Raw genomic sequence first — 217,751 nt, forward strand, 5'->3', positions numbered from 1 at the left:
GCAATTTACTAAGAACTTTTCAGACATTCTAAAGAGAGAGGCTGTCCACTTCGAATGGCTAGTGAGACGTAACAGTCATATCGGGCAAGGCAGAAAGCTGCTGGTAATTTTAACCCCTGCCCTAGAGCAGACCGATAACTTCATTTGGGAGCAATTACTTTGTTGCCTTTAAAAATAGCACTGTAATCACTCTTTTTATGATTAGCTGTAGTATAACCTTTATCCCTTTCAAACTATGCAAACTATTAAATGTAAATTAGGATTCAATTAAAGATAGTTGATTATATTACAATCAGATGGCATTCGTGCACTAACTGGAGTATATACAAATAAAGCGATTAGTATGACTTTTGTATGCTAACAGCAAAATATAATATACCTACCTATTCTAAAAATATGAACGTTAATATTGTATAACGACTGCAGGGGTGGGGAGGGAATGTTACCTCTTACCTTCGTAAAAGGGGATTTAAGATTTTTATAACTGTTTTCCATAAAACTTTATTTTTGTCAAATTTTTAGGTATTTAATTTGTAAAATAGATTTTGCTTTGTACTAGCATACAGAAAATAGGGTATTGATTTAAACTTTTTGAAGCCACGTGATCAAGTAAATTTGTAATAAAAAGTCAATGGATCTATATCAGTTGTACTCACTGTTTTCATTTCTTGTACGTTCTAATGCAGTGGTGCTATACGTCTCCCAAGAAAAAAGTAAACTGAATTTGGGGAGGAATGGAGTGGGAGGAGTGGGGAAAAGGATAAATATTGACATCATAAATTGAAGTGATTTTTCATATCCAAGTAACTTTTATTGTCAGTGAAGATTTGGTAGATATGCATTTTTATCTAATGCCTAATGCATACAACTTTTTAATAATTCAAATCTGAAGTTCTTGACTATGCGTCCACCTTTACGTAATCTAGTATCTGTAAATTCTCAAACTGACCCTTGGATTACTTTTTTCTGGCCTTTAAGAAGAAAAAAAACCCTTAGTTTCCTCAAAGCCTTACAAGGTTACCATGTTACATTTTTGCTCCTTTACATGTTTCTTCCCCCTTCCTCAAAGGTCAGTCTCCTCCATTTTAATTTCTCTAAGATAAACATTTTAAAGCTTTTTAAGCAAAAAATAAGATGACCATTTTGGATTAAGGACTTCAGTGGATTCAGCAACTTTCATAAGCGCTAACTTTTTTTTTTTTTTAAGTCCAGACTTTCCGTTTCAGGGCATATACCAAATCTGATTGACTTGTTCCTATTATTTCCAAAGCTGTCGGGGATGGAGGTGGATATCCTGACATTGATGTACAAGAATGCTAAAACAGGTTTAAACTTTATAGGAACTTACACAAAACATGAAAACTCAGAGTATAACTAGCAGTGCTGAATTTTCTGTTTTTTACCAACTCAGTTTGTAGAAAATGAGCATCTGTGTGTGATCAGCTAGTTAGAAATCGGATTGCTCATTCAGAAATCTACTCCTAATTCATGGTAGTTTTCTGAAAGGAATTTGCTGAAGTTCATTCTGGAGAGCTTCCTGCTAGTGAACACTGTCAAGATTTTTTTTAAATTAAAAATTGTTTTAAAAATCCATTATTATGCTAAAACATTAGCTTTTTAAAATTTTCAGATTTACTTTACCTTCACTTTTCACCTCCCATGTTAGCTGTCTACTTTTTTGCTGTTAACTCAGTTTGGATAGTTGAAAAGTCAAGGTCAGTTTTGATATCTAGACAGTTTGGAAAAAGGTTAAAGTAGTAGCAGGTTCTACCTCTGTTTCTGAGTCCCCTGCCAGTTTTTGTGCTTTAACAGCCACATTTTATTATTTTTTAAAAAAATATTCTCTTTGTACTTCATAAAGCTTTTTACTCCTCTTTACCCTCCCCCACAAAAATGGGGGAAACTGAGGATAGTGAAGTTTTGGTAGTGTAACAGTGAAACTGATTGCATGCACAGTGCTGTCAAAATGATGTGTTGACAAAAAGGACAAACTAATCTGAGATTTTTTTCTCTAATCTTTCAGCTGTGGGAATCTTGCATGTTGCTTGTAAAATGAAAGATAACTTGAGAGAGAAACGAGATTAATGGCGTCACTTTACACTGGGTAGGTTCATTTTGGTTTCAGTCAGTTTAACACTCTGGTTCTCTACCATTGTGCAGAAAGCTTTGTGTGTGGGTTGCAAACATGGCAGGGAGGTGGCATATATATTTTTTTTTAAAAGTTCATGGAATTTTAATTTAATGAACTTCTCTAAACCTAGTAACATTAGAAATGTTGTTAGCCAAAACCTAAACTTTGGACCTAAAATGTTTGGCATTCTTTTAAAACTGAGCTCTTGTGTGTTTGGAATTACTGAGAGTAATGGTCTGAATGAAAATGAAAAATGCTTCTCTAAATTTTGGCAGCAAGGAATTTGTGTGTTGGAGTGGTGAGGCCAGGAATCGGTTCTGCATGTCTTCTCAAACAAGAGCTACTCCATCTCCTCACTCACACATTCATGCCAGATAGTTGTCTTTGGTTTGCTTTGTGTTGGTTTTTTTTAGTCTCCCTCTGCTTTTGTCTTTCGAAGTATAGTAGTTACTGTGAAAACTGTCATTTGTCTGAACAGGGTAGAGTGGCATCCATGAGGGCCAAGTAAAGTCATCTTATATAGTGGTTTGAAATGTATTCCATGATTTGTGAAATACAAAGCATGTGAGGGTTATTAGGGTCACACGTTGAGTTTATCAGTATAATGCATCTTAATAGCCCTAGATGGCATATAGGAGCGGAGTACCAAACTCTCAACTGGCTAATTGGATAGTTCAATACACTTAAAATTGTGATATTAGGGAAGTATATGGGAACTGAAGGGTAGAGCAGGGATTTATTTTCTAGTGTTGGTTTCCACACATCTAGGACATTTTGTGAAACTAAAAGAAATAAACCAAAACTGGATCCACTGGCTCAGGAAAATGAGTTGCTCTAACCAGCAAACTCGGCACAAAGAAAGTGATTTGAACTGGAAGAGGTTATGAAAAGAGAGCAAGGTGTACTAACACAAATACAAAGCCTTTCTATTAGCCCCGGGTGGACTCTGGCCTCCCTCAGGGAGAGCCCATAATTGTGGTCCAGGAACTGAGAAGGACCAGGCCCACTTTCAATAGGACCTCAGGATGGGAAGAAAATGGTCCAGCAGAGCTAGATGGCTTTGAAGATGTATACTCTAAAACTGCGAGAGGGTTGTTCAAGCACCTCAGGCCTAGATTAGGAGGTAGATTTATCATCAATTAGCTCTCAAACTTTTTGCCTTATAACCAGGGTAGCTCATAGGGGGCTGGATGTTTGCAGTTCTCTTACCAAGCAGGCAGCTGCATTCTGCAACAGTTCTTGGAAATATTTTCTAGAAGTGTTACCTTAGGATGGAGCAGAGGAAGTCCTTTGAGCAAAGGGAGAATGATTAATAGTTGCTGTGGCATAGTACCTGATGTGCTCTTTTGAAGTACCTTTGTCAGACAATGGGTCCCCAGACAAATACATTAGTTTATCAGTCAAAGACAAATACTGTGCTTTCTAGTGCATACTACCTCCACTTCATTTGTTCTGTGAGACTGGCATGTCTAGCACCCCAAGTTCCATGGTAGTGTAAAACCTGCACAGCAGACTGGCAGGTGAGCAGTAGTGACACAGTAAGTCCCAGATGGTGAGTGGGGAAATAGAGTCCCACTCACTGAAGTCCAGTGCTGTACAGTTCACTGGGAACAAGGTATAAACTCTGCAACCTGCAATTTCAGTAAAACCTAAAAGTGGAGTGAAGTGTTGAGAGACTAGAGCACATCAGGTCTATATCTTTAAAAATCAGTTAATATTTAATGTGCAGTATAAGTACTTGATGATGTGTAAGAGCACAAAAGGGAGATTGCTGGATTCTCCTCTGTGAAGCTTTTCTGTATATCTGATGCCAGTATGGTTGTACCTGTGTAACTGAGAGGAAAATTTGGTCCTAAGAAGTTTAATGCAGAGGACAGCCTGCACTGGTAACTAGAGTTCTACTTATATTGGGGTGATTTCGTTCTCCATGTAGATGATGTCTCTTATCAGATGCCTTGGGATTTCATGATGACCACCAGGGGACTGTTGTAGGTAGTTTCTGTATCCATGTCAATTCCTGGCCACCCTCTGCATTTTGTTTTTGAGCTTGGATTAGAGGCCTTCGGGCATGGATGTTGTTCTCTGGTCTGCTCACCCACCGCTCCACCGCTGTCATCAGGCTGAAGGGCGCCCCTCTTTGGCCCAACCTCAGAGGCTAATGGCGCCTGTTTGGGGATAATACTGCTCAGCCTGCTCTTTAGCAGGTTGACTGCTCTGGTGGCCAGTTGGCTCATCATCACTTCTGTCATTGGCTATAAGTAACCGAGGCTCCTACACAGCCTCTTCCTTAGCTTTTTCCTCATAGGACACTGTAGTGAGTGGGGAATTGGAGCTGATGATGGAAGCCATGTACTAAGCCTGACTGATTAAGGTGCAGAGTTTTTGAAATCCTATTCTGAAGCTGTGTAGGAGGGGAAAAAAGACTAATTTGCCTCTACTGTTGATCACAGAGATGCTGAGGAAGCTTTAGGCTAGAACTTGCAACTTGATATATATCCCTCTTGGCTAGTGAGAACCAATGGGATGGTGTGAAGGATGTTATAAGAGCTGATTGGCAAAGTCCGTTAGGTGACACTTCTTTTAAAGTGCCCACTGCTCTTAAGAAAATGATTAGACCCTTGCTCAAAATAAAAATCTTGATGCTGACATACTCTTCATTTTATCACTCTGTTTTGAATTTTCTGTTTTGTGGAGAAGGCTGTAGAAAGACAGCTGCAACAACACCTGGATTCCCAGGTCATCTTGACCCATACCGGTCTGGGTTAGTCCTGAAAGTGATACTGAGACTATGCCTGGGGGTTTTCCTGGTTGCTGGCCGCCTGATGGCAGATAATCAGATGTCTTAGCTGATTTATATAGAGCTATTAGTTAACTTGGCCAGGAAGAGGTTTTGACCCTAGCAGGAGTATATGGAGTCTGTCTTGAGTGGCTCAGTTCCCTTTTTTCTGAGAGATCCCATATCACAGTCCTGGGTATTTGGTCACCTGTGCTAAGCATTCCACAGAGTTGTGTTCTGTGCTTTTGTTCAGTGTGTGTGTGGAGCTTTAAGCATGGTTTGCGAGGAAATATGGGCTATGGTGTCGTTAGTATGGGAGGGGGTGTGTGAAACCTAGTTCTGTGTTCTCATCCCACGTAATCTGGCACAATGTAGTAATTTACTCAGTGCTTAGCTGAGACTGGAGCTTGAATAAAGACTAACTAGCAGTGGGTCAGCCCATACAAGACTAAGATCATTCTTGTTGGCTGGAGTAGACAGTTTGAAGAATTGACAGGGGACTATTTCAGTTCTCATTTGGGAGGGCGTCTCTGGCTTTTGTGATCCAGGTTTGCAACTTTAGGAGTTTATTGGGTTCCCAGCTGCTTTTGGGTGATTAGGTGCCAGCAACGATCAAGAATTCTAATTTTTCAGTAGCACACAGGTAGACAGTTGTGGCTCTCTGAGATGTGTTGTCCACGTGAACCCCACTCTAGGTGTGCTGGAGGTCTACCAAAGTTTGGGACCCTTTCTACCATTGTCTGCCCTTTTCCTTCTATGATACCATAGCAGAGGTGCTCAAATCCGGCAGTCCCCTGCTACAATCATGAGGGACTAAACGCTGGGCAGCGTGTCTTCAGAGGACAGCTCATGTCTTTGGAACCTGCTTTCTGCAGAGCTAACATTTCAATTTCTGGGCAAGTTGCCAAGATTTTTGATAATGGATTGTATTAAGAAGGGTGAATGAGGGCCTGTGATATGCAGGAGGTCCGATTAGGAGATCTGGTGGTCCCTTCTGGCCTTAGACTCTCTGACTCTATAGGAGATGGCATTATAACTTCCAGTAAGCTGATGAGTCCATAATTGTAGGAGAATCCATAATTTGCCATTCGTTTATCAGGATATTTTGTTTTTAATGGAGAGGTGCAATTCTATATAAAAATAGTGTGTGTGAGAGAGAGAATTCAGGTTTTCGTAGGAGGGATATTTTTATTAAATAATTTGCCTACAGGCTGAGATGATGGAGTTGTTGTCACTGGGGCATATCTGTTCAAGGCAAGACCAGACAGAGGACAACTGATGTGGATTCTGGAGAGGTCTCTCAGTACTGCATGGCAGTGTTGCAGGGTGATGGATTAGATGGCCTAAGAGCTATTTTCTACAATTAACATTTGTGAATTAAATTCTTTAAACTGATATGTAATGATGGTTTTTCTTTTGGTCAGCATATGTAGTTCAGTTTGCAGATAGGCCTTTTGATCACACTGCGTTAAGAGCTTGATTCAGCAAAAAAATATGTTGGGTTTCCATGCTGCATTAGGCAATGAAAGTCCTGGGAAATTGGTTTCCGCAAGCTTTTGCAGCGCTATACAGTAACTTGTATGCTGAATCAAACTCTTGGTGGGCCAAAGTAAAGCAAATAGACCTTGGCTTCTAACTGAAAGATAAAATTTTAGTATCCAGTAACAGAGTCATAATTCCTAGTTCGATTATGGCGGTAGCACAGATTAATTTGATGGCAACTACCTAGATTACTGCACCAGGTACAGAATGACTGCTTGCCTTGTGGATATATGGCACATCTGTACAAGCAGCGCAAGGAACTGGTAGTCCTTGGAGCCCCAGTAGAGCATCTTGAGACCAGAGTCGCTGCAGTGGAGGAGGAGGAGGAGACAGAGAATTATTTACAAAGACAGCATATATAGATATTGTAGACTGGTTTTATCTCAGGACTGGCTTAATTAGTTCTCCACTTGAGGAAGCCTGTCTTATGATTGGAGGGCAGCAAGGCAAAATGAAGGGACAAACCCTTAATTGAGGATGTACCTTTTGATAGAGGAAAGTGACTGTTCTTCACACACCAAAGTAGGCCCCTTCAGAAGATGGGGATAGTTGAGAATTGTTGATGTACTGCAGTGGCAGAAGATTAGATCATTAGAAATATGGATAATCAAGTATAGGGTTACTGTGAGAACTGTTTGCTGACTTGCTTCAGGGGTGCAACAGTAAAAATCTCAGAGATACCTAAGTAAACTTCTAATGAGTGCTGGGGAGAAGCCTGTGGCTATGGTACATATTGGGATCCGGGATGTGGAGATGTTTAGGTAACTAGGAAAAAGGCTTCAGTTTAGGATTTATGTGGTACCTTTTTCTGAAATGCTTTAATTGCTACATGTAGGGCCTGCTCGACAGGGAGGTGCCTTAGAGAGTTAATGGGAAGCTGAGAAGAGGACGCAAAGAGTTTGAAGGGTAAATAAATTAGGCACTGAGGAGCTTTGGAGGGTAAGGAGGTCCTATCTAGAATGGATTGGGTTCTGCTTTAACCCAAGTGGAACCAGACTGGTGGCACAGAACGTTGATAAGGTTTTGAGAAGATTATTTAAACTAGGAGCTGAAGGATAGCTGACAGGTGCAGTGGAGCAGTTGGATTGGACTAGGGCATCTGCTTGGGTTGTCAGCAATAGAAAGGGATCTCTGCATCTAGGAGAGAATATGCAGTGGAAAATGGAGCAAAGGCAGGTTGAGATTGCAACAGTACAGTCTAGAAAAGGAAAAGGGTGTCAGACTAAGGAGTTAACTAAGAAATAGGCACACAGCCAAAAATAAAAACTGTAAGTGTCTTTGTACCAGTGCAAGAGGCTTAAAAATAGATGAACTAGAATGTCTGGCAATGGAAGAGGACTTGATACAATAGGCATTACTGAAACATGGTGGAGTCATAAAAATCAGATACACTGTATTACCTGGCTATAAACAATAGAGGAGGGACAGATTAAGTAATAGAGATGGTCGAGTAGCACTCTATCTAAAACATTTCCATCGAATTTGAGAGAACTAGAGTTGAGGATCATGCATTAGAATCTGCATATTGACAAATCCCAAGTTATAAGGATACAACTGTATTACTGTCTTCCTGACCAGGAAGACAGTTATTGACTGTTCATTGTTGAAGGAGAGCAAAGAGGCAGTTGATTCTTCATAAAACTGTAATAAGGGGTGACTTCAGCTACCCATGTATGATCTGGTCAGGTCTCAAAATAGAGCACAATTTGGAGAAGTAATTTCTTGACACCTTAAATGATTGCTTCTTATCAAGAATCTCTCTTGAATTTAGGACTAAATAACACAGAAGAATTGATTTAAGAAATAATTATAGTTCAGCCATTAAGTAATCATGACCATGGTATAATTACAGGTTCAATGCTCTCAGGAGAGGGAGAAATAACATCTAAAACCAACCAGGTGATACTAAATTTAGGAAAAGAAGATTTCAGGAAAATGAGAATGCTAGTCAATCAGACCCTAACATCAAAAGGGATGAGAGTAAAATCCTTAGACTCAGCAAGGAGGGTACGTAGGTATTGCAAAAAGTCATAAACATTCAAGAAGGTGTGCATGGCCCTGAAGCTGAAAGAAAGCAGGGAGTCAAGACATAAATCAGTGTGGTTAAATGGCAAGGTATAAGAGTTACTGGAGTCAAACAAGTATTTTTTTGAAAATGGAAGTCTAACCCAAGTGAAGTGGATAGAAACCCATGGCAGGTAACATGTAAAAAGGCAATTAGGGTTAAAAGGGGTTTTGAAGAGCTGAGAGCAAATGAAATTTTGAAGTGTGTTAGAGGCAGGAAGGCTATGAGAGAATTTGGGTTCACTGAGGTATGAGGCTGCAAAAGGAACAACTAAGGAGGTCAAGGACATTGCAGAGAAGCTGAGTGACGACTCTGCATCAATTTCATCACAGAAGAGTTTGAGAGATACCTGAACTTGATCTACCCTTTAAGAGTACCTCATCTTCCTTATCTGAAAAGACCGAGGTGTCCAAAGAGGAGCTGCTGGAACAAACTAATAAATTAAAGCTCTGTTATGACCAAGATCAGAGCTCATCCAAGAGTTCTGAAGGAACTTGGGAATGAAATGGCTGAGTTGCTAACTAAAATAAATGCCTTATTAAGATCAGTATACTTGAGGACTAAACAGTAGTAAATATTGTACCTCTTTTTAAAAAAAATGTTACGGGTGAGCCTAGGAATTACAAACCAAAGACTCTTGCTTTAGTACCAGGTAGTCACGTTGAAATGGTTCTGCAAAGGAAAATTGAACCTCTAATAATCTACTAGGATTTTTTTGAATGCGTTGACAAAATAGTGGGTAATGCAGGACTAGCTGACCTAATGTATTTGGATATTTTAAAAGCCTTGACAGTTCAAGACGCTACTAAGGAAACTAAGTATAGGGTGAGAGGTAAAGTAATATCGGGGGGCAAGGGGGCATGTTATCTTCCTCGTTCTGGCCACTGTGTATCACTCGAGCAGCACAAAGTGGTCAGAATCCTGGCCCAAATTGGCCATCTGAGAATTCCCCCAGCCTGGGAGAGTCCTCAACTGGTATAAAGCGGTGTAGCTGGCTCGTATACCGGCTGCCCCCCCTCCCCGACAGTGGGAGTGCAGTGTGCCTGTGTTTTGCCATTTCTCTACTGATGTATGTATAGGCCCTAGACTGCTCTCACTTTTAACTGCTTAAAAATCAGGAAGCCATATCAGGCTCCCTGACTAGATTATGGTGCAGGAGAGAATCTCAGTCCTGGAGGATGAGAAACTGGCTAAGGAAGAGAAAACAATAGGAAGGTACCGTTAGCTTTTATCGTAGGAAAAAGGTTAACAGTGGATGCCTCAAGGCTTCATATTAGAACCCGTGTTTAATATATTAACTAGGGCTGTCAAGCGCTGTTAAACAATAATAGAATACCATTTATTTAAATATTTTTGGATGTTTCTACATTTTCAAATCTATTGATTTCAATTACAACACAATACAAAGTGTACAATGGTCACTTTATTTATTTTTGATTAAAAATATTTGCACTGTAAAGAAAACCAAAAGAAATAGTATTTTTCAGTTCACCTAATACAAGGACTATAGTGCAATCTCTTTATCATGAAAGTTGAACTTACAAATGTAGAATTATGTACAAAAAAAAATTGCATTAAAACCTAAAATAATGTAAAACTTTAGAGCCTACAAGTCCACTCAGTCCTACTTCTTGTTCAGCCAATCACTCAGACAAACAAGTTTGTTTACGTTTGCGGGAGATAATGCTGCCTGATTCTTGTTTACAATGTCACCTGAAAATGAGAACAGGCATTTACATGGCATTGTTGTAGCCCGGCGTCGCAAGATATTTAGGTGCCAGATGCTCTAAAGATTCATATGTCCCTTCATGCTTCAGCCACCATTCCAGAGGACATGCGTCCATGCTGATGATGGGTTCTGCTCAATAACTATCCAAAGCAGAGCGGATTGACGCATGTTCATTTTCATCATCTGAGTCAAATGTCACCAGCAGAAGATTGATTTTTTTTTTTTTTTTTTTTTTTGTGGTGGTGGTGGTTCAGGTTCTGTGGTTTCCGCATCAAGTGTTGCTCTTTTAAAACTTTTGAAAGAATGCTCCACACCTTGTCCCTCTCAGATTTTGGATGGCACTTCAGTTCTTAAACTTTGGATAAAGTGCTGTAGCTATTTTTAGAAATCTCACATTGGTACCTTCTTTGCGTTTTGTCAAATCTGCTGTGAAAATGTTGTTAAAAAGAACATGTGCTGGGTCATTGTCCGAGACTGCTATAACTGTGGCAGAATGTGAGTAAAACAGAACAGAAGACATACAGTTCTCCCCCAAGGAGTTCAGTCACAAATTTAATTAGCGCATTATATTTTTAATGAGCATCATCAGCATGGAAGCATGTCCTCTGGAATGGTGGCCGAAGCATGAAGGGGCATATAAATGTTTAGCATAACTGGCATGTAAATACCTTGCAATGCTGGCTACAAAAGTGCCATGTGAATGCCTTTTCTGACTTTCAGGTGATATAATTAAGAAGCAGGCAGCAATATCTCCTGTAAATGTAAACAAACTTGTTTGTCTTAGCAATTGGCTGAACAAGAATTGGGACTGAGTGGGCTTGTAGGCTCTAAAGTTTTACATTGTTTTATTTTTGAATGCAGTTATGTAACAAAAAAAATCTACATTTGTAAATTACACTTTCAGGATAGAGATTGCATTACAGTACTTGTATGAGGTGAACTGAAAAACACTAGTACTATTTCTTTTACCATTTTTATAGTGCAAATATTTGTAATAAAAAATCATATAAAGTGAGTACTGTACACTTTGTATTCTGTTGTAATAGAAATCAATATTTTTGAAAAAATGCAAAAATATTTAATACATTTCAATTGATATTCTACTGTTTAACAGTGTGATTAATCATGATTAATTTTTTTAATCATGATTAATTTTTTTGAGTTAATCGCATGAATTAACTCTGATTAATCGACAGCCCTAATATTAACTGATTATTTAGAAAAGAGGGTGAACAGTGAGGTTATTTAGGTTACCCAATTCTAGAGAAGGCTGAGGAGCTTAAGAAGGGTCTGGCAAAGCTAGGTGAATAGGCAGCATGAAGGCAGGTGGAATTCAATGCTGAGGAATGCATGCACGCACGCGCACACACATAGCACAGCACAGTGGAAGAAATAATTAGCAATACCTCGGGTGCATTGTTGGGCTTAAAAAAAATTAAGATGAATGAAGAATGGGATAGAAATTGGGAACACTATGCCACTATCTATGCACCCTTATCACCCTCTGGAGAGTCCTCTGTCAGACAGGGAATGTATTGGACTAGGAAGACTACTAGTCTGATCTCCAATTTACTTTGTTACTCCAGTCTGTGGTGGTTAGGCCACAAGTAGATGACATTTTGTATAAGGCACTTAGTGAGGCTATGTCCTCTGATGTACAACTCCTAGTTTGGGTTCTTCCCACGTATTAGCCCATGATCCTGATTTTTAATTGCTTGGATTTTACTCCAGATTCTGAGCACTGTTATGAGGTCAGAGTGAATTAAACACTTAAAGTTTCATTGTTTTTAATACCATACTCCAGGACTTTCCTGTTTGTTTGTTTGTTTTTCTTGATGAGTTGGCAGTTACCCATTGAAAGAATTTTTGGTTTTAAAAAAAAAAAAGCACAGATTTTTTCCCCCCAAAGGATTAACTTCAATTTAATACTCCATATTTGTAGTTTAAAGTATATCATCCAGTTTGTAAAGTGATTTGGGTTCTGATCCTGCATATGTGCATTGAGCCCAGTGGGAGTCCCATGATGACCAAAGGGCTCCTTGGGGTTAGGCCTTTAACAGTTAAAGTTTTCATATTTGTTACATTTTAATCTGGGATTAGATAGAGAAATGCATATAGACAAGTCAGAAAAGATTTCTTGTGTTGATGATTGCATACCTGGCTAGTAATAGTGGTAATTCTTATTTTTCTAGGCTGTACATCAAATTATACAACTGCAAGGCTATTTTTATGTTGAGGTATTTTTAAGAGCAGGCATTTAATTTGTAGTATGATTTTTTTCAAATGTATTAAGTCTATCTGCCTTTAAATAACTAGTTAGAGTATACATTTTCAGTTATTGTTGCGGCTCTATAAATGAGGTTCTGTACTTGTGTACACATTGGGTTGAGCTTAATGTGAGTGTCAAAGACTTGAAGAGAGAAAAATGCTGTATATGTTATATTTTTCTGCTTTTTTTTCATCATGGAAATACCAGGAACGTCAAGTCTTGTCTTTCCCATTTTACTGACTATGGGTCTCTGTAGGAGGACCCAGGTATATGGATTGGGGGCTCTCTCAGCTCTTAAATGAAGGCTGGGATCAGTAGAGAAAAAATATTGTTCTGTTTTTAAACACTTGGGAGGCACTCAGATAATACCATTATTGGGTCCATATAAATACCTAGATAGGTAGCTATAAGGGCAAGGATGTTGCCTCTTCAGGTGGTTTTCAGCTGTTAGATATCTGACATAATAAATAGGTTAAACTTAAAGATAAGTTTTAAGTAGTCTGAGTAAAAAAAAAACAAAGGCAGTTCCTTAATTGATCAGATTTCATTTCCAGATATCTGATACCGTAAATCTACTCAGTCCCTAACCATCCATAGTCTTCCAGGAAACACAAGGTAGACAAGATCTGAATTGTTAATATAAAAAATAGGTAGGGAAAGAAACTTTCATCTAAAAACCAAACTCTTTCAGGTAGTCGTCAGCCACCATAAAGATAAAGAAAAAGGTATAAATATTTCCTTTCCAGGTCTGCTTTAAGGCCAAGCTGCACTCTGCTGAGCTAGAAAGCCAAAAAAATAGAGAATCTGTTCTGGAGAGAATGTCATTTACTGGGGCAGACATGTATGCAGCAACTCTCTGCCCCTAATGCTGCAGCTGGGGGTAAAAATTGGGCAAATGGAGGCATGTCCAGTGGGTGATTCAAGGACCAAAATCAGTGTGGGAGGGAATCTACAGGCTGCAAGTACTAATTCCATCCCAATCTAATAACAACATGGTGTTGGGTACGTAGGTGTGCTGGAGTATATGTTTGGAAGAAGATTCTTTTCTGCAGACCCACTGTGCTTCAGCACATCTGAGTAAAACTTTGTTTGCTTGGGCTTTCCTCTGTGTAATGGTCTTTCATGGAGTTACATGTATGAAGGTAGCCATGAAACTTTATAAGGTCCAAGTTCTCTGCAGTTCTTGTCATGGCATATGTTCTCCCATGCATGTGTATGTAACACCTAGTAAGATTAACGCATCTTGCGACTTAAATGTATAATCAACAAAAACGGCCAGTTTGTAAACAGGTGTATTGATGGAGTGTAATCCCTTCTGTAGTGCCATGGTATTTTGTATTTCAGCCACATGCATTCTTGTATCTTAAAAGGTACAATAAATAAAGAAATCTCTATTTGTAATGCCATTCACATACTTAGTGAGTTGGTTTACTGTAGCTGTTAAGTTTGTGTTTAGGAAGTTAAATGTAGTTGGTATTCAAGATGTCATAAACTTTAATCTTAAATTTTGACTACCAGAAAAGTTAAATGAGGATTTTTTTGTCCAAAAGTTTTATGTAAAGTTTTGTTTTCCCTTTGTATTTAGGTTATTTTTAAGCTGTTCTTTCTTTTTAGCCATGACACACTGTTCTGTTCCCTGGGAGTTTCTAGTCATCTTGACCTTATATTTGTAAATATTATTGAGAATATAATGCTATATGTAAAAATGTGTCTGTGGCTCATATACTATGTTTCTGTGGTTTGAATCAACCACAGAATTATGGAACTACTTGTACTTCAGTTAGATGTTAAACTTTTAACACTTCTTCTCATGTCCAGTGTGGACCAACTCTTTATTTTTGGAAATAAATATGCATGTAAATAAAACAAAAGGGTTTATGACCACTTATAAGAAAATTCTTTATTTAAAAGTCAGATAAATTAAATACTGTATATTTTATGATATCTCATGTGGTGGGATGATGATCAAAATCCCAAAGGCTGAAATCCAAGTGGTTGTTGGGATGATGAGATACCATACTATGTACAAATGAATTTCTTTCAAGTAATTCTGAAAAGAGCATCAGTCTCCCAGGCTGTCTATCAGTCAAGCATCTTCCAGGAGTGCTAAATTAACTACAGTGGTTTGGAAAGTGGGGAATGAAATTCAGAAGAAGGCATACAGGGTTTGTTAGGTTTTTTTAAAGTCTTCTTTTTCTTTCAACATAAGGCTTCTGGTTTGGGGCACTTAATTTGCCAAAAATATTCTGTTGGAAGTGGGGTAGGCTAGGGGGTGGTCAGCAATTCAGTTTGAAACTGTCCTGTTTCTTGGGCATGTTTCTTCTGTCTGCCTGTAGTGTGAAATTCCTTAAACTATAGAAGTTTAACCTATGGAAATCAGGAACACAATGACATTTTTTTTCTTCTCCATATAAACCAATATTTACCAGTAATCCTGTGTTTGTTTTTGTTTTTTGGCAGACTTTTACGAGTAAATATCGGTTTATTCCTGAAATCAGAAGCCCTAAACATACCTTTGTTTATAAGGTCAGTTGTCATTTCCTCTCTATCCTCCCCCATTTAATATAAATTATGTGATCTCTCAGGTAATTGAAAGATACAGTTTTCTTCCTAGTTTTCCTCCTCTGCACTACCGAAAAGGGAATTTACGGACCTAGAGAACGTCTATCGGTAATGTAGGTGTGAATTTACAGATTATTGTTGTTTAAAATTTCAAACTTTTTTGGAAACTTACTTTTCAGACTATAGGTGCTTAGGTAAACTGTGGTGGTGGGCGCTTATAGAAATCCCTAAAAATATATATAATTAGGAGACTGATATTTGACAATATTGTGTGTAGTTCTGTTCCCATATATTCATTCCTAGTCTTAGAAAGTACTTATCTGAAAGTATACACTAGAAAATGAAAGTTCTCTCTTGCAATAGGTAAAGGGGAAAAAACAGAATTTGAACAGGATCTTTTTTTAAACTGTTCACAAAACTATGCTTTGAAGTTGAGAGAAGAGTCAAACAGTGAAATGTTACACTTAAAAGGACATTGTTGGGTAGTTTAGACCACAAATTTAGGTTTTCTGGTTATTTTACAAAAAATTGAGTAGAAATACATTTGACAAAAATCAGTTTTATTCTTAAAAACCCAGAACAGGATTTGGAAGTATTTAAACACCTCTTTGTAATGTTTGCAACCAAAAACAACAGCATTGTGCTCATACATAAGAGACAGAAGCTAGCAAGGAATAGAAAATGAAGCTGACTAAACAGACCAGCCAAATTTCATTCTCCAAAACAGGTGAAAAGCAAAGAGTAAAAAAAGGGTTTTAAAAAAATTCTTTCAATTTTAAGTATCTACAGCATTCATAATGCAAGACTATTTTCTGTAGTTATTCAGCTGAACAATGTCCCTTTAAGGAGATGCAGCACAATTTGCAAATTTTATCCTAGATGTTTTTCGTTATCTTTGCTGGTTTTGTGCTCTCAGTACAAATCAAACCTTGCAACCTTTGTTGGAGTCCATGGTGACTGGAGTCTTCCAGCAGTAAGTACATTTTCTGAGCTGAAAACTACCTTTCCTCCCCTTTTGCAGCCTGTGTGGTTCTGACTGCTGGCAGTTCTGTAGTACAGCAGCTTTAATCTGAGCAATTGAGACTGGTCCTACATTATCTTCAGATGGCTTGAGGAGGACTTCTGTTCCCAGTCTGGTACTCAAATACTCCGTCCCACCTTGAGAAGTCACTTACTTTAAAAGGCAGTGATAGATTATTCTCTTTAGCACTGATGGAAAATTACATTGCAAAGCAGCTTTATTATGATGAACCTTTCGTATATTCATAATTCCTGTGCAATCCCAAATTGGAGAAAAGAGCCTGTTAAAGGTATATATTACTCTAGATTTTTCTTACTGTAAATATTGTAATTTTATAATCCTGTCAATATTTTATTAATTTAGAAATATTTAACAAAGTTTAATCTGTGTTAGTTCAGATTTATTTAATGGTGTTCCACTTCTGTGGTTCCTGCTGCAGTCAGTATTGCATTATATTCTATGTAAGATTAACTTAAATAAAAAAAATTAACATTGATTTAAATACATCTCTCTGGGAGAAAAGTTTTGAGGTGAGTCTCTTCTTTGAAATGTAACACTTATACTCTTCAGTCCCAATGCTAAGGTAATTTAATGAAATATTACAGTTACAGATTTACAAAGCTAATGCAGCTAAACAACTGCACTTGGAACCTGTCATTTTAAAACTTGAGAATACTTGAATGTAAATGGCTCTTATCAACCAGTTTTCAGTGAACAAGAATCTCTGCAATATCTGATGTATCGAAAATCAAAAAACTCTTTATAATGAGTAAAGGGACACTGTACATCAGTTTTAAGTTTTTGTAAAAAACAGTATTTTTAAAGGCCAAGTTCAGTAGAAATGTTTTCATTATTTTAAAAAAACATTCTAATGAAAACAGATTTTTTGTTTGTTTGGCTGTATGCATTCCCCCTAGCGGTGTTTGCATCCCAAATATTGCAGCTTTGTGGTAATGTGCGTAAGCCAGAAAGCAACTAGAAATTGACTAGTTGCAGAACATTAAATCTTTTTCATTGTCCAAATTAAAGGCTCAAGCCTTTGCCCTTTAAAGTTAGTGGCAAAGCTTTCACAGAAACAGGATCAGGTCCTGAGTGATCACTTTCTTCATCTTCCTCAGCACTGATGGGGGAAATAAATTAGATTTTCTAAAATTCTTTGTTTTATTAACCTAAGGTTCTCTAAAGACATTTTCTTTTTAAAAATTAAAAAATCAGATTGAAAAAAAATTGAAAATCAGATTTTCATCTGATTTGCATCTGATTTTTAACTCTTTAACAGTTTGCTTTTAAAATTTTCATGTTCTCTGCAGAATTATCAAAAGCGAAGTATTTTTTCCTTTCAGAGGCCAGGGAGGATTGATCTCTAATGTATTTGCAACATGACTCTCCTTAAAGGATCCAAAATATCTCAAGGTTTTTGTAGCAGGTGGTACTTTTGGGTTTACAAGTTAATCTTTATTAGAGATGTGCCAATATATGCTGCTTATTGTAGTGTTGTTATATTTAGTCATTTTAGCTAACTTACAAATATATACTGTAACAGTATACTTTGTACAGACTTATTTAAAATTTATTTAAAAATTGAAATAAAGTAGGCAAAAAAATAAAGATGTTTATTTTTCATTTGACTATGTAAGCAGCTATCATTCTTTTGTTTTTAGTGTATCTGGGCAAACAATATCAGAACGATAAAATATTTTAGATGATAGGCCACATTTCAGAAACTCTGTGGATATGTGTATGTGTACCTGTATTGTATGTTGATAACTTAACTCTAGAATGCAAATAATGAAATCATACTCTTTTTACCATTTAGAAGAGGTGTTTCACATTTTGACTATATTTTCTCTGTTTTATGACAAAAAGGCATATATTTTTGAAAGATATTTATGAAGGGCCTGCCATCTGGCTTCTCAAGTAAATTTTTAAAATTCCAGAGTTGGGGTGATTACTTGTTTAGCCTTTGCTGATAGACCAAAGTCAGCTTTGACATCATATTGGGGTGCTGCTCAAATTTATGTTTTATGTCCTTTAAGTCAAAAAACAAAACAAGAAAAATCAAGATGTTAACTTCATTAGAAAACAAATTCCTCACTGTACAGTAGAATGGATATCTCTAATCACTGTTGTCATTAATAATAGATTCTTATTTTTTTGAATTACTTATTTAAAAGAACAGCAAGCATTGTATTTGCTAGTAAATATAAAGTGTTTACATGTAATTACTTAATAAATTATTTGATTTAAGATGGCTCTTATCAGTGCTGATTTTTAATGCAGAAAATTAATAATTTTTAGCTAATGTCTTTCAGCTCATGCTGTTCTTTAAAATCTCCTGAAGCAGTTTTTTTTCCCCCAGTGCATCCGTTTGTTTTAAATTAAGTTCTGAGGAAGACAGAAAACATATGTTTCCCCAAGATTTCTGACAGGATTACTGTGTAACATTTTCCAACGTTATCTACGTCGTGATATTTCTCTCTCCTATCCAAAACAAATTATAATGCCAAAGTGGAACAGTATGCTAATAGCTGAAATATCGCCAACTAATGGTACTATGCAGCCACAGTTTTCACTTTGTGAATTCTGGCATTTTCTTTCAGCTGAAAGTGGCTTGTTACAAGTAAACATGTTTCAAGGTAATGAATTGTAAAGCCTGACACTGAGTGAGTTCAAACAGGACCAATGGAATGGTCCTTATATTCTTTCTCTGTTAAAACTTTGTGGGAAAAGTCACGTCTTGACTGGAGAGAGGGATGGCTAAAAGATAGTTCAGTCACTCACATCCTGAAGTGGCACGTAGCTGTTCTCTGGGCAATTGCAGAATTGCTGGGGAAACTCACAAGAGGTATTCTCAGATGGATCAAAGTCATGGGCTCTCAGCTTGAGGGTTGCAAGCAAGTGCAGGGGTTCACCACCTTCCTCGCTTTCTTAATGCCTTAGATAAGTCCCAAAACATTTTTCTTGTAACGTGAGGTCATGGTACGGAAAAGACTGAGAACCACTGTTGTTCTCTAATGATTATTGAAGCCGTGAATAATGATGATGGATGACTTAGAATGTTGGTGTTAGGACCTGTGAAAGACAAGACGCTCTCAGTGTGGAGGAAATCCAATAGGCTAGGTAATGAAAGCGATTGGTGCGCTAGTCTTGTATTTCTGGAGTTTTCAGTTCAAACCCCTAGCTTGGGTCTTATGTGAAAATGGAGTTGGTCTCATCCTAGACCCTGCTTGGTCACATGATGGAAAAGGGATGTAGTTCAACAAGACTTCTGGTCTCTGCTCAAGAGAAGCAGGGAATAGACTATTGGGAGGTTGGATTATGTGAATTTTGGGGAATGGTGTAAAGGGGCAGGTCTGGAATAACAGAGCTGTTGTAACAGTTCGTTCTTTATTAACCCTACAAGCATTGACAATACAAAGAATGCAATCTGTTTATGTATCTTTTGCAGCCTGCTTTTGATACAGCATGCTAGTTAAGCCACAATGTTTGGTTTAATGCTCTCAATATTAAATGTTAGGTTTAGAAAACTTGTCTTATATTTACAATTTCAAGTTTTTGGAAATGCATTTTTTTTACAATTTATTCAAGAAAAGAATCCAGTCAGTCAGTCAAAGGTGAGCAAAAGCTGAGGTTAACCCCTTATACTGCCTCACCATTGCGCGGGACTTGTTCTGACTCCCAGCCAGAGGAGTTAGGCTAGGTAACATTGCATTCGCCTGTGCAGCACCTTCACTCAAGTCTTCACACGCTCCCACACGCTTGAGCACACCCCAGGTCTCACCAATCTTTAAAGACTCCAGGCTACACATGTCAATTTCAAACCCAAAACTAAAGCCCTATCTTTCTCCAGCTCAATCCTAGATGTCACAAGATTCCACATACTCTGCTGCTACAACTCCAGATAATTATGCTTCCTATTTATTCTCCTGTTTAGCATGCTTGTATGCAACTTTTCCTCATATGAAAATGGGATGGGGGTGCGAGTAGTTGAACTTGCACTAACTGCCTCTGTCATTTGGGGGAAGCTGAAGTGAAGCTGAGGTTTCAGATTGTGCATTACATACAGTAGCATACTTTTGCACTGAGAGACTGAATGTTCTATACGAGTTTGGGCCAATGATTCATTAAACTGATATCCAGCTTCAAGCAATGGCCACTATGCAACAGTTCAAAAGAAGGCTAAAACTTTCACAATGCACTTGGCTAAATTGTGCAGTAGTATATGTCAAGAGAACATTTCCTGATCCCCTGCAGCAAATATCTGCCACTCTGAGTCCTATCTGAGAACTTCTTTTTTAGTATGAGTAGTTACAGATATTGCTAGTCATAAAATTATCCAGCCCTTTTTAAAATTCAGCTACCATATTTCTCTATTGTAATAATGGGGTGACACATTGGAAAGCTGTTAGGAAAATGATCTTTGTCTGGCCCCAGTTATTTGACATGGATTGCAGTTATAAAAGGTAATAAACCAGTCATGTGGCAGCTGGGCTCTATTGACTCCTGTGGCTACTCTTTCATTTTCCATGTTTGGAAAATGAAATGCAAATAAGTATGGTTGTCGATTAATCAAAGTTAACTCATGTGATTAATTCAAATTAATCATGATTTAAAAAATTACATTTTAATCACACTGTTCAACAATACCAATTGAAATTAAATATTTTGGATGTTTTTCCACATTTTCAAATATATTGATTTCAATGACAACACAATACAAAGTGTACAGTGCTCACTTTATTTATTTTTCTTACTCTTTTCATTTATACTGTGCAAATATTTGTATTTTTCAATTCACCTCTTACAAGTACTATAGGCCAATCTCTTTATTGTCAAAGCGCAACATACAAATCTACATGTGTTTGTTACATAACTGCATTCAAAAACAAAACAATGTAAAACTTTAGAACCTACAAGTCCATTCAGTCCTACTTCTTGTGCAGCCAATCACTAAGACAAACAAGTTTGTTTATGTTTACAGGAGATACTGCTGCCTGCTTCTTATTTATGTTGCTAGAAAGTGAGAACAGACTCTTCCATGACACTTTTGTAGCCGGCGTTGCAAAGTATTTACGTGCCAGATATGCTAAACATTCGTATGCCCCTTCATGCTTTGGCCACCATTCCAGGGGACGTTTCCATGCTGATGATGCTCATTAAGAAAAATGCGCTAATTAAATTTGAGACTGAACTCCTTGGGGGAGAATTGTATGTCTCCTGCTCTGTGTTTTACCCACATTCTGCCATATATTCCATGTTATAGCAGCCTCAGATGATAACACAGCATGTTGATCATTTTAAGAAGACTTTCACTGCAGATTTGACTAAATGTAAAGAAAGTACCAATGTGAGATTTCTAAAGATGCTACAGCACTTGAGCCAAGATTTAAGAATCTGATGTGCCTTCCAAAATCTGAGAGGGACGAGGTGTGGAGCATGCTTTCAGAAGTCTTAAAAGAGCAACACTCAGTTGCGGAAACTACAGAACTCGAACCTCCAAAAAAAGAAAATCAACCTTCTGCTGGTGACATCTGACTCAGCTGATGAAAATGAACATGAACATGCGTTGGTCTGCACTGCTTTGGATCATTACCAAGTAGAACCCATCATCAGCATGGACACGTCCTCTGGAATGGTGGTTAACGCATGAAGGGACATATGAATCTTTAGTGCATCTGGCACGTAAATATCTTGCAACGCCAGCTACAACAGTGCCATGTGAATGCCTGTTCTCGCTTTCCGGTGACATTGTAAAGAAGCAGGCAGCATTATCTCCTGCAAATGTAAACAAACTTGTTTGTCTTAGCGATTGGCTGCACAAGAAGTAGCACTGAATGGACTTGTAGGCTCTAAAGTTTTACATTGTTTTGTTTTTTAATGCAATTATTTTTTGTACGTAACTCTACATTTGTAAGTTCAATGTTCATGATAAAGAGAATACATTTACTGTTGAGCAATATGTGAATTGAAAAATACTATTACTTTAAAAAGTGCAAATATTTATAACAAAAATATAAAGTGAGCACTGTACACTTTATATTCTGTTTTTTAATTGAAATAAATTTGAAAGTGTGAAAAACATCCAAAAACATTAATATAAATGGTATGCTATTTGTTTAACAGCACGATTAATTTTTTTTTTAATCGCTTGACAGCCCAACAAATAAAGTATCTCCACCAAAAACAACCACCATAAGCTTGTCTCCATTTGTGTTTTTTATTAATTGGCTGTATCAATTTGTGGTGGTTGGTTTGGGTAGATACTGTCCAACAGTATGAACCTCCTGACAGGGGAGGAGTATTCTGTCTCTTATTTAGAGAGATCCCCATCTGTGAAACCCAGTGGCTTTCTGGTCACAGGACCGCTTGTCAAAACAATTTTCTGCAGTGGCCTGTGCAACTGAGGAGGATCTGTCATCTGGTCTGAAAATTGGTTTCTTCAGATTCTTAAAGATCAGATGTGCCCTTGAATAAAACTGTCTGAGGTGGGAGAGCTAAACATTGAGTTTGCTCCTGCAGTAAAGATATTTTTGATCAGTGTCATCAAAATATAGCCATGTTGATAATTTAAGTCTTCAACATCAGGTTCATTCAGGAGCACTCTGTTTCTTTGACATCCCAAGATGGTAATTATGCCATAGAAGCAATAGAAAGGCATAGACTTGAACTTGATAAGGAAGCTGCAGTCTTTTTACACTAAGAACTTCACCTTCACTGTAACACAAAAAGCAACAGCAATAATTTGAAGCCCTTCACCTTGGATATATACCTTCAGACCAAGTTCGACTGGAAGGTTTACTAGTAGATGCTGCAAATGGAGAAAGAGGAAAATTAGAAGGTGAAATAAAGATTCAGCATTGTCATTTAATATAAAAAAGTTTAACATGAGAAATAACCTGATAATGGCTGCAGGCACCCACCCAGGGAAAAATGCCTTTCCACTTAATGCTATTGATTCTACAACTGGAAAGAAGGCTGCAGAGTATTGAAGACAATGTACAAAAGATGTCATCCAAAAATATAGAGGAGTATAACAAAGGATTCTGTGCTATTTTCTCAGACAATGAGAACGGAATGAGAAGGCTCAGAGAACTTCTCAGATGCAATCAGCCAAAACTTCTGAACTTAATTGAGAGAGAAGTAAAGTCTAATGCAATGCTAAAGCATAATGTGGAAATTCAAATATTCTTGTGCAGTCACAAACAACTTCACGGTTGGTTGAAAGAGGCGGGCTGACTCCTGACTTGTCAACGACTCAGTGGAACTCTTCACATTTGTTGCCAACTTCCATGAGTCCACTGATACTTACAGAGAGCCAGTGGAGTACTTTGATCGGACTATAACAGGCATTTTACAAAATGAGAATTCTGCAGAAAGGAAAAAACTTACAAAAGCCACTGAAAGATTTTTCAAAGGGACTTTACAGATTACAAACCGATGACACTACAGTTGCAGTCTCAATAGACATTTGGCTTGATCTATTTGACTATAAAGAACTGGGACCACACAGGGCAAAAATGATTCAGAGATGCGGTAGAACCTTTTTATAACTCAGCCAACGTGACTGATCCCAAACAAAGAGCATAGGTTGAAACCAAAATAGGAAGAGGAGGCTGAAATATGGCTGATAAAAACATGTTTAAGTCCCTTTCTTATCCCCTTTAAATTTAAAGATACAGTCTTCTGTCCCAAATTTACATTTGCAAAGATGGTTGTCAGTTTGTTGCCCTCAAGATGACAAAATATGTAAATAACCATGGAAGACATGGCAGCTGAAGGTAGAATTATCTATAATCCTGTGCTCTTGACACTTCAGTTCAATCAGGCATGCTTATAGTACATTCAGATTGGTTTGGCCAAAACTTCATAATAAGTTAGATGCTGAAATAGTCAAAGTATAAAAATGTCTAACTTATTTGCTAAGGGAAGATACTACAAAGTAGTAAGCCAAACTAGAGAGCAGACTGAGATATTGCAGAACTGACAGTAAAAGTTATGACAAACTTTCCTATTTTAGAGAATGTGGCTTTTTATTACTGAGTAATAAATATCCTAAGAAAGTGAGTTACATGATATGTATATTGTTTAATGTAATAAAAGCTTCCTGAAGTTTTTGGTTTTTTTGGGGGTGGGGGGGTTTCAGTGCGTGTTTTTGGGTGGGGAAAATCATAGTAATCCTGTTTTTAAAGAAGCTACACACTGGGCATGTATTTCCTAAACAACAACAGAGAAGAATTCACTCTGATTTTCCTTCAATACCACTTGCTTCTAGGACAGTCTGCAAGCACTGCTGCCACCATCTCCAATTCTCTGCCTTCTCGATTTCCCTTCTAGTCTCAGCAACTGAAGTGGCTTCACTTGATCGATTTTTGACCAAGATCTAGTTTATTTTTGATCACCATGTTTTAAAGATGAGCTGATAAAAGACTTGTCTTTGTTCCTGGAGGTACATGACTGTTGGTCAGGGCTACAAAAAGGCTATGTGTTAGTGTGCACAGGCTAGTAACTTTGTCTGCCATTAACTTTGTGTGATCTGTCATCTCATACAATGAGTGTAAAAGGAGGGACTGTTTAGTGTTTACTGTAACCTTCAAAAGTTTACTTCAGTTATTTTTGTGGAGATTCTAGTAGGCTCCATTAGAAATGGTCTCTGTTGGTTTCTATTGAAGGCCCAGGAGACCAATAAGATCCATTGCTCTGTTGCACAATCAGCTGTCAGTAGAAATGACTTGGAAATGTTCACCTGGAATTTCCACTAAGGAGTTCCTCCTTAAATCTCGGCATAATTCTGTTTATCTTCACTGCCATTCTCTGGTCCTTAGCAATCCCTTTAAGATATGGCATCCAAAACTAAGCACATCACTGGAATGGCCTCATTTGCTCTCCCGTGCTCTGTAGTATTTCCTATAATTCGCTTTAACTCCCAGTGTGCACTAGGCAGACCCCTCATTGAGCTAGTCCCAGTGGCTCCTGGCCCATCACCACAGATTGATGAAATCTATGGTTTGTTTATCCATAAAGCAACAAGAAAGTGATATTTTTCACTGATAGCCTTTGCATGTGTTTTGTGGCTTGCCACCATTAGTAGATTCTGTGACTGAATAATTGTTAGATGTAATAAAATACAAGGAAGTATATTCACTGAAAACAATGAGGGGTCCTTGTGGCACCTTAGAGACTAACAAATTTATTTGGGCATAAGCTTTTTGTGGGCTAGAACCCACTTAATCAGATGCATAGAGTGGAAAATACAGTGTATATATACACAGGTATCTATATAGCAGGTATATATATACACGTAGTACATGAAAAGATAGGAGTTGACTTACTAAGTGGGGGGGTCAGTCTAACTAGACAATTCAATTAACAGTAGAATACCAAGAGAGGAAAAAAATCACTTTTGTAGTGGTAATGAGGGTGGTCCATTTCAAACAGTTGACAAGAAGGTGTGAGTAACAGTAGAGGGAAATTAGTAGGGGGAAATTAGTTTTGTAATGACCCATCCACTCCTAGTCTTTATTCAGGAGTAATTTAATTCAGTGAGCAACACACAATTTCACAGTAAATGCAGACACACAAACCTGCTTCTAGTTGGCATTCCAGTCTACTGGATTCTATTTGGATGAAATATGATCGAATCCATTGAGATACGCACTATGAACCTGTTCAGGCTCCAGAATTTCTCTTAAAGGATGATCTGCTGCAGCAGCCTGGCAATGAACATTTTAAAGCTTCCTCATGGTCTCGTTGATATAAACAAAACTTTAGAGTCTTCCTGGTTGTTTGAAGCCTAATGACTCCCAGCTTGTTCAGCCTCCACCCATCCACTCAGAGTCACTTGCCAGAGTAGGGGGCCTGTGTGTTTTATAATTAATGATGTGGATAGATTTTAGACATGGTTATACAAGCTACAGTTAATCAGATCTCAGGAAGGTCTTTACACTATTGCATAAATGGCTTGAGGCATGATGGGAGGTTTACACCTTTCTTTAAGGCAGTAGATCAGTGGCCTGATGGGAGTGGGAAAGCCTCTGTGCCCAGACAATACTTTGTCTCATCTTACTAACCTACATAAGAGGCATCCTCCAATGATGCTGTAAAAGATGTATCTTGATTAAAGAAAGTCAGTGTTGGGACCTAAGCAACACCGCATTAATATGCTACTAAACCCAAAAGGATAGTACTGATTTGTGTTTTATTTAACTTTGACATGAGGTCAATTTGAAATGCTTGTTTCATTCCCTCTTGGCTTCAATGATATGGGTGAGGGTGTGGTGGGAGTGAGATACTATATTTCTTTACAAATTGGACAACATCCGAAGAGAATGTTTGTGGACCAATGTGCCCCTTAGTCATGAGAACCTCCCAGAACATCCCTGCAGCAACTACATCAGCCGTTACACAGAAAGATAATATTAGGAAAGTGTGTAGTGTTTTTAGCTTCTTTTAATACTGTTCAGCAGATGAAAACCAGGAGAAGCCAGACCCTGTGACCATCCAACTCTCTGCAGACCACACTTTGGGAACCTCTGTACTGATGAGTGCCTTTTCCAGAGGCAAATAAAAGCCACAGTAGAATATTCCCTTTTGGTTTGTAGTAACTAAGAGTTGATGGGCGTGGGGATGCATGATAATTGCTGTTTCTTTCACCCTTTGAATATTTCAACCTGTCCTGTATATGACCAAGTAAAAAGCTCTGTACAAGCATACTTATTAGAGCTGGTTGGAAAGTCCCTGTCAACCACCTCCCAAATATTTTGGCCAAATACCAAACTTAGTTCAATTTGGAAATGCCACCAGGTTGCCTCCTGGGAATTGTAGGTTGAGTGCCTCACGCTCCCATTCTTTTCTATAGGCCGGGATCCCTGGTCAAATTGAATCTCCCGTGATGTACTATAGTCTTCCCTTGTGGGAAGGATAGGTGATGCATCATGGGAGATGTAGTCCATAGAGAAAAAGGAGAAGATAGGGCACTGAAGCTATAATTCACATGAGACACTGTGGAAGCATATTCAAATCAAAATATTTTATCTTTCAGGTGCTGAGTTTTTTTAAAAAAGAGAATCTAAATTTTCTGAGGAAAAACAAACTGGGGGGGAAAAATTAGTCAAGAACTCACTCAATTTTTCATCAAAAAACAGTTTTGTTACTTTAACCGGCACTAACACTGAATTCAACTGACGGTAGCAAAAAAATAAAAATTTTAAAAAAATGGGGGGGTAGGGAGGAGCTTCTACAGAATCTCATCTATCTGGTTTTGTATAAAAATAACTTGTTTACCTCTTATTGAAACAATTAGCCTACAGCCCAGAGAAAAATGAAATCAGGTGTATCAGTCAATATTCATTCCGTTATTCTTAGGCAGCCATACATCTTGGGGAAATTTTCTCAAGTTTTGTCTTTTGTAGTCTATAAATTGCCATGGCCACAATTATATCCCCAGCATTTCAAATAATAACTTGTGTTTTTAAATGCTTTATCAATTCTCCAATCATATTTTCTATGCTCTCTATTCATAGTCATTACATCTTATCTGGTGTAAATGTATATCACAAAAAACTGTACAATCAGTGGGATGATACAAACCAGGACAGCAGTTAAATCTCAGGATATAAAATTTTCAGTACTGCTGTTGAGATGGTGCCATGTACTGCATGCATTTTCCTTGTCTCACATAGATCCCAAGCCAATACCCACTGAAGACAATGTGAGTCTTTCCACTGATTTAAGTGGGTGTTGGATTGTGCTGTTAATATCAGCTCTTTTGAAAGTTTTCAACAGCCACCTTATTAATGTTGTTTTAAATGGCCAAGGGGCCACAACTTTATTAATTACATTTAATTGAAGCCAGAAGGTCCTGGCTGTTTTTAGCAAGTTGGCAGAGAGGTTAAGAGACAAGAGTAAGAATCTCTGCTACCTTTAGCTATTTCTGTTCTTATTCTTGTGTAAAACAGCTACTCACTAAGTGTCCAAAGTCCTAACCAGCCTGCATCCCATGTGTACTACAGTGCGAAGTGTGACAAAGCTCTGTCCTGGTCTCCATGGGTCCCACGTTTCCTGGCAGATTTTGCTAGCTTCAGAGGCTCACTGTGACCCTTCATGTAGCCCTTCTCTCTCTCTAGAGGCAAGGGTCACAGCCTACTGAGCCATTTTCATCATAAGCCAGCAAGGGAGGTGAGAAGAAGCTATCCTCCCTTGCACAGTCTCTGTTGTCTCCCAGGCTCAGTGATTAATCAGGAGGCAAAGGGGGGAGCCCGGGCCCACCCTCTACTCCGGGCTCCAGCCCAGGGACCTATGGTAGCTGACTTTTTAGAAACAGGATGTGTACAATTCCCTGGGCTACTTCCCTACAGCAGCCCCCACTTCCTCAAGATCCACTTCACCCTTACCTCAGGACCTCCTTCCTTGTGCCTCATATGGTGTGTACTGCTCAGTCTCTTCAACAGCGCAACTTCCTCCTACAGCTCCTGACATATGCCCCCCGACTAACAGGGAGGTTTTTAATTAGTTTCAGCCAACCCCTGATTGGCTTCAGGTGTCCCAATCAACCTAGCTGTCTCTACTGCTTTCTCGAAGAATCTTAATTGACCCCAGGTGTCTTGATTAACCTGAAGCAACTGCCATTTGGTTACCATGGTAACAGGAATTTGTTTAGCCTGGGGCTAACATACCTGTTTCTCACTACTTTCCTATAGCTATCTGGCCTTGCCCTGTCACATAACCTCCTCTCACAGAGGGAATGCTGTTCTCAGGGCCAGTCCTCAGAGTTGAATAGATTGCAGTGGGGGTGTAGTCGTGTTGGTCCCAGGATATGAGACACAAGGCAGGTGGGGTAACATCTTTTACTGCACCAACTTTGAATAAATCTGCTACATAATGCTTTACAAATGGCATATGCCCCCAACTCCAAATCCCATCCTCATTTGGGAGGCTAATCCATTTCTTCCTTGAATGTTAAATACTGATTCAACCTTTTCTAGGTGGGGCTGGGAGAAAGAAGGACTCAGCTAATCCCTGCCCATGTTGCAACCCCATGGGGGAAAACCAAGACTAGAAAACAAAACTGGTGCCTTAACCCCAAAGCCATGTTGAGCAATCGCTCCCAATCCATCCCAACAAACTAGAGCGGAAGCCTGTGCCTTCACAACCGGATGTGTGCTAATGAAACAAAACAGCAACTTCCCTCCCAGTGCCTACCACTAATGAAGTAAAACAGCAGTGGTCGTGTGGCCACGGAGAGGAGGGCAAAAGGCTAGCAGTGAGCACAACAGCAGTGAGATTTTCTATGCACCATCCCTGCTAAGAGTCGTGTCCCCCAGGATTCACTGGGTTGTAGCACCAGCTGGAAAGTAGGGCCTGTTTTAATGAAGAATAGTAGTTGTTTCCAAATAGTTGTAGATAAATATTTTACAGACATGAAAATGACTGCCACGTGAAGGAATAATCAGCTCAACTATTCATTAATGCTCACCAGTCTCTTAATAGTACATTCCCAATCCATTATATCTATTATTCTCTTTATAGAGTGGGTTTTTTTCTCAGTTAAGCACAGGCTTCTATGTTGTGGCAACCCACAACTGCATGGTCAACATGTAGATTATTTATATTAATGAGCCTATTGATAATTCCACCAGATCAGAAGGAGAATCTATTTTTGGTATTCAATCTTTTATTCTTGGGAGCGAAGTATTTTGATTTTAAGATTTTACAATCTGTGTTTACTATAGTGATAATTAGCCTTTCCAACAATTTCTACAACAGTTAACCCTTCCTTCAGCTTTTGTCACATTGCCTGGGATAAACTGCCACTGAAAACCAAATTTTAAATAAGCTTAATTAGCGTGCAAACAGGAGCAAGGAACATGCCACTTCCAGTTTACCTCTAAAAAGAAAGGTCAGGAGAACATTTTTAACAATAAGAAATTTCACACCAAAAACAATAATAAACACTTGGCAGTAGTATAGCTCTTTAGAATTTCAAAGCCCTTGGTTTTTCAGCAATAAATCCTCACAACATGTCCCTGAGTTCGGTAAGTATCTCCATTTCACCACTGGGGAAACTGAGGCAGAGAGAGGTTGAATTATTTGTCCATGACCACCCAGTGAGTTATGGGCACAGCTAGAAGCTGAGTCCAGAAACTTCCAGTTCCCTGGTCAATGCATTATGCCAAAACTAGAGTTGCTTTTTGGAAAAAAAAAATTTTTTTTTTTAAAGTTTCAGGAAGAGGGAGAAAGGTTAAACTGACCTTTTTTAAAATCTTGTATCATTCACAACGTAAGATCTCTAGTTTTTCCAACATCTGAAATAGTTTCTATAGCTAGTAAAGGGACTGGTCTCTTTTCATTTCAAACACAGAAGTATTAGAAGACAATGGCTGAAACCTTTTGCAAACAGCTGCTTGAGAAGCTGATTAACCTTCACAATCTCCGCCCATGTCCCCATTCAGTACTGCAAATAGTAGAGGTCTGCAATGGCAGGTTCATACTGTATGCTCCTTCCCTCCCATGAAAGAGACAGGTGATCTCAGCCGTTCAAAATACCCAGCCACAAATACTTACTGCATTAAAAAAACCCAAAGCTCACCTGTGCAAAGTATCCAAGAACTGTTCTAGCCCATACATGTTATCACGGTTAATGAAGATCAACAAGATCTTTACAGTAAAGACCAACAATTCTGTCTTCATACAGCACAGGGGTCAAATTGGAAGAAATAGAACTTGGTTGCCTGTTGCAGTAATTCAATCAGTTACACTTAACAGCTTTGCTCCAAGTCTGTGTTTTTTCCACCCCCTCCCCCATGGCAATCACCTGTGCAACACACCAATTTTTCCTTCTCTGTGTACTCATTTTTGACACCATGACTCACTCCACTGCTGCTTTGAGAGCAGAGCAGCTGTGTAACTGAGAGTATGGGTGTAGTTTGGAGGGTGCAGGGGGGCATTGCCCCCAAACTGCACGCCTCTGGCAGGTATGGAATTTGTCCCCCCACGCATGGTGCCATTGGCCTGACTGGAGCCTGCCCTTCCCTCCCATGCCTACTGGTGATGGTGCCCACAGCCTTTGGCCCTATCCATACAGGACACTTTCACTGGGTCACCAGAGCTCCAGTTTCATTTTTGTCTGTTGCAATGCAGCATCGGGGGGGAGGGGTTATTGCCAAGGGATTTTTAATGTTAAACTCAATAGTAAAAGAAACGTTACTCGCATTGATAAATGATGCCACGTAAGCATTTGTTCTGGGTCATAAATACTGAAGCCACCAAGATTGCTGAGGAGGGTTTGAGATCACTACAGGTCAAATCAGCCGCAACACCAGAGTTTGATAGCTTCATAGAAGAGCAATTTAAAATTAGAAAGGCTGTCATCAAATTAACCCTTGGGTAGCCAGCGTATAGTCTCAACGTTTGAGATTGCAATCCCAGTCATTCTCAGATGTTATTTGTATTACTGTAGCGCAGAGGAGCCCTAATCGTGGACCAGGCCCCCGTTGCGTTAAGTGCCGTACAGATGGCCTCTGCCCCAAAGAGCTTCCAATCTAAGTAGCAGTGTTTCAAGAGCAGTCACAATAGTCTTCCCTTCCTCCTTACTTACTCGTTCTTTGTTTATAAAATGGTCAACACCAGGTGATGGGGGCAACTGATTAAAACCAAGTTTACTGGTTTGTTACAAAAAGCTCTGGCTAAGTACGCCACAAGTAGTGTTATATATGCAATAAAACGTGAGACAGCACTTAAAATCTCAGTGTGTGAGATGCATATGAATTATTGAATACCAGTATAATTCTTATTAACCAGGAAATTATCATTAAGCCAGTCAGGTACATGCATAATAGGAAGAAAAATTTCTTTTCTATTAGAGGGTTTAATAAAACCCACGGTCACTGTCTCCAAATTGACCTTCATTTTTCTTGTATTAGGTTCAGTAGTGAGGGCTAGCTCCCGGAATTCCCTGGGAAGCTGTTTCGTTGCTAGAGCTTGTTGGGAAATTATTTTTCCTGTGACAACTTTTGACAAAATGTCTTTGAAATGTTCGGGATATTCACTGAAATTTTTAAACTTAAAAAGGTTCAGTTTGGGGCAAATTTTCAGTATTCCAGGTTAAATGTAAAAAAAAAACAGATTTTTTCACAAAAATTACCTCATCTTTAAAAAATGCAATTTTTTAATCGGGGAAAAATATGAAGAAGTAGGGAGGTGTGTACAGCATTGGTGAGATTATTGCTGGAATATCATGTCCAGTTCTGGTGCCCATGCTTCAAAAAGAGGGCTGAAAAATTGGGAAAGGTTCAGAAAAAAAACCACAAGAAAGATTTGAAGTCTGGGAAACATGGCTTATAATGAGAAACATAGGAAGCTCAATCTAATTAGTTTATCCAAGAGAGGTTTAAGAGGTGTCCTGAACATGGTCTACAACAGTGGTTTTCAACCTGTGGTCCACGGATCCCGGAGGCCACAGAGTATGTCTAAGATTTCCAAAGGTTTCTGCACCTCCATTTGAAAGTTTCTAAGGGTCTGCAACTGAAAAAAAGGTTGAAAAACACTAGTCTACAAGTACTTACATGGAGAAGAGATTTCTGATAATAGATGGCTCTTCAATTTAGTAGAAAAAGACACAAAAAGATCCAATGTTTGGAAACTGAAGTTGTCAAATGCAGACTAGAAATAAAGTGAGGGTAATTAACTGGAATAACTTACCTAGGGCATGGCAGATTGTGAATCACTTGAAGTCTTTACATCAGGACTGGAATCTTTCTAAAACTGATACCTTAGCTCAAAGAGAAGTGATGGGTTTAAGGCAGAAATTACTGGTTCAGAATTCTGTGGACTGTTATGCAGAAGATCAAAATAGATGATCCTAAGAGTCTCCTTTAGCCCTATTTTGGGTAACATATTTATGGACATTAAAATACAATAATAAAACAAGTCCAAGCTTTCCTAAATTCAGCAATGAAAATGCTAAGGAACACCCATCATTTTCATAATAGCTAAATATACCTACGAATTGCGGAACCTCCTTTCCTAGATATACATGATAAATATGTATTTTCTTAACTACTTGTCTGTGTGCTGGCCCAATCCATACCACAGCTTTCTCCCAGGGAAGCCTGTCAGCTGTAGGACTCCTGTGAGAGGGAAATGTGGGGGAGAGGTCCTGGCTGGTCCCAGTTTCTTTGGTGGAAGGGGAATGGAGGAAGGGGAGAGGTTCCATCAGGTCCCAGTCTCTCTGGTGGGAGGGGAATGGAGGGGAAGGGGAGAGGTCCCCGCCAGTCCCCAATGTCTCTGGCGGGGGAGGAGGGGGAGGTCCCAGTCGGTCCCAGTCTCTCCGATAGGAGGGGAATGGAGGTGCAGAGGTCCCAGCCTGTCCAAATCTCTCTGGTGGGTGTGGGGGAAGAAGTCCCAGATGGTCCCAGTCTCTCTGGTGGGAGAGAAATGGAGAGGGAGAGGTCCCAGTCTCGCCGGTGGGAGAAGAGTGGGGTGGTGAGGTTAGGGTGACCAGATCACAACTGTAAAATATTGAGACACTTTGGGGTGCCATCAGCCCTGCCCACAGTCTACCCCCACTCCTCCCAGGCTCTGCCCCCACTCTGCCCCAGGTCCTGCCCCTTCCCCGCTTGGCCCCCCACCACACCCTTCCTCATCCCCCATCCCACCGCTGGCTTGCTGCATCCCTCCTCAGTCCTCCACCCACCACTCGCTTCTTAACCCACCCACCCAGTCTCCATTCGCCGGCCTAGGGCGCCAACTTCCCCTCTGCCTGGTGGGTTCTCGGCCACCCCCCTGCCTCTTCCTGACCCTGCACCGCCCTTGCCCCATCCCCATTCCATCCCTTTCCCCCAAGTCTCTGCCCCTGCCCAGCCTCTTCTCTGCCTCCTCCCCTGAGCGCGCCATGTCCCCGCTCCTCCCACTCTCTCCAGGGAAAGTCCTAAGCACCACCAAACAGCTGTTAGGCGGCAGGAAGCACTGGAAGGAGCAGGAATACGGTGCATGGGGGCACGGAGAAGGAGGTGAGGAGGGCGGAGCTTGGCTGCCAGTGGGTGCAGAGCACCCATTAATTTTGTTCCATGGGTGCTCCAGCCCCAGAGCACCCATGGAGTTGGTGCTTCCCTCCCACTCGCTTCCTTACCTGAATATCGGAACAAATGATGTCCCAATCGTACATTGATCAGGATGCGGGAAAAAGAATTAAATATCGGAACAGTTCTGGTCATTCTAGGTGAGGTCCCAGCTGGTCCCAGTCTCTCTGGTGGGTGGGGAGGGGAGGGGTGGAGAGGTCCCAGCCAGTCCCAATCTCTCCGGTGGGAGGGACAGAGGTCTCAGCCAGTCCCAGTCTCTCTGGTGGGTGGGGAGGGGTGGAGAGGTCCCAACCAGTCGCAGTCTCTCTGGTAGGAGAGGGGGGTGAGGTCCCAGCTGGTCCCAGTCTCTCAGATGGGAGGGGAGTGGGTTCAGGGGAAGAGGTCCCAGCCGGTCCCAGTCTCTCCGATGGGAGAAGAGTGCAGGGATGAGGTCCCAGATGGTCCCCGTCTCTCTGGTGGGCGGGGAATGGAGGCAGAGGGGAGAGGTCCCAGCCAGTCCCAGTCTCTCTGGTTGGAGGGAAATGTGGGGGGGGGGCAGAGGTCCTCCTGGCCTGTCCCAGTCTCTCCGGAGGGAGGGGAGTGGGTGGGGAAGAGGTCCCGGCTGGTCCCAGTCTGTCCGTTGGGAGGGGAGGAGAGGGAAAGTGGGAGAGGTCCCGGCCAGTCCCAGTCTCTCTGGTGGGAGGTGAGTGGGAGGGGCAGAGGTCCCAGCTGGTCCCAATCTCTCCAGTGGGGGACAAGTTGGGCGGGGGGCAGAGGTCCCAGCTGGTCCCAGTCTCTCCGGTAGGAATGGAGTGGAGGCAGGAGAGGTCCCATCCAGTCCCAGTCTCTCCGGTGCCAGGAGAGAGGAGGGGGAAAAGACCCAGCCCAGCTCTCTCATGTGGGGCCAGTCCGTGGAGAGGAAAAGAAGCAGCAATTGAAGCCATCAGCAGCTGGCTGGAGCAGGGGCAGTGGCTCCTCTTGGAGTTCCAGGCCTTGGGACCCCCTGGCTCCATGCTTCCCAGAACCTCAGCCCCCCATCTCCTCATGCTGCCTTGTCCACCTCTTCCATTTCCAGGCCGACTGTGGAAGGAGAGATGGTGGCTCAGCGAGAACATTCACCTGAATTTGTTGCAGTGTCTATGGCCAAGGGAGGGTCTTGGCCCTCTGCCATCCCCACCCCTCCATTGCACCCCTGCCATCACTGCTTTATGCTGGGTGCTTCAGGTGCATTGGTGGGTGGTGGAATTCAGTGCCTGGTCTCCCATCAGTGCCTTCCCCTAAGAGCTGGGAATGCAGACTGCCCCCCCTCAGTGCTCTCTGCCAGGCGCCTCCCATGCACCAGGAGCTGGACAGCACTCAACACAGGGTGTCTCTCCAGCGCTTTCTGCTGGGAGCCCATGCCATGTTAGGAGTCTTCTGGGGCCCTGCTTGGAGTCCCACGGGGTCACTCTGTGCTGGGGGGAGGGGAGGGGAGAGACCTCTGTGTGACATGAGCTGTGGCTGGAACCTAGGGAATTTGCCCGAAAGAAATGGACACTGTCAAGCTTTTTAAAGTTATTGCAGTTTCAGATTAACAACGCCAGAAACAGAGGACAGCTCCTTGGAAAAATGCCATTCACGGCATAGCGACAGCCCCAATGTGCTGGGGAAGTTCTCCAAAGTGCTGGAGAGTGGAGGCAAAGCGTGGAAACCTGGAGGAAAGCTCTGGCGCACTGAAACATAACAGTGCTTCGAGGCAAGGCCTCCGCCACCCAGAAACAGACAGGCAACGACCCCAAAGGGCAAGAGCCATCGTCTCAAAGCACTCAAGTGCCATTGCAGAGATCTTCTCAGGGCAAAACAGGCCAAGGCCTCACCTGGCAAAGTGCCAAAGGGCTTCACCAAACCATGGTTAAGCTGATGAGCAGGGAAGAGCAAGGCACACAGACGACTCATGAAAAATAAACCCTCAGCCCTGACTGGAAAGGAAGGAGTCTGCACAAAGATCCCCAAAGCAGGGCAAAGCTGTAAGAACCCCTGGTGTCTGAGCAGCTCTTGAACAGGTGGAGTGACTTTGCTAACTGTGATCAAGAAGGAACTTACTAGAATGTTAAGAAATCCAGTGTCTGGAGATCCAGGGAAACATGCCACCCCCAGAGGGGAGAGAATTGGCTTCCCTAGGGGCCAAACATCATTATGCTTGGAAAGTTCCACCATCTTGCTCCAGGAATGAGAATCCTGCAAGATGAGCTGGTCAGAGAAGCAGAATTCCAAGGTAAGTAATTTTCCGTTGTTCTCCCTGCACCTTGCTTAGATGGCTCAGAGTTGCAGCCCTTCTTTCAATCCTATATGTTTTCCAACATACATTGGCTCTCCAGCTGCATCCAACCATCACACATCAGGAGTCCACCTTTGTCAAATATGCTGTGCTGATAAATTAAAACAATACATGTGGCCTGACTTCAGTACTGATTTGTTTCCAAACTGGGGATGACACCTCACTCAACCTTGTACAGAAGCTTCTGGGCCACACGACTTATTGGGCTTCACATGTTATGTAGCGAGCGTCATCTTTTCTGCCATTATCTGCAGATCTGTTCAAGAAAATCTATTCTGCCTCTGATTCAGGGGTGTATAGAACTTTCTGAAAAGTCTGGAATAAGTGTTTAATCCTTTGTATCTTGCTAGTAAACTGCCACTTGTGCATGATTTCTCCAACTTCTTTTGAGCTCTTTTTTTTAAGAGTTGTGCCAGCAATGAGTCAGGCTTGAGTTTGCATTGTCAGACAATCTACTGCTAGCTGTTTGGGGAGAAAACTCAGTTTGTTCCATGAGAATGGTGTTTAACTGCCCTCTAGTGGTAATTCATTGTCACACTCTCTCAGGATTTTCCCCACTTTCAATTACTTCTCCGTAACACCCTCTTTTAAATCTTTCCCTCTAGTTTCTTTATTGGGAGTTTTTTGTTTTGTTTTTATTTCTCTGTGCCAGTGCAGTTCCAGGCCTCTGACTTCTGAGGGCATTTAGCAGTGTTCCATCGTGTATTTTCATTTACCACTGCATTGTCATCTTTTTTAACAAAATCTTGAAAGTATTCCTTATTCCATTGCTGTCGTGCTGCAGTATTAGCTCATTCACTCCACAGCTGAAAGCTCATTTGGGCTTCCTAATTACAAGTTAACTCCAGTTGCTTTGCTTCCCATTCCAACAGCTATTTTATTCTGAGATGGTTGCTTGGTTGGGTTTTCAGTAGATAGTACATCTTTCTACAGATTAACTGTCCTTTTCCAGTTTACGGTGTATGCAGTGTTGTAGGCAGGTCGGTCCCGGGATATTACAGAGGCGCCTCACCCACTTTATCTCTCTTTTTCAACTGCACATTTTATTTAGTTATTTAGTTTACGTAGACTGTATTTTGGATCAGTTTCTTTTTCTTTAGCCAAACAGTAAACATTAATTTACAATCACGTTGACTGGGGAAGGAGGGAGAAATAACAGAAAATGCACTAAATTCAACCGTAACAGGATTTGAATTCATCACAGTCCCTTCTGAAACGTGAAGCAGACATTGATATCCACTAGGCAACACTGCCTTGGATTAACTTCCATGGCAATTAACAGGTATTAAATGAGCCATGGCAGGACTCGTGTTCTGCTTATTGAAAGAAATGGAAAGGAATACTGAAAATTACAGGGGAAAAGTATATACAAAACTGAATACCAGCGTTCACACACAGTGCACCATTCGTTGGTTCATATCAAGATCTATGTGCATGCAAATATTGCTTCCCCAACAAAAGAGGGAGAGCAAATGAGTGTAACTGAAGGAAGAGTTTGGTGCAAGGAATTTTCCTATGTTTTTCTGTCCATAAAGCAGGCAGCTTGTGAAATGATTTACGGTGTGATTAGCTGCATGACTAACCAGACTAAAGTCCCAACAGTCAATGGTGCCATGTAGCTACTTGGTTATTAATTAACTGTACTGCAGTAGTGTTTAGAAGTCCAAAGAGAGCCCCAGTGTGGTAGCCGCTCTACAGACAGGTTGTGAGAGGCAATTCCTGTCCTAAAGAGCTGCCTCTCTAAGTAGACCAGACAGAAGCAGGGTGGGAGGGGGAAAGGATGCATAGAGAGAGGAAGTGACTTGCCCAAGGTCACCCAGTAGGTCAGAGTCAGAGCTGGAAATAGAGCCCAGCTTTTATAAATCCCAGTGCTGCACCCTCTCTGTTGGAGGACTAGGCTGCCTCTCAGCTTCCCATGCCACCCCACCCCCACGGGCCCTACCCCATAGCTGGCTCCTGTCTTTGTGGGGTTTCTTACCTCTGTTGGCTCCAAAGAGTCTCAGTCTATTCCTGTTTCATTACAGAAAGTGTCAGACTTAGTTGTGAGACCCTTCAAGTGGGAGTGAACCAGGCAGAAGGGCCATAAGCAAGGGATGATGAGGGGCAATATTTAGTTGCAGGGAACTCTTTGCTGGGGGCCTGAGGGTGGGGTGCTCATCCCACACAAGCCCTGAAGGGACTAAGGTGCCTAGGTGGGCCAATTAACTGCCCAGGCTGCACCTGGAGGAGGAGTCAGGGACCCCATCTTAACTAGATGAGGCTCAGCTGGCGGGGAATAGGATGGGGTGTATAAAGCCGGGAGCTGAGAGCAGGCAGTGGCTGCAGTCACCCCTGGGAGAAGGGAGGTGTGTTTGGGACTATAGAGGGAAGTCCACAGTTACTCCCTAGGAGGAGGGAGTTTGGTCTAGCAAACCTGGCAGGAGCCAGAAAGGTAGGCAAAGCTCCGGAGTAAAGCAGCAAGGTACAGGATAGTTCAGTCCCTGAGCTGGAGCCTAGCATAGAGGGGGCAGGCCTGGGTTCACCTACTAGCCACTGGGGAAGTTGCACAGGCTGGGGAGCGGGCTGCCGGGGATAGTTTGCCCCAAAAGACTTTGATGCCCCAGAGCGGGGACCATACTGACCTGGCCAGAGAGCTAAGTCACAAAGAGGAAGCTGCAGGTCCTGGAGCAAGAGGGGCTGCAGGTGCAGGGTGAGAGAAGACAAGAGGTGGATAAACTGCCGGAGGAGGGTGCAGCACCTGGCAGGAGCTAATCCCCAGAGCAGCCAGAAGGAGGTGCCCCTAGTAGTGAGTGGACCTGAGACAAGGCCACCAAGGGGGATTTTCTGTTTGGTCCAGTTTTATTAAAGATCTTTGTTAACGATATGGAAGAAGGCATATTATTCTTTACAAATGCTGTTAATCTGGGAGCACGGCAAGCCCAGGTGGGGGGGGGAGGGGTTAGACAGGTGGGCAGGACAGAGACTATATCTTACTCATATGTTTAGGGAGGAAGGCTGGTGCAATGGTGAGGCTGCTAGCCTGGTACTTGGGAAAGCCCAGTTCAATGCCCTCCCCTTCCATAGACTTCTCATGGGACTTTAGGTAAATCACTCAGTCTCTCTGGGCCCTAGTTCCCCGTCTGTGCAATGTGGATGCCAGCACTGCCTGCTCACAGAGGTGCTGTGGGATAAACACACTGAAGAGCATGAGCTATTCAGACACTACGGTGATGGCAGCTGGATATGTACCAAAGCTAGAAATACAGCCAAGGAGAGCACACCCCAATACATCTTGGAGGGTGTGACTTTAAGACTACAGTGTGAGGGAGAGAGCTGGAAAGTAGCAATGCTGAAGGCAATCTCAGGAATAGCAGACAATATGTTAGGGATGAGCTTGCAAAGAGATTTGCTGGCAAAATCCCCATCACCCGTCCCGTGACTTTGGGCTGTCTGCTTGAGGGCTCGGGTCACAGAGCAGGAAGTGATAGCTCCAGTCTGGCTGCCTCTGGTGGGATGGGAGCTAGGACATTAATGCCGTGTTAACTTCGGCCCAGTCTACATGAGGAAATTATATCACTATAAGTACATCACTCAGGGGTGTGAAAAGTCCACCCCTTGGAGCAACGCTGTGAAACTGAGCTAACCCCAGTGTAGACAGCACTAGGTTGATGGGAGAATTGTCCTGGGGAGGTGGATTACCTATGCTGATTGGAGAACTCCTCCTGTCGGCATAGGTAGTGTCTTTAGTGAAGCACTATGAGGGCTATGTCCTCCCACTTTTTACTGGCCAAAAGGGCAAATGGCGGGGAGAGGAACAAGCAAGAGGCAGGGCCTCTCGGGGGGAAAGGGGCAGAGGCGGGAACTCGGGGGGGAAGGGGCAGGGAGGAGCCTGGGGGAAAAGGTTGTAATGCAAGGGCGGAGCCTTGTGGAGAAGGGGTGGAGCATGGATGGGGCCTTGGCTCAGGGAGAAAGGGCGGCTTGGGGATGAGGCCTCAGGGGGAAAGGGTGAGGCCACAGTTCGGGTGATGGTGGCCCCCGCCACTTATAGGGACCTTCCACCACTCCTGGGCTCTGGTGCAGCATTTTAAGTGTAGACAAGCCCATAGTGCATGTGCCTAGTGTCTGATTGGTGCATTTTCTAAACTATTCATGCATTCGTAGGTTCTAAATCCAGAAGGGATCCCTGTAATCAGCTAGTCTGACCTGTATCACACTGGCTAGAGAACTCCCTGGCTGATTATGAATTATTGGGCCAGGCTCTCTTTATGAGGCACAGAGGATGCTGGGCCAGGTTTAGAGTCTGGGGAAGGACCGGGCTTAAATTTTGTCTGGCCTGCATCAGTGCATTTGTTGGCCAGGTGGCCCCCACCCATTCCCACGCTATTACTGCCCAGGGTGGAGGGGCTGTGCCAACCTGATTCTGCACACTCCGTGCAGGCTTGCATATCCTGCTCCAAACGTACTTACTATCCCCAGGGACCTACAGCCTGGACTGGGCACATCCCAGGAAGTGAATTGAATGATAGTGGGCAACATGAGTGGAGAGGAGAGTCAAAGAAGAGCAACAAAATCAATGAAGAGGCTGAAGGGTTTCACTCATTAGGGCAGAATTGAGACCAAAATTTTCACACATGGCTGCTTACTATTAGGTACGTAGCTCCATACTGATGGGACATACATTGCGGGGCCTTCTTTGAAAATATCAGCCTAAATTATGTAAAAATTAAGAACATAAGAACAGCCATACTGAGTCGGACCAATGGTCCATCTAGCCCAGCATCCTGTCTTCTGACAATGCTTGAAGGAGAGTGTACAGAACAGGGCAGTTTTGGAGAGACTTCTGTCTTCACCTCCTGGCATCTGGCAGTCAGAGGTCGCCATGTTAGGGTCGCCATGAGCATGGGGTTATATCCCTGACCATCTTGGCTAATCTTGCCCAGACCTGAAGAAGTGCTCTGTGTAAGCTGTTGGTGAAAGGGACAAGCTTTCCAGAAGTTGGTCCAATAAAAGTTATGACCACACCCACCTTGTCTCTCTAATATCCGAGAACCAGCATGACTACTACAACACGGCAAACGTCTTGGCTAATAGCCATTGATGGACCTACCCACCACGGTGATGGACCTTTCATTGGTTAAACTATAAGTGCCTGCAAGTATTTGAAGAGCATGAACACCAAAGGAAGTGTTGAGCACAGTGAAGGTGATAACTAGGAGCAATGGGATGAATCAGAAGGAAGGAAAATTTAGGCTGTGTCTGAAAACATTTCCTGGTGCTATTAGACTAGGGAATAGCTAAAGGTCTCATTGTTTAAGTTCTTTTTATAAGTAGATTAGACGAAGCACTGAAGGATGTAGAGACAGCCCTGCAAAAGCTAGAAGGGTAGATAAGAATTTGCTTCTTTGATAGTCTGTCCCTTTATTAAAAACCCCTCACAGCTCCCTCCTCTAACCACCTCTTCACCCTGGTACTATAAAAAGAGTCAGAAACACTGTTGTTTGTAACCTATCATTTAAATCAGCTTCTGTACCTAATGACCTAATGTGACGCCAATTTTTAAAAAGGGCTCCAGAGGTGATCCCGGCAATTACAGGCCAGTAAGCCTGATTTCAGTACCGGGTGAACTAGTTGAAACTATAGTAAAGAATAAAATTATCAGATGCATAGATGAACATAATTTGTTGGGGAAGAGTCAACATGGTTTTTGTAAAGGGAAATCATGCCTCACCAATCTACTAGGATTCTTAGAGAGGGTCAATAAGCATGTGGACATGGACAGTGGATATAGTGTACTTAGACTTTCAGAAAGTCTTTCACAAGATCCCTCAGCAAGGGCTGTTAAGCAAAGTAAGCTGTCATGGGATAAGAGGAAAGGTCCTCTGATGGATCAGTAACTGGTTAAAATATAAGAAACAAAGGGTAGGAATAAATGGTCATTTTTCAGAATGGAGAGAGGTAAATAGTGGTGTCCCCCAGGGGTCTGAACTGGGACCAGTACTATTCAACTTATTCATGAATGATCTGAAAAAAAGGGTAGCAAAATTTGCAGATGATACAAAACTACTCAAGATAGTTAAGTCCAAAGCAGACTGCAAAGAGCTACAAAGGGATTTCACAAAACTGGATGACTGGGCAACAAAATGGCAGATGAATTTCAATGCTGATAAATGCAAAGTAATGCACATTGGAAAACATAATCCCAACTATACATATAAAATGATGGGGTCTAAATTAGCTGTTACCAGTCAAGAAAGAGATCTTGGAGTTACTGTGGATACTTCTCTGAAAACATCCACTCAGTGTGCAGTGGCAGTCAAAAAAGTGAACAGAATGTTGGGAATCATTAAGAAAGGGATAGATAATAAGACAGAAAATATCATATTGCCTCTATATAAATCCATGGTATGCCCACATCTTGAATACTTCGTGCAGATGTGGTTGCCCATCTTAAAAAAGATATATTGACATTGGAAAAGGTACCGAAAAGGGCAACAAAAATTATTAGGGGTATGGAATGACTTCTGTATGAGGAAAGATTCATAAGATTGGGACTTTTCAGCTGGAAAAGAGATGACTAAGGGGGGATATGACTGAGGTCTATAAAATCATGTGTGGGGAAAGTAAATAAAAATAGGCAGCAGATTTAAAACAAACAAAAGGAATTATTTCTTCGCACAATGCACAGTCAACCTGTGGAACTCTTTGCCAGAGGATGTTGTGAAGGCCAAGACTATAACAGGGTTCAAAAAAGAATGAGATAAGTTCATGAAAGATAGTTCCATCAATGACTGTTAGCCAGGATGGGCAGGGATGGTGTCCCTAGCCTCTGTTTGCCAGAAGCTGGGAATGGGCAACAGGATGGATCACTTGATGATTACTTGTTCTGTTCATTACCTCTGGGGCACCTGGCATTGGCCACTGTCAGGAGACAGGATACTGAGCTAGATGGACCTTTGGTCTGACCCAGTAGGGCCATTCTTATGTTCTTATGCTCTTAAGGTCTTTGGGTCTCTCTGATTTTAGGTCTTGAGCCTTCCAGTGTCACCCCAAGAGTCACCTTGGCCCAGATCTGCAAAGGTATTGAGGAACCTAACTCTCAAGGAATCAGTGACAGTTAGGTGCCTAAATACTTTTGAGGATCTGCCCGAGCATCCTCTACACAGCAGCAAGGGCCTGTTATGCTTTTGCTGCTGTGTCAAGCTTCCAGTCTGTTTACGGGTATATGTGTCCCTGCTCCCCAGCATTCTCAGCAAAGCCCATGAATTCCATGGCTCCACATATGGGAACAGTGCTCCAGTTCTTGCGATATTGCCTGCACATTCCTGTCTGATCCTGACCGCCCTCCTCTCCCTATTCTTGTACACTATTATCCTCTGATCTACCCCTTCTGGAAGCCCCGACCCCCCCCCCCGAAACATGTTGCATTGAAAGATTTGTCTCCTTCACTGCAATAGAGAAGCTCTGGTAAGAATTCACTACCAGATCATTAGAGTGCCAGGAAGACATGAGACCGTGACATTGCATCTTGCTGCTTTTCATAGATATGATGGGTTGGATCACAGAAAACTTTTGGGGGCTGCCACCTGATGTGCCAAGACTACTTCTGCCCCAGCTTTCCTGCCCTGGCAGCTTGGGACTTCAGTGCCCTGCCTGGTTTGAACCAGACCTGCTAGCCTGCTGTAAACCCAGACCCAGGTCTGAACCAAATCCCCTAACAGTTGTAGGCTTAAACTGAAAGCAGCTTAAGAAGTGTTCCTGTCTTTAACACTCAGATGCCCAATTCCCAATGGAGTCCAAACCCCACATAAATCCATTTTACCTTGTATAAGAACTCATAAATTGTTTGCCCTCTATAACACTGATAGAGAGATATGCACAGCTGTTTGCTCTCTCTCCCCCAGGTATTAATACGTACTGTGGGTTAATTAATAAGTAAAAAGTGATTTTATTAAATTCAGAAAGTAGGATTTAAGTGGTTCCAAGTAATAGCAGACAGAACAAAGTGAATTACCAAACAAAATTAAATAGAACACGCAAGTCTATGTCTTATACAGTGAGAAAACTGAACACAGATAAAAACCTCACCCTCAGAGGAATTCCAGTATGCTTCCTTTTACAGACTAGACTCCTTCTAGTCTGGGTCCAGCAATCACTCACATGCCCTGTAGTTACTGTCCTTTGTTCCAGTTTCTTTCAGGTATCCTTGGCGGTGGAGAGGCTCTCTCTTGAGCCAGCTGAAGACAAAATGGAGGGTTTCCCAGGGATTTAAATAGACTTTCTCTAGTGGGTGGACACTCCTCCCTCCCCCTGTGTAGAATCCAGCTACAAAGTGGAGTTTTGGAGTCACATGGGCAAGTCACATGTCCATGAATAACTCGGATTTTACAGGAAGCAGCCATCGCCCACATGCTATCTTGAATGTCTCCAGGAAGACTTATGTGGAATGGAGCCTTCCAAGATCCATTGTGTTAAGTGCTTCTTGACTGGGCACTTAACTTTCAAATTTGTTTCTAAAGAAGCTGACCAAATGCCTTACTAAGGTTATTTAAAATCAAACAAGTATACAGCCAGTATTCATAACTTTGAATACAACAATGACACATGCATACAAATAGGATGAATATATTCAGTAGATCATAACCTTTACATAGATATGTTACATGGCCTATGCAGCATAAAACATATTCCCATCATATATATATTCATAAGCATATTTCCATAAAGCCTTATGGGGGGCATTGTCACATTCTTCTGAACTTACTGCCAGAGACTAGGACACTGTCCACGGCAGAGGCAGTACATGTAAAATCCCTGTTTGTCTTTGGTCACACTCCCTTTCAGTACCTTTAAACAACATGATGTCATTCATAAGTGTTCTAAAAAGTTTTGGGGTTCCTGATCCCCAGGTGCCTGAAAACAGGTTGTGGTGTAGTATTGCTAAGAGAATGCAGACAGCAATATCTGTTAAAGTGTAAGTGTCTTGGCATTTAGCCACCAATGCCATGAGGTGGTGTGCCTCAGTTTCCCCTTCTACACAGCAGCATGGGCCTAGCTTCCAGTCTGTTTACAGGTATATGCTGCAAAGTAACGTGCTTGTGGGGCTGTCTTGTCACCATCCCTAGCATGTACAAAAGTTTTTTTCATAAATCAGGTATGTCCCACCTCTTTAAAGGATTTACCACTAGTATTAATTCCTTTATTTTATCCCATAGATGAATTAGCAAAAGACACAAGATTATCAGCAAATCTACACGATTTAGCTTGTTTAGTATCTACTGCGTTTTCCCATTCTTTGTGCCCCCTGGTAGGCACTCTGATGCAGATTCTTCCGCCTCTTTGGAGAAGGCTTTTAATTCAGGCATGTGTTTGGGGCTTTGGCAAGGAAAGGGTGTACTGCAACCATGCCTGCCCTTGGCCCCTCCCTCTGGAATTTCTCTGGGCCAGACCCCACTCCCTTGTGAAGTTTCATCCATGCAGAGATTTTTTTCCTCCTGCCTTTAAAAGACAGTTTTATCTCTTACAAGCGTAGCAAGAACAACATCTTTCAATGGGGTGCTTTGGATGGGTAAGATCCCCTTGGATACCCCTCTTTCTATTCCCCAAAGATTAGTTGAGGGGGTGCTCCCCTCCAAGAGATCTGACCCCCAGTTTTCCCTTAAAACCTGATCCACAGGAGAGGGGTCTGGCATTTTAAATGTAGACTTTTCACCATCCTCCTGGGAAAGATCCTCCCTACAAAAGGTGGGTGAACCCTCCGGTCCCCCCTCACCTACCGTCTGGGCTTCCTTCTCCGGGCTTCCCTCTGAGTCAGATACTCCTGTGTCCCCCAAAGGGGAAGGTGACCCTGGTCCAGCTGTGGGCTCACAGCTACCAGCTATGACAGACCCTTCACTGGCCAGGAAAATTCCTCCCCTTTCACTCAGGTTGGGCTTGCTTCCCTCTACGGAGTGCTTAGGGTCTGTTCCCACCGCAGCGGTCACCAGGATCCCAACTTCCACCTTCAGGACACATGTCTCTGTGCACCCTAGGGCAGGCCCTGCCCCCTGATGACCTGCAACTTCCTGGCAGTCAGCAGCTGGGGTGCCCCCCCTGCTACAAGATGGTACATTCCCCTCGCCTGGGGAGATGATTACGGGACAGGAGCTGGCTTCGTCCAGCCCCTCCCTCTGGAACTTGCCTTGAGCCCCTGGGCTACAGGATTTGGCTACAACCATCCCTGCCCCCAGAGCTGCATTCTTTACTGCTACAGAGGAATCTAAGAGACACCCTCCTATTCCCCCAGCAGTCCATGTGACTTCACACACACACACCCTGAGCCTTTTAGCACAAGATTCCTGCTCACTGCTAACCAACCCTGGGACAGATTCTGCCACATTAAAGAAATTATTCCCCAGTAGAAATGGTGCAAAATTGCGTGCCACTGTTGCAACAGTCAGCTCAGCCTGCAAACCGCTAGTTTGCATGTGTACTTTAGCTAAAGGTGCAAGGACTTTGTAACCCCCTACCAGTTCGAATTCTGCCATTTTCCCTGGCAACAAATCCTTCTCCTGGATCAGGTCCCTCCTGACCACAGAAATCTCAGTATCTGTATCTCTCAGTCCAAGAAGCACTTTACCATTCAGTTTAACAGCATCCATATGCTCACTGCTTGGTTGTGCAGAAGCAAGCTTTACAAATCCTGTGTGGAAAGAGGCCACAGCCTGGCTGGCTCTGAGAAGTAGCAACTTCATGTGTTTCTTGCTGCCTGTTTCCACTCAGCGAGGGACACTTGTCCCTCAGGTGCCCCGTGGACTTACAATGAGAGCACCTCGTGGGCGCCTCTGCTTGTACAGGAGACTGGGGATGAGTAACAGGGGAATGGGGAGGTGAACGCCCCGCCTCCTTTTTCACAGGGGTAAAACGGTGATTCTGCTTTCCCCCAACCCTGTCCCCCGCGGCCAATGGTTTGTGTTTAATTGCAGCTTGTGCTTGCTCGTAAGAGTCCGCAAACCCAGCTAATTCACCCACTGCAGTCACCTTTTTGTCCCACAAGTACTGTTTTACATCGTCACTGCACATATTCAGAAACTGTTCCTGAGTACCAAATCACACATCCCTTCAAAGCTTGTAATGCCTTTCCCCCTCATCCACTTATCTACCAGATCTCTCATTTCATTTACAGAAGCCACATTACTCAATCCAGATCCCCTCTTAAGACTCTCTCCTGTAGGTTTCAGGTGTAACCTGAAACTGTTTTAAAAACAGTTCCTTAAATTTACCATAGTTTGAAGCGTTTCAGAGTAGCAGCCGTGTTAGTCTGTATCCGCAAAAAGAAAAGGAGTACTTGTGGCACCTTAGAGACTAACAAATTTATTTGAGCATAAGCTTTCGTGAGCTACAGCTCACTTCATCGGATGCTCTCCGTTTATTAAATTGGCACATCCACCCCACAGGAGCGGGCAGCGCCATCACGTGGCAACACACCAGAGAGACGGGCACAGAGCGCCGTTCACAAACAAAACACAATATACAGCAGGACACTGCCCCACCCCAGCCGCACACCCCACATCCAATGCCACGAGGACACACAAAGAGAGGGGAGGGATGACCCTTCCCACAGCCCAGCCACCCTGCCCCACCCAGGTCCTTCTAGAGAAAGTATAAAACCACAGTTAGAAATTAAACAAAAGCACAGCTGGAGGGGGAGGGAGGAAGAGACAAACAATCACAGGGGCCTGTAGGAGACCCCTTCCAAGCCTCTTCCCCTACCCTAGAAACCAAGACAGACTGGAGGCCACTCCTAGCTAGCACAGCAGGGGTAGAAGTGCACGAGTAGGGGGTGGGTAACGTGTGACGATCTTACTGGCTAGGAGGGGGAATATAGGACTGGGGAAGGAGCTGAGATATACTTGGGGGGATAGAGGATGTGGGGGAGGCTAGGCAGAGAGCTCAGATATGCAGAGTGGGGAATCTCAAGGGTGGGGGGAGATCTGTGTGATTAACAGCATTTTCAGTTTGCTGGTGTTCAAAAAATAATAATTTAGAAACCAAAAAATTCTGGCAACTCAAAGAAAAAAAGATAGTTTCAAGTTTAGAGCATTTTAAAGATTTTTAAAAAAAAAAAAGAAAAGAAAATGGAAAGTTTGAAGCATCATCAATAGGCATCTTATTGAATATGTCCAGAGCTCTTCCAATCAATTGTGTTATCAGTGTGGTCATCTTTTGATCTTCAGGGATTACATGGAGGGTGCACAGTCTCTCAAAGGTGATGAAATATTTGGCAATATCGCTGGATTCATCATACTGTGGACATAGTTGCTCCCATTTGTGGATTTTTGGGGAAGCGGAGCCAGCAGCTTGAGGGCTTTGTCTCTTCAATTCCATAACAGCCAATTCATGATTGTGGGCCTCAATCTGGGCCTCCATCTGGGCCTGTATTTCTCTGTCTTAACTCCAGGGGTCTGTCATGGGCAGCCCCTGTTCTGGCTGCCTCTGCCTCCATAGCTCTTTTGTGGGCAGCTTCCTCCCTGGCTGTTTCTGCATTAATTTCTTATTGTTTTAATTCCATCAGGTTCTTATGTTCATTTTCTTTCTCAGCCATTTGTAACCTGTGCAGTTCTAGCTTTTTCTGAGCCTTGCTCTCACTCATGTTGCTGATTTTCCTGCCTCTATTTCCTTCCCCGAAATAAGCACACAGAAAATAGCAAACCAGTAACCACTTTGTCTGTTCTCCTGCCACCACACCCAAAACTCACTTAAAATCACTACCAGTATCTCAAAGCAATCAGCTGTGCACAGATCCTGCTCGACTACAGACTGTGACGGGTTGGATCATAGAGACCCTCTTGGGGCTGCCAACTGATGTGCCAAGACTACTTCTGCCCCTGCTTTCGCTGCCTCCCAGCTTGGGACTTCAGTGTTATATTTCATATTTCTAATTTCAGATATAAGAGTGATACATTTATACAAATAGGATGACCGCACTCAGTAGATTATAAGCTTTGTAATGATACCTTACCAGAGACTTTTGCATGAAGCATATTCCAGTTACATTATATTCACACTCATTAGCATATTTTTATAAAATCATATAGAGTGCAACATCACAATAGAATCATAGACTCATAGAATCATATGACTGGAAGGGACCTTGAGAGGTCATCTGGTCCAGTCCTGCCATGAGTGCAGGGGACTAAGTATTATCTAAACCGTTCCTGACAGGTGTTTGTCTAACCTGCTCTTAAAACCAGCCTTTTCTCTCCTCCTGCCTCAGAAAGCCTTTGTTTTTGGGTCGGTCTGTACCTTTTAGTGTATTGGAGCATTCTCTGCTTTCAGCTGCTCCTATTTATCTTTTTAACTGAAGCTGACTCAATTTTTGTTTAACCTTAAGCCCTGCCACCTTCTGCAAACTTCCCATCAGAGCTCACAAACTGAAGCAGGGCCAGGCAGAACCAGTATTTGGATGGGAGTTTAAGGAAACCCAGTCCTCCAAGAAGGGAAGTGGCTTTGACGATCCAGGAGGGGGTGCTTTTCCCTATAATTTAGGATGAACCAATGCCGCAGCACAGCACTCAAGTATCAGGGGGTAGCCATGTTAGGCTGTATCCACAAAAACAACAAGGAGTCCAGTGGCACCTTAAAGACTAACAGATTTTTTTGGGCATAAGCTTTAATGGGTAAAAAACCCCACTTCTTCAGATGCATCTGAGGCAATGTGCTGCCTTTCAGCTGAGACGTAAAGGGAAGGTCTTAACCACTTGTGATTATAGCATGTTCACAAAAACCCCCAAGGTGTTAATCCTGCTGACCAGGCCAAATTCCATCTCGGATTATTGTTTTCTGCTTACCTAACTTCTCCCACCAGTTACAGTAGCCTGAGATATTCTTCTTCACTTCCTGTCCCAGTTATGTAGTCTTACTGTTATTCAGCTCTTCATTTCAGAACAGAGGTGGCAGGGGAAATAGATCCTATTTATAGTTTGTTTGTAAAGTATTTTGTGATGAGTCTGGAGTGGGGGATGGTGGGATGGAGGCATCTGAATGCCCCTTCTATGGAAAAGAAGGAACATTGAAGCACAACATATCTTGTGGGATCAACTGGAGCTTTGCTTCTTCCTTCTGCCTACTCCATGTAAATCTTCTATTGTTATTGGCCGTGTGAGTGGAGCAGAAACTCTCAGGTTAAAATTCACATATTACATAAAACATCCTCACCAGTTGTGCTGGTAACAACGTAGTTTATAACAGCTAGTAGCTGAAACCCTGTGATGTCACATGGGTGTGGCAACTGGGCTAAATAATCCATCATTTGTTCAGTCTCCCTTATACAACCAATGAAACTGCTGCATATAAATTAGCTGTTTAGTAAGGGTGGTGATTGGTTGAGTCACCTCTGGTATCACAGTGGTCTAGGACTGTAAGCATGGAAGAGAGATACATGTCTTACTTAGCTGTACATCACATGGGTGTAATTCGTAAAATCAAAATAACCGAGAATGTACAAGTTGGATGGCAACAGACCATGAATCTCAGTGATGACTGAACCTGGTGATATTCTTTTTTATAAAAGAGCTCTCAGCCATGCTTGTAGCTGTTTCCATCATCTCAGGTTGACTCAGTAGACATTCTAGGCTTCAGAGTGACACACAGACAGAGTGGCAATCCTGGAAACCAATTATATAGATAAAAGATTTTTAAAGATCTAGGGGGAAATCCTGGTCCCCAATGAAGTCAGTGCCAAAACTCCCATTGTCTATAGTGAGGTGAGGATTCCACCCCTAATTTCCTTACTGATGTGCATGCAGCTGATTTACCTCATGCATTTCTCACTGCCTGGACAATAAAAATAGATGAGTCACTTTCACTTTTTTTTTTTTTTTTTTTTTTTTAAACATACTTTGACTTTCTGGTTCATATATTTTATCAAGATGCTGCAATGCACAGATTGCAAACCCTACTAGGGAAAGTCATTCCTTTGGGGAAAAGCTGTTTCCTTTGAAACCAGAAACAATTCTATTGAAATTTGAGTTTGGTAAAAGGTCAGATGTGGCTTTAACTTACTTGGATGGAGTCCCTTCAACCAGGTCAAATAGAAGCAATTTCAGAACTTCATGTTAGTTCCAGCCCTTCATTTTGATTGACTACTTGAAACCAAAGAGGGTGAGAATATTACAGAACTCTCTTTGGGCATTCTAGTGCTACTAGAATTATAAAGATATAGTGCAACTAAAAATATTTCTTTGTCATCATTAATAACTCGAAACACCCAAGATCACTTCCAGAAATCAAAGTATTTGTGTGTGACAAGCAATTGCAACATCCCACAAGAATTTGCTTGGGAGTTAAAGGCAGCCAAATCTGGGCCATATCCAGCTTTGGAGATCAAGTTGGCCGTTAGCCCAGATCTGTGAGTCTGAGCATCTTAGAACCTCACTTGAGCTATTCAAACGTGGTGGTTGTAAATGTTTATCTTGTGCCTATTTGGCAGACAAAACGTACTGTACAGAGCACTTATATTAGCAGCAGGTGCCTTCCTGCATTTGGATACCACATGTTGGGGATGGCACACTTTTCATAGTTAACGTAAACGTTTGTAGACGTCATCCCTTGTTGTTTAACTGAAACTCTTTGAGGCCCCAATGGTTGAAACTAGACCTGTGCAAATAATGAATTTTTTAGGTGGCTAGAAATTCTGAAAAATAAAAACATTGTTTTGGGACAAACCAAAAATGATGTTTTTTGGTGAATATTTGGCATATCAAAAAGTTGAAAAAAATTGTTCGGAGGTCAAATGAAATGTTTTGTTTCCATTTTTAAAAATTGACGGAAATGTCAAAATGAAGTTGTTCCAAACCAAAAAATCAAAATGTTTCAACATTTTTGGATTTTTTTCCCGACACAAATTCACAAAACATTTCAGCATTGCTGAATCTGCACTTTTTGCAGGGGGTGAAGGGGGGTTGGGTTGAAAAATCTTGCTGAGCACTAGTTCAAACACTTATGCACGCGCTAACTTTACTACTGGAAATAGACCCATGATTTCAATGGAATTGCTCACAGTAGTAAAGTTAAGCATGTGCTTTAGTGTTTTGCAGATCAGGGCCTGAATGAAGAAGCAACGACTATGTCCTTAGAAGACAGACCTCTTCATGAGTGCTGAGAAGAGTCTCATTCCAAGAGTTGCCATTGGTTTGCTCCCACAAACCAAAGAGGAGGTCATTAGCAGCTGTAAGAAGGAAACCTAAGATTATTGGATTGGGTCTGTGTCTCATCTGGACAGCTACTTAAGACACTCAGTATGTTGCAATTTCAATCCATTCATATCTATTTAATAATTTCACACATGGTTTTATAGATGGACAGCCTTTCAGAGGATCAGTAAATTGGAAATTCTTTCCTTCTCACTTGGTTAAAACCGAACTTTTCATGGAACCTGGAAATGGCTGTCAGTAACTACTTTGTGGAGTGTTATTTTTTTAAACCTGTAGCAAGCTTCTGTTTGCATTTTAATTCCTATTTACAGTGTTTTCAACATTTAAACACTACACGTTTATGTTATTTTTAAATGTAGAAAAATGTGTGCAATGGACACCGAGGCTAAGTTCTTGAAACATGGGTGCTTGAAGTTGGCCTCTTTAGTGCATATTTAAAACACCTAAGTAAATTGCCTGCTTTCAGTGTTCAGTGATTTTGAAAATCAGACTCGTTATTTAGGTGCCTAAATATGGATTTAGGACCTTAATTTTAGGCCTTATTTTTTAAAATCTTGGCCATAACTTATCCAAAATAGTCTCAAACTAGAATTCTCAGTGCTATGCAAAGCATAAAAAATAAGCAGAACTTTATTTGACATGTGCAATAATCAATGTTTTATATGTACAGTCTTGTTTCTACAAGTGTGGTGAGTGTATGTGCACAATAACCTGGCGTGTAAGTGATCAAACCCAAAATTATATGCACTGTATTTGCTTTGCATGTGAACAATGAGACCACTAATCAAAGCACAACAAAAATATCTGGGTACAATGTGTTCTTATCTGTGCAGTAATCATTTATGTATGTATGTACAATAAATGGCCAGTTACATCACTCATGTCCACAGTTCTTACTCCCATTACTCTAGCCTGACTATAAACTGTTCTTTACTATGCAATGAAGAGCACTTCTTCCCAACAAACTGTTCCTGCAAAGTGCTGAGCCATCTGCCTTAACAACAACGGGAACTAGCTGGAATCTTCATTCCAGACTTTACAAAGTAGACTAAATAAGGAAGGGAAATCATGCCACACCCATATGCCACAGTACAAGAGCTGTTGGTTGTATGTTAGTCATAGATACATAGTTTCCAAGGCCAGAAAGGACCATTATGATCATCTTGTCTGACCTGCTTGTACAAACCCTAAAACCTCACACAATTTCTGCCTTAAGACCATAACTTCTGTTGCAGCTGTAGCATAACTTTTAGAAAGATACTGTCTTGATTTAAAGATGTTAAGTGATGGAGAATCTATCACATCCCTCGGTAATGCCAATGGTTAATTACCATCACTTTATTTCTAGACTGAATTTGTCTAGCTTCAGCTTCCAACCATTGGATCTTGTGCCCTTTTCTTCCAAATTAAAGGGCCCTTTACCCATGTAGGTGCTCGTAGACCATAATCCAGTCACTTCTTGACCTTTTCTTGGATAAACTAACTAGACTGAGCTCCTTTAGCTCACCTGTCTTACTTCAAGGCATGTTTCCCCAAACCTCGAATCTTCCTTGTATCTCCTTCCTGATTTAGTTGGGGATTGGTCCTGCTTTGAGCAGGGGGTTGGACTAGATGACCTCCTGAGGTCCCTTCCAATCCTGGTATTCTATGATTCTACCCCTTTCCAATTTGTCAAACACCCTTTTAAACTGTGCACACCAGAAGTGGACTAGTCTGCTCATTAACATGGAAGTACCCTAGAAAAGCAATAGAGTCACTGTTCTGGCTGCAAAGATTGCAAAGTGCTATCTGAGAAGTGGAGTCTAAGTTCTGATGGCTCAAGACTGCAACCAGGTGTAATTCGGATGACTTGGACCAGTCTGATTAGCCAAACGTTGCACATAAAAATGAGGAATTGCACAGACCTTAAACTTATCACCTTTCCCAAGTTGTTTTGTCATTTTTACATGGGTGGTTTATTGGTTGTGTGGCCATTAATGCACAAACTTGTAGGGATGGGTGGCACATGTTGGGCTGCTATTTTAGGATACGTAATACCAGCGTAGTATGTGCCATATGGGTATAGTCTCAGTGTTTTACTCAGGAGTTCGTGGAAAAATAGCCACACATTGCAAAATATTTCCAGAGCACATGCAGTACCGTTACACATTTATGTGTAGTGAGAGTTTCACATTTAAATGTTCAAGATGTCTACATTTTTCCTATGTATGTATAGATCTGACCATATCCAGCTGCCTTTACTCATATAAGTCCTCTCGCTGATTTTATGGGGACCACTCACAAGAATAAAATGAGCAGGTATATGGCCCACAAAGGACTGATATTTTCCTGTAAGATTTTTGTTAAACCATTGAACAGGCTGGCAGGTAACCTTTCTCAGGATGGGCAAGAGGGGCATGGCTCCCCACCTCCTGCAATGCCACTTGTTTATTGACTCACTCACTTCTCAGCCTCTCTATGAAGAGCTAATTGCAGTGGTTTTGTGGTGTCAGAGGTAACTCCCTCCTTCCCCCTCCCTAATTCCTAATTTATAGTTGTTGCTTTACATCTATATCAGCCATATGAAGAAGAAGACTTATTTCTGAGTAGTGAGAGTATCTGACATCAGAGGTAAATTGACCAATCATGATTCTCCCTCTCTCCTCTTCCCCACTTCTTATATTTCCAGGAGGAGTTTCATATCGTAGATCAATCAACCAATCATTCCCAGGTGGAATTGTGACATCATCCCACATTCACCTGCTCCTTTCCTGATGGGAAGTGGTGGGACTGTGACATTAGAGACAGGTCATCTCTTTCCTTCTCCTGGGGAAGGTTGGAAGATTGGCTAACACTGGTGGATTATCCATTGGCAAGTGGTGGGGGAAGTAATGAGGTCATGGTTTTTTTCAGAAACCAGCTGAATATTGATTCACTTCCCCAAAAACAAACCCCCCCAAAAAGGCAGGACCACACCACAGCCCTCCAGGTCCCTGGATTTCAAATGGCACCGTCCACACTAAGGTGAAGAAACACTGGAATCTTCTGCCAGAAATTAATTCAGACACGTGGGAAATTGGAGCCGTGTGAACCTTACAGTTTATGTGGGGTTTAAATGCAGAGTCTCTTGGATGCTCAGGTCCAAATCCAATCCATATGTCCAAGGAAAATCCCCTTCAGCCAACCCCTTCCCCAGACTCTCCTCACCTGTAATGTCTGCTACTCCCTGCTCCAGGTTGGAGACTGAATGTCCCTCTGCACCTTCCCTTGTTTCCATGGGAGGGTTTCCTGCTCCTCTACAGCTCCCAGCCTCCAGCCCGCTCCGTGGGAGACTTTGCCTCCTGTGGTGTTAGAAGGATATTTTGGATTGGAGGCAGGACAAAGCACCCCCTGAGCTTATGAGGAGCATTGTTTAGATGTGTGCTTTCCCCAGTGTTCAATCTGGTGAGTAAAGGGTTAATTCCATCTCCGTGTGCACATCTGGGCTAGGCTGATGCTGGCGGGAAGAGTGGAAGAGTGAGGCAGAAGTGTTGAACTAAACGGCGTAGCTGGGCCTTTGGTTAGTCTGGAGACAGAGCTGTGTAGAAGAGCCCCGTGGCTGATAATGCGAGTGTGCTGGCTTCTCAGCTAGTGAGGCAGCTGGTGGAGCTCTCACTCTTTGGCCTTTCTATAATTGAGTCAATTAAGCTGTTCAGCAGGGAAATCCAGAGGGGTGCCTGATGAGTTTTCATTATCTAACAGGGGAGTTATATACATAGCAATGATAATGGGGTACTGTTTGGAACAGGTGAGGGATTTCTGACTAATTCCCTAAACTGTATTGGAGAGGCTCTGCAGTAACAACACCTGGCCCTTTTCATTCACCAATCTCAAAGTGCTTCACAGGCAGGCAGGTGTCATTATCCTTTGTGCAGAGGGGAAGTGGCATTGCACAGCAGGTCCGTGGCGGAGGTGTGTCTCGAACCCACATTTCCTAAGTCCCGGGACAGGGGACCACAGGCCTCCTCCCCCACGAGAGATCAAGCAGGAGGCCTCCAGGCACAGCAATCAACATGGCTGGGTTTGGTACAGTTGGGAAGCCTCAGTCCAAGGAGAATGAAGCATTGACTTGCACATGGAGCAGCTCACATGGGATTTCCCCATTGATTAGTTTGTTCAAGGAGAGAGAGGTCAGGCCGTATTTTTGAACAGGGGAGGGAGGCAAGGTCCTGGAATGATTTCACCTCTGGAGTCCTGATTGAATTAATGTCTCCACTAAACAAAGGGGAAAGGGGCTTTAACAACTTACAGCCATTAACATTCAAACTGTGTTCCTAGAAGACCCTTTAGTACAGAGTGTTACAAGCCAACATCCCGCTTCATCGATCTGATCTGCTTATGAGGAGTCCCTGGACTCTGCTCAGACCTAATGGGCCACCCACATAGACAGCCAGGTCAATGGGTGAAATCATGGCTCTGTTGAGGTCAGTTTCCATGAGGCCAGGACTTCAGCCAACATTTAGCAGAAGTTCCTTTGGGTGGCCAGGTACTGATTGGCACATAGCATTGCTAAGCACACTTGCTGCAAGGTGCGTGCCACTATGTTCTACCACCCTTGGCAATGGGCTAATACACTCGGGCAGAGAATCTATATGAGCTTTTGCAAAGACAGACAAACAAATGCTCCTCACAGTAACTGATGCCTATTGCTCAGGATTCCCAAATCCATAGGGTGAAATTTTGTCTCCACTGAAGTCAAAAGGAGCTTTGCCATTGACATCAGTGAAGCCAGCATTTCACTTGGAGATTTTAAAGGCCAGAAGCCCCATTATGATCATCTAGCCTTACCTTCTGCATCCCACAGGCCATAATTTCACTGAGTAATTCATAGATGGCCAGAGCTAATAGCTTTCAAAAGCAAAACCACAGAAGCAGATTTGCACACAGCCTTCCAGAGCTGCACTGGACAATGACCCTTGGGCTGAGAGCTTAGGAATTTTTAAGCATGCTATAAAACACACTAGATCAGTGCCTGCTGCCACCCTGAATCACATGGGCTGGGAAAGCTCTTTCTCCAGACCTTATCAACATAATTACTCAGGTGTGACACTGAGTCACTGGGTAGCACACTTTGTTGTAGTTCTACCCCACCATCCCTCCAATAACCCTTCTCAGGGTGAGGAGCCCAACTCAGTTGCTTTGTTAGTCTCAGACCAGCCTTCTCTTCAGTTTCCACCCCAAGCAAGAAAGCAGCTGGAGGAGGAACCAGAAAAAACAGTAGAAAGTGGTGGCTGTAGAAGAGGAAAGGTTGATCCTGACGAAGGAATATTAGCTGGAAATGACAGGGCAGGTTTTGGTGCCATGGCCAACGTGACTAAGAGCCCTGTAAATCGGTTATTGTCTGAAAAGGATCAAGTGTTACCAGAGCCTGAAACTTTAGAAAGACTGTCTGTGAAAGAAACTTGTGAGAAAATGGTTTTGCCCTCCCAGCTGCGGAGGATTTGTTTGCAGCATTGGGCAATACACACAACAAACAGATTCTGTTAGAGACAATACTTCCCAGGTGAGGATTTTACTAAGAAAGAAATAGGAAACTTCCTGGGAGACTTGATTTGCAGAATTGTTCACAGGGAGCAGACAGGAGCATTGCAGATGTACTTCAGCAATTCAAGAGTTATATGGTTCTCCATTTATATGCATAGGAGCTAAACTAGAATCCATGTGAGCTCCTATTAGTAGGAGTGAACTACTATTGAATTAGAAGTGCACAGTAAAATGTGACATACTGTTGCAACTACTGTTATATCCTACCCCCTGTGTTTGATTAGTCTGCAGACAAGCTAGGCTAGGAGAGCAACTGGAAAACAGTTAGTGAGCAGTGTGCTAACTTCCAAACAGCCTCAGCCACTGTTTGCTCTCTCACTCTTGGAACTTCTTTCATAAAAGTGAAGGGTTTTTTTAAAAAAGGAAATGTCAAGTACCAATGCCTCATGATTTTTCAGAACACACAGGCAACAGACAGCCTGCTCCTGCAGCCAGGCTCTGGCTGTACTGAAGTGAAGGGGCAGGGATGCTCTTTCCTTCCCAGGGTGCATTTAGGAAGGTATCCCTAGAGTTTGCAGTCTGTAGCACTGAGCTACAATTGGGCTATTCTCAACCAGGGATACATGTACCCCTGGGGGTATGTGGAGGTCTTCCAGGGGGTACATCAACTCATCTAGATAGTTGCCTACTTTTACAACAGGCTACATAAAAAGCACTGGCGAAGTCAGTACAAACTACAATTTCACACAGACAATGAGTTGTTTATACTGCTCTATATACAATACACTGACATGTAAGTACAATATTTATATTCCAATGGATTTATTTATAATTATGTGGTAAAAATGAAGAAAGTCAGCTATTTTTCAGTAGTAGTGAGCTGTGACACTTTTGTATTTTTATGTCTGATTTTGTAAGCAAGTAGTTTTTAAGTGAGGTGAAACTTGGGGATACACAAGACAAACCTGATTCTTGAAAGGGGTACAGCAGTCTGGAAAGGTTGAGAGCCAATGGGCCAGTCCATAATAGGGCTCCCTTTAGATATCTTGCTTGGACGTTTGTTTGTTTGTTTGTTTGTTTGTTTGTTTGTTTGTTGATTGATTGATTGATTGATTGATTGTGCCTTATCCTGTTGTCGCCAAAGCATCCACAAGAACATGGCTTTTCACTGTGGCTTAACTGAGGTTTGAGTCCTGGGGAGCTGCACAAAAGCTCCTGCTCCCAGGTTTGGTTTTACTGTGTAATTCCTAGCAGTTTCCAGAGATTATGGGCATCTCCATCTCTTTGCTGAGATCTGGCAGCAGCTAACGGAAGCTGGAGGTTTACTGTTGTCACTGCTTATGCTGGCCCAGACTCAGAGTTTGTTGGAAACAGATAACCAGGCAGGCCCAAAAGTAACTGCTGCTGTCGCTGTGCAGCCCCTTGCAGCAATCTCTCATGCTGTCTAGCCAGGTATCGCCCTTTAAGGGAGCTGTGAATCTGGAACATCATGGAAATCTCTCACAGTCAGGCTCTGCCCGCGGGAACGACGCAGTTCCCACTCATGCAGCATATCCAGAACGCTGCCTTCCTAGGATCCCTCTCCAGGGGGTGACGAGCCATCTGTCTCCTGCTATCAGACCCAGGAGGCACAGGAGGCTGTCTGACAAACACATTGCAAACCCGAGCAAAGTTGGCGCGGTTGTGGGTACCTCCAGCTAACCCGTGAATGCCTGCGAAGCAAAATCAACACCATTCCAGTGGCCAACGGGTACCAAGGAGAAAGGTGCTGGCTACTACTGGAGCTGGGTTACTAGTCTGGAGGCGTCGGATGGGGGATGGCAAATATTATGTTCTTTTAAGTACACAGACATACATTAATAATTCGTCTGTGCCCTTGCACAGGAAAAGCCCAGGCTTAAAGGGAAATGGCCACAATAAAAATGTTGCTAATAACAGCTCTGATTAGTAAAAATGGAAGGAATTTAAATAAATGAACATACTTTTCTCCTGGTGCACTCATACGTTACGTTTGCACTTCACTTACAGGAGACTGATCAGTTTCACTTCCTATTCACTGTCAATTTCTGAGTCACATGCACTAGCCGAGCTGTCAGCGTCTGCAGGGGGATGCGGACAGAAAAGAAGGGTTGGTTTTCAGGACATTTTGAAAACAATAAAAATACTTCTCTTCATTTTGTTAGGTTTCGAAATTAAGCAGCTGACGTGTGCTGGGACCTTTAATGAAGGGCTATATAAGTAATGAGCATTTCTGGCATCATTTAGTGTAAATTCCTTTCCTACAACACCAAACATCTGGGCGTAGACTTGAACCTCCGTGAGACAGGGACTGTATGTTCTGTGTTTGTGCAGCACCTGGCCCAATGGGGTGCTGGTCTGGGACTGGGGCTCTAGATGCTACCACAATAAATAATTACAATAACAATACTTGACAGTGTCCCTTTCAATAGAATGGATGATTCTAGCTCAGTCCCCTGTGCTCTGGCTTGCTAGCTATTGCGCTTGAGAGGTGTTTGGACAGCACCTGGGTCCACTGCAATACAAATGATAAGTTTATGGCTAACACTTTGTTACAGCAACTCGGAAATGTGGGTGACTATGTAATACATTGTGACTATGTAATACACTGGTTTAGTGTATTCAATCATATTTTCTTCCACTGGCTGGCTTCGGTAAGGATATGACCTGGCTGCTCACTGATCTTGAATGGAGTGGAGCCCATAAATCACATGCTACAGGCTTATACTTTTGGTGCTAAAAGGTTCTGGATTCAGTTTCCGCACATCTGTATGTGTACACCCCAGGTGGGGCTTGGACCCCAATGCACAGCAGAGAGTCCCCACTAGCATATCATATAGGGAGAGTATGTAGTGTCCGTGCTAAGAGTAAGTGACTGTGTTTCCCTCGAGTGCAGCGGTTTTCAAACTTTCTGAGCTGAGCCCCCACTTTGAGTTACAATTTGGGGTTGCACCCCCCAAACCAAGACAAAAATAGACACATGCCGAAGTATCCTTGATGGGCTGTTCACAAACCTAGCAGAGACCTTAGCCCAGCTTTAATTACATTACCTACACCTGGACGTTTCAAATACACAGATAGTGACCAATGGGTTTTCAGGTGGGGGAAGGCATGTGCGACGGTCTCTGGGGGTGGAGCCAGCGCTGGGTACAGAGGCTACTGGGAGTGGAAATCAGTGCAGCTGCAGCAGATGTTGACCCTGACCCACAGGCTGGGTGGCCCACTAAGGTGAGTCAGGGTGGAGGTGGCGCTCCCTCCCAGCCCCCCGTGGAGGCTAGCTCAAGCTGCCTGGCATCACCATTCGCCCCCCTGCCCAAACATTCCTCCACATCCCCTGAAGGGGTGCATCTCACAGTTTGAAAACCTCTGTGCTAGCCATTAGTTTGAGCCAGGATACAGACTGGATGCCAAGAAAGTTGCTCCATTAGTTCAAAGTGACTTGTACTTTTAGTGCTGCGGATCCCAGATTCGAGCCCTGCTATCACCCAGAGCTCAAACTGGGGGGGAGGGATAGCTCAGTGGTTTGAGCATTGGCCTGCTAAACCCAGGGTTGTGAGTTCAATCCTTGAGGGGGCCATTTGGGATCTGGGGCAAAACTTGGGTATTGGTCCTGCTTTGAGCAGAGGGTTGGACTAGATGACCTCCAGAGGTCCCTTCCAACCCTGATATTCTATGATTCATTGTGCCGGTCACAACTGGGGTCTGTTACAACATATTGATTTTTAATGTTTTTTCTCTTGCCACAATAGCTGCAGATCAAAGCTCTAGGCCAAAAAAAAGCCTAGCAAAGGGCTGGCTAAAAACTGGCATGTGACAAGTCTATTTCTATACACCGCCTCGGACTGGCTCCACGGGGTTGGCAACTTCGGCAGAGTTAATCAATCAGACTGCACATGTAAATGAGCACATCCCAAGTTAGATATGTTCAGTGCAGGCTTCGCTTCGCCTCTGATGAGTCAGAACCAGACTGCCGAAGACTACCACTGCAGCAGGGCATGCAATAGGCCGGGAGTGCCCTGTAAGGTACTAACCAAAAGACAGAGTGCCTGTAACCATTGGAGAATAGCCTGTCTTTGCACCCGCTAGCATGGCTTGTTGCTATTCGAGTACGGCTCATTTATTGTAAGTCTGACTTTAAAAAATCATGAGTTCTGCAGAGAAGGATCCGATTTGGCCTGCCATCCCTAGCAATTTGAGTCACGGTGGAGGGGTGATGAGAAAGAATGTATATTTCAATTCACAAGTTGCCTCCACTGGCCAGACGTAACCCAGCGGAGCACAATTGAAATGTTGCTACCTTAACAATAGGAAGTTGCTACTCACAAGAGTAGGATGTTTGCTCGCATCCCCCACCGAATCTCCCAGAAGTGCTACATCACCGGCCTTTGAGTTCCTTTTCTCCTGCTTGTTGGGAAGAGAGTGTGAGGACTGGCTGTTTGCAGAGCAGGTGCATTCACTGGATTTCATTTAGTCTCACGCGCCCCCTGCTGCCTAAATTACAAACTGAGCCAGAACTGGGTCAGTTTGATGTGTGTTTGGGGTTATAGGGAGTTTTCGGTTTGTGATTCATCTTGTGATTCGGTTTGTGATTCATGGCTTAGGGGATTTTTTATCGTTCCAAAGTCTGCGCGTTCATAGAATTTACTCAACACAACTAGATCATTGGTCTCTCTAGTCCTACATCCTGCCTTTACCAGTGGCCAATATGTGATACTTCTGAGAAAGGCAATCCCCATCCTCAACATGATGCATGTGGCCAGTGAGTTAGTTCCTTCCTGACTCCTGCAGTAATCACTTTGTGCCCAGGTGCATGAGAGTTGATGAGCTATGTCTAACGTGTATAATATAACTACCAGTGTTATTGTTGCTCACCAGCTAGCCAGCCCTTCTAAACTCCAGTAACACCATCAGGGTGAGTTCTATAGCATGACTACATGCTGGGGGAGACATATTTCCTTTAGATTGTTTTATTTTAATCAGCCACTAACTTCATGGACTGAAACCTTGTAGAACTGCAGAGTGTCAAATAGCCATCAATTCTTTGCCTTAGAGAGCACCCTCCGTCAGAAGATTGAAAAGTGCACAGGAGCTACTTCCAAACAAGGAAAATTCCCGACTCCCACTGATTTCCCGGGAGTTCTGTTTGACCACGGACCACAGCGTTTGGCCCCGCTAGAGCAATGCAAGTGGATCTAAGCAATGTCAGGAATCCTAGGCATGTTGTCTCCCCTGCCACTATGATTCCATGCACTGCACCACTCATCTCAGATTCTAAATGCTGACATTACACACATTGCCATAATACATTCTGCCCCTTGGTATGTCAGTTACACCTACCTACACCAGTGTATAATTTACAAGCCCAATTACCTGGCCACTGAATTGGTGCCAAGGACCTTTTAATTAGACTTAAATTGCCATTTACTGAGTTGCTGGTGAAGCAAGGAAAGTTTCTCATCAGCCCTTTTTTAGATCCCCCATTATTCCACAGGGCCTGCAATCACACCAAGATATTGGTATGCAAACTCAATGGGAATTGCATCTCCTGGGATGAATGGGTCTGAAAAGCTTTTTAAGATACCAGGGCTCCCTTTTCTCCTCTCAGGGATGTTTCTGAAGCACAGTGCAGGCGAAGATGTGGTATAGTCCGTGCAGCCATGCTCAGCCTTCTCCTTGCATCACAGGAAATGAAACAGGAGCCAACTATATCCGGAGAATCATCTTTAACCCTCAAACAATTGGTGCTGGAATCACACTCTTCCCCTTCCAGCCAAATCCAGGAGGGACATTTAGTGACAGCGGGAGGCAGTGCTGTGTGAGTTGGCTGATCCCAGCCCTGTGTGCTGGCAGCATCATCTCCCAGCCCTATAATTGAAAAGGCTGTGGACCCCTCATTGCTGATCAGTGTGGATTTAGCTCTGAGCTGACCCTGTTACAACTTGGTGTGGTGTCAAACACACAGCAAAGGCAGAATTAGTTCTGCTACTGTGCCATGAACCCTAATGGGCATCAAGGAATGAAGCTGTCAGGCTTTTGGACTTATATTTTCAAAGCAAAGTTGGCGCCGGTTATACAGCCCCACAGCCCCAGGGGGCATGCCCACCTTCCCTGAGGGAACATGCCCATCAAAGCTAGGCAGTCTTTGATCTCACCAACCTGTTGTTCTCCTTGCTGCTTTCCCCTACCCCCTTCTTCAAACCCTCGTACTAGCCAAAATGCCAGCTGAACAATGAGCCCTGTTAGAGGCCCCTAGGAAGAAATCCACCCAGGGATCCCAAGCATGACAGCCGGGGAAGCCCCAGGAAAGGCCAGCTCCCCTCTGTGTACTACCAGCACCAGTCATGTACAGAGTCACGCATGATCTGGCATGCCCTGCTCTTGTGGCTGAGGTTGTGACCCTGCCTCCTCTCATTTGCAGTGCAGCTGTCACTTGAAGTGTATATCTACACTGAGCCTGGGCTCTGACTCAGGTCTCTGCCCAGCCCCCCTCCCAGCCACACACAAATCAGCCTAAGTCAGCTCAGCAAGCATTCAGGGCCTTGCTAGCGGGATGGGTCAGAGCCTGAGTCCCACTGTGACCCAGGTCCAAGCCCTCTCAGTTTACAGTGTGGACGCAGCTCAAGCCACAAACCCGAATCAGAAGGTCTGCCCAGCCCAGCATGACTGCGTTAGCACAGCTGTGAATCCCGGGTCCAGCACCTGTAAGCCCAGGTTCACAATGCAGTGTTGATGCTCAAGTGGGGGCGTGGAAACACCCAGTCCACAAGCCCGGGTCCTGCAGACCTGGGTTTACAATGCAGCATAGAAGTACCCTATGAGGCTATACAGCATGCTCCAGGAGGAGACCCCGGCATAGGTCTGGCGCTTCTGAGAGCTAGCGCAGCTGGAAGTAGCCCTGGCTTTGGTCCCCTCCATCAGCTCCATCTGGGGGGAGATTTACCAGCTACCCGAGCGGAGGAGGGGCATTATCTTTTCTACTTTATACAGGTGGAGGGAGAAGGCATTGCCAATGCAACATCAGGAAGCCGAGGCAGCTCTTTCTCATCTGCCCATATAGGAGGCAAGAGGGAACACTGGCTGTTATTTATCCTTTTCTACGGAGGAGGTCCTGGACTGAGCTCTGAGAGGAAGGAGCAGCCATGGGGTGGGACACTGACTGTTGCACTGATGCTTGTTGGAAAGAAGCCAGGTAAGTGACTGGAAAGCAGATCTTTGCACTGAAAATGTTCTGCGTTGCGCCCTGTGTGCACAGAGGTCTCATTCATTTCTCTCGCTCACCTTGCTAATAGGAATGCTTAGCTCTTCTCTAGCCTGCTCCACTCAGAAAGCCTGAGTGCTGGACACAGGAGGCCACTGTCATTATTTGAAGGTAACAGACTTCAGACATATAAAAAGCTGTTCTAAAGAAGATGCTGATCGATTGTTCTCCAGGGCCACTGAAGGCAGGACAAGAGGTAACGGGCTTAATCTGCAGCAAGGAAGATTCAGGTTAGATATTAGGGAAAACTTTCTAAGGAAGGATAGTTAAGCCTGGGAAGTGATTACCTAAGGAGGCTGTGGAATCCCCATCACTGGAGGTTGGACAAACACCAACAAACCATCCCTGTGGCTAGGCAGGATTTCACCTGGATTTCATAAGTCCATGATGCAGTGGCACCAGGGGTCACGTATGGGATGGATGGAGGAGTGCACTGTACACCTGCAAGAAAGAGTGCAGCTGTCTCCGAGAGCAAGGCTAGTGACCAATATGTTGTTCAGTACATGTGAAACAGGGATGGTGTTTGTTTCTTTGAGAAGCTCTAGCGCCCCCATGCTTTGGAGCAGGGACTTGACATTTGGCAAGGAGGTGACCTTTGTGTCAGTGATGTGCCTTTTGTCAGCCCTGTGAAAATCCACCCAAATTTGGCCCAGTTATTAGCCTTTAAAAAATATCCCAGTTCACACATGCTCAGTGGGGACATGCTAGAGCTTTGTAGCTAAATTCCTCAAATGTTCCATATGCACTGGGCATGCGCCAGCCTTGGGCTGAGCAGGACTTTCCCTACACTTGCAGTTCTGGGCTGAGGCAGGGTGGGTGGGGGCTGGACACTGGAACTCAGAGCAGGGAACTTGTCCCCCCGGGATCTCAATGTCCCTGTGCTATGCCAAGGCAGCCTGGAGGAGGAAGGTCCCTGAGTCAAATGCAGAGGGGACAAGGAGCCTGGTGGGGGGAGATTGGGACTGGAGGGGAGAGGGAAACAGGGGGCTGGGAGTTGGACGGTAGCAGATCAGGACTGGCAGGGCAGGGAGACTGGGAGCCAGGAAGGGGAATGGAGGGGGAAGACTGGGAGACAGTGGGAGTGGGACTGAGATTGGGTAATAAACTGGGAGAAGAGACTGGGACTGGCTGGGCAAAGATACTGGGAGAAGGAAGAGTGAAGGGGGACACAGAGATCGGCTGAGGAGCCCAGGGAGGGAGACTGGGAACCAGTGGGAACATGGAGGCCAGAGAGCAAGGGGGAGAGAGAGATCGGACAAGACACTGGGATTGCCTGGGCAAGGAGACTAGGGACAAGGAGTCTGGGCAGGAAGGGAATGGCAGGACAATGAGACTGGGACTGGGATGAAGAGTCCTGAGGGGTGAGACTAGGACTTGCTGGGCAAGACGACTTGGACAGGGATGAGGAGCTTGGAGGGTGGAGACGGGAAGGTGAGGAGAACAGGACAAGGAGTTGGGGGTGGGGAAGAGACAGGACAGGGACAGGTTGGAGGATGGGGCAAAAGGTCTGTGTCCAAGATTCCTGAGTCCCCCCATTCCTGTGCTGTCAAAGGTCTGTGAAACCCACAGGCAAAATGTCCAATCCCCCTGTAATCCAAAGAGAGGCTAACAACCTACTACTGCTATCAGTTACTTTGTTAGCTCAAGTGGCAGAAGTCCCTGCAGTGGATCTAAAGGTGACATCCCTGCTGATGACAGTGGGATTTCTGTTTTAAAAAAAAAACCCTAGGAAAACACACACACAAAACTGTGTTTAAAAACGTTATTAAGACTTCAAAGTCAAGCACTCAGCAGTTAGGAAATGCCTGAATTAAGGTAGTCTGTGCAGCCTTAATTCAGCCTGCTTGTACATATAACTTGTGGTACCATCTTTAATTACATGATCACATATGATTTTTTTCCAGTTACGAAGGATGGTGTTGGAAACGGATTAGTCCAGTCTCTGAATTTCCTGCCTTTGATGGCTCTGTAGCCTCCAGGATCACCTCCCTCATGGGTTAATTTCCCAGTGCAACACAAAGAGCTTCATGAATAAACCACCAGGGTTGCTAATGGCAAAACCTCACACCTGCACATTCTAATTGGTCTGGAAGGGAGAGAAGGAGAAAAGATGGGTCAGCGTAATTGGTGCCTTCCAGACACTGTGAGCCGGGAATCAAGGACTTGGCTGGCAGGAGGTTCCGCAGTGAGCCAGAACTGGGCTGTACAGACCTGACAGCAGCAAAAGAGGCTGAATCAGTTACTTGACTCTGGCCCAGCCATTGTCACACCAGGCGGGAAGAAATGGGAAAGGAGAAGGAATGTATCCCTTACTCTTTCCCCTTCTACAGAGAATATCAGGGGGTGAGATTCTGGTGCAATCCTGGAATCGCTCCACTGAGTTCATGGAAATTACTCAGGGGTTCTCTGGGTTATGGAGATCAGACTTTGATCCAGAGCTAGGGAACCTCCACATTACATAGATAACATTGTCCCAGTGAAGAGCTCTAATAAGCAGTAAAATTCGCACCCATCCACTCCTGCAATCTCAGCCTTAAGGTTCCATTGCATGGAGTGGGGGTGTAAAAATGTCTGGGGGGGGGTTAGGAGCACACCTCCCACTGAAAGCCATCATGATTCTTGTCTTAAAGACCTCAGATGCCTTTAAACTCATCCTGCCTTGTTGTGAGTATTAGGGCCAGGGCCACACTGTGCTAGGCAAGGTACAGGCATGGACCCTGCCATGGACCCTTCCCCAAAGAACTTAGGCTCTAGGGGTACATCTCCACTGCATTATAAATCCAGGTCTGTGGACCCGGGCTGTGGACTCAGTGGTTCTAAGCCTGTGCCTGAGTATCCACACCGTGCTGTAAACCTGGGTTTCCAGATGTTGGGCTTAGGTTTCACAGCCATACTAATGTGTCTGTACTGTGCTATGCAGACTGTCTGACTCAGGGCTGCAGCTTGAGCTGCGTCCACATGCAAAATGACAGGGCTTGGACCTGATTCGCAGCAGGACTTGGGCTCTGACCCACCCCCTAGCAGGGTCTTAGGACCCAGGTTTTGCATGCTTGCCGAGCTGAACCAGGTTGATTTGTGTGTGGACGGAAGCAGGGCTTCGGCTCAAACCTGAGTCAGAGCCTGGACTTAGTGTGTAGTGTAGACATACCCGGCCTAAGTTACCCCAACTGCTGAAACCAGTCTGATCCCCAGCCACAAAGACAACCTCCGAACCCCTCCTCCACACAGTCAAACCCCTTCCTCCACTCCCCACCAAAGCAACCATCTCCTGAGGCTATTGCTTGGGCATGTCACGCTGCCCTGATCAGTGTCCTATGGGGGGCAGTTAGCCAGGAGCCACCCAGCCCGTGTGTCAAACCCCAAAGTCGCTGCATGGATCTGAATGAGCCTGTCACACCAAATGTGCCCTCTCCATAGCCAGGCACATTGTAACCTGGCCCGGTGTCACCAGGCAGGGGCCCAAGGGGGGGGGGGTAGGTGCTGCCTTTTCCCTGTCAGCTCATCCCCACCTGAAACAGAACTGGCCCATGGGCAGTGTGTGAGCTTCCCCTTGCACTCTCCTGCCAAACTGATGGCTGCACTACCACCATGTGGCCAGTTTTTTCATTACACCCAGTCGAAACTACAGCAGCTTTATGTTTGATTTCAAGCAATACGTCTCCCTCCCAGAGTCCCAGCCAGCGTGTTTTAGATTTTAGCAGTAATGAGCCCACAGCTTGGTGCCTCTGCCAATGGGCTCTTCAATCTAGGAGTGAAAGGTATAACACCATGCAACAGCTGGCAGCTGAAGCTAGACAAATTCAGATGGGTAAATTTTTTCCAGTGAATGTAATTAACCATTGGAACAATTTATTAAGGGGCATGGTGGATTCTCACTCACTAACAATTTTCCAGCCAAGATTGGATGGTTTTCTAAAAGATCTGCTCTAGGAATTGTTTGGGAGCAGTTCTCTGGCTGTGTTATACAGGAGGTCAGACTAGCTGATGGCAATGGTCCCGGCTGGCCTTAGAAGCTATGAATCTATGGTCACTCCCTTTTTGTTTTTTATGTGCAAGAGAGAAAAAGAGGATGCATATGCATATGCTCCCATGCCTCACCTTCCTCTTTCCAATCAACCATGCTTGCCAGCCCCATGAATTCCCAGAGAGCAAGAAGGAGCCTCCCTGGGATTGAAGGTGCCTCTTAAATTTCACATTTGATCTATTCAACTTTATTTTAGCGGTGCCCAAAGTGTGGTTATTTGCAGACCATGGAATTTGGTTTTATCTATAAAGTTTTCCCCTCTCCTTCCCCCCTGAGCCCCCAACCCCATGTGGTCAAGGTCGTGTGCAAAACACAGACCTAGATTTCCAGGACTGTGTATACAAAAATTATGCATGCATTTCCACACTTGATCTGCAAGGACCATTAGCACAATTGCACATGGGAATTGCAATAACTACACAAGCAACTGGCCTGCCAGATGTCTTCCTGGTCATTTACATGTGCATTTAATGCAATGGCATGCCCCAGCACAGTCACTGCGTGTGTAAATTAGGCTCCCAATGCATGCATAATTACATGTGTAACTCTGTAAACCTTGGCCAAAAAAAAATACAAAACTGTAATTAAAACTATTATGAAGTACAATAAAATATTTGCTTTTAAAATTATTCCACTGAAAACAAGACAAGGGTAAGATGTCTCTAACACATTCACTACGCCAATCTTGACATGAGTGGAATCACATCTAGAATGACAGCTCAGGTCAGTGTCCAGGCTCATTCAGCCTCTGGCCAGTGGCACCAATTCAGATATTTCTTGGTGGGGGGCGGGTGTGTGGAAATTCTAGTCCCTGCCCCTCCCTCCACTGCTGGCAGGAATCCAGTTCTGGTCCCCACTCATTCCTGCCCTGACACTAGGACTCCCTTGGCCGGGGAATCTCCCCTTTGTCTGTCCCACACAGTGCAAGAGCCAGCACCACCAGGAGTCGAGTTCTGAGTGACTCTGCCATACAGGTACAAACTCTCCATGCACCAGATCATATCTGCACGGAGGAGCAGGTGGGTGAAACTGCAGTGGTGCTGTGACCATGCGGTCGGAGCAACAGTATGGGCCACTCTAGTACAGGACCACTGCTTAAAAGTGTCAGTCTATGCCCCCGTCACCCTCAGCTCTGGGGCCTATAATACTTTGAGCAAATGCAAAAACCTTGGGGAAGGGAGTGTTTCCCAACCACTCCCTAATTTGCACCACTGCCTCTGGCCTCTCTTCAGAGAGGGGCGACAACGAAGCCCACTGTAATGGTATTTTTCATGATGCGGACACCTGGCCAGTGAGCTGAGGCCCCAAACTGATTTCACATCAGTTACTAAATAGTCATCAGAGTAGTAAGAGCATTGTTCACACTCACCTAGGCTGGGTTTGTACTAGCAACCTCAGGTTGAAATGTTCCATGCTACCTTGTCAGTCCCTAACACAGATAGCTGAAAGCACTGCCCTGCAGGTTGGTTAAGGAAGTGGGGCCAGGATGTGGCAGAGTTTGGGGAGTGGTGACAGAGACAGTCTCCATACAGAGCCAAACCATCCTCCTTCCGCTGACCACCGCTTCCTCCCTCCACACCAGCCTGGAAATTCCATTATGTATGTCATAAAGAGCTGTGTGTGGGGGCTGGAATGTCCACAGCTCCCCGATGGCAAAGTCCAAGTCATCCCTGGGAGCAGCATCCTAGGTTCATTTGCCTACAAACATCAGAGTTGATCACAGACCGGATTCCCTATGCTATGGATTCAGGGGGCTCTTCCATGAAACAAGGAAACTTTGCAGGGACCTGGAGTGCAGGACACAGTTTGCTGCATCACTTCTCTTTGCAACAGGTTAGTGGGTCCACACAGCATTGCAGAACGGTGCTGGTGTGTCCACACATGGAGCCTTCCAATTAGGGATGGATCAGGGCGTTCGTAGTGCTCCACACCGGTGCTGGGAGCAGGGGCTTTTGGGTAATTTCCACACGTGCGATATTACATGGTGCACAGAGCATTGGCTGAAGTTCTCGTCCCAGGCGTTTCACCCAGTTGCATAACCAGTGCTTGTAAAATGTGTGAGCTGGATATTGCCCAGCTGCTCTAGTGGCTTCTTGCAGGGGCTTTTGACTGAGTGTAGACAGGGTCCAGAGTAACAGGTCAGCCCTCTCTGGCCAGCCTGCTCACTGGATCAATCATGAGTTTAATGGAACTCAGTTCTGAATCATCTGCCTGCCTTTGGTTTTTCTAAAGCAGTGGCAGTACTGGGACTCCCCTCCCTTCTGGCCAGCATCTGGCTAGAACCCCATTCCCATGCAGTAAACTGGGAAGGGCAGCAAGGTCATGACCCCAGTCTGATTACCAAGCCCCCATGTTCCAAAGCACCGAGGGATCCAGCTGCCTGTAGAAGGTCATCGTCAGCGAGTCTATAGCCCGTGGCACATCTCCGAGCCAGGAGATCAGCTGTTCACGCCTGTCACTGGCAAAGGCACCACACGGATACAAAACCAGAGACCTTGGCAGACTCCACACTTCAGGCTCCATCCCTTGAGTCCTGCTGGCTGCTGTGACTTCTTCCAAGCTGTGCCAAGCCAGTCCCACTGGACAGCAAAAAGCTCTGCCACACGGGGGAGATCTGTGGATAGAAGGCTACCTCTGCGCATGGGTCTTGCAGGGTGTGCAGCATATTATCAGGACAGCACAGGTAAGGCTTGTGGACCACCATGCTCTACTCACTATGCTGAGACATAATGCTTGGGCTGTGCACAGGTCAAGACCCCAGCATAGGTCTGGATCTAGCTAACTAGCTATCCCCATACATCCCATCTAATCGATCTATCCATCCATCCCCATACATTCCATCTATCTCTCTATCTATCCCCATCCACCTCTGTCTACCTATCTATCCATTCATCCCCATACATCCCATCTATCGATCTATCCCAATACATCCCATTTAATCTATCTATCCATCCCCATACAATCTAATCTATCTATATATCTATCTCCATACATCCCATCTATCTATCTCTGTAGATGGCCCTCATCACTGTGGTGTCTGATGCTTCAATTCACCAAAGCACTTCAGCGTTGCATGTTGAAGTCAATGGGTATGTCTACATGACAGCTGGGAAAGGTCATTGCCAGTTCGGGTAGACGTACATGAGCTAGCTCTGACTGAAATTAGCAGTGTGGCCACAGCAGCGGGAGGGGCTAGACACCCAAGTTAGGGTGGCCAGATGCCCAGTTTTCGACCAGAAAATCCAGTGAAAAGGGGAACCTTACAGTGTCCACACTGACCAGACACCGAAAGTCATGTTACTGTAAGTAGGGGAGGTGGGGAGTCACCGGGTCATCACCTGCGCCAGCCCCTACTCATCCAGGGCCACCTCCTACCTTCGTTGGGCGGCTGCAGCTCCCAGCCCTGGCTCTGCAGGCAAGTCCTGGGGGTGGGAGGGGAAAAGCAGCAAGTGATGGGGGGATGGAGGGGAAGAGGAGTGGATGGGGGCAGAGCCTCAGGGGAAGAGGCGGAGCAGGGGGTCAGGGGAAGAGGTGGGGCAGGGGTGGGGCTTTGGGGGACTAGGCGGGCCGGGGGGGAAGAGGCAGGGCGGGGAGGTTCCGGCATTCCTCCTGGAGTGTCCAGTTTTTAAATATTAATAAGTTGGCAACCCTAACCCGAGTACAATCCCACACAATAACCTAGGCAGCTAGCCTGAACAAATGCCTGTGCCACTAGGGCCACGCGGCTAGCTCAATCAGAGCTAGCGGGGTATGTCTACCCAGCCTCCAAATCAACAGTATAGAAGATGTACCCAATGGGATATAAGCATGTGCTGAGTACAAAGCATAAGAAGATTAAGCACTGGGACAGCTTACCAAACAAGGTTGTGGAATCCCCAGCCCTGGAGGTTTTTAAGAACAGGTTGGACAAACACCTGTCAGGGGTGGTTTAGGTTTACTTGGTCCTGCCTCAGAGCAGGAAGAGGGACTAGATGGCCTCTTGAGGTCTCTTCCAGCCCATTTCTATGATTCAGTGATTCTGGGAGCCTTAAGTTAAGCACATTCTTAAGTCTTTTACAACTGGAGCTTGAGTGCCTCTCCATACTTAAGCCTGTAGTCTATATTCACTGGGTTATTCAAGAACATGGTGATCTCACATGGGAAAAAGGTACCAGGAGATAATGAAGAATAATGAGTTCAGAGACTGTTTGCAGATGGCAACATGTTTTTCTAACCATGTACCTCCTGCCCCATTGATGTTGTGACACAGATCTGCATGCATGCCACTTGGCTTTGAAATGCCTTTATGGTTTTGCTACTGTGCATTGACTGATTGGGGTGTGTGGAATATTGTCGCTGCTGGGAACAAGCCTAGGGGCTTTGCTGGTCCTTAGACTTTCTGTCACAGGGTGCTTGGGCCCTGTAAGGGGAGGTGAGTTCCAGCCCACCTGGAACAAATTTAACTCATCTCTCCAGGTAGGGGGAGTGAGTAGTAATGAGTGATGTCACATGACAGATGGGTCATGTGGCTAAAAGCAGGTCCCTGGCTGTGGATAAGAGAGGCCTGGGGAAGCATAGGAGGAAAAATAGTGACTGGAGTGGAGCTACCACCTGGAATAGGGCCTGGAATAAGGGCTAGGCTCCGGCGAGCAGCCTTGGTGCTCGTGTTCCCGAAGTGGACTGGGGAACTGAAGACAAGCCCTAGAGAGACGGGAGATGGGTGTCTGGATGCTAGAGACAGGAGCACTTGCTAAGCCGTTTTCAGTTAAGTCTGCAGCTTTGGGGGCATGGGTCAGACCCTGGGTCTGTGTTGCAGCAGATTAGCATGTCTGGCTCAACAAGGCAGGGTTCTGGAGTCCCAAACTGGCAGAGAAAACGGGTTCAGAGGTAGCCTCAGCACATCAGGTGACAGTCCCAAGGGGGTCCCTGTGACCCCGTTTTACTCTGTATAAAGCTTATACAGGGTAAACTCATAAATTGTCTGCCCTCTATAACACTGATAGAGGGATATGCACAGCTGTTTGATCCCCAAGGTATTAAATACTTACTCTGGATTAATTAATAAGCAAAAAGTGATTTTATTAAGTATAACAAGTAGGATTTAAGTGATTCTAAGTAATAACAGACAGAACAAAGTAAATTACCAAGCAAAATAAAACAAAACACCAAGTCTAAGCCGAATACATTAAGAAACTGATTACAGATGAAATCTCACCCTCAGAGATGTTCCAATAAGCTTCTTTCACAAACTAGACTCCTTCCTAGTCTGGGCCCAATCCTTTTCAGACCAACGTTGTGGTTTGTGGCCTGGGTCCAGCAATCACTCACACCCCCATAGTTACAGTCCTTTGTCCCAGTTTCTTTCAGGTATCTCTTTGGGGTGAAGAGGCCATATCTTGAGCCAGCTGAAGACAAAATGGAGGAGCTTCCAGGGCCTTTTATATTCTCCCTCTTGTGGGCGGAAACCCCTTTGTTCTTCTGTGCAAAATCACAGCAACAAGATGGAGTTTATAGCCAACTGGGCAAGTCACATGTCCATGAATGATTCAGCTTTTTGCAGGCTGACACCATTGTTTACATGTTAGTTTGAACATTCCCAGGAAAGCTCAGATGTGGATTGGCGTCTCCTGAAGTCCATTGTCAGTTAAGTGTTTCTTGATTGGGCACTTACTGAGAATAGTCCTTTCTCAAGAAGCTGACCAAATGCTTCACTGAGGCTACTTAGAATTAAAACACACTGAGATACAAGTACATAGCCAATTTTCATAACTTCAAATACAAAAATGATACACACATACAGACAGCATAATCATAACCAGCAAATTACAACCTTTCCATAGACACCTCACTCTACCTCCTTTGTACAAGATTTGGTGCAATTATAGGACTGTGGTTGCAACAATGATCTATTCGGTCACAGTTCATGTCATTTACATCACAGTAACTTCTTATGCTTTCATAAAGCAGATGGACCCAGATTTGGGCCAATTCTTCGTTCAGTTACACTGGTGTAAATCTAGTGTAACTCCATTGAAACTGATTGAGTTGCTCAGATTTGCAGCAGTATAAATGAGATCAGAATCTGGCTGTATCATCTTCTTGCTCCAGCTACGAACATGTCATAACTTTCCTTGAACCCATGCCTTCCTCTGCCGCTCTGCCAGCACTTCCATCTCTCCCGTGTGACTCTGCTTTCTGTAGGACACATCCCCTCAGCTGCTGTTCTGCGCCTCCCATCATCAGTGCAGCAGAGGTCATTGCCTCAAGCACTGTCAGCTCTGAATTCAGCCCCAGTCTTTAACCTGGTTACAACAGCTCCGCAAACCAGTCCAAAGTACGATCTGCCAGTAGCATGGCCAGGGCACTACAATATTATAACACAGCATGGCCTTCCTCCCACCAGTAGAAAGATCCTTCTTGAGGGTCTATTCTCTTCCTTCAGACCTAAGGGGAGACATTTTGTGTCACCCACCTCTCATTAACTCACACCAAAGTAAGATTCAGATAGAAAATGTGGGCGGGGGACAGTGGTTTGTTCAGATAAATATCCACTTGCAGGTGGAATCGTACTTCCCTGCTGTCTCTACAACACAGGCCTGTAGGCCCATTGCAGCTACCACACTCAGTGACTCTGCTAGACCCTTGGGAATTGTCACTGGGAGAGAAACTAGTGCAAAACAAGGCCAGGAATATGAACAAAAAACATCCCACAAGAGGGCAGTGTAGGCACAAGGACAGGGAAAATGGCTGGAGCGGGGGATCTGAAACAACACAGCTCCCTGCAATGCTCATTGTCAAAGAACTGGAGTGTGGAAGGAGCAGGTGCCAAAGAACCATTAAACGATGGGCTCAGGATCCGCTCATGAAGGAAAGTGGACACGGCTGGGAAACCATCTGGGCTGGTCCAGGAGAGTTCCACTTCCTAGTGGGTAAGATACTTTGAAATGGAAGTGGAGTAAATGAGAAAGAAGAAGGGAGGTAAAGTGTGAGCCCCGAACACCCACACGCCATCTGTCTCCCAATCTCTTCATTGACCACAGGCAGGCGCCCTTGTGCCCCCTAGAGCCAGGCCACCTCTCTGAGCAGCTATCTGTGGGAGATGGACGGCCTCCTGGGGAGTGGGAGCTTCTACCCACCCTTCTCATCAAGGGGTGCCAGAAGGGAAGCGAAACTGGAGGGCTCAGTCCACACAGCCCCTTTTTTCCCAAAGGGGTTTCTGAGCGATCTCTACAACTCTGCTTTCCCTAGGGTTGTAGGAGGAGCTGACACCACAAACATGCCTGCATAACTTCCCAGCGTACTGACTCACTCTCACATTCCTCCAAAGGGGAGGAAGCACTGGGAAGATGCTGTGACAGCCTTGTCTACCTGGGGATTTGCCTCAATTTCAGCCAGCAGTACCCAGCCACCCACTGCTGTTGCTGTCCTGTGCAAGTATTAGGGATTCGCCAGGTGAACCACTATCTGCCACTAGTTGCACTGAGGCAATTTACACTAGTTTCAAGCTGCACCAGTGCAGAGTGCAGTTTTGCCTGTCTGCACGGGGGTAGAGTTTGCACCAGGGCAGTAGGGACAGCCAGCAAAAGCAGAAATCAGGGTGGATCCTCAGCAAGGAGAGAGTCTCAGAGCCACTGGGGTTTGTTCCTGGAGAAGGAGGGGATTGAGGGACAAGGGATAAAACAGCTGAAGCCAGGAGATGTTGACCCAGCTGGGATGTTCCTGTGCTTTTTGAGTTCTCATTAACATCTCTGAAAATCCCAGTCTGTCATTATCCAGGAAGGGGCAGCAGGAGGCAGTGTGGTCTAGTGATTAGGGCAGGGAAGCGGCATCAGGATCCCTGAATTCTAGTTCTAATCTGCTTTGTGACGTTGGAGAGGTCACTGCACTGCTCTGTGCCTTGAGCGATCCAGCTGAGAAGCTGGTCTGATCACGCCCACGTACCTCATACCTTTGTGATTGTCGCTTACCCAGCCTCCCGGGTCCTCAGCAACATGGTAACTGAGGACCACTTTGAGTCTGAACAGCATCGCTCTGGGGAAAGGCAAAGCCCTTTAAAGAGAATGCTCTGAAATGGGAGGAGGTGGCGCAGAACTTTATTAATAGACAGTTTTCAGAGTAGCAGACGTGTTAGTCTGTATTCACAAAAAGAAAAGGAGTACTTGTGGCACCTTAGAGACTAACCAATTTATTTGAGCCTAAGCTTTTCTGAGCTACAGCTCACTTCATCGGATGCATAAAGTGGAAAATACAGTGAGGAGATTTATATACACACAGACCATGCAAAAATGGATGTTTACCATACACATTGTAAGGAGAGTGATCACTTAAGATGAACTATTACCAGCAGGAGAGTGGAGTGGGGGGAGAGAAAACCTTTTGAAGTGATAATCAAGGTGGGCCATTTCCAGCTCATTTCCAGGAGCTAACAAGAACGTCTGAGGAACAGTGGGGGGAGGGGGCGGGGAGAGGAATAAACAAGGGGAAATAGTTTTACTTTGTATAATGACTCAACCACTCCCAGTCTCTATTCAAGCCTAAGTTAATTGTATCCAATTTGCAAATTAATTCCAATTAGCAGTCTTTCATTGGAGTCTGTTTTCAAAGTTTCTTTGTTGAAGAATAATCACTTTTAGATCAGAAATCGAGTGACCAGAGAGATTGAAGTGTTCTCCAACTGGTTTATGAATGTTATAATTCTTGACATCTGATTTGTGTCCATTTATTCTTTTATGTAGAGACTGTTCAGTTTGGCCAATGTACATGGCAGAGGGGCATTGCTGGCACATGATGGCATATGTCACATTGGTGGATGTGCAGGTGAACGAGCCTCTGATAGTGTGACTGATGTGATTAGGCCCTATGATGGTGTCCCCTGGATAGATATGTGGGCACAGTTGGCAATGAGCTTTGTTGCAAGGATAGGTTCCTGGGTTAGTGGTTCTGTTGTGTGGTGTGTGGTTGCTGGGGAGTATTTGCTTCAGGTTGGGGGGCTGTCTGTATGCAAGGACTGGCCTGTCTCCCAAGATTTGTGAGAGTGATGGGTCGTCCTTCAGGATAGGTTGTAGATCAATGCATTTTCAAGCTTTCGTGAGCTACAGCTTTCCTGTTATACTAGGACAGGCACAAGGGCCCAAACAGTAGTGACAAGTCTGAGTCATCAGTAGAGCAAATGACACCAAATAAAATCAAGCTCCTGAGAGAAAGATGTTAAACAAGGTCTTCTACAACTTGTGGTCATTCAGGAGCTCAGCACATGTTCTATTCAGGTTGATAACTCCCACGTCCTGGCCAAATTCCAGGTCAGGTAATTATACAGTGCGTCTCAGCAATTCCAGCTGGATGCAGGATTCTTCTTCACTTCCAGTCCCAGTCTGTTGTATGGTGCAGTTGTGTCTCACCCCAGAGACAGCTGAATTTCACTAGTGAGTGAAATGATCCTTGCATATATCCAGCATAGTGGTGTTGGGAAGCTTGATTCATTCGTTAAGATTTGTAAAGCACTCCGAGATCTTTGGATGAAAAGGTTCTTAAGAAGTGCAAGGTATTGAATATATTATCTATTCTCAAATGCTCGCTTGTCTACCTTCCAGGAGCTAGTTGCTATGAAATTCTGGCTGTGGGCATCTACATATCCAGTCTTCTATGAAGGATAATAATTTGCATATGGACCTGTAAAAGTCCACGTGAAATACCTCCCTCCCCACCCAAACCCACCCCCATGATAATTGTGCTTCTTGCAGGGCCTTGAAAATACCCAGACACTTGAGAAAAGCTGAAATCTCTCTTAGCTCAGTCCCAGTTTGCACCATCTTCCTGCCCAAGACAATAACATCAAGTGAGTATTAAAATTCCTCACCCACACGCATTCCTGGGAGCGTCATGTGTAACACACCATTCCCTGGAAAATGCGTGCATGATAGAAATCTTACCAGCTAAAGATGTGGTTGCCAGTCGTCCCACGCTGAGACCCTCACCAGGCCCCTGGTGGTTTCTCTTTGATCTCAGCACTGACTGCTGGGTGAAGAGTGGAGCGGGGAAGCCTGGGAGAGCAGTGCCTACTGAGGAAAGGGGAAAGGGTTTGACAGCAAATAGCAGATATTTAGAGCCCTGCAAATCTGCAGATATCCACTTTATATCTTTTTTGAGGCTTGCAGATCGGATACAGATACAGATGCAGGGCTCTACAGATATTTAGCTCCAGATCGGTGTATATAAGAGCCTTTTACACTCCCATCCTAGAGCCCCTGGGTGGGATTCCTCAGAGGGGCACCCTGGCCTGCTGATTCTTTCTTCTCCCCTATATTTTTCCATTGTTACTGTCCCCATTTATTGTCCCTCAGGGGAACTGCAAACGGAACTGGCTCCCGAGGCTTCCTTTAGTCCTTGCGGGTAAAATTCCATTCGCTCCATGAAACTGCACTCGCTTGCTTCAGGTCTGAATCCAGCGCTTGGAGACCATTGGTTGGAAGGTGCTACTGGCCTCCAAAGCCAAGCACCATCTCTAGTATAGTGAATGTAATTCATCTGTATTTACATTTGGTGCTAACTGACATTCGTACTCTCCCCGAAGTCTCCCTCTCTGTCCCATGAAATCTGGTGGAGCCCATGGATTAGCACGGATGGGTGAAACTAGAATACACCACTGCTGTGTAAGTTTGGGGAAGTTTTCTGTAGTCTGTGATCCCCATGCCAACCTTCCACTGATTCCTTCACCAGGATCTTATTCAATGCAGCGGAGGAATGGGGCAAATCTTTGGGTTTATGTTGTTACCGAGCCTGCTCCCTTAAGGATCCTCTCGTGCCCAGGATTCTGGGTTGAGTTAATCTATGGTATTTGTGACTCCATCTGGTCAGAGAGGGCTGTTGTCCTGTCCACACTAAAGCACTAAGCTTTTTGCAGCGCAGGTCTCACATCTCCGCTGCTCATAGTAGGGTTGATATTGTCCTTTCGAATGCACCTGCCACTGAGTTCCTTTAGGCCCTTTACAAATATTAGTGAATTGAGATCTACACCTCTCTCTGTGAGATGGGTGTCATTAAGTCCTCCTTGCAGATGGGGAAACTGAGGCACAGAGCAGTTAAGGACTTGCCTATGGTCATATAGGAAGTACAAGAGAGAGGGAGGATTAGAACCTGGGACTCTTGGTTCCCACTCCTTACCTGCCTGCCTCTCCAGCCCTATGTCTTGCAGATTTGGGAAGATAATCATTCCAGTTCATTTGTGTTGCTCTGCCATTCCCCCAGTTGCTGTGAAAGCTTCTTGACCCTGTTGTTTTATTGTCATTTACTTTATACCTGAACAACTCTCCGATTTTGAAAATGATCTAACCTGAGAGGCCTTGTGCGGAAGACTGTTATTTGGTCATTAGCCCATAGCATAGTTTGATTCCACCTCTGAGTCATTGCTCCATCGGTTGTCTCCTCCCTTATTGTCATTGCCATAGGCCCAACCATATAGCCAACAGAAGCCAAGTTTCCCGCCCTTGTGAAACTGCACAAAAAGCTTGATCAATAGTTATTAGTCACTACTTAAGATGGAGGTTCTGAATATCATATCCTGAGCCATGGGGTGAGTCGTGGACCTCAGCCAGATGGGTCCACTACTTGATCTACATAATGCCATTCAAGTCAAAGACTTTTTTAGTGCTTACCACGAGCCTGGCTTGAGCTAATGTATTGTTTCCAAATCCCGCCACATAATAGCTTCCAGATACTATCTGCTGAGTGTCCTCCCTACATAAATCCTACTTGATCAGGGTGCTGTGAGTTTTTAAATGGAGATGCGCCTAAGGTAATAAGCATGGGTGGGTGTGGGGGGGCGGAATTATGGCTGAAACAGACATAGATTAAAAGCTACTGATCAAGGAAATGGTCTGAGTGGGGAGACAGAGGGCAGACGCTTAACCAAAAGCCTGGTGCCAAAAAGCAGCTCAGAGACTGTCCAGAACCCTGGGATGTATGAAAAAGGGTGAAGAACACAGCTCAGAAGAAATTATTAACTCTCTCTGTCCAGGTATGTACCATTCTCAGCCCTTGTTCTGTGGAGAACAATCCTTCATCGGCCTTTATCATGCTAGCATTTTCCACTTCTGCAGCAAATAGTACGCTTCATACAGAGATCTCAAAGTCCTTCACAGAAGTGGGTATCACTGATACCATCTCTTTTTTACAGCTGGGGAAACGGAGACACAGAGAGGCTTCAAGGATTTGTCTAAGGTTATCAAGCAAGACAGTGACAGACAGGCCTAGAACCCAGGAGTCCTGATTTCCAGCACCATGCTCTAACCATTAGACAGTGCTGCCATAATGTGGGAGAGAATGGTCTAGATGACTTTACTAGAGCTTTTCCATTGCTAGTTTCTGGGATTCAGTGGTTAGACTCACACTTGAATTATTGAGCATCAGTCTGGGCTCCGTATTACAGGAAGGATATGAAAGAACTGAGAAAAAGAACTAAAGTGGGGAAGAAGATAAGACAGGGTCCTTGGGGGCTACAACTATGAGGAGAGATTCAGGGCTAGACAGACACACAGATTTGCACCAAAACAACAACAGAGGTGCATTCAAACCCCTTTTAACGATTTTGATACACATGGGATACACAGAGATGATGTGTTAGAAGGCTAGAGAGCAGGTGCAAAGGCACAAGCAGAGTCAGAGAGGCAGCAACTGGGTACTAGAAGAGTTCAGAAGAAGCTTCTTTATGTAGCAGAGGGGAATGATTACGTAGAAAGGCAGCCATAGTAGCGGCAACCGAACAGAGACAGCAGAGTTCTGTCTGAACGTTCTTACCTACTGTTGTTTCAACTCCTAAACATACTATCCCGATTGTTCTCTATAACACCTAGTTTATTTTGTGCATTTGACAGCCTCAAAAGTCAGCCTCCTCTAAAGTCAAGACCATCAGTTTGGATTTTAAAACCACAGAAATGGTCAGAGCTACTCAGAGGTATGTAAAAAGAAAAGGAGGACTTGTGGCACCTTAGAGACTAACAAATTTATTTGAGCATAAGCTTTCGTGAAATCCTTATCTTTTTGTGGATACAGACTAACATGGCTGCTACTCTGAAACCTGTCAGAGGTATGTGTAGAACCCAGTGCTGCTAACTCACAAGATATTATCAGAGTCTTGCAATTTGGGGGGTTATCTTGAAGCCCGCAACTCAGTCCTTAATTTGTAATGAAAGAGATGGTGGGGCTCAAGCAATTAGGTGCTGGGGCTCATGCAAGCCTAGAGGTGCCAGGGCTATGAACTGCCATGTCCTAGAGGTGCCGAGACTCAGCCCTGGCAAGCCCTGGCACAAATCAAGCACTGTCCCAACTACTGGAATCAGGTTATTAACTGAGAATCTCAGCTTTCATTTTAAAAAGGTAAGTATCTAGGCTTTATGGCTACAGAAAAAAAGCTTGAAAATGTGAACCTTAAAGACACCAAAACCAGGAGACAAATAAAAAGAACCCGACATTTATTATTTTTAAATCACATGGTTTTAAAGCTTGTGTCAAGGTTCCTTCCCCACTCTGAACTCTAGGGTACAGATGTGGGGACCTGCATGAAAAAACCCCTAAGCTTATTCTTACCAGTTTAGGTTAAAACTTCCCCCAGGTACAAACTTCTACCTTTTGTCCTTGGACCTTATGCTGCCACCACCAAAGTGTTACAAAGAACAGGGAAAGAGCCCACTTGGAAACGTCTTTACCCCCAAAATCCCCCCAAGCCCTACACCCCCTTTCCTGGGGAAGGCTTGATAAAAATCATCACCAATTTGCATAGGTGAACACAGACCCAAACCCTTGGATCTTAAGAACAATGAAAAAGCAATCAGGTTCTTAAAAGAAGAATTTTAATTAAAGAAAAAGTAAAAGAATCACCTCTGTAAAATCAGGATGGTAAATACCTTACGGGGTAATCAGATTCAAAACATAGAGAATCCCTCTAGGCAAAACCTTAAGTTACAAAAAGACACAAAAACAGGAATATCCATTCCATTCAGCACAACTTATTTTATCAGCCATTTAAACAAAACAGAATCTAATGCATATCTAACTAGATTGTTTATTAACCCTTTTACAGCATTCCTGCTCTGGTTCTAGCAAAAGCATCACACAGACAGACAGACTCATTGTTTCCCCCCTCCAGCTTTGAAAGTATCTTTTCTCCTCATTCGTCATTTTGGTCAGGTGCCAGTGAGGTTACCCTAACGTCTTAACCCTTTACAGGTGAAAGGATTTTGCCTCCGGCCACGAGGGATTTTATAGTTCTGTATACAGACAGGTGGTTACCCTTCCCCTTATATTTATGACCGCCTGTCTTGTGATTTTGAGGGTTCTGATGTGATTTTTGGAATGTTTGACTTTTACTTATTTTCTGAAATGGACTAGATTACAAAATGACAGTGACCCCTTCCCTTAAAATCTTGTCCAGATACTGCACTGTGTTTGTTCTTGAGCGGAAGTGAAACAATTCATTATTGGCTCCATTCTGGAGCTGCTAAACATCCCTTTAGGAAAGGCTTAAAATTATAAAATGCTGGTGTAAACATGGCTTTCACCATGCTTCACTGACTGTCACTAGCATCTTTTAAGTACTGTTTAAGGAGGCAGATTGCAACTCCCAGTGCCCATGACCACGTCTCAAGTCATTACCCACTTTTCACTGGTCTCTAATGTAAATGTTTAGTTATACTGGTATAACTTAGATTGGTTTAAAACCCGATGTAAATTAAACCAGTGCAAAACCCTGTATGGACACTCTTATATGGGTTTAAAACTCACTGTGTTGGTCAAGCTTGTAGGTGCAAGCCAAAAAGATATAAGCCAAGTTCAAATCAATATAACAGCATCCCTACATAAACTTGCTCTGTTTTATCTAAATCGTTTTAAAATCACACCTTTAGGCTTGTCTATCAGAGCAAGTTGCACTGTTATAGCTTTCCTTTTTCCGGAAGAAAACCTTTGTGTGTAGGCCAGACTGTAGATTCTCTGGTAGTTGTCCATCAGTGATATGCTCAATGAACAGGATCCACAACCCAATTCCAGGCAGGGTTTGTAAATACAAGCTGATTTTATTGGTGAGTCAGAGAAAGAGAAAAAAATCACATAGTAAAAGGGGGGGTCCAAAAGGGAATGCTCTGTTACATGGATCATAATGCTGTGTCCTTGACCCCAAAGTTAAAGGCTTCCTGTCTCCAAGCATTCCAGTCTGTCACATGTCCCAAGGAAGTCTGTCTCCCTGTCCTAAGGAAGGGCTATAATTTAGAGTCTTTCTCTTAGCTATGTGTTAAATCTAAATTAGTTTTTGACATTAAATTATAGCCCTGTCGCCAGAGCAGGATGGTAAAACCTGTTTGAGCCCTGTTCCAATGGCTTCTGCCTTGTTATTCCCACCAGATGAAACACCTTTCATTTTGTGTGTCAGCTAAATGCTTCTCCTGTTCCCAAACATGCACAAACGTTTCAGCGACATTCTGTTTAAAGGGCAATTTTTTCTCTCAGTGTCCAGCTTGGATAACTAGGTTGGGCCCTCTGGGTGTTTATGGGAAAGAGGGGGTATCCTCCTACCTGCTTCATAGAACAAGAGTAGAAAACATTAGTTCCTCTGGGAGTGGGCTCTCCACATCTACACAAGCGACATCTGCTCACAAACTGCAGCCACATACATACAGACACTGCCACAGTCTTCGGGAGGATTGAATCAAGATTTTAAGCAATAAAAGTACAACCTCCTACCACTTGACCTACAGCAATAACTCCATTATCACCCACTAAGTACAGTTTATTATCCTCACTCTGGAGTGAGCCATCAGGAGTCATAGTCATGTGGACCAAGCTACTGTAATACATGTAATCATAGAAGTATTTTGTTCAACTGAATGATTTACAATCCATACCTTTGACCTATTTACCTGGACAAATCAGGAAAGCTGCTTGGCCAAGATTAGTGCTCCACTGTATTTGGGTGCAAATTTTCAGGTAACAGATAGGCTCAGAAATGTAATACAAAACTCTAAATCACAGATCTGGCTATATGTGGTCTGGCCGATGGACATGTGAGAACTGTACTGCCCTGAAGAGGAATTTGGGTGGACAGAAATGGGGGCATGATTTGAGGCTAAATGTTGGAGAAATGGACTCTAGATTTCCGCAAGCAAATAGCAATGTGTGTGTGTGTGTTCTCATGCAAAAAGAACACGTGCGTGCAAGCCATGGAACACATATGAGCAGGTAGGGAAATGTCCAAGTGCTACTAACAGAAATAGCTGCATACAAGTATGTGTTCGGGCAAATAATGGAAAATGTGCATACAAAAAGGCAGGTGTGCACAAGAGGATATGTATTTGTGCAATGAACAGGATATGTATGTGCACATGTAATCCACGGTAAGGCTATGTTACATGTACCCATCGGCAGAGGATGTGAGTCTGCTGCAGCCCCTGCCCAGCTCAGGCTTTTGGCTCAATCCCTAGTGTGAACCAAGATGGCAGGCATCACAAGGGGCCTTGTGCAGACTGATGCAAACATGCGAGTAGAAGCCACGCCGCAGAATCTCCCACCTATATAACACTTGAGCCTGGTGCCCCCAAACGTGGCCGGCAGCTGCCCATTATGAGGGTGCTGCGTGCCCACATTCAGGCGCTGCGACCAGATGTCCCGATTTTATAGGGACAGTCCCAATATTTGGGGCTTTGTCTTATACAAGTGCCTATTTTGTATAATCCTGTCCCGATTTTTCACCCTGGCTATCTGGTCAGCCTACATGCGGGGTTGCTTGCCACCTTCAGCCGGGCCTAGCTTGACCATAGCTAGAGCCACGTCCTTGTGCTGCGTGTGCAAGTAACGGGGTGTGGGCGTGCAAAGGACGGGGGGGTGCACCAGCCCCGCCTAGGTGTGCACAAGTGCCCGTTCACCCCCCACGCGCCGCTGAGAGTGCCGCGCGCGCACACCGGGCCCCTAAGGCTGCTGGCACTGAGGGGTCACGGGGGGTAATGGACCATTCCCGCGCGCTCCCGTGCCGCGTACGCGCCCCGCGCGCTCCCTGCTCCCATTTCTTGCTGTGACGCAGCCGCCTCCACCACCCGCTTCCAGGCAGTCAAGTGACTCCACCTCCTTGTGACGTCAGCTCAGCAGTGGTGTCTGAGGCAGGTGGCGAGAGGGCGAGTGGGAGAGAGGAGCGGGGCTGCTGGGTGCGCAGGTACCGCGAGGCGGCGAGGGCGCGGGGTAGGGGGCTGGCGGAGCCCTGGGCTGAGGGGCTGAGGAGTGAGGGAGCCCTCGGCGGAGGGGAACGGAGGGGGGGGGGTCTGGGGAAGCTCTGAGCTGAGGTGGGTTTTGGGGAGCCCCGACTGAGGGGGGGTGGGGGAGCTCTGGCGCGGGGAGGGAGTTGGGTGGGGTCTGGGGAAGCCCTGGACTGAGGGGGAGTAACAATGCTGGGGTGGGGGGGGGGTCTGAGTGCCTGGGATGGGGTGGGTCTCTTTTGGGAAATCATCTTGGCTTCTCCCCACCCTGGCAGGGTGAGCTGGGCAGCATTCCTGTTGTGAGGGGCTGCTTACCTTCTCTCAGGACTTGTGAGTGTCACTTCCCTTGTCGGGAGTGGTGCAAAGAAAACCAAGCACATCTAGATGAAATACCAGGGGAAACTTTATAGCTCCAAGAACAGGGTCTTGCAGCCTCAGGACACTGGTGTTGGGATCCTGGAGATATGAGACCAGCATAGACACTTCTTAGTTGGGGTGGCTTAATCAAATAAACGCAGCCATGAGGGAAGGCGGGGCTGGCACTGGCTACTAGTCCCCGGGATCCTATGATGTTTCTGCCCCTTCTGCCAGCCCTAGTTATTTACATGAAGCTGCTTTAAAATGTTTAAGCTTTCCTTGTGGGGAGACAGACAGCTGTGGAATTAATGGGCTGTTTGCCTTGTGCTGTGGTATGTTCTGTCAAGGTTAGTAGCATTTATTTCAAATGCATTTGTTTGGTTATATGATGGACACAATGCAAATGAATTACGAGGGCAGGGCATCTTAGACACACCAGTGACAGGCACATTAGCATTGTCTGAGTTAACAGAGACATTCTTACCATACCCCATATTAGAGGCTAGCACAGGGGTGGGCAAACTACGGCTCGGGGGCTGCATCCGGCTCTTCAGATGTTTTAACCTGGCCCTCAATCTTCCATCAGGGAGCAGAGTGCAGGGCTTGCCCTGCTCCGGTGCTCCAGCCAGGAAGCGGGGTTGGAGGTTGGCCCCACTCTGTGCACGCCATGGCTCCAACCGGCTCCCAGAAGTAGCAGCATATCCCTCCCCTGGCTCCTATGTGTAGGGGCAGTAAGGGGGCTCCGCATGTTGCCCAAGGCCCAAGTGCGGCCCCGCAGCTCCTGTTGGCCAGGAACCGCAGCCAATGGGAGCTGCAGGGGCAGCGCCCCTAGACGGGGCAACGTGCAGTGCAGTGCAGCCTGGCCGCGCCTCTGCATAGGAGCCGGAGAGGGACATGCCACTGCTTCCAGGAGCTGCTTGAGATAAACGCTGCCGGAGCCTGCCCCCCTCCCTGCCCCAGCCCAATCACTCTCCCACCCTCCAAACCCCTCAGCTCCAGCCTGGAGCACCCTCCTGCACCCTCATCACCAGACCCACCCCAGAGCCCGCACCCCCAGCCGGAACCCTCATCCCCCTCCCCCCCCGCCCCAGCCCAGAGCTCCCTCGTGCATCCTGAACTCCTCATTTCTGGTCCCACCCCAGAGCCTGCACCCTCACCCCATCCCACACCCCAACCCCCAGTTTTGTGAGCATTCATGGCCCACCATACAATTTCCATACCCAGATGTGGCCCTTGGGCCAAAAAGTTTGCAGGGGTGCAAGCTCTGGCAGCGCTTATCTCAGTCAGCTCCCAGAAACAGCGGCATGTCCCTCTCTGGCTCCTATGCGGAGGTGCATCCAGGCGGCTCTCCAAGTTGCCCCATATGCAGGCGTTGCCCCATATGCAGGCATTGCCCCTGCAGCGCCCATTGGCTGCGGTTCCTGGCCAACAGGAGCTGCGGGGGCCGCACTTGGGCTGTGGGCAGCATGTGGAGCCCCCTTGCTGCCCCTACATGTAGGAGCTGGAGAGGGGGCATGCCGCTGCTTCTGGGAGCTGGGTGGAGCCGTGGCATGCACAGAGTGGGGCCAACCCTTGACCCAGCTCACTGGCTGGAGCAGGGCAATCCCTGGACCCTGCTCCCTGGCGGGAGCTTGAGGGCCGGATTCAAATGTCTGAAGGGCCGGATGCGGCCCCTGGGCCGTAGTTTCACCATCCCTGTTTTATGCAGTGAAACCTATAAAAAGCGACACCTTTATTGGCCAATCTCTTGTATTAACAATCTGCAACAAAATGTCTCTAAATCTATATTGAATTATGGCTCTTCTTCACCTTTATTACAAGATCATCTGTATTAAGCAACTGATTTGGTCTCTCTTAAGTAGTTTGTGAGTTTTAACTGGCATTGAAAATCGTACATATCCTAAAAATGTTAATGTAGTGTTTCCATTACAATGATACCCACAGGTGTTTCATTCTGAATTATACAGTACCTTGCTTACATAGACGAGGTTGTAAACCTATATTCCAGTGCAATTGATTCATTATTTACTATTGTGTTGAAACTATGCTGTTGAAAATTTAGGGGGAGAGAGATTTGATAGGACAGAGAGGCATAGGAACTCTATCGTAAATAGTTAAATGTCTTGTTTGCTGCTGGAGAGACAAGTTGGGTGAGGTAATATCTTTTGTTTTCTGTTTGTAGACTTTTTTTAATTCAGATAAAATAATTTAATGTTATATGCTTCTTGTGGAACATAACTTGCCTGTGTACAGAATTTTTGGGTTTAATAGATTGTCCTATCTTATTTGTATCTGATCTATCTTTTTGTTGTGTTAAACCCCAGTTTAAGCTGGCAGTATACTTGCCAAGTATGCCGTAAACACATATTGGGAATCATTACATTGAACAAAAGTGATATTGGAAATAGGCACTTAGTGAGACATGAGATATTGTTTCAGTGTTATGTATGTTTGGAAATGAGAAAATGACACTATATGGTTCAGTGAGTGGAAAAGAAATTTTTGTCTTCAGGGAAATGGGGTAAGATAACAGAAAGTGTAAGTCAATCAAACTGGATTCAAATAAATTGTACTGTTAGGGTCAGGGTTTCGGCTATGAATTAGTGTCATATGCTCATTAGCTCTGACGCTGGTCAGTCAAGAGGAAGGCTGTAAAGACTTGTCATGTGACAAGAGGAGATCACTTCCTCAAAGGGTTTAGATTTAATTAAACTCCACTTAATGATCTGTGTAAACAAAAATAAAATTTTAGTATGATTATAACTGTTAAAAATTTGACTAAAAGTCAGTATTCTAATTTCTGCTGTAGTTGTATATCCTAAAGATAGTACTGTGTGACATTAGCAATGTACTTATCCATCAGTTCACAGGATGCAACATTAGATGGCGAAGTGGGAGACCCAAACTCAGATCTAGACTTCGGCAATTTCCATACCACATGTAAGAATCTGCTGAGTGTTTATTGGAATAAGCTGCAGGCCTTGTCAATTTCATTAACTGTGTTGGCATAAGAGTATACAAATGTTGTCAGTGTGGATTTAACTGCACTTCTGTGCCATGTGACTTGTGAAGCCATTAAACAGAAGAATATTGTGTCCTCCCTCTGGGCTGCAGATAAGGCACCATGTTGCAACTGTATATAGGGTATGGAGAGATTAAGAAATGGTAACAGAGAAGGAAGGGGCAGGGAATCCCATTCCAGTGGTCAGCCTGACAAGAAAATTCTGCTCTGAGGAATGTGAGTCTTAAGAGAAGATGAAGAGGAAAGTGAACACAAGGACATTTTCTACACAAATGTTTTCAGTTGTGTGCAGTTCGTTTTAGGGCCATATGCTGATCCCATTTACTGTCGCGAGAATTGCATCGCACACCTGTGGCAGTATGTGCCCTTAAATCATCCCAGCAAAACTTCAGTGTTACTCACTGACATGGGCAATTACTGCTGCTCTCTGTCAGGCTGTCATTTAAGTAATAAGCAACATATTTCCCTATATTTTTTTTAAAGGATTTTTAAATTAACTTGTGCACCCACCATGTTATTAACTGTTCATCAGCTTGAACAGTGTGACTGTTCTAGTCAGTTTTACTCTTATCAGTCTTAGATTCTGGTTTTCATGAACTGTTTGTGGTTGCATATGAATATTTAAATTCAAACTGTTTTCATTGTAATTTAAAACAAAAATCCTAGACAGTTTTAAACAAAACCTAAATTTTAGGCTCAAACTTATCAAGCATCTGTATTGTTACAACATTAATACTGTGCAAATGTCTTTGTAAAAGAAAACATTAAAAACACAAAAGCTAAGATTCTGCAGAAACAAACAAAATTATGTTAAGGCCACAGTTCTTCAGTGAGCTCCACACAAGTGCGGGGTCTGCCTTTCTCTCCTTTGCAGGGTTGGTGTAAGCACCTAAAACTGTAGAGCTTGACTTCAGTGGAGCTGTGATAGTTTTCACTGACTGATGATCTACTCCTGTGACTTTTCCTGTATCCGTGACTTCAGTGTCCCTGGTACTAAGCCCCATGTTTTATAAAACCTACAGCATGTCAGAGAAACTTGAAGACCTTTTTATATAATTGCAGGTTTGGTATAATTACGGTGGCAACACACTGGGTGTAATTTATCTTGACTTAATAAAGCTTTTCTTGTAGGAACCACATACAGTTGCTTTCCAGCTTCTAGCTCTTGTTTGTATAAACAGAGACAAATGTGTGGGTATAAACTGGGGAACAGCAAACTGTGAGAATTAATAGTGCAGCCTTAAACTAAGGGGAAGTAATAAGGGAGAAGTGGAATGTGTTTTAGGCCTTCTCCTCTTCAATGTGTTCCCTAATGATCCAGAGGAAGCTGAAATTCCCTTGTGAACGGAGGATTACAGCAGTGGAGCCCTGGAGCTTGTGGGGATGTATTGCTGTTGTGAAGTCTTCAGGAGATAAAGAGCAGCAAGCTCAGATTCTGTAACTGTACCATGCTCCACAAATGGGGGGTTTTCCATGGGAAGAGCGTGGAGCTGGAAGAAATATTTTCAACTAACCTTTTAGGTGAAAACTGAAACAAAGAAGTCATTTAACACTTCTGCAATTTCCACATTTTCTGTTATTGTTCCCCGCCCCCCCTTAAGTAACGGCCCTACCCTGTCGTTAGTCTTCCTCTTCCAATGTATTTGTAGAATTTTTTCTTGTTACCCTTTATGTCTCTAGATAGTTTAATCTTGTTTTGTGTCTTGGCCTTTCTAATTTTGTCCCTACATACTAGTGTTATTTGTTTATATTCATCCTTTGTAATTTGACTTAGTTTCCACTTTTTGTAGGACTCTTTGAGTTTCAGTGAATTGAAGATCTCCTAGTAAGCCAGGAGTGGTCTCCTGCCATACTTCCTATCTTTCCTACGCAGTGAGGTAGTTTGCTCTTGTGCCCTTAATAATGTCTCTTTGAAAAACTGCCAACTCTCTGGAACTTTTTCCCCTTAAGCTTGCTTCCCACGGGATCTTACCTACCAATTCTGAGTTTGCTAAAGTCTGCCTTCTTGAAATCCATTGTCTTTATTGTGCTATTTTCCCTCCTACCATTTGTTAGAATCATGAAATTAGAATCTTGAACTGTACCATTTCATGATCACTTACACCCAAGCTACTTTCCACTTTCAAATTCTCAACCAGTTCCTCCCTATTTGTCAAAATCAGACCTAGAAGAGCCTCTCCTCTAGTAGCTTTTTCCACCTTCTGAAATAAAAAATTGTCTCTAATACATTCCAAGAATTTGGATAATCTGTGCCCTGCCGTGTTATTTTCCCAACAGATGTCTGGGTAGTTGAAAGAACAGGAGTACTTGTGGCACCTTAGAGACTAATAAATTTATTTGAGCATAAGCTTTAGTGATCTACAGCTCACTTCATCGGATGCATGTAATGGAAAATACAGTGGGGAGATTTTATATACACAGAGAACATGAAACAATGGTGTTACCATACACACTGTAACAAGAGTGATCAGGTAAGGTGAGCTATTATCAACAGGAGAGGGGGGTAAAAAACCTTTTTGTAGTGATAATCAAGGTAGACCATTTCCAGCAGTTGACAAGAATGTGTGAGGAACAGTAGGGGGGTGGGGGGAAATAGTGTAATGACACATCCACTCCCGGTCTTTATTCAAGCCTAATGTAATGGTGTCCAGTTTGCAAATTAATTCCAATTCAGCAGTCTTTCGTTGGAGTCTGTTTTTGAAGTTTTTTTTGTTGAAGAATTGTGACTTTTAAGTCTGTAATCGAGTGACCAAAGAGTTTGAAGTGTTCTCCGACTGGTTTTTGAATGTTCTAATTCTTGACATCTGATATGTGTCCATTTATTCTTTTACGTAGAGACTGTCCAGTTTGGCCAATGTACATGGCAGAGGGGCATTGCTGGCATATATCGCATTGTGCAGGTGAACGAGCCTCTGATAGTGTGGCTGATGTGATTAGGCCCTATGATGGTGTCCCCTGAATAGATATGTGGACACAGTTGGCAACAGGCTTCCTTGCAAGGCTAGGTTCCTGGGTTAGTGTTTTTGTTGTGTGGTTGCTGGTGAGTATTTGCTTCAGGTTTGGGGGCTGTCTGTAGGCAAGGACTGGCCTGTCTCCCAAGATCTGTAAGTCTCCCATCACCACCAAGTCCCATACTTTGGATGATTTGATTAGTTTAAATCTTAGCCACCTCTTCTTCCTGGTTAGGTGGTCTGTAATGGACCCCTACCATGACATCACCCTTGGTTTTTACCCCTTTTATCCTTACCCAGAGATTTTTCAACAAGTGTCTCCTATTTCCATCTTAACCTTGGTCCAAATCTATACATTTTTAATATGTAAGGCAACACCTCCTCCCTTTTTTCCCTGCCTGTCCTTCCTGAGTAAGCTGTTCTCTTCTATTCCAATATTCCGGTCATATGTATTATCCCACTAAGCCTCTGTGATGCCAACTATCTCATAGTTGTGTTTCTTAAGTAGCATTTCAAGTTCTTCTTGCTTGTTCCCTATACTTCTCACATTAGTATACAGACATCTAAGATACTGAGTTGATTTCCCCTTATATTCTCTCTTATCCCGGCTATAACGGCCCATGCTTCCCCCAGATTCCGAGCCTTCTCCCAGGTCTCCATGTGTACTCTACCTCTCTTGAGAAATGATCTTGCCAAGAGGCTTTGTGTATTTGTTAGACAACATAAGAGACAGGTTCAATCCCTAAAGGTCACTGCATGTCAATTACTTGGTGATGAGAGACAGTTGATCATCAACTCACTCCTGTCTCCTAGGTATGCTCTCTGGACAATTCCATGCATGTTAGCAAAGTTCTTTAATCACCAAAGCAGCCATGCATTGTCAATTATATCTAAAATTGTTGCGAAGCTCAGCATGACTAAAATGGCCCACTGACCCCAATCTGTCAGGAGATCTTTCATGGCCCTTACAGGTGTAGTCCTGACACAGAAGGAAGAGTCAAAACTGTTGAGCATATCCGTAATTTCTGCCTTCTCAACTGACTTCCCTAAAATCATAGAAGTGTAGGACTGGAAGGGACCTCAATAGGTCATGAGGAGTTCTGAGGCTACAGAGTCATTGGCAAACACTTCAGAGTTAAGGGATGGCTTCTTCAGGAGGGAGCAGGTCCTTTGCATGTTCAGGAATGGCTAGCACCCTCCATTTGCTAAGTGAGGCATTGATAATGTCTGTCAGTAGTAGAACACACTTATTCCATATGCCTTCATTAACCAAAATGGACGAGGCTCAGTGCCATGAGTGGTGCACTCCAGGACTTGCAGAAGATCATAGGCGTCCACATCAGAAACAAAGTCAAACGCAACCAGAGGATGACTCTGGAAGCTTACACCTTCATAATTGACAAGGCTGATGAGACCATCCTGGAGCCATAATGTATCTTACCTCCAAGAGTGATGCTGGAGCCAAGTGGAGGAATTGCCTTTGGGATATGGGGCAGTCTGGGATCAGTATGTGCTGTCTGAAAGAGTTCAGCTGGGTGGGTCTTTGTAACTTTGACCGAGCACAGGCAACATATCTTAGCCACAGTCATTGCCTAGGAATTTATGTAACATACAGAAGAGCTGTCTCCTCTCCACTCTGTGGCTCAGCTGTTCCAACTTCCAGTGATTACCATTACAATGTGGTGTACTCTGTCTACTAGGCACAACCAGAGTACTATGAGAAGCCAAGGAGTTGGTTTAGCAGCCATTAATAGCTGGTGACCTGACTAGCACCCCTATTGGAAGGGGAGCCTGTATATGCCTTGGTACCAGTGAGAAGACTATAGAAATCCTTAAGATTCCAAGGATGTCAGACTATCCTAGCTTTAGCACTGATGCAAGAGCTATACCACAACTGTATTGAAACATATGATGAGATGGCTGGACCAGTCAACAGCGTTGACCCTGATCTGAGTATCTCGGCTATCCAGACCAGCTGCATAGATTGGGCCTAGAATACAAGCAGAACTGTGGGAGCTTTCAACTTCCTGGGTAAAATCAAGCGAGTCTCCAGCACTTCCTGGATGTCATGGTCTATGCTATGCAGCCTGACTAATCTCAAATGAATGTTACCATCAGAGGACAGTAATCACTAGCAGACCAGATACCAGGTCAGGACTCAGTCATGAAATACCCCATAAAACCTGGTCGTCTGTATACCAGCAGGGCCATGGACATTGGTTCTGTGCCAAGGACACAGGAGACAGATGCACAAACTTTATGGTTGGCCAAGTCATGCACCTCAAACATGATATTGGGTGCGGAGGGAAATTGCAGCTCACCCCCATCCATCCCAAAATTAATTCTGCACAAAGTTGTGGATCACAGTGCCCAGCTGGGACCACCCATACACTGGAGTGGAATATATATTGCCAAGCATAACACCTCCCGAGACAATAAAACAAACTGTCTAGTTGTAAGATTTGTATCACTGGAGATGCTGAGATGTGATGGAGTTGGTGGGGAGGAAGGTCAGGGTACAATTAGGTGACCCACATTGGGTAAGAACATAAGAACGGCCATACTGGGCCAGACCAAAGGTCCCTCTAGCCCAGTATCCTGTCTTCTGACTGTGGCCAAAGCCAGGTGCTTCAGAAGGAATGAACAGAAACAGGTAATCAAACAGTATTCCCTGTTGCCCATTCCCAGCTTCTGGCAATCAGAGACTAGGAACACCATCCCTGCCCCTCCTGGCTAATAACCATTGATTGACCTATCCTCCATGAATTTACCTAGTTCTTTTTTTTTTTTTTTTTTTTTTTTGAACCCTGTTATAGTTTTGGCCTTCACAACATCCTCTGTCAAAGAGTTCCACAGGTTCCCTGTGCGTTGTGTGACGAAATACTTCCTTTTTGTTTGTTTTAAACCTGCTGCCCGTTAATTTCATTTGGTGACCCCTAGTTCTTGTGTTGTGAGAAGGAGTAAATAACACTTCCTTATTTACTTTCTCCACACCAGTCATGATTTTTGTAGACCTCAGTCATATCCTTCCTTAGTCATCTCTTTTCCAAGCTGAAAAGTCCCAGTCTTATTAATCTCTCCTCATACGGAAGCTGTTCCATACCCCTAATCATTTTGGTTGCCATTTTTTGAACCTTTTCCAATTCCTATATATATATATATATTTTTTTTTTTTTAATGGGGCGACCACATCTGCATGCTTTACGGTGGACTTTGCATGTTTGTAGGGGCAGACAGCTGAGCTGGTGTCAGATTCAGTGAGGAAGGCACAGATTCTTCGCTGTCTATCACTAGTGTCTTGAGGTGTGATCAGGTTCAAGGACCAGGTCCAGACAAAAGTTAGATGTGTAAGAGGCAAGTGACCTCACACTAATGACAGTATTGGGGCTGGCTTAGAATTCTTGAAATTTCAGTGAGCTTCATGAAAGTCTTTTCACAAAAATGTGAACTTACTGATTTTTACTTGGGGGTGGATTAAGATGGGCTTGCTGCAATCCAAACACCATGCTAGGGAGAATCTAGACAGAGCAGTTAGTAGCAAACCACAGCTGTCTCTTGGCCTAGGGTAGCAGGGGGATCAGACATTCAGACTGTTGTCTTCCTCCTGCACTAGGCTGGAAATGATGCTCTGGGGCAGGGCTTTGGAGCTGTGCTCCGGCTCCGCTCCAGGTAAAAACCTGCAGCTCCACTGCTCTGCTTCATGCTCCAGTTCTGGGCTCTGCTCCAAAGCCCTGCTATGGGGTGTGGGAATCCTAGGAGGAAGCATCTGCTGGGGTTGAGGAGTGCAAAATGGTGGCCTGTCGCCTCACTTATCCTTAATTCACCCCGATTGTAACACTGGGTATAGCTGTAGAACTTGCTGTACACAGCATGAAAAGTAGCTATGAAAAGGGAAAGCGTAGAAACAATGCCATTTAGAAAGCAGACCCTGTGTGTTACTTTAATACAGATATTGAGAGAAACTCTCCATTCGAAACATAATTTAAATTCTAGGCTTGTTGCCAGGAGCTGGGATTTGTTGATGCTAAGTGCACTTTCCATTAGAGCTCGGTAGTTTTCCAATATCTCCTGGCGCCACAGGCGTTGGAAAGTGCTGTTTAGTTACACTGGGATGCTCCAGTTGCAGCTCGGAGGACCTAAGTATCTCAGAATGTACTGCTCCATCTTGTTCTGTGCAAAGGCCAATTTAGTCAGTATGGAACATCGGGTACAGAGATCTACAGCTCTGGCTGACTGCACCATCCTATCTGTGGTGCAGTGGCTGCAGTCTGCTCTGCTATATCCAGATTTGGTGTGGCCCCTTGCTTCCTAGTAAGCTCCCAACATTGTTATCTGGGAAAAGTCTGTGCACTCTTGGGTTACTCCTCTTTACTGATTCAAAGAACCTCTTTAAACCCATCATCTCCTCCTCTCCTCTCCTCTTCCATTTCCATAGAACTCGCTGTGATGTTTCTTATTGCTGTCCTCTATGCAATCTGAGTTTTGAACCTGACTCTTTCAGCACCTCAAGTGACACCCTTTTAAATAGAGAGAACGAGAAAAAAGGATAATATTGGGATGGAGATGAGGGATGTGAACATTTCTTCATTGAATGGGAGGAGGGAGTGAAGCCTTTGATTAGTAGCTGTGCATCTTCCACATTAAAAATGTATATAGCTCTTTCATGCTCATGTTCTTTAATGTTCTCTTTGGTGGCATGGGCAACCTAGTTTTGCCTATGTGTGAGGACTAACTCGTGCTGATTTCTAGTCTCTCAAGGCCAGAAACATGCTGATGTCAAAGAAAAGTTTGTGATAGGCCTGCTTTGTAGGAGCATCCGCAGGGGAGATGCCATCCTGGAAAATTCAGTGCTTGCTTGGCAAGTGTTGTTGGCGGGAGTAGGAGGCTGCTTTCACTGGGTTTTCTTTGTGAATTGTCTTAATTGCACAGAAGATGACAGTCACTTTTTCTCACCTCCTCCAGTCTTTCCCTGTTCTCTCCTTCTTTTCCTTCCTCTCTTGCACTTCCCTTCACTTATTTCCCCATGGTCTGTTTATTTTCCTTCTTTCTCTCAGACCCAAATTTCAAGTGAAGACATTCTTGAGTACAGTCCTAGTGTGCAGAAGACTAGAGTTTTGATATCCCACAGCTCTTGATAGCCCTGTTTTGCTGCAGCCAACCTACTGTTGTAATGTGATTTGCTAAGAGATTTGGCTGTAGGAAGTGTCAATGAGCATTACAACAGAGTGCGAAGTGCCAGATCTTGACCACCTTGGACCTCAAGCTGAGTTAAGAAACACTGTACTAAATAAACTAGTTTTTGGCATGCTTTGATTGGCCAATATGTCTGGAACCAAACCACGTTCAAATATAGTGTCCTAGCCAAACAGTGTTAAAATGGATTAGCTAGTTCAGTGTGTCTACATAGATACTAATACAGACCTCACTGCTGTACTAGGATCCTGGTGCCTTTAAACATTGTTTCCCAGGTTGGTTTGAAGGCTTGCTTGACTGGGCATTGGAGTTAAAGTAGAGAACCTCTCAACCTATTAAAGTGTTGCAACTCCGGTTTTGATGCAGGAGGAACAGAAATATCATCCAGAATGAATATACAGTAGAACGTCATTATAAACACCTTGGGAATGGAGGTTATTCGTAACCCTGAACAAAACATTGACTTAATGCAGCTTTGAAACTTTACTATGCAGAAGAAAAATGCTACTTTTAACCATCTTAATTTAAATGAAACAAGCACAGAAACAGTTTCCTTACATTGTCAGATCTTTTTTAAACTTTATTTTTTTTGTAGTTTACGTATAACACAGTACTGTTTGCTTTTTTCGTCTCTGCTGCTGCCTGATTGAGTACTTGCAGTTCCAAATGAGGTGTGTGGTTGACTAGTCAGTTCATAACTTTGGTGTTCATAACTCTGAGGTACCACTGTATTCTTGGAACCTTACAGAGAAGCATATCTGTTCTGATTTCATGGCTTTGGCCAGTTTTGTTGTTAAAAAATCTCTTACAAACACATGAACTCAAAATCCAAGGAGGAGGAACCCATCCATGCTTAATAAACAAAGCAGCCCACAGGTAGCTACTGATGGGTAGCTAGGTGTTCTCAAGTGCATTATGTACCACTGAGGAGTAATGTTGGAGTCTCCCTCCTCCTCCTCCTTGGGGCAGAGGGAATAAGAACTTATTTTTATAGTGATTCCCTTCAGGTGCATGAGTAATGTTTCTGCTGTTTACAGCAAATCCCAAATAAAAAACAAGGCAATTGCTGGGAGAAAAAAAACCAAGCTGCTGTGAGCCCGGGAGCAGGTTAGAGACCATGGTTAGTGTGGTATTGGCTGAACGTTCAGAGAAGATGGGGGTGTGGGAAGAGGAAGCTTTCTCTCCTGCTCCTGTCTTTGAGTACAAAAATCTTCCCCCTCCTTCCTCTCTCGGTGAAAGGGGACTCAGTGCTACCATATGGGTGACATAACTGTGAGACTGGCTCCATTACTGAATTTAATGGTTAAATGGGACCAGGTAAAACAGCTGTGGGAAGTCTATTTGTTCTGTTGATTTTCATAAGTAAACATATTGTTGCTATAACAACAGTAGAATCCCTGAGCACTTAATATATAAAGGGCATGGATTAAAAATCACAAATTTGTTTTAAAAAACAACCAGGGTTCCTTATCTATGTCACAGGTGCCACAGCATTAAAATAGGAAAACAGACACCTCATTTAATTGTCCCCATTTATGGTTTGTAAATGTTGCATTTTCTTAACTTTAGATGATGAAATAGACCAATAGTCAATTTCATTTTTCTGTTTTTCTTTGTTTCATGCATTAGCACTTTTGTGCAATGTTTGTAGAAATAGCAACTCTTGTATAATTTAAAAACAGTTTGTGAAGATTATATCAATTGATTCTTCAAAAATCTTCCCTTCAACCTAAATTCGGTGCCTAAACTTCGTGTCCCTTTTATATATCAAACCCAGCAAAATTTAATAAGCAAATTTTAGTTTTGTTTGAGAAGTGGGACCACAGAATGCTTTAGTGAATCTTTTGAAAGGGAACGATTTCAGGAATACAGCAAAAAGCAAGGTCAAAACAAAAAGCTCACGCTGCATTTCTTTGTTTTTAATTTTATACAAATTCAGAAGGTACTAGATGGGAAACCCAAATGATTTCTATGTATGAAGTTAAAATCATGTAGTTACTTAAATTATAATCTTGTAGTTAGTTCTGGTTTCAGCTGGAATGAAATGATTGGTCAGAATAAGGTGACAACATATTGTGCCTACCCTGACAGGTCAAGGCTTGAGATTCCTAATGGTTAGGTTCTCAAAGGAAAGTATGTTTTAAGGAGGGCATTTGTTGTTGAAAAGTACCTGCTTAGTTAACTAAGGCACCAATCCTGCAAACACCTATGCAGGTGAGTAAATGGGACTACTCAAGTGTGCAAAATTACATGTGCAACTGTTCATAGGACTGGGACCAAAGTAATGAATTCTGTTATGCAGACTGGGAGGAGGGAAAGAGGAGTGGGCAAAGGATGGTCAGTCCCTGACAGCAGAGAAGGAGGGAGAATATACTGAGGGGTGCAGCTCATGTTTGTTGGAATAGCTTTTCAGTGCAAGAAACATAGACACAAAAAATGAAAGGAAGAGTGGGGATATCAAAAGGAAAGCAGGACGCTTAGCACGTAAGGGCTAGTTTCTGCAATTGGAGATACCCACATGTGTACCTGTGCCTGCATGGAGCCTGCTGAAGTCAGTGGGGACTCTGCATGGGCACAGAGGTATGCTATTGTGATTTCAGGACTGGGGCCTACCTTAGAAACATAAACAGTTTATTCTCTCCATTTTGCTGCATTTCTCTGCAAAACACCCCATAACCATTAATTCAGCAGAAAAGAGATTATAGTGAAGTAGCACTGATGAAGCCTGAGTCAAACTGCTGTTTTATTACTGGTCATTTAATGGCTTATTTGGAGCAGGTACTTTTAAAAGCTAGTTTGCCTCAATGGCAGGCTTTAAAAAAAGCCAGATATACTGCCCAAATAGTAGGCTCATAAGATCAGTTTGGTGCACTGCCATGAAGAAATACCCTTCTCAGGGTGGACAGGACAAAAATGACCCAAAATTGCCTTTAGCAGAGCCAGAATCTGAATGTCTGTGGCCTACATGGCAAAGCGAGTGTTGGAACAAATTCTCAGATGTAACAATCAACTACTGCAGTCTGGCTTTCCTGGTTCTTTCAGCCCACTGAGAGTTAAGGGCTTTTTAGTGCTGTTGTAGGAGGGAATTTAATCCCAGTACCTTGGGGAATACATTTCTGGAATTGCTTTGGGTTAGTAATAGTCACATTGGTGCTATAATCATCCTCGTTTTTATGGCCTTTTGAGAGTCAGTGCTGCAGAGGAATTAAGCAATGTAAGCTGGGAACCTATCAGTCACTATGATGTTAGTTTCCATACATGTTCTGATACCCAGGTAAGAGTAACCTGTAAATAAGCAGAATCATAGAATATCAGGGTTGGAAGGGACCCCTGAAGGTCATCTAGTCCAACCCCCTGCTTGAAGCAGGACCAATTCCCAGTTAAATCATCCCAGCCAGGGCTTTGTCAAGCCTGACCTTAAAAACCTCTAAGGAAGGAGATTCTATCACCTCCCTAGGTAACGCATTCCAGTGTTTCACCACCCTCTTAGTGAAAAAGTTTTTCCTAATATCCAATCTAAACCTCCCTCACTGCAACTTGAGACCATTACTCCTCGTTCTGTCATCTGCTACCATTGAGAACAGTCTAGAGCCATCCTCTTTGGAACCCCCTTTCAGGTAGTTGAAAGCAGCTATCAAATCCCCCCCTCATTCTTCTCTTCTGCAGGCTAAACAATCCCAGCTCCCTCAGCCTCTCCTCATAAGTCATGTGTTCTAGACCCCTAATCATTTTTGTTGCCCTTCGCTGGACTCTCTCCAATTTATCCACATCCTTCTTGTAGTGTGGGGCCCAAAACTGGACACAGTACTCCAGATGAGGCCTCACCAATGTCGAATAGAGGGGAACGATCACGTCCCTCGATCTGCTCGCTATGCCCCTACTTATACATCCCAAAATGCCATTGGCCTTCTTGGCAACAAGGGCACACTGCTGACTCATATCCAGCTTCTCGTCCACTGTCACCCCTAGGTCCTTTTCCGCAGAACTGCTGCCTAGCCATTCGGTCCCTAGTCTGTAGCTTTGGATTCTTCCATCCTAAGTGCAGGACTCTGCACTTATCCTTATTGAACCTCATCAGATTTCTTTTGGCCTAATCCTCCAATTTGTCTAGGTCCTTCTGTATCCTATCCTATCCCTCCCCTCCAGTGTATCTACCACTCCTCCCAGTTTAGTATCATCCACAAATTTGCTGAGAGTGCAATCCACACCATCCTCCAGATCATTTATGAAGATATTGAACAAAACCGGCCCCAGGACCGACCCTTGGGGCACTCCACTTGATACCGGCTGCCAACTAGACATGGAGCCATTGATCACTACCCGTTGAGCCCAACAATCTAGCCCGCTTTCTATCCACCTTATAGTGCATTCATCCAGCCCATACTTCCTTAACTTGCTGACAAGAATACTGTGGGAGACCGTGTCAAAAGCTTTGCTAAAGTCAAGAAACAATACATCCACTGCTTTCCCTTCATCCACAGAACCAGTAATCTCATCATAAAAGGCGATTAGATTAGTCAGGCATGACCTTCCCTTGGTGAATCCATGCTGGCTGTTCCTGATCACTTCCCTGTCATGCAAGTGCATCAGGATTGATTCTTTGAGGACCTGCTCCAGCAGAGAACCCAGGGACCAAGCCTTGGGGGATGAGGCACACATTCTTTCTCTGAGATGATGAAATACAGTTGATGTAAACAACACTGGTTGTTTCTGGTTTGCTATGTTGGGCTTGCAACAATTAAACAGAGAATCAAGAAAACAAAGTATTTATGAAAAAAGAAAAGGAGTACTTGTGGCACCTTAGAGACTAACCAATTTATTTGAGCATAAGCTTTCGTGAGCTGCAGCTCACTTCATCCTGTAGCTCACGAAAGCTTATGCTCAAATAAGTTGGTTAGTCTCTAAGGTGCCACAAGTACTCCTTTTTTTTTTTTTTTGCGAATACAGACTAACACGGCTGCTACTCTGAAACAAAGTATTTATGGTCTTTCTTCCTGGATGCACTTCTAGCAGGAGCTGGTTCCCAATTGATTGGTTTGTCAAATTACTTTTGATACAGCTTACTTTTCTTTGGTAAATATTATTTCAGCTGTCTTTAGATATAACCTGCAAGCTCTGTCACTGACCTGCTGTGTGCCCTGAGACAAGTAATTTGACTTCCCTGTGCCTCCATTTCTCCATCTGTAAAATGGGGGTGATGCTCACCTCCCTTTGTAAAGCACTTTGGAAACTGTCTGTGAGAAGTGCCAAACACAGTCTAAATGTTATTTTTATGATACATGGATTGAAAGGCTTTCTAGTTTTGATCAATATTTTGTATAGATGAGAGGCCTCTTGTTCCCATGGGTAGAGCACTGGCCTAGCACTCAGAAAATGGGAGTTCAATCTGTGGCTGTGCCATGTTACCTGCTGTAGGAGCTTGGGGGAGTCCGTTATCTGCTTTATGCTTTCTGTGGCGTTAAATAACTGGGTGAAATTCTATGGTCTGTGATATACGGATCACCAGACTAGGTGATCTGATGGTCTCTTCTAGCCTCAACTCTACGAATCAGTGAAATTTGAATATATGCTGAATATATGCTGAATACTGAGCTTATAACTTCATTTTCTCTTATCCACCCTCCTGTCCAGGGCCATAAGGGGAAGCTCCTGGAGATTTATGATCAGTCGGTAGTCCAGTCACACTTCTGCTGCCCTGTGGTGCCAACAGCAGCAATTTTCAGCTGATGGAATCATACGGTTCTAGAGCAGGGGTTCTCAAACTGGGGATCAGGACCCCTCAGGGGGTTGCGAGGTTATTACATGGGGGTCGTAATTTGTCAGCCTCCACTCCAAACCCTGTTTTGCCTCCAGCATTTATAATGTTAAATGTGGTTTTAATTTATAAGGGGAGGGGGTCGCACTCAGAGGCTTGCCATGTGAAAGGGGTCACCAGTACAAAAGTTTGAGAACCAGTGTTCTAGAGGAATGCTAGGAGCCAGTGAAGTTTGGGAAAGGGGAGACATCTAGAATGAGAGTGGCGAAGTTCTCACTATCCTGTTAAAGTGATTTTTACCCTGACACTGCCCCTTTAGGAACTTGGGATTGCTTTTTAACACACAATACTAAGAACACTTCTTAGATTTCTGAAACTGAAGGAATTTTCAGAACTCTAATTTTACATCATTTCTGCTGTTGACTTTTTGCACTTCCATCACTTTGGAAGATGACAATCAACTAAGTTCACTTTCTGATCCATATGCACTAGCATGAGTCCTTGTGTTTTTAAGTACAAACATTGCTGTGAACTTTTCACTAGTAGAAGCCTAATCTTGGAAACATCGTGCTTGTTCATAATGATCAGGAGAAGGTTGATAAGTCCCTCGGTGACTGCTGTGTAATAAACAAATTTGATACAGTTCATGAACTTTCATCCCTCTTTAATGATGCCTTTGCATGTGGCCTTGTCATAAATATAAAGGGAAGGGTAACCACCTTTCTGTATACAGTGCTATAAAATCCCTCCTGGCCAGAGGCAAAATCCTTTCACCTGTAAAAGGTTAAGAAGCTGAGATAACCTCCCTGGCACCTGACCCAAAATGACCAATGAGGGGACAGGATACTTTCAAATCTGGAGGAGGGGAAAAAGTTTTTTGTCTGTCTGTGTGATCCCTTTGATCTGTTCCCAGCAAGGATGCAAGTTCTCCAACTCCTGTAGACTTAGTAAGTAATCTAGCTAGAAAATGCGTTAAGTTTTCTTTGTTTTTTTGGCTTGTAAATTCACTGTGCTGGAGGAAATGTGTATTAAGGTTTTGCCTAGAGGGAGTCTCTCTGTGTTTTGAATCTGACTGCCTGTAAGATTATCTTCCATTCTGACCTTACAGCGTTATTCTCCTATCTTTTTTTTGTTCTTTGAATAAAGTTCTGATTTTTAAGAATCTGATTGGGTTTTTTGGGCCTTAAAAATCCAAGGGGTTTGTGATCATCTGGTTTATTCTCAAGCCTCCCCAGGAAAGGGGATGTTAGGGCTTGGGGGGATATTTTGGGAAATAGGAACTCCAAGTGGTCCTTTCCCCATTCTTTGTCTAAAACACTTGGTGGTGGCAACGTTTTACCTAATCCAAGGGCAAAGACTTTGTGCTTTAGGGAAGTTTTAACCTAAGCTGGTAGAAATAAGCTTAGGGGGTCTTTCATGCGGGTCCCCACATGTGTACCCTAGAGTTCAGAGTGGGGAAGGAAACTTGACAGACCTAAAAACCAAGGTGTGATCGTTTGCGGTCATTAATGATCCAGTAGTGTGTTTTAGAAGAGTTGGAGTGTTTAAACGCCGTATGGCCAAATCCCAACAACAAATTATTCTCCTACCTCTGTTCCTCTATAGCTTCACTGAGATAAGGGTATTCACAATAGGAGTGAAAATGTGGTTTTGCTGTGTTCCTCCCCAGAAATGGCTTCATTTAAGTGAGACGTGAAGTGATCCTTTATATCCATTCTCTGCCCCATACATGCTATGAGGCTTAGGGCATGGCTACCCTGGAAACTTCAAAGCGCTGTTGTGGGAATGCTCCCGCGGCAGCGCTTTGAAGTGTGAGCGTGGTCGACCGTGAGCGCTGGGAGAGCTCTCTCCCAGTGCTCCTGGTAATCCACCTCCATGCGGAGATTGGCTCCCAGCGCTGGGTCTTGCGCGGCTCCCAGCGCTGGGTCTTGCGCGGCTCCCAGCGCTGGGTCTTGCGCGGCTCCCAGCGCTGGGTCTTGCGCGGCTCCCAGCGCTGGGTCTTGCGCGGCTCCCAGCGCTGGGTCTTGCGCGGCTCCCAGCGCTGGGTCTTGCGCGGCTCCCAGCGCTGGGTCTTGCGCGGCTCCCAGCGCTGGGTCTTGCGCGGCTCCCAGCGCTGGGTCTTGCGCGGCTCCCAGCGCTGGGTCTTGCGCGGCTCCCAGCGCTGGGTCTTGCGCTCAGGGGGTGATTTTTTTCACACCCCTGAGCCAGCAAGTTAGAGTGCTGTAAAATGTAAGTGTAGACAAGCCCTTAGTGTTAATAAGCAATGGGAAGTACTTTGGGCACCTTAGAAGAAAAGTTGATAAAGTGCAAAGTAGTAATGTTAAATGGTTGTGTTGTGATTTATTTAATCAAATCAGTGGAAGCTTCTCTGATTACTGTACAAGCAGATTAAATTTCTGTAAGGATGATTTTGTTGCCCAAAACATGGTATTGGTAAATCTGAGTTCATTCCAAGCTCTGCCCAGACTCATGGTGTGACCTTAAGGAAGTCATTTAACATTTTGTGCCTTGTTTCCTTGATGATTGGGTGGGGTTAATACTTTTCCTCCTGACGGCTTTTGTGAGGCATACTCCTTAACCTCTAAAAAAGGAAAAGGAGTACTTGTGGCACCTTAGAGACTAACAAATTTATTTGAGCATAAGCTTTCGTGAGCTACAGCTCGCTTCCGCTGAATGCATCCGATGAAAATACAGTGGGGCGATTTATATACACAGAGAACATGAAACAATGGGTGTTCCCATACACACTGTAACAAGTGTCTCTAAGGTGCCACAAGTACTCCTTTTCTTCTTGTAACAAGAGTGATCAGGTAAGGTGAGCTATTACCAGCAGGAGAGCGGGGTGGAGGGGAAGCCTTTTGTAGTGATAATCAAGGTGGGCCATTTCCAGCAGTTGACAAGAATGTCTAAGGAACAGTGGGGGGGGAAGGGGGAATAAACATGGGGAAATTTAGTATTACTTTGTGTAATGACCCATTCACTCCCAGTCTTTATTCAAGCCTAAGTTAATTGTATTTAGTTTGCAAATTAATTCCAATTCAGCAGTTTCTCGTTGGAGTCTGTTTTTGAAGTTTTTTTGTTTAAGAATTGCCACTTTTAGGTCTGTAATCAAGTGACCAAAGAGATTGAAGTGTTCTCTGACTGGTTTTTGAATGTTCTAATTCTTGATGTCTGATTTGTGTCCATTTATTCCTTTACATAGAGACTGTCCAGTTTGGCCAATGTACATGGCAGAGGGCCATTGCTGGCACATGATGGCATATATCACATTGGTAGCTGTGCAGGTGAACGAGCCTCTGATAGTGTGGCTGATGTGATTAGGCCCTATGATGGTGTCCCCTGGATAGATATGTGGACACAGTTGGCAATGGGCTTCCTTGCAAGGCTAGGTTCCTGGGTTAGTGTTTTTGTTGTGTGGTTGCTGGTGAGTATTTGCTTCAGGTTTGGGGGCTGTCTGTAGGCAAGGACTGGCCTGTCTCCCAAGATCTGTGAGAGTGATGGGTCGTCCTTCAGGGTAGGTTGTAGATCCTTGATGATGAGCTGGAGAGGTTTTAGTTGGGGGCTGAAGGTGATGGCTAGTGGCGTTCTGTTATTTTCTTTGTTGGGCCTGTCCTGTAGTAGGTAACTTCTGGGTACCCTTCTGGCTCTGTCAGTCTGTTTCTTCACTTCAACAGGTGGGTATTGTAGTTTTTAGAACGCTTGATAGAGATCTTGTAGGTATTTGTGTCTGTCTGAGGGATTGGAGCAAATGCAGCTGTATTGTAGAGCTTGGCTGTAGACAATGGATTGTGTGGTGAGGTCTGGATGAAAGCTGGAGGCATGTAGGTAGGCATAGCGGTCAGTAGGTTTCCAGTATAGGGTGGTGGTTATGTGACCATCCCTTATTAGCACCGTAGTGTCCAGGAAGTGGATCTCTTGTGTGGACTGGTCCAGGCTGAGGTTGATGGTGGGATGGAAATTGTTGAAATCATGGTGGAATTCCTTAGGGCTTCTTTTCCATGGCTCCAGATGATGATGATGTCATCAATATAGCGCAAGTAGAGTAGGGACATTAGGGGACGAGAGCTGAGGAAGCGTTGTTCTAAGTCAGCCATAAAAATTGTTGGCATACTGTGGGGCCATGTGGGTACCCATAGCATTTCCTCTGATTTGAAGGTATATGTTGACCCCAAATGTGAAATAGTTATGGGTGAGGACAAAGTCACAAAATTCAGCCACCAGGTTTGCCATGACATTATTGGGGATACTGTTCCTGATGGCTTGTAGTCCATCTTTGTGTGGAATGTTGGTGTAGAGGGCTTCTACATCCATAGTGGCCAGGATGGTGTTTTCAGGAAGATCACCGATGGATTGTAGTTTCCTCAGGAAATCAGTGATGTCTCAAAGATAGCTGGGAGTGCTGGTAGCATAGGGCCTGAGGAGGGAGTCTACATAGCCAGACAATCCTGCTGTCAGGGTGCCAGTGCCTGAGATGATGGGGCGTCCAGGATTTCCAGGTTTGTAAATGATTACAAGGTCCTTTTTGAAGGCACGAGAGAAGGGGAAAGCATCATCACTGTCTGAATTGGGATTTGTGCACCTTGCTTGTAAGAAACTCGACAGTCAAAAGCAGAATAATGTCTTTGCTTTTTTCCCCCCTTTAGGAAAAATTTTGCATCCCACATGAATTACGAAAACCCTCCACCATATCCAGGCCCAGGCCCGACTGCCCCATACCCACCATATACACAACAACCAGGTGGTCCTCCAGGCCCCAACCCATACCCTGGCTACCCACCAGGGCCTTCTGGGCCGTATCAACCAGGTCAGCCGGGTTATCAAGGCTATCCACAGTATGGGTGGCAGAATGCGCCTCCACCTCCTGGACCAGTGTACGCAGATGGACCTAAAAACACAGGTACGCTAAGCAGCATGGTGCCCTAATAGCATTATACTGCTGCATGCTCTGTTTTGCAAGTTAATTACTTGTTAATGTGCCTTGTGTGTTTGAAATGAATGACTCTGTTAATCCTGGAGTGAGGGGGATTGCTGTCCTCTGGCCTTCAGGAAGACTGTCTGCGCAGTGCCCATGCTAATAGGGGCAGATGAAGCAGGAGATTTCTGGAGGGGAGCTGTTGTTTCTGGTTTCAGCTACAGTGGCAGCTCTCGTTTTTCAGGTTCAGCTTGTTTTTGCTGTTGTAGGTTCTGTTAATGGCTCACTTTCTGACTAGAGACATGTGGAGTGTCCCTGAACAGCCTTGATGGGGGCTCCTGAGGGGACTGCTTACACTAAGCTGTTTTCTGCTGAGTTTTAGCCTCTGTTCCACCTTTTTTCATTTTTCCTCAGTTAACAGCCATCCAGCCCTAGGCTGAGACTTTAAAGCCCCTTAGGGGATTTAGATGCACAGTTCTATTGAAATGAATGGGAGTTATGCATGTAAAATCACTCGGCAACTTTGAAAATTTCAGCCCTAGTGTACTCCTCCATGTGGTTTTGGATCAGTTTCTAGGCCTTTAATTTTCTTGGGCAGTCACCACTATATTTTTCCAGTAATTATGCCTGGGGGGATTATGCACCACTGTGCATGCGCAGAATTTATGTCCACCGCAGATTTCTTTGCTTCCCTGAAGAAAAGTGACTTTCTGATGGGGAAGCAAAGGGAAGTCACAAGAGCAGTTATGCAACTCTCCCCAGAAATATGTTTCTGGTGCCCTGGCGGCAGAGAGGTATATCACTGTGGGGAAGTGGGCGGGACTGGGGAAGACCCAGCTGGTGGCTCCTACCCTGTGCCAGGCTCAGTTGCGGCTGGGCTGGGGAGGACGGGACTTCCTCTTCCCCTGCACAGCATCCGGGGCCAAGTCAGACCCACCCCGAGATTTCTCCTCCAGCTGCAGGAAGCTCTGCAACCCCCACCTCCCTGTTTCCTGCATCCATTGCTCCTCAGCTGCAGGGGGAGGGATCCCTGTACAGGGAGCTGCTCCCCTATCTGCCAAACCCACGTGTATCCAGACCCCCTCATACCCAAACCCTCCCACTGAGCCTCACCCACTGTACTCAGAAACACACTCCTCCCTGATGAGCCCCACTCCCCCTGCACCTGGACCACCCCAACAAGCCACCTGGATCTCCCTCCCTGCCACTGAGTCCCACTCCTCCAGCATCTGGATCCCCCACTGAGCCACCTGCACCCGGATTGCCCCACACAGAACCCTCTCAACCCACACCTGGATCCCCCCAGATTAAGCCCCTCCACACTTGGATACTGCCTTGCTGAGCCTGCCGGCCCACACCAAGTGCACCTGGCATGGAGGGACAGGGCCCTGGGGTGTTTCTGGGGCAGGTCCTGTCCTTGTGCTATGTCAGGGTTGGGTGCAGCCTCACCGCCAAGTCCGTGTCCCAGGAGGGAGCTGTACAGTGATCTCCAACCTCTGTGTAGCCAGTGGCCTGTGCTCCCTAATGCCATGCTGGAGCCTCCACATTTATTTGACAAATAAAATTTGCAGAATTTTGCAGCACTCTAAAATATTGTGCACAGAAGTTTTAATTTTTTGGTGCAGAATGCCCTCGGGAGTAAATACTATATTGAAATGCTTGAAGATGAAGAAACCAGAGAGCTGAATGGAGTACAGCATCTTTGCTTGTATGGGAAGTTGAACATTCTTCTCTTAGATGCCCCATTTCCTCTCAACAGCCTGACTCAGTAGTCAATAGTTCCCAGGTTGTGGCACCATAACTGCCTCTGTGTTCACAGGGCTACGGTAAGGGGTAGGCAAAGGTCTTCCAGGGGGTACATCAACTCATCTAGATATTTGCCTAGTTTTATAACAGAGTACATAAAAAGCCAGTCCAAACTAAAATTTCATACAGTGACTTATTTATACTGCTCTATATCCTATACACTGAAATGTAAGTACGATATTTATATTCCAATTGATTTATTTTATAGCTATATGGTAAAAATGAGAGAGTCAGCAATTTGTCAGTAAATTTGCTGTGACACTTTTGTATTTTTATGTCTGATTTTGTAAGCAAGTAGTTTTTCAGTGAGGTGAAACTTGGGGATACTCGACACAAATCAAACTCTTGAAGGGTACAGTCATCTGGAAAGGTTGAGAGCCACTGCTCTAGATCTGCACTGAGAGGCAGGCCAGCGCCCGGTTGTGGTTTCTCCCCACTGAAAAAAGAGAAGGGCTGCCATATCTTTTCTCTCCTTCTAGAGAGGAGGCTCACCTGGGGGCCAGTTCAATTCTTGTCAGCCCAGGGAGCTGGTAGCTATCTTTTCAGATTACTGTGGCTGTAGAGAGTACATAAAGAGCTGAGGGCTGAAGGTGAGGATGAACTGCTACTAGAAGGGAGGATGGGAAAGAAGACCAGGGCTTACATTGATGGAGAAGTTGAGTGGATATGGGAAAGGGGGAGAGACTGAGGGGCAATAGGGATAAATAAAAAGAGAAGGGGAGGAGAGAATCCAATGCAGGAAGAAAGGGAAGTGGGCAAGATGAACGGAGCAGGGGGATGGGGGAGGGGGAGAGAAGGAAGGAAGGCTTCCAAAGATTGAGGCACAGATAAAGGATAGAGATCCGAAATGCTTAATGAAGGAAGGGGAAAGAGATACAAGGACAAATATGAGTGCCACAGCAGCTAGGACAAAGCTCAACTGTCTAATCATTGACTAGAAAGTTAAATTCCATGATGTTCCAATAAAATAGAGGTAAATAAAGTATGTACATGCTTGTACCATACACAGGGAAGTTCAGCACTGTCTGCTCTGCTGGAATGGCTTTTCTGGGACTTGGAAATGTCTCCTCTACTCCTTCAGCTTTTTCCAGGGTGTGAGTGTGTTAACAGGTCCCTTACCAAAAAAGGGAATCCTTGTCTGCTACCTGCATGACAGGCAATCTAGGCAAAACCCTACAAGCTTGTCACTAACTGGTAAAGTCTTTTGGAGATTCAGATATGGTTCCATGAAACAGCTTTTTAAAACTGCAGGTTAGAACAAGCAAGATTTGAGATAGCCAATCCTCTGTTGCAATGAGCATCTCAAGTGCTAACTAGGATGGAAAGATTGGGCTGAAAACAGACATTGAGCTTGAGGTTTTCCAGCTGTAGGATCACAACATGGCCTGGCAGCGGGAAGCAGTTTTGTGCTTCTGCAGTGGTGGGAAGGGTCAAGAAAACAGAAGACTCTCTTATGGGAAATGGTGTCTGCTCATCGTTTGCCAAGAGAAGATGGAAATATCATAGTCTAATTTCTGTGGAGCAGACAGTGGGAAACATGGCAAGTGAATGGGAGTTAATGGATAAGCTAGTGAAACCAGGAGCATCATTTGGACAAAAAGGTAGCTTGTAAATTTAAATCATGAAAGAGGACTGGTGCCACACTTAGCACAGTTTGGGTGCTATGTAATAACTCAGACCTGCTGACAAGGTATCCAAGCTCAGTTTCCTGAAAAACCTGCTAGATAACCTGCTGAATCCAAAGGATGTGCATGTGCTGCAGGTCCCAGTAGTAACTATTGACGTGCTTAGCTCTGGCCTGGAACACAGAGTGACCTGTGTCACTGAGCGCTGTTGTGGGATTGTTGTGTAGCTTCACCCTAGAGCTGTTTGTGTGCCCTACTGTTGTTCAGATTGCCATTCCTGTCTTTGGGATCAAATAGAAGTCAAGTTACTGCTTGCATTGCTTTTTCCTAGAGATGCTGCTGTAAGTAGCTCAAATGCCTATGTGTATTAGTGGATGAATTTTCTCATTAGTGAGGCCTATAATTTTACTCGGATAAATGACCAGTAACGTAATTGCCCATGTACTGCAAACTGTTTGCAACAACCCCTGTTCTGGGTGAGCATAGAGGGTTCTTGTTAGATCCCGACTGCAGTTCTGAGTTCAAAGCTGGGCACGGTATAAGGAGAAGGCAGTTGCTGCCACAAAGAGTGCAGCAAAGAGCAACGGAAGGGGAATGGCTGAAATGGTTCTATCCCAGAGGAGAGGAGGCAAATTCAAGGTGATCTGGGAATGGGGAGAGATTCAGAACTATCAAAAGGAGAGAGGAGTAGGGAATCAATAGCTCTTGGATCACTCAACACCTTCAAAGGGCTGGATTCTCAGTAAGTTTGTGTATGCTGATGTAACAAACTCCCCCTCTTTACAGAACTGCTTCATCTGTCCCCCTTTATCCCACCTCTTTTATGTTGTTCAGTGCATCCTGACTCACTAATGTCCCTTGTGACAAGACCACCAGCTCGAAGGATACGTCTATGCTACAGTAGGGCATGTGCTTCCCAGCACAAGTGGCCAGGTGCATGCTAGCGCCACTCAAGCTAACATGCTAAAAATAGCAGTGTAGCCCAGGTAGCACCGGTGGTCGTTTGGGCTAGAGAACATACCCAGGGGGTCCAGGTGGCTTTGTGCTCAGGTGGCTAGCTGGAGCTGCTGCTAGTGCTACTCCCAGCTACACAGGTATTTTTAGCACACTAGCTCAAGCAGAGCTAGCACCTATCTGTTGAGCTAGGAAGCATGCTCCCAGCTGCAGTATATACATAGCACAGACAAAGTCTTTGGGCATGGAAACTTTCAGAATCTTTTCCACTGGTTCTAACTGCAGTTCTGCTGATCAAGTATTAAACCCTAGGGAGCCTTAGTGTAGACAAGGCTCTGATGACCAGGCCAGTCTGTGACACCATTTTGATCAGACTTGCTTATGCTACCATTTTAGTCAAGGGTGATGAAAACCGGTTCAGTTTCTGCCCTGTGACTTCCTGCAGTTTTAACTGGAGGTACAACTGATGGGGAAACTTTTCTGTAAATTTCCTAGTGTGTGTATGGCCAAAGGTTACACACACAAGGAACAAGTGAGCAAAGGAAGTGACGTAAAGCAGTGTACGAGTAACACCCCCAGATTCCTCTATAAGGAAGAGAGGATTTAAGGATTAGGTTCACAGAAGGAGGGGAAGGAGGAAGTGGGATTAAAGTGACCCACAGGGGCCTGCATGTTGATCCATCCCTTTCGCTGTCACTGGTAGCAGCAGTCTGCACATAGTGTAGAAAACTCTGATTGCAGTGCAGTCAAGCGTGAAAGAGCAGCCATTTCTCTCACATTGTTGCACATTTCAGGATAGTCATTCTTCAGCAAGTGTGTAATTTCGGTTAATGGTGATGATGTTAAACACATGCACCAAGAGAAGTTACACCTCCTACACAAAAAGAAAAGGAGTACTTGTGGCACCTTAGAGACTTACCAATTTATCTGAGCTTAAGCTTTTGTGAGCTACAGCTCGCTTCATCGGATGCATTCAGTGGATGAAGTGAGCTGTAGCTCACGAAAGCTTATGCTCAAATAAATTTGTTAGTCTCTAAGGTGCCACAAGTACTCCTTTTCTTTTTGCGGATACAGACTAACATGGCTGCTACTCTAAAACCTCCTACGCAGTTTGCAGATTGGTTTATCATCCTTTGAAAGCATTTTAGTTTCATTTTAAAATAAATATTTCAAAAGCTCCTCCTTCTCCTGACTAGCTCTAGTGAAATAAATCTTCTCCTTTCCACCTTTCTGTTTTCCATTGTGGATAAATCAGTGATTTGAGCAGGAGGACTGAACCTGGGGTCTCCCACTTCCCAGGTGGGTGCCTTAACCACTGGACTACAGAGTCATTCATCTCTCTCTCTCTTCTCCTCTCCCCCTTCCCCCCCCATCAGTCTTTAATGATTTATACATAGTGGAACAGCTTCCACAGGAGAGACTGAGGCAGCCCCACATCGGATTACTATCTTAGTGGCAAAATCACTCCTGAAGGTGGGAGACCCCTGTTCAGTAATTTCTCCCCCTCTTCTAGTGAGGGGGGAATTCCCAAGCTCTGGATAGACTATTTCACTACATATTCTATATGTATAATATTTTTTTAACATCTGCCGTATTACTGAGGAATGTTGGGACAGTGATGTTATGGTAAAGATGATCTGCCTTTCAAAGAATATGACAGGTTTCAGAGTAACAGCTGTGTTAGTCTGTATTTGCAAAAAGAAAAGGAGTACTTGTGGCACCTTAGAGACTAACCAATTTATTTGAGCATAAGCTTTCGTGAGTTACAGCTCACTTCATCGGATGCATACTGTGGAAAGTACGGAAGATGTTTTTATACACACAAACAATGAAAAAATGGGTGATTATCACTACAAAAGGTTTTCTCTCCCCCCCCCCCCCACTCTCCTGCTGGTAATAGCTTATGTAAATAGCTTATCTCCTTACAATGTGTATGATAATCAAGGTGGGCCATTTCCAGCACAAATCCAGGGTTTAACAAGAACGTCTGGGGGGGAGTAGGAAAAAAACAAGGGGAAATAGGTTACCTTGCATAATGACGTAGCCACTCCCAGTCTATTCAAGCCTAAGTTAATTGTATCCAATTTGCAAATGAATTCCAATTCAGCAGTCAGAATATGGTTTTTCAGGAATTGGCAGTCAAGCAATATTTAAAGACAACATCATTTTGTAAATCAAATTCATTTAAGTCTCATGACCTGCCTACAGGACAGTAATAGAAGTAGCCTGGCAACTAGAAAGTTTTTATCTCGGTATTAGACAAAACTGCTGCTTGCACTCTCTGTGTCTGTGACTTGTGGAAGTGAAACTACTGGCTTAGGGAATAGGAAAACAAACAATGCCTCAACCAAACTAGTCTTATCTCCTATGCTATTGAATGGTTAGTAAGAGACCCTGGAAAACCATTACATCACTAAGTCCTTAATATAAGCCCTTCAAATAATATTACTACCCATCACATCAGCTTTAAGAAGAATCACTTCTGGTTTATATGTAAGAAAAATGAATAGCAAGAATAACAAACACAAATGTTGTAGTCATACCCGTGATCAGCAGAGCAAGATTCACACTTTCACTATGGATAGAAATTCAGACCCTTGTAACACTGTACAACCTCTCAGACATTGCAGAGACTCATAGATATTACAGTCAGAAGGGACCATTATGATCATCTAGTCTGACCTCCTGCACAATGCAGGCCACAGAATCTCACCCACCCACTCCTGCAATAAACCTCTCACCTATGTCTGAGCTATTGAAGTCCTCAAATCATGGTTTAAATATCATGGGGATGTGTAAGAATTTGGTTGGAATGCAGAAAGTTGTCTTTCAACATGTAAGAATGCCAATGACGTTTTATGGGAACCAGTTGGGAATCCTCAGTAATGTTGACAAGATAGGGATGAAATGTGAACCTTAAAAGGTGAGGTAATGCATGGGGTTAGAGAACTGTTTGCTGAAGAAAATCACAAGGGCCAAAACTTTGTTGCTCTGAAAAAATTCTACCATAGACCTTGCCCATCTCACAGGTACCCATAATTTCATTTCAACAGCTCTTACTCATTAGAGGAAAATATTTTTTCTTCTTGACCTTCACAACTGATCAGCTTTTACCCTGAAGCATGAAGGATGTTATCCTCTGGGATATCTGATCTAACTTCCTAGCTCAGTGTAGCAGCTTCTGTTACATTGTTCACATCTATATCTTGTCCCTCTTCTAAATCTAGGGGATTGTGTCTCAAGGATTTTCCATGGTGGTGAATTCCATGAGCACTGCAGGTTTCCTTTTGTATTTATAAGGAAACTAGGCCACTAACTACTGTAAGATCATGAGACGCTTTGGATAGTTAAAAATAGAAAAACTTGGCTATATCAGTGTGGCTGTATGAGATGCTGTATCAAATTTAGAATGGCTTCCTGGTGCAGAACATAGGCAATATGTAGTGTGGCTCCTTGAGCTACAGGGTAACTCTTCAGGAGGAAACCATTTCCTGAAACTTTCTCCCTCCTACTCCACAATCCTCCCTTTTCTTATGAATAGCTCACAGAGTTATGGGAGTACAGAAAATAAGAGAAGTCCCTCCAGTGATTAGTTAGCAGATATCTGGTCATTACTATCGATAAATTACAGTTGAAATGTAAAGATATCAGTGTTAGCCTGCTGTAAAAAACTGAGCAGGACCAGCCAAAGTACAAAGTGCCATGCTAGTTTAGAAAAAACTAGCTGATATTGGCAATTTGATTTGCTTCAGTAACTTGGCTCTGTCAGTACATAGGGACATACTGGATCAGACCATAGCATACCAGAGAAGAAGAATCAGTGTCCGCCAGTGGCCGAAACTTCAGAAGAAAGCAAATAAAGCTCCATAGTGAACTTAGCTACATATGCAATGCTGTACCTAAAAGGTGGATTTCCTTCCTTCTACACTAAAATCAGAGATTTGATTACCCTTATCTTAGCCTGCATATCTACAAATACTAGTCAGGAACTGATCCTGCCCTCCTTTGAATGTCAGTGATCACATTTGTCTGGCCAATTGCAGGAGTGCAGTCTTGCATTACGCAACTTGAACATTGATCATATGATACGTGTGGCTATATTATGTATTCACAGGCAGTAGAGGTTGTATTGGATCTAAATGGTCTGCCTTTTCATTTCATCACGTGCTCTTTTTTCTTTTATTATGGGACAGGATGAAAAGAGGACTGATTCAGTTTAATAACTGTACCCACTCTCATTTCCTCTCCAGACTAAATCAAGTCTTCTGAACCTCTTTATGTAAAACCCACCACCCTGCTAATCATGTTTGTTGCCCTTTCATGAACCTCTTTGATCTCTGCTATATCTTCTTTTAGATTGTGGCAACTGAAATTGGACTCTGTACTCCAAACTAGCATTTCTCAATAGGTCTCATCTTCTGCACTATATTTTATCTCTTTTTCAATGTCACTTAACATCTTCTTTGCTTTAACTGCTCCTTCATATCAGACCTTCAGGATCATGCAACTCGAGACAATCAGCCCTTTGGCAAAAATAAACAAATATACTTTATCTCGTATTTATCGTAGTTAAATAACTTCCTAACCTCCAATGTGTGTTCATCTAGCTGGGGGATTAGTTTTCCATAGTTACAAACCAAAACCTTTTAATATCATTGACTAATTTCAATTAAGTCAATAAATAATTTTGGTTATTTGTTTGCTAATGAACAATACTTGTCTCAGTACTGACTTGTGGGGTCACCTGATTATAGAATATTCTTCATTCTAAGGGACTAGATGGTTGAGAGGAGTGGATATAGAAATAGAAAGCCTTTCATGTTTTAGAAAACCACAAAAAACTGGCTCAGAACAATAGTGACTTAAATTTACCATCCAATGGCTGTTTGGTGGCCTGTTTGATGTAATCTGATGGTTCATGGACATGTGGCCACATCACAGAATTCACTAGACTTTGTCACCATTGTTGGTGGTCTCAACAGAAGGGCCAATGCTTGACTCAGGAGGCCAGTGTTCATGACCCAGAGTGATCTGTCGTGCTCAGAGATGAGGCCCACTGTTATGAGAGAAGCTTACTATCCATGCTGATCTTGTTCTGTAGATAGAGGACTGAAATATCCAGAGCTGTTAATTGGGCACTTTTTACCAGAACTAAAATACTAATCAAACAAACAAAACCTCCACATTGTAAGCAGCTGTTGACTGCATCTCATTGCCGGAAACAACTGGACTTTGCCCCCTTCTCCTATGCATACACTATCTTTAGTAGTCTCTCAGGAGGCACTGTCTCAGATAGCATGAGCATTATTATGTAAACCTTCTAAAATAACACTTAGCTCTTACCAGGAAATACTGAAAAGTTTCTTAATTAGAGCTAGTCATATTGCTTAATGTTTTAGTGGTTGCATGGCTGAAGAAGGCCTGTCCTTAACATTAAAAGGAACTCCAGTTAGTAATTCTCTTTGACTGCTTACTACATGCAAATGATAGTAAAGAAATAGTTATCATAAAGAGGATTTTCAAAGGTTTTAGGAATTATGTCACTGCTTCAGCGTGTCTTTTCAGTGCCTTGGAGTTGTTGGCTCTCCAAGAAGTTGGCTGCATCTCAGCAGTAAGCCCAGGCAGTTTGAAACAGTTCAAGATTTAAAAAATATTTCTTTTAAAATAACTTTTAAAATGCTCTGATTTCCAATTCTTTCCACTGGGGAAACTGACTTCATCCATCTTATGGTGCCTTCCTGTTTGAGACCCTTATTTACAGTGCAGTTTAAAGCAAAGTTTAATGTTTTACTCTGTAGTTTGATAGAAGGCTGCTTTTCAAAGGCGCTGAACACCTGCAGCGGCTATTGACTTCAACAGGAGTTTTGGATGTTCAGCTCTCCTGAAAATCAGGCCCATAGCAATAGAATTGGTTGTTGAAGTTTTCCTGGTGGAAAATGTTTAAGCTAAAATGACATACTTTGAACTTTAATAGCATGTGCTATCTGAGGATCTCAGTAAACCTATTAATATAGCTTCCTACAGCCCCTTTGAAATAGGGAAGTATCATTCTGCACACAAGGAAACTGAAGCTTACAGGGGAAGGTGACACAATGAATCTGCAGCTGCGCTTGGGAAAGAACTCTGCCATTGACTTCCCAGTAGTGTGCCTTATCCATAAGGGGATCCTTTGTATTTATAAGCTGTTTGGGATTGGAATAGACTAGTGCTTGGGGGTTCGAGGGTAGACCTGGGGTGAATCGCAGAGTGACACTGTCCTTGTGGGACAAGGACAGTGGGAGGCCCTAACTAATGCAGAGGGGTACCTACAGAGAACACTCGCTCTGCAGTCTTGCACATGCTTTGTTTTTCACATTGCTCTAATTTTTTAAATGCATTGAGGTCTTCATCTCCCGGTGAAAGTTACAGGACTTTTTAGGTGATCAGCAAAGTTTTCAGTTTGCCTGGAATGTAGGGTTTTCCTGCGGTGCTGGGTAAGATCATGAAGCCACAAAAGAGAGTCCACCCCTCCCCACGACCAGCCGTTAAAAAAAAAAAAAAAAAAAAAAAAATCGTTAAACAAAATGGAGGGGCCACAGGGGGGGAAAGAAAAAGTAAAACAACAAAGGTCAACAAGGGACAAACGTAACTGTCTCATGGCCCTGAAACCGGTGTGTTTTGGGAAAGCTAAAGAAGTCACAAAAGGCCGGTTTGGACTGGTACACAGAGTATGGGGAACAAAGGTCTCTGAAGGAGACGCCTCCAAGAGACCCAGGACTTAAAACCCTCCCGAGAGCTAAGGCAAATCAAAGATCAACAGCGGACTCTGGACGACCGGTGCACAGGACAGAACTCCTGTCCGCCCCTCCACCTCTTCTTCTTACATTACACCCAGGCCTGGCCAGCCTCAGGTAATGCGTGTGTAAGTATAAAAGTGGATTAGGGCTTGGGGCACTAACGCTTTCTTCCTTCCTTTGAGTGTTGTGGGGAAACATCCCACTCCCCCCCCCCCCAGCACTCTCCGCTGTTTTATTATTTTATCAATAAAGCTTTAAAATTCAGACGCTTGGTGTGCTCTTCATCTCCTCCTCTAAAAATCCTGCAGCCTCAGCCTGATCACCTGACGCCCCAGGCAGACTGGTAACACAAATCTGTCACAGTTTTGGTGAAGAATCACAGAGGGGGGGAGTCCTGCAGAGCACACCAACTGTTCTGCCTTTGGCATTTCATGTTTGCTCTGTCTGGCACTGTTGGTAGTACATGTTAAAAATTTTATAATTAAAGGTGTGCCCGCTCTCAGCCGTAGTATGCCTAAAAACCAAAGAAAGGTTTAGCATTCCTCTCTCCACCCCGCTTGGCAGGGGTAGGGTGTAGGTGGGTATACCCCCGGTTGTAGAAGTCTGGTGTAGTAGTAGGAGGACTCAGGGAGTCTTGCTGCACGCATATAATCTTCGGTGCATTCACCCTCAGCTGTAGCATGCCTAAGTTAAAAAGAAGAACATAGGGTGCCTCGCTCTGCCCGGAAGGGTTTTGGTGTATGGACCCTTGGTAGTATTGGACCAAGTAATACGGAGGGAGGCTTAGCGTCTCTCCCTCCGGCCCGGAGGGAGAGCATTGTAAGCCCTGGTGCTGGTGTGGGCAGTGCAAAATCTCAAGTAATTAAAAAATCTTAAAAGCTGTACTAACAAATTATAACAATTATAAAAATTTTAAAAAATCATAAAAAAAAGTGCAAGCAGTATTTTCTATATAAAACCCAACTCTAAAAAAAAAAAAATGTAAGCAAATAGTAGCACCTATGTAAAAAATGTTTTTAAAAAAAGCAATCCAAAAATAATACTTGGTTCAAAAAATTACTCCTTTTAAACAGATCTTACTTTGTTAAACCAAACTCTGAAGGATATAGGAGTTTGGCCAGTGTAGTATTTCTTGTAGGTAATACTATGGTAATTTCACAATTTAAAAAAAAAAAAAAGTTTAAGGAAAGGGACCAGAAGGGGTGGGGGCTAGTTGAGAAGCCTACCCTCCTTGCTAAATTGGTAGTGGAACAAAACCTGTACTCATAAAAAGGAACAATGCAGCAGCAAAAAAAAACCACCAGGATCGGGCTCAGACAAGCAGGCAGGCAGCAAACAAAAAAATTGGAAAATGGGTTGGAAGCCCTAAAAGCATAATAGCAAAAGTAAAAAAAGCAGTAAGTACAGGCATAAAAAATTCCAATCCCTGAAATAGTACTTGGAATGGTAAAATCTAAGTTAATAAAGGTGTCATTTTAAAAAAACAAACATTTAAAAAAAAAAAGTTCTCTGCAAAGGCTTGAGGAAATGAAGCAATTAAACGTAACTATTAAAAAAAAAAAAAATTCTTGGTTTCTTTGCAGCCATTCTGAAGAAAAAAGGGCCCCTTTGTTTTTTTAGAAAAGTCTGTAAATAATCCAGGCAAAAAAACTATCTAAAATCATTTAACTATAAACAATTTAATCAAATTTGCTTTAAAAAAATGTGTGTGTGTGTGTATATATATGTGTATATGTATGTGTGTGTGTGTGTATATATATAGGGGGGCTCTATTGAAACTTAACTGCCCCAAATGTATTAAAAAAATGTAATTTATATACAGCTATGTAAAAACAAAGCAATATATATTATAAAAAAAAATGTAAACATACCATGTTACTGAATTAAAATCCTGTTAGGGCTCCAAAGGGAGCCACAATAAATTGTAGGGTTTTTTCTTTTTCAAATTTTTGTATGTTTTAAAGCAAAAATAAAAAATAATCAAAACTATGGTGCAAGTTGATTGTGTCCCTTTTAAGACAGTCTCTGAGCTGCTAATGACTTTAAATCCAAAAGCAAGCCAAAAAGCATCTGTGTTAATGCAAATTACCTACTTAATAAAAATAAAAGCCATTAAAACCTGGTCTGCCTATAAAACAAACACAAAAAAAATAGCAGTAATTCCTCTGTTTTATCTGCAATTAGCAAAAATATTTATTCTAAAAATATGTATGCAATAATCTGCTACCCCAAGGGGTAAAAAACATGTTTTTGTCTTTCAAAAAATCCGAAAAGCTAATACCAGCTAAAAAGCAACCCAAAATACCATAAATCTACTGTCACAGTAAAAATTGTGTTTTGTGTTCTATGTTTTGTCTTGTGGTGTTTGTCTTGTTGCTAGCATTGTTGTGTATTAAATACTGCAGAAAAACATCCTCAGGTAGCAAACACGATATTAAAAAAAAAAGAAAAAGAAAAAAGTTGGTTTCAAAGCAAAAATTATAAATACTATAAGCCTAAAAATAATTAAAAATAAGTTCTCTGACCCAGCTACAAAACAGCCTAATATAAAAACAAATAAAAATAAAAACATCATACTGCTATTGTCCATGGGCTGTACTGAAATGCAAATACTTGCTTTGTCCACCTTAAAACACAAAATGTTTTTGAGTAATATCAAGGAACGCTAAGGGTTTAATACACTTGCTAAAGCAAAGCAAAAAAACACTATTTAATACTTATTACAAATGAATGCAATATGTTTCTGGCATAGTAAGGCCAGACCTCTTAATTTAAAAAAATTGTTATTGAACAGGCACACCAACAAACAAAAATATAAAGAGTTAGCCCACTCTTTATATGGCACATGGAATCTTTCTGAGTACCCCAGACCTCGAGCCAGTGGGCTGGGGCGGGAGGGAAGCTATTAAACACCAGGGGTTGTACCAAGTGGACTCCTCAAAAGTGGGTGTGCTTGTCCTTGCCTGTTGCTTCAAAGCCCTATAATAAAAACATTTCACTAAAATCCTGTATATAAAATAAATTAAATAATAAAATCAAAATACAGTATAATGAGCAATATGTATGTATTAATTCCTAAAAAAAAATAAGTCTTAGCAACATGCTAATAAATACATGTAAATGTAATGTAAGTACTGTGTTTACCAATAATGACATTTACTGTTTGCCACAACCAAAAAAGTCTCAGCTTTGCCCAGTGGAGGGAAGAGCTATATAAAAACCCACAAAGCCATAAAGGCCACTTTAAATAAAAAAAAAAAAGCCAAATATAAAAAAACATTATTAAAAACATCCAAAAATGGCAAATTACTGTATTTTTAATGTTGCAAAAGCTTAAAAAAAAGCAGCCCACACTCTAAACGCCAAGTGGGTAGGTCTGTACTCTATTGTAAATCGCGTCTCCCCGGTAATGTACCAGCTTCAGCTACCAAGCAAACTAAAATGGGCGCATGCCAATCGGCTCAAAACATATGCTTCTCCCTAGGTTTCTGGTCATGGTGTCATGGGCCTCGGCTGTGGACCAGCCACCTGCCTGGACCATCCGAGTTTCCAGCTGTTCATAAAATTATCTAAATAATGATAATTTAAAAAAAAAAAAGCCTCCAAAAGCTCTCCCTAGCTCAAGCTGTCAAAGGGGCCCAAGCCACAGTGTGGCAAAAGCGGGGGGGAAAGGTGGTTAAAAACAGTGCATAGTCCAAATAGACACAGCAGGGCCATAGCAAAATACCTAGAGGGTGGCCCCGAACCTCCCCTGAATCCCATGGGGATGAACCCTGTTCCTCCTGTGGTGACCTGGAGTGGAAATAAAATAAAAAGCCCTTTAGCAAGCAATAGCAATTACTAATCTCAAAATGTAATGTTGTTGTCCTAAATCAGGCAAACAACATCCATAACAAAAGCCAAAAAGGGCTGTAACAAAACAAGGAATAATTCAAAAAGTTTTTCATCTGTGCCTTAGTTTCCCCAATAGGCGCATTTGTGTTTGGTCTCTTTCTTTCCCTCTTGCTTTGTTAACAGGACAAAGCAGTAATAGCAAGAGCCCAGGGACACCCCAAACAGGAGTGGTGAGACGGCTCTTGCTGCTTCTAGCCTGCAAAATTTGTCTGGGCAAAACAATATATTTATGGTGATATTTCTCTCTGGAAATCCTCAGGTTCCCAATGTTTTGGGCCTCCTTTGTTGATTTTACCACTGTTCAAAATTAGCCATAATTAAAAAAAAAAAAGTCAATTATCCATTGGCGGTGGGGGCGGGAGAATTGTGTCTTAGCATCCTGGGAATGTGGCATCACTGTTATCTGGGATTGGGTGGTCCATCGCAACGTGGGGGAGGTGGCTCCCCCAATAACATGGCTAAGCAGTATGTGCTGACTACATCTTCTGACTATCAGCACATATGGATTGCAGAGGGCAACACCTGGCAATTATTATGGCCTATAAAGCCCCCCTCAAATAATATATATAAAAAAAGGCAGTGCCAGGCCACTTTTACGAGGTGGGTCAACACATCTGCTGGGAAGGGAAGGCATCAAAATATGCCCCCACTAAGGCCCATGTGTTTACCATACCTCTGCGTGTGTTTGGAGGACCACCTACCCCAGGGTGCCCCTTAATTTGCTGTTACGCTCTCAGGCACACAATTTTTCGGTGTATTGGCCTGCGGTTATGCAAAGTATGGTCAATATCTTTAACTATGTTGTGTTTAATTTTTCATGAATTACACCCAATGTTTTCCTGCCCTTAACACACCCCCAAAAACAGCTGACCGTATTCTAGACAAATGCCTCATCCTTTATAGTGTTGCAGCACACGTTTAATCTGGAGAAAGCTGCCTTTGCCACAGCCATCCGGATGGGGCATTTAGGTCAACAAAAAATGTGTTATGCTATGTTACTAATAAAGCCAAAAGCCACTACTGGCTAGTGTATGCAATTATTGCTGCCCTAATCATTTTATTTCTTCTACATTGCTATTTAAATAAAAAACCAACAATAACCCTAGCCACCCTATCAAAAAAAATAAAATAAAAACCTAAAGTGTGACCCCTCACAACAAAAATGTTGATTCAGGGTCAAGGGGGTCCCCTGGGAAGGCAGATCAGCACTGCATTGAACTTGACAACCTGTGTTCTGCCTCACCAGAGCCAGGTAGACTTTGTCTACAGTCGAGAGAGCAGATACATAAGCCTGACCTAAACCCTACCTTTTCCTAGTCAAACCAAGGCCATGAAGAGAGTCTGTCACCTCTCTGCTCCATCCCCCAATGTGAAGCCCCACATGTATTTTAGGAGTTGTGGCTGTCTTTATTCGATAGAAGCCTTCAGTCTTATTAGCTGGCTTCTCTGACACATGGGGCTCTCTTGGCATTACTGGAGAACGGTGACTCTCAGCAGCTGCAATGGCTGATATGTAGAGCTATACTTTGTTCTTTTTATCTGCTATCAGGGAGTCTAGGTCTGTTCTGGATCTGGTTGCAACTTTGCATCTGATCTGACATCCCAGCGTCTTCAGACCTAATTCAGGGAAGGTTTTACATATACTCTTCAGTTTATATCGCAGTTGGATGTGAACCTTGGAAAGCAATTAAACATAGTGCTGGGGTACACTTTATCCTACTCCCCTAGAAGGGGCTCAGGGTTATCCAAACACCATTTAATTCTTTTAAAAAAAACAAAAATCCTGCAAAATGTGAAGATTTGAGCTATTCATCAAATTGTTGTTGCCAAGTTTTTACTGTATGTCTCTCACAAGATGTAAACCAAATATCTATCTACCCATTGTCTCTCAGATGTGTGAGACACTGGGTTGCATTGGACTATATCCTTCTTGTTTCTATGTCCTTTCTATATTTTTGTGTTGTCATGCCTCGTGTGTTGGGGAATAGAAAGATAGCACTGTGGGGGGGGAGAACCTTTTCCCTATTGTTAAAATTTAACTTGAACTGACGAATCAGATTCAATGTGTGTCTAGCTTTGGTTCTAAAAAAAAATTCCTTCCTTAGAAGAACTCATCCCAGTGGCAATCCTCATTAAACTATCTTCCTGGCCAAGCCCAATTCCTCCTAATTTTTCTCTTAGCTAGACATGAACTCCCTCGCCTCTTGGGAACCTCTTTGGAGCATGCAAGCAGATTTTAACTTCAGAAGGAGAGACTGTGTAAGTGGTGCTGCTCCACCTTTCTCAGTCTGCAGGCAAAACAAAAAATACTCACTGGCCTGATCTGCTTTTTCTACTGGCTTGCAATTTCTCCTCCCCCCACTTCACATTACAGGAATTGCAGTGATTAGCTTTAATGCCTTAGATAGCTATAGGAAGGAAGAGTCACTTTAAAAACTGTGTGTGTTCATGCCAGTCACTATTCCTGTCTCCAGGCCAGGGCAGGAAGCTAGTGTGTCTCAGTGAGTGAGAGCTGCTGTTTCACTGCGTCCCAACAGAAATCCAGTCTGGTGTAAGATCACAATAATCTCCGCTCTGCTATTGTGACTGAAGTGAGAATCAGACCTTCCAGGATGGAATGTGGAAGGGAGAGTGCCTGCTCTCTCCTCTCCCTGGAACTTCATGCCCTCTGCAGCATGCTTCCCTCAGGACCACCTGGATAGCATAAGCCCAGCATGGCTAAAACCGCTCCTCAGTAGAGCTGGGTGAATATTTTTGGGTTCACTGGCAATTCTGAAAAATAAAAAGAATCTGTTTGGGTCAAACCGAATCCAAAAATTGCAATAAATTTTAAAAAATCCATATTAGGTTGATCCAAAACCTGATTTTTCCAGGAGGAGGAGCAGCAGCTCTCTTATAAGTTTTAACTCTAGTTTCTCCCATGCATTCCAGCCAGTGGGGAAGTTTGCTGATGAATGCATGTTTACAACTGGAGGAATTGATTAGTTTTTCAAATTTAAATTGTGCTGTTCCTTAAATGGGTGTCAAATGTGAATCTGCAGTAGGGATATATCATGTAACGTTGGACAGATTGGTCTAGAATCTTTGATAGACGTGTAGTGCTGCCCAGTGTCGGAAAGCAATGCTCCAGTGACAGAACAGCTGCCTTTTAAAGGTCCAATATCTTGTGACCCGTAAGCGTCATAAAATGAAAGCTTAAATCCCCAGAAAGTGAGTTTCCTATCTGGTGGCTGTGATTCAAATGGACACTTAAGTCACCATGTACTCCATAAACCAACAGGAAGAGACAATATTATACCTCCTGTCAGAAAGACCCAATCCCACACCTGCAGGGAATGTCTCATGAGATGGGTCTAGCAGGAGCGTGATTGCAGAAGGGATAGTCTGTATCCCTTGGTAGTGGACCATCTTGCATAGTTGCTTCAGGGGCATGATTGGGTGGGGTGGTCCACCAAAGGTAGAATTGTTCAGAGACCTCTGAACGAACAAATAATCTGTTGGTATCCTGCACAAGCCAGGAAGAGACCTTGCTGCCAACAGACAATTTCTGCAAAGCTTACGCGCCTTCCACCAAAATCTTAGAACGAAGGTCCTGGACAAACTCGGATGAGACAATGTTTGCCCTGAATAGCCCCCTGCTGGCAGTATGGGAGAGGACTGTTGCCCATGTTTGGGTGAATGTATCTGATCCCATCAGGTTTCAGGTCTAGCTGCATGTGATCACACAGAAGTAGGGCACTTACATCCTAGTCTGGGCTTCCCCTCCCTGTCAGCATTCCTCCTGCAAGAGTGGAAACAGAGAGGCATGCTGGTTTTCAATCACTGAAAATGGTAAAGGTTACTGTCTGTTGATTAAGGTGCAAGTGGCATGTTCCCTACAACACTGCTTGACAGCCATTTTCACCTGTTGGCCTGAGTTGAAGGGCAGGCTCCTCTCAAATAAATCTGGAAGGTGTTTCTAGTTGGAAATGTTCACCATCTGGTTTCTCTGGAGCCATTTTTTTTATGGGGGGTAATAGTAGTCTAGGTCATCTGATGAACTCCTGGCTTTTGAATCAGTTAACAGCTCTGACCTCAGATTACACCCCTGGAAAAATCACTTTCTTGATGGCAACAACTTCAGTTTAGAGTGAGTGAACTTCCAGCCCTTGTTGCTGATTCATTGTAGTCCCAAGTACTTCAGAGTAGGAAGTACAAAGCACACATCTTAAATTTCCTCCAAAGGCAGTGACCTTAACTGTTTTTCTGGTCAACTTTCCCTCTGTGTGCCCATCCTGATGAAGCCCATCTTTCATAATGTTTTTACACTGAGCCTCTCACTGTAGTACCTGAGCCCACCTCCAGAAGTTTGAGGCCTCTCAGCTCTTGTCTATAACCTTCTCAAGATCCTTGCACTGCCTGTTGTCTCAGATATTTTCTTTTCAGATATCCATGAACCAATTTAGTGCCAACGGGTGGGAATCCCTTTGGGATTGCATATTTGTAGAGAGATAACCGCTTACCTGTAACTGTTCTGTGCAGATACACAGCCTAATGAGTCCAGTGCTCCTCCCCAAAGAATTGGGACTTCTCTTAATCAAAATATGATAGATTTAATAAGCTGGGGTGAAATTTTATATCTTGCTTTATCACTTACTTTGGCTGAGGCAGTTTAGGGTATCTGAGCAAGGGCCTGACCTCATGGCTTAGAACTGACCTGTGGGAGCTCCATGGGGATTTGATTAGTCTCTGGAGGTTACCTTCAGAGGACAGATAAGTACCTATGCTCTGATGCTATGTGCTGTTAGTTCCGAGACATTTGGTAGGTACAGCTTGTCAAAAGCTTGTGTGTGTTATTGGACTGTAATCTGTGTAGATTTGGGTACAAAGATAGGACCATCCCAGTTTTTAATATTAGCGTCATAACACCAGTTCTAGTGTTGAAACAGGGGAAAGGTTCTGAATACTTCGCATAAAACCATTTCTCCATGGAGTTAATCAGTAACATATGAATCGGGTACAGCCAGAAACTGAATGTGTGCTTAAGATAAAGCAGTCTGTTTTAAATGAAAAGGTGATGTAGTATTTGCTTTTAGAACAATACAATATTGACTATTATTTGCGTTGGATTGTACTGACTAGTACTCCATGTGATTAAGAGGAACACCCCGATAATATAAAATCATGATCCACTTTGATCTACTGCTGAGTAATTGGAGAACAAACTAGATCTTAGAGCTGATCAGAAAATGAGGGGTCTTTTTTGTGGAAAACTTGGATTATTTTTTTTCCTAGCAAAAACTATTGTACTGAAGTTCAGCGAAAAACTGAAATTTTGACTCAGAAATGTTGCCATGGTGCTTTATGGGATTTGTAGCTGAGGTGGCTCATGTTCCCATTATGCTCCATGGGCCAGGCTCTCCAGTTGGACTACATCTATCATGGTGAATTATGGCTAAGGCTAAGATTTTGTCACCAATATTTTTAATAAAAGTCATGGACAGGTTACAGGCAATAATGAAAAATTTACAGAAGCCCGTAACCTGTCCCTGAATTCTACTAAATATATCCATGACAAAAGGAGGAGGCTTGGAGCTCCCAGAGCGCCCACCACCTGTGGGGGCTGGGAGCTGCAGGGGTTCCCCCAGCACCAGCAGCCACCAGGAGCTCTGGGATTCCCCCCTGCTGGCTGGGAGCGGCGGGGGGTCCCCCTTGCCACCTGGAGCGGCAGCTGGGAGCAGCGGGGGGTCCCCCTCCTGCCTGGGGCAGCGGCAGTACCCCACAGCTCCCTGCCTCCATAGGTGGCAGGGGACCCTGCAGCTCCCAGCCAGTGCTGGCTGAAGTCACGGAGGTCTTTGGAAGTCACAGATTCCATGACCTCTGTGACTAAATTGCGGCCTTAATTATGGTGTCCCTTTGTGGTGATGGGAGTTGTTTTGTCCTTGGCCATGGTACATCATGGGAGATGTAGTATGACCAGAGAGTCTGGCCCAAAGAGGAGAATTGGGATAAGGAGCAACCAAACTACAACTCCCATGAGGCACTGAAAGCATATCCAAATAAAAATATTTTGTTTTTTAGGGTGTCTGGACTTTTTGACAAAAGTAAATTTTCTGCAGAAAACAGAACAAATTATTTTGCAAAAAATGAAGTAAAAAAAAATGCCAAAAAAGTTTCAACAGAAATTTTTTTACCAGCCCTACTGGGTCTATTAACAATTCTTCCACTATTGTGCAGATTTGGGATAAAACAAATTTGGTTAGTGAGATTCCAAAAAATGAATGATTTGGCAGATTTACAGTAGTTACATTTTAGTACTGCTAGCCAAGGCTCTTCACTAATATAAAATTTCAGACTCTTGGGTTTTACTTGTACTTAACCAAGCTGTTTTCACCCAACCAGTCATTTGCAAGAAAAATTGAATTGGATGTGCATTTCTGCCCACTAAATTTTAGTGGGTTCCTTTGAGGGTTTTTTGTTCTATTTTTTTAGGGAAAATACTGATGCCCTGTTTTAGGAAAGTAATGGACAGTCATCACTGCTAATAACACTTAAGATATTTAGTTTCCCTGTAGTTTTCCTTTGCTGGCCATCAATTACAAAGCTTTAAATTAGGAAAGTTGGTCAAGATCTCAAATCAGTAGCAGAAGATCTGTGTAGATTTCATGAATAAATACTTTTTAAGAATGCCTTCAACTTGAGATCACATTTTGCTGTAATATTTTGCCTACTATTCTTACAAGTAAGACTTAAGTTACTAGCACTGGGAAGAAAATAGAGAAAAATATTTTTGTCTTCTGAATCCGTTTACTTTGTGCACTGTGATAGCCCTGTTAAATAGTCACTCACCTTTCCACCTTATAGAGTCAGTTTCCCGTGTTGCATGTGTGGGCCTTCCCCCCCGACAAGGGGAAGAGGGGCATTCTAAAGATTAATAATACAGCACGACTGTAAAAGCTCAAATTGGCAGCATGTCAGGTGCCAATTGTAGAGCTAAATTTACCTTCTTAAAAGTGGTTTGTCTTCACACTGAGACTCTTTAAAACCCAATATTTGAAAATCAGTCCTTCTTTTACCATTTATCTACCATGGACTCAATCCAGCTGCCCTTGAAGTCAATGGCAGTTGGATTGCATCCTGAATCCTGAATTCAGCCCTTCCACATTTGCCTCACCACAGCTGCTGACATCGCATCCACCTAGGACAGCCATCTCTGTTGCACTGTGTTAGGGGCATTGTCTCCTGTTGATGAGTAAATCCATGAACCTGAGCTAGGGCTCTGCAAGTAAGCAAAGGAGGGACTGACTTTTTCAAACAGTGCATTTTTAAATGTATTCATACTTGAGTCTACACAGATCCCCTGTGACTGATCACAGATACTGGTACTGTCTAAGAGCATTGCAGATTGGTTTTTAAAGGTACATTTTCTAAAGAACTGTATTGAATCCTTTACCATAGCTGTCTTACTAAAGTTTCCCATTTTACTAATGTAAGGTGCTCTTGAAAAATGACCCTGCAATATATTTGCTCTTTGTTTTTTATATCACAGTCCATCTCCAGAGTTCAGTTCTGCTTTATTTTCAATCAGTTTTACTTCATTGTTCTCCTGTACTAGAGGTTTCCAGCACTGCAGAGGAAGGTCCAAAGGAAAAGAATATCTGGCATTTAAAAAATCTCAGGTGTTTCTATGCATGTTAGGTTTTCAAGATCCCCTTCTTTATAGCCAAAAATGTTAAGCTTAAAAATGTCAGTCTTTAAAGGACTTAATTTTGTTACCAGCCTTCCCCAGCCAGTGGCATAAAACAACTAAGGCTATGGCTACACTTAAAATGCTTACTGCAACGGTGGGGCAGGGTTTCCCATTGCTATAGGTAATCCCCTCCCCGACAGGTGGTAGCTAGGTCAATGGAAGAATTCTTCCATCCACCTAGCACTGTCTACACCAGGGTTTGGGTTGGCTTAACTATGTGACTCAGAGGTGTGGATTTTTCACACCCTTGAGACATAGGTTTGCCAGCATAACTTTTCAGTGTAGACCAGCCCTTAGGGTATGTCTATGCTGTAATGAGAGGTGTGACTGCAGCATGTGTAGACATGTGCTAGCTTTGATCTAGCTAGCTTGAACAACAATATCTGGGAAGCCGTGGCAGCACAAGCTGTACAAGCCAGCCCAGGACCCTAGGTATGTTCTTGAATGGCTAGTCCATGCTGCCATGGCTTCTCAGCTATTTGTTATTGGAGGTAGGCTAAATCAAAGGTAGCTCAGATATGTCTACATGTGCTGCAGTCACACCTCTGATTGCAGTATAGACATATGCTACATTTGGATTTGCAGCTTCTGTTAACCGCAGTGTCCCCTATAATGTAACATTGAAAAGAACTTCCTGTTTGGTTTGGTCGGGTTTCCTGTGCACAGCTGCCCTTTTCTGAGGGGACAATGGGAGCTCTTCGACTTCAAGTGACTTTCTTAAAGTTTCTTTCTGTGGAAAGCTGTCTATTCCATAATGAGCTATTATAGATGTAACTTCTGTGGCTTAGGCGTGTGAAAGCTCCTCTGACGGAGGAAGCATGGCTTGCCCTGTATCAACAGCCGAGTTGCTTTGAAGATGAAGTCTCATATTGACAGTTCTGAGAGCTGCCATACTGAAAAGTCACATGAGCAGCATGGAGCCAGTTATACCATACACTAAGGTACTGTTACACAGTTCATATGCTCCCCTCACATGAGAAGAACCTCAATGTTTAATATTTCAGCAAGTGTTTCATATCTAATGTAAAATGAATAAATACTTCAGTTAGACCCTTTATTTTATGCTTCTAGTCCTAGAATAATACCTGATGCAGATTTCTCTGGATTGTATTTAATTCTGCTCTTTACATAATTCTCCTCACTTTATTATTCATTTTAAAGCAAGTTAATTGCTTTCCAGTGAAATTTGGAATTAAACTTAATGTGACTGTTTTACAAGCTGTCAACAAAAATTCTGCTCATTATTAGTTTGCATCGTGTGTCGGGTTTTGTGTCTGTGTGTAGATTATTGGGGAATGATGTTCCAACATGCCTTTTATATGCTCCCCAGTGCAGGGAATGATCAATACAGAGTGCTTGGTACCAGTGCAACAGAGACAAAATACTTATTCTTCAGTCTTCATAGGCCACTTTCCGTTTGCAATAAAAGATAATTGTTCTAGGTCTTTATGAGAAGAGAAACTGCTTCTTCCTGAATGATCTCTCCCCACCTGAGAGGGGTCAGTATTATTAGCTTAATTTCTCCTATGGAGAAACTGAGGCACAAAGGTTGTGATTTGGCCAGGGCTCGTAGGAAAGCCTGTGGCAGAACTGGGAATCAAATAAAGGTCCTCTGATTCCCAGTCCTGTGCCTTCATTGCAAGTTGATCCTTTCTCCTATTTGTGAAGCTGCTCACAAGTGAGGATAGCACCAGTGGCTTACAATGGAGGGGGAAGAAGAAAAAGCAGCAGGAGGGTTGTTCATGGGAACATGCAACACAAGACAGAGAGGACAGTCCAGTTAAATTGCAAATCCCTATGTAGTAATTGAGCCTTCCTGTCTTGCATTGGATTTCTCTGGGGGTCTGGGGAAAGAGGAGCAGTGAAGTGGTTTGGTGTGTGTTTTCTGGTGCAGAGAGAAACTCGCCTGCTCTGTTAACCCAAATGAAAATGCCAGTCTGTTGGTTTTTAGGGAAATTTGGACACCTTTTGTTGGTGCCCAGTAGCTTTCAATCCTGTGTGAGAGCAGCTAAGGTGGAGCGACCTCTTTGTAAAGGTTCAGCGTGGGTACTCTGGCTGGGTTGGTCTAAGAGCATGTGACTGGCAGGTCTGTTAGGTTGGCCAGAGACAGGGTAATGTTATACTTGCCAGCAAATTGAAGGGCTGCACGCATGTGACAGTTCTATTTCTGGGGCTGGGCAGGGTGTAGGGTTTCTGACTGGCTTCTGTTCAGAGGGGATGCAGGAGAGTTTGGTGGGACCCCTTCCTGCTGAATTGTTTAGAACTTTGTTTGTAAAATGCACTGATCACAGCTTTAGGAATATCACCTAGCTAAACTGGCAGTGTGTCTGCCTAGAGCAACAGCCCTGAAGCCACCAAGGGCTCCAGTCTCCTCAGGCACACACTAGTATGACTAGAGAAGCCCTGTGATATGCCCTGAAGGTCATGACCTCCTCTGTCAGACCAGTGGAGGAAGCCCCTCCCTCCTACTGAGAATGTACTCTCAGCGCCTTGCCTGGCATTCAGATCTGGGCGCTCGGAGCATTCCAGCTGATCCCACCAGCTGGGGTGGGGCATAAGGAGAAGTGGACTCAGCCAGCCAGGATCCAGCTCTCTAGGGCTTCAGAAACACAAATAGCTTGAATTGCACCTGGAAAGTCAGTGTAATGTCTGGAACTCAGATGTGATGTGCTCTGAGCAAGAGGCCCTGCACAGTAAAGTGGCAAATCCCTTGCCAGGAAGGGATAGAAAAGGCATTCTGAGCTATTGTTGCTCCCTGGAAATCCAGGAGCAGCTGAGAATCCCTTCAGATTAAAGGGCAAGTGAACATCTCCTCTCAGCTGAGGGAGAGGAACCCCCTCTGCCATCTCTTGCAGAGATTTCCCCTGTCCATGTCCTCCACCCTCCATAGGTATCATCCCCTCCTTATTCAGAAAGCATCTCTGCTACTTAGGCTAGACCTCCGAGGTGGTAGGCAGCCTCTGCCTTAGGTGCAAGATATACGGCACCATCCAAGGATCTCAGAGTACTTTGCAAATGCTCCTCTCACCCCTATGAAGACGGTATCATGCAGAGGAAACTAAGGCACCAAAAGGAGTAGTTACTCTGAGTTAGAGAGCCCAGGAGAGAACTCAGGAGTTCTGACTCCCAACCACTAGAGCACACTGCCTCCCTTTTTGGTATTCACAAGCAGAGCTTGTGTTCTTCCCTTACTTGGCTCCACTGTTGTCCCTCCTCCGTACTGAATAAGCTCAGTGTTCTCTGGCTGGCTCTGGACAATGGTGCTCTGTGGCACCAGGGTTCCTTTCTTGTTGCAGCTCTGTGTGTAATGCCAAGAAGAAAGGCAATAGCTAGAGAATGTCTGAGCATTGTCTGCTGCCAGGGGGAAGGAGGGGGGGTGATTTTCATGTATAGCAGGCTAATGGGAGTGAATCTGGGCTGGATCAAATAGCTAGATGTCTGGCTTCCTTTGACTGCACTCCTCTGGTTTCTGCCTTTCTTTTCAGAGAGGCAGCAGGACTGAGCTGGCCTCTTCATTCCTGGGAGGGCAAGGCACATGTCAACTCCTCTCTACAGCTGTATTCCCACCCCCTCAGGTGGTCTCAGTAGTAACCCTTTTCACTGCGCTGGCACCTTTCACCTGGGGACCTCAGAACACTGCACTCCTTGATTGAGGCTCTCACCCTTGAGAGGCTGGCAGTGGATCACGGGGAATACCTTACCCCACCTCTGAAATGGGGTAGGATACTAATGCACAAGCAGCTCCATGCAAGAGGCTTTAGGGAGAGGCTGTCTCCAGAGAGGCTTACCGGCACTTGATTCTGAGCTTTCAGACATGAAACCTAGGTAAACAGAATACCTCAGCTCCAACATAATGACTTTCCAGTGTGCAGTTGGTGCTGGTGACAAGTCTTGGACTGACAGCCCTGGGACAGAAGCCCCTTTTCCGCAGGACAAGGCAGTGTGGTCCCTGGCAGTACAAGCTCGGTCTATTTGTCTCACCCCTGCAGTAAAGAGGGGAGGGGAGTTGTCTCATGATCCAGTCACTGCTTTTGCCTTTGCTGAGACTGCCTGCATGGGAGTCAGCTAGAATCGTAGAATATCAAGGTTGGAAGGGACCTCAGGAGGTCATCTAGTCCAACCCCCTGCTCAAAGCAGGACCAATCCCCAAGTTTTGCCCTGATCCCTAAATGGCCCCTTCAAGGATTGAACTCACAACCCTGGGCTTAGCAGGCCAATGCTCAAACCACTGAGCTGTCCCTCCCTACTGCTAGCTGTGGTTGTGTTTGTGCACTGGCAACCAGCTGCCACATCTTTGTGCTTGAATTAGAACTGAGGAAAGATGGTCTGGTGGCTAGAGCACTAGCTTGGGACGGGGTGGGGGAGAGGCAGCAAGTCCCTGCTCTGCCACAGACTTACTCTCTGGACCTCAGTTCCCCCATCTGTGCAATAGGGATGACAGCCCTGCAAGGATAAATACATTAGATTGTGAGGTGCTCAGATACAATAGTGATATGTTCTTATCTGGCCTCCACGAAATGGGTCTGTGCAAATGGATTCTACAAACTGCCTTTGAAACCCCAGAAGTGTAATAGTGTGGCTGGCATCATCTGCCTTGCCAGGGAAAGATGGGATCAGATGCTAGAACAAGCTGAGGGGAGGGAAAACCTTGCTTTCCCCAGCCTGCGCCCGGGCAGACAGACAAGCTGGAAGAGCTGTTCCCTTCTACAGCTGACTCTGTGGGGGGCAAATAGACATGTTCACTTCCTGTAACTGTAGGCTGTCAGGGAACACAGAACAGGAGAGGCTTTTGTCTTGATTACGTTCCCAGCAAACGGAGGTGTTAATTGGACTCTGCTAATTAGAGTGGGCCTTTTCCTGGGGGGAGATACTGAGTCAACTCCAGTGTCTTCCTGCAAAGTCCTGTGGTAATCCTAATAATTCATTCTTAGAGCACTTTACAAACAGGAACAGATCCCCATCGTACCATGTGCAGTTAAGTGACTTGTCCAGGCCAGTACAGTGGGTCTCTGGCAGAGCCAAGATAAGACCTTGGGTGCTCCTGGCCCACTGAGCTATTCTGCTGCCTTCCTGTGTAGAACATGCACTGGTGTTGCTATGCTTGTGTCTCAGGCTCTCATACAAGAGCAGGTTAAACAACCACCTAGGCCCTGCAAACTTCCCCTTGTAGCAAACACCCTGAATGTGCCAAATCACTTCCAGGATCCTCTCCTACCCGCCCAGTTCTCCCCTCACCTATCTTCAAACAGTGCTGCTGCTGTTGTGCTGTCCCAGTGCAGCCGGGATAAGTCCAGAGGCAGATGACAGTCCAGTGCAATTGTTCCAGGTTGAAAGCAGCTGTCCCCACAACAGAGGCTGAAATCTCCATAGTCTGTTCATGGTGCTCATCCCATCAGACTTCTCTTGCCATCTGCTGCTGAGTGCTGTGCTGTGCTGCTTGGAGCTATTAGTCTGCTCCCATCTTTTGGACACTCAGGCAAACAGAACAATGTCGAAAATGGCAGGATATGTTGGGTTAGGTCAAAATCATTGGGAAGCTGGACTGGTACAAACACACAACACAGGCCATTCTGAGTTGTTCCAATTTACCATCATGCTTTTGACTCTCCAGTAAAGCATTTGAGTTCATCACCCTGTCTGATGTGATCATCTGCCTAGGTCTTTCTAGTCTACCTCGTCTGTAGAGGCTGAGCCTGCATCTTAACAACGTTGAGTTAAAATACCTTGCTCAACTGAGTGAGGTTATGTGCTAACATCCTTCTCCACTCCCAACTTCACCCCCTCCATCAGCCTGGGGATGCAGCTGAGTCACTCCTGGGTCAGCTCAGTACCAGTGTGGCGGGTGAGAGGAGGGGGCTGCAGCTGGGGTGCTGAGTGTACAATCCTGTGTCTGGTGGAAGGTTGCCTAAGCTGCTGAGATGTTTGGTGCATGATGCTGTGAAGTGCTTCAGAGAGGTGCAGCATTGATGGCTCCACTACAGCAGCTGGCCTAGAAGTGTAGCAGTGATCAAACTTGAGGGGCAGGACATCAGCTCAGTAGGCTCTCTGCAGATGCAGCTATTGCTCAACTGTTCGGCTGAAGTGAGGCCAGGAAACCGCTACATTTTGTAATAAAACACGTTTGTACCGCTGGCAGGGAGACAAATGCTCCAGTGACATGAGCAGAGGTCTCCTGAGAACTTACCCATGTGCACTTTTCTTGGTCTTGCTTGTCACAGAGTGCAGCCCTGACCAGCTGGGCCCCTCATTCAGCACTGCTAGAAAATGCCATATGCAAAGCCCTTCACAATGCTCTGATTATGGGTCTGACCCACTGACAGTGTTTGGGCAGGGAATGTTCCCTTTCCATTTATTTGTATTTCCAAATCAAACTGCTTCTGATTCTGGACCCTGATGGAGTTCCTCCGTGGAGACCAGTGGCTGTTTTTAGTCTGTTTCCCCATTGGCTGACAATTGCGGAAATGGATACCACGAAACTTAGTTTTCTTTCTGGAAACAGGCTAGAGGGATTTCCTTAAAAGGCACTGCCCCAAAAGTGTGCCACTGCCCTGTCTGTTTCACTCATTCGCCATTCATGGTGAGAGGACAGTTTTACAACAAGTGAAAGTAGCATTAATAAAGCAGGGTAAGAAATTTTCTGAACTTTTGGGTGCCTGTCATTTCTAAAGCAGTCATACGAAGGATGGTGTCAGGAACATTTTGCAAATTGCTGCTGCACTGTTCCTTTAGGACACTGCCCCAGAATAGGCTTTGTTTGGAAGTTAGCTGCAGAGCTTCTGAGATTCTAATAGCGGGCAGTAGGACATGCTGGATGGAGGTGACCTGCAGGGGACTACTTGTCGGGGAGCAAGGCTTTAAGCCAAGCCTTTAGGAAGCGGGGGTGAGTTCTTATACTGCTTCCTCCCAGGAATGTCCTGTAGCAGGAACAACCCCACCCTGTATTCCTTGTCCTGTGCACAGTCATGGTCCCTACCCCACAACAGAGGACTGAGGGAGCTTTGAACTTGTCCCTCCTAAGAGTGCTGATTTGAGCATACACTACAGAAGATGCCAAATACACTGGTTCATATTCTCGACTGGGGAGATGGGTCTCTGTGCCCAGTTTCATAGATTCATAGATATTAAGGTCGGAAGGGACCATTATGATCATCTAGTCTGACCTCCTGCACAATGCAGGCCACAGAATCTCACCCACCCAGTCTCATTCCCAGTTCATTAAGTGATGTACACCCTGCAAAGCACTTTTACCGTTAAAGTCTCTGGAAAGCAGGATGCTTCCCCAAATCTGTCTGGATGAGTCTCTCACCATGGTGGGCGATGCTTTGAAAAGCCAGGGAAACCCATGCTGCCAGCTGCCTTAGTGCTGCTCTCTGGACCAAGACTCCATCTCAGTCTGTGGCCTGCCTGAGATCCATCAGTGACACCTGGCACTTAAATCATCCTTTGTCTTCAAAGGGCTTTGCAAACATTGACCATTCCCTCCCACCCCTGTGAGGGAGCTGGTACTATCCCAGTTTACACAGGGGATGTGCCTAGGACCACACAGCAGTCAGTATCGAGCTGGCATTAGAATTAAGGCCTTCCTGGTTCTCAGTGTCTGACCCAAACAGCTCTGCTGCATCAGGTTCATTAAACCTGGTGCAGCACATGATCTGTGCCTGAAGTACATCAGAGAGCTGCTGCTTCACTGCTGCTTTCACACATCCAGTAGTCTTTCTACAGGGGCTTCTTTCTGCTTCCATGCCCCAGCTCAGCCAGATGCTTTAGGATTGGACCCAGTGTTTTTAATCCTCCCTAGCACCAAGTGCAGCATTTGGGCACTTTCCTCCCCCTTGAATATTCTGGAACATGCCTTGGCCTTTCCTGTGCAGTCTCAGCAGTGCCACTCTGGATCCCACAGAGCTCATCTACACACCCAGCACCTCTGTAATTCTACCAGTATAGTTCCAGCAGCAAATCCCCTACTGTGGAGGCAGTTAGACTGGTATTCAGGTCTTTGTACCAGTATAGCCTGCTCCTGTACAGGAGGGGAAATAAGATATATCAGTGTCAGGCATCTTTACACCTGTGTGTAACTGCATCCTCACTAGGGATGTATCAGTATAAAAACATCAGTAAAAACTCATCTTTCCAACTGACAGTTAAGCCGAGACACAAGCTGCATATAGACCAGGCCTAAGTATAAGCAAATACTGATCTCAGATGCCACAGCATGGAAACCTAGTGAAAAGTGTGCCCTGTACATCACCCTGCTCTCTTGTGCCATGGAAAATGACTGCTCCTGTCAAAGCCCTGGCCTTGGGTGCAGCATGGGAGGGCTCATCTCAGTGCTTTTCTCGCTGTCCCTGAGGCGATGGTTACAGCGCTGTCAGCTGCTGCCACAGACCAGCAGATGTAGCATCCCCTGTATTTGGATAAACAGCAGTAATATTTACTAAACTCTCTGGAACTGGTTGGACAAAGGAGAGTTCAGATGGATTCCAGCTAAACCGGTTTTCTTGCTCAATTATTGTAACAAGAAACTGGTTCTGGCTGGTCTGCTCCCACTGCACCTTTCAGTGTGATAGTGTCTCAGCAGTGATATCGACCTGGGGCAGGAGTCTGTAAAATGAGGGGTTTAATTCAGGGTCTAGGAAGCGTTGTAAATCTGTGTGGCCCAGAGTGGAATGATGCTACTGGGAATGGATTTTGAGGGGGCTTTGTAAGAAGTGTAGAGGCAGGGTGGTCTTGGAGTGAAGGTGCTGTGCTGGACTTCTGGATTCTGGTCTGGATGCTGCTGTACACTAGCTGGCTGAATGAGGGCAAGTCATTTAAACCCATGCTTTCAAACATGGCCACTGGTTAGGGACCTAATAGAGATACTGGTGTGTTCTGTTTTGTTTTTTAAGATGCTTAGTCTCCACCCTTCCTCACTGAAGGTGTTGAGTACCTCAGATGAGACCCTGGGTGCGTCAGGTCAATCTCCTGTATCGAGTACCCTCATTTGCCGATGTGGGCGTCTGTCTCAGCATCTTCCCCTGTGCAGTGAGGAGACCTGAGAGGCAGAGGGTCTCGGGTTTGTAGAGTGCTACGAGTGAGAGGACCTTTCACGTGAGGATATCACAGAATGGTGTGTTCTGAATTGTATATCAGGCACAGAAAGCAAATGCCGTGTGACACAAATCAGAGGCCAAAACTAACTGGCAAGTCTGGCAGAGACCTCAGCCATTGGCCATGCATTCTCATGCTGCCCAATATTTGCACGGACCTGACTGCAACCCTTCTGAACTCTCCTCCTGTTTCCCCACAGTGTACATTGTGGAAGAGCAGAGAAGGGACAACACAGGGGAGAGTGCCTGCCTGACAGCGTGTTGGACTGCTCTGTGCTGCTGCTGCCTCTGGGACATGCTGACTTGAGTTCCACAGGAAGTCACCACAGTCAATACCTCTAACTCGGAGTGCTATGCATTCTTCTGTGATCTCTCTTGTTCTGATGTCTTTCTATCCATGTAATCAATGATCCGCTTTGCCCAGCCAACAGTCCATGTCTGATGTAGCTCTAGCGCCATGATGGTGTTTGCACTCCTTTAATTTAGTGAAGGGAAATCCCTTCATAATGTATGTCTAAGATTTTTGTTGTATTTTAAAGAATGTGCTAAATGATTTTTTTATTATTATTTTTCGGCCAAAGGCTTCATTATTACTCAATGTGTGTTTATCATTTTAAATTTTACCTTTCTTGGAAATGGAGAAATATGCAATAATTAAAGTCAATGACTGATTTTTCTTTGCTAGTTCCCACTTCTGTTTCAATAAATTTGTCAGATACAGATCAGTTGTGTGTCAGGTATGTGGTATGTTGCTTTAGTTTTGTTCCCCTGGACACCTTGCACCTACTCTGAAAATACAACATAGCAGTGACGGAGCTCCCTGCTTAACTGGCCCCCAAGAGCCTCACGGGAATTTGTGTTGTGGGAACTAATAATTGTCTCCCCTGCTGCAGTACAGAAATCCTGGGGGGGGTGGGTGGGGGGGGGGTGTGATGAGCTAAGAGACAATTACTGTGGCACCAGTGCCCATTTTCCATCAACAATACTGCTGTTATGTAAGTAGTAACAGCACAGTGGAATCAGTCTTTAAATGACCACTTAGAGGACTCATGCCAACTGTTTCCAGCAAAGGTGGAGGGGAGGTTTGCAAAGGGAGCTGGGAGATGCTTTGAGGTGGTCTCCAGACAGGAGGTTGCCTAACAGGACAACTTAACTATTTCATTGACATTTGGCCTTTTTGCGGTAGGTTGGGATGGAGACATCTCACTCCTCAGGTGCCATATTGCAACAGCCACCACCACAATTGACTCCGATTCAGCCCCACTGTTGGTAGGCTCAGCAGAGCAGCTGAGGGCTGGATGGGCCCTGAAGGCAGCTGAACTCGCCCTAGTGTCACTCTGAGGCTGGGTGAGGCTTGTGAGCAGTAAGCGTGAAGGGAGCTTGTGATAGGTCTGCCCTGGGACCAGCCCGTCAATCTCTGGGGCGTGCCCAGCTGTGTTTTTTGTCCAGCACTAAATTCATCCAACGAATGTTAAAATTGCTGCTGTATTTCTCCAGTGTGGGAGACACTAGGTATTAAATTACCAGCAAAAAGAGCATTATCCAGCAGCACTACAAAGCTCAACCTAAAGATGCTGCAGCCTCTTTCAGACAGCTGGTTCTCTGCCCAATATCCTCCGTTCCTCGTAAGTAGAACTGAGTCAAATTCCTGAGAGTATTGTGTGGTAACCCCCTTATCAGCAAGTTAATGATGAGGCCAAAGTGGCAGACAAATCTGTATTTTTCAATCTTCCTACTTCAGTCCCCTTGGACAGGATTCCCCGGCTGCTTGCCTCTTGCCAATCTAGCCATATCAACTCCTTGCAGCAAGAACGGTCTCTTAGGGTATGTCTACGCTGCAATTAAAAGCCTGCGACTGGACCTGTTTAATTGCAGTGTAGCTGTTGAGCCTCAGACTGGAGCCCAGGCTCCAGGACCCTGGGGTGTGGTAGATCCCAGAGCTCAGGCTGTCTGACCATCTACACCACAATTAAACAGTCCCTAAGCTTGAGCCCCGCAGATGTAGTGCAGTGTGGACAGACCATCGTTCCATGTTTGCTCGGAGCCTAGTGCAATGAAGTTTTACTCCATGAGTAGGCTCTAAGATGGTCCGATAATACACACAGTGAATGTTTAAAGAAGCCATCACATGCAAGGACTAAAGATCGTCTCAGAATATGGTAACCAAACTCACTGCTATTATACTTCCCAGTGTGTTGGATCACCTTCATTAGCAGCAGTAGCAATGAAATCAAGTAAACTCCCTTGAGATGTGTAGAGCCTGGATTTGGCCCCAGTGAGCATCCTAGCTTATCACAAACCTTGAGACAATGTTCAGGAGACAAGATTTTTAAATTTTCCTCTTCTCAGGGCGACATTGGCTGGGGCAGAGAACCAGGCTGGGGCTTAATAGCCCAGAAGGGTTTATTGCCTAAGCCTGATTTTAGTGTTTGGAATTTCAGTTCTGCTCGCAAGAAGGCCAAGTGAAATTCTCTTCTTTCAGAAAAACCAAAAACTGTATCAACTCAAACACGCCAAAGCCCTGGATCAGTGCCATGCCGAGGAAAATAAATGGTTTCAAAGGCCTGTGCTTCCTCAGTTTAAAGCTGTCCTGACTCTGTTTACCATTAAAGTAAAACATTTCCCAGTACAGATTTCATGGTCTTAATTTGCAATGAACTAACAAGTTCAGGGTTTGAGTGCAAAGTTGCAGACACTATATTGTTGTCATCCACATTTAACACATGAAAAACTTTTAAAGTGATGCTTCCTTCGACTGCTGTGTCACAGGAAATGGCTTTTGTGGTCTTCCTTTGTATTAGAGGCTTGGTTACCATTTCAAGCCTGCAGTTAGGTCTACGTGGGCCTGATAGTACGATTGGGGCCTGAATGGAGCAGAGGTGGGTCTCCAAGAACAATCTCCTGCATTGCCTCTCTTTAAATCCTCATTTGAGGACTTCAGTAACTCAGCCAGGGGTTCATTGCCGGGGTGGGGGGGGTGGGGAGTGAGGGTCTGTGGCCTGTGATGTGCAGGAGGTCAGACTAGATCATGATTAGGGCCCTACCTACCAAATTCATGGCCATGAAAAATGTGTCACAGACTGTGAAATCGGGCCTTTTGCATGCTTTTACCCTACACTGTACAGATTTTAGTGGGGAGACCAGCATTTCTCAAACTGGGGGTCCTGACCCAAAAAGGAGTTGCAAGGGGCTTGCAGCATTGCCACCCTTACTTTTGCACTGCCTTCAAAGCTGGCCGGCCAGAGAGTGGGGGCTGCTGACTGAGGGCCCAGCTCTGCAGGCAGCAAAAGAGAAGTAAGGGTGGCAATGCCATACCATGCGCTGCTGCTGGCAGCGAGTCTGCCTTCAGGGTTAGGCTCCCAGCCAGGAGCCGCTGCTCTCCAGCTGCCCAGCTCTGAAGGCAGCACCACCACCAGCAGCTGTGCAGTAAGGGTAGCAGTACTGCAAACCTCCACCCCTGCAATCACCCTGCGATCCCCCTCCCCCCCCAGCTCCTTTTTGGGTCAGGACCCCTACACTTACCCCACTGTGACATTTCAGATTTAAATAGCTGAAATCATGAAATTTATGATTTTTTTGAATCCTATGGCTGTGAAATTGACCAAAATGAATAGTGAATTTGGTAGGGCTCTAATCATGATGGTCTGTCTGGCCTTGAAGTCTATGAACAACATTTTTAAAGCTAAAGCAGATTCAGGAACTTGCTGAGGGGAGGCTGTGATCACAGCTGTGCTGAAACTTCATTTTTGTTTGAGCCCAGCACACAGTCCCCTGGATTTATACTGAGTGCTCACTGTATTTGGGCAACTTGGGTGCAGTGAGCCAGGCCCCAGCAAGCTGTCTGGATCACAGAAATTGCACTGCAGCCAGTGAGGTTTGCAGCAGAATGCAGTGGGGGAGGGGCTGTTTCTGGGCCCTGGGGCTTACAGCTGGGTCTTGGAATTGGACGGATTTTTAAAACTCTCCTTAACCACTGAAACAGATGGCACAAAGTCCAGTGCTGCGCCCAGGAGGCCACACAGACTTCCTGTTTGGCAGCCTGCCCTCCCTGGGCGTGCAGTCGGTGCCGCTGTGTTCTCCACAACCTGGTGTCAAGCCTGAATGAGAAATAAGGGAGGAAGTCGGGTGGGCAGCGGTTCGCTTTGGCATGTTGACTCCCAGCAAGGATGGCACTTGGAGTTGTCCCAGCCCCAGGTAGCGAAGCCCCTTTTGGCCAGTCTGATGGAGCTGCTCTTTGAGAGGTGCAGGTTTGGTTTCCATTCTAGGGTTAATCCTGGGGGAGTTCCTCACCCAAAAATTAAAAATTCTGTGTACAATATTTTAATAGTCTGAAAAATGCAGATTTTATTTTTCAAAATAACAGTATACAATCATGCAGTTTCTGTTGTTTTGGTAATTTATTTCAAAATACCTATCAGCAACTATGTAAATACAGACATACACAAAATTCCTCCGGGAGTAGAGAGTTAAGGAAACCCCTATGACAACCCAGTTTCTGCTTCTCTGCCCCCTCCCTCCAGAGCCCAGTAGGGCGACCAGACACCCACACCCCATTCCCCCAGAGCCCAGCTGTGGGTCCCCCCCTGCCCAGACACTCACACCCCTCCCACCTCAGAGCCCAGGGATCCCGAGGAAGAAACTACCTGATGCTGGTCCCAGGCCTGCGCCACCCCCTTCCTTCAAGGCATGCTGGGAACTGCAGCTGCTGGGAAGCCCCCACTCCCTCCTCCTCCCCTTGGCACGGTCTTCTACTTGCGAGCTGGGCTCTGCCGGGTTCAGTGGCCCCTAGTAGCGGCCAGCAGCTCTGCAGGCCATTTTCATGGAGGAAAAGGAAATTCTGCACAAAAGACTAATTTATGCATAAATTCTGCATGCGCAGTGGTGCAGAATTCCCCCAGGAGTATAGGGTGCTCATAGATTGGGCCGTGGGGAGAGGGGACGATGCCATGGGAGCAGCCGGGGGGAACCCTACAGCACAGAATTAGTCACTGGAGCCATGGGCCAGACTCTGGCTGAAGGGGCTCACCATGCACCCACAACGTCCTCACTGCAAGGCTGAGCCCTCTGTCCTGGGGGCTCCCCATCCTGGGGCAGTCAGTTCATTCAGACAGCTTTTTTCAGATTGGATGAGATGTTGTGTTTCCCTCCATGGTTCTCCCCTTACTCCCAGCTGGATTTCCTGGGAGAGAATAGTGCAGGCACTGGGGCCTCTCACTCAACTGCTGCATTACAGCTGAGCAAATAATTAGCTGGTTTGGTGGTTGAACTTGGTGGGAAGAACACGGCTTGTTTCAAACCCACATGGAATTTTTCCAGGTCCCAGGAACTCCAGGAAATGCCCTTTGGGTGGAATGGTGCAGTTTGACTGTTGATTTTAAATGGTATTTTCTAACTAAAATTTTTACATGTAGCTTTGAAAAAATTTTGACATTTCCAAAAAAAATTCAGCTTTTTCAGGCTGAACTTATTTGCTGAATCTGAGCTAAATTCAGGGATAGTTTTGGGGGGCCCCCAAATGCCTTTTTCAGTGAATTTACCATTCACTGAAAAAAGAAATTCTCCCAGCTCTATTTTGGAGTCAGTGTTCTCAGCTAGCAGTGCCCCAGTGGGCTGCCCTGCCTTCCTCACACTGCTCAGAAAAACTAGTCGTCATCCTCAAAGGGGGAAGGGGAAAAGCCTCATCCACCCACTCCGGCATTTGGGTGGAGGCTGGTACCTGGCTGCTCCTCCCAGGAGGAGGAGCAGCCTGGGGAGGTGGGAGTGGAGCCTGTTTCCCAGCCAAGAGGGACTCAAGGAACTTTTGCCCCAGTTGTATCTTCCCCTCTGCCTGTTTTATCTTCAACCATGATTCTGCTTCCTAACCTTCAGCTGGAGGAAGAGGGGCCCAGCCAGTCTGCAAAGCAAGTGAGCATCTTCAAAGGGAGAATTACAATATACCTACACTTTCTCCTGGGGGCTGCAGGTGGAAGAGGGGGCCTGTGGGGGTGCCCCTATGCTGGGTGAGTTGAAAGGGAACCTGGGACCCTTACTTCCCCTAGTCTAGTGGCTGTGGTGTTGCAGTGGGTGAGCAGCCATTGGGCTGTAAGTATCAGGAGATTGGACTCCAGGGTCAGTGTTATATTTTGGAAGTTGGTTTTTTTAACCATTTCCTCCGACCCAGAGCTCTAAAGAGCAGGGCCAAGACCGCCCAGCAGCCAGCGGGGTTCTCAGGCACTGCAGAAGCGCGCAGAGGCCCAGGCCCTGGCTGGCAGGGCTGGAGGTGCCAGAGTTGCCCTTGTAGCTGCACCGCTGAGGGGATGGCTCCTGCCGCATCAGTTCTTCCACCTCACAAATCACCTAGGCGCATGCACACAGCACTGACAGCCAGGAAGGAAACACTGAGGGAGAGCCTTTGTGAAGGAAATCAGGCCCATGGGATAGGCCACAAGCACTGTCAGAGAAGGTAGAACAGGTGCAATCCCCATCCCCATACCCTGCTGGAAATGCCTGAGCCCCACCCTGCCGCTCCGGTGCCCCAGGGCATCAGAGTACGAGCCACACCCACTGCACGTCTGCTCCTGGTTCTAGCCCCACGTGAACACTGTTAGCCAAGTAGCTGGGCCTTTCTTTCTCTCGAGACCCATTTAGGTGACCTCTTCCCGCACCTGGCAGCTGTATGGGTGCTGGGCACTTGCTTTTGGGCGGGAGGTACGATGTATCCATTCCCTGTTGTGGAGGGCTCACATGCTTTCCTGTTTCAGAGTAGCAGCAGTGTTAGTCTGTAACAGCCTCGTCCAAACAGTTGCTCAGATCCTGGCTCTGCTGGGGCGGGAGTGTTTAAGGAGCCGAATTTGGGCAGCGTTCGGGGTGAGCACAGAGGATCTATTTATAGAAGATAAAGCCAACAACTCTGTGTTCCCTTTCCCTGATCCCCATAATCCCTCCCCGTGACACAGGCAGCATCTTCATCGCATCTACTACTGGGCTCGGTTCTCAGGCATGTATATTTCATCCCCCCTCCTCTCCTGTGCAGAAAAACCATGGGCCTGGCAGCCAACCTTGTCAGCTGATCACCCCTGGGCTTTGCAGGGAACTGAATGGTTCCAGAGCAGCCCCGAGGCTGCGGGCCGAGGGTGAGATCCCAAAACATGCGTCAGAAAAGCTACGGCAGCAGGGAATGCTGGGGGCCCAGCCAGAGCACCCACCGAATGCAGCTCTTGCTCAGCCTGTCCAGCGCATGTCAGGGAACTCCTGGCACAATACTCAGAGAAACGCTACCTGGTGCTGCCGGCAGCATGAAGCCCAAGGGAATTGCAGCTCCCATTTAGCGGGGAACATGCTGGAGCCAGGTGAATACAGCAAAACAGCGTCCCACCAAGCCCAGCCTCATTTCCTAATGACTCCACCCCAGGCACATTCCTGCCCCGCAAGGGAGCAAGTTTCACTACACAGAAAGCAAATTTCACAGTCTACCCCCTCGCCGTCCACCCACTCAGCCCAGCAGTGGCCTGAGGCAGTACCATGTGACTTTCAGACCATCCCAGTCGGGCAGCTCAGCAGGCATGCGGAGGGTGTGTAATCACCCCGTAGTGTAAAATGCTCTAGAACATTCTTGTTGAGTAAATGTGAGGCAAACCCGCTTGCCTAGTGAACCTGATACCAGAAGAGATGACGTAATTGTTCACTGTGAATTTGATCTTTCCCTCGCTGCCCTGCCCCTCAGCAAATGGCAATGGCCATTCATGAGGCATGCAGCGCTCTCCTTCATTAAAATAAGCACCCTGCTCTCCTGGCCCTGCTCTGTTGCCCTGCCTGAGGCTGGCGTCCCGCATGGCTAATGTGCTTTCGATCCCCAGCGCAGTGACAGCAGAGTCTCTAGTCCCAAGATACGAAGAGCCCCAGGCTTTTCATAATCTTGGCAGGAAGCCAGGGGATCTCTCAACAGATGGGACAGAGTTCAGTAAACACCCAAGGGGCTATTGAGGCCCTAGGAGCTGCCCCTGCGCAATGCACGCCCCTTGTGACAGTCACGGCTGCCTTGCCACCTGGGGCGGGCAGCCCAGGTGGCACCGGAGAGAGGTAAACGCCACCCCGATTTTCTGCAGTGTAACGCCAGGGACTTCCATGGAGTCACAGCTGATTGATAGTGGCAGTGCCGAGAGCAGGAAGGGACCTATGGCAAGGCCTTGTTAAGCTTGCACGGCTAAGCACCAACAAAAAGTCAGAGAGGAATTTCGTCAGAGAGGAATTTCCCACTCTCCCCACCCCCTTAACGCCCCTGGCTTTAGCCTGGCCTCCTGGAGTTCATTTCTTGCCCCCCCCCACACACACCCCTTCCCCAGCCCTCCTGGCTCCAGCACTGTTCCCCATGCTGGTTTTGTGCCAGTTACCCACAGGCTCTATCTTCAGTGCTAGGCCTCAGCCTTAAGCCAAGGTCTGACAAACCCAAGAGTAAAATAACTAATGGCGGGGCGGTGCCTTGGGCACCCACCACACAGGGCTGCCAGCATTGCATAAGGGACTGTTTTCTTAGCCCCCATCTCACCCCTCCCAATACTATCACCATTAACACCACCACGGAGCACTCACCTACATTCACCAGGGGCATCTCTTGCTGTTTTTTGCAGCACTCAGCAACACCTGATCTTGTACCGAGATGAAATAAGGGACGTCCCTGTAATATGTACCGCCACCTGGCCCTGCCCATCAGCCTTGACTCTGAGCCACAGCCTCAGTGAGGTGTAGGCAGGGACCACCTCCATGGGCCAATCATGCTTGGCTGCTCTGCTGAGATGGCCAGTAGGGGACCTGGGAGGAGGAGGCTGCATTTGCCCCAAGACCCTACCCTGGAGAGGAGGGCAGAGAGAGGCCTCAGTCCCATTCACCAGAGATAAGCATCCACACCACAAAAATCACCCCAACTGGTGCCATCCACCCTCCTCACTCCTCCCAGAGCCAGCGGTGGCCCCGCCCCAAGGCCAGGCAGGCCTTGCTCTGGGTCAGTCCAACACGGCTCAAGGGCAGGTGTTTTAGAAAAGACCCAACCCAGGGGATACAGAGGGAGAGATCGGAGGAGAGATGGGGAGCCACTCCAACCTCGTCTCAGAATGGAGTGCTGAGCTCTGCCGCCTGCCAATCGATCCTCACAGTCCAGTTCAGCCTGTCATTCAGCTTCCCGGTCTGCAGCCCCAGTACCTGGGAGCCTTTCTGCAGGCAGGATGGCACTGTGCTATGGGGAAGCAGTGCCAGAGACTGGGTCCCCCTGACTGATCCCCCGGCCCACTTCTCTGAAGGGGATGGGAGCATTCGGGGCTGCAGCCCAGGGAAGCAGGGTTTGCTGGCTCACCTCCCAGCTGGGCCTGCACTGCAGGGTCAGGTAAATCCTAAGATAGGGCTTGCACACAGCCCCCTCTAGCCCAGTGCTGAGGGCATCACCCCAGAATTTAACCCTGGGCTCCATTCCCCTCAAATATCCTCCTTTGGAACGGGCTACTGGCCCTCGGCTGCTTGCCCCGTGCCAACCTCCCTGCAGGTTCCAGACCCAAGGGGAACCAGCAGCAGGGGATGGCAGGATGCGGCCAGAGCACGGTCCAGAGGAGCCCTTCCTGGCAGCGACCCTTTCTAGTAGCGAGGACTCTCAGTGGCCACCTCATAACCCTGGCAGCTGCTCCAGACCCTGGGGAGAGTCAGAATCCTGCAACCAGTTGCTGGCATGGGACGCAGTGAGTGGATTGTTATTTATTACTAAGCTGGCAGAGGCTCTGCTACGTACTGCCCCAGCAGGAGCAGCTATTGCTGAGCACAGCAGGCAACCCAGGCTGGAGTTTCAAGAGTGGCTGGTGGCTTTGGGTGCTCAGTACCCACAACTGCTGTTGGAGTCATTGGGAGCGGCAGGTGCCCTGCATAAAGCCTCTAGCCCTGGAGCGAAGGCTTAGCTAATGGGGAGGGTCAGGGTCCAGCAGAGGGCAGCGCGCTACACACACTAAGCCTGGCCAGCTCTCTGAACAGAGCTTGTTCATTTCAGCCCTTTCCTGCTTATTCACATTTCTGCAGAAGTAACTGAACAGCAAACAGATCAGGCACCCAGAATACAGGCTAGAATTTTTGGCATAACTGTCAAACCCCATGCCACCCCCAAGACATGGGGCCTATTCTGCCTTTGGGCTGTGGCTTAGTCCCTCAGAGATGGGGTTTATTGTGTGAAGGAAACTCCTATGTCACTAGCTCCTGGTGTTATCTGGGGAGAAGTCCCCACCCCACCTCTCTCTGACCAGCAAAGCTTCTAGCAGAGGTTTTACCTGGCTTCCCTCACTGTACTACCCAAGCACCTCGCAATCTGTAAGGTATTTATCCTCCCAGCGAGGTGCGGCAGGGCTGGCACACAAGACACTGCCAGACAGCATCCAAGAGGTCACAGCAAGTCCAAGAGAGCAGGGAATTGAACCCTTGTCTCCCAGATGTCAGGCTAGTGCCCTACCCACTGGACCATCCACCCCTGCCGGTTCCAAGGGAACCCTTTTTGGAGGGTTGGCATGAAGTGATTGACTGTCAGCCCTGGGTAACAAAAGCCTCCTGATCCTCCAAACTGGTAAAGGCTGGGCAGCAGCAATGCCAGCTTCTGCCACACAGCCACGTGCATGCCTCCCTCTGGTTCTCAAGTGACCAACCGTCTCTAGGCAGCTGCAGTTCAGTCTCCTTAGCGCTTCTGCCCCGAAGATGCCAGCTACTGCCAGCCGTGACAGCGGAGCTAACGGTGCCCACTGGGCACTGAACTAACTTCATTTCCCTGCCATTGCAGGCTTCTGGCCCTCGTGTGCCTTGGTTCCTCCTATTCTCTGCCTGTGGCATGTAATAGCTAGTTTCCTAGGGGCTGTGATACTTTGGACTCATTGCAGTGGCTGGGTTTAGTGTGCAGGTGCTGGGGGTGGCCCGGGATATACAGGGGTCAGACGACACCATCTGATGGTCCCTGCTGGCCTTGGATTCTATGACTATCACTAACTCAACTTCTGACTTGTCATGGGCCAACTAGTCAGTCATTGCAAGATAGCAATTAAAATAAGTCTGGCCTCCTCCTAGCCCTGGGATTATGACCACGCTGGTGCCACCGTGCTGGACAGGGGGTGATGCTGCTGGAAAGCAGCAGGGGAGCGTTCACAGGATGGCATCCCTGTCTCTCTTCAGTTTGCCTCTCCCACTAGATGAGTTTCACAGGGCTGCTACGATCCAACCCTGGGGGACATAATTAACCCTTCGTTGTGGGTCTCCAGAGAGAGCTACTAGAGGGGATATCATCACACAGGCCATTCATGGAAGGATGGCATCAGCCTGTTTAGCGAATTAACCCTCTCCATGCACCCGGGATGTAGGCCTTAGTCTCACATTAGTGCAGGGAAAGCTGAGACACTGACAGCTCAGGTGTCTTACCTAAGGCTACCCAGGAGTGGGAGTAACAGAGCAGGGAACAGAACCCAGGGGAACTCCCAGTGCCCTGGCCTCCTCCAATCTCATGAGTGATACATCTGAGGGCAGTTAGGCCATGAAACTTGGGCACCAGACAAAGGGCAAATCTATCAAGTTACATGTTAAAGAAAGATGCAGCACAGCATGGCATTTCACATACAGGGGCTCTAAAGACATGGAAATATTGCCCTGGAATACATTAGTGTCAATAATAAAACCTGTAACTTGTATTTTGTTTTTTTGCAGAATGGGGAGTATTCATTACAAACATTATCCACAAGGGGGCACCAGCACAACACAGTAACTCTTAGTGGCTATGAGAACTCAATCAGAGAGCTCAGTTGTTTCAGAGCAGTAGTTAACCAGGTGCTTTCTAGTGATAAAGTTTAATCTTGTAGATGAATACAGGCCCATTGGCAATGTCCCGCCCTGGCATGCCTTGCTGTGCCAGCTGCCACAGCCCTGGCATCCAGGTCTGTTTGTAAGCTCTTTGGGGAGAGTACCATCTTTTACTCCATTGATAAAGTGAAATGGGGCCCTGACTGGGGCTCAGACACGACTGGAATCCAAACAACTATCCCGGCAAAGATTCTTACTGACATCCCAGGCAGTGACCATTTTCCTAACAGCTACATACACAACAGAAGAGGGCAAGTGACATTACAAGCAGTGAGGTTTAGAGAGATATTAAAGTTCAAACCATGCTCCCAAATCTTTTCCTCCTCCTCCAGTTTAGGAACAGAAAAGCCACGCTGCACGTGTCTATGTATTTTTCTGCACATACTCTTGTCTCGAGCCAGCCACTTCTTCCTGCCATTTGCTTCTGTTTTAGTTTTGCCAAAGGAAACTCCAAGAGCTCTTTCAAAGCAGCATTAAAAAGAAAAACAGAAAGTCCTTTGTTGCCCTGCTGCTCCTTAGGAGACAGTGTGATGCTTTTATCACAGCAACCCACCAGCGTTCAACATAAGACATGCCTTCCCCTTGAGCACTCTGACTGTGTGCCATGTCCCACTGATGTCAGTCGCCCTATTCATGGGAGTAAGCAGTAGGCTTGGGAGTAACCATTTGCTACACTGGGCCTTAAATCAGGTCTATGGGCCAGATTTTCCAGTGAGCTCAGCATGCTGGGTGCACACTCGGTGGTGCTGAACTCTCGAACATCCCTCCCGAAGTATCAGAACAGGAACGGCTGGGTGCTGAGTGCTTTGGAAAATCGGGGACTGATAGGGTTCTGCACTATTAAAATCTGGCCCACTTTGAGCAAAAAGGACGATACCTGAAGCAGCACATGGTTTCCTCCACTGAAAAGACAACAGTATGAATGCAACTGGTATAAAATCCAAGCTAGTCTGCTAGACACAGGAGCTGGTTAACACAGCAGTCTTTGCAAGAAGAGTTTATTACAACATCCAGATACAGAAAGGGTGAGACACAACATCCAACGCATTCAAAACAAACTCCTCCCACCAACAGGTGGCAGCAAACAGAGCACAAGGTCATCTCGTCTAGAAAACATCTCCGTTCTAGCTAATCAGCGTGGGCACCAGTGAAATGGACCAACTTGGCTGAGGGAGCCACGCCCCTACTGTGCTCTTCGGGCCATCAACATTTCTCGGATGTTATCTTCAGCATCCTTTACACTCCGCTCCAGGTACGACTTCCTCTGCTGCAAGGTACAAAATCAGAACAGACTCAACAGCCATATCACCCCACACGATGCTCTGTTTCAGATCAGTAGCAGAATCTCTGCTTTCCTGTGGTAAGTTATAGTGCTGGGAGTGAATCCTACAGAATGGAATCAACATTCATATCACCATAGACAATGTGTGGGGGAGGAGAGGAGGAGGAAGGAGTCATTTGGGCTCCATGCAAATCACTAGTGAGTCATTTTTAGTGAATAAAGGTCCCAGCATATACTGGTTCATACACCAGGGCTGTTGAAGGTTATTTTTGAATAGTTTTAATCTTTACTAGATATATTTTAGGCACTGTCATATTTATAGGGAAAACGTGTATTTCATTTCTTTACAGACATCGTATTCACAATTGTCATTACATCAGTAACAAAGCATTAAGAAGAGTGACAAGCTAACTGCAATAAAGTTAAAAAGATACATAAACTTAACATTCTGAGCCTGAAACAAAGGGAAAAAAACAAGGAAAAGAAAAAGTACCTCTGTACTGTTATAAAGTAGCTCTGTATTCTATGTACTCACATCTAAAGAATCAACTGACAAAAACCCACAAGGCCCATAGAATAATCTATTCACACTCAGGTAATACTGGAACATCTATAAAATCCTCTTCCAGCCCAGTCAAGTTTTCACAAATTGGATAATAGAATCATAGATTTTAAGGTCAGAAGGGACCATTATGATCGTCTAGTCTGACCTCCTGCACAACACAGGCCACAGAATCTTACCCACACATTCCTGCGATAAACCTCTCACCTATGTCTGAGCTACTGAAGTCCTCAAATCATGGTTTAAAGACTTCAAGGAGCAGAGAATCCTCCAGCAAGTGACCCGTGCCCCACGCTGCAGAGGAAGGCAAAAAAACCCCATGGCCTCTGCCAATCTGCCCTGGAGGAAATTTCCTTCCTGACCCCAAAAATGGCGATCAGCCGAACCCTGAGCATGTGGGCAAGACTCACCAGTCAGACACCCAGGAAAGAATTCTCTGTAGTAACTCAGATCCCACCCCATCACAGGCCATTGGGCATATCTACCGCTAATAGTCTAAGATCAATTAATTGCCAAAATTAGGCAATCCCATCATATCATCTCCTCCATAAACTTATCAAGCTTAGTCTTGAAGCCAGATATGTCTTTTTCCCCCACTGCTTCCCTTGGAAGGCTGTTCCAGAACTTCACTCCTCTGATGGTTAGAAACCTTCGTCTAATTTCAAGTCTAAACTTCCTTATGGGCAGTTTATATCCATTTGTTCTTGTGTCCACATTGGTACTGAGCTTAAATAATTCCTCTCCCACCCCTGGTATTTATCCCTCTGATATATTTATAGAGAGCAATCATATCTCCTCTCAAAAAGAAAAGGAGTACTTGTGGCTCAAATAAATTGGTTAGTCTCTAAAGTGCCACAAGTACTCCTTTTCTTTTTGCGAATACAGACTAACACGGCTGTTACTCTGAAACATATCTCCTCTCAGCGTTCTTTGGGTTAGGCTAAACAAGCCAAGCTCCTTGAGTCTGCTTTCATAAGACAGGTTTTCCATTCCTCGGATCATCCTAGTAGCCCTTCTCTGTACCTGTTCTAGTTTGAATTCATCCTTCTTAAACATGGGAGACGAGAACTGCACACAATATTCCAGATGAGATGTCACCAGTGGCTTGTATAACGGTATTAATACCTCCTTATCTCTACTGGAAATACCTCACCTGATGCATCCCAAGACCGCATTAGCTTTTTTCACGGCCATATCACATTGGCGGCTCATAGTCATCCTGTGATCAACCAATACTCCGAGGTCCTTCTCCTCCTCTGTTACTTCCAAGTGATGTGTCCCCAGTTTATAACAGAAATTCTTGTTATTAATCCCTAAATGCATGACCTTGCACTTTTCACTATTAAATTTCATCCTATTACTATTACTCCAGTTTACAAGGTCTTCCAGATCTTCCTGTATGATATCCCGGTCCTTCTCTGTATTGGCAATACCTCCCAGCTTTGTATCATCCACAACCATCTCCCCCAAATTCCTAGTTTAAAATCTCTCTTAATCAGTTGTGCCATCCTCCATCCTAGAAGTCTATTTCCCTCCTTACTCAGGTGAAGTCCATCCTGAGAGAACAGTCCGCTGTCCATGAATGCTTCCCAGTGGCCATACATCCCAAAGCTCTCCTTATAGCACCACTGCCTGAGCCATCTGTTGATGGTCATAATCTTGTCACATCTTTGTTGCCCTTCTCTAGGAACAGACAGAATCCCACTGAAGATCACCTGAGCCTCGATTTCCTTAAGCGTCTTCCCCAGCCTGGCATAGTCTCCCTTGATATGCTCCAGTGAGAATCTAGCCATATCATTTGTTCCCACATGAAGGATAATCAATGGATTCTTTCCCGCTCCCGTTACGATCCTCTTCAACCTCAGGGCCACATCCCGTATCTTAGCACCTGGTAGACAGCACACCCTTCTGTTGTCTGGATCAGCTCTTGTTACAGGCCTGTCTGTTCTTCTCAGGAATGAGTCCCCAATCACATAGACCTGCCTTTTCCTGGCAATGGTGCGATTCTCCAGTCTATCCCCTGTTCCATCTGGCCGCAAGTCCTCTCGATTCCTATTGTCCTTTGCAATCCTCTGCAACCCATCCCGTATCCTCCTGGGGCTCATATTTGGTGTTATCCCCACTGACTCTTACCCCCTTCCTACAGGACTATCTGCTCTTCTCTTCCTTCTTGCCCTCTCACCTTCAGTGACCACCTGCTGTGCCCCTTCTTCATTTTCCAACTCCGCAAACCTGTTCCTGAGCTCTATTTCTCCTTCACTGGCCCATCTTTTCCTCTGCCTGGTTCTCTTAGTCACATGCTTCCAATGTCTACTTTTCTCACCCAGCAGTGTCCCCTCAGAGTTCTTTGGTCCTGCTTCCATCTGCAAGTCTGAGCTTTTCCCTTCAGCCTCCTCATGTCTTTGCTCAATCATCCGCTCAAACCCCCTTCTAAGCTCAACCAGAGTTTCCATCTGCATCTCCAATCCTCAGATCTTCTCTTCCATCAGCTCTATCAGGCGGCACTTCATGCAGACGAAATTCTTTTCAGGTACCCCCTACAGGATCATGTACATGACGCAGCTTCTACATCCAGTCCTCTTCATTGTGTCTTCCACTACTTGGGTCACTACCACTGCTGCCTCTGTGTCTGTCATAGCCTTCTCGCCTAAGTCCTGTTAGTCTGGGAAACACAAACCAAACCGAGCACCAAAACACTGCCAGACCACCACACACTCCCTTCACTAGCCTCTCTGTTCCTTTGCCTGGCTCTTATTCTTTCCCCCCAAACCCCCTTACAAACTCCCCTGTTTACAGCTCTGTTTGCTGGCTCCTGTGCTGCTGCAGCTGTCTCTGCCACTGCCTGGCTACCCGTATAGGACCCCTAGTCAGAGAAGCCCCGCCCGCAATCAGGGCTCAGATTCTCTCCCAGCACACTGCCCCTACAAGGCTCTGTACATACCACCTTTTATCCCCTTTCTTGGAGATGCGTGTTCTAGAACTCCTTAGCAATCAGAAAAGAGACTTTTTAAAAAAATCATCGTGAATTAGGCTAAACTTGGCAGGGAAATGGACAGAAACTGTAACCCAGAAATAGGAATTCAGCCAGTAGCATTTTTTCCTCCTTGTCTGGGTAACCCTAGAGGACTGGAGTCACTTCTTTTGACTATTCTCTCTGAGTTTCCAAACAGCAGACACCACTGGCATATCTCCAGGGGACTCCAAAGCCACAGAAAGCATTCTTGTCAGAGTGGACTGAGATCTAAGTACTAGAGGCAGAACTCTAGATTCAAATTCTCTTCATTAACCGGTGCAAGGAAACTTCAGAGAAGCTCCCAAGGACCTTGACTTCCAGAGGAATGAACCGTGATCTCTGAGGACACCAGTCAGGAATGTAACACTTTGGTAATTGTAAATTCGGTTTTAAAGCCCAAAAGTGATCAGGTGTCAATAGCGGTCTTGGTCCTTGTTCAGAGCTGCCTCCCATGCTCTACCCATTCAGAATTAGGGGTCCACCTAGGTGACAGGCAAAAAAAATATTGCCTGTGAGCACCCTTCAGTTCACTATATTGCCTCCAAAACAGATTGTAAGCTCTGCAGGGCACAGGCTGCACCTACCTTTGTGTCTGTACAGAACCTAGCACACCAGGGCCCTGAGCCTGATTACGGCCTCTCAGGACTACATTAAGAACACCTATATTACAGGGGTAGCCCATGGACAGAGCTTGACTGACAAGCCAGAGACTCCGCCATAATGGCCTGGGGAAGCTCCAATTCTAGTCAGTTTCCAAGGAAGACCTCGATACCAGCACTTCTGTGCTATATGCATTTGCATTTATTATTACATGTAAATTATAACATCCTGGACCTCACCTCAGAAATCTTTACTCAGGCAAGGAGCCTGATGAGGCCACCTGAGTAAGGGCTTGCAGGGTCAGGTCCACTAAATGCAAGTTAGGGGCCCAGTTCTGTAAGATGCCAAATCCCACTGAAGCCAATGGGAGTTGGAGCTCAGCACCTCATAGAATCAAACCCAAGGGACAACCCACAGCATTGCAAAGTTTGGGACTCCCAGCTAAAAGGAAAAGAAAACCCACTAAGCAGCAAGTCAATGGAGTGTAGTTATCCAACGTTCATCTACACTGCAATGTAAACCTGTGCATGAGCTGGAGCTCAAGCCTAGGTCCCTTTGCATCTACACTGTAATTGCGCTACCCCAGGGTTCCAGGGCTCTGCAGGGCTGGAGAGTCTGAACTCAAGTTAAGCTATGACCTTGGGTCCAAGCCCTATTGCTTTGCAGACAAGTCAAGCGGGACTGCGTCTAAGGTCCTAGGAGTCAGCCGATTGTCCCGTGGAACTGTGGGATACTACTTCCTCAGTCCTCTCTAGCCCATCAATCTGAAATCCACTCTATTGAAAACGAAAGCCGCCGCCACCCTCCTTCCCTTTTGCAAACAGCAGCAGCTCATGTCAGTATTAACCCATTCTCTTCTGATCACCAATCTGCAAGCACACTATCAGAAAGCCTCCTGGGTTTGCAACGGAAAGCCCTTCTGCAACACAAGCTGCTTCCTGGTAACTTGCAGGCAGGCAGTAAAGTTATCCCACAGTGCACCACAGTCCTAGGGCTAGAGTGGCCATATTCGGGGTGGGGGGGCGGCACCACTAGGGACTCTAGACTCTAGGATAAGGTTATTCTGACACAGCTCTGGACTCTGCAGTGTGGACACCAGAGCTGTAGGTTCATGCACAGATTAGAAAAGTCTTAACACAGGGTTAAAATAAAATATAGGACACTCAAATCCAGGGTTCCCTAACACAGGTCAGCTGACTCAAATCCCACTCACCCTGGGCTTACATTGCAGTGGAGACATACCCTAAGTCCTTTCTGGAACAGGTTTAGAGGTGAACTCCCCCCAAAGGAAACACAGAGGACTCACACACACAAAGGCTGGGACAAGCCGACAAAAGGCAGGAAATTCCAGGTTAAAGCTCCAGACCGGACAGTCTCCTGTCAGGCTTTGCCAAGACACAGGCGGGGGACGACGCGACTGGGAGCTCTAATGCAGCAGGAAAAGTCATTAGAACATGGTACTATGATACAATCCTGCCAACATCACCTTGTGTCTGCACTCTTCCAGACAGACTCCATCCAAGGCATGTTCGACTGAAAAGCCTACCACTAACTACAGCTGGAGTTTTAGTTCAGCTAAACTGTTTAGTACAGTTACAAGTCTGTAAATTACTCAGAACAGTTAACAGTAGTCAGATGATCTGGATGGAGAAAAAGTGCCCAGTCCTCTCTCCCAAGTCAACCCCAGCAATGACATCAGGAGCATCTGGCTTTCCCTCTGCCCACAGCAGCAGCTTTTCAGTAAAATGTTTAACAAGGGAGCCCAATAAATAGCTATACTAATACTTCACACATGTGTAACATTGAGGTCTGTAGAGCACAGCACTCCATTCTCACAACCCTTCGAGGTATTTGTACGAATGTGGAAACTGAAGCGGAAGGGTTGTGTGATCAGCCCACGGTCACAGCAGCAGTGTGTGTCAGAGCTGCGATTAGAACTCCGGCATCCCCTGTCGTCATGCTGCCAAACAAAGGTGGACGTGACTGGCTTTAACACTAACACTATCCACCCGTAGGAAGTTACTTTCTAATCAAATGTTTTGATAGCTGGTAGCTTATGAAATCCCCATCTGTTTGTCCTCAAGGCAAATTTCATATGACAAAATTTTGTTTTAAAAACCTGCCCTCGACAGATGCAAAGCGAGAAAACAGAGGGGTTGTATCATTTCTATTGCTGTCATTAAAGAACTCGTTTAATTACAATGATACATAACTGATAGTTACCACCATCAGTCTGTCTTTATACACTCCATGGGATTCCAAACTTCCACTGGGAGGAAACCTAGCTAAAAACCCTTTAGGCCTTGCTTCCGATGAGTAAAAGTACTAGGCACACTAATCCTGCCTGACACATCACTGAAGCATTCATACTCTGGGCGTTGATGGTAAGGAACGTTTCTTCAAATAATCCTCTACGCTCCCCCCTTGGGGCCTCTTCTCCACTGGCAGAGTGTGGTCTCCTGCTAGTGTATGGCAGAGCACTGGAGGTGGAGCTGAATGCCAAAGGGGACATTGCTTGAAGAGCCACCCCTTGCTCAGATCAGATCAACTCTAAGGTCCTGGGAGCTCAGGATACAGGCGAGAGCTGCTGGGGGGATTGAACACCCTTTAGCTGTGTTCCCACCCCATTATGTGGCTCGCAGGATCCAGTCTCATAGCTTAGAGGGTCTGCCACCCTACTCAGTCCCAAGGTGCCTTGGTTCCTCCCCACCACAAGGATGTCCTAGCACAGGTCAGTCCCCTGCATGAGGTCTGTGCTCTCAGAGAGAGAGGGCGACACTGGGCACCCAATGGGCTCCAAGAAGCCTTCAAGTTGGCAATGCCAGCAATGGAGCAGCAGAGGCAGCCTAGGACTCAGCAAAGAAGGATCCAGGCCACATGAAGGCCTCTGCTGCAGGTAAAGGGAGAGGGAGAAGGCTGGGGGAAAGAGGAAGCCAAATATGTCCCAAAACAGCTCAACAATGTGCTATCAAGGATCTAGGTCACCCCCTCAAGGAATGGGTTCACCAGCAGAGGAAGAAGTGAAGCACTAAAAGCTCAACCCAAAGAAGGTAACCTTACAGATACCTTCACTGGTGAGCAGCCCGAAGAGCCAGGGCTACGGCTGGCTCATTACATTCTGACTAAGGGCCAAGCTCTAAGGAAGGGTGTGAAATAGACTATTGCTACATTTTCATTGCAAAGGGAAATCGAGGTGTCGTTTCCCCTCAGAACTGCAGGCTGGTTTCTGTTTAGGTAATCACTGGAGCAATATCAGGAACTTGTGTGTAAACCCCTCCTCATTCCCTAATTACTGGGGCCTAGACAGAAACTCGATGTGACTCTCTGGTCTTGTCTTCACTGGGGACAGCCACAGATGTGTTACACAAGCTGATCTGAAAAATAGTTTGCCTGGTCAGATCAGTTTTAAAAACCCACCTGATGAGTTCTGAATATAGTTTTAAGTCATGTTTAAGGCCTACTCTGCTGACATGGCCACATTTGATTGGACCTAGTTGGTAGCAATAAGTGAATCATTAACGGTTAGCGTTATCAGAAAGTCTACCGACCCCTTGCGACAATACACCCATTATTATTACGTGCTCTACAGTGGTCCAATCGTATTTCATTTGCATGCTGAACACCAACTGATCTTTCTGTAGGACGTACCAGAATGTGGTTGCAAGGTTTTAAAATTCATAGTAGGATTCTTCACTTGCGTTTCCTGCTATCTGCTGCCACCAGGTAAAGTGATACATTACATTTGTAAATGTTTTTCTTCACTGCTCTTTAAAAGGCAAATACAGTTAAAGAAACCTCTAATATAGAGAGTTACAGCCGTATTCCACCCTGACATGCACACACACGTACACGGAAGTCAGTGTCAATTTATGCATTTGTGTCCACAAGAAAAATCAGACACTTTGCCAAAGTCTCCTCCCCAACTGAGCATGTTACTTTAGTTCTATGGTGTTTTTAAACCTCAACACACCTCTCTGGCCCTGATCCTGGAACTGACAGCATGCTCACGCAGCACCCCATTGACTTCAGAGCAATCTGGGGAAGCGCAGCAGGGCACTTATGTGGTACCAACTGCAAGACGAGGGCCTACACTTGGTAATCAAGTTCTCCGTACTGGAAATACGGCTTCTGTGTTCTACCTCAGAGATGGCTGCACAACATGGCTCAGTAACATTATCTAGCAGAGCAGCAAATGGAAAATACCCTATCCAATTGAAACTGCCAGGGCCCTTAGCATCAGCAGAATAGAATTTCTCAAACTGGAAGGACAGTAACATTGTCCCTTTTCTAAAGAGCCAAGAGGCCATGGGCTGGGATTCTCACAGAAGGCTGAGGGGGGGTGGACCCCATTCCTGCTGAATTTTGATGGCCTAACCGCCTTAGACTCTTTTGAAAATCCCAACCCTGATTATCAAAATTTATCAAGGCCTCAGTTTTACACTGTATGCAGAAGACAACGCATTACCAGCACCAGTTACATCAGAATCCAGGTACAAACAGTTATGGACATGTCCACACTACAGTGGCACAGTTGCAGCTATGCCACCGTAGCACCATAGCATAGATGCTTCCTACATCAATGGAAGGGGTTTTTCCATCCATCCACCTCCCTGACTAGCAGTAGCTAGGTCGACAGAAGAATTATCCTATTTACCTAGCTGCCTCTATACTGGGGGCGAGTTCAGCTTAACTAAGTTGATCTAAATTTTAAGTGTAGACCAGGGCTCAGTTGCTGCTGTGGCAAGCAGGAGGAGGGGAGAATAAGGGATTAAGTAGCATGAAAAGGTTGGGTTGCCAGCTGATGTCTCGGTCTGAAACAGAGGGATGGTCCCTTTCAGAAAGGCTGCCCCCGGCCCCAGCGCAAATGACTCCTCATTTAGCATTCTATGTATATATAGATTTACCAGTCAGGACTCTGCTACCAACATAGATCTTTGTAGTTTTACTGAAGCTTATTCAGTGCAGGCTACTTCAGGTAGTTTCTTAACTACTCACTGCCAAACTGCAACACTTAGCAATACCAGTAAATAAGCTTAAATCGTTTGTCAAGTAAGTGAATCATCCAGCACTCAAAATGACCAGGGATTCCAGTGCATCTCAGTTACCAGCACTTACTGGGCTGAGTTTGCAAGGAAATGGTTTTCAGTGGTTTCAGAAATAAGTTTGTTTTTATGGCACTGCTATTTACAGGACTTCCAAATATGGAGGAGTGACCTGATGTTACACTCCTCCGGCATGTGGTGTAGCCTGTTAATTATTGCCCAGCTGAGGAGCTAAAAGCACAAGGCTGCCTTGAAGGCAGCTGAATGCACATGTGAATAATTTAATGAGACCTGTAGTTTTAACTCTTTGGGGAAAGGCCATATTTAATGTTTGATTTTAAAAAAAAAATCCTCGCTGATTCAGAGAGCGGGGCCAGAAGAGATGCCTATGAGGAGCCAACCTAAATGCCAGCATTTTCAAGTATTGCTCATTATGCCACTCACACAGATCTGACCTAGTCTGCTCCAAGTTTACAGAGCACGAACTTTGATAACCACCCTAGTAATCTACTCTCCTGCTCCCACTTCATCAATCCATTTCCCCTTCACTAGCATTTGGGGGGGAATCTCCCACCATGGCACTATCACCTGTGCTATTTAGGGCAGGTCTAGACCAAATGGTGGGAGAAACATCTGGCCTACACTAGAGCTCTCACCATGGCTACCACCAGTGGGAGATTCCCCAAGATGCCAATGTTCATTATTTTACCCTCAGAGACTGAATAACTACAGCACCTTCCTTCATTTATAGTGCTACCTGGAAGGTATTTATGGACCAATCACGTCAACCCGTTTGCAGACTCTCTTATTTCCCTACTATATATTGTTACAGATGGAGTTAAAACCTCTTACACTGATTAATTAGCAGACACCTTTCTTTCAGTTTAAATGTAATAAACAACTGCAGTCTCCAAGCCAAACCAAGTTCACTCAGGAATTCTAACCACTCAGAAGAGGAGGTTTTCATTGGGTATTGTCTTGGGGGTAAGGGTGTGTGGGCATGGGACAGACACAGCACAACAAGGAGAGACATGAAAGAGACACCCTGACAGAGCAGGAAAGAAAGCCAAGTGGACTCTATCTGGAAGCAAGGTGTGTAGCCCTGGGAGAAGCCTAGTGAGAAGTTTTTGGGACAGAGTGCTGGCTGAAAGAGTTTTGGGCTGTGAACAAGGAAGCTGTCTCCTGTTTTGGGGTCCTCCTATGTTTGGAGAAGCACAACTTTGTACATTCCTTGTAAATTAACAAGACTGCATCAAAGAAAATACCTGACTCCAATGTCAATTTCTCCTCCCCATAGTGACAGTAGGGAAATAAGGGAGTCTGCCACAGGGCCCTGAACTCTGACTTGCTGCTCTGGGTCAAAAGGGGTAACACTCCATTTTGCCCTTTAGTTGCTCCTCCAGTGCCATACCCTTCAGCCTTTGTTCTAAGTTACCTTTCTTTGCCTTTTCCCCCCCTAATTCTTCTACGGTTGGTCATAACCTGGGTGGGATTTCACTAAGGCTCTGTCGAGTAGAACTGGTCGTGATCAGAGATGCAGCCAAAAATAGCACTGGCTGTTTACGCATCCTTGTCATACAGAGAGCTCACGTTAACTTCTCTGGCATCAAGATCTGGCCCTTCTAAAGTAGACAAACCATAAACTGAATTCACACTGGACACTGAGCAGCCATCAGATGAGAAAAGCTACAATTTACCTAGGCCACATTTAAACCAGTGACATGGGGAAGAAAAGGAATTAGTCAGTCTTCCTCCATACCTTTACTTGATAGGAGGCTGTAACAGTCCTTAGTTTCAGTTACTGGGAACATGAACTTGACTCTTCCTCCTCCTTTTGAGGTTATGCAAGTCAGGCTGTGTCCCACAAACACTAACTCTCTCCTGGTACTTACTATTACAGTCCATTTAAGAGGCTGCTTTGGTGCTCTGGTTTGTGTCTTGTCAGCAGTACAATAATAAGGATGATTTAAATACCTACGATCACACTCTAACCTGATGTGTCTACTCCTAAGAGGTGACCTTGTGTTTCAAACCCCTATTCGGGTAGCATGCTGCCACCTTGTTTTCTGATCTAACCAATCCTATTTGGTTTCATCAGCAGCTGCAGAACTGTATTCTATTTAATGCAGAAGTTGCTACAGCTGATACTGCCTCGAGAGGGAAAGAGCTGTGATTAGCACAGACTCTCTCTTTGGCAATCCAGGAACGAGTTTCCTGCATGGTTCAGGTAAATTGGAGTTCAGTGCATTGGACATTCCTACCTTAAGTTTTTATGACATCATCTCCTAATAAGAATCATTGAACTGGTTCCATTCCGAAACAGATATGCAGCATGACACATCAAAGCCATACATTCTTAATAGGTTAAAGAGGTAGTAGCATGCAGGCATTCCACAGGGAGGAGAAAAAAACTATGACTCAGATCCCTCACTGACTAGTTTTAGAAGACTAAAGAAATATATTTCCTACAGCCTTGTGGCTTAGATACTACATTGAGAGAAACTAGGATGGTTTTTGGTTGGACTTCGCATATCTATGGAGAATCCCAAATTCCGTTCTCAGGAGAGGATGTGCTACTGACGTGTCTGCTGGGCACCCAACCATTGTGGCACATATTTTTTCTTCTATTAAAAAGCCAGTATTACAAAAAAGCAGTATTATCTGCTCTCCACGATGAACCAGGCTGTGAAAGGCAGAACTCTAGATTACGCATAGGATTTAAAGACACAGTCTTATCAAATAATTGTTTATAATTTATTTTTCATCATTTTTGATGTTTGCATTGTGCTTCTTGCTCTGCTTGGACAATGAAAGCCCAGAGTAGCCAGTTTCAATTTCCAGTTCTCATGCCTTAGCCCAATGCTTCAATCTGTGGGCAGCAAATACTGAAAGGGAACATTTAAATCCAAACAAAAAGCTCTTCATGGAAATTTAAAAGACAGTCATGGAAACTTTCTGCCTAATGTTAGGCTTTGTAAACCCTTGTTCCAACAAACCCTAAATGATGGGTCTGAAGCAAGCTGGCAGCTTCCTTTCCTGAGGATGCTCTTCCCCCAGTGCCTTTTCCCAAGGATTATATCACATTCTGGAGCATCAGCCTGCCAGTTGCCAGTATTTTATTCTCACAATCAGAAGCCTTTCCTTGAGGAAGTCTCTGAAGTCTTTGGACATGACACAACGCCTCAAATAGCACCCCTGATGTAACTCATCTTGTGACATGGGCTCCATAAACTTTTTGGCCAAGAGTTTCTGTATCTCTAAAGTTAACATGTGTCATTTTTGACATTCCTCAGGGTCTGTGTGGGAACACTCTTTGGGAAAGTGATCAGATCCCAAGATATAGTTGGGTATACACACTCGTCTGGAGAAACATTTCCCCCAACCCTACAGGGCTTCAGCCAACATCAGGATGGTTAAAATTCTCCACATAGCCCAGGCTGGAGGGAAGGAGATTTTGCTGTCTTCAAAAAGATCGGTAACAAAGTCTAAAATTTTTTGTCTACCCGTGGTCTTTGAAAAGGACATAAGAATGGCCCTACTGGGTCAGACCAAAGGTCCATCTAGCCCAGTATCCTATCTTCTGACAGTGATCAATGCCAGGTGCTTCAGAGGCAATGAACAGAACTGGAAATCATCAAGTGATCCATCCCCTGTCGCTCATTCCCAGCTTCTGGCAAACAGGGGCTAGGGACACCATCCCTGCCCATCCTGGCTAAAAGCCATTAATGGACCTATCCTCCATGAATTTATCTAGTTCTTTTCTGAATCCTGTTGTAGTCTTGGCCTTCACAACATCCTCTGACAAGGAGTTCCACAGGTTGACTGTGCGTTGTGTGAAGAAATACTTACTTCCTTTTATTTGTTTTAAACCTGCTACCTATTAATTTTATTTGGTGACTCCTAGTTCTTGTGTTATGAGAAGTAGTAAACAACACTTCCTTATCTATTTTCTCTATACCAGTCATGATTTTATAGACCTCAATCATATCTCCCCTTAGCCATCTCTTTTCCAGATCTGAAGTGCTCTGTCATTTTGTCACTTACTTGGCCAGAGTGAAATCTAATTAGCCAAACAGATTAGCCCATCTAATGCTAGACTGGGCATTTGCTGCTACAATTATGTCTTGGGGAAATTCAGAACATAGCAATCAGTGGGCTTTTTTCTGAACAGCTGCATGGGCATACACCAGTTCCCGAAGTCTAATGAGCCCTGGGCCATCTCATGTTGACTAGAACCCCATCATACAGGGATACTCTAAGATTTATACCTTATTGCAACTGATGAATAGTCTGACTTGTTTGCAATTTGTCTTCCAAAGCAGGATATTAATTTCAGGAAATTCCACTAGAGTCTGCTCAAGGCAGAACACCAGATGGAGGAGAATCCAACTGGATTTGCCCACTTTGCAGGAAAGTATCACACCCCATCCATGGCTACAGACACCAATGGAGCACTTAGCCTAGAGGGCGACTAAAGGATTCAGGTTTATGTACACCCCCTGAGCTACCACTTCTAGAAGGGAATGGCATGTACAGAACAGGGGAGCCCCAATCATTTCAAAAGGAGTCTGCTTCTTTAGAAGAGTACACACTGCCCTAGTTATAAGGATTCATTCCTATGATGCTCATCACCAGAACTTCTGAACTAGTAAGTTTGCTCCTCACCTTTGAGGTTTTTAGGTTTCTGGAATTAGTCCCTGCAATATTTCTTGCTATACCACCACTAGCTGAACACTAACACACTGGCTTGGTTCGTTAGGGCAGGAGAAGTTTGCCAGCTGCAGGAAGAAATGTTGGAGCTGTTCTACCTAAAACGTGTACTGATCCCAGTGTCCCACTTCCTCATCATGGACACAAGCAAACAATGTGTATTTTAAAATGGCTAAAGGTAAATGAATACATCGAGGAACAAAGAATGTAGGCCATACTTACAGGAGGGGGAACTCTATCCTGGGAAGCAGTGACTCTGAAAAAGATTTGGGGACCATGGTGGATAATCAGCTGAACATGTGCTCCCAGTGTGACGCTGTGGCCAAAAGACCTAATGAGATCTTGGGATGCATAAACAAGGGAACCTTGAGTCAGAGTAGAGAGTTTTTTTACCTCTATACTTGACACCGGTGTGACGTTGCAGGAATACTGTGTCCAGTTCTGGTACCCGCAATTTGGGAAGGATGTTGATAATTGGAGAGGATTCAGAGAAAAGCCACAAGAATGATTAAAGGATTGGAAAACATGGCTTATAGTGATAGACTCAAAGAGCTCAATTTATTTAGTTTTACAAAAAGAAGGTTAAGGAATTAATTGATTACAGTCTACAAGTGCCTACAAGGGGAATAAATATTTAATGATAGTCTCTTCAATCTAGCAGAGAAAGGTATAATGAGATCCAATGTCTGGAAGATAAAGCTAGATAACTTCAGACTGGAAATAAGGTGTAAATTTTTAACAGTGAGTAATTAACCACTGGAACAGAACCTTTTACCAAGGGTTCTGGTGGATTCTCCATCACTGACAATTTTTGAATCAAGATTTGATGTTTTTCTAAAAGATCTGGTCTAGGAATTATTTTGGGGAATTTCTGTAGCCTGTGTTATACAAAAGGTCAGATAAGATTATCACAATGGCCCCTTCTGGCCTTGGAATCTATGAATCTACCCAGCATTCACAGACCAGCTGACATGGTCCAGAGAGAATAAAATCAGGAGAAAGATTCTGCAGTATATGAAAACATCGGCTCTTGTTCTCTTTTTGCCCTGGATGGTATGTTTTCACAGTGCTGGCAACACAAAATACCAGTACCATAAGAGGAATTACTGTGAAACATAAATCATGCCTGTCGACAGGCACTGCCCCCATATTTGGAAACCTATTGCACACAACTGTCATTTCATTTGAACGACAAAATTTAATTAGAGGTGTTTGAGGGTGTAGATGAAGCCTTCCTCAGCTGTACGACAACTATTCCACGAACTTCTGCACCAAAACCTGATATGAACTACAACCTGAGAAAACTGACCTGTGCAGCGTCAGTGTGTGGCTGCAGAAATGTACTCTTTCTGGACTCAGCAGATCGATTACTGGTTAAACTAAACCTCTTGGCAAAACTCAACCTTTAGGCTGGGATTTTCAAAAGCTCAGCATTGACCTAGATGTGCTCCTGTTAACTACTGAGCAGAGTTAGGCCAAATGCTGAGTGCTTCTGAAAATCCCACCATGTCATCTGAATTTTTGCTTGAATATTTTCTGTGCAAAAGTCCTTTACAAAACAGAATCCTGCAAAATGTAATAAGTTCCTCAGTTCCATGCTTTGGCTCCTAATATATTACTACTGCTAAACCCAGTAATGCGGTCAGAACACTTCCTGACAGAATGACCTTTTTAGAGAAAAACATTTTTTGCAAAGATTTGTATTATACTTTTCCTGCTTTTCAACTCTGCCCTCACATTCAGTGTCAAATGAAACCTTTTTTTATTCATTTTTTTCTAAGATTTCAAAGCCCAAATGTTTTTAAAAAATCAGAGGCCAATAAGAAATATCCATTCTTCCTAACTCAGACCCTGCTGAACTTCTGGTTGCCTTACAGATATATGCAGAGAAGTGGCCAGACATTCACACAGTTACTTAGGGCTGATCTACCATAAAAAGTTACTTCAGCATAACTACGTCTCTCAGGGCTGTGATAAATCCATACCCCCGAAAGATGCAGTTATGCTGACCTAACCCCGGTACAGACAGTGCTAGGTCGATGGCCAGACTTCTTCCACTTAGTTACCACCTCTTGGGGAGGTGAATTAACTACAGTGACAGGAGAACCCTTCCTCTCACTGAAGTGAGTGTCTACAGTGAAGCACTGCAGCAGAACTGCTGCAGCATTTTAAGTGTAGACTAACAATTAATTCGTAACTCCAGGCATAGTAAAGAGTGAGAGAGGGAAGACATGTGCCAAGAGGCAGTTATGGCAACACCCTCGAATTCCTGAGAACCAAGGTGTGGTTTAACAATGCTGACTCAAGGCTTGGTCAGTTCTGGGCACAGGTAAGCGTTCTAGACAATATAAACAATTATTTCCTGTTCCCACCTGGGGCGGGGGTGGTGGGGGAGGAAACACAGATTAGCCCTGCAATAAACTGCATAGAGTAAGGGGCAATGAGGAGTGGCTGAATGGGCCACAGTGACTAAGAGGTGAGTACAGAGATAGTAGTCCCATGAGTAAGGATTTCCTATGTGAGTAATGCTATGCCAGGGAAAAAGCCCTGAGGAAGTTCTGGGCATTGCCTTGGATAGCATTTCACTATAAATTCCAAGCTGTCCTTTTAATGTGTTAATACTCTGTTTCCAAATTACAAGAACGATTCTGTAACGTAGCAACTTTGTGTAAAAGACATTTTCAATTTATTCATAAAAACAGATCCAGTCCTATCAGAGGAAATGGTAGTTGCTCCTCAGGTACTACCATTTCCTCTAAGGAGATCCTGCAAAGCTAAACATCATATTTAAAAAAATGTGGCCAAAATTTTCAAACCTGGGTACCTAAATTTAGGCTCCTAAACTCCGTACATAGATACCTAATTAGAAGCAGACTTTTTTGTTTCTACCTATTTCACATTCTAGTTCTCCTTCACTAGGACTGAAGACTGGTGTGCAAACAATGCAGAGATAGGTGATAGTTTTTAAAGGCTTTTTCCATTGGAATTTTTAAAAAATGATAGAAACATTTCAATTATAAAGTATATTTTTCACAAAAATCTAAATTCTGGGACAAATTTGACCAGAGACCATCCCTTCAAAAAGCTATCAGAATAATTTTAGATTAATTTATCAACACCTATGTCAATCATTTTCCTAGTTTCAAATCTATTACATGTTTATACACCTAAAAAAATAAAGACAGGAAAACCATCAAAGGTCCGAAAGACAAAAGATAACAGTGAAAATAAAAAACGGGGTGGAATTTCAAACTTCTGACTGCATGAAACTTTAGCCCCTTCTGGCCAACCTACATGTTTATACCATTTACAGCTCAACTGAAGGCTGGTTGAGTGAATTATTAAAATGATAATAATCAAGTAGCTATCTGCACAACTTGCAGGCCTTACAAAAATCACTATTATGAAGGTTTATTCCAAATTAAAGGCCTAACCCTGCAAAGACATACACACAAGTAAATGTATACATATTGGTTGTCCCACTGAATTCACAACGGCCAAAAACATGTAAATGTATAAAATAGCTGAAATTTTAAAGTCTAGATCTCACGACCTCCCAGGGCTAAGCCAGTGCCAGATCCTATTCGAAAGCTGGAAGTCACCTCTTTTAAATGATCTAATTCTCCTTTTTCTATCCCTGTTAGGTTTAAGGTCTAATACCTGCCAGCCTGTTACTTGCATACCACTTACTATAAGCCATACTTCGCTGGCAATTTTAAAAGCCCCCAGATACACTTTTCACCTGTGATCTGTGTTGGAGGCCAGAAGTGATCTAATGCATCAACCCCATCATAGCAGGGCATAGAAACTGACCTCCTGGCTGCATCATAATTACTATAGAGCAACTGATTCCCTTTCAGTTGCAAGGCTGTGATCATGCAGTAAGACTGCTCATCATTACATAGATCACAGGTAAAGCCACCTCTACCTCACTTGTCCTGCTCCTGCCATTACCTGGACAGAGTCAAAAACTGGAGTACATAAGCAGTAAAGAAATCAGTGCAGTATTAACTTTGTCCCATCTCTCACAGCACTAACTGGCATTAATCCAAATTTGTAAAGCAGCAACCAAATGACATAAATGCTCTTTGAGTAAAAAAAAGAATGTTTTTGCTCTTTGATTATTCTAGTTTCAGGGTACTCCATATCCTCCAGCTGGCTACAAAACTTTTTTTTTTTTAAGTCAAGAAGGCAGCGAGGGGTAGGGGGTGTGGGGTTGTTGTGGCTGTGTTTTTTTGTTGGGCTTGGAGGTTTTTTTGGAGATGCTCCGAGTATTTTTCATTTTTAAATGGGAGACGAGAATGTGGGTTCCCTCTCCCCACTTTAAAAATCCTGATTTATGTGCTAGAATAAACTTCAGCTACTTTCTTCCTAAAAACCGGCAACTATATACAGGGTAGGTTCACACCAGCAGCTCTCCCTACATGTCCAGTGCGCTGCACTTCCATAGAAGAATCTGCAGCAGTGGAGGCTTAGCAGGTGGCACCAGAGAGTAGTGGGTGAACAGCTGCAGGTTGCTACCACTGGGGAAAAGCTTCTTTATATAACTCCACCTATCCCCAAAGGAAGCACAGAAATGAGAGAGCAGGTTGTGGGGCTTCCACTCCCCATATGCATAGAACTGCGAATAAGGTAGGGCTGTCGATTAATCGCAGTTAACTAATGCGATTAACTCAAAAAAATTAAGTGCAATTAAACGCACTGTTAAACAACAGAATGAATACCAATTGAAATGTATTAAATATTTTGGATTTTTTCTACATTTTCAAATATATTGATTTCAATTACAACACAGAATGAAGTGTACAGTGCTCACTTTTTATTATTTTTTTTACAAATATTTGCACTGTAAAAATGATAAAATAAATTATATTTTTCAATTTCTCATACAAGTACTGTAGTACAATCTCTATCCTGAAAGTGCAACTTACAAATGCAGGTTTTTTGTTACATAACTACACTCAAAAACAAAACAATGTAAAACTTCAGAGCCTACAAGTCCACTCAGTCCTACTTCTTGTTCAGCCAATCGCTAAGAGAAACAAGTTTGTTTACTTTTACAGGAGATAATGCTGCCCATTTCTTAATTACGTCACCTAAAAGTGAGAACAGCAGTTGGCATGGCATTACTGTAGCTGGCATTGCAAGACATTTACATGCCAGATGCGCTAAAGATTCATATGCCTCTTCATGCTTTGGCTATCATTCCAGAGGACCTGCGTCCATGCTGACAACACTCGTTTGAAAAATAATGTGTTAATTAAATTTGTGACTGCACTCCTTGGGGGAGAATTGTGTGTCTCCTGCTCTGTTCTACCTGCATTCTGCCATATATTTCATGTTACAGCAGTCTCGAATGATGACCCAACATGTTGTTCATTTTAAGAACACTTTCACTGCAAATTTGACAAAATGCAAAGAAGATACCAATGTGAAATTTCTAAAGATAGCTACAGCACTTGACCCAAGATTTTAAGAATCTGAAGTGCTTCCAAAATCTGAGAGGGATGAGATGTGGAGCATGCTTTCAGAAGTCTTAAAAGAGCAACACTCTGACGCGGAAACTACAGAACCCAAACCACCAAAAAAGAAAATCAACCTTCTGCTTGTGGCATCTGACTCAGATGATGAAAATGAACATGCATTAGTCCACACGGCTTTGGATTGTTATCGAGCAGAACCCATCATCAGCATGGATGCTTGTCCTCTGGAATGGTGGTTGAAGCATCAAGGGACATATGAATCTTTAGCACATCTGGCATGTAAATATCTTGCAGCACCGGCTACAACAGTGCCATGCAAATGCCTGTTCGCATTTTCAGCTGACATCGTTAACAAGAAGCAAGCAGCATTATCTTCTGTAAATGTAAACAAACTTGTTTGTCTGAGCGATTGGCTGAACAAGAAGTAGTACTGATTAGACTTGAAGGCTCTAGAGTTTTATATTGTTTTGTTTTTGAATGCAGGGTTTTTTTGGTACCTAATTCTACGTTTGTAAGTTCAACTTTCATGATAAAGAGATTGCACTGCAGTACTTGTATTAGGTAAACTGAAAAATACTATTACGTTTGGTTTTTACAGTGCAAATATTTGTGATCAAAAAAATAAATATAAATTGAGCACTGTACTCTTTGTATTGTGTTGTAACTGAAATCAATATATTTGAAAATGTAGAAAACATCCAAAAATATTTAAATAAATGGTATTCTAATATTATTTAACATTGCGATTAATTTTTTTAATCACTTTACAGCGCTAGAATAAAGCAATGAAAGGGAAGGAGCCAGTGTAGTGCAATTCCCTTCCCATACATGCAGCAGATGAGTGATGGGTTTTGGCTCTTCCCTCCAGTAGCTGCCACGCACAGTGTGAACAGATGTAGAGAGTAAACCCTAAAAGGGGCTGGCAGAGATTAGATAAAGACAGGGAGATCATATCTGTGCATTCGGCAATCTTTCTGTCAATGCCCAGCAGTGCCTCAGATGCACTTCAGGACACTTTCCTATGGAAGAATTTTAACAGGTCTCATGGGTGGACAGAATTCTGTTACCAATTTTTCTAATAAACTTGAAAATGGAGCATCCACAGGATAGAAGCCTGCATCCATATTGATAACAACAGCTGGGAGTTAGCAACGTGCATTGATGTAAAGAGCTCAGAGCAAGCCCAATTGCCAAAGACCAACACCAAGTTGGCTGGATGAACTCTGTGCAGAGAGCATTGAAACTGCCATCACAGGCACATGGAACAAGTTAAACAGAGCTTTCACCAACTTCCTGAACCCTCCAGGTGTTTGGCCATTCAGATACAATACAGATAACTCCAAAAGTCACATGAGGCCATTAAAGCCAAAGTAACACAGCCTTGACTGCCAAGCCTAGTACAGTTAGGAGAGGGTAGCTCCACTAAGGGCCAAACAAGTCCAGGCTTCATCAAGCCATGGAGAGGCTCAGCTGAGAATCTTAACAGCTTGGGAGGCCAGAAATTCTGTCCTGGAGCCTTCCACACCACCATCATAAATAGCAGACTTTGGGAAAGTCTGAAAACATTACAAGATTTTCCCAGAGTTCAAACAACCAAAACTTGTATGCAGCCACTACACCAAGGCCCCCAATGTTGCTCAAACTACAACTGAACTGGTGTTAGCAATGGTGGGAAACATTTGCAAGATGTCCATAATGCATCTCGTGCCATAAGGTCAAGAGAGCGCTCAAGCAGACCAGCACTTACGGGCATACTTGGAGTAGTTTTTAAAAATGACAGCCTGCTTCTATGCTAAAAGGGAAAAACCACACAATCAAAATAAAATACATCTAGAGTAAAATACAGAGAGGCCAATTCTTGAGAGAATTCCCCTGACAGAAGAACAAACACGGACACTCATTCTCTCCCATTTATTTGAAAAAGACCACACACTCCAGACCACTGGCCTGCTCCATGAATCCACAATGGGATAAACAGCTTGTCAGTGGTAATTCATGGGATTAAGTGTGGTCCAGCTCAACAACAACACAACATTGTTACCTTCTGGTGGCTGTTTAGTGGCCTGTGAAATGAACTGAGGGTTCACAATAGTTTCTAGGCTTTCACATAATTAAACTACACTCACAATTGGCACACATGTTGACAGTCTCAGTATGGAAATCCAGGGACTGCCTAAAGCATGGAGAATGGGCTCCCTTCTCACTTCTGGAGGTGGTCCCTCAAGAGCAAAGTGGAGGCATAAATGCCTCCATTACTGCCTGGACTTTACTATTCTGGTAACAAAGAACTTCAGTCTCCAAGCCAATTTGGCACTTTTCACCAGCACTAAATTTACTATTTAATTAAAATAGCCTTGTTCTCATGGAGTAGCCCTGGCAAATTGCAGAGTCTCCTTATCTGATTGATCAGTAGAAAGAAGATGCTGCTAGTATCTTACACCTGCAGTAAGGCCATCCTTTCATCCAAAGATCCTCTAACATAACGAACTCATACACAGTTTCTGTGAGGGATATATGATGCTTAGTTTACAGAGGAGGAAGGTGAGGCATTGAGATATTGCTAGTTTTCCAAGGTCGCAGACCATGTCCATGGCAAAGGCAGGAACAAAACTTCTGAGTCCTGACAGCCAGCCTCCCTAACTATTAGATCCCATTGCCACAGAACGACCCTTTCCTTTTTTTCTACCATAAAGGAGCCTTGCAAAGTTCAACTCACCCTCTTACTCAAGGAGACTATTTGATGGACAAGTAAAATATTTGTTTCTACATCATCATGGTAAAGGGTGAGCGAACAGATCTTTAGCCTGGGTTGGGACAATTTTACATGGCTTCTCAGAAGCCACATGACAAAGGTTCTGAATTAGAATGCAACCACTTGTTTATTTTCCTGTGGTTTTCCAGGATCTTAGTTTTTGCTGTTGACAGACACTGAAGATTTAGCCCTACAGGAGCAGTCAGCTTTCATCCTCTTGTACATGTGCATAGAGTATTAATGTTTGGGAAATGTGAGACACACAACAATGTTCTTGTCAGCACTTTAAAAAAAGAAATCCCATTCAACAAGAATGGAAGCGGGTTGCTTTTGCCCTTTCTATGAAGGAACTAAATTCAACAAGTGGCACAGAGTGGAGAAAGCTGCCACAGAGCAGCCTCCCCCTTATTTGTTATTTTTAGCAATTTAGTCTGACAACGCCTGACAACTAAACATGCCGAGAATAGCGGGAGGGAGGGGATTATCAGATACTACCAGTGAAAAAACACAGCAATAATCACTTCCTCCACGCTGAAGGAAGAATCATTTTCCATGTCTTTATAACATAACAGAGTTTGGTCTTTTTAAAATGCCACATTTAAAAACAGAATCCATCTAGCCCTACAATGGAAACGGATAACATTTCCCGAAACAAAGCATTGTTCCACCCCAGCATATCATGTTTCCTTAAAAACAAGGGAAGAAAAACATTACTAGGTTTTTCTCTTAATACTGCACAAACATTGCTGAGCTAAAAAAGGGCCTGTGCTCATCCTTTTAGAATGCTTTCAAAATAGATTTCACACACACACCTAATATAGTTAAACATAACAAGAGAATTGATATTATCAAGGCTGGAAAAATCCAATTGCTACTGGTGAGTGGGAAGCTCCTCTTGCAAGTATGTGAGCACAGGGTATCAATCTCTGCAGAATTTAAGAGGTTGCGGGTTTTTTTATTGCCTTATGGTCCCTACCTTGCAAGCATATAAACACAAGCAGTCCCACTGACTTCAGTGGGACTATGCACAAGTGTAAAGTTAAGCACCTTAAGTGTTTACAGGATTGGCCCCTGCAATGGCAAAGATCATTTTCAAATGTCCATTGAATGTAAAGTGCCATCTTTGAGTTTTTGCACATAGAGGTCTAGTTCCTCTGCAACTGCTCACAACTTTGCCATGCAATAGAGATACCTGAAACTCAATAGTTAAAAAGAATCACAGCAATTATATGATACTGCTACAGAGAAAGCTAGGAGCAACATCAGACGCAGGCCCTGGAACTATTCACGGGAAAGCAGGACCTACCATAATGAGGAGAGAGAGAAGTAGAATAGCAGAGACCTTTCTTTCTCCCACTCAATCCTCGCAGCAGTATGGAGGCTTTAGAGAGGCAAAAAAAAAAAAAATCTCTTCTTCCTTTCCTGCAGGTCAAGGGGTTGGAGCGACCTTCAAGTTTAATCAGATATCTACTACCCAGGGACAAATATTGGAGATGGATCTAGAAAACACAGTTCAAGAACAGCACCTTGGTACAAATCCCAGCTCACCCCAATTCTTGTTGTTTGTATCTAACCCTGTCTAATGGGTGTTTATGAATTTTTTGAGAGCTGGGTATTATTCCACCATTTTTCAGCACCTTAAGAACTGCATAATTTTTCTTTATACAAATGAATTTCAAGAGGCTCCCTGCAGTGCCCCTAAAGGTGGCTTCCAATGCAGCTGAGTCTCAAAGCCATTTACAGGGCCAGCCTTGTTATTAATTCCATTTTGACTGAAGTTATTATAAAGGTAGGCAGTTTTATTTTTTACTCAAGACTGGCCAAAAATCCTTCAAAGTAACCTGCAATTTATTATTTTAACTGGGATTGTATCCATTGCTAATAAAAGCAAAAATAGGGCAAACAAGTCCTGAAAGAGAAAGTTGAGTTTTATATTGCAGGCTCAGTGTACAGCAGTTCACTATAGCAGTGTTGGGATTGTAAAAACATGCAGCTCAAGCCTCTGAAGAACACCAAGATAGTGATTTTCAGAAGTACTCAGCACCCAGCAGCTCCCACTGTGACACCTATGGCCAGATTTTCAAAAGAGCTCAATAACCAATGGGCACCCAACATACTGAAGACCTGGCCCGGCTTCCCAGGGCTGAACACTTAGGAAAGTTCTGCCCTACGTCAGCAGCATACATCTCATGCTGGCCTGATAACAGCTCTGCAATACTAATGTCTCACACAACAAACTCCCAACAATGCACTGGATCAGCCCCCTTGAGGGTGGGATTTCCAAAAGCACCTAGAGGAACTAGGCACCCAACTCCCAGACTGTCAATGGCAGTTGGGCACGCAGTTTCAAAAAACACACTCAAAATGGGCACTATTTTTAGCATGCAGAGTGCTACCAAAAAGAAACACACTTCCAGGATTTTATAATTAATTATTAAGCGAGGCTAGGAGCACTGCCTATTATTAAGGTAACCCAACACTCAGTCAAGACTCTATTTTCAATTGCTTAAAAAACTTTGCAAACTTTGGACTGAAATTTTCCATGCCATGCCTCAGGCTTACTTGGGGGGGGAGGGGGCGAGCGGGGGCACACTGTAAAGCCAAATTAATTCAGCTATTTCCAATGTCATTGGAAATGGGTTGAGTTGGGTATCATTCCAAGCCCTTTCTCCCACAAACACAATGGTATCAAATATGACAAACATAGAACAACGATGTAAATATATATTTGAGAAAGTGTTAAAGTATAATTTTTAAAAAATGATTTTAAATATGCAGCTCTCACAAAGTTAAATTGTGGCCCTCAGCTGTGGGAGTGCATAGGCAGTGTCTAGGCAGCTGAATGCAAAGACAGCATCTTTACTGAAGCACTGGAGCTGTGCCACTGTAGTGGAGATGGGGAGGCGGTAAAGAAAACAGCAGACATTGTGGAGGTAAATCCAACCTATCTACATTTAATAATCTAAAGGTGGGGATTTTTAACCTCACCATGTTTCTCTCAGTCTGATATTTTCTTTAGGATGATCTAGTGGAATCACTAAGATCACGTAAGTTTCACATTCTTTCCTCCCTGCATCACTGGTTGGTTTCAGGACCAGAGAAATTCTCTCCCAGCTACTCCTGTGATAAGTGATGTAACTTGGATTCAGGTGTTTCCCTGGAAATCCTCAGCTCACAGGAAGCATCAATGTAAGACTTCAACCTTTCTCACAAGGAATCCCATGGCACTCCTGGAACAGCCAGCTTGAAAGGTGGTTAATAGTGGATATGAATCTTCATTTTAAACAAACTGTAGAAGCTTTAGGGAACCTGGCCCCCATATCAACGGTTAAAAAGGAGAGAGCAATCCAACTGGCAGCCACTTTCCCTCTCCCACCAGTTACTGACATCAGTCACTGCTTTTGTTACAGTCAATTCAGTGCCAATAACTGTTGGCCAAAGGCAGCTGTAAGCTTCAAAGGACAAAAAACAACCATCAAGTGGACAGCTCTGAAGCTCTGCCTAAGAAGTAGAAGGTTATAATTTACGGGGAACTCCACCCATTCTGCTTAACCCAGCAATCTGAAAGTTCAGAAGGTTAAGAACCATTTCCCACCAGGAACAGATGGAGACATGCAGCTAAAGGTTATAGTTGCTGAAAACTGACCACAGTCTGGCAAGACTAGCAGCCTGGGAGCCTAACACTCAGTAAACAAAGGCCTATCAACCAGATTCCATTTGGTTTTAAACACTGGGACTGCATCTAACCAGGACGTTTACAGCTGCCTTTGCAGCTACACCTGTGCGATCAATGGTGAAATGTTTAGTGTGTGGTAAAAATGCCTGTGTCCCGTCTACACTAGAGCTTACTCATCTTAAAGCACTACTATTACCAAAGAGGTTAGTCTGAGAGCGTGTGTAATTTTGTGGGCAAGATAATAAGAGAAAGTTAAGGGAGGTGTCATTTGATTCATAGAAATCTACAGAACCATAATTTCAATGTGTCCCCCTCTGCAGCATGGAGGGAGAACTCGCTGCCCCCAGGTCCCCACTCCAGGGTCTCCAGTTGGCAGAAATGTTCATAATATGTCGTCACTGGAAATAGGTCACATTCCAAAGCCCTAACTTGACCCTTCTCCCACAACCCTAAAACAATGATGTAGATATACATTTGAGAAAGTGTTAAAGTATAGTTTTAAAAAATGATTTTTAAATATAGGCATGTCAAACACGCAGCCCCTACAAAGTTAAATTGTGGCCCTCAACTGACAGCACTGTGTTATCAGTTGCCCAGAACATATCTGATTAATTTATTTTAATGTTACAGATTACTATAATGGAAGGAGCGCTTCAAATTGATTTGTCATCATCGGCAAAAAAGAAAAGGTTCAGTGGTACTGATTATTAGCTTGGTTTATTATGACAAAAGAGTTGTAATGAGGCACTGGTTAAGACATCAGCATGCAGCCAGAAATTACTGGAATCCATCTGCAAACAGTACACAGGTAGTTATATCATTATGTAACATATATATGATGTATGTTATTACAATCCCAAAGTAATTTAATACAAAAATCCTTGTTTTTTACTTTGGTCTTGATCATTTTTAGAAGTCTATGGGGAGAAGAAAAATACCAACTAGTAGTTGAATCTTTAAGCATACCCCTGCAGAGGACCTGGTTAAATACAACTGTTAGGATACAGATATTCAGGCCTGTCTGTAAAGGCCTATACTCTAAGAATTTAGGTGTATTCTTATCACTTGGCTAATTATAGAGGTATAAAAGAAAGAAACAAAATCACTGTCTGCTGGTGTAAGGGCCTTCTCTTACTGTGACAGTCTGAGGCCCTGTTCTTAGGCTAAGGCCTTTGGCTAGGCAGCAGAGGCAACCATAAGCTGGGAAGCGAACAGTCACATCCTCACATTCCAAACTAGTCACATTGAAATAAGGTGCTATTGGGCTGTTAGGCACTATCAGGACAGGATTGTATTCCTATCACCATCAGAGAAAGGGAAGTGCCTAGAAAATGTAAAAGGAAACTTAGTTTGATAGTATCCTGTCTGGCAAGAACTCACTTATCAATAGCTGGGATGTGAAATCCTCTTCTGTATTGTCTTGTCATTATAGTTCCCACTTTGCTATTGTTTGTCTGTATAATCTCTGTCTGGTTCTGTGATTGTTCCTGTCTGCTGTATAATTAATTTTGCTGGGTGTAAACTAATTAAGGTGGTGGGATGTAATTGGTTACATAATCATGTTACAATATGTTAGGATTGCTTAGTTAAATTTCAGAAAAATGATTGGTTAAGGTATAGCTAAGCTGAACTCAAGTTTTACTATATAATCTGTAGTCAATGAGGAAGTGAGTGAGTGGGTGTGTGGGGGGGGATGGGAACAGGGAATAGGGGTAAGGAAACTGGAATCATGTTTTGCTAAAGGGGGAAATGGGAACAGGGAATGGGAGTAAGGAAGTTGGAATCATGTTTTGCTAAGGGCAGGAATGGGAACAGGGACACAGGTGTAACGTTCTGTGGTGTCAGAGCTGGGAAGGAGGACACTAAGGAAGGAAACTGGAATCATGCTTGCTGGAAGTTCACCCCAATAAACATCGAATCGTTTGCACCTTTGGACTTCAGGTATTGTTGCTCTCTGTTCATGCGAGAAGGACCAGGGAAGTAAGTGGGTGAAGGAATAAGCCCCCTAACAACAACCCTCAGTTGCAACTTGCATGCTATAAGAAGCGCACCCAAAAAATGAATTTGGCAAGGTTGGAGGGGAAGTACATTGAGCATTAAGAAAAAGTCAAAGATTTTGGGACAGGTGCCAACTGTGGGTGAGACTTGCCTTATACTAGTTCCCATGGCATGCATTTAGAGAACACCTGCTTCTTCTGTGGTAAGCTGGAAGCCCGAAGGCATCCATTAAGTAGAGTTTCAAACACATGAAAAACTATGTAGCAGTCACTCTTAGTGAGAACGCTGCTCTTTCCTTGACAACCCAGAACTCTAACAAATTTCAAATGAAACATTAACTGTGCTTAGAATGACTTCCCCAGAAGTAACCAAGCACCATTTAAACTCATTAGGTGCTGTTAAATACCAAGAAGGAGCAATTTTAAAGCTACAGGTGAGCTTAATCGCACTGGCTCCCCATATCAGAGCTCATTAATATTATGACAAAAGCAGTCTTCAGTGATGAGATAGCTAAAGATGTCACTCAAATGGATACTCTGGGTCATGATTTGCATGAAGCCTCAAAACCCAAAGAATTATCCAAGGCTCTGTCAATCTATGGGATCTCATTAAGAAAAACAGACTAATGGTGTGCTCGAATGCAAAGAGGGAAGTCAGAGTGAAGCTGGCAGAGACTATTATAAAGCTAACTGCAGACAGGTTGTTGCTCATCAACTGGTCAAGTCCAGATCTCAGCAGGACGATCATCTATGAGAAACTTTGGGGAAGTATGAGTTCTCCATGATCAATGTTCGTATATGATGGAACAACCCATATGTGCCAGGCAAAAAACAAACTAATGCACATCTTGCATGGTCTTCCTATGCCAGCACCTACTGACAACATGACCAGTACCTTATGCCAGCAGAGGCCTTTCAGGATAGCAACCATAGATGATATGGCTAAGGTACAAACTGTCGAGAAACTAGAAACTGTTAACACCTGCCAAGATTTGGCTGAACACTTCATTATGTGGCTACGAAGAAAATACTGGATCTATCTATGACAGAATCCATCTCACACTTGACAAGTATGTAGGAGAATCAATTAAAAATATTACCAGAAAGAAGAGACTCCATTGTACTGCACTTGTCAAATATAAAATCACTGACTCCACGAACATCCCCAGTGCCACAGTGAAGAAGTTACTGTCTCATACTCACACGAAGGATGAGTTAACTGCATACCTTGTGGGAAAAATGCTCCAGCATGTGAAGAATTGCTCAAAGAATTTCATCGGTGTACGGTATAATGAAGCTGCTGCCTCACAGTGGTCAGTGGAGTTTCTTCATAGTTCCTATGAGGAAGCTGACTCTAAAATTATCTTGCATGCCATCAATGTCACAGAGAGAGGTGCTACTAAACTTCAGATTTTTCCACAAGACTCGGATGTTCCAGTGTTCTTTGTCAGACGCTACCCAAGACTTCCACCAGATGCTGTTTTTGTGCCTGCTGCTGTGGTACAGAATCACGATATAGACCTCAGAGATGTGTTCCTATCACTTGAACCATTAAAAACCACACACAGTCAGCTGGAAAGACCAAATTATCTTACTGGAAGGCATTTGATTCAGCCTCTGAAGATCCTGAACTTGCCCTGAAGGTGGTCAGAACAGCTGAGACAGTCATTGACGAACTCGTAATTGCACTGGAGGTGTTCCTATGCCCAGTTTACCACTTGAAGATCAACATTATGACACTTGCAAAGGCATGCAAGCGTATGTTTTCCAAGACGCAAATTGAGAAAAATTGCCACCAACAAGGGATGCATTTTTACCTGCTATCAAGAGGACAAATTATCAAGCAATGGAATGGCTTCAGGTTCAGAAAGTGCATTCAAATCAACCCTTTAATAACTGTTGAAGCAGCACGGGGACTCGTGAACATCACTGACATTGGGTTTCATCACTGACTGTCCCAGCCATGAGGTCAACCCAAGCACCTCGGCTCAGAAACGACAGCTGTAATTTGCAAGTGCATCTTTCACGTTATTCATGGAGAGAGAATTTTCTATAAATACAGTGTTAATGTTTTTCTCCAGAGTATAGGACAGCACTGTCCAGCTACACTGCCCTGGACTTCACAACTAAATAGGCACAGTCCCAGCTTGATCAGACCTGGCAACCCACACTTGCTAACGTCCAAAATGTAGTTAAAACGTTATCTTGCCTCATACATTAGCACAGCTGCCCCCATAGGCATATCTGTTCTCTCCTTTCCGCTGAAAACTGAGACCGTTAAAAACAGATTTTCAATGGTTAGGATATCTCCCTCACGGTGGATCCTACTTTTATTAGGATACTGTGATAACAAAAACATATCCCCACATTAAAGAGTTTGTCATGATGCCGTTATGGTTGCAGGCACATCTCTGTAGTTGGAGTGTGTATTACATTTCAAGAATATTATAGTTAAAACACCACAAACGTGAACAGCAGATACCAAGGAAATGCAAGCTTAAGGTTGTCCTATTCAAACACAACACCCAAAACTACTTTAAATCTGCCTCATCCTATCATCCGTTCTTTGAATAAAAACGCCTTTCACCACATTAAATCCTAAGTCTTTAAAATGAAAAACACCTAAAAATGGCACATTCTTACTCTTCAGATCTGCTCCCTGTGTCTATTCAGAATCATATCGAAGTACTTTATTGAACAAAATACAAGAACCTGATTTTCAAAAGTAACAAACACATACCACTTTCGTTGTGTTTAATGGGAGTTGGGGTTGCTCAACATCTCTGAAAATCAGGCCATACGTTTAAGACTTTTTTTTTGGTACACCTTTTAGGGCTATATAAGGCAGAATAGACTAACACTTGTCATATCTCTCTCTCACTTCATCAGCAGAACTGTTAACTAAGTTCTGCATGCAGATTATTTACTGCTAGAGATGCAAAAGACAGATGCCATCTTATCTTTCTGATTCTAGGTTGCCATTCAGGGCAAACAGAAGAAAAGCCCCTTTCTATTTACCTACTGATCTGTGGTCACTGAGTAAATATAGAACTCCACAGTGCCACTTTTCAGAGTAAAACTGCACTTTAAGCACTTCACATCGCTATTCCTTGATGCGAGCACACATGCACACACACACGCGCGCCTGCCCTGCCTTCCCTATTGTTAATTCCTTCTCCAAAGCTCACACTAACATATCAGACTGTTTGGTCAACTTATCATTTGCTTCCCCAAACACATTCCTAGAGGGTTATTTTGTTTTGTTTTTAAGTTCTTTGCTCAAGATACTAAGGGGCAGGGTTTCATATTATTCACATATAAGGGACATTTAAAAAAAGACATAATGGTAACACTTTTGGTGCATTTCTATTTGTGTCCCTCTGAAGAATTAAATGTAATGAGCAAAGCAAATGAACCTGGTTTGTATCCCCTGGACATTGGTCAAGATTAAATGGATACAATGTCCCATTTCAGCAATTTGAACTTGCAAAAGGACATTAACTGAAATTACTGTGCATTTCCTATATATTTCTGTATCTCTCAACTACTCAAAGTAGGTAATATGTCTAAATCATATTCATTACTTCTAGACTAGATAGGTATTTTCCTATCAGGAGGGTCAGCAGGATATGTATTGCTAATATTACTACCATGACAGCTGCTGCATTCTACCCAAGAGATAGCAATGTTTCAGCAGTGGATAGGAGTTCTAGTGTTTTAAGATCCTTTAGGATGAAAAGCACTATATAAATATACTATACATGTAAGGGATGCAACAAAGACTATCATGTTGAGTTTTTTTTAAGGTCCTACTTTCAATATCACCTTAATTCACCTAAAACTTACCTCAAGTTCTTTAATTTTCTCTTCTGCTATTTTTTGTTTTTCTAAGAGTTGGTTGTGAATTACTCCCTTGGACTGAAGGATAAACCTACAAGTGAGAAAGAAAAGAAAAGTCAGGCACATTTACTATGGTCGCAGAGAGCTAAACTACATCAACCAAATGTTACTCACTCTCATCCTGTGCTCTGTAAGGAGAGACTGCAGAGATTCATTTACAGCACAATAAAAGATAATGGAATTGATTACTCAATGGGCTGAAAAAATGGAGGTGATTAGCTAGTGAAAGTGGCCCAGACTTCACTCAATTCAAGACAAACTAAACACTTAAATAGGAGTAAAGGTTGACGCCAAACTTTTCTGCCCATGCGCTGTTACCAGCCTTCTGGATGGTCTTAACATTTAGAGAAGACACTTGTATTGCACAGCTTGCAGATGAAATACTGAAGATTTGAACCACAGAACATGTTACATAACTGTTCATGCATACAAATGGCTCATACTCTGGCACCACGCTAACCTTTAGGTTTCCATGCAAGTCCCATAATTTCGTTATCTCAGTTTAAGAGTTTGGATACAGAGATACACTAGATCTGTATTTCATGACTGTAGTAGGGTGGTTAGCCGCTCCTGCCCTGTGGGGCTTGAGAGCCAGGGCTGAGGGCAAGAAAGGCTAGGCTGATTGGGGAAATGGCTGCAGCTGGGCCACATCCCAATCAGGCCACAGCTGGGCCTATAAAGGGACTGACTGCTAGGCTGAAGCTTAGCCAGTCTCTCTCTGCGTTCAGAAAGAGAGAAGGGCCTGGCTGCAGGGACCTGAGGGAGAACCTAGACTGGAGCAGGGCTGAGGGGGAAAGGCCAGGGGAGCTCCGGCCTGGAAACCCCCAGGCTGCGAGGTCTAGGTTAGGGCCTATTGGGTACTGGGGTGCAAGGGGGCAGCCCACAGGTAGACAGAGGCAGCAGGTCCAAACCCCCTCGCCTGTGATGAGTGACTGATACACTGCAGTCTGCCCCGGGGAGCGGGGCTAAGCGATGACTGGCAGTAGCCAAGACTGAGGCAAGGTGGGGGTAGTGGGTGGGGGTTCCCTGGGGAGAGGAGACCCTCAGAGATTGTTGGGGTTTACTGCCAAGGGGCAGCACCCCAGTGGGAGGAGGCATCGGGTTCTGGGAGGGACTGGGGCCGGCGGTAAGGCGGATCACCAGACAGCAGAGGGCGCTCCAGAGCCTGACAAGCTAATTCCCAAGGACAACCAGCAGGCGATGCAGCTGGGCGAGTCCAGCTCTATTACAATGACGCTGGGATATTTCATGGCACATGGAATCTTTGCTTGAAAAGGGAAAAGAGACTGTCTTCAGTAGGCTATGTATCTAATCATGAATCATTACAGGATTTCTTCCATGGATTGTTTATGCCTGGAATATGACTGACCTCTATGATTAAGATTAGATCTGGCAAAAATTCAGGAATTTCCATTTCTGTGGGAAATTCTGCCATTTCAAAAAAGTTTTCATTCCGATTCAGAACAAAAACTTGAAATTTCAGTTTCCCACAGAAAAGAAATTCTGAAATTATTTGTTTTTTAAAAAAAAAAAAATTTCAGTTCCATTTTTCTAAATGAAACAGAGCAGCTGCCGCCACCTCCCAGGCTGCCTTCCATTCCTGGGGATGCCCTGGGATTCAGGTGAGCTCCCCACCACAGAGCAAGGATCCTAAAGCCCTGAGAGCCATGGCTCCAGCCAGAGCCTGATCTCGGGGCAGTCCACATGGCAAGGTTGCTCATGAGCCATAGACCGTTGAAGCTCTGAGGTCGCTGGCCTCAGGACAGTTGTCACGGAGGGGTCTTCCCGGAGCCAGAGGAACCCTACCTGTGTTTTGTCAGAAGTTCACTGAACCCAACACATTTCTGATAAATATTTCAGGTTCAATGAATTGGCATTTTCCAATTAACCTTGTCCCCGATCAGCTCTAGTTAAGAGTCAGGTATTAATATTTTGGTGGTCACAGAAGACATGAACCTGCGTAATGGCTGGGATAAGGCAAATCCTGGTGGTTCTCACTATGGAGACAGATTTATGCTTGTTTGGCTGCCCTTAACTGTGCTTTAACAGTTTCCATTGTTTAGGGCTTGTTTATTTGTTTAAAGTGAACTTTGAATTCCAATGCTATCTAAAGTTCAGTTTTGTTGCATTCATATTTTTTTAAACTGAAGCTGCAGTAACGAGTATCTATTTCTTCTTTTTCTCCATTTATAATCAAGTTATGAAGATAAGTTTCTTATGAATTACAGATGAAAGTAACAGCAAGCTTGTACAGCCATCATAAGAAAGCTGCCCCCAAACTGCTCAGAGCAGCGTTCTGAGTAATCACACGGCTCAAGGCTACTCTCAGAATATGACAGATAACTTGCAAAGAGGTAAAGGCTAACTGAGTTCAAGTAAATTTTAGGAACCTTACATAGCTTTCTTCATCCCCTCCTCTCACACACAAGGAATGCACAAGCAACAGATTAGCCTCTTCCCTACTTAGAAAGTCACCCAGAAGGATTAAAAGGAGCCTCCACAGCTCATACCATTGTGTTCAAGGTCTCTCCCAGGCTAACTAGTGTCTGGGACCATGTCTTCATGCCAGGTGACAAGTGATCAAGTTGAACAGCTAAAAGGAATAGCTTTAGACTGGGCAGTGCCAGACTACATGCCTCTTCTGCACAAAAGTTTGAATTCAATGTGCAGCATAATCTCCCATGACAAATGGATATTATTAACACATTTATTCAGGGCCTGGAAGATGAACAGAAATGAGGATCCTCCTGCACAGCTTGAAAAACGTACCCAACACCAGCTGCCTGAGGATTAAGCCTGGGTGAACAATACCTGGTGCCATCACAGCCCTGCAATTTATAACAACAGAAGAGTTGGGTGCTGCATTTAATTTTAACATGTTGCCAATTCATGCTCTCCTTAATGTGGTTCTCACACTTTACAGTGCTTTCCTTGATTTTTTTCAGAGTAACAGCCGTGTTAGTCTGTATTCGCAAAAAGAAAAGGAGTCCTTGTGGCACCTTAGAGACTAACCAATTTATTTGAGCATGAGCTTTCGTGAGCTACAGCTCACTTCATCAGATGCATACCGTGGAAACTGCAGCAGACTTTATATATACACAGAGAATATGAAACAATACCTCCTCCCACCCCACTGTCCTGCTGGTAATAGCTTATCTAAAGTGAGCATCAGGTTAGGCCATTTCCAGCACAAATCCAGGTTTTCTCACCCTCCACCCCCCCCACACAAATTCACTCTCCTGCTGGTGATAGCCCATTCAAAGTGACAACTCTTTACACAATGTGCATGATAATGAATAACTTCATTATTTTTGTTTGTCCATTTAAGAATGTACACTGATAGCAGCCAAAGACCCAAATTTTCAAATTGAAATCTTAAAGCTAGAAAATTACATCTACATTTATCCACCTAAGTGGCCTGACTTTCAGAGGTACCAAACCCTCAAACAACTGGGTTACTGATGATGTAGGTGCCTAATTTGGGGCATTCAATTTCAAAAATGTTGGCCAGTGTTTTCACCCAACTGAGGAAAAGTGTACCATTTATCTGAGCCACCAGAGAAAACAGGGAGGCCTACTCCATGCAGTCACATAAACAGCATTAGAGTAATTCAGCAATTAGTAAATTAGTAATTTTGTCCCAGATTTTGCCATTTCAATTAATCCAGCTAAACACTTAGCTAGAATGTTCATTGTTGAGTAGGAGAGAAATTAGGCAAGAATGTTTTTGTGCAGTACCTACAGTAGCGGGTTACACTGAATTGTATTGCTGAGAAACATATAGGTATTACATTTTGACATTTTAAGTAATGTCAAAGAAACCTAGAAAGTACACTAGATACTTTGGGGATTGGTCCTGCTCCTGAGGTCCCTTCCAACTCTGATATTCTATGATTCTATGCTTTCTTTAGTGTATATACAAAAGAAATTAGCTAAACATGTTAATTCAGTGCAGAGTATATGAAGAAGCTGAATAGCTGGTGACACTGCAGGGACTAGAATATTTAGAGTGTTCACTTTCACCTAGCATACAATATAATGTTTTGGGGTGTTTAAAAAGCAAGGGGCAGATTCTCAGCTGGTGTAATTTAAGTTAATGGACCTACGACAGTATATAAATGACAGGAAAACAAAGCCAGCAGGGCCCAGTTGCCTCCTTCGGAAGTGTGAAGTTGAACTTGTGAGATTAACCTAACTGATATGAGCTAGATAGGGTAAAAAGGCACTGAGCAAGCTTCCACCACACCCACCTCTAGTTTCCGCAAGTGAAGTTCCACCACTCAAGAGTTATTAATTGTAATTATGATGACTGGCATGTGCCAATGTGTGCACATTGTTGTACAAGACAAACACCATGGCAATCCCTGCTCCAGAAAGCTTTTTACCTAGACATGGATCCATTAGGGATTGGGATGAGGCCAAACTCACTTCACATGCTTCTTTCTTCAGAAGCAAAGCTTTCTACTCCTGATTACCCATAGAACCTTCAGAGCAAAAACCAATACACTCTGCAGCCAAACAGCATGAAACCACCACCCAGAAAGTTGTGAATTTTCCCTTTTCAGCTTAATTAGCTGTTAACTTTAAAGTCTAATAACTTTCACAGCTGCTCCTCATACAAGAAATATCCATATCTCATGTAGTAGGATAGATTCCTCAAGTACTGATGTTCCATTCATTTGAAAGGACAGTCCATTTAAAATAAGGTTGCGAGTTTTTAATAGAAAAACAGCTAAATGTTCTTTTGATGATTTGCATACAAAAAAGACTTCCTAAGGTCCCTAAAAATGTGTAAAAATGAGAAGTAGGGAGCCAGCTAGAATATATTAGGCTCTTCTGGTGCCATGTGAGAGATTCTGTGGATTGTTCAACAAAATCTGGGATGCCAGCAGCACAAGCGGCTCTTTATTACAGTGAGTGAGTATTTCTCCGAGAGAGAGAGAATGAATGAGTCTGAGACTCCTCATGACTGCTGGCTCTAAAGACATAAAACGTATTGTAGGAACAAAAAAGTAACAGTATTACCAAGGACAAGCAGAAAGAAAAAACACCCCAGAAAATCTTTCACAAATTCCCCCACTGATTTTTATATTCCTCCCAATAACCCTCTGTTAATCCCAAAGCAGGATTTTTGTTTCATGGAAACAGGGTGGAGGCTATATATTCCCCTTAGAAACCCAGCTGTTTGTTTCCTTCAGAGTTCCCTCCATTTCCAGATGTGAAATTTCTAGCATATGTCTTTCCATTATTTAAATCGGTACAGATAATTTTATGCCCCTCCCACTCCAACATGGTCTGCAGGATGTAGCTACTCATCAGTAATCCTATAAACTCTGTGGGCCCCTTTGTCACTCTCACATACTGGCGCAAACACCCACATACGGATGTTCACACTGAACATTTAATTCAATAACCCACAGTTTGTTTGTGCCAGGTGTGACAATGCTGCTCGTGGGAGCCAGCTGAGATCACTCAATTAGGGTGAACTGCAAACAAAACAGGGCAGACAAACCCCAAAAGCTGGTGGATATTCCAATACTTAGATTTACTAAGCCAGCACAAAACAGCTCCTGTATCACCTCACTGGTTACTCAGAAGTCCAAACAACGCAGTTCCCTTAAAGTGCTCCATCCAGATACACATCATGATGATGATGATTGAAAATCCCATCATATAAAAGAAAAGATTCTTCCAATCCCAAAGAATCAGCCACACACCCAGGTCACACCCAGGTCACCCACACACAAGAATATAGCCAATTCTTATTAACTAAGCTAAAATTTATTTTAAAAGAAAAGAGTTTTGGTTAAAAGATCAATATACATACAGACTCGAGTTCAATTCTTGAGGTTTAGATACATCATAGAGATGAGCTTGTAGTTGCCAAAAGCCCTTTTAGAAATAGTCCACAGGTTATAGTCCAATGTCCATATTCAGGGTGACTCCAGTCAGTGACTGGGGATCTCAATCCTTATGGCTTAAGATTTCCCCCTCTTGAAACCCAAAGCAGATCTGAGATGAAGAAGGATCACGGCCCAAGATTTTTATACATTTCCTGCAACCTTTTGGCCTGAGAAAACAATAGGCTTAATTTTCCTTCTTCCAAACACCATGGCAATTAGCACAGGATAATTTATCCATTAAACAGTTCAGATACAGGTTACCACAACCTTCAAAAGAGACATATAGATAATAATACTGTTTCACACAAGTGTCTTCCTAAATGTTAATATTCCTTTTTTGATCTTTGAATCAAAGCTATAGCAATAGACAAGACTTGTTTGCTTACATCACAAGACCTGAACAAACATCTACTCTTCTATCTCTAACAATGCAAACTTGCATTTCAAAGCTCTATCATTTACATATCTTCCTAACAGTCTTTAAAGTTTGGCCATGGGTCAGGTCAGTCTGAGTTAATTAATTCTTTCTGGCCCTGTCACCTTTCAATGGGATATTATATGACTGATAATGTCACACCAGGATTTACTATTTGACTTACAAAACAGTATTACATTGTAAAATATTTAAACTCTTGCTGAATGAGTTTATGGGGATACTTGTTCACTAATCAATGCAGAGTATACATTTTATGGCACACAAGTTATGCTGGACTGTGGTGACACCTGTATGTAAGTTTGCCTAACACTTTCCATTAGGAGCCCCTGATTTCAGTTGTTTATAATTTTGCGAATCTTTAACCATTCAGGCTGAAATTTTTCATGCCTCAGGCAGAATTTTTTTTTTTTTATTTTAAATTCAGTAGAAATTATTCAAGCTATTTCTGAGAATCAGATAAGGGAGGAAATAAGTAATTCTGCCAATGTTAAAAGTATTTTCTACCAGCTCTAGTGCCTCCCAGGTTTGGAGTAGGAACCTGAAAATTGATGCCAGGATAATCCATCTGCCAGAGAGATGCCTTTTGCTATCCAAATGAGAACCCATCCATATTTGGCCAAATTATAAACCTATAAAAATTACCATTTGCATATGCTGAGTAAAACCTGTTAGAGGTTTGTGACTCGGATCTCTGAACATTCTAGCCACACTGAGCATAACTCCAGCCCTGCATAACTTCCTAAATCCCAAGCACACGGAGCATGCTCCTGGGCTAGGGAAAGAACTGCAGCTGCCACCCCTTTGGCCTAGGAGAAGGCAGACGCTAAAGCAAGCAGGGGGGGCATACAGCTCTGCTTCCCAGTTTGGGAAAGCTCCTCTTTCTGCTTCGATCTGCTTTAATCACAGGGGCACTGGGCACCAGGAGGAGACAAGTCCTAGTTTCGCTCTTCCACTGGTGTTAATAATTCTTTACACTTCACAGCCCTTATTGTTGAGCAAAGCCTCACACCCCTACCTTAGGAGGTGAGCAGATATCACTGACCCTTACATATGGGGTAACAGCAAAAAGTCACCTCTGCCAGAACTATTGGTTTCAGAGTAGCAGCCGTGTTAGTCTGTATTCGCAAAAAAAAAAGGAGTACTAGTGGCACCTTAGAGACTAACCAATTTATCTGAGCATAAGCTTTCGTGAGCTACAGCTCACTTCATCGGATGCATTCAGTGGAAAATACAGTGAGGAGATTTATATACACACAGAACATGAAAAAATGGGTGTTATCATACACACTGTAACTCTTCTTACAGTGTGTATGATAACACCCATTTTTTCATGTTCTGTGTGTATATAAATCTCCTCACTGTATTTTCCACTGAATGCATCCGATGAAGTGAGCTGTAGCTCACGAAAGCTTATGCTCAGATAAATTGGTTAGTCCCTAAGGTGCCACTAGTACTCCTTTTCTTTTTGCCAGAACTATGAATACAACCAAGAGGCTGCTCTAATTTACTGCAGCCTTACCTGGCTGCCTATGAGCTACTCCAAAACCCACAATTGCTGTAGAATTCCACAAATCAGCCACTTCCTTTTCTTTCCTAGCATGTCCCTACATCAGTGGCTATGAGAGGAAAAACATGGGGCTGAGTACACTGGAGCACGGTAAAGGGGCCATAGCAAGGACTAGAATATGGCCCCAGGTCTCTAGTATGGTAGACCTAGTTCTCATGCATTTCGGCTCACTTTCAGAATCAATGTGCCAAATTTGTATTTGGCTGTGCTGTCTAACCACTAGGTCACACGCTACTCTCCAGAGACTGGAACAGAACCCAAGATTCTCAATATTCCTTTGCTGTCGAGCAAAGTTTTGTAAGTCACTGGCAAAGTATATGTCACATGCCTGTAGTGGATTGTCCACAGACAGGACAATAGCCTAATGCTACTACTAGTTACTCCTCAGACTGAAGTAGCAAAGGTCTGTGTTATGGATCTAAGATCCTGGATTCCAACCAGATCAATGATTCAAGCAGGAAGTCGATATGGTTCCATAAAATGGGAGTTTTGGTTATTCAATTCACTTTAAAAAAAATCTAAAAAGTTACAAGTAAAAATGTTAAAAGAATGTTAAGACTGCAAAGGAAAAGTTGGGAAATGCTAGAATTAACAACTTTAATTCAGTTTCCTTGTATGTACACAACCTTAATGTTCTTTTAACATAGCTTTCTGCATATAATATATAAATATATAATGCAGTAAATATATCATGGCATGCTGTGTAAATATATGTAACGTTCTGGCTAAAATGCTGTGCCTCACACATGTAATCCTGTAGGCCAAGGCTTTTTTCCAATCAGACCAAGCAATGTGAAAAGTTAGGCTAAGCCCAGTCATGCCCTCATCTATTTAAAGATGCTTTTTAATGCTGAACTCGTGCTGCCATTCAAGCTTTGAGAGTAACCCAGTATGGGATTAGTGCATTTTAAGTTCTGTTCAAAGCCAATGGAATAGAGGCTTCCAAAGGAGCTGATCTTGTTCCCAAACAATCCATCTTGACTGGAACAGAAGTTGACTGCTCAAGTTCACAACCACTCAGGACAGACCCCTCTCCCTTCTCTACATATGTCCATTTAAATTCTAATAATAATTTGTCTGTGTACTTCATAACAAGGTACTAGTTATACACTCAGCAAGCTTCAGTTTTAATTACTTTATCTAATTGAGAAACACCTACTAACCGTAAATTCCAATACAAGATTAAAAACAATATGGTAATTCATCATTGTACATGTTTTAAAAACACTATTTTATACACTCTCCCTCTTCATATCTAGATATTTCATATTTTGTCAGTCTGTTTTTTATCATCTCATTAAGCAGCTTATGTTCTTTGGCTGATGCATTTGAGTCAACTCATCTCAAGCAGATTAGATGGCAAGTTGTTCCTATGTTTGCTACTATGAGATAACAGGCAGCTAAAATCAGAAAATTCTCAACACGGTTAGACTCAACTCCATTTTTCTCCAATTAGCAAATATTTTGGAGCAAAAATTCATATAGTACATAAATCTCCCATTACAGGCTAACAAACTTTAGCCAAAGAAGTTTCTTAGCAATTCTCTGCATTTGTGGAGGCAAATCAAATTTTTAATTTTACTACTGTATCTGTATACAGCTAATTAGATTCTTATATGCATCAGGTTTAATGAGCCATTTGGCAGTTTTAGTTTAAGAAGTGTAGGTGCAATAACGTACACATTGTGCAGCTGTACCTCCGACATTTGACGGAAAAAAAGGATTAACTTTACTCTTATAGAGACAACAATGAAATTGCATAGATTAACATTTGCAAGTTATATAACTATTGACCTTCAAGGACAAAGTGAGGAACAGAAAATGCCAAACTACTTACATTTTCAAAACTATGTGTGGCATGTCAGGAACAAGCACACCTGCCCCTCTGATGAGAAAATGTTATTTGTCTTACACCTGTACCATGTTTACTTTAGCTTTCCCTTTATTTTGGATCTGTCAACAGCTCCAGCATATTACGTTACTTCATACAGAAATAGTATCACAGCTTCCAAACAGCAGTTTCTGCATTGCTAGACACTTAACTAGATGGTAGATTTATACCATTGTTCATACTTAGTTTCTTAAAAAAAGCAAGTAGTGGTTCACCTCTAAATTGGTGATAAACATAGTATGACCAAAAATAACGCTACAGTAGTGAGAGTCAGCTTTTTAAAGGGCATCATCCATTCTTTTCGAAGGCTAGATCAAGATTTACTGAAATTCCGACTAATTTGTGTCTTCCTGTGATAGGGTATACCAACCCCACACTGAACAGGCAAAGGTTAACGAACTGCTGTGGGCCCACTCAGCCAAATCCCACTGCACCTGCACTCACTGCCGGTAATGAAGGGGCAGTTAAAAGGAGAGAAAGAGAGTTCAATTACTGGCTGACCAGCAAGGAAAGCAGACCTTGCAGGTCCTTCGTGCCTGGAGGAAAGGACCAGCCCTGCACTCCTGCAGGGACTGTGAACTGTCAGAGCCCTTGGGAGAATGGGAGGCCTGGCACAGGACTAGTGAGTTTGTTTTGGACTATTCTTCTGTTTTTGTTTTTAAAATGTTATTGTTCCAGGCTGGGCTACCTGGCAGATACCTGAGACTGTTACAGGGGACCACTGCCCAGAAGGAGTACGGGGAAACTGCTTCAACAATCTCTTTCACCCTGTAGTTTTTCTTGAATCCTCAAGCGCATGGTCACAATTCCTTTCTGTAGTATGATGCTTGAGCAAACATTCACAAGCAACATCCAAAGATACATCCGTGTCGGAAGTGGAATGATAATTTCAAATATCATTGGCAATATTTCCCTTTCTAACAAATCATAGTCATGAATCACCCCACCCCAAGCAGTTCCCTAATCATTCTCTCTTCTAATTTCCTGTTTAACAAACAACATGAACAAACAATTTTTAGCTAGTTAAGCAGAGAAAAGACAACAGACCATAGAGTCTAACAATATGCCAGCGACATACTTCAGGTAGGTGTATGCAATATGGTTTGGTACAAACTTTCAAAACTGTATGCTACGGAGGCTGGAAACATGCACTCTTCTCCATAGGATAGATTTGACAATACTGTATAAAAAAGGAATTCACAGTGAACAGTCAGTCAGTGCTGCACCTGATTTGAACAGTGGGGGCTGGGATTACTAGCCTTCCCCACCGTCATTTTTAAGGTGCTGCTGTTATGTATCCTTTCTAACAACAGTAGGATCCATTTCATAAAATTTTGCACAATTTTCCAAAAACAGAAGTAAAACAACATCAATTTGTATAGCAGAAGAGCCTCTTGAAATTAAAAGACTATCAGCCAGGAGAAAGAAAGGTAGCAAAGACTAAGATGAATGCCCCCTCATCAGCACCTAAAGAGTTCTCTTGAACACTGTTTCCCATGAATTAATATATAATAAATACTCATGTGATGGAAAGAGAGAATGAATTTGAGAGAGTAAAGTAAGTATTTCCATTCCACTGCCACATTTCCCCCTCTCCATTTAGGCAGTCCTACACCTACCCAGGCCTTCAAAAAAACCATAATGTTCCTTACACCTATAAAAACAAGTTGATGTTTCATTTGTTGTGCATCTTCTGGAGAGCTACACAGAGCTTAAACTGAAAATGTGAGGCATAAGGACAACTATGCAAAAGACCACAAGTGAATAAAAACCCTGGCTTTTTATTTGCCAATTTTGGAACGCCCTTATGTTGCATAGATTTTGCTTTTACGTACCATAGAAATTGATTTCGTGATACAAACAGAAAATCATTGTCAGGTAAAAGCATGGGAGGAAGTAGTACTGCACAACTTATTGCAGATGTAGAGATAAATATTAAATGTTCTTTTGACTCTAGAATGCTAACCAACATAACTGATATATAAGAGGTGGTTAATTACCAGAAGAAAACTATAGAGCACTAAAACAATCACAATCTACGTACTTAGTAACTAAAAAACAAACCTAGGGCAAGAATTTGTTCATTAATATCTAAAAAACAAGACTAAGCACTTCCTCCATAGTCAACAATCAAGATATATCCCAGGGAATAATCATGCAGGTGACAACTGAGGAAGAAGAAACTGATTCATAAACAAGGATCCAGAGTAAAGAAATAGCTATTTTTGACAAGATGACATTCCTTGGGCAGCTGACAAATCTGCATCCCCCAGGAATTCTGTGATGCTCAGAAAAAAAGCCTTCAGAGCTTTGCCATTCTGTCTGGTACATGTGTGTGTTCCAACAGAAGTGATATTTTCAGCTCAGAACTAAAAATCCAGTCAGGAAGAGACATACACTGATACTGTTGCCTGTTCTCCATGTTGCCAAATGGCCAAAAATGGACAATGATGTCCAGTCACTTGACGGATGTATTTCTGGACACACCTGCATCTTTGATCGTGTTTAATTCCTTTAATGGAGAGGTCAGCTTTGCGACCAGGAAAAGAACGAACTCAAGAACAGTTTGTATAAAAAAAAAAAATTGGTGAAGTGCTCTTTATTCTCGAAAATGTGAAGGCTTCCTTGGTCTTCAGGCCTTTTGTGCAAATGACAAGGGTGGGAAATCTATTCAGTTTTTCTAAGAGAAGCTGGATAAATGTTTTTAGTTATGGTGATGGTTTAGATGCTTCGAAGCCTAAGGGGCTAAGCAAAAACCATTCCCCATGCTCCTGTTTTAAATACCCTGAGAAACCTTCTATGACATACTACAGCAAAGACAGCAAAAGACCTGAAGCAGGAACATTGCAAGGTCAGAAGTTTAGAAGAGAAGCTCACCCAATATTTCGTGTTTGTTTAACCACATATCTTAGAGACCTCTCTGTGCACGACTGCTACAGCTCACACCAGATGAGCTGCATTTGATGACAGCCAGCAGATGATGGGCATAACTGGGGACTGAGATAAGGTGAGGGATCCAATGCTATGGAACTTGCTTCCTGAAGTAGTCTACCACTGGATTGCTGACCTTCGAAGTATAAGGCAAGACATCTTTTTGTGTTCAAGCATTTACATGATAATACACTGTCATTGGACTACAGATGATCAGGCTGTTTACTGAACACAGCTTATGCCACAGTAGTAGAGTTACAGTGTGTCAATAAATTAACTTGGAGAGCTACACATGTGGTGTAAAAAGCATATCAGTTAACTTGCTGCAACTTCTCTCACTGCAAGCATGGATGGGAGAACCTGGAAGACAAGCTTTTTTGTAGGACTGGTAGAAATGCCTATTACTAAGGTTACCTGACACTTTCTATTATAAGACCCTGATTTTAGTTACTTATAACTTTGCCAAACTAACATTTGGGCTGAAAATTTCCATGCCACATGTCTGCCTCAGGCTGAAATTTTTTTGAACTTTTAGTCAAAATGGTTCAGCCCTTTCTGCGAACAAAGGCTAGAAGAAAATACTCTGTTTTCCCCATGTTAACAAATGCTGGTGACCTTTTATTTAATGTTCTAGTGCCACCATATTTTGGACCTGGGACTCAATGTGATAGAGGGTCTATACCCATCAAAATCTGCCTAAATTTGGCCAAGTTATAAACCTTTGAAAAAATATGTTTCCACATACTCGAGAGACTTGCTAGAGCTGAACAATTAAGACTTTGAAAAGTCCTTGGCTCCTAATGCTGACCACACTGTACATGCACCATCCCCACATAGCGACTGAGCATACCCCAGCCCACGGCTACATGAGTTTAGAAAGGCTCTCTCTGTAAAGGCTTCTCCAGAATGAGGTAGGCGGGCCATTCATCTAGTATTAAACCAGACAGTCAGACTTTTCTAGTGTTTGTCCCCCATCCAGTACTATGAAAAAACCAGACATGCTTTTGTCCTGTATCAGGTGGGGGATGCCCTTTTGAAGAGCACACCCCTTTGCCCCCACCAGCATGACCTCGCACACAAAGTCCTGGAGACAGAGTGGCACACTCTTAAAAATGACACCCCCACATCTGGTGTGACCTTGCATGCACCATGGGGGCACACTCGGGGGGGGCTCTTAAAAATGGCACCCCCACACGCAGCATAACTTCACCCACACCATGCGTCCAATATCATGCCAACACGAGCAGATCCATGCTGTTCTAGGAAGTACTGGAATGTCTGGTATTCCAGGACGAGGTGAGTGGCCACCCTAAACTGGGGTCAAGCCAGGCACTGGGAATGAGAGCAGGGAGCCTATTTCCCCTGCTGGCATCCAGGTAGTGCAGAGGAGGAAGGAGCCTCATTCTAATACAGAGGGGCAAAAAATGGACCAGGGAATGGGAAAGGAGGAGACTGGGACAAGTAGTCTGGTGAGACTGGGTTGTGAGGGTGAGAGAACCTGGGAACTGGAGTGGGGATGGGATGCTGGGACTGGTTGGGCAAGGAGACTGGGCCAAGAAGCCTGACGAGTGCAGACTGGGACTGCATAGGCAAGGAGAATGAGAGTGGGGTAGGGACAGTTTGTGGGAGATGGGGCAGGAGGGGCTCAAGCCTGGGGGAAAGGACAGAAGCGTCGGTAGACAATAGAGCCCACATCTCTCCAGAGCTTGGAATGAAACCCAGGATTCCCCAGCCTCACCATTCTTTTGCTGTCTGTAAATATCCATGGACCTTACATCCTCCTGTGGTGCTGGACGACAGAGAGGATGAATATTGCTATCAGTTACACTATTAGTTCAAGGGGCAGAGGGCTGTACAGTAAATATAAATGTTCCAACCCTCCTGATCAGCCGAAGGGGTGTCAATATGCTGCTACACAACAGAACTGTTCTTTTTTCAGTTTACTTTTTTAAAACCCTAGTAAATTACACACACACAAATCTATGTTAAAACCGCAAAGTCAAGCACTCGGACGTTTGGACAGGCCAGAATTAAAGTTGCCTTTGCAAACTTAATTTGGCAGCTCTGTGTGAATGCTTGATAATACAATCTTTAATTACAGGATCACACACTTTTTTCCACAGGACCCAGGCCTTGTTCAGTGCACAGGATGGATGGTGCTCACTAAATGAACAGTTATTCATTAGTTTGTTTTCTCCTCGTTGTTTAATGTGTGGCCCTAGGATTTATTTACAGTACACTGTTCAGACCCTTCTCTGAAGACAGAATTATTAATTTCCTCAGGCTTTTCTATGGCGCTCATCACTGTGATATCCAATTGCTCCAGAAACATGAATTTATCTTCACAAAATCCCTGTGAAATGAAGGGGTGGTATTATCCCCATTTTACAAAGAGGACGCTCAGGCACATCAAGATTCTGATAAAAAGTATCAACTAATTTTAAGCGCCAAATCTGATATTCAGGTGCTTATCATTATATAGCACACACTTCAAGCCACAGCTCCCACTGACTTCTATGCAGTTGTAAGAGCTCAGCACTTCTACAGATCAAACCCCAGGCTCTCAAGTTGGGCACCCAGAAATTGAGGAACACACAGTTAGTGACCACCGGTGAAAAGGTTGGTTTAAGCAACTTGTCTATCATCATACAGGAACTTTGTGGCAGAGGAAGGAATGGATTCTATTTCCTCAAGAGGGCATTCAACCGTCTTTAACCATGAGACCCTCCTTTCTGTTCCTGCAGTCCCCTGCCTCAAACACAATACACCTTCCAACTTCTGCAACAAATGAAGCAGAGGTCTTACACACTACAGTATGCCTTACCACACAACCCTGATACATCCCCAGAGCAAGTCTGCCCTTTGCATGGATTGCACCAGGGTGTTATGGAAAAAATAGCACATAATCATATTATTGAAGACTGTATAATGACACCTATGCACAAGAGGGCCCAAATTAAGGTTACACAGGCAACCTTAATTCCGACATTTCCCAGCTTTTTAGTGCCTGACTTTACAATCTTCATGTTCTTTGAATGCAAGGGGTTTTTTGTGTAGTACACCGGACCCTCGCTAGAACGTGGGATTTGGAATCCATGCCAAGTACTGCGTTATAGCGGGGACCATGTTAAAATTAAATTACTGTATACAGTAAATGTCACATCCATTAAGTATAGAAAACCTTAGAAAATAAACTACTTCAAGGAAACAAGAAAAAAAATGTTGCTTTATTAGAGATTTAAAGTAGACATTACAATAAACTAGTCTAGTTTTTCTTTAAAAAGTCAGTGAGTTGCTTTTGCTTCTTGCTGCTTTGCTGCTTCCACTTAGAAAACTGCAAAAGACTACGTAGCTGCATAATTTTTATAGGCTCAATGTCTTGCATCTCAAAGCAGTCTCTAAGCCGGGTACAGTCACAGTTGACGTTGGAACTTCATCTTCCTCTTCTTCTTCCACAGTGGAGGCCAATTCTTCAGCTTCTGGAATGGTGTTTGGTTGTACTGCCTGAAGAATTTGGTCATCCGTTACACTTTCAGCAACGGGACAAAATTCTTCTACTTCATTGTCGCCTCTTATCCAGGACTCGATATTTTATGGCAGAACAGTTACCCCGAGCCTGGACAGTTGCTGGCACAGCTCCTGCATCCATTCCATGTCTGTTCTTCCAACTTCCTCCTCTGTAAATCCCTCAAAGTCAAATTCCTCATCAGACTGTGATCTGCTTTCTTCATTTTCTTCCAGGAGTGGGTGGCCAAACGACTCTCTCAGTCCCACCATCCAACAGCAGTTTATCGTTTCAGCGCGTAAAATTCCAGGAATCACCGCCAATGTAAAAGTCTTTTATAGTCAACTTCTTCAGAAAATCGGTGACAGACAACTCGCTTTCTATCATTTGTCATACCAAGTTCCATCAATAGTGCTGCTTAAAAATGGTGATAACACCTTGATCAAGCAATTCTGGAAGTCCTCTATTTAGGTAAGTATTCAACCCATATTTTACCATCACGGGTTCTGAGTCTTTCAGCCAGAGAATGCACTGGACAGTTGTCTAGCAAAAGAACGGCCTTTTCTTTTAAGCGTTTTGCCTGCAAATGCTTCGCACAGAAGGGACAAATTTGGTGAAGAACGATTGTTCAAAAATCTCTTGTCATCCAGGAATTTTTGGAGTTCTTGTACGAAAACGGCATGCAATTCACATTTAAGTGATGAAAGCACCGAGGCATGCGAGACTTTCCAATGCACAATGGTTTTAATTTAAGCTTGCCTGTTGCATTCACACAAAACAATGAAGTAAGGTGATCTTTTCCCTGTTTATAGCCTTCTTTCTTATGTTCATCTGTTCTGACAGCCAGGGTTTTATCAGGCAACATTTTATAATAAATTCCTGTTTCGTCTGCATTGTAAACCTGTTCCTCCGAGTAACCCTCTGCCTGTAAAATTGCCCTCAGCTTCGCAGGGTACGATTGCGCAGCGTTGGCATCAGCAGAGTGTTTTTCTCACGAAACTGCAATCTGAGAGATTCAGTGACTTTTCTGAAATCGCCTTAAAATTCCTGAATTCACCATTAAGTTCCCGGTTGAATTTTTCCACTTGCATGGCTATAAGCGGACCAGAGATCGGAATGCCTTTCTGCTGTTCTTGCACAAACCACATGTACACTGCAGAATCAAGATTGGCATCACTCACTAAATGGGCTTGTTTTCTTTGAAGGCTATGCTCTTCATCCAGGTTATGAACTTAGTTCCGAGCTTGTCAGCATTATTTAGCCATCCAGAAAAGGTGGACTCGTTAATGCCAATATCGCGGCTAATCTTTGCCTGGGTTTCACCATTTAAGTCATTTGATAGCTTCCAATTTCTCCTGCACCGAGTAAGCCTTCCTTTTGCCCAACATTTTTGACAACTTTCTAAAGATAAATACAGTACTGTACCTGTAAATTTTTATTACATTACATTTGTATGGCATTCTAGGCCTACAGCAATCGTTTTAGGGCTTGTCTACACTACCATGCGGGGTAGATCTAAGATACGCAACTTCAGCTACGTGAATAGCAGACGCTCTCCCGTCAACTGTGCTTGCACTCCTTATTCTGGTGGCGTACTAGAGTCGACAGGAGAGCACTCAGCGGTCGATTTATCGCGTCTATGCTCAAAAAAATTGTACTGTACTTAAATTTGGGATCCATGGCCACAACCGCGTTATATCCGAATTCACGTTATATAGATGCGCGTTCTAGCGAGGGTCCGGTGTATTCATAAAATCCTAGTACCTCCTGCATCAAGAGTATGAAAAACCTACTTATCAATAGCAAGCAGAAGTAGCTTGCCCTGGCAAGCACAAGTACCTTCAGCATCATTTTTTGCTGAAATAAAGCTATTTTATATATACACGTGCACACATAATACATGCACACTTTGGCATTACTTGGCAAGATGCCACAAGGCTGGGATATCTTCTAAGCAACGGAAACTTACAGTATACAGCAATTCATCACCTTCTACTATGTGGCACTGACTTTCCTTGTGTGACATAAAAATAGTTATAGTAGAAGTAAATCTAGCACTACTAAGCTCCCTGTACTGAAGAGAGGTGGGGTTGCACGCTACACATAAATTGCAATGAAGAAAAGCCAGGTTTGGGAATGACAAATTGACTTTCACACTACGATGATACAGAGAAGGCACCTCAGAGAGACAATGTGCTCATGTTCAGAGAAGGGAAAAGTAAAGACCACAATACTCATTCATATAGTGCTTGTGAAGAAGTGAAAGATTAAATCAGTTGCCCCTGGGGCCGCATGTATTTCACATAGGTAAAACCATATATAAATGGTTTTAAAAAGTTATGGTTGCAAAGTGACCTGACACAGGGGTATCTTCCTAACTACAATTCTCTTCCAATGCCCCTACTGCTGCTCATAGCTTATCCAAGCAGAAGAGTGAAATTAATAAGACTCAGGTCAGTTCAGAAATCCATGGGCAGAAGTGAAATTGATAAAAATCATGTCCACTACACCCTGCAGCTTGGGAAAGCTACCAACAATAGAAGCAGTAGGCACTGAAGTAGTTCCAAGAAGCTGAGGGAGTAGAGAAGAGTAGCAGACACAAAAACCTCCATGATAGCAGCCAGGAGTCTTAGGGTTAGGCAAATGGTAAATTGAGCCCTGCCTGTCCCTCAGCTCTTTGTGAAATGAGAATATACAGGTCACCGAGAAGAGCCAGATTTTGCTACTGTTTTGTTGGCAAAAAAAGATATGATTGTTGCTGCAGGCAAAAGTGTTTCTGTATGAGACAGAGACTTGTCTTTGCAGTTGCTGAAAATAGGGATCCTGCTAATTTATGACTTTTGACTCTCACCAAGAACAGCACTGAAAGTAGCAACATGGTCAAACCTCCAGGGAAATGGACTAGATTATCTAGGTCTTTTGCACCTCTCAATTCTAACATCATTTTTCATTTGTGTGGTTAAAAAAACAAACAACCCACACTTCAAAAATCATGGTCAAAATCAGATTATTATTAGTTGCCATGCAGACAGAACATTTCTTGGGCATAAGCTTGAAAATAAAGTTGTATGAGGTTATTGAATTTGTTTTATTTTTATAATCAGACTGTTCCTTGGGCATACAACTTCTAAAAAAGTGTCAGAGGAGTAAAACTGGAGACACATCCTAAATAACTAAATATCAATACATGACAAAAAACTTCAGTTTTGGCATCCCACAGCAACAAGAACTGCAGTGAACCCTATAGTGTGTCTGGTGTAAATAAATGTTTTCCCTTACAACTCTGACTGGATCTATTAATTATCTGAATGTTAGAAGTATGTAAAGGGAAAGGTCTCAAATATTCAGACAGAGAATTCTGTAGTTTAAACTTTCATCCTAGTTCTTAAAGCAACATGATGATGTCAGTTCACAAATAGCTTAAGCAGCCAAACTAGAAGTTGATGGTAGTTGTATCAGGCTACATAACAAGCCTTTCAAAAGAATATGAAGTAACAAAACTAAAATGTACTTGGCAAGATGCCACGAGGCTGGGATATCTTCTAAGCAACAGAAACTTACAGTATACAGCAATTCATCACCTCCTACTATGCGGCACTGACTTTCCTTGTATTAAATCAAAAATAGCTATAGTAGAAGTAAATCTAGCACTACTAAGATCATACGCTGAAGAGAGGTGGGTTGCACGCTACACATAAATTGCAACAAAGAAACACAGGTTTGGGAATGACAAACTGGCTTTCACATTACTATGATGCAGAAAAGGCATCAAAAAGACAACGTGCTCAAGTTCAAAGCAGAGGAGAGCACTGTTCCCTCTAAACTGTTTGCGCGCACACAGATCTTAAACCCCGCACACATGGCGAAACACCACGCACACTCCAGCTTTGGTGGCGGCATGTTTTTGTTTGTTTTTTTGCGCGCACGCTTTGGTGGCGGCACAGAAGAAATTTTTTGCGCACACCATCTGTTAAAAATTAGAGGGAACATTGGAGGAGAGTAAAAACCATAATACTCATTCATATAGTGCTCGTGAAGAAGTGAGAGATTAAACTGATTGCCTTCTGGGGCAGCATGCATTTCACACAGGTATAACCGAGATCTAGAGTAAAATGCTTTTTAAATCTCTAAGTTATACACATACACTGGGCAAACACTGAAAGATTTTTCTAGACAAAAAGTCAAAATACTGTTCTGTGAGTGAGCTGGGTTTTGAATTTATTAAAGCTAAGCATAGGAACAGAAACAGCCTACTTCCAATAATTTGGCCATTCATACAATTAGTCACAGGTGCACTGATGACATTAAAGTCCGAAACTGACTCTGAACCCCCACCCTTTCCGGGGTATGAGAGTAAAGGGCACCCAGGACCTTGATTTAGAGATTGTCCACACCTCCTTTGATAAAAAATTATTAAAGTAACCTACCACCCACCTTAAGACATGCAATATTCTAACCAGTGCTGAAGAAACCATAATGTGAAGCTAGAGAGCTCACAAACAAATTCCTCCCAATGTCTAAACTCCTTCATTAGCTTGCTTAGAAAAGGAAGCTGGCAAAAAACAACCTCTAATGCTACCTGACATTTCCTAGATTATAAAACCAGAAGTGACTATTGTAATAATCTCTCCATCATAACACAGGCCATAGGATTTCCCTGAATTAATTCCTGTTTCAATTGAAACACATATATTAGAAAGACATCCAATCTTGATTTAAAAGTTCCTGTGATGGAGAATCCATTACAAACCAAGTAAGGTGTTCAATGTTTAATTACCCTAACTGTTAAAAATTTGCAACTCATTCCTAGACTAAATTTATCTAGCTTCAATTTCCAATTGCCAGTATCCTGCATCCCTTCCAGTCAGGCTTCAGGCCAGACACATCACTTGTTACTCTGGCATGTAACTTCATCTGTCCATAAACAACGAAAGTACACCCATATTCCTCCTGCTGAATATCTCTGTAGCGCTCCCTACAGATGTTCACCAAACATTGGTGGCTCAGCTCCAAGAAGATGCAGACGTGAAATGTAATGACCTGAAATGGCTCAAATCAAACCCAGACAATTGTAATTTGCGGGGGTGGGATAGCTCAGTGGTTTGAGCATTGGCCTGCTAAACCCAGGGTTGTGAGTTCAATCCTTGAGGGGGCCGTTTAGGAATCTGGGGCAAAAATTGGGGATTGGTCCTGCTTTGAGCAGGGGGTTGGACTAGATGACCTCCTGAGGTCCCTTCCAACCCTGATATTCTATGATTCTAGGATAATGGGCAACTGTTTCTCCACGTCCAAAACCTTCACCAGTGTGTTCACGCAAGATTCAATTGTCTTCATGTTATTCCACATCTACACGAACCTGGTGAGACAATCCAGGCTGAACTGCCAACAGCATGAAGATAATATCCAGCTATGTCTAACATAACTTTTATATCTAACATAAGCAGCGCCTGAGCAAACAATGTTTGGCTAAAGCTAAAACCAAGCTAGACTCAGGTGATATTAGTAGGAAGAAGGAATCACTCAGAAAAACCTGCCTCCTCTGTAACATCCCCACCTGTGGAGGATATTTGTCCTCATCCTGAGACAGTTACGTTAGTGTACAGCTTGGAGCCTGTTTGGATCCCCCGATGCTATTGAATGTCAAACCATGTATACTTCCTAATGAAATCAGCCAGAAGATCATGCCCCTTTTGATCAGACACAGACCTGGCGACAGAATGATCCACACTCACAACCTCCAAGCTTGATTACTGCAATTCATATCTAGGAATGAAGCAGGCCAAAGCTCCAAATAGTACAGAACACAGTAGAGTAGCCATGCTAAGCTCATCTGGTTAGCAACACAGGTCACAGTCCACAACATCCCTTTACTGATAGGCGGCAGTAGGAAACCACAAATCGTCATGAGGCCTCGCTCCCTCTTACATCCAACAACTACACAACTAAACAAATGGAACAAATACAACTATTTACAGTAGAAGCAGGTGCCAAGCAGACTAAAACCTCAGGTCTTGATCCCAACTCACAAGAACACAGATTTAGTCCAGAATTGGAGGCGTTCCTGACAGGTGTAACACAAGATAGATTTTTTGTTGTGGTGGTAGAGGGGGAGATTAAATCCCACTATAGCAGTCTCAGATTTTACCATTTCAGAACAGTTTTTTGTTTTTTTAAAAAATAGCTCCTCCTGGCAAAAGTAATGAGGAAAATAAAGGAATCCACCCTAAGGAGTCTGAGCATTAGAACTGCCTGGGTGTTTGGTGACAATGTTATCTAGCCTAGAGCTATTGGAAAAGGCAACCAGATCACCACTTTGCAAACCACTTCTGCTAAAGTCTTCCTCCTTCAAGTGCATGAGTGTAACGATACCCACCGTCAAGTAATTTGTAAGAATTGAACCAGGATGTCTGTATCTAAAAGCATGAGTCTCTAATGCTTGAGCTAAAGGGGCAGGCCCCACTATCTCTGAGACAGCAGCAGACTCAAACATTCATACAAGCCATTAACATGAGGATTACTAAAGTGTTAGTAGGTTACAAGAGAATGCTAGTGGTTCCTAGTGGAATGAGCTATCAATTATCATCCATCCCAAACTAAAACTACCTTCCATTTTACAAGCCACTACAATACAGTGTCAAAACTCCTATAACTAATGAAGCATAGGAGAGGTTGAGATCCTATTTAAGGATGAAGACAGGATCATAACTCTGGAAAGATTATTCTGTATAAATAAACCAAACAAATTCATTTGTGCTCTGCCCCAGAGGGCACACTAGAGCAAAAACCAACTACCGTACTTCTGATTTAAAGGGACTCCCCATCAATATTATCACCCTGAAAAATGTTTGCCTATTATTGTTACAAGTAATAGGAGAGATTATGCCATGAGAGATTAGAAGTAAAATTTCTCTTTTTTCATTGTCTTTTCTTTGTGCATTTGACAGTGCTTGTCTACGGACAGTCTGTGTTGCTATTTCCCCTGTCGCCCCCTTATTTGCATGGGTTTTTTACAAACAACGACAGTGAAAGAAAAAATATTGCGACAATATAGAAGATGCAACTGTGAAACCATAAAAACCCAAAGTGGGACTCAGGGCCAGGTGCAATACCTGCAACTATTTAACTTTTTTTCCCTTTTCTATTTAAATCTGATTAGATTTCAAGTTGATGGTATCCCTTCACATAAAACTAGGTGAGAAGGAAAGAATCATCCTCAGGACCACTTTCTCCCATCACAGTAGGGAGGCAGTACAGAACAAAGTTGCTAGTTCCTCTACGATAAAACTCTAGTATAGCATATTCCCAGGCAAATAAGAGAGTTCACATTATATTGCCCTTTAAAACAACAACAGACATGATTTACAAAATACTGCAGGCTCAAAATTCTGATAAATTACAATTCAGGTCCCAATGCCAACCTTAGCTGTACTCCTTATCTTCACTCCTTATCTTCACTCACCTCTACCAAGCCCTGGTAACCACCAACTACCACAAGTCTATCCTCAATTTCAACAGCACGCTCTTTAGTTATGAGGATATAACCCATGCCAACCTTTCCAGCCCAAACTGGGAACACACCACACATCAAGGAGTGGCCAATGTGGACTAAAGGAAGATCTTTGTGTCATTGGGGTGTAATTCTCACACTGGAAAGGGATCCAAGCTTTGTCAGCATGAAAAACAAATTTCAGAGATAGCAGGTAGTTGGCCACCAGCAACATAGCAGAACAGGTGATATTGGTTCAACTAAATTCCCTGAGGATACATGAAACTGAACTCAGGGAATTAAGGGTAGCTGGAAGCCATTTAGATTGTAAACTCTTCAGGGAAGGAACTGTCTCTTATTCTATGTTTGCACAGTGGCTTATACAGGGCCACTGATCTTGGTTGGGGTTTCTAGACACTATTATAATACGGATGGTAATAATATAAATAAGATGGCACATGCATATTCTATGGTACAAACAGAGAGTCCAGTAGGGGCCAAACACCACTCTCTTGGTCATAGGTAGAGAAGCAGAAGTAAAGCTCGCAGAAAGATGGTTACTCTGGTGCCTGCTGCCCACAGGGTAATCAAGGGTGCACAGAGAGAAAGGGGTCTCTAGACTATAGGTGGAAGATGGACAAGAAAGTAAGCAGAGGAATTGATACGGATACTGGAACCTTAATTGCTTTTTACATTAAAGGGAAAAAAACAAAAGACAAACACTCCAGGTATTGTTTTAAAGGGCAATACATTTGCCATCTTATCTTTGTTTTAGTGTCTCACTGCTCTGAAGAAGAAACCCTTCTCTTGCTTACCTGCTCAGGGTCTAACTGATCATATGTGATGTCAGGAACTTGGCAGTGATCTTGGAGGTTTGCCTTCCCCTGCAGCAGGGAGTGTGGGTCACGTGACAAAATTATCTGGGTATATCTCACTTAATTACTTCACATTGTAGTGGACTCTGAGATTGCTGCATCTTGGTCCCACCTATTCTCTGCCTGTGGCCTATTAGTCTTCTGTGGCTGCAATATTTTGGTCTAATTTTGATTGTTGGGTTTAGTTTTTGGGTGTGTCGCTGGCCTGTGATAAGCAGGAGGTCAGACTAGATGATCTGCTACTCTGTTCTGGCCTTAAGCTCTATGACTTTGATCTGCCTACAGGCTGTATCATTCACTTCTCTGCCTCTTTGCAGGGGACTGAAATCAATTTCCTTTGAAGGTGCCAGTCAATAATACCCTCATGTAACACCTCAAAATTAAATTCAGCTGCATGAATAAAATACTTATTGGCAGTTTACAGAAAACAAATAAGAGACAGTATGTACAGTATACTGGACCCCTGGAAACGAGATATAGAACATCCCTTCAAGTGGGCCCAGACAATTTGTCAGTATTACCTGACACACTACATGAAAGAAAAACCTTAGTACTCCCAAACCTTTGTCCGTCTTTTCCTTTCAGAGCATTAAGCACAACACTTATCCAGTAAGAATACACTATTAGCTTAAAACTAGTTCATGTAGCCTTTTACAAGACAGTATCATAATTACAATAGGAAGGTATCATTAGCATTCCATCAAAATACATATTAGGTTTAGTTTAAGCCAGCGTTTCTTAGCCTGGGGTCCACGGTCATCAATTCAACTCCTGCTGATCAATTCAACTCCTACCACTCCCTCCCAGTGCCTCCTGCACACCGGGGAACAGCACTGGGAGGGAAGGGGAGAAGGGGGAGGGGCAGAAAGAGGCAGGGAAGAGATGGGGCAGGGGTGAGGCCTGGGGATCCGTGGCAAAATTTTAAATCAAAATGGGGGTCCTTGGGTTCCTAAAGTTTGAGAACTGCTGGTTTAAGCTATTTTTCTTTTGAAGACAGTTCAACGCAGAAAGGTTATATTTTCCTCCTTTCCTAGTATTGTTTTAGAATTAACATATGCCACAGTGCACCTGGACAAACAACTTTCTGGCATCCAGTTCGCTTCATTTGGTTCTCTAAAGATTCTAGGGAACATCTTTCATAGAACTTTAATTAACATGCTAATGAACAGGTCACCATTTCAGTTCCATTGGACAATGATAACCCCTGAATGAATACATTAAACTAGGAAACATACAATTCTTAGAGTCAAATACATATTTCATCAGGCAGTTAAAGTTGAACAGGTTTGTAAGGTATACAAGCTCTGCTGGTGGAGTCTATAAACTTTCATGAAACCCCAAATGTGACTGTAATCCGCATGAGCAAAGGTAAACAAAAATATATAAGCACTCTTTGAAATAAACTATGCCAGAAGACTGGTGAGTAGCAAACGTTGTACCTAGAAGGTTGATCCTGGGAATTACAGTGCAGTAAGTCCCTCTTACTGAAGATCCATTGAAATGATAATTAAAAATAGGATTATAAAACACCTAAACACAGTATGATACAAAAAAGCCAGAATACTTTTCATACAAATAAGTGACAATGAGAGAGCATCTGTCCTCTGCTGGAGGCCCTGTGTGCTGCTCCAGCAGCTTATAGGAGACACAAAAGCCCTGCAGACAGCCAAGGGAGAATTTCCCTTGTGTAGGCCAACACAGCTCTAACTGCCATCCTTGGACACTACATTCACACATACACACAGAATTATTATGAGGAGGAAATTAAAGTTTATGGCCCTGAAAGAAGATATGTTTTGAAGGAGGAGAGTAGAGGAATGGCAGATCAGAGGTATGCAAAAGGCAGCTAATATTTACAAACCTGACACTTTATCATTGACTAAAAAAAGAAACGTTTCAAAAAGTAGTATAATTTACTTGCCATTACAGCAAGTTTTATTGGCAATTTGGAAGAATGTGGCCATAATCTCATCATCATAATTGGTAAAAAGTTACTCACATTCTCCCTACACCTTCATACATGCGTGTCTCATCCACCAGAGTCATAATCTCCGTATCAGTGAGGTGTGCATGCTTTTTCGTCCTGTTTAGTTGCTCAATTTGTATATCTGCCAGCTTCACCTTTTGCTGTGTGTCGATAACCTTGGCCTGCAGTTCAGTAAAAGCCTAATGAAAAAAGCAGGCAAGTTACAATTATGGAAATTTTGGCCTTGAACATCATAACTTTTGCACAGGTAATTGAAGTTTTGCACAGGTAATTGAAGTCCAGGAGTAATAAGTAGCACTTGTGGACATGGTCCAGCTGTTTTCATTTTGGACTCAGAAAACTCAGCAACAGCTAACTCGCGTGCAAGGGTTTAAAAGTGAACTGCCTCTTTCAGCTATAATGACATTAAACACAGACAAGCTTCTGGGGACAGACTGTCAGATCAAGGATCTGCCCTCCTGTGTGGCGCACATACATGTTTTTAAGTTGTCTAGCAAAACTCATCCCTAGTGATTTGCCTCCCTTCTGGGGCACTGGACTGCTCCTCTTCACTGTGGATGCCTGGCCTGACTCACTTCTATCTGCTCTCCAAGCCTTCCCCTGCCACCTCCCAGCGCCCACTCCCTTCCCTAACAGCTCTAGTTCCCTCCAGGTCAGGGCTAGGGAAGCTCACCCTACCCTGCCCTGCCCTGCCCAGCAGCAATGGGAGGGGATCAGCCCTGTGGCCAGACAGAGGGCGAGCTTTGCAGGGAGCTAGGTCGAGTGTCTGTCTGGAGCCTGTGGGGGAGTCTCTCAGGTGCCCACGCTCCCACAGCTCCCCGGGCTCTCCCCGGCGCAGCAAGTCCCAGGCGGCGGGGCCTGGCTCCTGCCAACCCTGGGACACCCGGCAGGGCCCTGCTGCGGCCGTCTCTCCTGCAGCCACCCAGGCTATAGGGAAGGAGGCTCCGCTCACCGCCCCCCGCAGGCAGCGCGACAAACCGGGCCCGGCCGGTACCTTCTTCAGCTCCAGGTCCACGGGCGCCGCCATCTTGCCAGCCCCTGCGCGTGCGCATTCACGGCAGGGGGACCCATTCCAGTGCGCGTGCGCAGTGAGAAGTGCGCCTCTGCGCCCCCCATCACACACTGGACAGCGACCCACAGGGATTCCAAGACAGTCCTGGAGGGTTACCGGCAAGCCCACGTCCCTGTTGGGCTACTGACAACCAGAATTGCAGTACAGCAGGAATACCACCCAGATCCACCACCTGCTGCCATCTGAGCTAAAGGAGAACCACCCGTAGCTCTCTGCAGTATGGGGTCTCTGACACACAGTCGAGCAGTTCTTCTAACTCTACCCCTTGGAAAGTGGTGCCCATATATGCTAGCCAGGCCATTGCAGAATTGTATTTGTGGTAGACCCAAGCTTTGCTCACTGAGATGAATGGCTGAAATTGCAGATTACAAACCCTGCAAACTATCAATAGACCAAATAAAACATAAAGGATATCTCATCACACAATGTGAGTGGTCATGTGTCCTGTAGTTGTAGGTCAACCAATCAGGGACCAGAAACAATATCATGTGACTGTATGCATTGTTATTAATAAGCATTATTACACTACAGGTATGTTTGGCATTTCACCAGCTAATACAAAGATAAGGCCCTTGCCCAAGGAGCTGGGTGTACAAGGGATTATTCCTGTGAAAGTCAACAGGAGTGTTGCCACTGACGTCAGGGGGTAGGATCTGGCTTAAATAAACTGGAAAACTTCACAGGAATGACAAGAGGGGTGAAACAAAGAGAAGCCACTATTGAGAGAGTCTTATTGACAAGGAATTCAGATCAGTTCACTCGTGACTGTTGTGTGTTAATTCTCATTGGAGGTTATGATGCAGTTTTATTTGCCCATAATCTGAGCCACAAGTGAGGGAGCATACAGTACTAGAGCATACATAGTGATCAGTTGCAATCTGAGCAGTAGGATTTCATTTGAATGGTTTGTGATACTACTTCTCAGTAGTTACTTAATGTTGGTGCAGTGCTTTAAACATGGAAAGCGATGCTTCTCAATCTTTCCAGACTACTGTACCCTTTCAGGAGTCTGATTTGTCTTGCATACACCCAAGTTTCCCCTCACTGAAAAACTACTTGCTTATAAAATCAGACATAAAAATACAAAAGTGTCACAGCACACTGTTACTGAAAAATAGCTTACTTTCTCATTTTACCATACAATTATAAAATAATCAATTGGAATATAAATATTGTACTTACATTTCACTGTATATACAGCAGTATAAACAAGTTGTATTAAATTTTAGTTTGTACTGACTTTGTAGTGCTTTTTATGTAGCCTGTTGTAAAACTAGGCAGACATGTAGATGAGCTGATATACCCCTTGGAAGACCTCTGGTTATCCCCAAGGGTACACATACCCCTGGTTGAGAACCACTGATGTAAAGCATCACGGGGCTAATCTTGAGATGTTCCAAAATCCTGTGACTTCCATTTATTTTAACGGAAGCATTGGCCAATGCCTGATCCATCTAGGTTCTTATACCCCAAGCAAGAGAAGATATAAACCACCCATAATGCACTTGATAATTTGTGCAATACTACACCACCCGGAGAAATTTATTCCTGACCAGGCAGTGATTAGCTTACATCCTGAAACATGAGGATTGACAGCTCCTCTAATTTACTGTAATTGCAAACGTTATTCATAGAAATGGCTGTTCTTTTTACAAAGTGTCTCCCAGCCTTTTTGAAAACTTACCTAACTACATGCATCAGTTTAATGGGCCATCGTATTAAAGTGTATTAGCCTTTATCCATTTAAAATTTCACTGAAAGGATCTCTGCCTCGCTGTTGCAGGCAGCCAGCAACTTTCTTAATTTAAAGAAATAGGGAGGTCTTAATCTAGTTCCCTGTGGACAGGTGTCCACATCACAGAAACCACTGCTATGGTAGGGACAAATTGCCATTCCTATTGGTAGACTCAGCTGAGAGCCAAGAACTGAAAAAGTCACAGGGATACTACTTAAAGGAGGCCTTCCAGGTCAGGGTCAAGGCTCTTGGCATGACAGGGCTGGAGTGTTTGCCCTCTGCTGCCCACACTATTCAGGTCCTGTGCAGGGTTCTCAGCCCAGCACCTTTCACCAGCAGTATAGCTGCATACAAGTGGGATTTTAAAAAACTGAAAAGCCTCCCAAAGAAGTACAACCTCAGAACTAGTCACTGAACACTCCCCGCCTTCTATCAATGAACTACAGAATTGCTCATTGCTGGGCCAAAGCACATCTTGTCCAGCAGGGCAACTGCAATGTGTGTGGTGATTACTGGGAAACAGTGGAATACTTTTTTATAAGAGTTGCTCCCTGCCTTCTCAGGGGGGGTTGACATACTGAGCTGAAGAGTCAAACGTGGGAATCATGTGGCCATATGGAGTGACAGAGCTCTGAAGCGGACTCTTGATCAATCAGTTTGAATTCCTTGAAGGTGGTGTGCAATGCAAAGAGCCCTGAAAAATAGTTCCCCTGTGCTGAGGACCAGAGCTGCTTTGTTTGAATGTTGTTAGCAACAAAATTCCTTTTTGATAATGGTGACCAGGTGAGGCCACCTCTAGAAAAATATTTAGACCAGGAAGGGAGTTATTACTGACAAACCCCGATGAGGCTGCTCCTAGCCAGAATGCTGGCACTGGATTTGCTTCGCTTTTTAAGTAAACCACCCTTTCACATGCCTTAGGGGGAGCATTTGCTATTGATTCAGATGATCTAAAGCTGTGTAACAGACACGGCGCAGTATGACATGTGAATGTGAGCTGTTTGTCTCATTACTCACCAGGGAGAGTGAGGGCAACCAGCCAGTCCCAGAGAGAAGATCCCTATGGCCAGAAGAATATGTGCAACTAAGGCAACAGGTCAAAAAGTAATAACTGTAGCTAAAAACAGAGGCAGACTGATGATGATTATTAATACCTTGCAGTTATACAGGGCCTCTCATCCAGACAGATACTGAAGTGCTTTACAAATGACCCCTGCTGGTGGCTGGCTGAAGCCCTGAAGCATGAGCTTTTAGGAACATAAGACATACATCAGAAGTGAGCCCCAGGGCTTCTGAGCCCTGCCCCCCACCATCACAAGTAACCCCAACATACAATCACACTCAGAAATGTATCCAGCTCTCTCTTGGATATGAATATAGTCCAGCCATGTTAAAACATACATAAGGAAGAATACCACATCCTATAACCCCAATAGATACAGTGGCCTACAACATGGTTATGATATTTTCTTTCTGTCCACACGGTAAAGGATAAATCATAATAAGGCTGGGCCATTAGCATGTTATAATGGCCTGGTTTATACCTGGTTATTTTTGCTGTGTAGATATGGCCTAATGTATGAATTCCATAGATCTTCTGTCCACACTACAGTTTGGATGGGAATCTATCACCCTTTCACTACTGTCAGTGCAGCTCCACTAGTGATAGCAATGACAAGAGCCCTAGTGTGGACATGGTGCAGGTGCTTTTACCACTGTATCAGCTACACTTGCTCAGAGCTAAATGCCAGCAGCTAGTCTCCACCAGCTCTCCCACCATTGCTATAGCACCAATACAGGCCCCCAGTGCTGGCAACAGAGGGAGATTTTTGAAAACAGCTCAAGATAGACGCAGCTTTTATTTTCCAGAAGACCTTTTAAACATCAAATACCTACACACCTGTAGATGCTGAGAAGGTACTGAGCTGGTGAAATAGACAACAGGGGAAGGATTTAATACCATGGGCCAAAGAGGATGATGGTTACAGAGGTAGTAGGAAGGAAGTGGCACATGGAGCACCTCAGGAATTGGTGTACCTGGTCCTGTTTATCCAGATGATGAATGATCTGGAGAGAGACGCAGGTAACACAAGTGGGGAGATGAGCAAATGCGAAAGAAGCTCTGAGGAGGCCTGGAAAAGGTGAGAGAATGACATGCATCGTCATGTATCAAACACTGTAAGCAAGTACGTGCATTCCCTGTAAACTGCAGTGATCTCTAAGCTGTCCATCCGCAACTGTCAAACCCACCTATAACCTTCCCAATAACTGCTCCAACTTTCCTAGGTGCCTATCCCTGTTTCTCTATTCCCCATCAGCATTAGCTGCCTGTCCCTCTGCTACACTGCACAGATCCTGTTGTCTCCAGCACACAGTGCTTCCTGATGAGGAAAGGAAAACTTGAGCTGAATAGCAGGAAAAAAATTCTTGGCAGCAAATTCGATAACATTGTAGCATAGTCTCCCAAGAGAAGCAATAGAAACCCCATTGCTTGAGTCATGAGCAATTTATAACTGGACTGGACAAAAGACTGAAGAATGCACAGTGGGGAACAATTCTGCACTAGCCCCAAGGCGTGGAAAAGGTGACCTATCGGTCTTTTTCCATCTCTTATGGCTATGATCTGTGAAAAGCTCTGTGTGGCAAAGATGACTGAGGAGAGCACCAGCACCCTAGCTGGGCTGGCAGACTAAAGCCCTACAGCTGGCACACAATGGGCTGCCCAGCAATAGAAATGCCAGTCATAGGTTAGAGCTTTGAAGTCCTTTTCCAGATGAGATGACTGGTGAAGGTTTA

The 217,751-nt window shown here is 43.9% G+C and overlaps 4 protein-coding genes across 10 annotated transcripts in view; 2 read left to right on the plus strand and 2 right to left on the minus strand.

Moving 5' to 3' along the window:
* The window catches only part of PURA (purine rich element binding protein A), a 23,147-nt gene extending 4,839 nt beyond the window's left edge, over positions 1-18,308 (plus strand). The window contains exons 2-4 of one of the 6 annotated variants that reach the window (XM_077823663.1): positions 2,024-2,104; positions 14,973-15,038; positions 16,096-18,308. The gene's annotated coding sequence lies outside the window, so the exon portion shown is untranslated. Of the gene's footprint in view, positions 1-2,023; positions 2,105-14,972 lie in introns of all 6 variants that reach the window. The other 5 variants (XM_077823661.1, XM_077823666.1, XM_077823662.1 and 2 more) reach the window with 5 other exon arrangements.
* A 68,168-nt stretch (positions 18,309-86,476) lies between these two features.
* On the plus strand, positions 86,477-141,434 carry CYSTM1 (cysteine rich transmembrane module containing 1). Its single transcript, XM_077824082.1, has 3 exons — positions 86,477-86,606; positions 108,568-108,821; positions 140,910-141,434. Exons 2-3 carry the CDS (start codon positions 108,587-108,589, stop codon positions 141,014-141,016), a joined length of 342 nt encoding a protein of 113 aa, XP_077680208.1. The 5' UTR covers positions 86,477-86,606; positions 108,568-108,586; the 3' UTR covers positions 141,017-141,434.
* Positions 141,435-153,532: 12,098 nt separating this feature from the next.
* PFDN1 (prefoldin subunit 1) lies at positions 153,533-213,223 on the minus strand. 2 transcript variants are annotated; one of them, XM_077825132.1, is made up of 4 exons: positions 213,143-213,223; positions 212,161-212,327; positions 185,514-185,598; positions 153,533-153,817 (listed from the first exon to the last, which is right to left on the minus strand). In XM_077825132.1, exons 1-4 carry the CDS (start codon positions 213,173-213,175, stop codon positions 153,734-153,736), a joined length of 369 nt encoding a protein of 122 aa, XP_077681258.1. In that variant the 5' UTR covers positions 213,176-213,223; the 3' UTR covers positions 153,533-153,733. The 2 variants fall into 2 exon arrangements, with proteins under 2 accessions (XP_077681258.1, XP_077681257.1); XM_077825131.1 differs by having other exon boundaries at positions 213,101-213,184.
* Positions 213,224-216,768: 3,545 nt separating this feature from the next.
* The window catches only part of HBEGF (heparin binding EGF like growth factor), a 26,542-nt gene continuing 25,559 nt past the window's right edge, over positions 216,769-217,751 (minus strand). Inside the window, exon 6 of the mRNA XM_077824846.1 lies at positions 216,769-217,087. The gene's annotated coding sequence lies outside the window, so the exon portion shown is untranslated. The remainder of the gene's footprint in view (positions 217,088-217,751) is intronic.

The sequence above is a fragment of the Eretmochelys imbricata genome, chromosome 8, assembly GCF_965152235.1.
Source record: "Eretmochelys imbricata isolate rEreImb1 chromosome 8, rEreImb1.hap1, whole genome shotgun sequence".
NCBI lineage: Eukaryota > Metazoa > Chordata > Testudines > Cheloniidae > Eretmochelys > Eretmochelys imbricata.

Coding starts and splice junctions, on each gene's coding strand:
- CYSTM1 (XM_077824082.1), top strand. CDS start 108,587: ATGAATTACGAAAACCCTCCACCATATCCAGGCCCAGGCCCGACTGCC. Junction 108,822..140,909: donor AGATGGACCTAAAAACACAG/GTACGCTAAGCA, acceptor GTTTCCCCACAG/TGTACATTGTGGAAGAGCAG.
- PFDN1 (XM_077825131.1), bottom strand. CDS start 213,175: ATGGCGGCGCCCGTGGACCTGGAGCTGAAGAAGGTACCGGCCGGGCCC. Junction 212,328..213,100: donor CGCGCTGCCTGCGGGGGGCG/GTGAGCGGAGCC, acceptor TTTTTTCATTAG/GCTTTTACTGAACTGCAGGC. Junction 153,818..185,513: donor AGAAAATTAAAGAACTTGAG/GTAAGTTTTAGG, acceptor TGTACCTTGCAG/CAGAGGAAGTCGTACCTGGA.